This window comes from Hyla sarda, chromosome 7, assembly GCF_029499605.1.
Source record: "Hyla sarda isolate aHylSar1 chromosome 7, aHylSar1.hap1, whole genome shotgun sequence".
Classification (NCBI taxonomy): Eukaryota; Metazoa; Chordata; class Amphibia; order Anura; family Hylidae; genus Hyla; species Hyla sarda.
In genome coordinates, this window is record NC_079195.1 from 81,842,153 (window position 1) to 82,086,009 (window position 243,857).

The 243,857-nt window shown below is 42.5% G+C and overlaps 2 protein-coding genes and 1 long non-coding RNA gene across 6 annotated transcripts in view; 2 read left to right on the forward strand and 1 right to left on the reverse strand.

Moving 5' to 3' along the window:
- The window catches only part of LOC130281653 (uncharacterized), a 15,854-nt gene extending 3,871 nt beyond the window's left edge, over window positions 1-11,983 (forward strand). The window contains exons 2-3 of the long non-coding RNA XR_008846067.1: window positions 9,193-9,269; window positions 11,865-11,983. This is a non-coding gene — a long non-coding RNA (uncharacterized LOC130281653). The remainder of the gene's footprint in view (window positions 1-9,192; window positions 9,270-11,864) is intronic.
- Window positions 11,984-54,073: 42,090 nt separating this feature from the next.
- ZNF365 (zinc finger protein 365) lies at window positions 54,074-131,247 on the reverse strand. 2 transcript variants are annotated; one of them, XM_056529833.1, is made up of 6 exons: window positions 131,006-131,247; window positions 99,614-100,354; window positions 86,443-86,623; window positions 84,374-84,411; window positions 82,257-82,476; window positions 54,074-54,307 (listed from the first exon to the last, which is right to left on the reverse strand). In XM_056529833.1, exons 2-6 carry the CDS (start codon window positions 100,339-100,341, stop codon window positions 54,095-54,097), a joined length of 1,380 nt encoding a protein of 459 aa, XP_056385808.1. In that variant the 5' UTR covers window positions 100,342-100,354; window positions 131,006-131,247; the 3' UTR covers window positions 54,074-54,094. The 2 variants fall into 2 exon arrangements, with proteins under 2 accessions (XP_056385808.1, XP_056385807.1); XM_056529832.1 differs by lacking the exon at window positions 131,006-131,247 and adding an exon at window positions 114,472-114,600.
- Window positions 131,248-139,386: 8,139 nt separating this feature from the next.
- On the forward strand, window positions 139,387-242,325 carry RTKN2 (rhotekin 2). Of its 3 annotated transcripts, none has more exons than XM_056529876.1 (12): window positions 139,387-140,288; window positions 146,441-146,640; window positions 155,755-155,813; window positions 167,644-167,697; window positions 173,480-173,597; window positions 182,528-182,725; window positions 186,723-186,817; window positions 196,228-196,334; window positions 196,771-196,902; window positions 205,654-205,819; window positions 215,826-215,933; window positions 222,509-223,466. In XM_056529876.1, the coding sequence occupies exons 2-12, from the start codon at window positions 146,474-146,476 to the stop codon at window positions 223,021-223,023; spliced, it is 1,719 nt and encodes a 572-aa protein (XP_056385851.1). In that variant the 5' UTR covers window positions 139,387-140,288; window positions 146,441-146,473; the 3' UTR covers window positions 223,024-223,466. The 3 variants fall into 3 exon arrangements, with proteins under 3 accessions (XP_056385851.1, XP_056385852.1, XP_056385850.1); XM_056529877.1 differs by lacking the exons at window positions 139,387-140,288; window positions 222,509-223,466 and adding exons at window positions 140,303-140,532; window positions 242,203-242,325; XM_056529875.1 differs by lacking the exon at window positions 139,387-140,288 and adding an exon at window positions 140,303-140,532.
- Window positions 242,326-243,857: the final 1,532 nt, after the last annotated feature.

Sequence of the window (243,857 nt, forward strand, 5' to 3'; positions counted from 1 at the left end):
TCCCAGAAATAGCGGAGAGATATAAAGCGAACTTCGGAAGAGATGGGAATACCGGCACTGACCAAGGAGAAGACAATAGAGCCAGGTGTGTAGCGAACAGATTTAATCCAATGCGACGCGTTTCACCGCGCTTGCGCGGTTTCATCAGGCATGCCTGATGAAACCGCGCAAGCGCGGTGAAACGTGTCGCATTTCACCGGTGTGGACGTGCAAAGAGATCCTAAAGCATCTCGAACTTCATGTATATGCAGTTTAGCTCTTGCTTTCTTCGATCGGGATGACATGAGTTTGCCACCTTTTTTACCATGAGCGTATAATCGCTGTCTAAAGTGTAAGTATGCTTTAGAAGATTTGTCCTGAAGGTGTGTAAGGAGCTTTTCACGTAGAAGGCAAATATCCTTATGGGTTTCCAGTAGCCTAGTTCTCTTGTATTTTCTCTCTAGTGCAGCTAACAAATGATTAGTTTCCTTCTGGCGATCTTTCTTCATCTTTGAACCCCAGGAGAAAAAGATCCCTCCAAATGTAGGCCTTATGAGCCTCCCATACAATATGCTGTGAAGAGCCTGAGGTTGAATTAAGGTCGAAGTAAGAGCTAAGGGGGGGGGGGGTCTGAAGATCAGCCAGAGGATCTTCTAATATAGATTCATTAAGGCGTGAGCACCAAGATTTAGGTGGGGAGTTAGAGAGAGAGGGAGAGATAGGTCATAGGTCGGAGCATGATCAGAAATAGGAGGAGGAGGTGTTTTTTTAAAGTTGTACAATACTACACGAATATGTAAACATGAGTATCATATTATTCGTATTGACCCGAAGAATAAATATTACATGTTTTACCGTAAAGTGCACTATCTTAAAAGAAAATGCTGCAAAAAGGAAAAACTAAAATGCAAAAATAAATCCCGGAGGTGTCCTGAATGCCAAAATGGGCTGTGTTTTTTTCTAACTATGAGCATTGTGGGGTATATAAAAAAATTAAAACTCTACACACCTCCAATGCTTCCGCAGTGCCTCCGATGTCCTGCTGTGGTCCCCCGCAGCGATCATCTTCCTGAGCTGGAGCATGACTGTCGTCCACGGAAGTACCCAGGCCCAATGTGTCATACTGCAGCTCAGACAATCACTGGCTGGGACAGGGCATCTCTGCAGCCAGCGATCCGCTGAGATGTAGAATGACTCATTGGGTATGGGTGCTATCTGTGCTCGTCTGTCATGCTGCAGCTCAGGAAGAAAATCACATCGTGGGACCGAAGCAGAACCGCTGAAGGTAAGTAGATGTTTTTTTTCTTTTTTTTTTTTTTTATTAAGATCCCACAGAATCGCCATAGTTGAAAAAAAAACTCATTCTGTCAGAGAAACACTTTGACGACATGTTTGTCGCAGTTACAGAGCACCTCTTTCCCACGGCACATGAATGTTAATTTTTGCTCACACCAGCCTCTGCAGCAATTTCTGATAAAGGTTTGTTGAGACCAAAACATCAAATATATGTGTGTGGACTGCTAAAATAAAAACTTCATTGATTAATTGAAGTGCCAAGTTTACTTTCATATAAATACTCCAATATTCAGATCTTCAGTGCGTAAATATGGAGTATGGGTATGGAGACCAAACCACAACCAGAAAAGAAACAGTATTACAAATAAAATCAAGAAAGACATCACATAAGTTTGAATACCAAGTTTCTAAAAAGGCATATACTCGTCCTCAAAGTCCCTCAAAAAGTGCATTTTATAGTCAGATAAATATAGTATTTTCCAAAACAGAAATGTCAGGAGGCATGACAAGTCCTCTTTAGGGTCTATTCACGCATACAGTATTCTATGCAGATTTAGTGCGAAGGATTTTCAAGCTGTGTTCAGTCATTCAGTTTACATTGAAATCTGCAGCAGAAAATCCTGCTCATCAAATCTGTACGTGTGAATAGGCCATTAAGGAGCAAAGAAGATTTTCTTTTATCCATCCATGAATTGATGTTTATGGGACCCAGTTCTCTCTTAGGCTGGGTTCACACTACGTTTTGTCCCATACGGGAGCGCATACGGCAGGGGGGAGCTAAAAGCTCGCGCTCCCGTATGTCACCGTATGCGCTCCCATATGTCATTCATTTCAATGAGCCGACCGGAGTGAAACGTTCGATCCGGTCGGCTCATTTTTGTGCCGTATGCGCTTTTACAACCGGACCTAAAACCGTGGTTGTAAAAGCGCATACGGCGCAAACATGAGCCGACCGGACCGAACGTTTCACTCCGGTCGGCTCATTGAAATGAATGACATACGGGAGCGCATACGGTGACATACGGGAGCGCAAGCTTTTAGCTCCCCCCTGCCGTATGCGCTCCCGTATGGGACAAAACGTAGTGTGAACCCAGCCTTAGAAGAACTCCAAAATGGATCCATTTTACTAAATTCTTATCTCTTTTGTTAGGCTCTGTTCATATTGGCATCAAGCCAGGGTCAGCCCCAGGCAAACTTAAACACATGACAGGGCCAAGTGGGCTTAAGAGAAGCCTATAAGCATCTAAATAAACATTCTCTATGTTGTCTGTAGCCCATGGACCCCAGAAGCTTTAGCAATACCCCGATTTCTATAGACTGCGATCTATGGACTTCCCCCATACCCTGACCACCCATCACTAACTCCGTCACTAAACATTTCCCTACAATAAAGGAAATATTTAGCACAAAAGGAATCTAGTGTCTTCTATCCATTGGGAGCATGTCTATTTCTGCTTCACTTCAGAAAAGAACTACCCCCTACTGAACTTTTTTGCTACCTTCAACAAATAACACTTCCTCTCCACCAATCTTAGAAATACTTCCTTCTCTCTTACACTAGCTGCATTTGAGATATAGGCCGACATTTATCATTGTCTTTAGACTGTTTGTTTGTTTTTTTTAACATATTTTTATTGATTTTCACAAGTATAAAGGAATATTTACCAGGACAATCCCTTGGGAGAATTACAAAAGTAGATATCTGATGCAAAACCGTACACAACATTATAACAAGATTCGAAAAGACTCCAAACAACCCCCCTCCCTTGCCCCAAGAAAACCCCAAGGCAACCCAATCCCCCCAATGGTAATTATTCGGTCCAATACGTGAGACATCCAGTAAAGGAAAAGAAAGCATAAGCCTATGATATAACAGTATCAGATATCAAAAGATAAGCGCAGTCTGGGTTCACCAGCACCTGACAGCCCTGGATCAGAAGAATGACCCTCCAACAAACAATCTATAATTCTAACCTTCCCAAAGTCCCTGAAATAGAGCGTGTAAGATACCATGATGTATCTCTAAACTGTTCCATCACCCTCCTAATTTTGTCATCTGTACAGAAGAAAGTCAGAAAAGACTTCCATTTCTTAAAAAAGGCCTTCGCCGATTTTTCTTTAGAGCGTCGGAGATCAGTGACATCAAAAAATAGGTATTTCTTCATTTTTAGAAAAATCTCCCCAATGGAAGGCAATGAGGGTTTCAGCCAATGAGCCAGTAGACATCGTTTAGTTACTAAAATGAACAAGTGAATCAGAAGGGTCAGGTCACTACTCTCCCGGGACACATGAAGAATCACCAGCGCCGGATCTATCGGCACAGAGATTTAGACTGTTTTTTGGGTCTAGAAAAGGCGCAAAAAAGTTTAAAAAGTTTATTTGCGCCTTTTGGTTTACACATTTCTGCTGATTTTGAGTTGCAATCCACTTGATTTTGGCAATATACATGATATGGAAGGGTTTTATGAACTGCGCCTTTTTGTGAAATGGCGCAAAAAAGGTGCAAAGCCACTGGAAAGTCTCTAGAACTACACCAGCCCAGACTTAGCTTAGCTCTTTGGTGTATGTGTAGAGAGAAATTTCAGAAAATGTGACCTACACAAAATTTATGAAATGCTCTGCGACCATTTAATAAATGTGGTGCTCCTACATATTACCAGAACACAAAAAAAAGGTGTAGAAAAATGCTTCACTTACACTACAATGATAAATGCCTTATCACATGAATTTACTCTAGTCTTAGACAGACATCCTTTAAAGTTCTATTTATATCTTATGGAAGACCCCATTAAATAAAATTACTCAAAATATAACTTCAGAAACTATATAGAAAGTTCTTCTCCTTTTTTGTTTTCCAGTAATAAAACAATCTCATGTTTCACAGAATAATACACTGGAGTTCTTAGATGTCAAGAGGCACCTCAAAAATGGAAATACAAAGTACATGGCTAGACAATTGGGGGCATTTATCATTGTCTTTAGAGCTGTTTTTGTGTGTACAGGGTGGTCCATTTATATGGATACACCTTAATAAAATGGGAATGGTTGGTGATATTACCGTAACTTCCTGTTTGTGGCACATTAGTATATGTTAGGGGGGAAACTTTTCAAGATGGGGGGTGACCATGGCGGCCATTTTGAAGTCGGCTATTTTGAATCCAACTTTTGTTTTTTCAATAGGAAGAGGGTCATGTGACACATCAAACTTATTAGGAATTTCACAGGAAAAACAATGATGTACTTGGTTGAATTTATCAGCTGTGACTCTTGTAGAAAAGTTATAAAACCCCCCAATAAGGTGCAATTCTACACCAGCCCAGACCTAGCATAGCTTTTTGGTGTAAGTGAAGAGTGAAATTTCAGAAAATGTGTATCCTCCACAAAATTTATCACATGCCCTGCGACCATTTAAAAAATTTGGCAGAGTCATGCAAAAAAAGAACTAAAAAAATGAACTAAATTAAACATATCTTAGTTAATGCCCCCAATGACCATCCTTCTCATCACAACAAATATTTGCTTTTAATATGGTTTACCCTCTTTCCAAAGTGACCACCCTGTGTGAGAATACCTCTCTTTTCCCTTGTCACCTTTGTTCACAATTTGCTTATCCCATTAACCTGTTTATGGCTGACTAAAGCATTAAAGGCTTTTCTGGAACTCTATTTTGATAAATCCGTAATTTTGGGTCCATTAATCTGTCATTTTATCAAATGGTCAGGATCTTGTTGTTGATTTGATGACTGTTCTATGTGCTCTTATTTACTCTTCTCTTTTTTTTAAACTTAACTGCTAAAAAAAAAAAATATTCCATATTTTGGGTAGCATAGTATTGCCTCCTACATGATTGTAACTCCCAAAAACCACAAAAGATTAGGACAGAGACTAAGCGAGGTCATCTGATTTAGTGTCACATGCTGCTTGCAAGTCAGCTCTGTCCCTTTCTATATTGTTTGCACACATGCAGCGTGCTCCAGCGTTGGTATCTTGGCCTGTGTTCTGGTGTGGAGCTCTGATTCAGCTCCATCTTGCCAGTGGCAGGCATGCACTTCAGGTTTGGACCCTGTGTCTCTTATAACAGTTAATGTTTTAAGTGTTGCCAGTTGCTCCCTTGCAATTGTTAGCCCCACTTCGGTTCCCTTAAAATCAAAGTTCATAAATTTTTTTTTTTTTTCAGTATGTTTTTTTTTTTTTTTGTAGAATTGTGGTTTTAGACATCACTAATCGCTAATGGGTGACACATAAAGGGTTTTATTTATTATTTGATCTTTCCTTCTTTTCCAGAGGTCTTTTCCCATATTAGGCAACTGTGCACCTGGTGGATAAAAATCTGCTACAAAATGTAGACACCTAACCTGCTGGGACTGTGAAGGTCCTTTACTAGATCCTTACAAGCTCAGTAGGTGCCAAATTTGTTGTCCCTGCCCCAACCCCAAACCAGGAAAAAACTTTTTTTTTTATATATATATATCAACTGGCTCCAGAAAGTTAAACAGATTTGTAAATTACTTCTATTAAAAAATCTTAATCCTTTCAGTACTTATGAGCTTCTGAAGTTAAGTTTGTTCTTTTCTGTCTCCGTGCTCTCTGATGACACGTGTCTCGGGAAACGCCCAGTTTAGAAGAGGTTTGCTATGGGGATTTTCTTCCAAACTGGGCGTTTCCCGAGACACGTTTTTTCCTGGTTAACCCCTTTAAGATGTAGTAGTGTGGGTACAAGATTTTGTGGGGAGCTCCATTAAAGACATTAAGGAGTCTTTACACAAAAAGACCTACAGTCCTTTAAAGGCCATTCTATTTTGAATTCCACACAACTGAAAGACCCTCTTTCATAGGTGCTCTTCTTGTTAAGTCCCCACTTGTGCTGCCAATTAAGATGTAAAGGAATAGTTAATTTCTGACAATAATTTGTGTTTATGGGGGTGGGCCCTTTTATATGGGGCTCTGGGGACTGACTGGTTAATTTAATGTTTAATTCAATAAAATTCCACCTGTCCTGATTGTTCACAAGGGCACTACTACCCATTTTTGCTGCCTTTAGGAATAAGGGAAAACAAATTATCGTTAGAAATAAACGGTATTGTCCATGATCAAAAATGTTCTAAAGGTCATGAGAAAGCCATACCATGTGCAATTCTCTATTCCAATAATGTCTCATTGTAGGTGGGTTTCTTTCCAATTGGTAGGAGAGCAGAGCATAGTTTGTCATGTAATGACTTTATAAGACAGAGAGCCTTCAATGTGCAGTTTAGTATTCAGGCATCACAGAGCACTATTAACCTCTAAATATATCTAATTGCAGCAATCATTGCATCTTTTCCTGGATATTATTTATCTCCATTTGTACATGAAAACAAAGGTATAAGGAAGTGCGCAAGTGCGTCTTACTTTACCAATAAAAATTGTGCCATCAGGGACAAGAGTTATGTTTTTTTGGCAATTAGTGTAAGTTGCTGGATATTAAATAAGAAAACACACAGGAAATAGAAGAAAAACACAGCAATAAGCGATTCAAATTCTTCTAATGGTTTAAAATTTAGAAAACTACTGTGTGTCTATACAAATGGGTCATGGGCTTTAACATGGGCCAGTTTAACCCTTACCTTCACAGCCAGCTGTGAGCCTCAAGACCACTGCATGTTTGGCTTGTTAGAGGCTTTACTTGGGTTTGACTTACAACATGTTTGGGGCACAATCTAGCAGTACAGTCAGATAAATTCTGGGTATAAGATATATATAGGGTATAAGATGTCTGATCGCGGGGGTTCCTACCGCTGGGAACCCCCGCAATCTCGGCTGCAGCACCCCAAACATCCAGTGCACTGAGTGAACTTCGCTCCGTGTCGGTTGACTGGTGATGCGGGGCGGAGGCTCGTGAAATCACAGCCACGCCACACTTGTGATGTCATGGCCATGCCCCCTCAATGCAAGTCTATGGGAGGATGCGTGACGGACGTTCATTGAGGGGGCAGGGCCATGATGTCACAAGCCTCCTGTGCTGCACCCGATACTCTAAACGACTGCCGGGTGCAGCAGGAAAGATTGCGGGGGTCCCCAACGGCGGGACCCCCGCGATCAGACATCTTATATAAGATAAGGGGAGAAGATGTCTAGGGGCGGAGTACCCCTTTAACCCCTTAACGACGCAGGACGTATATTTACGTCCTGCGCCAGCTCCCGCGATATGAAGCGGGATCGCGCCGCGATCCCGCATCATATCGCGTCGGTCCCGGCGCTCATCAACGGCCGGGACCTGCGGCTAATACCACACATCGCCGATCGCGGCCATGTGCGGTATTAACCCTTTAGAAGCGGTGGTCAAAGCTGACCGCCACTTCTAAAGTGAAAGTGAAAGTGACCCGGCTGCTCAGTCGGGCTATTCGGGACCGCCGCGGTGAAATCGCGGCGTCCCGAACAGCTGACAGGACACCGGGAGGGCCCTTACCTGCCTCCTCGGTGTCCAATCGGCGAATGACTGCTCTGTGCCTGAGATCCAGGCAGGAGCAGTCAAGCGCCGATAACACTGATCACAGGCGTGTTAATACACGCCTGTAATCTGTGTAAAAGATCAGTGTGTGCAGTGTTATAGGTCCCTATGGAACCTATAACACTGCAAAAAAATGTTTAAAAAAAGTGTTAATAAAGGTCATTTAACCCCTTCCCTAAGAAAAGTTTGAATCACCCCCTTTTCCCATAAAAAAAATAAAACAGTGTAAAACAAAATAAAAATTAACATATGTGGTATCGCCGCGTGCGTAAATGTCCGAACTATAAAAATATATCATTAATTAAATCGCACGGTCAATGGCGTACGCGCAAAAAAATTCCAAAGTCAAAAAAGCGCATTTTTGATCACTTTTTATACCATTAAAAAATGAATAAAAAGTCCGATCAAAACAAAAATCATACCGATAAAAACTTCAGATCACGGCGCAAAAAATGAGTCCTCATACTGCCCTGTACGTGGAAAAATTAAAAAGTTATAGGGGTCAGAAGATGACATTTTTAAACGTATACATTTTCCTGCATGTAGTTATGATTTTTTCCAGATGTGCGACAAAATCAAACCTATATAAGTAGGGTATCATTTTAACCGTATGGACCTACAGAATAATGATAAGGTGTAATTTTTACCGAAATATGCACTGCATAGAAACAGAAGCCCCCAAAAGTTACAAAATGGCGTTTTTTCTTCGATTTTGTCGCACAATGATTTTTTTTCCGTTTCTCCGTGCATTTTTGTGTAAAATGACTAATGTCACTGCAAAGTAGAATTGGGTATGCAAAAAATAAGCCATATTATGGATTTTTAGGTGGAAAATTGAAAGGGTTATGATTTTTAAAAGGTAAGGAGGAAAAAACGAAAGTGCAAAAACGGAAAAACCCTGAGTCCTTAAGGGGTTAAAGAGTTTCATATGTGTGCCACTGAAAGCTGGGCAAGTTATGGTTATAATACAATGACCTTCGTATGATGAAGCAGATATTTTACCCTTCTCACCTCTTGGCTCCTCTTCAGCTCTGGAAGCCGCTTCACTGGGCCCTGACGCCTTCTGCCCTCTGGTGTTAGGCAGCTATTCCAAGTGTGTGGACAGACTCATGCTTGCTTATACATGATATACTCTAGCTCTCTAATCAAGGTGTCAAATAGGAAAAAAAAATGGGCTTTTCCTAATCCAGTTTGAATGTGGCCTCCTAGAAATGGCATTGTCTACTGACACTGAACAGCTGTCTATTGAATGCTTTATCTATAGCCATTAGGTTTTATTTATGTCCCATGCTGAAATTTCAGGGCATTGACATGGTGATGGTTTATCATCACCATTATCATTTTTTATAGTGAGAACTTGTATTTCTGCTTTCAATAACATTATTGTAGTTAAAAACTAAACTGGTACAAATTTTGTCTGATTTATGTAGAAGTCAGCAGAAGTCATCACTGGCTCTATGGAGAAGAAGAGTAAAGAGAACATCTAAAATCAAAGAAGACACCACCTGTAAGTCACTGAATTTATAAATGATCCTAGGAACTGATCAACACACTTAATCCCCTTCCAGCATGTCACTGACACTAAGAGTGAGGGAGAAGTGTGAGAGAAGCACTCTGCAACATTGAAAACAACCAGGAAATAAAGCTTATAGACCCTGGGACCGGCGCTTCAGTGTGAGAACCTGCTATTGTCAGAATTCCAATCTATTATAGTTGTGAACCCTTCAGAATGACTTAGTTTTCTGTATTACTAATGAAATGTGATCTTATTGTTAACAAAGTCACAATGTCACTACATGAATAACACGTGACAGCTGTAATGTTCATATCTTTTACTGAGCACACTGAGTAAACATCAATAGTGCAGGGATAAAACCTAATTGAACCTGTGTAGAAATGACTTCTCCATTATATTATTGGCAAATTGTATTTCAGTTAAGGAGATGAATTTTGAAGTGTGGGTTTTACAGGTGTTTTGTCCAGTAAAATAAACCACAACTCAAGAATAGGGTTATATGTGATAATCATTGAGAATCTCATGAAACATCATAACCCCACTATTGGGGGGGGGGTGCCTTTTTAAACATAACTTTTAATACTATAAAAATGGTAATCACATGTGGGGAAAAAATAAGCATAACATTGTACACTCAGCTAGGCCAACAAGAGAGGAAATTTGTGATTTGCACACTCACCACTCCACAGTGTAGCCCTGTGTGTTGTGTTTATTGTGGGTGAACAGGATGACCCTTTTCCTTTCAATAAGAATAGAAGAAAAGACTTCCAGCTCCAATAAAAAAAATCCAATCTTTATTTTGTCATGATAAAAACATCATCATCAGTAAATCTTACACATTTCTGACCCAAAGTCCTTAGACATGGCTAAAAGCAAACAGGGCAAATGTTCGTATGCATTCACATCACAATTTTGCTATACGGTTGCAGCATATGTTTTCAATTTGAACGTATGCAACCGTATAGAAAAACATATACATTGACCAACCATACAAAAACTAGATTACACAACTAGATGTATTCGGTTGAGTACGTTTTTGAATGTCTATGTTTTTTATAGTTTTATTTTTTTCATTTTTAGTCTACCACAGTTTTGTGCATGGTTCTGTAATTTTTTTACATTTTACTCTGCAGCCGCCCGGGACTTCTGCAGTGCTGCGGCACTACTGCACTACTGTACTGCTGCAGTCGGGGAAGTAGTAGTTCCCCGACTGCAGAAGTAGTAGTTCCCCCAACTGCAGGCGGCTGGGGAGAAAACATTAGCGCTTGTACTACTACTCCCATCATGGAACAGAGTCTGCTCCATGTTGGGGGTAGTAGTACAGGGGCTGAGGGGCTGAGTACTACAGGGGCCACTGCAATCATAAGTTATTAACTAGGGGAACGGACGGCATGCTATGCTGCTCCGCTTCCCAGCGATGTATATATGAAACTCTGCACTTCATATTCAAATACCCCACTGGGAGCCCTAAATGGCCTACACCAAGTGGCCGTTCACGGATCTCGGATTATACAGTGCAGCTTAGGGTTTTTCAGATAGCTGACTGGCCATGGATTGCTGCGAAATGCCACCTGCTTCCCTAGCAGGAGGGGTCCCTCCTACTACTGCTCCTAGTAGGACACTGTCCATGATAAGAGCAGTATCCAACAGATATGCTAAATTTATCGTGTCACAGATTTGGTGCATCTTGCTAGACATATTAGACACTTTTTGGTGCCATTTGGTGCATTTAACCTGTGCCCCTTTCATGCCCCATTTGTAGACACTTGTTTGAAACACATACATAAATCTGGAGCAATGCATGTATTGCAGTTTTTGGGGGGCACCCATTCAGATTTCTGGTATATATAGTTAATCACCTCCATGATTTAGTACTATTGTAGATTTAACTTGTTTATCTTAAGTTATAAACAATATGAAAAATATGAAATATGAAGGTAAATGCATAATTGTTTTGTTTCTAACCCAGAAATCTGTTCCCTGGTTTTCTGCCAAAAGGTTTGCCAAGCCAGCTATCACCACACTGATCCAGTCACACACTATTCAACAGATTTGTTCCTGCATTGATTTAAATACTTCCAAGCTAATTTTCTTGGCCAGCAAAGCATTCTACATATTCACTTCATTATTTTATATATTAATTGTTATGTTCACAGAACACACAGAAAAAGACATTTTACATGGATAAAAAAGCATCTACTCTACTGGAAATGACTGCGGATAATGTCCCATGTCCCCAACTTCTAACAGGAAAAAGCCATTGTTCTTTGTCAGTATTAGCTGTGCCCTGTAGTGTCACATAGTAGCAGTTAACATTCATCTTAGAAACATGAACCAATTCATTCCACTGAGCAGTGAATAATTCATATATCACGTTTTTACCCAGGGCAAAATATACTGACATCAGGAGTCATTAAACTGCAGTCATTCGCCGAACAAGATGTCTATTCATGATCTCAATGCGAACATTTAACTGTTGCCAGTTAAACTTAAGAATGAACCAACTTGATTCATTTGACATGGTGTCAGTTCATAAAAACATTGTTACACAATAATTTTACATTTTCATACATTTTCTCATTGCAGCCTTTTGTAAAGCACCTGGAAACAAACATGGCAATTGTTACGAGCAAGGTAAAGCACACATTTTAATGGCAACATGTAGGAAAAATCCTGAAAGCTGCTATTGTTCAAGAAACAGTAATTCCTGTAAGTTACCGATATTCAAGTAGATAATAGAAAATTTGTAGGTTTTGTTTGCTGAAATAAGGCATAGAGAAAATGTGAATGGGAAAGACTTAGAGCACTGCTGACAATGATGACTCTTTTAGGGAGATGTCACATGGGTGTAATTGGGGACCATACTAAGTCCTTACCACCCAGACCTCCTGAACTGAACGTTAGATCCCCAAAGAAACCACTATACAGACATTCCTATAACTGCAGCCTTTTCATCCTGGCAATAGATTGGAATCACAGTTATGAGCCTCTCAATGGGTTAACATTGATGGCATCTATAAGCAATATACCATCAAAGATTGTCCTGAGACAACCCCTCTAGTACATTTTTTTAAATCTTTAGTATTTCATGAAAAAAAAAACGTTAACAGGGTTGACCAGATTAGAAAACCCACTTTCTTAAATCCTACTAGGGATTGCTGCGTAATAGAGGGAAAGCCATCCCTCACTATCCTCATCTGTTGTCCACAATAAATCCCTGCTACAAAGAGTACCTTTTGCTCTGGAGGACCTGCTATGTCTTGGATTGCATAGAAACCCCATTGATGAGCTATGTGTAATGCTTCGTTCACCCTGTGGTGGCACTACAGGGAAATTTAGCACATTCGACCTACGACTATTGTTACCAATCAATCCAAGAAGAAGAAACATTGGCACAGCTACCATGGGTAATAATACTATGATATATAAGAAGTAGAGACAAGCAAATTTTTCGAAAAATTCGATTCGTCCGATTCGCCAAATTTTCCCAAAAAATTGAAAACGGTTAAATTTTAAAATGGCTATTTCTGGCTTACAGAGAGCCTCAATAGAAGTGTAGAACACTTTGCCTTGCTGTAACACGCATAGGGTGTGTGCTGGGTTAGTGAAGTTATACTGTTATTCAGTATGACTTGCAGATTCTTTTGGAAATGTCCTTCATGCCATTAGAATATAGTGACAAGAGTTACCTTCCATTCTGGACTTCTTACCTGGCTTTTATGGATCAAAATGATTTATTTAAATTCTATTACATTTTATTTCAAAATTTACAAGTCACTTTTCATAAATTATAAAAAGTCTTTGAATAAAGTCTGCAAACTACAAGGTGATCAGATAAGTGCTAAACATTGTTACATGCACACAGGGGTGTAAGAACCGGGGGGGGGGGCATGGGGATGGATCCCCCCCCCCCCCCCCCCCCCCGAGGAATTCATGCTGGGGGACCAATAATTAAATTACAACTCCCAGCATGCCTGGACAGCCAACTGCTGGGATTTGTTGTCTTGCAACAGATGGAGGTACTCTGGTTGGGAAACACTGCCTTAGCCCTTTAACCCCTTCAGAACTGAGTCAGTTGTCTTTTGGATTTAATTTTTCCCTACTCCCCTTCTAAGAGCCACATGGGTATGTTCACACTGAGTAATTAGCGCTGTGTGAACTCCTAACACTAGTGTCAATGGGTGTTCCACGGACCCTTTCACACTGCGGAATTTGAGCAAGCGGACAATTCCACCGCAGAAATTGATCCGCATAAAGAAAGAACATGTTTATTCTTTGCACGGAAGTCCGCTCGCGGAATTCTGCGAGTGGGGATTCAGTTCACATAACGCAGTGCGAACATACCCTAACGCTTTTATTTTTCCATATACAGACCCATATCTGGGCTTGTTTTTTGCACCACCAATATGTACTTTGTAATGACATCCCTTATTTTACCATCAACTACGGTGGAGCAAACTTGAAAAATTGCATAATTTTAAAAAATAAATAAAAATTAAGCACCATATCGCAACTTTTGGGGGCTTTTTGCACTTTTGGGTAAAAATAACATGTTATTCCAATTCTGTAGGCCCATACAATTACGATACCCAAATTGTATAGGTTTTATTTTATCTTACTACTTTTAATTACTTTTGTATGAAAATTAATATGCTCAATATTGTTGCATTCTGACGCCCTATAACACTTTTTTTTGAGTGATCTGTAGTTTTTATCGGTACCACTTTTGCGTATATGTAACTTATTAATCGCTTTTTATTATTATTTTTTTTTGGGGGGGGGGGGGAATGTAATGTGACAAAAAAAAGCAGCAATTTTGGATTTTTATTTTTTTTTTACGTTTACGCTGTTCACCGTGCAGAATCATTAACATTATATTTTGAAAGTTTGGCCATTTAAGTGTGTGGAGATACCAAATACATTTCTATTTTTTTTTTTTTTACACTCTTTGGGATAAAATGGGAAAATGGGGCCATTTACATTTTTATTGGGGGAGGGGCTATTTCACATATTTTTTTAAACCTTTTTTTTACTTAAAAAAAAAAATACTTTTTATGTCCCCCATAGGGGACAATTTATACCAATATTCAGATTACAGATACTGAACAGTGCTATGCATGGGCATACACTTCATAGGCATAGCATTGATCAGTATTATTGGCGATCTTCTGCTCTGGTCTGCTTGATATCAGACCAGAGGAGAAGACCCCAGGTTGATGGCCGAAGCAGGAAAGGGAGCCGCCAGTCATGTTGGATGACTGAATCCAGCAGCAGTCCCGCGGGCCATCCGATCATCCTTTCAAACTGCCGCACTGCCGCAAATGCCATGATCTATATTGATCATGGCACCTGAGGGATTAATGGCGGACATCAGTGTGATGGATGATGTCTGCCATTACTGGCGGGTCCCTGGCTGCTGATAACAACTAGGAACTACCTGCCGTGCATGATGCGAGCACCGCTCCAGTGCTCGCGTCATGTACAGGATGTAAATCTATGTCCTGATGCATTAAGGGTTTAATATTTCATGTCGTTAAAGGGGTACTCCGGTGGAAAACTTTTTTTTTTTTTTTAACAACTGTTGCCAGAAAGTTAAACAGATTTATAAATTAAGAAATAATTTGGATATTGTGCAGCTCACAGAAAAATTAGTCGAGGCTCAATGGAAAGTACTTACACCTAAAAAATTACAAATTATCAAAAACTCTAAAGAAGAAAAAGGGTGGTACCATAAGCCTCTAGACTAATACCATAAAATGGTACATGATGAGTAAATTTATTAAATAGAACTGTGCTTCACTTTAATGATGAGAAAAAAAGATTTATTCAAAAAAATTTTTTTGCAAGAGTTAAATAACATTATTAGCAGCCTCCTTACACAGGGCCCTTGTGGGGAGGTGATGTATAAATAAAACAGAATAATAAAAAAAATATACACCGCTATATATATGTATTAATCCACTAATCCAACATTTGATAGGCCGGCGTAGTTCACTTCTCGTGCTAGAGAAGTTGCAGTCCGTATCAATATGTGGTATAGAGTTCAAGTTATGATAAAGAACTCCGTTTATAATTACCAGCTTCAGCAGATGGAAATAGTTTGTATTGTAAAGCTGTAATGCCGGACATCCGGGAGGCAGATGGTATATACAGTCGAGGCTGTGTTGCAGCGCTGGAATGCGCTGAAGCGCCTGGCCCGGTTGCCACAGGCCTATGGGAAGCCATTTGTCTCGGGGATAGGTGGATTTTCTCCGGAGATAGAAACTACTTGTCGACGGGACTAAAAAGGAGCAAAATCTACTTGTCCGGGTCAATTTTCGCTTTCAAGCTCTGATTTTTTTCCTCCTCACCCTATAATAGCCATAACTACCTACTTTAATGATACCTTTTTAATTTTTCAATAACATATTCTCTGGAGCAAAAAATATATATTAGGTGAAGTGAAATTGAAATAGTAAGAGATAATTTTGCAGATTTTGTAGTTTTTCTTTTCTACGCCATTTACCTTGTGGTTGAGCTAACATGTTAGTTTCATACTTTAGACCGGCCTGATTACAGCAATACCAGATTTCTATAGTTTATATCATGTTTCAAAATTCTGAACTTTTTCAAATTTTTTTTAATTGCCATTTTTTAGACCAGGCTGTATGAGGGCTCATTTTTTCCGCCATAATCTGGTTTTTGTATCGGTACCATTTTGGTATTGATCTGACTTTTTAATTGCTTTTTAACTTTTTTTCTGGGGATATTATAAAAATTGCAATTCTGTGGTTAGGTATTTTTTTTTTTACATTTACCGTACGGGATACATAATGTTATATTTTAATAGGTCGTACATTTATGCACGAAGCTATACCAAATATGTTTATTTTTATTATGTTTGCATGTTTTTATATAGGAAAAGGGGGTGATTTGAACTTTTAACATAAAAGGGGTTAATGTGTGTCTTTTAAACTTTTATTAAAACTTTTTTTTTTTTTTTTCTATTTACACTTAATTAGACTTTTAGGAGGAATCATTAGATTCCTCATACAGATGAATAGAGTTCTATTGAACTCCATTGATCTGTGTGCTCTGTGATCTGTGTGCTCTGCAGGGGGGTGATCCACTTTGATAGCGGCGATCTAAAGGGTTAATAGCCAGCTGCGGCGATCGCCGCATGCTGGACATTATCGGCGGCCCCCGGCTACTGAAAACAGCCGGGGGCTGCAGAGTATGGAGCGGGCACGAGTCCAGAGCCCGCTCCATACAGACTGCTGAGCGCCGCATGCTGGCTATTAGCGGTGGTGTGAGGTGGAAACTTGCGCTCCGTGCAGACTTGCGTCCGCTCCTCCCCTCAGTTCTCCATAGCTAGAGCTGTGTGGAGAGAAGGCAAAGGATGCAGGTCTGCATGGGGAGAAAGAAGGCAGAGCAGGGGAGATAGGATGTACACAGCTTCTCATCTCCCCTCCCACTGCACTGCCTTCAGAGGACACAAGTCTTTACAGCCGGGGGCTGCAGAGTACGGAGCAGGCACGAGTCAGAAGCCCACTCCATACAGACTGCAGAGCACCACAGCGCTGGTCAGGTCCGGCCCTGCTTGCCCGAAGCCGGGCTAAGGGCCGGAAAAATTCCCCTGCCCGGCGCCCGAAACTGCATGTCCCGGGCGCCGGGCGATAGGAATTCCACATCCCTGTGAATACTACAGAGGACATTCTTTTTTTTTTTGGAACACAGAGCTCTCTGCTGACATCAAGAGCACAATGCTCTCTGCTGACATCTCTGTCCATTTTAAGAACTGTCCCGATTAGGAGAAAATCCGCATAGCAAACATATGCTGCTCTGGACAGTTCCTAAAATGGACAGAGATGTCAGCAGAGAGCTCTGTGTTCCAAAAAGAAAGAATTTCCTCTGTAGTGTTCAGCAGTTAATTAGTACTGGAAGGATTACATTTTTTTAATAGAAGTAATTTACAAATCTGTTTTAACTTTCTGGCACGAGTTGATTTAAAAAAAAAAGTTTTCCAACGGAGTACCCCTTTAAGGGGTTAAAATTGTCCTTTTCTGACCTTATAACACTTATTTTTTCCCAATATGGGGCTGTATAGGGGCTCATATTTTGTGCCATAATCTGTAGTTTTTGTTGGTACCAGTTTTGTTTTGATGGTACCAATAATTTTTTTACTTGTATATGAAATGGGCAAAAATAAGATATTCTAGACTTTTTTTTAATGTTTACGCCAATTGATTAAAATGATATTTTAATTGAAATTGAGTAGGGAAATTCCATACAAGGAAAAGTCCAGCACTCCGGAGAGATGAAAAGTAAAACGTATCCTTTATTATAAATCGAAAGAGATAAAATCACAGCAGGCAGTATAGTTACCCATACTACCTGCTGTGATTTTATCTCTATGGATTTATAATAAAGGATACGTTTTACTTTTCATCTCTTTAACATCACACCATGCCCCCTCCATTCATGTCTATGGCTGACACCTCTCTCCCGTAGATATGCATGCAGGGGGTGTGGCTGTGACATCATTATCATGCCGCAGGAACCCAGTGTTTGTTTAGAATTCCAGGTGCTGCAGGAGATCGAGGAGGGTACCAGAAGTGGGACCCCTGCAATCAGACATCTTATCACCTATTTTTTGGATAGAGGATAAGATGTCTAGCAGTGGTGTATCCCTTTAAACCCCTTAAGGACTGAGCCCTTTTTCACCTTAAGGACTGAGCCCTTTTTTGCAATTCTGACCACGGTCACTATGCATTAATAACTCTGGGATGCTTTTACTGATTATCTGAGATAGTTTTTTCGTGACATATTCTACTTTAACACAGTGGTAAATTTTTGTCATTACTTGCATCCCTACTTGCATCATTTCATAAAAATCTTGAAAATTTAGCATTTTTCAATCTTTAAAAATCTCTGCTTGTAAGGAAAATGTACATTCCAAATAAATTATATATTGATTCACATATACAATATGTCTACTTTATATTTGCATCATAAAGTTGACATGTTTTTACTTTTGGGAAACATCAGAGGGCTTCAAAGCTCAGCAGCAATTTTCCAATTTTTCACAAAATTTTCAAAATCAAAATTTTTCAGGGACCAGTTCAATTTTGAAGTGGATTTGAGGGGTCTACATATAAGAAATACCCCATAAATTATACCATTACAAAAATTGCGCCCCCAAAAGTATTCAATGACATTCAGAAAGTGTGTTAACCCTTTAGGTGTTTCACAGGAATGGCAGCAAGGTGAAGGAGAAAATTCAAAATCTTCATTTTTTACACCCGCATGTTCTTGTAGACCGAGTTTTTGAAATTTTATAAGGGGTAAAAGGAGAAAAAGCCCCCCAAAATTTGTAACCCAATTTCTCTTGAGTAAGGAAATACCTCATATGTGGATGTCAAGTGCTCTGTGGGTGCACTACATTGCTCAGAAGGGAAGAAGCGACAATGGGATTTTGGAGAGTGAGTTTTTCTGAAATGGCATTTGGGGGGCATGTCACATTTAGGAAGCCCCTATGGTGCCAGAACAGCAAAAAAAAAACACATGGCATACTATTTTGGAAACTACACCCCTCAAGGAACGTAACAAGGGGTCCGCTGAGCCTTAACACCCCAGAGGTGTTTGACTACTTTTTGTTAAAGTTGGATGTGTAAATGATTTTTTTTTTCATAAAAATGCTAGTTTTCCCCCAAATTTTAAATTTTTACAAGGGGTATTAGGAGAAAATGCCCCCCAAAATTTGTAACCCCATCTCTTCTAAGTATGGAAATACCCCACGTGTGGACATCAAGTGCTCTGTGGGCGCACTACAATGCTCAGAAGAGAAGGAGACTCATTTGGCTTTTGGAAAGCAAATTTAGCTGAAATGGTTTTGGGGGGCATGTCGCATTTAGCAAGCCCCTATGGTGCCAGGACAGCAATAAAAACCCACATGGCATACTATTTTGGAAACTACACCCCTCAAGGAACCTAACAAGTGGTACAGTGAGCCTTAAAGGGGTATTCCAGGCAAAAACTTTTTTTTATATATCAACTGGCTCCGGAAAGTTAAACAGATTTGTAAATTACTTCTATTAAAAAATCTTAATAAGAGCTAATAGTTATTAGCTTCCGAAGTTTTCTGTCTAACTGCTCAATGATGATGTCACGTCCCGGGAGCTGTGCATGATGGGAGAATATCCCCATAGGAGCTGCACAGCTCCTGGGATGTGAGTCACCAGAAAGCAGTCAGACAGAAAACAGTCACTCAACTTCAGAAGCTAATAACTATTGGAAGGATTAAGATTTTTTAATAGAAGTAATTTACAAATCTGTTTAACTTTCCGGAGCCAGTTTATATATAAAAAAAAGTTTTGGCCTGGAATACCCCTTTAACACCCCACTGGTGTTTCACGACTTTTCGTTAAAGTTGGATGTGTAAATGATTTTTATTTTTTTCACTAAAATGCTGGTTTTCCCCCAAATTTTACATTTTTGCAAGGGGTAATAGGAGAAAATGCTCCCCAAAATTTGTAACCCAATTTCTTCTTAGTATGGAAATACCCCATGTGTGGACGTCAAGTGCTCTGCTGGCGCACTACAATGCTCAGAAGAGAAGGAGTCACATTTGCAAATGTTGCTGAAATGGGAGGCATATCGCATTTAGGAAGCCCCTATGGTGCCAGAACAGCAAAAAAAAAAAACACACATGGCATACTTTTATGGAAACTACACCCCTCAAGGCATGTAACAAGGGGTACAGTGAGCCTTAACACCCCACAGGTGTTTGATAAATGTTCATTAAAGTGAGATGTGCGCATTTGAGGCAACATAAAAAAGTAACCGATGATAGTGACTCAGTGACTAATGACCCATTTTTGGAAAAATACCCCCAGTGGTCTTATCAGTTATTTTTTTTTTTTATGAATTTTTTTGGGGGGCAATTAAGTGGTTTATGGGGTTAAAACATGGAATGTACTCTGGACTTGGTACATTGGGGTCAAATTATGGGAAATTAAAATGAAAAGGGAAAATGTAGTACTGCATGAAAGTGTGATACTCCCTAAAGCAGTTTTTAATGCAGAGGCCCGGATGTTTGGGGCAAGTGTCACATCGAGTGGTAGTGTCCTTCCGAATCCCCCTCTTGTAACACACTCTGCATTTTTTTTGGGTCCTGGCACCTATAACTTCAGTTCCTTGGGAGCTCCGCCCTGCTCTTTCCCGGTCACCAATGATCAGGGCCTTTAGGACTTCTTCTTGGAACTGAAGGTATGTCCCTGTGTTGCCAGCGTGCTGGGACAGTACAAAAGAGTTGTACATGGCAACCTGTACCATGTAGACCGCATCTTTTTTGTACCATACCCGTGTTTTCCGCATGGCGTTGTATGGCTTGAGGATTTGATCAGAGAGATCAATTCCCCCCCATATACTGATTGTAGTCCAGAGTACAATCAGGCTTGAGGACCGTTGTTGTACCTCGCACAGGGACAGGTGAGCTGCCGTTACTATGAATTGTGGTCAGCATAAGGACATCCCTCTTATCCTTATACCTGACCAGCAACAGGTTTTCATGGGTAAGGGCATGGGACTCACCCTTGGGCATAGGTGTCTTAACAAAATTTAGAGGGAGGCCTCTCTGGTTCTTCCGCACGGTCCCAAAAGTGGACGTGGATCTGGCGGCAAGGGATGTGAACAGAGGGATCCTGGGATAAAAGTTGTCCACGTAAAGGTGGTAACCCTTATCCAGCAATGTGTGTTCAGGGTCCCAAACGATTTTCCCGCTAACACCCAGAGTGGGGGGACATTCTGGGGGTTCCATACGGGAATCTCATTCCTCATTTACTCTAAACTTGTAAGTGTACCCGGAGGTACTCTCGCAAAGTTTCATGCCATACCGCACCCGCTTCGAGGGAATATACTGGCGGAAGATGAGTCTCCCCTTAAAACTGATAAGAGACTCATCTACCGAGAGCTCCCTGAAGGGTACCAAAAATTTGGCCCCAAAGTGATCGATGACCAGCCTCACTATGTAAAGCTGGTCATAGGCAGGATCACTTTGGAGGGGGGGGCACATGCCGCATTATCAGTGTTATGCAGGCATTTCCGAATGGCCTCAAACCATCTCCGTGTCATGGCAATACTGTAGAGAAGGTCTGGTAGAGGATGTCCATGCTCCAGTACTGTCTCTCACTGGGCTATATGACCAGGCCCATATGCAGCACGAGGCCCCAAAATGTACTCATTTCGGCTGCATCAATGGAGTACCATTCATTGGACCTTGCCAAAACGCTCCTGGGGGGTGACGAAATCACCACCTTCCCATAGATACAGGAGGTGATTGGGGGTGTATTCTACACCCCCAATAACAATGTATATCTGGGTCATCAGGTCACTTGTGAATTCACCGGCGATCTGCGGCGATCGCTGAAATAGGAGGGGTCTCAGGACCCCCCTGGGCATTTGCACAGGGTGCCTGCTGATAGATATCAGCAGTCACCCCGGTCCGGTCCCCGCCCGGCGGGGACCAAAATTCCCACGGGTGTACAGGTATGTCCTGGGTCTTTAGGTACCAGGGAGCTAAGGCGTACCTGTACGCCCTGGGTCCCTAAGTGGTTAAGGTGAGTGCCCTGTTTTGCTCTCTATTAGTCATATATTGTTACCTATCACTGAGGATCCCAAGGAGGAATACTTTGTGATTAGCTTATTGTTAAGGGAAGTGAGGCAACCATTCTTGCCCTGGGGCATGGCTGACCCTGGGTCACACCTTTCTAAAACTCTTGGGCTGTTTAAAAAACTTTTTTCGTGGAAATAAAACATGCAAATCTTGGAAGAAAGCTATGCCTAGATACTTCTAGTTAGACCCTATTGCAATGTTTCACCAATATAACAAGCGTTTATTATGTGTCAGGAGAACTTTGAGAAAAGCTAAGGAAAGATGTATATCCCTATAATAATGTGCTAAAAATAAAATAAAAAAGTTGCATTAAAAAAATAAAAACAGATTCGAAAAAACTTTAGTATTATAGATTAGCTATAGCAACATTTTCCTGTTCACCGATTACAGAAAAGGAATAATATATATAGTATAACATGCTGCTACATTCTGTTTACTTATAAACAATGTGTTACAAAAAAGCTCCCCAGTTAGCAATTGTGGTCAATTTAATATGATCGGTACTTAGTCTGATGCCTGAATCCATTATCATCATAAGCTTTTTATATGTCATTCCTTCCTTAGTCATTAGATATATTAATGGTAGAACGTCTATCTATCGTAAACAAAGTACACTCTACATGCATTTATACCAACATCAAACAAATAAAAGGGCAACACATGATGTTCAAAAGTAAAAATACACTGTAATTTAAAGGTTGTATACAAGTCAAGTGGGTGAGTCTTTCACATAAAAGGAAGTATATAATAAGGAAAGTTTTCTTGCTGAAATAATACATTATACTTTTAAAAACATAAATCGTAGGTAAATACTTAACATGCAAATAGTTTACATTGCTAATTTATTTTTTATATAGCTACAGTATATCATACCCCTCTTTAATACTTGGTAACAGATTCTTCTATGATACTGTAAAATCTAGTCACACAAGTGGTAGTACTAGACACCGAGTGACACCAGACTTAGTAAAATACTTATAGAATGAACATTAAATGTAAGTTAATGGAGTATTTTGATATAAAAACATACAGTTATATGTTGGTGGGGCTGGTATAAAAATTGAAAAAAGTGATACTTACCTGCCCTGGTCCCTGACAGCTGAGGATTCAGGTCCTTCTAGTGCTCTGCTGCAGTCCTGTCATGGGCAGGGATTGGCTGAGCAGGCAAGTACTACTGATACATCTAGTTTCGGAAGTAGGGACAAGCAATAAGCAGCAGGGGACCGGAAGGAGCTGGAATAGCAGCTGCAGGGGACCAGCCTTAGTAACATATAAAAAATGCAGTTATATCAGAATTCCCCTTTAGGGTCTATTTACACATATAGTATCCTGTGCATATTTCATGAGTAGAATTTAAAGCTGAAGATTTTATGCTGCAGATTTAAATGTAAACTTAATGGCTGAACGCAGCTTCAAATCCTATGCATCAAATGTGTTCTGGACACTGTATGTGTGAATAGACCCTAAATGGGGTTTTCCCATGAAATACCCATTCATCCACTTTCTGTTACTCCAATCATTTTTTCATAGAAGCAGCAAAGTGCTAACTCCAATCAAATTGCTCCTCACCAAGGAGGAGATTTATCAAAACCTGTGTAGAGGAAGGCTGGTGCAGTTGCCCATAGCAACCAATCAGATTGCTTTTTTCATTTTTAATAAGGCCTCTGAAAAATGAAAGAAGCAATCTCATTGGTTGCTATGGGCAACTGTACCACTCTTCCTCTACACAGGTTTTGATAAATCTCCCACCATGGTCCTATAATTGGCAATGAATTTGAGACTTAAAGGGGTACTCCGGTGGAAATGATTATATTTTTTTATCAACTTGTGCCAGAAAGTTAAACAGATTAGTAAATTACTTCTATTAATAAATCTTAATCCTTCTAGTACTTATTAGCTGCTGAATACTACAGAGGAAATTATTTTCTTTTTGGAACACAGAGCTCTCTGCTGACATCATGACCACAGTGTTCTCTGCTGACACCTCTGTCCATTTAAAGAACTGTCCAGAGTAGGAGAAAATCCACATAGAAAACATATGCTGCTCTGGACAGTTCCTAAAATGGACAGAGGTGTCAGCAGAGTGTACTGTGGTCATGATGTCAGCAGAGAGCACTGTATTCCAAAAAGAAAATAATTTCCTCTGTAGTATTCAGCAGCTAATAATTACTGGAAGGATTAAGATTTTTTAATAGAAGTAATTGGCAAATCTGTTTAACTTTCTGGCACCAGTTGATTTAAAAAAAAAAAAGAAAAGTTTTCCACCGAAGTACCCCTTTAAGAACCCACTTCTACAATGGTCAGCCTTTACTATGATTTGTGACATATGTGTGACATATGGGTGTTGATGGGGAAACATATTTAATCCTTTAACTACCCTTAGGACATGGACATCAGTAGAGATGAGCGAATTTCTGAAAAATTTGATTTGTTCAATTGGCAAAATTTTCTGCAAAAATTTGGATTGGACCAAATTCATATGCGGCAGATTGCTATTAAAACGGCTATTTATGGCCTAGAGAGAGGCTTAATAAGGGTGTAGAACACGTTGCCTTGTCCTAACACACATAGGGAGTGTGCTGTGTTAGTGAAATAATACTGTTATTCAGTATGTCATGCAGATTACAGGCATCACTATTAGAATCACTGCTGCAGAGTGTCTGGATGTGGCAGATTTTTTATGTAATTTTTTTAAAATTTAATTTGAACTTATTTGAATTTTTGATTACCCATTCTGGTGAGCATCGCACTGGCGGTCCTCCGCCAGGCGAGATCCCACCTGTTCCAGTCCCTGCCTCTCTGACTGTAAAAGTGCGAATGTTTCACTTAATCAGTTAAGGTTCATTGTTATCACTCCAAGCTGTTTGATTGGATTCTTGTGATAATTCCAGAGGTAATATGATGTTGACGATCATAAGGCCTCAGTCTTGAAACGATTACATCAATTTTTTTTTTACTGAAATTTAAGATTTATTTTAGATTCCCAAGTTTAATGTCCTGGCGTTTACTTTGAACTAATACTGTATGACCACAAAACCCAATCTAACAAGGAGTCACATGGCGGCACAATGACAGAGCCTAGAGGTGGCAGCAGCATGAGGAGACCATCATCTGGCAGAATGACACAGCCTGGAATTGGCAGCAGCAAGAGAAGACCATATAGTGGCTGAATGACACAGCCTGGAGTTGGCGGCAGCATGGGGAGACCATAGGGCCTAAGATTAAAAGATGAATTTTCAAATTTAAATTGAAGATTTATGGTAGCTAGTGCTACCATAAAATTTTAGGTAATGTCCCAGGTCCAGCAGCATCAGTAAACCATATAGTGGCTGAATGACACAGCCTGGAGCTGGCGGTAGCATGAGGAGACAATAGGGCTTCACAATCCCTAATATTAAAAGATGAATTTTCAAATTTAAATTGAAAATTTATGGTAGATAGTGCTACGATAAAAAATTTTAGGTAATGTCCCAGGCCCAGCAGCATCAGTAAACCATATAGTGGCTGAATGACACTGCCTGGAGGTGGCGGCAGATGAGGAGACCATATAGTGTCTGAATGGCACAGCCTGGAGTTGGCATCATGAGGAAAATATATGGTGGCTGAATTGCACAGCCTGGAGGTGGCGGAAGCATGAGGAGACCACATAATGGCTGAATGGCACAGCCTGGAGGTGGCAGAAGTATGAGGAGACCATATGGTGGCAGAATGAAACAAACTGGAGGTGGCAGCAGCAGTATCAGGAGTTCTGAAAGTGACAGAGTGGTGCAGTGGGTGCAATACCAGTACCCGGTGATGAAGATGGGTGAAAAAAGGTCTGATGCAGAGGAATGTTTGTAACTGGGAGCAGCGCCTTAAACCTGTTTGGCACTATCTATATTTGTGAAGTGTTGGTCTGTTACCATGGTCAATCTACTCTGATGCATCAGGCATTGGTGGGTGGAAATCCTGGCTGATCCATGCCAGATTCATCTTCACAAAGGTCAGTCTCTCCACATTTTTTGTGGACAGATGAGTTCTCCTTGGGGTGACTATGGCCCCCGCTGCACTAAACACCTGCTCTGATGGCACACTACTGGCCGGGGCAGGACAGCTTTTAAAGGGCAAACTCTACTAGTTGCAGCCACAAATCAAGTTTGGCTTCCCAAAAGTCCAGAGGATCTTCAAGGTGTGTTGGCATGGGCATGTCAAGGTATGCCACCACCTGCTGGTTCAGGTCCTGCTCCAGGTCTACCTGCTGCTGATGAGTTGCTTCACTATGCGGGTGAAGAAAGGTACTCATCAGCGACTGTAGACTTAGGCTGCTGCTGATGGAGCTGGTACTGCTACTGCCACCCCACCCCTCTCCAGCAGCCATGGCAATGGAAGGTGAGCACAGAGGGCCCCCCGAGTCAGAACTGCGAGAGGATGGATGATGGCGATGATAGGCATCGGCCAACTGACTACGTAGGATGGATTTGTAGTAGGTCAGTTTGTCCTCCCTCTCAGTGGGTGTAAAAAAAGCCCCCATTTTGTGCTGGAAGCAAGGGTCCAATAAGGGGAGAGCCAGAAGTCATCCCGCTGCCGAATGGTGACAATTCGGTGGTCACTACCCAAGCAACTGAGCATACATCGTGCCATTTGTGCAAGTGACTTGGAGGGACTCCCTGCCTCCATCTCCACTGCATACTGCCACAATGTGTCTGGGTCCTCTGTCTCACCTTCCTCATAAACCTCAGATGACTAGAAAAAACTTCCATTTTGCGAAACCTAAACTGTGCTCCACTTTTACAGTAACTTGGCCCTTAAGACATTATCAGGAACAAAATGATAAAAAACTTAGATGTACGTATGTGGTATGCACTTATGAGGGCAGTAGAATGCGCTCCACTACACTTAACAGTATTTGTCTAGAACAAAAATTTGCTACATTACGCTTTAAAAGGATTTGAGTACAACACCAGCCGGTGAGTACTCTTGCCTTTCACAGGTTAACAGGTTAACAGGTACAAAATAGAACACTACTTAGATGTAGGTATGTGGTGTGTACTTATGAGGGCAGAAAAATGCACTAAAGTACTCTTAAAAAAAGTATTTGAGTACAACACCAGCCAGTGAGTACTTTTGCCTGGCCTTTCACAGTATCTAGGCCCTTGACAGATTAACAGGTACAAAATAGTACACTACTTAGATGTAGGTATGTGGTATGCACTTATGAGGGCAGAAAAAAGCGCTACAGTACTCTTAAAAAAGTATTTGAGTACAACACCAGCCGGTGAGTACTTTTGCCTGGCCTTTCACAGTATCTAGGCCAGTGGTTCTTAACCTTGGTTCGATCGAACCCCAGTGGTTTGGTGAGTCAGTCCCGGGGGTTCGGCGGGGGAGGTTGCAACAGGACAGGCAAACCAAGCAATTGCTTGGGGCCCCGAGCTGGCCTGGGGCCCCAAGCAGAGCCGGTGTTTGCCCATCCTGTAGCGGCCCCACGTTAAGTTTAAAAACGCAGGGCCGCCGGGACATAGCGCACGCCGTACGTGCGCTCATGGAAACGAAGGCGCCGAGGACCGGAGGATAGAGAAGGAGGAAGACGCGCGCTGGCCAGATTGGTAAGTGACCAGCGGCACGTCATCTTCGGTGCTCCGACCACCGGTCCCGAGACCTACTGCTATAGCTGGAGCGGTGGTCGGAACAATGAAGTGGGCAGTACACAGGTATACAGCCTCCAGCCATACACTGTATATGGCTGGAGGCTGTATGTCTGTGGGGGAACACTGCCTACATCAGTGGTCTTCAACCTGTGGACCTCCAGATGTTGCAAAACTACAACTCCCAGCATGCCCGGACAGCCAACAAGACCATTGGCCTACATAATGTGGGGGAACACTTCCTACCTAATGTGAGGGAACACTCCCTGCCTAATTTGGGGGAACACCGCCTGCCTAATGTGGGGGAACACTGCCTGACTAATGTGGGGGAACTCTGCCTAATGTGGGGGAACTCTGTCTGCCTAATGTGGGGAACGCTGTCTGCCTAATGTGGGGGAACACTGCCTGCCTAATGTGGGAGAACACTGCCTGCCTAATGTGGGGAAACTCTGTCTGCCTAATGTGGGGGAACTGTCTGCCTAATGTGGGGGAACACTACCTGCCTGATGTGGGGGAACAATGCCTGTCTAATGTGGGGGAACACTGCCTGCCTAATGTGGGGGAACTTTGTCTTCCTAATGTGGGGGTACACTGCCTGCCTAATGTGGGGGAACACTGGCAACCTAATGTGGGGGAACACTGCCTGCCTAATGTGAGGGAACACTGTCTACCTAATGTGGGGGAATACTGCCTGCCTAATGTGGGGGAACACTGCCATTGTTGCGAAAATGACATGACAGTGGCACTTGCCAAGGTAAAGCCACACATTTCTGAACTGGTCTCTGAAAGACAACAGCAGAAGTCACACTGATTTGCAGTAAATATTCTTTATGTTTTTGTGTGAAAATCATGTTTTCATGGTTTTGTTCATTTTGTCCACCTATGTATAAATATATACTTATATATATATACCTCCTATGTTTTGAATTTGAAAAAATCATATTTTAATTTTCCAATTAAGAGGGGTTTGGTGAATGCGCATATGAAACTGGTGGGGTTCAGTACCTCCAACAAGGTTAAGAACCACTGATCTAGGCCCTTGACAGATTAACAGGAACAAAATAGTATACTACTTAGATGTAGGTATGTGGTATGCACTTATGAGGACAGAAAAATGCGCTAAGGTGCCCTTAAAAAAGTATTTAAAGGACATCTGCAGTGCTGGGCAAAAAAACTTTTTTTTACCTCATTTAATAGGTCTTTGAAAGACCTTTCCAACGATGTCTCCCCCATCAAAATTGGCCCAGTCTTTCTCCCGTTATCAGCACACGAATTACGGAGGAGAAGTGAAAATAAAACTACATCTCCCATCATGCCTTGTGCTTACTTCCTGTAAGCTGCTGCCCTCCCCCTGTTCTATCCCCCGAGCAAATTATTATATTGTAACGCCCACATCTCCCTTCCCTATGCATACACCCTCCCCTTCTGCTCATCTCCCCCTCCCCATGCTGGCTCCTGTCCAGTGATGAAGCAGCTGCCTCCGTGCTCACTGTAGTGTGGGCTCTGGAGAGTGGATAGTGAAAGGAAAAATGGTAAAAAAAAACACATAATTGTTTGTCTATAAAACTGTCCTGATATTGGTCCCTCCATCTTTTTCACAACTACAACTCCAAGCATGCCCAGTTATTTTATATGCTGTTCGGGCATGCTGGGAATTCCAGTGGTGCCTCCAGCTGTTGCAAGACTACAAATCCCAGCATGCCCTGTCAGCTTTCTGCTGTATGTGCATGCTTGGAGTTGCAGAGGTGACTCCAGCTGTTGTAAGATTATACATCCAAGCATGCCGTGTCAGCTTTCTGCTGTTTGAGTGTATAAAGGAGTTGTAGTTCACCAACACCTCTACTGTATCAGGAGACTCCTGGGAGTTGTAGTTCACCAACACCTCTATTGTATCTCTGTAGTCTCCTGGGAGTTGTAGTTCACCAACACCTCTACTGTATCAGGAGACTCCTGGAAGTTGTAGTTCACCAACACCTCTATTGTATCTCTGTAGTCTCCTGGGAGTTGTAGTTCACCAACACCTCTATTGTATCAGGAGTCTCCTGGGAGTTGTAGTTCACCAACACCTCTATTGTATCTCTGTAGTCTCCTGGGTGTTGTAGTTCACCAACACCTATATTGCATCTCTGTAGTCTCCTGGGGGTTGTAGTTCATCAACACCTATATTGTATCTCTGTAGTCTCCTGGGAGTTGTAGTTCACCAACACCTATATTGTATCTATGTAGTCTCCTGGGAGTTGTAGTTCACCAACACCTCTATTGTATCTCTGTAGTCTCCTGGGGGTTGTAGTTCACCAACACCTATATTGTATCTCTGTAGTCTCCTGGGAGTTGTAGTTCACCAACACCTATATTGTATCTCTGTAGTCTCCTGGCTGGGAGTTGTAGTTCACCAACACCTGTATTGTATCTCTGTAGTCTCCTGGGAGTTGTAGTTCACCAACACCTATATTGTATCTCTGTAGTCTCCTGGGAGTTGTAGTTCACCAACACCTATATTGTATCTCTGTAGTCTCCTGGCTGGGAGTTGTAGTTCACCAACACCTCTATTGTATCTCTGTAGTCTTCTGGGAGTTGTAGTTCACCAACACCTCTATTGTATCTCTGTAGTTTCCTGGGGGTTGTAGTTCACCAACACCTGTATTGTATCTCTGTAATCTCCTGGGAGTTGTAGTTCATACACCAATGTTTCCCAACCAGGGTGCCTCCAGATGTTGCAAAACTACTACTCCCAGCATTCCCTGGTTGGGAAACACTGGCATACACACACACATAACAGGGACTACAACTCCCAGCATGTGTCATTCAGTAGTCCCCCCCCCCCCAGTATGATATTTATTCCCTGTAGTCTATACACCACCAGCCCCTGCAGTATAATATGTCTCCTCCACACACACGTCCTCCCCTCCCTGCTCTGTGGTTTGCTCTGTGTTTTCCCCCATGAAAACTTGAATCCTCCCCGTGATAAGTGAGGTCCTGTGTAGACAGAGCAGGGGAGGGGGGAGGAGCTGTGGACGTCCTCATTCTCCCCCTGCTTGAATCTTATAGATAGGGGCGTTTCTGAGGATGAGCCTATGGCTGCCTCAGAAAGCACCCGCTCATGCATATGCATAAGCAGGGAGGACCTGACAGAGGCTAGGGGGAGCACAAACACTGCTGGGAGGAAGAGATCTCCGTCCCCAAGATGGCGGCTGCAATGTAATGAATAGGGGACGGACGCAGGACTACTGGGCTATGCTGGCAACTCTAATATCTCAGAAACGGCTGCATATAGGTAAATAGGACTAATTGACTGAATTGTATAACTTTTGTTTGGGGAACATTTGGGCAGGGATTTTTGACCACTACAGTTGTCCTTTAAGTAAAACACCAGCCAGTGATTACTTTTGCCTGGACTTTCACAGTACGCCCTTGAGAGTTTAACAGGTAGAGAATAGTACATGGTATGCACTTATGTGGCCAGAAAAATGCGCTACAGTACACTTAAATAAGTATTTGTGCACAACACCAGCAGTACACAACAGTGCTGCAGCACAGAGTCGCTGTGTACTACACCCAAAATTGCACTTCCTCTTTCAAAGACTATTAGGAGTGGACTGCTGAGTATGTATTACACCGTCTACAGACCATTTGTTGTGGAACAAAGATACAGAGTTGTGCTAAAAACATATTCTTCCCTCCCTCAGATTTGATTCGCTCATCTCTAGACATCAGCTCTTTCACTAACTTTGACCATCCCTTGTGTCTTGACACATAAAAAAGTGCCTGCTCAGCTGCTCAGCCAATCAGTGGCTGCACTGGGGATCTGCCTGAGCCTTTGAGTTAATGAGCAGGCACTTCCTTGTACCAAGACTGAGACCAAGAAGTGCTGTACTGCATCCTAAATGGGCTCTATCAGAACTGTGACAGCATGTGATCAGGGCATATAAGCACTAATTTTATTTTGTTATTACCCCAGCCTAAATACATTTCTTTGTAAAAAGTATTCCCTGGAAAATGGCTTAAATGAGGGATACTAGTATTAATCAGTGTGGGCCTTGTCACTGTCACAGCAGCAATAAAGCAGCTCTCAGCACTATGCCATTGAACTGTCATCAAAAGAAATTGGGAGGAGCGTATAAACAGGTGGTAACAAGAAAGTGTGGGGACTGTCGCTTTTTCTATGTGTACAGACAGAGGGGAAAGTTTGTTATGACAGTAGACTGGACCCTCTTCCTTTGAAACATTCCAAAGAGAAAGCTAGGAACTCTGGAGTTTTATTACAAACTAGCGGAGTACCCGGCGTTGCCCGGTTTTTCCTTCCTAATCCTTGTTGGGGAGGAAAATAAACAAAGGAGGAAGCTTTTGACTTCATAATCCGTCCTCATATATTATTGTCATATCCCAACCCCATATCCCGTCCTCATATATTATTGTCATATCCCAACCCCATATCCCGTCCTCATATTCCGACCTCCTATCTCGTCATCATATCTTGACCTCATATCTCGTCTTCAAATCCCGACCTCATATCCCGACCTCCTATCCTGACCTCCTATCCAGTCCTCCTATCCCGACCTCCTATCTCGACCTCCTATCTTGACCTCCTATCTCGACCTCCTATACTGACCTCCTATCCCGACCTCCTATCTCAACCTCCTTTTCTGACCTCCTATCCCGTCCTCCTATCTCGACCTCCTATCTTGATCTCCTATCTTGACCTCCTATCTTGACCTCCTATCTCGACCTCCTATCTCGACCTCCTATCTCGACCTCCTATCCTGACCTCCTATCCCGTCCTCCTATCCCATCCTCCTATCTCGACCTCCTATCTCGACCTCCTATCCTGTCCTCCTATCTCGATCTCGGCCTCCTATCTCAACCTCCTATCTCAATCTCCTATTTTGACCTCCTATCACGACCTCTTATCCCGACCTTCTATCCCATCCTCCTTTCCCGACCTCCTATCCCATCCTCCTTTCCTGACCTCCTATCTTGACCTCCTATCCCGACCTCCTATCTCGTCCTCCTATCCAGTCCATCTATCCCAACCTCCTATCTTGACTTCCCATCCTGACCTCCTATCCCGACCTCCTATCCCATCCTCCTATCCCGACCTCGTATCCTGACCTCCTATCTCGACCTTCTATCCCGACCTTCTATCCCGTCCTCCTATCCCGGTCCTCCTATCCCGTCCTCCTATCCCGGTCCTCCTATCCCGTCCTCCTATCCCGACCCGTAATATGTGTACCATATATGGAAATATCTCCAGCCATACAGAAGTTATGTGGGAACATACATTTCCCATTGATTTGCATGGGACTTTAAACAAAAACCCCGACCTTCACAAATGGGGGTAGTTAAGGGTTAAATTAACTATCCTATATTTTAAGTGGACATATAAGTAACATTTGACCAAGTATTATCGAAAGATCTCCAGCCGTTTGCAAGTTATGCAGTAACATATTTCCCATTGACTTGTATGGGACTTTAAACATAAACCCCGCCCCTGGCAAATTGGGGTGAGTAAGGGTTAAATCACCTATCCTATGTTTGTTGTTGACATATAAGTAACATGTGTGCCAAGTTTCATGTTAATATCTTTAGCCGTTTGGAAGTGAGGCTGGAATATACACACATACACACATACATACATACATACATACATACACACATACACACACACATAGATACACACACACACATACACACATACATACATACATACATACATACACACACACACACATACACACATACATACACACATACACACACACATTGAGTTTTATATATATAGATAAACATTTCCTTAAGAAGTTGTGGGCAGCGCTCCGTTATCTTCTGTGGTGGTACATTTGTGGAGTCAGGGACTCTGGAGTGGAAGTGAGAGGACAGAGAGGACATTTTAGGAGAGACTTGGACTCATTTTAAGACTATTAAAGGGGTATTCTGCCCATAGCCATCAAGCCCCCTCCAATAGACATGAATGAAGGGGGCGTGGCATGACATCACGTCTCCAGTCCCTTAAACACAGCATTTCCGAGACTGGAGCAGCACCCAGCACAGAATGACGGGTGCTGCAGGGCGATCGCAGGGGGGTCCCAGCGCCGACACTTCAGCGATCAGACATCTAATCCCCTATACTTTGCATAGGGGATAAGATGTCTATGGGCGGAGTATCCCTTTAAGCCTCCTATGTAGATTTCCAGTGTGATAAGATTATGGGAACATAGGGAAAATTGTCCCCAAAAATTATTTCACACCCAAGAGGTGTGAAACAGTTATTGTTTGTTAACTAGCAGGTGTTTTACATCTATAAATTACTGTAAAGGAGTATTCCAATGAATTAACCCTATTTAATATCTGCTTTGGGGAGAAGGGCTGTAAAGCTAAAAGCCAAACCCTATCTTACCTTCCTCGCTCCCACACCACTGCAAGAATCTGGAACTCAGTTCCCAGTGTGAGGAGCCTCTGGGTTTGGTGACGTGACATCTCACAGTCTGTCATTCAATCAGTGGCTGGGATGGGATCTCGCTGCGCAAACCTGGAAACACCGGACACACACAAACAGTTCCATGATTCCAATAGAGAGGGGAGCGAGGAAGGTAAGAAAGGGTTTTGATTTTTTTACTGTCCCCCTCCCCAAGCAGATATTATGTAGCATGAACAGTCCTACAGCCTCATATAATGTACATTATGTTTCATGAGTTCATTCACTGATATACGTCAGGATACTTTCAAAAAGGTATTCCAAGGTATACAGCGTGCCCATAGACTCTCCATCAATGTAGTGTACTTTTTTATGGGCTATGTACATATTTGTTTTATTTTCATGATATAAACGTGTCCCATTTGTTTGGAAGATACAAAAATGTCCTGCAAACAAAACATAAACATTGGTGAAACAAACTAAACATAGTCATTAGTATATTATGTTTGCTCCAGTAAGGTATATGGCATACTATGGGTTCAATTTATGTTGGAATACCTTTTTAAAGGCAACCCAACAGTTACCAGTGATGGAGCCTTCAAACATTATGTAAATTGGGGCCTAAAAGGGGTTCTCTGCCCCTAGACATCTTATCCCCTATCCAAAAGGATGAGATGTCTGATCGATGGGGTCCCGCCGCTGGGGACCCCCGCAATCTCGGCTGCGCACCCACAGTCATCCGGTGCACGGAGTGAACTTCACTCCATGCCAGATGGCTGGAGATGCGGGGCGGGAGGCTCGTGACATCACGTCCACGCCCCCCAGAGATGTCACAGCCACGCCCCCTCAATGCAAGTCTATGGGAGACTCCCATAGACTTGTATTGAGGGGCGTGGTCGTGACATCCTGAGGGGGCGTGGCCGTGACATCACGAGTCTCCGGCGCTGCACCCGACCCTCTAAACAAACACTGGGTGCAGCAGGGAGATAGCGGGGGTCCCCAGCGACAGGACCCCCCGCGATCAGGAATCTTATCTTCTATCCTTTGGATAGGGAAAAAGATGTCTAGGGGCGGAGTACATTCAGTTGTGCGGACCTGGACTGGAACTATGGTCAACCTGCTAACCCTGGAACTGTTTTCTTTAAGTGTAGAGATCATCTTTAAGGTAGTGCCATAGTAATAATGGTGACTCATTCTATATGCTATATAGCGGTACATTATTTAGCACTTGCTGTCTATATCTGGTTACATCGAACTGGTGTGGCAGCTTATTATATCATATAGTCATACTCATGGGGGCATTTTATGGGGCATTATTGGTACTTATATAAATGTAAAATGTATGAGTTATATTTTGCCTATATTTATGACCTTTCAGGGCTTTGACCTTCTCGGTATGTATGTTCATGACTTATTTTTATGTTTATAATATGGTAGTTGGTTTGCATAATAATTATATATTACCATGCCTCAATTTTGTGTTAGTTGTTCAATTTAGCTTCAAATGGATTATACAGGGCATCTAAAGTAGGTGTTTTATGAAGATGCAAAGCGGCTGATGAATTTCCCAAATACAGATGGGACAGGTGGTAACAGAAGGTAGCCCCTCAGAGACCCACAATGGCATGAAGTGCAGTCTGCATAACCTAAAGTTACTTTGGTGCATACCGCACTGTTGGATACTACTACAGAGGTTGGGCTCCCCATCACTAGTTAAAGATTGCACTGTAGATTCATGCCGACCAGTATCTGTAATTATAACATGCCACTTGTAGCATATCACCTGATAAGAGGTCTTCATTATCTATCTTTGAAGGGGTATTTCAGTATCTAAAAAATGTTGATATGTTGCTGTGTGCTCAGAAAACAGTAAAACAGATCATACTCACCTACCCCGATCCCCTACTTTTCCCTCTCCAGTACTTTCCAGTTCCCTGCTGGTCACCACTTGTTGCTGCTTCTGAGATATTTTTTTAAATAATTTTTTTTAACAGCCAAGGAAAGTGCTCTCTATCACCCAAAGTGAAAGGAAAAAGTGCAAACGTGTCACACAAAAAAAATGTGCACAAAAGGTGCGGTCTATCACTAAGCCCTTCAACAGGAGAGAGGCCCCCCTACAAATCTACCCTTCACCTCCGGGCCAGAAGGCACCTGCAAGGATCCAGGTTCAATGCCCCTTTTCGCCAAAGCTACTAAGGGGCCACAAATGCCCCTTGCTTCAACCTAGGCCTTAACCAAGTTATCAGCCAAGGAGCCGTATACTGGTGGCATCTTGACCGAAGCCAAGATGCCCAGGGGTTGCAGGGAGGTGAGGAACCTAATGGCCACACACACCTCCCCTAGACCGCCAGGAGGGACACCCAGAAGGGATTACGCATCCTGACAAATCCTGTGTACAAAACAAACACTTAAAAGTGGCACAGTGACAAACAAAAAATAAAAAATAAATAAGTGGATGAGTGCAGATATACTGCCCGGTCTTCCGGCCGGATCTATAAAAATCTCCCTGATCCTAGCCAGAAGGCCGGGATACCAAGGGTGAGTGCCAAAGGTGAAGAGTGTGTGGTGCAGTGCTTTCACTCAGTGACCTATAACACCCAGTGAGTTTCAACACCTCAGGGTCACCATTCCCAGAGGCACAAAAGTACCTCGGCTCTAGACCCTCCCAGCCACATCAGTGCAGCGGTTGATCTGGTTATGTTGCACCTGCCCGGTTGCGTACACCTGCTCCTCCATGTAGCCATCCATTCCTAGCAGTGGCTGTACACTTGATCTTGATCTCAGCCGAGAAGCTGCTTCTGATATATGGCGCTGGAGCAGGACTTGGCCACTTAGCTAATCACCGGCTACAGAGGTATATTGTGTCAGGGTCCACTGAGAACACTCATCTCATTTATCAGTGAGGAACGGGGGACCGAAAAGCAGAAGAATCCAAGCTGACATAGGTGAGTATGACTTTTTTTTTTTTTTTTACTGTGCTCCCAGCAACATATCTCATTTTTTATATGCTTTCATTAATATATTAAAGGAAATTTGAAACTAAAGTGTGACATGAGATTTCCATTTCCTTTTCACGTATGCTGGGAGTTGTCGTTTTGCAGCAGCTGGGGGTCCACAGTTTGGAGACCACTGTTATAAGAGTAAGGGTGTCTATGCACAAGAAAAAGTAATCCCATTTGGGGAGATTTATCAAAACCTGTGCAGAGGAAGAGTGGTGTAGTTGCCCATAGCAACCAATCAGATTGCTTCTTTCATTTTCCACAGGCCTCTTTAGAGGCCTGTGGAAAATGAAAGAAGCAATCTGATTGGTTGCTATGGGCAACTGCACCACTCTTCCTCTGCACAGGTTTTGATAAATCTCCCCCATTGACCTTACCACAGCAACCCCAGAAGAAGAAGTACACTATTTACAAAAGAGACAGGAGCTAGAAGATCAGGAGGAGAGAAATGTGTGTATATGTCACTATTCTTAATCTATGTATCTATTGCAATGCATTTTTGTGTGTATTTCGTATCTTTATTGGCAGATGGAATGTGAAATATTGTTAAACACTGCCATCTAGTGATAAGGGGTTGTAATAACGAAAAAGGCGAAAAGTTCAGATTTAGCAATGGAAATGTTCTCAACTAAATTAAAACGAAAGGAGCTTCATATGCACGAATGGCAAAGTAAAATATATATCAGAAGGTGAATATATACACTTACCTTCTTTACATGCGCCGGGAATAACATCCATAATAGCATTTGGTATAACCACAATATGGACCTCTGCCGCTGACCACTCCAACCCTGATGCAACCAGCATTTTCAAATGAAGAAGACAATGGAAAAGCAACAGAAAAGCTTCTTCTGGAAATTTGGGTACTGGGGCTGGGCCATTGCCCCATATTCTCTGAAGACGTCCCCATATGTGATGAAACATGTAAGTGGGGCATTGTACTAAGTTTTAAATCAGCTTGATCTCTGCTTTGTCTACTTGCACACTGCATGTATAACTCTACATTGGGTATGGTCATAGAGCGACTATGATCTAAGACATTAACATAGTGCAGGGACAACTAGGTTTTTAACTTCTTTTTTGGCTTTGATTATATTTAGTTAACCCTTTCAGGACTCAGCGTTTTTCCACTTTCGCTTTTTTCCTCACCTTTTAAAAATCATAACGCTTTCAGTTTTCCACCAACAGACCTAAATGAGGGCTTGTTTTACACGCTACCAATCAGTCATTTCACCACAAAATCTATGGCGGAACCCAAAAATGTTGAACTTGCCTTTGAATTTTTTCACGTATACGCCATTGAACATGTGGTTTAATTAATGTTATATTTTTATAGTTTGGACATTTACGCATGCGGCAATACCACATATGTTTATTTTTGTTTACATATTTCTTTTTTAACCCCTTCAGGACGCAGGGTTTTTCCGTTTTTGCACTTTCGTTTTTTCCTCATCACTTTCTAAAAATCATAACGCTTTCAATTTTGCGCATACAGACCTATATGAGGGATTTATTTTCTTTTTTTTTTTTGCGCCATCAATTGTACTTTATAATGACATCAATCATTTCACCACTAAATTTACGGCAAAACCAGAAAGAAATTTTTTGCGGGGCAAAATTGAAAAAAAAGAAAAAAAACGTTTTATGGACTTCCGATTCTATGCTGTGCACTTTTCAGTAAAAATTACACCATATGTTTATTCTGTAGGCCCATACGGTTACAATGATTCCTAATTTATATAGGTTTTATTTTACTACTTTAAAAAAATTATAACTACATGCACCAAAATTAATATGTGCAAAATTGTCATCTTCTGACCCCCATAACTTTTTTTATTTTTCCATTTACAGGATGTATAATGGCTAATTTTTTGCGCTGTGAGCTGAAGTTTTTATCTGTACAATTTTTGTTTTGATGGGGCTTTTTGATTGCTTTTTATAATTTTTTTAGGGTATACAAAGTGACCAAAAATATGGACTTTGGAATTTTTTTACGTGTATGCCATTGACCGTGCAGTTTAATTAACATTATATTTTTTTAGTTCAGACATTTATGCATGCGGCGATACCACATTTGTTTATTTTCATTATGTTTACATATTTTTTATATGGAATTTGGGAAAAGGGGGGTAATTCAAACTTTTAATATGGAAGGGGTTGATCTGTGTGCTCTATGCTTTATTAATAAAGCCTGGTTCAGCCAGGCTCTATCGATCACAGATTGTAATAGGCCATGGTCCCTTATTCTTGAGAGCTGGAACCTGCATTTATAACATATCCTGTGGAATGACACAAATTGGTTAAAGGGGTACTCTGCCCCTAGACATCTTATCCCCTATCCAAAGGATAGAGGATAAGATGTCTGATCACAGGGGTTCCGCTGCTGGGCACCCCCGTGATCTCTCCTGCAGCACCCCCGTTTCTCAGCTGCACAGAGCGAGGATCGCTCTGTGGCTGATGAAAAGCAATGCAGGGGACAGAGTATCGGGACATCACGGCTCTGCCCCCTCATTATTTCCCGCCCCGCCCCCTCAATGCAATTCTATGGGAGAGGGTGTGATGGCCACCATGCCCCCTTTCCATAGACTTGCATTGAGGGGGCGGGGCATGACATCACAAGGGGCAAAGCCGTGATGTCACGATACTCCGTCCCCTGCATCGTCAGTCATCAGCCGCAGATCAGACCCCTATCAGGCATCTTATCCCCTTTCCTTTGGATAGGGGATAAGATATCTAGTGGAGGATTACCCCTTTAAGCCTCTTTAACCCCTTAAGGACTCAGGGTTTTTCCGTTTTTGCACTTTCGTTTTTTCCTCCTTACCTTTTAAAAATCATAACCCTTTCAATTTTCCACCTAAAAATCCATATTATGGCTTATTTTTTGCGTCGCCAATTCTTCTTTGCAGTGACATTAGTCATTTTACCCAAAAATGCACGGCGAAATGAAAAAAAAATCATTGTGCGACAAAATCGAAAAAAAAAACGCCATTTTGTAACTTTTGGGGGCTTCCGTTTCTACGCAGTGCATATTTCGGTAAAAGTTACACCTTATCATTATTCTGTAGGTTCATACGGTTAAAATGATACCCTACTTATATAGGTTTGATTTTGTCGCACTTCTGGAAAAAATCATAACTACATGCAGGAAAATTTATACGTTTAGAAATGTCCTCTTCTGACCCCTATAACTTTTTTATTTTTCCACCTACAGGGCGGTATGAGGACTCATTTTTTGCGCTGTGATCTGAAGTTTTTATCGGTATGATTTTTGTTTTGATCGGACTTTTTGATCACTTTTTATTAATTTTTTTAATGGTATAAAAAGTGACCAAAATACGCTTTTTTGGACTTTGGAAATTTTTTGCACATACGCCATTGACCGTGCGGTTTCATTAATGATATATTTTTATAGTTCGGACATTTACGCACGCGGCAATACCACATATGTTTATTTTTTTTTTTTTACACTGTTTTATTTTTTTTATGGGAAAAGGGGGGTGATTCAAACTTTTATTAGGGAAGGGGTTAAATGACCTTTATTAACACTTTTTTTTTTTTACTTTTTTTTTGCAGTGTTATAGGTCCCATAGGGACCTATAACACTGCACACACTGATCTCCTATGCTGATCACTGGCGTGTATTAACACGCCTGTGATCAGCATTATCGGCGCTTGACTGCTCCTGCCTGGATCTCAGGCACGGAGCAGTCATTCGTCGATCGGACACCGAGGAGGCAGGTAAGGGCCCTCCCGGTGTCCGATCAGCTGTTCGGGACGCCGCGATTTCACCGCGGCGGTCCCGAACAGCCCAACTGAGCAGCCGGGTCACTTTCGGTTTTACTTTAGAAGCGGCGGTCAGCTTTGACCACCGCTTCTAAAGGGTTAATACCGCACATCGCCGCAATCGGCGATGTGTGGTATTAGCCGCGGGTCCCGGCCGTTGATGAGCGCCGGGACCGACGCGATATGATGCAGGATCGCGGCGCGATCCCGCTTCATATTACGGGAGCCGGCGCAGGACGTAAATATACGTCCTGCATCGTTAAGGGGTTAACCACTTATGGACCCAGCCCATTTTCACCTTAAGGACCAGATAATTTTTTGCACATCTGACCACTGTCACTTTAAGCATTAATAACTCTGGAATGCTTTTACCTTTCATTCTGATTCTGAGATAGTTTTTTTGTGACATATTCTTCTTTATGGTAGGGGTAAATTTTCGTCGATACTTGCATCATTTCTTGGTGAAAAATTCAAAAATTTGATGAAAATTTTTTCACTTTTTTAACTTTGAAGCTCTCTGCTTATAAGGAAAAGGGACATCCCAATAAATTATATATTGATTCACATATACAATATGTCTACTTTATGTTTGCATCATAAAGTTGACATGTTTTTACTTTTGGAAGACAACAGAGGGCTTCAAAGTTCAGCAGCAATTTTAAATTTTTTCACAAAATTTTCAAAATCGGAATTTTTCAAGGACCAGTTCAGTTTTGAAGTGGATTTGAAGGGCCTTCATATTAGAAATACCCCATAAATGACCCCATTATGAAAACTGCACCCCTCAAAGTATTGCAGGAATAGCAGCAAAGTGAAGGAGAAAATTCAAAATCTCCATTTTTTACACTAACATGTTCTTGTAGACCCAGTTTTTGAATTTTTACAAGGGGTAAAAGGAGAAAAATCCCCCCAAAATGTGTAACCCAATTTCTCTTGAGTAAGGAAATACCTCATATGTCAAAGTAAAGTGCTATGTGGGTGCACTATAGGGCTCAGAAGCAAAGGAGCGACAATGGGATTTTGGAGAGTGAGTTTTGCTGAAATGTTTTTTTGGGGGGGCATGTTGCATTTAGGAAGCCCCTATGGTGGGTGCCAGAGCAGCAAAAAAAAAAAACATGTGGCACACTATTTTGGAAAATAGACCCCTTAAGGCACGTAACAAGGGGTACAGTGATCCTTAACACCCCACAGATGTTTGACGACTTTTTGGTAAAGTCGGATGTGGAAATGAAATCTTTTTTTTTTTTCACTAAAATTAATTTTCTTTCCCCAAATTTACAGTTTTTACAAGAGGTAATAGGAGAAAATGCCCCCCAAAAGTTGTAACCCCTTTTCTTCTGTGTATGGAAATACCCCATATGTGGATGTATAGTGCTCTGCGGGCGAACTACAATGCTCAGAAGAGAAGGAGCGCCATTGGACTTTTGGAGAGAGAATTTGTTTGGAATGTGCACAAAGCCCCCATGGTGCCATAACAGTGGACCTCCTCCCACATGTGACCCTATTTTGGAAATACACCCCTCATAGAATGTAATAAGGGGTGCAGTGAGAATTTACACCCCACTGGTGTTTGACAGACTTTTGGAACAGTGGGCTGTGCAAATGAAAAATTTAATTTTTCATTTTCATGGACCACTGTTCAAAAAATTTGTCAGACACCTGTGGGGTGTAAATGCTCACTGTACCCCTTATTACATTACGTGAGGGGTGTAGTTTCCAAAATGGGGTCACATGTGGGGGGGGGTATACTCTTCTGGCACCATGGGGGCTTTGTAAACGCACATGGCCTTCAATTCCAGCCAAATTCTCTCTCCAAAAGCCCAATGATGCTCAATCTCTTCTGAGCCCTGTAGTGCACCAGCAGTGCACTTTACGTCCACACATAGGGTATTTATATACTCAGAAGAAATGGTGTTACAAATTATTGGGGGCTTTTTCCTATTATCCCTTGTGAAAAAGAAAAATATGGGATAACACCAGCATTTTAGTGAAAATTTTTTTTTTTTTAATTTTCACGTCCATCTTTAATTAAAATTCTTCAAACACCTGTGGGGTGTTAAGGCTCACTATAGCCCTTGTTACGTTCCGTAAGGGGTGTAGTTTCCAAAATGGGGTCACATGTGGGTTGTTTTTATTCCATTTATATCAGAACTCAGAATTTCCCACCGGGAGTTTGAGCAGCAGCGCTGTAAACCCCCGCCTGTGTGAATGTAGCCTGGGGGGGGGGGGGGGGGGTAACCTTCAGCTGTTGAAAAACTACAACTCTCAGCATGCCCTCTGGCTGTCCGTGCATGTTGGGGGTTGTAGTTATGCCACAGCTGGAGGCACACTGGTTGCAAAACACTGAGAGTTTGTTACCTAACTCAGTGTTTTGCAACCAGTGTGCCTCCAGCTGTTGCAAAACTACAACTCCCATCATGTACGGTCTATCAGTGCATGCTGGAGTTGTAGTTTGCAACAGCTGAAAGCACACTGGTTGCGAAAAACTGAGTTAGGTAACAAACTCTTAGTGTTTTGCAACCAGTGTGCCTTCAGCTGTTGCAAAAACTACAACTCTCAGAATGCAGTGACAGCCAAAGTGCATGCTGGGAGTTGTAGTTATGTAACAGCTGGAGGCATACTACTACAACTTCCAGCATGCCCTTTGGCTGTCCGTGCATGCTGGGGGTTGTAGTTATGCAACAGCTGAAGGAAAACTTTTTAATAGAAAAAGATGTGCCTCCAGTTGTTGCATAACTACAACCCCCAGCATGCACAAACTACCAAAGGACATGCTGGGAGTTGTAGTTGTGCCTTCTGCTGTTGCATAACAACAACTCACAGCATGACCTTTTCTGCATGCTGGGAGTTGTTGCTAGGCAACAGCAGGAGGCTTGGCCCTACTTCCTGCTGCTGCTCTACCGGATCTTGCCTGACGCCGACGCTGCTGTCTCCGCTCCTGGGGCCCCGATCCCGCCATCGATGCCGGGGATCGGGGGGCCCCAGGTGCAGGTGAGGATTCCCGATACCCGCTCTGGCCCTCCAGAATGGGGTCAAAGCAGGTGCTGTTAAGGACACCCCCACAGCAGATGTATCAGGACGATCAGGACGACCGACGAATCAGGACGATCGTGAGGTGGCACCAGTGCCACCTCACTTCTGCTGCTAAAGGTTGCTAGGTGCCATCTCAGACGGCACTATCACCCTTTTTTCCGGGTCACCGGGGACCCGATTGACCCGGAATCACCGCATATTGCAGATCTGAATTGATCCCCCAGGGGTTTGCACGGGGTGCCTGCTGGATGATTTCAGCAGGCATCCTGGTCCGGTCCCCGCTTGGCGCGCTGTGGGGACTGGAATTCCCACTGGCATAAAGGTACGCCCTGGGTCCTTAAGAGGTTAAAGGGGTATTTCCGTCTCAACCATACCAAGAGACATGTCAGTACATCAGGAGATGTGGAGGAGGCCGTAGGAGGGCAACAACCCAGCAGCAGGACCACTATCTCCGCAGTTATGCAAGGAGAAGCAGGAGGAGCACTGCCAGAGCCCTGCAAAATGACCTCCAGCAGGCCACAAATGTGCATGTGTCCACTCAAACGGTCAGAAACAGACTCCATGAGGGTGGTATGAGGGCCTGATGTCCACAGGTGGGGGTAGTGCTTACAGCCCAACACCGTGCTGGACGTTTGGCATTTGCCAGAGAACACCAAGATTGACAAATTCGCCACTGGCGCCCTGTGCTCTTCACAGATGAAAGCAGGTTCACACTGAGCACATGTGACAGATGTGACAGAGTCTGGAGACACTGTGGAGAACGTTCTGCTGCCTGCAACATCCTCCAGCATGACTGGTTTGGCAGTGGGTCAGTAATGGTGTGGGGTGGCATTTCTTTTGGGGGCCGCACAGCCCTCCATGTGCTTGCCAGAGGTAGCCTGACTGCCATTAGGTACCGAGATGGGATCCTCAGACCCCTTGTGAGACCATATGCATGTGTGGTTGGCCCTGGGTTCCTCCTAATGCAGGACAATGCTAGACCTCATGTGGCTGGAGTGTGTCAGCAGTTCCTGCAAGAGGAAGGGTTTGATGCTATGGACTGGCCCGCCCGTTCCCCAGACCTGAATCCGATTGAGCACATCTGGGACATCATGTCTTGCTTCTTCCACCAACAGACTCATCAGGAGTATGCCCAGGCATTGTAGGAAGGTCATACGGGCACGTGGAGACCACACACACTACTGAGCCTCATGTTGTTTTAAGGACATTACATCAAAGTTGGATCAGCCTGTAGTGTGGTTTTCCACTTTGATTTTGAGTGTGACTCCATATCCAGACCTCCATGGGTTGATAAATTTGATTTCCATTAATAATTTTTGTGTGATGTTGTTGTCAGCACATTCAACTATGTAAAGACGAAAGTATTTCATATGATTAGTTCATTCATTCAGATCTAGGCTGTGCTATCTTAGTGTTCCCTTTATTTTTTTGAGCAGTGTATACATAGTATCACCCATAAGTAAGTCCACCCCTCACAGTTTTGTAAATATTTTATTCTATCTTTTCATGTAAAAACACTGAAGAAATTGCATTCTACAATGTAAAGTAGTGAATGTGCACCTTGCGTTTAAAGGGGAATTCCAGTATTTTCTTTAATTTCACTATGCTACAGGGTCTGTAATGTTAGTGTAGTTCATAATATAGTGTCTGTTCTTATGATGTGGTCTTGCAATTCTTATGTGATCTTTGCCCCAATGTTTTTTAACAGCTTACAAAATGAGTGTTGTCTCAGGTTTTCCCAGGTTGTAGTGCGGCCTGAGACATTACATCACTAGTCAGTTAATGAGCCTGTCTGCTTCAATGGGTGGAGCGATTACTGGGTGGGAAGGAGATCATTCTGCAGTGGAATTGCAGTTTTGCAACAGCTGGAGTCACTCTGATTAGAAAAAACTGGTGTATTGCATTGAAGGCAACTCAGGTGTGCTTCAGTGGGTGAGGTGGCTGATGTGTGGGACGGAGAAAAGTCCCCTCACAGTTAAAAACAAGGAATCATAGGACTTGTAGTTGGAGGTAGGGAACTCTAACAGGAAATAGCCATTTTACAAAAAGATAGCCACAGCATTATGGTAATCTCACAACATTTATCTCCAAGACAAGCACAAATCCTTCCTAAGCATGTCCATTACTGTTTGGCAAGTATGTACTAAAATCACCTTATGGTTTGTGTCCCCTCAAAATATCTTAACACACAGCCATTAATGGCTAAATCTTGGCAAGAAAAGTGAGTAGACCTGGGGGGCGTGGCCTGACCTGAGCGCTGAGCGGTCGCATGTTGGAGTAGCTCACGGTCTGAGCCCAGCAGGACCGGCCAGATCCGTAACTGGGACCACTCCGCTATAGAGCGTCTCTGGGACTTTGCGTGAGATGCCAGCCAAGATGGCGCCCGCGGCCCTGTGGAGGGAGGAGAACCTGGCAAGAATGCTGTGGCCTCTGGGTGCAGGCGATGTCGGCACCGGAACCCGCTCCAGACCTCACGCTGAAGCAAGTCACGGCTCAGCTTCTCACTGACATCACGTCGTGCCAAACTACCCTGACTGGTAAGATGGAGGAGGTGAAAATAGATGTCAGGCTGTTGCAGCAGGACATGCAGACTCTGCAGGGCCATATTACTGAGGCGGAGGGCCAGTATCTACCTTGGAAGACACTATAGTTCCCCAGCCCAATGCAATCTCGGCACTGGAGTCCCAGCTAGAACACTGTCGCCAAAAAAAATGATGATTTAGAAAATAGACTGAGACGGAATAATGTCCGGATCATCGGACTGCTGGAGCGGGCAGAGGATCAGACACCCATGGCATTTGTGGAAAGGTGGTTCCGTGACTTATTCCCTAATGCACCACTGTCGGTGGCCTTCACTGTTGCCTGGGCCCCCATCCTGGAGCACCCCCAAGACCCCTCCTAGCCCGGATTCTTAATTGTAACGATCGGGACCTGATATTACCCTTGGCCAGAAAGCTTCGGGACATTACTTTTGATAATGCCAAAGTTTCCCTGTTCCCGGATTTTTCAACTGATTTGCAGAAGCGCAGAGCTACCTGTACGGCTGTGAAGGCGAGACTGAGGGACCTTAATATTGCCTACTCCATGGCCTATCCGGCCCGCCTGCGTGTTGTGGATGGTGACAGAGCCATATTCTTTAATTCTCCTGCTGAGGCGGACGACGGGGTACGGAAGCAGAGACGACCTTCACCTCTCTGACATGTGGACTTGTCCCTTCTGGCCGTCGCCTAAGACCTTGCGGGTGGCCTTTCTTTCAGACCTCCTTTGTGGCATCTTTTCCCTTCTGGTCCTTCATTTCTTTGCTGTTTTTACCATGCCTCCCCTCCCTCCTTCTCCTTTCTTTCTCTTTCCTTTGCCTCTATGAGTTCTTTGGGTTCTCCTCTTCCTCCCTTTTAGTGGGCTTTGTCCCAATCTTTTCCCCTTTCCCCTCCCTCCCCCTCTTTCCTTCTCCCCTCTCCTCTCTCCTCTCCTCCTCATTAATTTCCCTCCCTCCCCTTTCACCCTCCTCCCTTTCTTTTCTCCTCCTGGCCCTTTCCCTTCTTTCCCTACTCCTCATTTTCTTTTTCCTTTTCCTGCCTTTCTTTCGCCCCCTCAATTTTCCATTCTTCCCTCTCATTTTGTCCCCCTTTATCCCCCCCCCCCCCCCATTTCCCTGATTAACCTGCTTGCCTTACAGGTGCTGTCTTCTGGCTGAGTGCCCTATTAGATGAGTGCCCTGGACTTACTGAACAGGACTGCTTGCCGTTTAACTTTAGTTGGTTCCCTATTACTGCTTGGGATAACTTGTGCCTATCCATCTTTCTCCCCCGTTTGCTCTATTCTTAATAGGTGATGAGGGGCAGCAGTTGGATACTTTACATATATGACATCACGGGCTCTACCCCATACTAGAGCCACTTTCACTTGTTCTCCTTTTGGATACAAGTGCTTCTATAGGAAGTTTACTGTTTATTATGCCATTTTACTGTTTGTTTCCAATGTTTACGGGGTCCCCCTCTGTACTGATTGGGCGACAGGGCCTATTGGTCTATCCGACTGTGTTTTCAAGCCTTGTTATCTGGGGTAGAGCGTATTTCAGAATTAGTAATGGAGGTCTATTATGGTCTACTCTGCCCTTCTTTGTGATGGCCAAATACAAGCAATATATGAATGATGGATGAATGTACCTTAATGTCATGGAATGTGCAGGGAATGGGTGCTCCTAAGAAACGGGTCCTGATTTTTTCACACGTTCGAAAATTTAACCCCCAAATTGTGTGCTTGCAGGAGACACATCTGGTGAGGGAGCGGTGCCACTTGCTTCATAAACTGTGGGTGCAGTGGCAGGCTCACTGTTTCCACACTTCCTTTTCCCGAGGTGTTTCCTTTTTGGTACACCGCTAGTTGAGATGGGAACCGGTTATTACAATTATAGACCCTCATGGCAAGTATATTTTTGTCCATGCTTACATTAACCCCTTAAGGACCACAGGTTTTTCCGTTTTTGCACTTTCGTTTTTTCCTCCACACCTTTTAAAAATCATAACCCTTTCAATTTTGCACCTAAAAATCCATATGATGGCTTATTTTTTGCGTCACCAATTCTACTTTGCAGTGAAATCAGTCATTTTACCCAAAAATCTACGGCGAAACGGAAAAGAAATCATTGTGCGACGAAATTGAAGAAAAAACGCCATTTTGTAATTTTTGGGGGCTTCCGTTTCTACGCAGTACATTTTTCAGTAAAAATGACACCATATATTTATTCTGTAGGTCCATACAATTAAAATGATACCCTACTTATATAGGTTGGATTTTGTTGTACTTCTGTAAAAAATCATAACCACATGCAGGAAAATGTATATGTTTAAAATTGTCATCTTCTGAGCCCTATAACTTTTTTATTTTTCCACATATGGGGCAGTATGAGGACTCATTTTTTGCGCCGTGATCTGAAGTTTGTATTGATCGGACTTTTTGATCGCTTTTTATTAATTTTTTTCATGATCTAAAAAGCGATAAAAAATACGTTATTTTGGACTTTGGAATTTTTTTGCGCGTACGCCATTGACCGTGAAGTTTAATTAATTATATATTTTTATAGTTCAGACATTTACGCATGCGGCGATACCACATATGTTTATATTTATTTTTATTTACATTGTGTTTTGTTTTTTTATGGGAAAAGGGGGGTGATTTGAACTTTTATTAAGGAAAGGGTTAAATCACATTTATTAACTTTTTTTACACTTTGTTTTTTGCAGTGTTATAGCTCCCATAGGGACCTATAACACTGCACTCACTGATTGCCAGCACTGTTCACTGCAAAGCCATAGCTTTGCAATGATCAGAGTTATCAGCGGTCGATTGCTCAAGCCTGAATCTCAGGCTTGGAGCGATCAATCGCCGAGGGGACATGCCGGAGGCAGGTAAGAGGACCTCCGCTCGTGTCCCAGCTGATCGGGACACCGCATTTTCACTGCGGTTGTCCCGATCAGCCCCGCTGAGCAGCCGGGCAGCTTTCGGTTTAGATGCGGCGTTCAACTTTGAACGCCGTGTCTAAAGGGTTAATAGCGCGCGGCACCACGATTAGCCACGGGTCCCGGCATCAGATACATGCAGGGACCGACCCGATATGACGCGTGACCCCGCATTATATCACGGGAGCCGGCCAAGGATGTAAATATACGTCCTTGGTCGTTAAGGGGTCAACAATGACCCGTTTGTTCTTATGGGCATCTGTAACCCCCCCCCCCCCCCCTGCTTCTTTGGATGTTATCCATCGGGCAGCGGTATTTGCAGCTACTTATCCGGCAGCTAAATGTATGTGTTTTGGTGATTTCAACATGGTGCCCCAGAATGATATAGATCGTCATGGAAACGGGGCGGGGACTCCACCTTCATTGTCTTCTACCTTGACCTCATTGATGTCTGAACTGGGATGGGTAGATGTTTATCGAGTGCACTTCCCCCATAGTCGTACGTACTCCTGTTTTACACTAGGGCGCTACTCCCTCTCCCGCATAGATTTAGTATTTGGGAACCCGCTACTTTTGAATATTGTGTCAAAGATAGCTTATAAACCTAGAGTGATTTCAGATCACTCCCGGTGATTGTTAAACTAGCCCTTGCGTCCATAAATGCCCCCCATAGGTGGAAGGTGCACCCCTTTTGGCTGAAACTACTGGGACTGGTAGACAGAATCCCAGATCAATTGCAGGCTTTTTTGGAAGCACATGTAGACTATGGGGACCAGGGTGTATTGTGGGAAACGCTTATTTAAGAGGCTGCCTTAAGTCTAGCATCTCCTATTCAAAATGGGAATCCTCTCGCACGGAGGAGGACCTGTCATCCAGATGTTTAGAACTAGAGGCTAGATATGTAGCTGACTCCTCGGAGGCCAATAGGGAGGCTTGGTTGTCAATGGGTAGACTTTATATGCAACACTTAAATGAGAAGATGAACAGAAAACTCTTTTTTACCAAAAATTTTACTTTGAGAATGGGAATCAGTCAGGGAAATTACTGGCTCACATAGTTAGACAGAATGGGGCCTCGCCCCCCTATTCTGATTATTCGCTCAGACATGGGAGAGGTGTTAATAGCGATTTATATGAATCGAGGGCCTGTTACAGCACCGAGGACCTGGAATTATATATGAATGGAATTCAATTTCCGTCCTTATCCGCTGATGATAGGGAACTTTTAGATGGAGAAATTATGGTGGAGGAGATTGAGGAGGCCCTCCTGGATATGGCGAAGGGAAAGGCTTCTGGCCAAGATTGCCTACCTCTGGAGGTTTATCTTACTTACTTACCTCATCTTTTACCCCCCCTTGCAGTTCATGTTCAGAGAGTCCTTTCGGTCTGGAACCTTGCCTAGGTCCCTCTATGAGGCCACTATTGTGGTCTTGTTGAAACCTGATAAAGATCCATTAGATTGCAGCTCCTACCTCCCAATTTCACTTCTGAACATGGATTACAAAATTCTGACAAAAATCCTAGCAAATAGACTTAGTAAAGTTATACTCTCTATCATCCATGCCGACTAATCCGGATCTATGCCAGATCAGACGACCACTGATAACATTAGACACACCCAAACAATTGTGCAGCTGGGTTCTGTCATCGGTTGGGGACTGGGCCTTGGTCTCACTAGATGCGGCAAAGGCATTTGACTTTGTTAAATGGCCGAATGTCATGTCCGCATTGAGGCACTTCGGTTTCTGTGAGGTCTTCATGCGTTGGATTTCTATTCTTTACTCTGCACCTACAGCCCAGGAATTGGTAAATGGGACTTACTCTCCTTCCTTTTCCCTTGGGCAGGGCACTAGACAGGGGTGCCCTCTGTCTCCGCTCTTCTTTGCGGTGGTGGTGGAGCCCCTGGCTATCCATTTAAGACAGGACGCTCTGATTCCAGGCATAGTTGTGGGGGATAGGGAGGATAAAATGGGCCTTATTTTATTTCTTAGGGACCCCCGTATGACTCTGCCTCAGGTTATATCTATGCTAGATATATCTGGTGACTTCTTTGGTCTCTGCATAAATTGGTCTAAATCAGTCTTTCTCCCGCTCTCGCCCGCCCCGTGGCCTGCTACTGTCTGTGGCCTAAAGGTGGTGGATAGCTTTAAATACCTGGGGATGGTAATACATAGCGACTCTAGTAAGGATTTCTCCTTAAATGTTTCCCCTCTTCTAACTCTTGTTAAAGAAAAATTCAAGGTCTGAAGCTCTCTCCCTTTGTCTGTTCCTGGTAGGATCAACCAAATTAAAATGATAATACTGCCCACATGCCTGTATATTATACAACATGCCTCCATTTATTCATTGTCAGACATCATGGCGGACTTGCCACTCTGGGACAATATAGGTTTCCCCCATCTGTCCTTAGATCTGGACCCCCAATTCTGGAAGGAGCACAATGTTTTCCATTTGAACTCGCTCTATGAGCTACAAGATGAGTTTGACCTCCCTAGAACATCTTTTTTTAAGTATTTACAAATGCGACATGCCCTTGCTAGTCACTTTCCTCCACCAGGTCCCTCCATCTCGGAATACCCTTTGATTGGAGTGCTAAGATCTCAGGGCCCTAGGTGGCTCATTTCTGTGTTGTATACACATTTGATCACCACAAAGCACAACAACATGCCTCTGGCATCCAGGGACTACATGAGGTCCCATCTGCCCTCCCTAACAGCTGTATATCATTCATGCTAGTTATCTAACACCCCTCAGGTTACACCATATGTGTAGGATGCCCGGTGATAATTGCCATAGATGCCATGCCCCTCGTGCAGATTTCTGGCACCTAATGTGGGATTGCCCTTATGTTGCTACATTTTGGCAAGATGTTATCTCCTTGTTGTCTACATCACTCTCTATACTTGTTCCCCTACAACCAATGGTATGTCTGTTTGGGATTCTGTCTGAGGAAGACTGGACTCATCATGTATGTACCTTCCTGAGAGAATCCCTTTTCCTTGCTAGGAAAATGATTGCTATGGGATGGATGGATACCAGGCCCCCTACTATGTCTGGATCGAGACGTATGGTGAATGCTACTATTCCCTATGAACAACTGATTTTTTAACACAGGGGGTGTCCTGGCAAGTTCGATAAAGTATGGGGTATGTGGTGTTCTTCCTTCTTGACCCAATACACAGTCCCTGCATTTAGAAACACTCGGGACGCCCTGATAGCTCAGTTTGTCCGATAACGTGGGATTTTCTTGACACACTTGTATTCTAAGGTGCAACTCTCAGCTCCTATTCCACTCTCCGTTGTATACATTCACATCACATATTAGTTCTTAAAAACTTGATCATTTGTATCTCTTGCTGTGTGTTTTATGATCTCCACTTGTCGTCCTATCCCAACTGCTATTATAGACCTGTATTGATGTACCCTACGCCTGAATAAATACTGCCTTAATGACTCTTTCTACAATGTGGAGACCTCTCTCTCTCTCTCTCTCTCTCTCTCTCTCTCTCTCTCTCTCTCTCTATATATATATATATATATATATATATTATATTTAGGATTCCTTTTGGTTCTTTTTTTATTGTGATTGTTTATTTTGTCCCCAGTTTGGGATATTGTTGTACTGTAAACATCATTGTATGACATTTGTTTTTGTTATTTTTTTTCACTTTTCAATAAAGCAAATAAAAAATAAAAAGTGAGTAGACCCTTAAGTGGAATTGTCTAAATTGAACCCAAATTGTTAATATTTTCAGCACTGTCTGGTGAACTCCAAGCCAGGCATGAAGTTCACCAGAGCTTCACAGGTTGTAAGTGGTGTCCTCTTCCACTCCTCCATGATGACATCACTGGGCTGGTGGATGTTAGAGACCTTGCACTCCTATACCTTCAATTTGAGGATGTCCCACAGATACTCAATAGGGTTAAGGTCTGGAGACATTCTTGACCAGCCCATCATCTCAGCTTCTTTAGCAAAACAGCGATTGTCTTGGAGGTGTGTTTGGGGTTGTTATCATGTTGGAATACTTCCTTGTAATCCAGTCTCCGAAGGGAAGGGATCATGCTCTGCTTCGGTATGTCACAGCACATGTTGGCATTCATGGTTCCCTCAGTGAACTGTAGCTCCCAGTGCCAGCAGCACTCATGCAGGCCAAGACCATGACACTCCCACCACCATACTTGACTGTAGGCAAGACACAATGGCTGTGTGTTGAGATAATTTAAGGGGACAGCTATTTCTTCAGTGCTGTCACATGAAAAGATATAATAAAATATTTACAAAAATGTGAAGGGTGTACTTACTTACGTGAGATACTGTATATAGATAGATATTAGATAGATATATGTACACACACACAAACACACACCAGCCCAACCACCTCTTCTAGAGTGGAACAGTGGTCTGTAACCTAGGCAACAAGCTGTCAACAACAGGGCGGGAAAGGAGCAGGAATATCAGGAGAAGGCAAATTTGATAAATTAATGACAAACCCTACAATTTTAACTTGAGTGATATGTAATATGTATACACTGATTGGGAAGGCAGAGACATTAATACACTGTCACCGCCTTCTCTCTGAAGAGCTCGACTGTCACTGACAGCCAACTCTCCACTATAGCGGCATGCTGGGTTAATTGCCAACCGCCCAGACTTTTAAAGTCAATGGGTCAGCAAGTGGTTAAAAAAAAAAAAACTTATTACATAAGACATTTTCTTCCATCGCTCAGAGGCTACCTGTCTTATGAAGTTTGGTTTCTGTGTCGTATGTGAAGGAATATCATCTTATAATAATAGAATAGGAATATCAGCTTCTTATAATTTTAGAGCACAGCAATTTAGTATCTTGACAAGGCACAATTAGCCTGTGATTACAATTACAAACATTAACCAGAGGTAATTGCACTTGTTTTTCCTCCTTATACTGTAACAATGCTTCTCTGGTCCTTGAAGATACTTGAGGCTTGGTTTTACTGCTCTGTCCACATTTCGTACGTCATGAGACGCTGGCTTCTTTTTTTGCTCTTGCGTCATCCTAATGCAGATTATTTCCATATATCCTGTCTGAAGTGCCTGAAGTTGAAAAGGAACTGTTATGAGGCACATGTAATGGTACTGCATTTGGTATCTTCAAATTCTGCAAATGAATAACAGAAGACTATTTTTGCTCTTTGTATAGCATCATTCTAACATCTCCAATTGTACTCTAAAAAAGTGCATTACTTTTTATTCAGTGCTTTTTAAGTGATCTTCTTTGAAACATATTTGCTTAAGTGAGGAACGTTATTTATTCAAGCAAGGGTATTGTCTTTCTTGGCACTGTTCAGACATAACATCCCAAGCACTATATAGAATCATTTTTATTTTATTCAGCGATACTTTCAATACACCAATGTTACATGCTTCACAGGTTGAGTCTAAACAACACTGAGTGTTCCTTTTACAACATTTTGGGGGCACCGCTCCTTACTCATGGGCCTGTGCGCTTCAATGAGGAATATTTTAGTAAAAAAGTAATGAACCTTCTGTGCGGTGATTGGATTGGTGCAAGGTTGTCTAGACTAAGTTGTAAAACCACATACAACCTTAGGGTAGGTGTGGTGCTGTTTTGGGAAGAAATTAGCTCTATTTCTCTATTCCTGGATAACCTCTTTATTAAGATATGAAGTCTGAGGATTGGAGACAGAGGTGCAGGGGTGAGATTTAAAGTCCCCTACTTTAACTATAAAAATATATGTTTGGGTGCACCGATGGTGAGGTGCACCATGGAAAATGTTAAACTAAGATATAACAAATAAATATATAAAATATTTGAAATATGCTACAAATATTGATCTCCTATAAGTGAGTTACATTTCTGGTTTTCCACCTACAAATTCATACCTGCCTGCCCACATTCACTATTCACTATTACACCCATCCTTTACTTTTGGATCTATATGTGAACATTCGGTACCATAGCATGTGCAACCTATTTAGATTTAGTTGTGCATCATGTAAAGATTCTGCAGCAAAACTCCCATCATTTCATTACCCCTTACCACCCCCCACCCCCAAAATCGAAAGTCCAAAATACAGATACAGCATCAGAATTAAGTCTTATGCCCCAGAATATAGTTCATAACATAAATACAGCACCAGAAGTAATCTTAGTGCATAAATACCATACCAGAACTAACCTCAGTATATAAATACAGCACTAGAACTAATCTTATTGCATAAATACAAGAAAAGAACTAACCTTAGTAAATATATATATATGTATATATATATATATATATATATATATATATATATATACATACATACAGTACCAGAACTAATCTTGGTACGTAAATACAGCATCAGAACTACTCTTATTGCATAAAAGTACTAACCTTTGTAAATATATATATATATATACAGTACCAGAACTAATCTTGGTACATAAATACCAAGATTAGTTCTGGTACTGTATGTATATATATCACCAGAACCGACCTCAAACAAGAATACTACCACCTAACATTATAGCATTATAGACCAGTAAAGTACAGTAACTATAGTACTGATCATAGTATATGTAGAGATGGAGGAGATCCATGTTCATGTGTATTCCAGATCCGTGTGGGTGCTCAGCTCCAGGACCAGACCAGGGTCCCAAACAGCAATATCCAAATGGTAGGTAGAAATGGCACTCCAAGGTAGTTGAAAAAGTAGGTGTTAATTCACACATCTGTGATACAAGCGACGTTTCCACTCGTCAATAGAGCCTTTTTCAAGCTTTTTCGTGCTTGAAAAAGGCTCTACTTGACCAGCGGAAACGTACCTACTTTTTCAACTACCTTGGAGTGCTGCTTCTACCTACCATTTGGCTATAGTACTTATCATATGCTAAATTAAAATGACACTCAGAAACTCACATCTTCTCAGATTGGACTCATTAACTTTCTTTTCATCTCCATCTACTCCAGGTCCTATGAAGATATCAGGCCATGACTCTCTGCACAGTCTTATATCACACTTATCTCACTGTGCAGTCACTACTTATATAGTGCCCACTGAATGAAAAAGACCCCACTCTTTATCCTGAAATACAAATGCCATACTATGTGCCCTTAAAGGGGTACTCCGGTGAAAAACATCTTTTCCCCTTTCCAAAGGATATGGGGATAAAATGACTGATCGCGGGGGTCCCGCTGCTATGGACCCCTGTGATCTCCGGCACGGCACTCCGGTCGTGTTCACTCCGTGCCGAATGACTGGTGACTACAGCTGCCACACCCCGCTCTATTCATGTCTATGGGAGGAGGCGGGACGGCTACATACTCGCCACCACGCCCCCTCCCATAGACATGAATGGAGGGGGCATGGCATGACGTTACGAACATGGAAACTCCAAGCTTCCATGATCTGGACACTGCCAATGTCGGCCTAGAGATCGCATGAGTCCCAGTGGTGGGACCCCCGCGATAAGACATCTTATGCCCTATCCTTTGGTTAGGGGATAAGATGTTTTTCGCCAGAGTACCCATTTTAATTAAAAGGTTGCTTACTGTGCCCTATTTGTGCAACAGTCGATTCCAAAAGTACAGGTACAGATACAGAGGAATCCAAAGGTGGGGGCCATTTCGGGAGAATCAGAGACACAGAGAATCTGGGGGTAATCCAGGCCTATCAAACATCAACACTTCCCCCATCCCCACCACACACATACCTCTGGTCTACTGTATACTTTGATAAGTGCTATTAGAAGAAAGCACAGTATTTTTCATACAGTATGGTATAAAAGTGCAGCAAACCTGTCTTCATATGTTGCCCCTGTACTATAAAAAAAAACTGTAACATAAAAAAAATTATAATTCTACTTTGAAAAAAATCTATTAAAATGTACTTATTTTAAATCAAAACTACAATTGTTTGTCAGATACCTAAAAAATAAATTGCCAACCATAACCAATACATGTTATACAATGTACTGTACTTATATACAGTATATAAATGCCATATCCCAGCACTATGCACTAGATGGCAGTACATACATATAAGACATGCATGTATTACACCTTAGAAATTGCAAAATATGTACAAATCGAATGTATCTTCTGCAGAAAATAAAACACATGCACTTATTTATTCAAATTAATGACTAATTGCCTTCCTCCATATCAGTTCTGCTGGTACAGGCTTAAAGGGGTTCTCCTCTGTAAACATTGTATCTTCTATAGAAAGGAAAGGGGATAAGATATTAGATCGTGGGGGTCCTGCCGCTGGGGACCCCCGCAATCTCCGTTGCGGCACCCCTCTCATTCGGTGCCTGGAGCAAATTCTACTCCGTGCCCAATGACTGGCGATGCCAGCCGCCACACCCCCTCCATTCACGTCTATTGGAGAAGGCGTGAACGAGGAAGCCACAAGCTTAAGCAGCACTAGGATTAAGGATACAGATCCCCTTCGCAAATGGATTCTAGGAACCAAAACAATGCTCAAGCATAGGATGATGGCTGGATCATGTTTATAAATACGCTAAGCATACAGTAGATAGGTAGGGAAAGGTTTTAGAAATATGTACTGGTCCTTTAAATAATAACAAGTGGCCATGCACACTCTTTAGGGGAAGATCCAAAAGTACAGAACACACACTCCACTAGTGTCCAGCTCACCGCTCCTAGTTCCAGTGCACGGAAACGTGTGGACTTCACGTGTAGAAGCAGGTTTAAATAAGAAGAAGAATCCAGCACTGCAGGTCCAACGCAAGGAAGCTGTTTATTGCATATAAACACACGGACACAAAACGTGGATCACAGGTGACGCGTTTCGGCAAACTCTCTCACCTTAGTCGTACAAAGGAGGATTAAGATCCTTCTGGTCTATATAGGGGACAGGGGGTGACAACACCTGAGTGGTATGGGTGGAGTCACTCCCCTCCCACACAGACACAGATTTGCTATACAATTCACACTGAAAAAATCGCACCAATAAACTGAATAATATGATACATACACAAATAATCATCGTGAAAATACAAATATATATGCAAAATATCTACTGTGAAATATACATAATAATAAGAACACAGTCAAATGAAAAACATATAAAATAATAAATGTGTTAATTAATACCCCCACCATCAAAAATAGGGTGGATATACCAACATAAATCAATAAATGCCATAACCAATAATATGTGTATAAAATAAAAAAATGCCAATGGAAAAGGGGTATAAAAATACAGTAAAATCTTGTGTGTGTGAACGAGTCTCAAGTTATACTCACATGTGTTAGTGAGTAATGAGAGAACCGTTCACACAGCAATGTTGGAAAAAAATATCCGATGGTGATACTCACTCTCAGTATCCCAGTGATTTATGTGACTATATCATCCAGGTAGTAGACTTTTTGTTGACTCACAACTTTTTTCAGTTTGACCAGCAATTTTATCTCCAGATCACAGGTGCGTCGATGGGGGTGAAGTTCTTCCCCTCTCTCGCCAACATAGATATGTGTTGGTGGGAGAGGGAGACATTATTCGCCCCCATCAATCCATTTTCCACCTCCATCCAGTGGTATGGTCGCCACATCGACAACCTCATATTTATATATGTGTATAAATATGTGTATAAAATAAAAAATGCCAAAGGAAAAGGGGTATATAAATATAGTAAAATCTTTGTGTGTGAACGAGTCTCAAGTTATACTCACATGTGTTAGTGAGTAATGAGAGAACCGTTCACACAGCAATGTTGGAGAAAAATATCCGATGGTGATACTCATGCACCAGACCAAAACTATAGAGATATCTAATGCAAAAAACATGTTTATATTGTATGAGGTGCAGAGTAATTATCGGAACCACACTAAATAGTAAATAGTAAACCTAAGGGTAAATCACTGGGCATGTTGTATATGAACAAATAAATGCATACCTAAAATAATTCAGTATGGATAGTGCATATGTGTGTACACATAAATACATGTGAATATCTGTCTTGCACTGTTAGACCCAGTGAAAACCCTGTAACTGAAAGAGGTCCGTAAAGCGCTAACACTGTTAAAAGGAGACAAGTGTGAACAGGAGGCAAAAAGGCACAACGATCTCACCACACCCCATGTGGGGCTAATAATATAACATGGTGTCTTGCCTCCTGTTCATACCTGCCAGGAATCTAGTACCCAACTTGAGGATCCAATAGACCTCTCGGTCCAAAAGCTTCCTCCTATGATCCCCTCCTTGTATCGGGACTGTGACCTTCTCAATGCCTTGGACATATAGGCTCTGAAAGGAGCCTGCATGATGCTCTGCACAATGCCTACTAACCATGGATATGTGACGGGAGTTAAAATGTGGGATGTCCGACAGATGCCTCCGAACTCTCACTTTGAGGGCACCTGTCGTACACCCCACATACTGGATGTTACACTCCCGGCATGTGATACAGTAAACTACAAAAGTAGTATTGCAGTTAATGTATCTTTCCATTTAAAATGTTTCTCCATTACTCGTGGACTTGAAATCTTTGCTGTTAAGCATGATGCGGCAACATGTGCATTTATTATGGCCACACTTATACGACCCTTTATGTGGCAACCAACTGGGTATAGTAACACCAGTACGTTGAAATATACTTGGCAAAACCCTACTTGCAATAATTCTAGCTTTCCTGGAGACCACTCTAAAGCCATTCGAAAAGACCCCAGAAAATGCTGGGTCCCCCGAAATCATAGGAATGTATTTCATAACAATTCTACGAATGGCAGTAAAGTCGTCGCTAAATTGTGTGACAAAGGTCAAGGGATTCCGGTTCTGACACTCTTCATCCAAGCTAGGGCTGGGGTGTTTCCCCCTCAGCAGCTCTGATCGATCACGGGCGATCCGAACAGCACGACTGATGGAGCCCTCTGTGTATCCCCTCTGTTTCAAGCGTATACCTATGGCTTCTGACTCCCGGGTGAAATCCTCCTCTCTAGAGCAATTACGTCTGGCATGGATCATCTCCCCCACTGGAAGATTCCTAGTGACGTGGGGGGGATGGTACGAGTCAGCTCGCAGGATAGAATTAACGTAAGTGTCATTCCTGTATGTGGACGTAAGAATTTTGCTCTCATGTCCATCACCAGTGAAATGCAAATCCAGGAAGGATACCGTGCCTCGGCACATAGTAACCGTGAATTTCAAATTGAAGGGATTGTTGTTTAGGTAGTCAGAAAAAGATTGTATGGCCGCTACATCGGAACCCCATATAAATATGAGGTCGTCGATGTAGCGACCATACCACTGGATGGAGGTGGAAAATGGATTGATGGGGGCGAATAATGTCTCCCTCTCCCACCAACACATATATATGTTGGCGAGAGAGGGGGAGAACTTCGCCCCCATCGACACACCTGTGATCTGGAGATAAAATTGCTGGTCAAACTGAAAAAAGTTGTGAGTCAACAAAAAGTCTACTACCTGGATGATCTAGTCACATAAATCACTGGGATACTGAGAGTGAGTATCACCATCGGATATTTTTCTCCAACATTGCTGTGTGAACGGTTCTCTCATTACTCACTAACACATGTGAGTATAACTTGAGACTCGTTCACACACACAAGATTTTACTATATTTATATACCCCTTTTCCATTGGCATTTTTTTATTTTATACACATATTATTGGTTATGGCATTTATTGATTTATGTTGGTATATCCACCCTATTTTTGATGGTGGGGGTATTAATTAACACGTTTATAATTTTATATGTTTTTCATTTGACTGTGTTCTTATTATTATGTATATTTCACAGAAGATATTTTGCATATATATTTGTATTTTCACGATGATTATTTGTGTATGTATCATATTATTCAGTTTATTGGTGCGATTTTTTCAGTGTGAATTGTATAGCAAATCTGTGTCTGTGTGGGAGTGACTCCACCCATACCACTCAGGTGTTTTCACCTGGTGGGGGGATGGGGCCCCTGTCCCCTATATAGACCAGAAGGATCTTAATCCTCCTTTGTACGGCTAAGGCGAGAGAGTTCGCCGAAACGCGTCACCTGTGATCCACATTTTGTGTCCGTGTGTTTATATGCAATAAACAGCGTCCTTGCGTTGGACCTGCAGTGCTGGATTCTTCTTCTTATTTAAACCAAAAGTACAGACTACCAGAAGTTTTTTACCCACTTTACTGCTCTAACGTCGCAGCTGTGTTAAAAAATTATATACACACATATATTTATTTACATATTTTTTACCACTTTTTCCCCCCGAAATGTACTAACCAATTTTTTCATTTCAGATCTATGTATGCAGAGGACTTTTTTGGATTCGGTGAACTACATCATTGACCCGCGTTTTTTTTTTTTTAATATTAATAAAATAGTTAACGAGGGTTTTTGGGGGGAGTGTTTTTTTTGAAAAAAAAAGAAAGTAAAACGTGTTGTGTTTTTTTATTTTTTATTATTTACTTCACAGGCTTAGTAGTTCAAGTTGTCTTACAGAGGGAGTCCATTACTAAGCCAGGGCTTAGCGTTCACCTCAAATACAGCTAGCGCTAACCCCCACTTATTACCCCAGTACACACCGCCACAGAGATATTGGGAAGAGTCGGTACCAACAGGCCTGGGGCATCAAAAATGGCCCTCCTGGGCCTAGGCGGCAACAGGCTGGCGTTATTTAGTCTGGGGAGGGCCAGTAACAATGGTCCTCACCCACCCTGGTAATGTCAGGCTGTTGCTGCTTAGTTGGTATCTGTCTGAGAATGAAAATATGGGGGAACCACACACGATTTTTGCATTAATAATTAAATATAAAAAAAAAAAAAAAACGTGTGAGGTTCCCCATATTTTCAATCTCAGCCAGATACCAACCAAGCAGCAACAGCCTGATGTTACCAGGGTGGGCAAGGACCATTGTTACTGCCCCCCCCCCCCCAGCCTAAATAATGCCAGCATATTACCACCTAGGACCAGGAGCACCATTTTTTACTCTCCCAGCCTGTTGGTATCGGCTCTTCCTGGCCCCGTCTATAAGACAGCTTTCACTACTAAGCCTGTAAAGTAATAAAAAAAAAAAAAAACACGTTTTAAAAACTTTTACTCCAAAAAACACTACCCTACAAGCCCTCGTTAACCATTTTATTAATAGTACACAAACAAAAAAAGCCGGTCGTAGTCCTCTGCATACACAGATCTGAAATGAGAAGGAAAAATTAAAAAATAAAAATTGGTTAGTACATTTATGGCAACCTCTTCCTTGGGGAGAACACCCATAAAGCAGAGTTTCCAAACAGGGAGCCTCTAGCTTTTGCTAAACTACACCTCCTATCATTTCCAGATAGCCTTTGCCTGTCTGGGAATGATGGGAGTTGTTATTTAGCAACAGCGAGCCTCCAGTTAAGCAACAACTGGAGTCATGTTGTTTCTTAACTACAACTCCCATCATGGGGGCACCCTGTTCATAGCAGTGAACCCCTGCCCCTTCATAGCAGTGTTTCCACACCAGGATTGTTCCAGATGATGCAAAACTACAACTTCCAGCATTTAGTTGTATGTGCATGCTGGGAGTTGTAGTTTTGTAACATCTGGCAGCACCCTGGTTTGGGAAACACTGGTAAGAAGGGGCAACACTGTGTAAAGCAGTGTTTCCAAACCAGGATGTTGCAAAACTCCAATCTCAGCATGCCCAGACAGCTAAAGGCTGTGTGGAGATCTGTACATCCCCTTGCCTGGGATGTTCCACTGCTGGCACCCACTGACTTGCACCGTGTTGTAGTGCTGCTCCATCAGTTTTTATTTTTAGATAGATAGATAGATACACTGCTCAAAAAAATAAAGGGAACACTTAAACAACACAATGTAACTCCAAGTCAATCACACTTCCGTGAAATCACACTGTCCACTCAGGAAGCAACACTGATTGACAATCAATTTCACATGTTGTTGTGCAAATGGAACAGACAACAGGTGGAAATTATAGGAAATTAGCAGGGCACTCCCAATAAAGGAGTGGTTCTGCAGGTTGTGACCACAGACCACTTCTCAGTTCCTATGCCTCCTGGCTGATGTTTTGGTCACTTTTGAATGCTGGCAGTGCTTTCACTCTAGTGGTAGCATGAGACGGAGTCTACAACCCACACAAGTGGCTCAGGTAGTGCAGCTCATCCAGGATGGCACATCAATAAGAGCTGTGGCAAGAAGGTTTGCTGTGTGTGTCAGCATAGTGTCCAGAGCATGGAGGCACTACCAGGAGACAAGCCAGTACATCAGGAGACGTGGAGGAGGCTGTAGGAGGGCAATAATCCAGCAGCAGGACCACTCGTTCCCCAGACCTGAATCCGATTGAGCATATATGGGACATCATGTCTCGCACCATCCACCAACGCCATGTTGCACCACAGACTGTCCAGGAGTTGACAGATGCTTTAGTCCAGGTATGGGAGGACATCGCTCAGGAGACAATTGATAATTTTTGTGTGATTTTATTGTCAACACATTCAACTATGTAAAGACGAAAGTATTTCATATGATTAATTCATTCAGATGGATGTGTTAGTCTTCCCTTAATTTTTTTGAGCAGTGTAGATAGATAGATAGATAGATAGAGATAGACAATGAAAAGAAAAACTGCATGCACAGTATAAATTTAAAATTATTAACTTTAATGACAGCAATAATTATTTCAATACAGTTACTACATTTGCAAGAACTGTGTGGCAAAAACACATTTAAAATTACTCATATCAGATATATATATATTTTTTATTAAAGTGAGATAAACATATCCAATTCTGTAATATAGTAACTTGCAACTGTTTAATGATTGATATATAAAAATATCTGTACAGAGAGGATTGGTTATACTGTACAACACGACAATAATATTTATTAAAGATAGGTAGATAAATCCACACCAAGGACAGAGGGGTTCTATAGTAAGTGTTTCAATAGTTAAAGCCTATTATTGAGGTACTTTGGCTAAAAGATATTATTTTTAACTAAATGTGGACAGACAGACTGATCTGTAAAACATCAATAGGTTACAGACTGTTACACAATAAACCATAATTTCCTATCTCTTTACCCTGGCGGCCATGATTGAACTGCTTGCATTAACAAGTGGTTTTTGCTTTGCGTAGCTGTGGTACGCTGTGGTATCCCCCTGCTACACAACAAGAGAGCATGTAGTTGTGTCCACCCATAATATCATTTATTTATACAAATACATTCAAAATTGTGTACTGATTAATTTCTTAACCTGTTCACGACAATGTATTGTACATATGGGAGAAGTGGTTGAAGGCTAAAACCTGCACCATTGTAAATGTACAGCGCGGGTTTAAAGTTTCTTCAACTGAACTGGAGCAGGTCGGGTCCTTAGCTGTAAGAGTTTGTAACGCCTGTCTTCTTTGCTATCTACATAGTGCTCAATATGCGCTGCATTGAGAATAGACATAATGGCAATGCTGTTTTCTCTACTGGACCTGGCGATCACATGATTGGCAGGAGTCCCACAGTGTGGTAGAGCTGCTGGGTCTTAGCAGATCCAGATCAGCTCTGCCAGTGGCTAATGTCACAAAAGAGGGCAATGACAGAAATGACACACTGCTACAATGTTAAGAGTGCACAGCCTGTATGAGAATGTTTAATATTGTGTGCAAAAAAGAGAAAAGTACATATTACGCACTCACCCGGTTTCATGCAAAAGAATAGGTGTCTTTATTCCAGGAATAACATGGAAAACAGGAGAATAGGTCGGGAAGAGGAAGGAGATGGAGCTCGGCCGAGCTCGTGGAACAACGGTCCCGTTTCGCGGGTTCTCTGCTTGGTTCCAGGGGCGTGACCAAGCGCAGAACACGCGAAACGGGACCGTCGTTCCACAAGCTCGGCCGAGCTCCATCTCCTTCCTCTTCCCGACCTGTTCTCCTGTTTGCCATGCTATTCCTGGAATAAAGACACCTATTCTTTTGCATGAAACCAGTTGAGTGTGTAATATGTACTTTTCTCTTTTTTGCACATAGTACCCCTGTTTGTTCCATATAAGCGCACCCCTGACGTCATTGCTGCACAACCCGTCCATCCACATCAGCTCAGCTTCAGCGTTCACAGTACCGCTTGATTACACTACAGTGCTGGCTCTTTTTCTATTTTTCTACCTAGTGTTTAATATTGTGTCCCCTCAAATTAACTCAACACACAGCCTTTAAAGGGGTTATTCCTTGGGAGTTTTTTTTTTTTTTAAGAAGATTGGCCATTCTACATTATAAAACAATCAACCGTACTCACCTCCAGCGCTCCCGCAATGCCTCTGGTGTCCTGTGTGTGTGAGAAAGCATGGTGGCATACTGCTGATCAGCCATTCACTGGCCGAGGCGTCACTTCAGACCCAAGCGTCATGCTTTTTTACAGAAAGAGGATCGTAGCCAATGACCGTAGCAGGACACCGGAGGTGCCGTGGAAGTGCTGGAGGTAAGTAAAGGTTTATTTATTTATTTATATAATGTAGAATGGACATTTTTCTTTAAGCCCCCCCCCCCCCCCCCTCCAGCTGGATAAAACTCTTTAACGTCAAAATCTTGGCAGCAAAACTGACTTCACCCCTAAGGCTAAGTTTCCACTTGTTTTTTTTTCTGCCAGTTTTTGGTAAATTGCCACTGCAGTTTTTGAGCCAAAGCCAGAAATGTATTAAAAAAGAATAGGACATATAAAGGAAGGACTTACACTTCTCCTCCCTTATGGATCAACTTCTGACTTTGGCTCAAAAACTGCAGTAGCAGATATCCAAAAACTGCCAGAAAAAAAACCAAGTGGAGACTTAGCCTTAGTGAAAATGTCCAAATTGGGCCCAAAGTGTCGATATTTTGTGTGGTCACCATTATTTTTCAGAACTGCCTTAAAGCGTACCTGCCTCCAATCCACACTACAAAAAAAAATTATGTATCTGTAATGGATCATCTTAATGTGTATTTTTTCTTGAGTGCAGTTTGGGCAACATATAGCCTCTGGGAGGCTGCTCATGTCCCCGGAGCACAGGGACACAGATCACACGCTCTCAGTACACAAATGATGCAGAGGTAAAATGAATATCAAATTAGCCTGTGTGAGGAAACCTAGTGACCATATTTATAACTCATTGCAGGTCTAGACCATGCAGGCACAGACCACAACAAGCCCAGCACCATGCTTGACTGTAGACAAGACATACCTATCTTTGTACTCCTTACTTGCCACCCTACATGCTTGACACTATCTGAACCAAATACATTTATCTTGGTCTCCTCGGACCACAGGACATGGTTTCAGTAATCCATGTCCTTAGTATGCTTATCTTTAGCAAAACAGATATTAATAGCTATGAGTTATTTTGAGGAAACACAACATTAAACACTTATACAGGCTGTGCACTGACTACTTTACATTGTAGCAGAGGGTCATTTCTTTAGTGTTGTCACTTGAAAAGAATAAAAGAATCAACAAAATGAGAGAATAAAATGAAAGAATAAAATATCTACAAAAATCTGAGAGATGGACTTATCAATAAGAGATACTGTAAATAAAGGAAAAGAAAAAAATGCTAGGGCTACTGAGTGCTCAAAATTGCTAAAAGTTGTCTGGCCATTTAGGACAGAAGCACTTGTTAAGAAAATGATCCTCAACCTGCACAACAAGCAGCTTTCTGGGAATGCTGGGAGTTGATGTTCCACAGCAGCTAGAGAGCCGCTGGTTGCAGACCATTGTGTTAAAGGGGCGGAGTACCCCTAGACATCTTATCCCCTATCCAAAGGGTAGGGGATAAGATGTATGATCACGGGGATCCCACTGCTGGGGACCCCCGCAATATAGCATGCGGCACCCACCTGTTTCTTGTCCGGAAGCGCTGGAGGGTCTGGGTCGCGACCACGGGAAAGGAAGTCGGTGACATCATGACTCCGCCCCCATGTGACATCACGCCGTCCCCCTCAATGCAAATCAATGGGAACGCCCCCTCCCATAGACTCGCATTGAGGGGACAGGGCGTGACGTCACACGGGGGCAGAGTCATGACATCACGGACTTCCGTTCCCGTGGTCGCGACTCAGAACCTCCAGCGCTTCCGGATATGAAACTGGTGGGTGCCGCCTGCAATATTGCGGGGGTCCCCAGCGGCGGGACCCCCGGGATAAGATGTCTAGGGGTGGAGTACCCCTTTAAGGCGTAAATCTTTACAGGGGTCATAGCTCTGTTTTTGGGAAACAAAGCTGCTTCCTGCAGCTGGCACTAGTTGTAGCTTATGAGCTTACCAAATACTAAAATATTAGAACGGAAATATTTCACAATATTCAGCAAGTTCCCTCTTGCAGCAGCTCTAAAGATATGTCAAGAAATGAATCTGAACAGAATGATGATAAAAGGGGAAGATTCACTTTGACCTATCAATAAATGCAGAATACAAAGGCTAAGGCAATGTTCACACTAATAAAGTTCCCTACATTTAGGGAGGAATTCATCAAGAGTGATGTAGGTGAATGTTTTTTTACCTCATTAATTCATGTGGTGGAAACTGTGTACCAGCACCAGATTTATTACACGGTGCAGGGCAAGTGATAAATCTGGTGCTGAACAAATTTCTTACTTCAGTACAACACTTTGTATGGTAATTCCTCTGTGACTTTTTGCGCAACTTTTTATTCCGTGGGACAAAATGTGCAATGAAAAGTCTCAAAACAGCATCTGAGACAAACTGTGCAACAAATGTGCACCACAAAACCAGGGTAAAACCAATGATAAATTCCCCCCTTGGTGAATATGTTAGCATAACTGCAAATACCATATACCAATATGTATTACAGTGTACTTGCATTAGGCACATTCATACTACTGACTAGTTTGGTCCATTTTCAAATGTATATTTTTATTTTGCAAGACTTCTGAGTGCAGCTTCTAGAGCTTTTAAAGTGAATGTGTCGCCATTATGTTTTTTTTTAACAAATACAAATGTTCTATCAAGATAAAGCATTTAATGTATGTATTTAGTTTTAGGACAATATAGTTTTAATGTTATTTATTATTAAAGTGTGTACTAGGGGGCTGCCATTACTGTAGCCTCTGTGTGGTGTCTCACTTCACAACACTTACACAGATGCTTTATGGCAGGCACAGGGCATAAAAAAGTTAAGACTGAGAATTACTCATATAAAAGCATGGGCAGCTTAATGCACATGTGCATAGCACAGATTAGGTGAAATGAAAAGTTGAGCCAGCACCTCAGCACTCCAGGCTGCACTTTCTGTGTTTGGGCTTCAGTCCAAAGTCTGTGTATGAGATGGGGGGAAATGTATTCTTTTTTAACTCCTTAAGGACTTAGGGCGTACCTGTACGCCCTGAGTCCGCTCCCGTTCTATAACGCGGGGCCACAGCTGGGACCTGTGGCTAATAGCGAGCGGCACTGATTGCGGTGCCACGCGCTATTAACCCTTTAGGCTTCTTTCACGCTACAAAATTCTCAGTTTTTTAAACATCCATATGAAGTTCCATCTGAAAACCAGCTGAAAACGGCAGTAACAAAATCCAATACGTCCGTTAGAAAATCCCATTATAGTCTATGGGATTTTCTAATAGCCGTTTGAACCCGTTATAGTCCGTTATTGATAACGGACGTTTTTTTGTGATGGAAGATATTAACGGGAGAAATAGTTAAAGGACTATTTCTCCCGTTTCTATCTTCCGTCACAAAATAATGTCCGTTATCAATAACGGACTATAACGGGTTCAAACGGCTATTAGAAAATCCCATAGACTATAATGGGATTTTCTAACGGACGTATAGGATTTTGTTACTGCCGTTTTCAGCTGGTTTCCAGACGGAACTTCATATGGATGTTTAAATGGAGAATTTTGTAGTGTGAAAGAAGCCTTAGACCCGACGTTCAAAGTTGATTGACGCGTCTAAAGTGAAACTAAAACTTTGCCGGTTAGCTCAGGGGGCTGTTCGGGATCGCCGCGGCAAAATCGCGGCATCCCAAACAGCTGTAGGATAGCAGGAGGATCCCCTACCTTCCTCCTCGCTGTCCGATCGCCGAATGACTGCTCAGTGCCTGAGATGAGGCAGAATAATTGATCAATAGTTTCCTATGAGAAACCATTGATCAATGTAAAAGATCAGTGTGTGCAGTGTTATAGCCCCCTATGGGAGCTATAACATTGCAAAAAAAAAAAGTGAATAAAGATCATTTAACCCCTTCCCTAATAAAAGGTTGAATCCTCCCCCTTTTCCCATAAAAAAAAAAGCAGTGTAAATAAAAATAAACATATGTGGTATCGCCACGTGTGGAAATGTCTGCATTATAAAAATATATCGTTAATTAAACCACACGGTGAATGGCGTATGCACAAAGTCCAAAGTCCAAAATAGCGTATTTTTGGTCACTTTTTATATAATGAAAAACTGAATAAAAAGCTGTCAAAAAGTCTGATCAATACAAAAATGCTACCACTAAAAACTTCAGATCACGGCGCAAAAAACCACCTCATACGCGGAAAAATAAAAAAGTTATAGGGGTCAGAAAATGATAGTTATGATTTTTTACAGATGTACAACAAAATCAAACCTTTACAAGTAGGGTATCGTTTTAATCGGGTGAACCTACAGGATAAAGATAAGGTGTCATTTTTTACCGAAAAATTTACTGTGTAGAAACAGAAGCCACCAAAAGTTACAAAATGGCGTTTTTTCTTCAATTTTGTTGCACAATGATTTTCTTTTCTGTTTCGCCATACATGTTTGGGTAAAATTACTGATGTCATTACAAAGTAGAATTGGCGCAAAAAATAAGCCATCAAATGGATTTTTAGGTGCAAAATTGAAAGGGTTATGATTTTTTAAATTTAAGTAGCAAAAAACTAAAGTGCAAAAACAGAAAAACGCTCAGTCCTTAAGGAGTTAAGCACAGATAAAACATAGAAAACAAAAAAAATGTAAACAAAGTATGTTAGAAATATTTTTCATTTACCATAAGGAGTGCAATAGCAAAAATTTGTTTTAATGAGAGTGCCCATTTAAAGAATTTACTTAGCCTGTTACACTGATGGATACATCAACACATATATATATATACACATAATAGACTTGTGCATTAGAAAAATTTTCGTTTAATTTCGTTTCGTTTTTTCGTTTTGGAAAAAAAATTCGGTTCGGCAATATTTTCGGTTTAGATTTTTCGGATACATTCGGTATTCGGGTATTCGGGTTGTTTTTTTTCGGATACATTCGGTATTCGGGTACATTTGGTAAATCTTTTTAGTCTTTTTTTGGACTTTAGCGATCCTAATAAATAATGGAGATACCTTTTTTATTAAAATTTTGCAGGGTATCATAAAAAAATCATAATAAAAAAGATACAGTGGTGATGGAAAAAATTGTATCTAATGAAATGTATGATTTTTATTATGAAATGTTTATTCATTTTTAAACAGGGATCAATTTATGTGAGCGGGTAAAGCACAAAAAATGGAGCCGACAATAATAAAAATGTAGTGTGTGCGTGTTTTTCACTTTTTTTTAAAACATTTTTTAGGTAGTACTACTACTCCCAGCATGGAACACACTCTTCCATGATGGGAGTAGTAGTTACCTGTACTAATTGACAGATCGCTGGGGTCCCTTGCGATCCTCTTGTATAATGTATAGATGCGGTGGCTGCTCTTCTATGGTCCCCTGCACTCACGTATATGTACACATATTCATATTTCCCGCAGAGCTGTGATTGGCCAGATGGTTCCAGCCAATCACAGCTCTCTGTGAGAAATAGGAATATGTGTATATATACGTGAGTGCAGGGGTCCATAGGAGAGCGGCCGCCGCATTCATACATTATACTGGAGGATCGCAGCGGGCGTCAGGAGTGATACCCGCAGTGATCTTCCCTTTACTACAAGTACTACCACTCCCAACATGGAGTACACTCTGCTCCATGCTGGGAGCTGTAGTACCTGCATTAATAGACAGATCGCAGCGGGTGTCAGGATTTACACTCGCTGCCATATGTCTATTAATGCAGGTACTACAGCTCCCAGCATGGAGCAGAGTGTGCTCCATGTTGGGAGTATTAGTACCTGCAGTAAGGGACAGATCCCAGCAGATGTCACTTCTCCTGACACCCGCTGCGATCCTCCTGATGTGAATGTCGGGATCAGCTGTTCTCAGGGCTACAGAGCCAGGAGAACAGCTGACGCTGAGCCGTAGGTATACATCGTATATCTACTGCCCAGCAAGAACTTACAGTGAGCCTGCAATGTGTATATACAGTATACACATTGCTGGCTCACTTAACCCCTTGCTGAGCTGTGCGCTATGCGCAAGCCCAGCAAGGGAAGAGTTAACTTACACTTCTGGACAGTGTAGGTTAACCCTTTGGGCGGTATACACAATATACAGCTATCTATAGATAGCTGTATACAGTGTATACAGAAGACGAAGTCCAGCTTACTTCCCTGGAGTCCCGGGCTGGGTTCGTGTAGCTCCGCCCCCCTAGTGATGACGCCATTAGGGGGCGGAGCTACAGAAAGGAACAAGACTAGTTAATCTGAAGCTCTGTTCACATTGTACGTTTTGTATAATGTGAACAGACTCTTCTGGCAGTGTCTACCCAGACAGGGAGACTCCAGCTGTTGCTAAACTACAACTCCCAGCATGCCCAGACAGCCAAAGGCTGTCTGGGCATGCTGGGAGTTGTAGTTTTGCACCAATTGGTGGCTCCCTGTTTGGGTAGACATTGCATCATGGGTGCTCTCCCCAGCGGACAGCGCCAAAAATGTCATAACCAATTTTTTGTGTTTTTTTTCTTCTCATTTCAGATCCGTGTATGCAGAGGATTACTGCGGATTCGATGGATTACGGCGGATTATTTATTTTTTCCTTTAATAAAATGGTTAACGAGGGCTGTGGGGGAGTGTTTTTTTAAATAAAATAATTTTTCCAATGTGTTGTGTTTTTTTTATTTTTATTGAATTTTCAGGGTTAGTAGCGGAAGCTGTCTTATTGACGGAATCCATTACTAGGCCAGGGCTTAGTGCTAGCCCCAAAAACAGCTAGCGCTAACCCCCAATTATTACCCCGGTACCCACCGCCACAGGGGTGCCGGGAAGAGCCGGTACCAACAGGCCCGGAGCATCAAAAATGGCGCTCCTGGACCTAGACGGTAACAGGCTGGCGTTATTTAGGCTGGGGAGGGCCAGTAACAATGGTCCTCACCCACCCTGGTAACGTCAGGCTGTTGCTGTTTGGTTGGTATTGTGCTGAGAATGAAAATACGGGGAACCCTATGCGTTTTTTTTTTTAATTTAAATAAAAAATTTAAAAAAAAAAACGCATAGGGTTCCCCGTATTTTCATTCTCAGCACAATACCAACCAAACAGCAACAGCCTGACGTTACCAGGGTGGGTGAGGACCATTGTTACTGGCCCTCCCCAGCCTAAATAACGCCAGCCTGTTACCGCCTAGGTCCAGGAGCGCCATTTTTGATGCTCCGGGCCTGTTGGTACCGGCTCTTCCCGGCACCCCTGTAGCGGTGGGTACCGGGGTAATAATTGGGGGTTAGCGCTAGCTGTTTTTGGGGCTAGCACTAAGCCCTGGCCTAGTAATGGATTCCGTCAATAAGACAGCTTCCACTACTAACCCTGAAAATTCAATAAAAAAATAAAAAAAACACAACACATTGGAAAAATTATTTTATTTAAAAAAACACTCCCCCACAGCCCTCGTTAACCATTTTATTAAAGGAAAAAATAAATAATCCGCCGTAATCCATCGAATCCGCAGTAATCCTCTGCATACACGGATCTGAAACGAGAAGAAAAAAACACAAAAAATTGGTTATGACATTTTTGGCGCAGTCCGCTGGGGAGAGCACCCATGATGCAATGTCTACCCAAACAGGGAGCCACCAATTGGTGCATAACTACAACTCCCAGCATGCCCAGACAGCCTTTGGCTGTCTGGGCATGCTGGGAGTTGTAGTTTAGCAACAGCTGGAGTCTCCCTGTCTGGGTAGACACTGCCAGAAGGGTCTGTTCACATTATACAAAACGTACAATGTGAACAGAGCTTCAGATTAACTAGTCTTGTTCCCTTCTGTAGCTCCGCCCCCTAATGACGTCATCACTAGGGGGGCGGAGCTACACGAACCCGGCCCGGGACTCGAGGGAAGTAAGCTGGACTTCGTCTTCTGTATACACTGTATACAGCTATCTATAGATAGCTGTATAAAGTGTATACCGCCCAAAGGGTTAACCTACACTGTCCAGCAGTGTAAGTTAACTCTTCCCTTGCTGGGCTTGCGCATAGCGCACAGCTCAGCAAGGGGTTAAGTGAGCCAGCAATGTGTATACTGTATACACATTGCAAGCTCACTGTAAGTTCTTGCTGGGCAGTAGATATACGATATATACCTACAGCTCAGCGTCAGCTGTTCTCCCGGCTCTGTAGCCCTGAGAACAGCTGATCCCGACATTCACATAAGGACGATCGCAGCGGTGTCAGGAGGAGTGACATCCCTGGGATCTGTCCCTTACTACAAGTACTACCACTCCCAACATGGAGTACACTGCTCCATGCTGGGAGCTGTAGTACCTGCATTAATAGACATATGGCAGCGAGTGTAACTTCTGACACCCGCTGCGATCTGTCTATTAATACAGGTACTACAGTTCCCAGCATGGAGCAGAGTGTACTCCATGTTGGGAGTGGTAGTACTTGTAGTAAAGGAAAGATCACTGCGGGTATCACTCCTGACGCCTGCTGCGATCCTCCAGTATAATGTATGAATGCGGCGGCCGCTCTTCTATGGTCCCCTGCATGGCCGTATATATACACATATTCCTATTTCTCACAGAGAGCTGTGATTGGCTGGAACCATCTGGCCAATCACAGCTCTGCGGGAAATATGAATATGTGTATATATACGTGAGTGCAGGGACCAGAGAAGAGCGGCCGCCGCATCTGTACATTATACAAGAGGATCGCAAAGGACCCCTGCGATCTGTCAATTAGTACAGGTAACTACTACTCCCATCATGGAAGAGTGTGTTCCATGCTGGGAGTAGTAGTACTACCTAAAAAATGTTTAAAAAAAAGTGAAAAACATGCACACACTACATTTTCATTATTGTCGGCTACATTTTTAGTGCTTTACCCGCTCACATAAATTGATCCCTGTTTAAAAATGAATAAACATTTCATAATAAAAATCATACATTTCATTAGATACAATTTTTTCCATCACCACTGTATCTTTTTTATTATGATTTTTTTATGATACCCTACGAAATTTTAATAAAAAAGGTATCTCCATTATTTATTAGGATCGCTAAAGTCCAAAAAAAGAATAAAAAGATTTACCGAATGTACCCGAAAAATCAAACTATCTGTATCCTTTTTATTAATTAATTCTTCACGTCGTTTATGGATAACGAATGCATTCGTTATTTACAGGTCGGGAAATAACGAATGTATTCGTTACTTTGCTATTCGTATTATCGTGGCTATTCGGGAATGTTCAAAATATGTTTTCGTGCATTCGGATGGGTCCGAATGCACGAAAACTGTAAAATTCGTTAATTTAGACATTCGTGCCGAACCGAATTGCACATGTCTAACACATAATAAATGTTAGTAAATGCGAACGCAGCCTTAAAGAACCCTCTATGAAGCCACAGGGTATACCTACAAACAGTCTGTCTTGTGCATGAGACCTAACTATATGTTGAAAGCAGTTGTCATTACTTTAGATCTCCCTATTGCCTTATTTATTCCATCAAGTAAAAGGAGTCTTTTGGGTAACAGACATATATTATATAAACATCTATAAAAATGTTTAGTTAGCAAATTCTTCCGTACATAATAACGCATTAAGGACATATATAAGAATTGTTAAACAGTAAACAATGTTATGTGCCAATACATTAATTGACTTCATTTTCCAAAGTGCATGTGGAAAATCACCAGGTTCATGTATCAATCCTTTGCAGTAGCTCAGTGTTCTCTAAGGGTGTATTCACACGTACAGTATCATGTGCACATGTAATGAATGGGATTTGAAGCTGTGTTCAGTCATTTAGTTTACATTGGACTCTGCAGCTTAAAATCTGCAAATTTTAAAGCTTCAGGTTCCAATGTAAAGTTAAAATTAAATGACTGAACACAGCTTTAAATCTTCAGCTTCAAACCCTGCGCATCAAATATAGGGGATAAGATGTCTGATGGCCTGGGTCCCGCCGCTGGGGACCCCAAGATCTCCGTGCTGCACCTGGCATTCGTTTAGAGCGTCGGGTTCATCGCCGGAAGCTCGTGGCGTCAATGCTGCACCCTGCTCATGATGTCACGGCCACCCCCATCAACGCAAGTCTATGGGAGGGGGCATGACGTCAGTCACGCCCCCTCCCATAGACTAGCATTGAGGGGGCATGGCCGTGACGTCACTAGTAGGGCATGACTGTGACATCACGAGCCTCCGCCCCGCATCACCAGTCTTCTGGCATGGAGCAAAGTTTGCTCTGTGCATCGGGTGTCTGAGGTGCTGCAGGAGATATTGCGGGGGTCCCCAGCGGCACAGAAGTGCCTCACATCATATGTCTGATGCATTTGGAGTCCTTAGCTGTTCATTGTTTACCTGGCAGAATACCCTGCACAGTTAACAATGGCATAACTAGATTCATTTTCAGCACATGTATATCTCAGTACACAGCTCAACATCTCTTGATTCTGAACCCTTTCTCCATAACCACAACTTCTTTGTGCTCTCTGCTTCCTAATACCTACAGTGGGTGAAATAAGCAATAAGTATTGTCACCATTTTTCTCACTAAATATATTTCCAAAGGTGCTATTGACGTGATATTGTGACACCTTAACAAAGGGACATAACTTCATTTCCGAGCTTATTTGTTTTGGTTTATTTGTATGTATGTGTACGTTCACATTCAGGAGTTGGCGCGGTGAGAACCCCTTATACTAATGTTAATGGGTTCACAATGAAGAATTTTGTGACCCGTTCACAATGAGGAATTTTAGCAATGGACAATTCCGCAGCTGAAATTGATCCGCACAAAGAAAGCAAATGTTCATTCTTTGGCGTGCACTGCATTGCGGTCAATGGTGATGGCGCAGGGCCGCGTGGTCCTACTGCCAAAGTGGCGGCCACCAGATGGAATCTGCGCTTGCGGAATTCTTCTTCCATTCACATTACTAAATGTCAACATACCCTATGGATTACTTTGGTTATTATCAACATCTAGTGAAAACTTCATGTTGATAGCACCTCTGGAAAAATGGTGTTGTGTTCAATATTTATTTCACCAGCTGTATGTGGCATGGACCTAAAATATGTCAGAGTACTTTTGGGCCTGCAGATATTTGTACACAAATGGTGGCTCCTAAAGACACACATGCACACATTAGATTAATGTTGGCCAACCCCACCAATTTAATAGGGCTGGTCAACCACATAAGGTTGGATTCACATGTAGTATTTTATTCTATAATTTACGCAAAACCAGTGGGTTCAAAACTGGAAAAAAAAAATCAAGACTTTCCATTACAGTCTTTCTTTTGGTTACATTATTTTGGGTAAAAATACTGACCAAATGACTAGCCCTAAAGCAGTAGTTCGGGGAACTGAACATATCAGACACTTATTCCCTAATCCAAAGATACGGGATAAGTGTCTGATCACGAGGGGTCAAACCAGTAGGGCCCACATGATCTCCTGTTCAGGCCCCCATCTACTTATTTGTCTTCTCCGGCCCCCACTTTCCCAGATGAGTGCAAGTGAAAACCCGCTTAGGAAATCACCGACCACAGCAATGTCAGTTGGGCTCATCCAGGAAGGTGGGGGTTCTTACAGTTTTCATAAACAAAGGTGCTTCAACAACCCACTGTGTAAAGGTAACTGCAAAAAGTTGCCTGCACAATGAGTAAAGTGTGGTTTTGTTGCGAAAAATAAAAGGTAATATTTTTCCTTTGTTCTATGAATTAGCAGGGGTTCTTCATGTAGGATACCCACCTATCACAGTGTTTGGAATATCCTAGGGATTTGCCACAAGATTTTATGATAGGTACACCCTTTAAGCTAATACAGCAGCACATACAGTATATACTATGGTTAACACTGCAAATAAACAATGTAAATAGCATTATATCTTGGTGTGCTACATACCAAAGCACCATGGAGTAACTATTTTCCAGGCTGTTTTTATAATAGCTATATTTAGAGTTCAAAGTGAAAAAGCACGGTGGTTGTAATAAGTGCAAGCATGATTGTCTTAAGACTCAACAAAAAAAAATGAAATGAGTAACTATATATTGTTTATACATATATAAATATTTCAACACGTATTAAAAAGTATTCATCGCAAATACATTGCATAACGTCCTCTATCTATATTTATTATACAATCCCTATATATAAAAATATTTTTTTACAGTATATTTCAAGCCTTTTCTTTACATTATGCTACTCAAGCGTTCCCACAAACATGATAGGTGAAGTAATTTTTTCCTGTTTAGTCAGGTAGTATGTATAGAAAATTTATAAGATTAGGCACATAATTATATTTTAGATTTATAGAATAGTTAAGTTATTCTAAACCTATATATATAAAGGCTATGGGTACCTTTCAATGCATTGTTATATTCTTGCTTTGTACTTATTATGGTGCAAAATACTGGTCTTTATTACAAATTTTGCTTAGTTTCTTTTCTACATTCTCTTGTTGTGTTCAATTCAGATTAAAGTGTATCAGAGAAGAATCTCTCTTCGTCTACACTTTTTCTAAGCTGATTTTTGACCTGATTATTATTTTATTTTACCATAGTCTGGGGGTATTACTGTGTAATTTGTATCATTTTTTATGTGTTTGAAGTTTCACTCCAAACATTGTGATAGATTTTTTTAAATTACTATTATTTGGTTGATACCTAATACGCGTAGGATATTTTTTAATGTATGCTTACACAATCCAATTTTTTTATACTAAATAATTATTTTAATTGCAGCCTTTTTTTAAATAAATTTTTTGTCACATTTTTTTTTTTTTAGCTCATTAAGGGATTACTAGTTTTGCATTTTATTTTATATTTACAATGTATTAGCATATTCATGTATCCTAAAACATTATTCTCTGTGTCACTTTGGGGGGGGGGGGAGTCAATGAACAGAGGCATTTAAAGGGTTATATAGCTTGGATCAGAGGATCCTTCAATCCCAGCAATACTCCAGAGGTGGCTTAAAAAAAACTTGATCTGCCAGTGACAGCTCTAATTCTTAGTTTAGGAACTGACAGGAACAAATACACCTCAACTGCAGCAGCGCCAAAATATATTGTGGCAAACAGGTTGCTGTTAAAGAAAAATATGTCATCAGTGTCACCTGCACTAACCTGTCGGTACAGGGGACACTAATGACAACGACACTTACCTGGTCCCGTTCTGTGCTGTGCTTCTTGGCTATCCTCTTTGGTATCTTCAGCGCTGGGCCCGACTTGGAGCATGGGTGGAGTTTAGTCACGTCGCCACTGCTGTTCTCTGCTGGGTCCCGCTGCTAGCAAACAGCAGCAGTGATGCCACTAAGCTCTGTCCATCCTCCAAGTCGGGCCCGGAGCGAAAGATACTGAAGAGGATAGCCAGAGAACCCCTACATGCAACGGGACCAGGTAAGAATCGTTGTCATCAGTGTCACCTGCACTACCTGTCTGTACCGACAGGTTAGTGCAGGTGACACTGATGATATATTTTATTTAAGGGGTTAAGCCAGAACCTAAACACAGAAAATATAATAAACAGATTTATGATGTGTCTAACGCATACTAATCATGACAAAAAAAGAACAGAAAAAAATACTGAACAAATACTAAAGTGTTTCTAAAGAGACGTAACAGAGAAAACATTATGCAGTCAGTGTTCTCTTACATAAGCCAACAGTTCATTTGCATCTAAATTCTCAAAGTGTCATTTCCAGATAAAGCTGTGCAAATTTAGGTTTCAGTACAAATACTACAATATATTCTATAAACTCATAAAAAAGTATCTATTTAATGAATGATGCATTAGAACATCAATTCCAATAAATTATTATACTTTCTATAACTTTATTTTGGAAAATGCAGTATGGTGGCTATACTGAATATTTCAATACAGTGTTTTATTTTTGGATACATGTTTTACAGTAGCACAGGTGGCCTTGATGATCCAGAGAGAGTATTATATCATCACCTTTTTATTGGTGGCTGTGTTCGCACAAGGTTTTTTCAAGTTGTCAGCATTTGTTTGTAAGATTTTCTCATTTTTAATGTTTTTTAAATGGTGTATTTGTACATGCAGTTCAACTGTTAAGTCATTTTAAACAGCAATCAATTTTTTTTTTATGACTGCCACTAAGGTCCATCTTTCAAAGGGCTGCATTATTTGCCCGTTCTAATGTTGTTTCGGTGACTGCCCACATGACTTGGTCCCAGACTGATCTCTCTGTAATCTACAGCTTCATTGCTGTAGACTGGAAGTCACTGTCGCCTATGTATCTAAGTGGGATGTTGGTTGATGGCCAATAAAATGCTTAAAGAAAAATAATTGCAAACAAAAATACCATGTGGAGCTTTATGACACGATTTATGACACTGTCAAAAAGAAAAACTGTCTTTGTTGTCCCTAGCAACCAATCACAGCACAGCTTTCATTTCTCATAGTGCTCTTCAAAATGAGAGCTGCTCTGGGATTGGTTGATATGGCAGTTTTTCTTTAAAGGGGTATTCCAGGCAAAACCTTTTTTTATATACATCAACTGGCTCCGGAAAGTTAAATAGATTTGTAAATTACTTCTATAAAAAAAATTTAATCCTTCCAATAGTTATTATTTTCTGAAGTTTTCTGTCTAACTGCTCAATGATGATGTCACGTCTCGGGAGCTGTGCATGATGGGAAAATATCCCCATAGGAACTGCACTGCTCCGGGGATGTGAGTCATCAGAGAGCAGTTAGACAGAAAACAACAACTCAACTTCAGAAGCTAATAACTATTGGAAGGATTAAGATTTTTTTAATAGAAGTAATTTACAAATCTGTTTAACTTTCCGGAGCCAGTTGATATATAAAAAAAAGTTTTGGCCTGGAATACCCCTTTAAGACAGTTTCAGAAGTCTCCCTCTTTGAGGCTAGATTTCTAGACAGATTTTTTTTCTGGCGTTTTTTTTTTTTTTTTTTAAACTGCCACTGCAATTTTTGAGGCCAAAGCAAGAAGTGGACCCAATAGGAAGAAGTATAAGTCCTTTATAAGTCCCATTCCTTTTAAATAAACTTCTAGCTTTTACTTAAAAACTGCAGTGACAGTTTTCCAAAAAAGCCAGAAAAAAAATCTGTGTAGAAACCTAGCCTTATGGCTTATTGCACCCAGACATATTCTGGGTGGCAATTCTGTCTGGAGCGGGCGCCCACAAAATAGCCGGCACAAGGACTGCTCAGGAATGTGCCGTCTCAATAGACAGCAATGCATTTCAGAGCGGATTCCCCCAAAGGAATTAACATGTTCATGCTTTAGGTGGAGTCTGGTGTCCACTGCACTATATTTTCCAAGTGGAATTCTGGAGTGAAATTCCACTCGGAAAATATATACTTTGAATGGGCCCTTAATGCATGTGGAGATATTCATATGTACCTACAAAGTAACTGCAACCATACGGCTGAAGCTTTTTCTGCCTTGAAAAACAGATAAAAACTATGCATAAAGAACAATTAAAAACACATTTAGAACATTATCAAACTGTCTTATAGTAAGATTGTCTTTGTTGCCCTTAATGACCAATTTAGAGCTGAAAGCTCTTTAAAAGCTCAGCTTACTATAGGAGCCTGTGTACATAGGAATAATCTGTGCTTGGTGCCGCACTGTATGTAGAGAGGCCAGTCAAAAGGCTCCCAGTGACTTCAATAAGATTCTGCAGTGGTGTCTGCAGAAAAACAGCTATTTGCCAAGTGAAATCTACCCAAGTATGTAAATGTAGGTGGATAACTGCAGACCTTAAAGAGTATAACTCATTAACTTGATACTTTTTATAATTCTCCCAGTTCACTGCCCTCATCATGATAAACCACCCCCTGCCTTTATTTTTTAATTTTCTACCTTGATATTGTTCTGTATTTTCTACTTAGCCTCAAGTTCAGGTTCACAGACTGAGAAGAGGCGTTACCCAGCAGGCGTGACATCATCTGAAGCCATACAGGGGAGAACTTCCTCCCTTACTCTGCAACCAACAGCAAACGGTACTTAAGTGTTTGAATATTTAGTAATATTTAATGTCTGATATATGTCTTTGTAACCTCAAAATTGTAAAGTGCTGTAGAATTTGTTGGTGCTATATAAATAAATATTATTATTCTATTATTTAGTATAAAAGGAGGTCTATCAATCAGTCGGGGTCCCAGCAGTTAGACCGCTACAAAGTTAAGTTTATTTCGCATTCAGTCGGTATATGATTAATGCTATCGACTGGGATACCCCTTTAAGATATGTTCTGTAAACCAGTGAAGCTATTATATATTTGTAGTAGAACTGCTTTATGCAGCTGGAATGGTCGCTACTGTCCATCTTGGAATCTATAGTGCTATAATACAAGTGTAAGTGCAAAACAAATGTCATCCATACCTATTAGTAAATAAATGATTCAAGTGAATGACATGACACACAAAAGGAGTTCAATATCCATAAAGGTCTCTTTGTATCCATATCTCAACACATATTTAAATATTACGAACTAAAATAATATGTAAAAATAAACTTTCCAGCAGTTGTGGTTCATGTGCAAATCCTCAAAAAAAGAAATGATATAGTATGAGCATAGAATAGCAATATGCATAACCAGACCCAGGAGAGCAAAGATTTGCTGTTTTTTTCTCATATACAATTACACAGAGCAAAAGATTCCCATCTCCAAACATAAAATACCATCAACCTCCACCCCCCCCCCCTCTTTTTTTTTTTTTTTTTTTTACAAAATGTAAACAATTCTTGACTTAATATTGTTTATAAACATTATTACATACACCTGTCTTTTTCCCAATTTTGGTCTTGCTGTGAGCTTTTCGGCCAGAAGTGGTTGGGTCACTTTTCTTTTGTGGTTTCCATATATCTCTTGGAGGGTCACCTGACTCATGTAGTAATTTCATTGGCTGTATGCCTATGCGGTTAATATGCGTGCGGCCTTTCTGCGCTGACTGAGGCTTAACATCGTGCATGTGATTAACAAGGTGAAAACTTCGACTCCTACAGAAAAACGGAAATAAAGTTAATGTTAAAATGTGCATGGCTAATGGAGAATTATGCACAGAACACTATGAGGAGTGGTGAGGTTCTACTATGCACAATAAATACTATAAGAAAAGAGCAAAAGCACACAAGGGCGCACACCAAAAAATGAATAACGTTTTATGTACTTTATTAGAATCACATAGCAAACAGTGTTTATAGCACACAATTAAAAACACTTAAAATATGGGAGCCAGATAACTCACAGTCTCCCTATGCCAAGGAGGAGAACCCCAGTTGCCTTGAGACTCCCCTCAAGGGACACTAGCCTATCCAAAAAATATAAAGGACAAACTCCCTTGCTACAAATATATGCAATCAGCGTATAACCCCTATATATACTGGATGGATTATAATATTGCACAATAACTAGCAGCCATAAAGTCCACAGTAACACCAATAAACATACATCAAGGAAAAAAGAATAAACAATACATCACACTGTAATACAGGAGCGGATGTCCCCCCAAAAACTGGTCCCCACGCGTTCCGTCACTCAAAGTGAAGTGACTTCATCAGGGGACAAGATTAGATTACATCTTCTGTGGCTGCTAGACATTGTGCAATATTGTATATTACATATAGGGGTATACGGTAGCAAGGGAGTTTGTCCTTTATAATTTTTGGACAGGCTGGATAGGAGGTTCCCTTGAGGGGAATCTCCAGGCAAATGGGGTTCTCCTTCATGGGATAGGGAGACCGTGAGTCATCTGGCTTCCATATTTTAAGTGTTTTTAATTGTGTGCTATATACACTGTTTGTTATGTGATTCTAATAAAGTACATAAAACGTTATTCATTTTTTGGTTTGCACCCTTGTGTGCTTTTGCTCTTTTCTTTTAGTATTTATTGTGCTTAAAAAAAAGCATTGGTAGCACCCATTATTGTTTATTTATATTGGTTGAGCCCACTAATATTTGTGTATGTTCTACTATGCAGACATTTAATAAACTGCTGTATAGTAGATAGAGGGCCATAATTTATCTTCTCTGACACTGCAAGGACAATATACATTGGCAGAGTCCAACGACAGAAGTGTGGAAACGAAATGGTCAGCTTACAAGTGGAAGACCACACAGCCATTGTAGAAGACCTATAGCGTTCACAAACCCTAACAGGACAGCATGTCATCAAAAAGGGTACTCTGCCGGAAAACATCTTATCCCCTGGTCTAATCGTGGGGGGTCCCGCTGCTGGGGACTCCTGCGATCTCTGCTGCGGCACCGCAGTCATCCGATGCACGGAGCAAACTCTACTCCGTGCCGGATGACTGGTGACTACAGCCACCACGCCTCCTCCATTCATGTATGCGGGTGTAGGCGTGATGGCTTCGTACTAGCCGCCACGCCCCCTCCCATAGACATGAATGTTCCAAGCTTCCGTGTTCCGGACACTGCTGCTGCCAGGTCAGACATCTTATCCCCTATCCCCCCTAACCCAGAGCTCTAAGAAAATACAATTTACAATTGTTAAATTGTTATTTTATGGGAGACGTGAGCATTAAGTAAATCAGACATGTCAGGAGAGCATTGCAATTTAAAATGAGAATACAAGTGTAGTACTAATCAAGAAAATGTGTTAGGGTATTGATAAAGCCTGGTTCCATTCCTATGTATACCACAGGTAAAAGAAGGTAGCTGCAGCCCACCTAGTGTATTATAGACATTATATTGTATGGAAAAAATATCTGGTATTACCAAAAAATAGGTCACATGTTAATGGCCAGCTTTAACCAATCACTTATTATGAATTAAAAAAAAATATTAGGAAAATAATGTTAAATTATACAGGTGATTACATGATATTATTAATGGATACTGGGATTTGAGAGAAACACACAAAATAAAGATACATACTGGCACTTGCTTTTCCGGTTAGCTTGAAAATGTACAACCTGATGGATGATAAGAAAGGTTATATACACACATGATAATTTATTAGAAAAATCAACATTAATAGTAAGACATCATGAGAAACTATATGGTTAAATTGGTTTGTCCCATGATTAAAAGGAATCTGTCAGCTTCAATTCATGTTCCAAACTTCTGACACTGTTAGATAGCTGTTGGGACAAGGAAACACATGGTACCTTTGATAAATCTGTCCGTGCTTTCATAATATAGAGAAATGCTTTCATTCTCTGCTGCAAAGAGTCAAAGAGGTGTTCCCAAGCTCCTGAAGTTCTGAGGGATGGGATGCCTTCTCATTCTTGCACCAATTCCTGTCCCAGATAGAAGCTGAGCATTATTCAGAATCCCGCACCAGTACACAGTTTGCATGCACAATTTGGAAACAAGGCTCGGCTTCCAGCTGACTGTCAATCAAGCAGGGATGGAAGGGAGGCATTCCAGTCTTTAGCAATTCAGGGGCTTTGGAACACCTCTTTGATACTTTACACCAGAGAATAAAAGCATTTTTCTATGTTATGCCAGCACAGACGGATATATGAAAAAGTACCCTGTGTCTCCTTGTTCTAATAGCTAACAATGGCAGCAGTTTGTAGCCGCTAAATATCCCAGTTGTTGTCCAGTATGCTGTATTTATTTATTTATTTTTTTAACATGCCTGTTCCTTGGTTCCCAAGGTAGATAAGCTAATAGCTGATGGGGTATGAGATGGCTAAATTCCCTCTTATTATGATTAGGCATGCTTGACCAAGCATGCATATAAATTATGTAAAACTGCATAGCAGCTATATACTAGGCTGCTCATTTGAGGTATGCATAAGTTCCTGCACCTCTTCTGTCCATGTTTCCAAAATAAACTGTCTTTATGGTAGGTTACGTTGCATTACCATGGGGCGGTATCTTGTCTCAAGAATCGTTTCTGTGAAAAAGCTCAAAAGTCAATGGAGAAAAAACCATAACAGCACAAAACTGTAAGAAAAGCATGGATGAAAAAATGTGAAAACCATCTGCAGTTTGTAGGATCTGTCAAAGGGGTATTCCAGGAAAAAAACTTTTTTTTTTATACATCAACTGGCTCCAGAAAGTTAGACAGATTTGTAAATTACTTCTATTAAAAGATTTTTAATCCTTCCAATAATTATCAGCTGCTGAAGTTGAGTTGTTCTTTTCTGTCTGGCAACAGTGCTCTCTGCTGACATCTCTGCTTGTCTCGGGAACTGCACAGAGCAGAATAGGTTTGCTATGGGGATTTGATTCTACTGTGGACAGTTCCCGAGACAGGTGTCATTAGAGAGCACTTAGACAGAAAAGAACAACTCAACTTCTGCAGCTCATAAATACTGAAAGGATTAAGATGTTTTAATAGAAGTCATTTACAAATCTTTTTAACTTTCTGGAGCCAGTTGATATATACATAAAAATGTTTTTTTTCCTGGATAACCCCTTTAAATCTGTTTCTATAGTAGCCGAAATAATTTGCATGTGTAGTAGGTGAATTACCACTGTTGGAAAAGCATGAGTTCAGCTCGGACTGTAGCCCCATAATGGTTTATTGTCCCAGCAGCTGCAAACAGTTACATGGTGCTCGGTGAAATCCTTAAAGGGGTACTCCACTGCTAGACATCTTATTCCCTATCAAAAGGATAGGAGATAAGATGTCTGATCACGGGGGTCCCACTGTTGGGGCCCCCGAGATCACTCACAGCACCTTATGTTTTAAACAAATGCCGGGTTCCTGTGACAGTGGTCGTGCCGTCATAGCACGTCCATCATGCCAACATGCCACGCCCCCTCCATTCATGTCTATGGGAAAGGGCGTACCCCTTTTAACAACCAAAGAATTGATTCACTTTTTCTACGTGACATTTTTTCTCCTCCATGGTGTTTCAGTTTGTGTATGGTGCATGGATAGAAGAGGAACAGTGTGCTGGTATTGATAAATCTATCCCAATGGATAGGTGTTAGCCAATTTAAGAAAATATTTGAACCCCAGGGAAACATAACTGGTACTGTCTTACCATGCCTTCCTCAGGACTATGCTGACTATTTTTGATCTGCCGATTCTGATAAAATTCCAACTGTTTTTCTGCTAGTTCTACTCGTTGAAGAAGGTTCTCAATAAATTGTTGAAGCCTCCTTTTCCCACGGAACTCCTTTTCAGCAGCAGCTTCCAGAAAGTGGTTAATAGAAACTACTTCCCTGTAAGAAAAAAATGTATGTAAAAAAGGCCTATATATCCAGCCTATTGCAACCAACACCCACCCACTCACAGTAATTGATAGCTTTTCTTGTATGAGCCCAGAGCTAAATTACAAATCTGACCGTTCATACTGGAACCAGTAAGCACTATTTTAGTAGACACGCCCCGAACATCCGAGTCAAGCTACTTTAATAAAAGGGTCTGTTCTGCAATGTATTCTGAAAGAATTAGTTTTTCATATTATATTTCATATTGTATTTGTGAATGTACTCAACCTTTATAGGTAAATACATTGTAATACTTTTCCAAATAAAAGGGGCCCCTAGGCTACAATAGCCTCAGGTTACAACATTTTTTAGCTTACAATGGACTGATCTGGGTTATTGTACCCCAAAACCACATTTACAATGAACTGATGGGACAGGGCTGTTCTGTGATAGATAGAATTGGCTGGAAGTTCCAGCAACTAAGCATTTGCATTTAATTGGAAAAACACCTGTAAATGACGTTGGGATCAAATAGAGTCAATCAGTAGGTGCTGTACTACTTAAAAGGGAACTCCGGAACATAAGTTCTTATCCCCTTTATGACTCTTCTAAATTCATGGACCTCTTCCCATAGAGATACATGAAGAAATGAAGAAAAATGCACTGAATGTTGCTGAATTGGTGGTGGTCACATACAGAATGCAAAGTTCAGATGTAATAGTAAAGCATCAATCCTTTTATTGATACTTAATCCCTCTTTCTCAGATTGATGAGCAGTGGTGGATATAATCCAGGAAAAATAGGAATTACCATCGGGCGCTTCTCCTCCTAGGACATACATAGGCAGCAGTCCATGTAGGGTTAACAGAGTATCTTTATTTGCAACTAAAGATACTCTGTTAACCCTACATGGACTGCTGCCTATGTATGTCCTAGGAGGAGAAGCGCCCAATGGTAATTCCTATTTTTCCTGGATTATATCCACCACTGCTCATCAATTATCCAGCCGACCGAGAGGGACCTGGAAAGGAAACCCGTGGCTGCTGACCTCCACTTCACTTGCGATTCTATATGCCTGCAGAGGTGTTGTGCTCTAAGCACAACGTTATCCGGTAAGCCTCCCATTTTTTGCGCACATTGAAGCCTAAACGATAAAACTGTCTGCACTAGGAGTGCACCTGTCTTTTTGTCTTTTTATATTCACTCTTTCTCAGATTGGCAGATTGACAGGTATGCCAATCTGAGGAAGAGGGATTTTGCCCTCGAAATGTGGTATTGCCATTTTATTGTTTTATTTAAGTATCAATAAAAGGATTGATGCTTTATTATTACATCGGAACTTTGCGTTCTGTATGTGACCACCATGGATTCACCACCATTCAGTGCATTTTTTTTCATTTCCTGCCAAGGATACCAGCATTTGCACTGACGGGCTGCAGATCCCCGCCTCTACAGTACCCCTATATTGGGGTGATATGCATGCACCCAAGGGGGTTAGAAGGTAAGAGACAAGCCTACACTTCTTGCTAACACACCCTTATCCACAGAATTACATGAGACGCCATCCTCCTGCCTTTTTTCTTTTATTCTACTTCACCATAGAGATACATGGAGGAGGCATGTTGGCCCCTGCTTCGTGCAGTGGTGGACAATAATTCCGTGCAGAGAGCAGAGGACGCTCCGTGCATGAGGAGAGCCAGGTTGCTGGGCAGCAGATGGCAGGGGGCCCAGCAGTCAGACCCCACACTATCAGAGACTTATCCCCATCCTGAAGATAGGGGATAAGAGCCTTTGTGCTGGAGTTCCCTTTTTAGGTGCATGTACTCATTGATGGCTGGTAGCTCCCTCTGCAGCTACATGAGTTATCAACTTATGTCAGCATAAGCTGCTTCTGCTGCTTCTTTGGATACTGGGTAAGGTTGGCTACCTTTCCTTTATCTAGTGCACTGTGCAGGACCTTGAAAAAGCTTCTCTTTTGTACACATACAGTAGAGGTAGCCAATGCCAACTGTATCTGTCACAAAGCATGCTATGCAATCAGCGTAATGTGCATTGCATGGAACAGGGACACCTGTCTTTGGGTCCATGCTCCTCCTAAATACTTTCCATGGCACCTTAAACTATTTTAGTAAAGCACCATAAAAACAGGAACAGGGACACAGTAGGTATGCTGCCACCTTGAATGCACCAAACCTTGGTTATAATTCCATGTAAGTCATCGATGCATAAAGCATCACTGGCTTACTTGGTTCAGGTCGGAAAGACATGCTAAGCTGGGCACAGAACACTTTTCCCAGCAAGTCTTTAGAGGTATTTCAGCAATGCATAATTCATTGCTGTCTTCATGTTCAGTAAGTGGGGCAGGGAACTCCTGTTGAATTTTATAGGACTCACCTATAGAGATATAAAATGTTGGAATGTAGCAACTGAGGCGCTGTAGAGGTAGACCATTTTGGCGCTGTAGGTAAGGGATAGCAAATCTCAAAGAGGCATCGATTTTGTCAAGGGTTCCAAAAATGTTTCCTTTTTGGAAGTAACAACGGCTTTTTTAGTTTGCCTAGCGAATAAGATGGCCAGGATTTTGTTGAGGGTTCAAAAAAATTCCACATCTTGGAAGTAGCAATAGTTTTCTAGTCTGCAAAGCAAAGAAGATGGCAGGGATTTTGTCGAGGGTTCAAAAAATGTCCCCTTTTTGGGAGTAGCAACAGTTTTCTAGTCTCCCAAGCGAAGAAGATAGTACACGGAAAGTAGAAAAGGACCATTCAATCATAGGCGCTGTTTCATCCAAATCAAATTCCAGATAATACCGAAGGGTGAATCCAAATAGATTATCCTATTATTATCCTGTTTGTGCATACTTTTTGTTATTTTAATAAAGAAATCTATTTGGGTTCAACCTTCGGTATTATCTGGAATTTGATTTGGATGAAGCAGCGCCTATGATTGAATGGTTCTTTTCTACTTTCCGTGTACTGCATTGAACAGGTATATGGGTGATATGCACATTTTTCTACTCAACAAGGTGAGTGGCCACACAGTCTGAACTCTGTGTGCTTCTCTCAGACCCATATCTAGGGTCCTCACTGTCTAAGGGTAACCCACGAGGTGCTGTCTCTTTCTTTTTTCTATGTCTACTACAGGTTTAAGCAAAGAAAATGGCAAGAATTTGTCAAAAATTCAAAAAATTTCCCTTTTTTGGGAGTAGCAATATCATTTTAGTCTGTCAAGCAAAGAAGATGGCAAGGATTTTGTAGTGGATTCCAAAAATGTCCCCTTTTTGAGAGTAGCAACAGTTTTTTGTCAAGTAAACAGTAAATAGAGTGATCCTTTTTTGGAGATCATGGGTTATGTATGTGTAGGCCTAGTTGAAACTACCAGCAGCAAGGGTGATGGTGGACTAGAGGGACTATTAGTAGCCACAGCAAAGCAGGAGGTAGAAAAAATATTTTTTTTGTTAATCTGGCCAGGCGGCCCAAGCCTGGCTGGATGTAGCAGCAGCAGCAAGGGTGACGGTGGACAAGTGGAATTAGTAGTAGATAGTGGAATGTAGGAGGTAGAAAAATTTGTATTTTGTAAAATTTGACCAGGCGGCCCATGCCTGGCTGGTGGTAGCAGCAGCATCAAGGGAGAGGCTGGACTAGAGGGACTGGAGGCATCTGAATTGACGTTAAATGTTCTTCCCGTGTATGCGTGGGGTTTCAAGGCTTGGCTGGAGGTTGCAGCAACAGCAAGGGTGATGGCGGACTAGTGGCATTGGTAGTAGCCAGTGGACAGCAGGAGATAGAAAAAGTATGTTTTGATTAATTTGGCCAGGTGGTTCAGGTCTTGTTGGAGGTAGCAGCAGAGAAGCAGCTGAATTGACTTTAAAGCGCAACTGTCATGAACTTTTACTGCAATAACCTGCACACAGCATGTGTACTGCGTGCAGGTGGTTTGTATAACAACCTTTCTACCTAATAGTTCCCGGCTTTTATTACCCTAAAAAAGGCTTTTTATGAAAGCTACGGACAGTCGGGTAGGCGTGGCTTGAGGTCCGCAATGCCCCACTGACTGTAATTCAGTGCTGGGACTCTTTGGGATGGACACACAGGTCCCAGCGCATGCGCCGTTCACTTCTTCTAACGTGCATGCAGCTGCGTATAATGATTGCAAGCGCTCTCTCTCTCCGCGTCTCTCTACTCAGGGCGCACTGCGTAGGCGCCCTGAGTAGAAAGATGGCAGCGGGAGCTGAGGGAGCGAGCACTCGCAAGCATTATACGCAGCGGCGTGCACGTTAGAAGAAATGAATGGCGCATGTGCTGGGACCTGTGTGTCAATCCAAATGGCTGGTTAGGGCTATAGTAAACCAGCAAATCATATGATAACCTAGGTTATCATGTGATATGCTGGTCACCTTGACGTCATGCCACCGCCCCCTGCTCCTGACTCTTTCTTTGGGTGCCAAAACACCATGCTTTTTATATATTTTCACCATTTTAAAAGTTCGCACAAACTGAAACAGTAAAAGCTCTAGAGCTTGGTGAGCCAAGCAAAGCGCAAAATTGGATTCTCCAGGCTCAGCTCGCTCAACACTAATTGCTAATACTGAACATTGTTATGCCTAGGCATAGCACTGATAAGTATTATCTAATACTTACTTTTCTGGTCTGCTGAAAGGCAGACTAAAGAAGCAGAATGCAGAGGAGTGGTGTGGAGCAGATGAGAAGACCTCCAGCCACCTTCACAGCTCATCGGACCCCCCAGAGTCGTGCCGCAGGTGGTCAGATGAGTTTTACAAAGGCCCTGATATGCTTCAGATTCTGTGATCAGTATTGATAAAGGCATCTGAAGGGTTAATGGCGGGCATCAGTGTGATCGCTGATGTCCGCCATTACCAGTGGGTCCCCGGCTGCTGATAGCATCCAGGACACGCCATGCATAAAGCGATTGTAGCTCCTATGGTTGCTTCATGTACAGGTTGTATATGTACGCCCTGGTGCCTTAAGTACCATGGCATCAGGACGTTTATTTACGTCCATTGTCCTTGAGGGGATATTATGATCAGTTTGCTGCTGCTAGGCTACCTCATTGCGTGTAGAAGTGGAAGGACAGAATTACAGCTCTTTTGTTCTTTTCATAGGCCAGATAAACAAGGCCTTGACAGACAATGGCACAGAAAGTGAAAGATTTGTAGGAGAAAAAAGCTGGAGGCAATGTTCCTTCCTCCACCCTCTATAGATTTGTATGGCTTGTCTTGTAGACACAGGACAAAGCTGAAGTGATTTTCAGAGACGATTTGAGCAGCAGGAGGAGGGAGGGCAGAGAGGGAAAAAGTTTGATAGCAAAAGCAAAAAGCATTTTTGTCTATATTACAAAATGGATTATATTCCTTTGTGTTATTTATATATGCAAAGTTTGTGTCAACATTACGGTGACCCACGGGAACTAACAGCTTGCTTATAACAGCTAAGTTATAACCCAACTTTCTCATTTTTAACAGCATTAATTTACTGCACCTTGGGGGGGGGGCTTCTTTTACATACAGGAGCCCCCTGAGGTACATTGCATTTTATTAGTAGTATAAGAAACCTTCAAGGCAATTTGCATTACCGGTATGCTACAAGATGGTCAGCTTCTGGGGAGGTGCAGTGCTCTAAATAAGATACCACATCCAACTCTGCCCTGGTCTGACAAAGAATGATCCGACAAAGAAAGCAAATCAGGGTTAACAGATTGAGCAGACAGGAAGTTAAAGGCACAAGACCACAAGATAAAACGCCCAATATTTTTTTTTATTACATAAAATAAATATTAAAAGGTAATTATTATTTTATTACATACAAAGGTCACCTGTGCTTAATAAAATAAAAAAATAAAAACATTTTGATAGAAATGTTTGTTTGCTTAAATAAGTAATTCACACAAAAAAATTATTTCAGATGTACCAAATTTCAGATGTTGTAATACCAACATCTGAAAATGTGAGTCTTAAAGGAGAAATGCGGCACAAAATGTTTAACTTTCCCTGTGCCTGGGCTGCAAAAAAAAGCAAACTTTAACTCACCTTCCTACATTCCCTCGTTGTGCCGGTATTGGTGTCCTGTTCCTCTGGCTCTGCTCGGCTCCCTGTTTCTTAGGCTCGGAACATCACACTGCAGTCAGCTTATCGCCGGCCGCAGCGATGTCCCGCCTCCGGCGGTGATATGATGAGCACACTGTATGTAAATAGCCCAGTGTGTGGCATTCCGAGCCTAAGAAGCAGGGAGCCGAGCCGTGCCGGAGGAATGGGACCTCGATACCGGCGAAATGGGGGAACGTAGGAAGGTGAGTTAAAGTAGTTTTTTTTAGTTTTTGCAGCCCGGGCACAGGGAAAGTTAAATGTTTTGTGCCACATTTCTCCTTTAAGGGTTTAGTTTAGATTTGATCTTCAAAGTCCCTCTTCTACTTATATACTGCAATATGTGAAATAGGGGAAAAACTTTAGGAAACTTGATGGTTATATATAGTGTTCATTAAAGCTTAATAGTTCCAATAGAATATAGAATTTTACCTTTTAAGTTGTCTTTATAGCAATATTCTCTGTTAAAACACAGCCACATCTTAGAAGCCACACACTAACTGCAGATACACACTAACTGCACATACAGAAACAATTGTAGCATTGGGGCCCAGTGTTAGAGTATGATCTTCTGTTCTAATGGTGCCCATACACCTTAGAAAAAAAGTCAGCTGAACTCGCAGGCAGGTTCAACTGGCTGCCTAAAGTGTATGGCAGCCTCCCGACTCTCACTCAACAGTGGAGAGAAGGGTTGGGCATGTTGGATTTGGAGTGTTGACCCTACTGTTGTGAAAGAAAAGCAACTACAAGAAGAGTTTGGCTATGGATGACCCCTTTTCTTCTCATAGAAGGACAAATTAAGGTTTGGTCAGGTGTTTAAGTAAATGTGGAGCAGCTAAAGCAAAAAAAATAAATAAAATGGCGCTAATTTCTTTGAATATCCCAACCCGACCAGTGTACCTCTATGTTATGGCTTTGCACACCATGGACCTGCAATAATTTAAATAATCACCAAGTAGCCTGGTGTTTACTCTAGAAGATGAATGGTTTAATCTGGGATTAAATGTTTAGAAGGATAAGGATAGAAGGAGAAAGGATATGTAGGAAAAGATTAGATTGGCCTAGACAGAGTTTCTGAATTGAGAACATTAAAACCACCTATATGTAAACTGAACAAGTATGTTTATCTTTTTCATATAAATAATCAATACAAATACATAATCAATACAGCTCTAAAGCTCCAATTGACTTTAATGTGACAATGGGACCTTCAGCACAGAAATTAAGAGACCTCTATGTTCTCTGCTAGATTATTGGACTTCTTGCTTTAATTTGTCCTCAATATTATACATGTATAATGTTGTGCAAAAGTTTTAGGCAGGTATGGAAAAAAGTCTGCAAAGTTAGGCTATGTTCCCATTACCATTTGCATCCGTCTCATTCAGGACGGACCCTATTCACTTGAATAGGGTCCATCAGAGATCCGGTAGTTTACTGGAGTAAAAATATTGTGTATAAACAATTTTTTTCTCCACCAAACTGGATGGAATTGCCAACGGAGCTACATAACGGAGCCTAATGGCAATGTGAAAGAGGCCTAAGATTGCATCTGATTGACAAAATCACTATCTTGAACATAAAGAAGAACAAGTAGTCCTGGTAATCATGATATGGCCCCCACAGAACCCTGAACTAAACATCATTGAGTCTCTCCTGGATTACATGAAAAGTCATAAGGTTTTGAGTAAGCCTACACAAGATCTGTGCTTATTTCTCCAAGATGTTGGAAACAACCTCCCTACCAAGTTCATTCAAAAGCTGGACGTGTACCTAGAAGAACTGATGTCGCTTTGAAGGCAAAGGGGGAACACACCAAATATTTATGATTTAGAGCAAAGCAAGAAAGAAGTTAAAGAGAATCGGTTAGCTCATATTTATGTTAGAAGACACCATCAGATAGGTGACAGGGTAATAATATTAAAGTGTACCTGTCATCAACAAAATCTTTTTATATAATGTAGATACTACCATTATATGTATAATTGTAATATACATTGGTTAAAAATTGTTTATATTTTTGGGTGACAAAAATGCTGTCCCTGCAGCACTTGCATGTGTGTCTCTATAAGGAGTAAGGAAGTGAGGACAGGACAAGCAGGGATCCGTGCAGGCTCCTGGCTTGTCAGTCATCCTGATGTTTGAGTCAGGAGCATGTTATAGAGCCTCAAAGAACACTGTCCTGCTTATTCTTAGTGCACAGAGTCCTGCTTGTCCACCCCCACTTCCTGTATTTGGACTCCTCATAGAGACAGACATGCAATAGCTGCAGGGATAAAAATATATACATTTTTTAACCAATATATATTACAAATATACATTAAATGGTATTATCTACATTATATCAAAAGTTTTTGTTGATGACAGGTACACTTTAAACATACCTTAGTCAGTATTAATGGGTTTGCCACAACCTCTAAAATGATGATCTTCTCCTTTAGGCAGGGTCGAGCTGCTTAAAAGGGTTATCCAGGAATTAAAAAAACAGAGCAAATTTATTTCAAAAATAGCACCACGTCTGTCCCCATGTGGTTTGTGGTGTTACAATTTGGCTACATTTACTTCAATAGAACTGAGCTGCAGAACCGCACCCAATGAGGAGACAGACAGGGAGAGGTTTTTGAAAGAAATTATCTCTGTATTTCTATTACTGGATAAACCCTTTAAGAGCCCCAGCACTGATTAATACTTACAAAAGTATATTTGACATTCCTACCCTGTCACCTATCTGATGGTGTCTGCAGCTTGTAACATAAATATGAGCTGATTCTCTTTTATTTCATTTGCCTCCTGGAATGCCCTTCTTCCCTGCCCTGGTTGACTGATGTAGAGGGCACTAAGCCCTGACTCCAAATTCTAAGCGATGCCGTGACTCTTAAGCAGCTTGGTCCTTTTTCATTGACACTTGAGCCCGGGAACAATATCATCATCTTATCTATACATAAAATTCAATGGCCCTCATTTACTAAGAGTGGAGTGTCGGTTTGTGTTTGACTTTTTCTTTTCCGACCTTTTTTCTCTTGGTATTTACTAATCTGTCGCACTTTTCCCGATCTTTTTAGCAGGGAAAAAATCTGTTGCACAGTAATTTATATCGCAGGGTTCATCTGTCGCATGGTAAAATCTGTTGCAGGGTTAATACTGTCACACATTAAAATCTAGCGCATGCATAAATCTGTCGCAATGAAAATTATGTCGCAGTGCGACAGATTTTTAAAATAAAAACTGGGAAAAGAAAAAAAAATTATTTGTGAAAATATATATGTATAGAAATATACATATATATAGAGAGAGAGAGATATTAATAAATTTTATAAAATAATCTATTTTTTTATACATATATGTATATATACACACATATATATAGATGTATTAAAATGAGTGTATATATATATATATATATATATATATATATATATATATATATATAAGCAAAAGACGGCTGCAGCACTCAGCACTCAAAAATAGCGAAAAAATGTGGTAGCTTTAATCCATTAGGAAATACACAGATGCAACGTTTCAGCTGCCAGTGCAGCCTTTTTCAAGCATACAGAGTTACTGAACAAACCAGTATATACCGTCTGTGGTACTCAATTACAATCAGTGTTACATTTTTTCACAATTTTTGAGTGCTGCAGCCGTCTTTTGCTTGTCTACATTTGGGACCAGTGACCAGGGTCCATCCTGCTGCTTGCACCAGAATCCTTCTTTTGTGGTGTGCTGCCCTCCACTATACAATCTTAATTTACTACACTTTCTGAAACTTTCTACATCCTTTAACCCCTTAAGGACGCAGGACGTAAATGTACGTCCTGGTGAGGTGGTACTTAACGCACCAGGACGTACATTTACGTCCTGTGCATAACCGCGGGCATCGGAGCGATGCCCGTGTCATGCGCGGCTGCTGATCGCAGCCAGGGACCCGCCGGCAATGGCCGACGCCCGCGATCTCGCGGGCGTCCGCCATTAACCCCTCAGGTGCCGGGATCAATACAGATCCCGGCATCTGCGGCAGTGCGCGATTTAAATGAACGATCGGATCGCCCGCAGCGCTGCTGCGGGATCATTCATAACGCCGGACGGAGGTCCCCTCTCCTTCCTCCGTCCGGCTCCCGGCGTCTCCTGCTCTGGTCTGTGATCGAGCAGACCAGAGCAGAAGATGACCGATAATACTGATCTGTTCTATGTCCTATACATAGAACAGATCAGTATTGGCAATCATGTTATTGCTATGAATAGTTCCCTATGGGGACTATTCAAGTGTAAGAAAAAATGTAAAAAAAATGTAAAAGTAAAAAAAAAAAGTGAAAAATCCCCTCCCCCAATAAAAAAGTAAAACGTCCGTTTTTTCCTATTTTACCCCCCAAAAAAACGTTTTTTATAGACATATTTGGTATTGCCACGTGCGTAAATTTCCGAACTATTAAAATAAAATGTTAATGATCCCGTACGGTGAACGGCGTGAACGAAAAAAAAAAAAAGGTCCAAAATTCCTACTTTTTTAATACATTTTATTAAAAAAAAAATTATTAAAAATGTATTAAAAGTTTTTTATATGCAAATGTGGTATCAAAAAAAAGTACAGATCATGGCGCAAAAAATGAGCCCCCATACCGCCACTTATACGGAAAAATAAAAAAGTTAGAGGTCATCAAAATAAATGGATTATAAACGTACTAATTTGGTTAAAAAGTTTGTGATTTTTTTTAAGCGCAACAATAATATAAAAGTATATAATAATGGGTATCATTTTAATCGTATTGACCCTCAGAATAAAGAACACATGTCATTTTTACCATAAATTGTACGGCGTGAAAACAAAACCTTCCAAAATTAGCAAAATTGCGTTTTTCGTTTTAATTTCCCCACAAAAATAGTGTTTTTTGGTTGCGCCATACACTTTATGATATAATGAGTGATGTCATTACAAAGGACAACTGGTCGCGCAAAAAACAAGCCCTCATACTAGTCTGTGGATGAAAATATAAAAGAGTTATGATTTTTAGAAGGCGAGGAGGAAAAAATGAAAATGTAAAAATTAAATTGTCTGAGTCCTTAAGGCCAAAATGGGCTGAGTCCTTAAGGGGTTAAAGTGTACAGTTTTCTTCCCAAAAAATTCCCTTTATTTTTGGAGTGGTTTTCAGAAAAGATGAGTGATTTTGGATGAAATGTAGGGAACACACCCCTTTTCCCCAAAACAACGACAATTTTGTAGGTTTTTTTTTCCACTCATTGATATGATTCATATTCTGTCGGGTTCTTTCTGTTGTACATTCTGTCGCACGGAACAAATTTAGGTGCCAAACCCGACAAAAAGAGTCGGAATCCTGTTAGTAAATGAGGGCCTATGTGTGTATGTGTGTGTGTGTGTGTCTATGTTCCACCATCACTTCCAAATGTCTAAAGATATTAACATGAAACTTGGTACACATGTTACTTATATGTCAACAACAAACATAGGGTAGGTAATTTAACCCTTACTTATCCCCATTTGCCAGGGGCGGGATTTTTGTTTAATGACCCATACAAGTCTATGGAAAATATATGTTATTGCATAACTTTCAAACGGCTGGAGATATTTCGATAATACTTGGTCACATGTTACTTACATGTCCACTAAAAAGAAAGGATAGTTAATTTAACCCTTAACTACCCCCATTTGTGAGGGTCTGGGTTTTGTTCAAAGTCTCATGCAAATCTGGGGAAAATGTATGTTCCAGCATAACTTATGAATGGCTAGAGATATTTCGATAATACCTGGTAAACATATCACTTATATGTCAAATAAAAATATATGATCGTATATGGGACTTCCAGTACCTTACTCCACAAGCTCTGCTCTGCATCTCCTGGTAAATGTGTCAGTCCGGCTTGCAAGCCACACCCTCCCCGCATGCCACACCCCATCTCCCAAAGACATGCCCACTGTTTAAGCCCCACCCCTTTTATTTTATACCCTTTCGGTCTGGCTTGCAAATCACACCCACTCCCACAAAGCCATGTCCCCTTCTATTTTCGGCTTACAATACCTTCACCTGAGGATGGGACATAAGGACGGGATATGAGGACAGGCTATGAGGACAGGATACGAGGGCGGGATATCAGGACGGGATATGAGAACGGGATATGAGGTCGGGATATGAGAACAGGATATGAGGTCGGGATACGAGGTCAGGATATGAGGACAGGATATGAGGACAGGATATGAGGACGGGATATGAGGTCGGGATATGAGGAAAGGATATAAGGACGGGATTTGAGGTCAGGATATGAGGATGGGATATGAGATATGGATATTAGGTCGGGATATGAGGATGGGATATGGGGACGGATTATGACAACAATATATGAGGTCAAAAGCTTCTTCCTTTGTTGATTTTCCTCTCCAACAAGAATTAGGAAGGAAAAACCGGGCAATGACGGGTACTCAGCTAGTATGTTACATAAAATATACTGTATGTTTGATATCTTTGTATTGTAACCTGACAATGTCTGCAGCTCATATCATAAATAAATCTCTTTCTACCTTAAAGTAGACCATCATTTCATCCTATGTAAAATCTACTTGGGATGGGCGACATCTTGGGATGGGCGACACCTTTCTCACTTCCGCTGGAATTTCGGAACTCAGTTCTCGATGTCCAGGTTAGGTGATGTGACGTCACACGGCCACTGACAGCGATGTCCTACCTCAGCCACTGATTAGATGACTGGCCATGTCACATCACCAAACACGGATGCTTCAAACACCGGGAACCTAGTTCAGTAATCCATTAGCGGTGCGGGAGCAAAGAAGAGAGGAGGTTTTGTCACCCTCCCTGAGCGGATTTTACATAGGGTTCAATCTTAAAATTAAGTACCCCTTTAAAAAAAAGCCATTCTTTTTTTTTACAGCAGAAATAACTTACTCCTCCTTCCTTTGGAGCTCCTGCTCAGACTCTGTAAGTCGCTGACGAAGAATTGCAATCAGTTCCACCGCAACATCCACTTGCCGGCTGAGCGCTCTTTCTCTGCGCTGTACTTCCTGCTTCTTCTGGGAAAGTTGTAAAAAGGCAGCACGTACCTCCAGCAGTTCAGAAGTTTTTTGGCAAAGTTCCTTGTTGAGATTATCGATTTTCTTTTCTATGTTCTTATCCACATTTTCAGTCAGTTGATTTAGCACTGACTTCTCTTGAGGATCAAGCTGAAATTTAGTGCTTGTCATGGGATATCCGATGATATAGTGATTTTTTGTAGAATTGTCTGACAAGGAACTTTTAACAAGAGGGGAAGGCTTGTCTGATAGGATTTGTATAGGACTGCTGGCTTTCCTGCTCTCATTTTTCAAGTCACAATAAGTTGATGATGAGCTTTTCTGACTAAGTGCATCATCAATAGATTCCATCTGCTTTACATTGAGAGGTTCTCTTGAGTTTTCCAGATCAACCTCTTTCAGTGAACAAATTACCCCCGATTTCCCCCAGAAATACCTTTCATCATAGGTGTGCATATAGTCCAGATGGGCCCTCAAAGACGATAAGCTTCTGAAACGTGCATTTTCACCACATTGCGGGCAGCGAAAAGGCTTATATAAGTTACCATTTCTCACCGAGTCCTGCCATGGGGACCTGCCAGCTTCAGAGGTTTTCTGTTGCATTACACCAGCCAAACTGTAATGTAGGAAATAAAACATGTCACAATATATAAAACATGGACTGCTAGCAAAATAATCATAATAAAACACCACGAACATAGAATAGGCAACATGCAACTAGTATGACACCTCAGCTAATCAGAAGCACCCATACTCATGCTATTCCTTAGACTTGTTAGCAAAAAAGTAAAAGTAAAAGGAGTGGAGAAGTCTATATTTGCAGACCTTACAGATATTAGGCATCACTATTTTACATTAAAATTGTGTTATGTGTAGTACAGTATATTATGTTATACTTTCAACTTCAAGATTATGAAGAGCCAAAAACTTCAACTTTACTAAACTTAGATTATCATAATAGTAGTTTTAAAAGGGTTGTCCCACCATTAAGTTCTCTATCTCCTATCTATACAGTGCCACCAAAGATAGCCGAGCACTGTTTCTGACAGCTGCTTAAGAGAATGCGAATAATGGCAGATGGAAATTATTGGGGTTGTCCTAACATTATAAGTTATTCTTTATCCAAACGATAGGCATGAACTATCTGATTACTGGGGTCCGCCCAATGGGATACCGCTTCAATGTTCAGGAACAGGGATCAGCTTCTCCTGTGAAGATGGAGCAATGGTACACACGTGTGACCGTCGCTCCTTTCTGACACAGACCTTAACCATAAGAACTTAAAGTGCATCTCTCACCAAGAATATGCTTGTGAAGCTGCACACACTGTGCACTAGGGCTTCACAAGCATATTCTAGGCATATATTTATAGCTATGCTTGGCTTCTTTATACTTACAAATTTCAGCTTTATAAGCCCTTAGGGGAGTCAGGCAGACAGTCGGAGAGGCAGAGCCCTGGGTCCACTCTGCTCAGGGCCTTTGTTGCGTAGTTGATTGATCGGAAGGGCAAGAGTTCAGCAGAGCTACACAGGGAGGAAAGCTGCAGACAGGCAAGCCCTGCCTGTCAATCAACTGTCACGATGCCGGCTGGCAGGAGGTGGATCCTCTGTGCCAGAGAGGGATAGCGAGGACCGTGCTAGTGGACCGGTTCTAAGACACTACAGGTTTTCACCAGAGCCCGCCGCAAAGCGGGATGGTCTTGCTGCGGCGGTAGTGACCAGGTCGTATCCACTAGCAACGGCTCACCTCTCTGGCTGCTGAAGATAGGCGAGGTACAAGGGAGTAGGCAGAAGCAAAGTCGGACGTAGCAGAAGGTCGGGGGCAGGCGGCAAGGTTCGTAGTCAGGGGAGATAGCAAAGTTCTGGTACACAGGGTATAAACACACAAAAACGCTTTCACTAGGCTCTAGGGCAACAAGATCCGGCAAGGAAGTGCAAGGGAGGAGACTAGATATAGCCAGGAAACAGATGGGAACCAATTAAGCTAATTGGGCCAGGCACCAATCATTGGTGCACTGGCCCTTTAAGTCTCAGGGAGCTGGCGCGCGCGCGCCCTAGAGAGCGGAGCCGCGCGCGCCAGCACATGACCGCAGGAGACGGGAACGGGTAAGTGACCTGGGATGCGATTCGCGAGCGGGCGCGTCCCGCTGTGCGAATCGCATCCCCAACGGCCATGACAGGGCAGCGCTCCCGGTCAGCGCTGACCGGGGAGCTGCAGGGAGAAAGGCGCCGTGAGCGCTCCGGGGAGGAGCGGGGACCCGGAGCGCTAGGCGTAACAGTACCCCCCCCCTTAGGTCTCCCCTTCTCTTTATCGGGTAACTGCCTCCCCTGGGATGAGGACACCGGGAAAGGAAGGAGGGATTCCTCAACGGCAGGCAGAACCGCAGGAGTAGGAATGGGGAGAGAGGGCAGAGGGCGAGACCTGGCACGGGGCAGTGTGACACCAGGACGAGGGCCATGAGGGGACACAGAAGCTTGCCTGGGAGGGGGGGAGGGGCATTTCCTGTGGCAGGCAGAGTCCTTAATGACCTTAGGGGGACCGGATACAGGAGGAACCACAGAGTTACGGCAAGGGTTACTGGGAACCGGTTTTAGACAGTTCTTGGCACAAGAGGACCCCCAACTCTTGATCTCCCCAGTGGACCAATCCAGGGTTGGGGAATGAAGTTGAAGCCAGGGAAGTCCAAGGAGAATTTCCGAGGTGCAATTGGGGAGGACCAAAAGTTCAATCCTCTCGTGATGAGATCCGATGCTCATAAGAAGGGGCTCCGTGCGGAAACGTATGGTACAGTCCAACCTGGCTCCGTTGACCGCGGAGATGCGGAGTGGCTTGACAAGACGGGTCACCGGAATATGGAATTTATTCACAAAGGACTCCCGAATAAAATTCCCAGAAGCTCCAGAGTCCAGACAGGCCACGGCTGAGAGGGGAGAGCTGGCTGAAGTGGAAATCCGAACAGGTACCGTGAGACGTGGAGAAGCCGACTTGGCATCAAGAGACGCCACACCCACGAGAGCTGAGTGCGAGCGTGCGTTTCCCAGACGTGGAGGACGGATTGGGCAATCCACCAGAAAATGTTCAGTACTGGCACAGTACAAACAAAGATTCTCTTCCTTACGGCGATTCCTCTCTTCCAGGGTCAGGCGAGACCGATCCACTTGCATGGCCTCCTCGGCGGGAGGCCTAGGCGCAGATTGCAGTGGAGACTGTGGGAGAGGTGGCCAGAGATCTAAGTCTTTTTCCTGGCGGAGCTCTTGATGCCTCTCAGAAAAACGCATGTCAATGCGAGTGGCTAGATGAATGAGTTCATGCAGGCTAGCAGGAGTCTCTCGTGCGGCCAGAACATCTTTAATGTTGCTGGATAGGCCTTTTTTAAAGGTCGCGCAGAGAGCCTCATTATTCCAGGAAAGTTCAGAAGCAAGAGTACGGAATTGTATGGCGTACTCGCCAACGGAGGAATTACCCTGGACCAGGTTCAGCAGGGCAGTCTCAGCAGAAGAGGCTCGGGCAGGTTCCTCAAAGACACTTCGAATTTCCGAGAAGAAGGAGTGTACAGAGGCAGTGACGGGGTCATCACGGTCCCAGAGCGGTGTGGCCCATGACAGGGCTTTTCCAGACAGAAGGCTGACTACGAAAGCCACATTAGACCTTTCAGTAGGAAACTGATCCGACATCATCTCCAGATGCAGGGAACATTGGGAAAGAAAGCCACGGCAAAACTTAGAGTCCCCATTAAATTTGTCCGGCAAAGACAGGCGGAGGCTAGGAGTGGCCACTCGCTGCGGAAGAGGTGCAGGAGCTGGCGGAGGAGATGGTTGCTGCTGCTGTAGCTGAGACTGAATCTGCTGTAGCTGCGACTGGAGTTGCTGAGTCATGGTGGTCAAGTACGACAGCTGGTGATCTTGTTGGGCAATCTGTCGGGCTTGCTGGGCGACCAGTGTGGGGAGGTCGGCGACAACAGGCAGAGGAACTTCAGCGGGATCCATGGCCGGATCTACTGTCACGATGCCGGCTGGCAGGAGGTGGATCCTCTGTGCCAGAGAGGGATAGCGAGGACCGTGCTAGTGGACCGGTTCTAAGACACTACAGGTTTTCACCAGAGCCCGCCGCAAAGCGGGATGGTCTTGCTGCGGCGGTAGTGACCAGGTCGTATCCACTAGCAACGGCTCACCTCTCTGGCTGCTGAAGATAGGCGAGGTACAAGGGAGTAGGCAGAAGCAAAGTCGGACGTAGCAGAAGGTCGGGGGCAGGCGGCAAGGTTCGTAGTCAGGGGAGATAGCAAAGTTCTGGTACACAGGGTATAAACACACAAAAACGCTTTCACTAGGCTCTAGGGCAACAAGATCCGGCAAGGAAGTGCAAGGGAGGAGACTAGATATAGCCAGGAAACAGATGGGAACCAATTAAGCTAATTGGGCCAGGCACCAATCATTGGTGCACTGGCCCTTTAAGTCTCAGGGAGCTGGCGCGCGCGCGCCCTAGAGAGCGGAGCCGCGCGCGCCAGCACATGACCGCAGGAGACGGGAACGGGTAAGTGACCTGGGATGCGATTCGCGAGCGGGCGCGTCCCGCTGTGCGAATCGCATCCCCAACGGCCATGACAGGGCAGCGCTCCCGGTCAGCGCTGACCGGGGAGCTGCAGGGAGAAAGGCGCCGTGAGCGCTCCGGGGAGGAGCGGGGACCCGGAGCGCTAGGCGTAACATCAACTATGTGACGTAGGCAGAAAGAGGCGGTGCGGCCCAGAGCAGAGCAGACCTGGGGCTCCGCCTCTCCGACTATCTGCCTGACTTCCATAAGGGATTATAAAGCTGGAATTTGTAAGTATAAAGAAACTGAGTGTAACTATAAATATATGCCTAGAATATGCCTGTGAAGCTCTGGTGCACGGTGTGTGCAGCTTCACAAGCATATTATTGGTGACAGATGCGCTTTAAATCTAAGTACCATAGGGATTCAGGTCTTGTAGCTATATTATGGATGTTATAATATGGCAGTGTTATAGTCATCTAAAAATGGTCTTTCTTATATACTTTTGTGTACACTTTTGAACGTGGCAGTGGCATAGTCATTTGCCTTGTGTAATGAATATTAAATAATAGGGTGGAAGCACTTGTCTGTGTAAAGGATACCCAGTGATAGAAATATAATTTTAAAGTAGTACAGTTTAAAAAAAAAAACATATACCCTATCCACAGCACTTGTGTATCTCCGGCTCTCCCATAGAAATGCATAGAGGGGGCGTGCTGGCCACCGCTTCGAGCCGTCATCAATGCAGCTTCATTTATGAGAAGAACCGAGCTGCTGGGCAGGAGTTCGCAGGAGATTCCAGTGGGGATAGGGGATACATTTTTCAAAACTGGATAACTCCTTTAATACTGCATTATGAGAGATAAAATGTGGACCTTTATATGCTTATTCTGGGCTGTTTGGAGTGGATTTCAATAAGTGTTTTAAAGGTAGCGTATCTAAAAATACTGCGGCTAGTGCGTATATATGCCACTACATTAGGCTGAGATGCATCACTAAGCTATAGTGTGCGGATAATGGTAGTACAGACTAAAGCCACCTGTCTGACTGGTTTAAAGGAGTATTCCAGTATATAAAAACATATCTCCTATCCTAAGGATAGGGGTAAGTGACAGATCTCGGGGGATTCAGACAGCTGGAACCCCTTGCGATTTCCCATACCGGTCCCCGGCAGTTCGCAGGAAGGGGGCATGTTCGACCACCACACGAAGCAGCGACTTACACGCCCCATCAATACATCTCTATGGGAGAGCCGGAGTGCTGCATTGGGCAATCTCTGGCTCTGACATAGCGTTGCATTGAGGGGGCATGTCGGCCACCGTTTCGTGGTGCTCAACACGCGCTATTTGGACAGAGAGCCAGGACCATGTACATAAGATTGTGGGGGAGGGTCCCAGCAGTTGGACTTCCCGCGATCATATTTTTTAAGAAATACTAGGAGGCATGCATTATAGGAGTACTCCGGGATATAAAAACGTATGCCCTATCCTAAGGGCATAAGCTTTTATATCCCGGAGTACTCCTATAAAGCATGCCTCCTAGTATTTCTTTAAAAAAAAAACTATGAATTATAAAATGAAAAATGAAATAAACATTTTGTATCAATTTTCATTATCTCAATATAGACTCAATAGGTGGAAGTACTTTTTTCTGGGTTTTGGAAACCCCACTGTGTGTCTTCTGTTTTATTTATTATAGTGACGCACATTACCAAGTAATTGTGCATGTTTAATTTTGGCACATTAATAAAATATTAATAAGACTATGTCATACACTGAACACTGACTTGGCTTGTAAGGGAAGATGGAGACATGTTTCCCTCATGGCAAAGAGCCTAGAAATGCAACAGAAGCCATTTCTATTTAGTTTAAAAGGTTCTGGAGCAATACTTCCCTGAAGAAGAGGAACTCAAGGAATACCCCTTTAAACTGCATCAACAAGTGAATCACACTTAACCACAAAGCAGTTTCAAACACAACATACTTTCATATCAACAAAGTAATATCAAAAAGAGAAATGTAAAAGGTAAGCATAACCATAAAGAAAAAAAAGATAAAAAGTTAAAAGAAAATATTCTGAATAAAAAGCATGAGCCTTGCACCTTTTATTCTGTGTAAAATATCTTCCCTACAAAATTTGACCTGTTTAGATAAACGTTTTATTTTGTAGATTCTAAAGACCCTAAAACCAACAGTTTAGAGTTGGATGCTTTGGTTGTACAAACCATTAACATGCCCCTTCTGATTAAACCAATTCCACAATGTAGGTTTACTTAGTTTATTTTTTTTTTCTTTTAGGTTTGTTTTTTAGCGAACATGGGACAAAATGATGGCACAGCAACCGTGTGCCACAAATCTTGCACCCAAACCTACAAAAAACTGTTGGTTTCACTATAGTAAATCTGGGCTATTGAATGGAAACATTAAAGGGGGCCTATTATATATATATATATATATATATATATATAATATATATATATATATATATATATATATATATATATATATATATATATTCCAGTTTTACTACCTAATTAGTCTTTGTATAAAAAATATCCTAATAATTTCTCAATATACTTTCTGTATCAATGTTTCATAGTTTAATATGGGCTGTCAATCAATAGAAAGTAATTTCCTGGTAATGTGCCGAACTGTGGATAGGGGATACATTTTCATCCATGATATTGCACAATACGGCTCAAGTAGCAGCAAATATGACCAATAAATACAGTCATAACTAGAGATGAGCAAACTTTAGAAAAATTTGCTTCGGCCAATTCGCCAAATTTTTCGAAAAAATGTGGTTCGATCCAAATTTATTTGCGGTGAATCTATTTTAAAAACGGCTATTTCTGAACTACAGAGAGTCTCAATAGGGGTGTAGAACGCTTTGCTTTGTTCTAACACGCATAAAGGGTGAGCTGGGATAGTGAAATAATACTGTTATTCAGTATGACATGCAGATTACCGCAGAGCGACACAATGACAGAGCCTGGAGGTGGCATCAGTATGAGGAGACCATAAAGTGGCTGAAGGACACAGCGTGGAGGTGTTGGCAGCATGAGGAGACCATATCATGCCTAATGACACAGTGTGGAGATGTTGGCGGCAGCATGAGGAGACCATATAGTTGCTGAATGACACAGCCTGGAGCTGGCAGCAGCATGAGTAGACACTAGAAATTTAAATTGAAGATTTATGGTAGCTAATGCTACCATAAAAATTTTTTAGGCCCAGGCCCAGCAGCATCAACAAACCATATATTGGCTGAATGACACAGCCTGGAGGTGGCTGAAGCATGAGGAGACCATATAGCGGCTGAATGACACAGCCTGGAGGTGGTGAAGCATGAGAAGACCATATAGTGGCTGAATGATACAGCCTGAAGTTGGCTGAAGCATGAGAAGAGACCATAGAGTTGCTGAATGAGACATGGAAGTGGCAGCAGCAGTATTAGGAGTCCTGAAAGTGACCCGGTGACAGATTGGTGCAGTGGGAGGCAATACCAGTACCCGGTGACGAAGGTGGGTGAAAAAAGGTCTGATGCGGAGGAATGTTTGTAATTGGGGAGCAGCGCCTTAAAAATGTTTTGCACTATCCATATTTGTGAATTGTTGGTGTGGCACCATGGTCAATCTACTCTCATGCATCAGGCATTGGTGGTTGGAAATACTGGCTGATCCATGCCTGATTCATCTTCCCAAAGGTCAGTCTCTCCACATTTTTCATGGACAGACAAGTTCTCTTTGGGGTGACTATGGCCCCTGCCGCACTAAACACCCACTCTGATGGCACACTACTGGCAGGGCAAACTCTGCTAGTTGCGGCCACAAATCAAGTTTGGCTGCCTAGAAGTCCAGCGGATCTTCAAGATGTGTTGGCATGGGCATGTCAAGGTATGCCACCACCTGCTGGTTAAGGTCCTGCTCCAGGTGTACCTGCTGCTGATGAGTTGCTTCACTATGCGGGTGAAGAAAGCTACTCATCAGCAACTGTAGACTCAGGCTGCTGCTGATGGAGCTGGTACGGCTCCTGCCACCCCACCCCTCCCCAGCAGCCATGGCAGTGGAAGGTGAGTGCAGGGGGCCCCCGATTCAGACCTGTGAGAGGATGGACGATGGCGCTGATAGGCATCGGCCAACTGACTACATAGGATGCCTCTGTAGTAAGTCACTTTGTCCTCCCTCTCAGTGGGTGTAAAAAAGGCCCACATTTTGTGACGGTAGCGAGGGTCCAATAAGGTGGAGATCCAGAAGTCATCACGCTGCCAAATGGTGACAATTCGGCTGTCACTATGCAAGCGAGTATGCATCGTGCCATTTGTGCAAGTGACTCGGAGGGACTCCCTGCCTCCATCTCCACTGCATACTGCCACAGTGTGTCTGGGTCCTCTGTCTCGCCTTCCTCATAACCCTCTAGCTCCTCCTCCTCCTCTCCTGTCAGATTACTAGAAAAACCGCCCATTTGGTGAAACCTAAACTGTGCTCCACTGTGCCCCTCCCCCTCCTGTTCAGCCCCCACAGGGCTCATGTGGCCATGAGATGTAGGCACCACGTCTCCAGTGCCCTGACCAGCCATCGTTTCCAACACGTGTTGTACGAAATGAAGCAGTGGAATGATGTTGTTCATCTCGTAATCCTGGCAATTTACTAATAATGTGGCTTCCTCAAAGGGTCTGAGCAAATGGCAGGTGTCACATATGAGCTGCCACTGGTTCACATTGAAGTTACACAGGGGAGTACCCCTATCCACTTGGATCATCAAGAAATCAGTGATGGCTTTTCTCTGTTCGTATAGTTGGTCTAACATATGGAGGGTGGAATTCCAACATGTGGCAAAGTTTCCTTCCCATTGTTAGGATGTCTTGCAAATGGGGAGAACACTTTAGGAACTGCTTTACAACCAGATTGAACATATGTGCCAATGTGCCATGCAGGGCGCATGGCTCAGCCTTCCCAGTCGCAACGCATGCAAGATGTTCTTCCCGTTGTCAGTCACCATTGTTCCCAATTCCAGTTTTGGTGGAGTAAGCCATGCTCCGATGTCTTTACGAATGACTTTTAGCAGTTCCTCCCCTGTGCGATTTCATTCGCCAAGGCAAACCATGTGAAGAACAGCGTGACAACCGCCGTGCCCTGCACACATGGTATGCTGAAGAGCCACTGAGACTTGTCTGGGCAGTGGAGGCTTAGGACACAGTGGACAATGAGGAAGCGGAGTCGCACACAGGAGTAAGCGGCGTGACCTGTCCAAGTTGGTGTTGTGGCTGTGCAGGAACCACATTCACCCAGTGAGCCGTAAAGGACATGTATTATCCATGACCATAGTTACAGCTCCAGACGTCGGCACTGCCGTGCACTTTGGTACACACCGACAGGCTCAAGGACTGGCCCACCTTCTCTTCCACCAAATTGTGCAGGGTTGGTACTGCCTTCTTTGCAAAGAAATTACGGCTTGGCACTCTCCACCTCGCCTTGGCACAAGCCATCAGTTCTTTGAAAGGTGCAGAGTGCACCACTTGAAAAGGGAGAGACTGCAGCACCAGCAACTTGGACCGGAGTACATTCAGCTTCTGTGCATACTGTTGTCTCTTGGGCATGGCTTTGTGATGGATTGTAGGCGGAATGGCTGACTAAAAGTAGGAGGAGCAGGAGCATCTGGAGCGACAGAAGGAGAGTATGACACACAGCTCCCTTTGGCTGAGGTGGTGGAGCCTTAGCTGGCTAAAAGATGGAGTGGCATGCCACTGGGTTATGCAGCAGGCTGGACCACTACATCGTAGCCACGGTTCTCCCAGGCCGCTTTATGGTGGCGAAGTATATGTTGACGCAGGGCCGTGGTGCCAACATTGGGACCCTGGCCATGCTTCACCTTCTGCCAACATATCTTGCATGTGACTATGTGAACCTCCTCCAGATGCTTGATGAAAAACTGCCACACCACTGAGTAGCTGATTTTACCACCAACAGTCCGCACTAACTGACTGCTACTGCCACCGTATCCAGGACGGTCTCCCAATAGGCACATTTGGCTCCAGAATTTCCACTTCTGCCACCATGCTGACTGCCAACCATGCTACCACCTTGCTGGCTCAGCTGCTGCCTCATGGGCAACCTGCCACTCTCTTCTCCCAATGATGATGAAGCCCCTTCTGCACCCGGCTCCCAATTGCGATCAGCTTCATCATCATTAACAAGTGTCTGCACGTCACTGATGTTCTCCTCAGGTTCCTCAACAGTGTCTGCTTGAGGACCCTGAACCCTTGCAACAACGCCTCCCATGTCACTCTCCTCATCACTACTTGCCCGCCTAGCAGGGGAAGTGGCAGATGTCTCCTTCACTTCTTGGCTGGGCAGTAGCTGCTGACTGCCCTCTATTAGATCATCCTCACTGAATAGTGGAGCTGAACCCAAAGCATGAGATACTTCTTTAGGGGAGGGAACAGCATAGGACAAAGGAAATGGGAGGACAGGGGCTGCTCCCGGGCCATGCGAACTGAGGGTTGTGTCTGAGGAACACACCGACTGTTGACTGGAGGTATCAGATGTCACTTGTGATGAAGTGGATGACCGTGTTAACCAATCGATGACGGCAGATGGGCTGCTGGTCGAGACACGACCGCTAGCTGATACCGGGAGCTCATGCGTGTCGCTGCAACTCCTTCTGCCACTCGCAACCTCTGCCTGATGAATTTAGGCCTCTGCCACTCCTCTGTGCACGTCCTGGCACTTCTCTGCCTGACATACTTAGCGCACATATGAGGGGAGTACTATACGCTACCCTACGCTTAAAACAGTATTTGTCTAGATCAGCAGGTGTGTACTTTTGACTGTCCTTTCACAGTATATTGGCCCTTGACAGATTAACAGGTAAAAAATAGTACACTACTTAGATGTAGGTATGTAGTATGCACTTATGAGGGCAGAAAAATGATGTACAGTACGCTTACAAAAACGTATTTTAGTAAAACACCAGCCAGTGATTACTTTTGCCTGGACTTTCACAGTATGTAGGCCCTTGACAGATTAACAGGTACAAAATAGTACACTACTTAGGTGTACGTATGTGGTATGCACTTATGAGGGCAGAAAAATGCGATATAGTACGCTTAAAAAAAAAAAGGTTTTTTGCACACCAGCAGTACACAACAGTGCTGCAGCACAAAAAAGCTGTGAACTAAACACAAAATTGCACTCTATCAAAGACTATTAGGAATGGACTGCTGTGTATTATACCGTCTACAGACTAGTCTAATGGTGGTTAATGGCTGCAGGGAAAATCCGTTTCAGTGAAAAAAACACTGCTCTCTGTCCACCAGACAGAGGACTAGGATGTGAAATGCTGCTGGAATTAGCTTTTCTGTATAACACACACACAGCGATGTCCGTCCTATCTCTAGGCAGTGTAATGAATGATATGATGAGCCGCAATATGTCTGCCGAATATATAGGGCTGTGACATCACAAGGGTGACTGGCTGCTGATAGGCTGCATCCTGCATGTGTTTCAGGGTCATCTTCCGCCTACTTCCGTTCCCGACTTCCCATGTACTGTTCCGTTCCTTGCCCCATGTACTGACATGTGGATCCGCCATTTTAGATGCCCTGGAGCCTGGACCGCAATAAATGGAGTTTAATGAAGTGATTTGACATTTGTTGCGAATCGAATATTTAATGAAGTTCGTAAGGAATTCGGATTCGTTAGCTTTGATTTGCTCATCTCTAGTCGTAACCCAATGGCAAATATAGCAGAAAGTATAGAAAACCCTCAAGAGATATAGATGAAGGACCAGACAGGGCAATGTGCCACAGTATATTGATCGGACAGATGTCCCTCGGAACCTTTCTGATCAATATACTGCTGCACATTTCCCTGCCTGGTCCTTCATCTATATCTCTGGAGGGTTTTATATACTTTCTGATATATATTTTCCATTGGGTTACAACTGTATTTAAGGCTATTTGAGCCTTATTGTGCTTTAGATTAAAGGGTACTCCAGTGGAATTTTCTTTTTAATGAACCAGAACGTTTAATAGATTTGTAAATTACTTCTATTTTAAAATCTTAATCATTCCAGTACTTATCAGCTGCTGTGTACTACAGAGGAAGTTCTCTTCTTTTTTAATTTGTTTTCGGTCTGACCACATGCTCTCTGCTGACACCTCTGTCCATGTCAGGAACTGTCCAGAGCAGGAGAGGTTGTCTATGGGGATTTTCTCCTACTCTGGACAGTTCCTTAAAAAGACAAAGGTGTCAGCAGAGAGCACTGTGGTCAGACTGAAAAGAAATTCAAAACGAAAAGAACTTCCTTTGTAGTATACAACAGCTGATAAGTACTGGAAGGATTGAGATTTTTAAACAGAAGTAATTTACAAATCTGTTTAACTTTCTGGCACCAGTTGATTTAAAAAAAATGTTTCCACTGGAGTACCCCTTTAAGTACAGATATTATTTTCTACCCATATGCAATTAGTCATTGAGTGAATTTTGTTATTGAGCTTTTGGGGGTGATGGCTATATTAGGAAAAGTGTTTTGGGAGGGATCCATGCCCCCCTCTTGTGGAATTGGTTTAAATAGAAACTTTTAAATGTTTTTAATCTTATGGTTGTCTTGCATTTATGGTGTGTGCATGGATTTAATAAAGATCTATTGTTTTTGCACAAATTACTAGGTGTGTGCCTTATATTGGTGTATTTCTTTCTCTATTGGTTGTTCAGTCTAGTGTTTGTTACACCAGGCAGCACCCTTATAGAAATGTCTCGTGGCTGAGCTTACCATAATAGTTTATTTTCCATCGGGAGTGGGCGCTGGCATAACAAGCCAGTGCTTGTCAAAAAAAATGTCTCAATAGACGGCAATGCATTTCTGAGTGGATTCCGACAAAATATTGTAAATTCTTTCATCAGAGTCTGGGGTCCGGAACTTCCAGGACAGAATCTCTATCACAGAAAATCTGTAGTGTGAATGGTGCAGCAGAATTCCATTAAGAACAATGGGAGGCTGCTGCACCATATTTTCTCAGTGGAATTCCATAGAATTCCACTCAGAAAATACGTAGTGTGAATGAGTCCTTAGGGCCAGTTTACACTGAGAAATTCTTGAGTGGACTTCGCTTGCAGCAGCTTTCCAGTGCTGTCAATAGAATTCTGCTGCTCAGTTTACACTACAAAAATGAAGCAGCAGAAATAATTGTAATTCTGCGCGGACTGCATAGCTGTCAATAGGGATAGCGCATGTCCGCATGGTCATAGCCCGCAGCGCTCAGAATGGGCAGAAATTCTTAGAGTGAATGTACCCTAAGTGTAAGACCTGACCTGTGTGACCATCACATGGCCACGAGGCGAAAATGGATTAACAGTAGGCAGAGATAATGAAAACCAGTATTGCAGAAACCACAAGATCCTCTGTAAGTCTACAATAATGTCTCTTATTGGATGACAACAAGCAGAGATCTTAGATTTGCATCCAATGACTGACTGATTTGGTTAAGTCAGAGAGAGCACGTCATCAGAAGACGTGAACAGAGGTAGTGGGATTCCTCAGGTTATTTTGGACGAGGGATTGATATACAAGGTACATTAAAAATGGTGTAAATGTGCATGAATAATCTTTATTTGATTAAATCAGAAACCTGTGTAAATATTTTGGCACACTTACATTCCTCTATAGCTGGTAATGTAATATTAAAGATATCCAGTATCCTAAACAAGCTAGAAACACATTGATCACTTTCTAAATATATGTGTTCTTGTATAATTAGAATACATTTAGACATCTTCGGTATATTCTGCTCTGCTTTGTATGAGATACAAATACTTCAAACTCACAAACAAGGATACTGTACACATTGCAGAATATTCCCAGTCGGAGACTTGTAACCATGCAACCACTACAGTAGGTAATGCATTCATCATAGACTGTAACATGATGGATTAACCTACATAATCACCTAAGGTACAGTATATCTAATGCATAAGATGGATGGAATATTACACTGCATTATATTTTGCAGCTGTGGAAGAAAGCTGTCATGGCTGTCCTCGTCTAGATGTTGTGAATTGAGGGGTTAATCTACAGAAAGACAGCCTCATTCTAGCTGGTATTGTGCGTCGGTGCTGGATGCTGGCAGGCAGGGGTAATGGACGGTATAGCCTATCATCATTACCCTGCCTGCATCTGTAATCACAGCAGGGCACCGCACACTTACCTGACTTGTTGCTGATGCTGTAGAAAAAGCCTTCTTTTTCAGCAAAGCCGTAAGTCAGAGCATGGCTGACACTGGTACATGGCAGAGCTGTAGGAATTCTGGGCATCCAGCATCATACTAGTCAGTTTCTAAAGTTGCCATGTAAGCTGTGCCCTAATTGGTCACTGAGCAATTCTATCTGATTGGGCAATGCAATTCTCCAGCCTGTTTGCTGGCTCCTTATAGAAGATTATGTCGCCTTGTAACAAAGCTTTAGGGGATATGTTCGGCTGGGTTTCTTACCTCTTGACAAGCTATTTTAGCCTCATGCAGCAAATTACACAGCAGATAGATCTTTGCTGCATTCAGCTCTGTCTAGACGTTCCCACAGTCTCGGTGTTATCACCTAAAGATGTATTTGTGTTTCCATTGGATTACATCTGTGCTGTGACATTGCCCTGTAGGCTTCTATGTCTAGTTAACCTATTAGTTCCCAATAGAATTAGGCATCCTTCAACAGTAACATACATAAAATAAGCCACATCATTACTGTGCATTCTACACGATAGTCATTTACAGGTCTAGTACTTTACAATCTAAATGGACAGATGCTGCATTGTGAGAATCTTTTATTGACAAAATACAGAGTTAAAGGGAACCAATCATCAGATTTTACCCTATATAACGCTTGGCAAAGCGTTGTATAGGGTAAAATCTTTATTTTCACCATTCCCGGGGGACGCTCCTTCCCCCAGGGATGGTGAAGATATGAAGTTATAAACTAATCACCGCCGCCGCCGTAAGTAGTCACCTGGGCGGGGAGCTCTTTTCCCCTTCTCCCGTTCTTCGGCCGGGAGCGACGCCCCCTCCGCTTGATTGATGGGCAGCGTCATCACTCTGCTCCATCTATTCAGTGAGCGGAACAATGACGAGGCCCATCAATCAAGCGGAGGGGGCATTGCTGCCGGCCGAACAACAGGAGTAGGGGAGAAGAGCTCCCCGCCCAGGTGACTACTTACGGCGGCGGCGGTGACTAGTTTATAACTTCATATCTTCACCATCCCTGGAGGCAGGAGCGTCCCCCGGGGATGTGAGGACAACAATTTTACCCTATATAATGCTTTGCCAAGCATTATATAGGGTAAAATCTGATGATTGGTTCCCTTTAAAGGGGGTTTCCAGTATTATGTAAATAATGTTTAACTCCTTGGGGACAAAGCCCATTTTAACCTTAAAGGGGTACTCCCATGTCTTAAAATGGACAGAAGAGGTCAGCAGAGAGCACTGTGGTCGTGACAGAAGGGAAATACAAAAAGAAAAGCATTTCCTCTGTAGTATACAGACCCTAAAAAGTACTGGAAGGATTAAGATTTTTTAAATAGAAGTAATTTACAAATCTGTTTAACTTTCTGGCACCAGTTGATTTAAAAAAATAAAAGTTTTCCACAGGAGTACCCCTTTAAGGACGCAGCCATTTTTTACAAATCTGACCACTGTAATTTTAAGCATTAATAACTCTGGGATGCTTTAACTTATGAATTTGATTCCAAGATTTTTTTTTCATGACATATTTTACTTTATATTAGTGGTAAATTTTCATCCATACTTTATGGAAATCCATTATTTCTTGGTGGAAAATTCTAAAATGTCATGAAAAATTAGAAAATTTTGTATTTATCTAAGTTCAAAGCTCTCTGCTTGTAAGGAAAATGGACATTCCTTATAAATTATATATTGATTAACATATACAATATGTCTACTTTATGTTTGTATCATAAAGTTGACATGTTTTTACATTTGGAAGACATCAGAGGGCTTCAAAGTTTAGCATCAATTATCCAATTTTTCATGGAAATTTCAAAATCTGAATTTTTTAGGGACCAGTTCAGTTTTGACGTAAATTTCAGGGTCTTTATGTTCAAAATACCCCATAATGGACCCCAATATGAAAACTGCCCCCTCAAAGTATTCAAAATGACATTCAGAAAGTTTGTTAACCCTTTAGGTGTTTCACAGGAATAGCAACAAGGTGGAGGAGAAAATTTAAGATCTTCATTTTTTACACTAACATGTTCATGTAGACCCATTTATTTTTTTTAGTTTTTACAAGGGATAGCAACATTGGGCTTTTGGAGAGTGAATTTTACTGAAATGGTTTCTGGGGGGGGACTGTCGCATTTAGGAAGCCCCCTTGGTGCCAGAACAGCAAAAAAAAAAAAAAAACACATGGCACACTATTTGGGAAACTACACGCCTCAAGGAACGTATAGGAACGTATAACGGTATAGTGATCCTTAATACTCCACAGGTGATTGACAAATTTTTGCTAAAGTTGGACATGAAAATGAAAAATTAGATTTTTTTCACTAAAATGCTGGTGTTACCCCAAATTTTTCATTTTCACAAGGGGTAATAGGAGAAAATGCCCCCCAAAATTTGTAACCCCATTGGAAATACGCCACATGTGGATGTTAAGTGCTCTGCGGGCATACTACCGGGCTCAGAAGAGAATGAGTGCCATTCGGCTTTTACAGAGATAATTTGATTGGAATAGAAGTCAGGGGCCATGTGCGTTCACAAAGCCCCCTGTGCTACTAGAACAGTGGGCCCCCCCACATGTGACCCTATTCCAGAAATTACACCCCTCACAGAATGTAACAAGAGGTGCAGTGAGCATTTACCAACCACTAACGTTTGACAAATCTTTGGAACAGTGGGCTGTGCAAATGAAAAATAAAATTTTTCAAGTCCATGGACCACTGTTCAAAAAAATCTGTCAAACAACTGTGGGGTGTAAATGCTCAGTGCACCCCTTATTACATTCCGTGAGGGGTTTAGGTTCCAAAACGGGGACACATGTGGGGGGGGGGGGGTCCACTGTTCTGGCACCATGGGTACTTTGTAAACGCACATGGCCTTCAGTTCAAGCCAAATTTTCTCTCCAAAAACCAAATTTTGCTCCTTCCCTCATGAGCCCTGTAGTTCGCCCGCAGAGCACTTAACAACCACATATGGGGTATTTCCATACTCAGAAGAAGTGGTGTTACAAAGTTTGGGAGGATTTTTTCCTATTACACCTTTTGAAAAAGAAAAATTTGTCATTTTCACGTCCAATTTAAAAAAAAATTTGTCAACCTCTTGTGGGGTGTTTCACTGTACCCCTTGTTACATTCTGTGAGAGGTGTAGTTTCTAAAATGGCGTCACACGTGGGTGTTTTTTTTTTGCGTTTATGTCAGAACTGCTGTAACTATCAGTCACCCCTGTGCAAATCACCAATTTAGGCCTCAAATGTACATAGTGCGCTCTCACTCCTGAGCCTTGTTGTGCACCCAGAGAGCATTTTACATCCACATATGTGGTATTTCCGTACTATTGTGTTAGCAGCTGAAACATAAAGCGGGAAACTCACTGTAAATCCCTGCCCGTGTGAATATACCCTGTACTTTTTTGGGGGAGTGGGGGGGGTTGCCAAACTAAAACTCCCAGCATGCACTGACATGGTGGGAGTTGTAGTTTTGCCACAGCTGGAGGCACAATGGTGGGGAAACACTGAGTTAGGTTACAGACTAATTCAGTGTTTCCCCACCAGTGTGCCTCCATCTGTTGCAATACTACAACTCCCAGCATGACCACCCTGACTGTCCAGGCATGCTGGGAGTTGTAGTTCAGCAACATCTGAAGGGCCAGATGTTGCAGAGCTACAACTCCCAGCATGACTGACTGTCTAGGCCACTGCACGGTTGTCTCCAAAATGTTTCCCTCCAGATGCTGTAAAACTACAACTCCCAGCATGCCGAAGGGCAAGCTGAGAGTTGTAGTTATGCAACAGCTGGAAGGGGCACAGGTTAGAACCCAGTGTAGTGGCCTCCAAACTGTGTCACCCCAGATGTTGCAATACTACAACTCCCAGCAAGCCCAGATTGTCCAGAGACTAGAGAGCTGTCTCTGCGCCGCAACCGTCACAGCCGCCCCGCCTCTGATCACAGCCTCCCCACCGCAGCCGCTGATCGTCGGCAAGCAGCCCTGCAGCCCCCGCCACCCAGCTCTGAACTTTAACCCTACTGCCCCCCTCCTGCCATTGGTCGGGCAATTCTGACTGACCAATGGCAGGGGATAGGAGGAGTTGGCACCCCTGCCACCTCGCTCCTATCCTTAATGGTGATCGTGCTGTCTCTGACAACCCTGATCACCTTTATTTTCCGGGCGATCGGGTCACCAGGGACCCGGTCAGCCCGGAAAAGCCGTGATTCGCTGGTCAGAATTGACTGATAAATCATGGTGATCGCCGACAAGGGGAGGTCTCAGGGCCCCCCTAGGCGATGTGTGGGATGGCTGCTGATAGAAATTAGCAGTCATCCCGTTCTGGTCAACGACCCATGTGCGGCAGTGACCAGAATTCCCACGGGCGTACAGGTATGCCCTTGGTCCTAAAGTACCAGGGAGCAAGGGCGTACCTGTATGCCCTTCGTCCCCAACAGCTTAAAGGGTTCCTTCGCTGGAAAAAAATTTTTTGAAATCAACTGCTGCCAGAAAGTTACTTCTTTAAAAAAATCTTAATCCTTCCGGTACTTATCAGCTGCAATATGCATCACGGGAAGTTCTTTTCTTTTTTAATTTCCTTTCAGTCTGACCACAGTGCTCTCTGCTGACACCTCTGTCCATTTTAGGAACTATCCAGAGTAGAAGAAAATCCCCATAGAAAACCTATCCTGCTCTGGACAGCTCCTGCTACTGACAAAGGTGTCGGTAGAGAGCACTGTGGTCAGACAGAAAAGAAATTCAAAAAGAAAAGAACTTCTTGTGGAGCATATAGTAGCTGATAAGTACTGGAAGGACTAAGATTTTTTTAATAGAAGTAATTTACAAATCTGTTTAACTTTCTGGCACCAGTTGATTTAACCTCTTAACGACCACTGACGTAAATGTACGTCCTGGTTTGGCGGGACTTCCCGCACCAGGATGTACATTTACGTCCTGTGTATGACAGCAAGCATCGGAACGGTGCTCGTGTCATACACGGCAGGTTCCGGCTGCTAGTAGCAGCTGGGGACCCGCCCGTAATGGCCGACATCCGCGATCGTGCGGATGTCTGCCATTAACCCCTCAGATGCCGTGATCAATACAGATCACGGCATCTGCGGCAGTGCGGTACTTAGAATGGATGATCGCCCGCAGCGCTGCTGCGGCGATCCGATCAACCAGCATGGCGGCCAGAGGTCCCCTCACCTGGCTCCGGCCGTCTCCCGGGGTCTTCTGCTCTGGTCTGCGATCGAGCAGACCAGAGCAGAAGATCACCGATAATACTGATCAGTGCTGTGTCCTATACATAGCACTGAACAGTATTAGCAATCAAATGATTGCTATAGATAGTCCCCTATGGGGACATAAAAAGTGTAAAAAAAAAGTTGAAAAATTTAAAAATTAAAAGTAAAAAAAAAGTGAAAAATCCCCTCCCCCAATAAAAATTAAAATTGTCAGTTTTTCCCATTTTACCCCCAAAAAGCGTATTTAAAAAAAATAATAAATAAGCATATTTGGTATTGCAGCGTACGTATCTCCGTACTATCAAAATATAATGTTAATTATCCCGTACGGTGGCGTAAACGTAGAAAATTTAAAAAGTCCAAAAATGCAACTTTTTTTGTCACATTTTATTTAAAAAAAAAAATTATACAAAATGATCTAAAAGTGGTTTTCATTTAAATTTCCTACACAAATTTTTTTTGGGGGGGTTTGCCGTACATTTTATGGTAAAATAAAAAGGTTTCATTACAGAGTAAAATTGGTCACGCAAAAAACAAGCCCTTATAGGGGTCTGTAGATGGAAATATAAAGGAGTTATTGATTTAAGAAGGCGAGGAGGAAAAAACAAAAACGCTAAAATAAAATTGGCCTGGTCCTTAAGGTGAAAATGGGCTTAGTCCTTAAGGGGTGAAAACATTTTTTTTCCCAGCAGAGTACCCCTTTAACCCCTTTACGACGCAGGACGTAAATGTGAAAAAAGAAGTTAATAAAGGTCATTTAACCCCTTCCCTAATCCTAATAAAAGTTTGAATCACCCAACTTTTCCCATAAAAAAAACAAACTGTGTAAATTAAAATAAAAATAAACATATGTGGTATCTCCGCATGCTGAAATGTCCGAACTATAAAAATATATCGTTAATTAAACCGCATAGTCAATGGCGTACACGCAAAAGTCCAAAATTTTTGGTCACTTTTTATATCATGGAAAAATGAATAAAAAGCGATCAATAAGTCCGATCAATACAAAAATGATACAGATAAAAACTTCATAACACGGCTCAAAAAATGAGCCCTCATACCAGCCCATACAGGGAAAAATAAAAAAGTTATAGGGGTCAGAAGATGAGAATTTTTAACTTATACATTTTCCTGTAATGTAGTTATGACTTTTTTCAGAAGTACGACAAAATCAAACCTACCGTATTTTTCGTCCTATAGGATGCACCGGCGTATAAGACGCACCCAATTTTTAGGGGCAAAATCTAAAAAAATAAAGATTTTGAACCCAATAGTGGTCTTCAACCTGCGGACCTCCAGATGTTGCAAAACTACAACTTCCAGCATGCCCGGACAGCCGTTGGCTGTCCGGGCATGCTGGGAGTTGTAGTTTTGCAACATCTGGAGGTCCGCAGATTGAAGACCACTGCAGGAGGAGGTAATACTCACGTGTCCCCGCCGCTCCGGACCCGTCACCGCTGCCCTGGATGTCGCTCCATCGTTGTCGCCGTGTCCCCGTCGCTCCGGAACGTCTCTGCTGCCGGCCAGGTATCCTCGCTCTCCGTTGCTGCCATCACATCGTTACGCACGCCGACGCACGTACGCGACGACGTGATGATGAGGAAGGAGAGCGCCGGCATACAGGGGAACGGAGAAGAACATACAGGGGAACGGAGAACGGAGAAGACACCGAGGAGGCAGGTAAGGTCCCCCCCGGTGTCCTGTAAGCACTAACCCGGCTATTCTGTCGAGGCTGTTCGGGACTGCCGCGGTGAAATCGCGGCGGTCCCGAACAGCCCAACTGAACAGCCGGGTTAGTGTCACTTTCCCTTCAGACGCGGCGGTCAGCTTTGATCGCCGCGTCTGAAGGGTTAATACAGGGCATCACCGCGATCGGTGATGTCCTGTATTAGCCGCGGGTCCCGGCCGTTGATGGCCGCAGGGACCGCCGCGATAGGGGTGTATTCGCCGTATAAGACGCACCGACTTTGCGTCTTATACGGCGAAAAATACGGTATATAAGTAGGGTATCATTTTAACCGTACAGAATAAAGATAAGGTGTCATTTTTACCGAAAAATGCACTGCGTAGAAACAGAAGCCCCCAAAAGTTACAAAATTAAATTTTTTCTTCAATTTTGTCGCACAATTAATTTTTTTTCCGTTTCACTGTGGATTTTTTGGTAAAATTACTAATGTCACTGCAAAGTAGAATTAGTGGCGCAAAAAATAAGCCATCATATGGAATTTTATGTGCAAAATTTAAAGCCTTATGATTTTTAGAAGGTGATGAGGAAAAAATGAAAATGTAAAAACAGAAAAACGCAGAGTCCTTAAGGGGTTAAAATTCTCACTCTAAGATGTATATACCTTATGGGAATAAAAGGGTCAGGAAGGGGGGCAATAAATGACAATAATATAGCATGTAAACTACTAAAACAGGACGGTAGTGAAGAAGAATTAAAAAGCTATGAAGAAAAATGTAAATAATGTAAAAAAAACTGATAAAAGCCGCAAAAATAGAGACAGAAAGACACATTGACAAAGAGAGTAAAACTAACCCCAAAATGTTCTTTAACTATATATAAATAGTAAAAAGGTCAAAAATTAAAGTGTTGGCCCTTTAAAAATTTATGAGGAAGAAATTATAAACGTGGATCAGGAAAAAGCAAACATATTAAACAAATTCTTCTCCACTGTATTCATCGAGGAAAATGAAATGCCAGGTTAAATACAGCGAGATAAGGTAAACTCCCCAGTACAGGTCACCTGTCTAACCCAGGAAGAAGTACAGTGCCACCTACAAAAAATCAAAATAGACAAATCACCAGGTCCAGATGGCATTCACCCCCGTGTTCTAAAGGAATTAAGTAATGTAATAGACAAACCGCTATTTTTAATATTCAAGGACTCTATAGTGACAGGGACTGTTCCCCAGGACTAGTGCATGGCAAATGTGGTGCCAATATTTTTAAAAGGGGTAAAAAGGTGTCAAAGGGTCAAAATTATAGACCTGTTAGTTTAACCTCGGTTGTATGTAAATTGTTTGAGGGTTTTCTAAGAGATGCTATTTTGGAGTATCTTGATGTTTAATAAATGTATGACTCCATATCAGCAGGGCTTTATGAGGGATTGGTCCTGTCAAACCAAACCTGATCAGCTTCTATGAGGAGATTAGCTCCAGACCGGACCAGGGGCAATCGCTGGATGTTCTATATCTTGATTTTTCCAAAGCATTTGATACGGTGCCACATAGAAGATTGGTGCATAAAATGAGAAGGATTGGGCTGGGTGAAAGTGTGTAAGTGGGTAAGTCACTGGCCCAGTGATAGGAAACAGACGGTGATTATTAATGGCACTTATTCTAATTGGGTGACTGTTACTAGTGGGGTACCACAGGGGTCAGTCTTGGGTCCTATTCTATGTAATATATTCATTAATAACCTTGTAGAGTGGTTGTATAGTAAAGTAGCAATCTTTGCAGATGATACTAAACTCTGTAAAGCGGTAAACACTATAGTCACACCCCTCCCATAGACATGCATTGATGGGGAGGGGCGTGACATCATGAGGGGGCGGGGCTATGACGTCACAAGCTCCCGGCTCCAGCGTTCAGAACAGTTCCAAACGCTGAGCCCCTTTAATCATTACTTATCAATAGCCGATTTATATAAATATCATTCTGTGAGTGTTCCGCACAGCCTGTTGCCACAAACTGTGTGTCTCCAGAGCTTCTCTTCTATCAGTTCAGAAGCAAGAATCAGTTGTGCAGGCAACTCATTGATCGCTCTGCGCAGTCAGCCGCCACAAATAAGGTACCTGCAGCGCTTTTTTTTTTTTTTTTCTATTAACCCCTTAAGAACGAGTGCCGTAAATGTACGGCACTCCTCAGCATCACTTAACAAACAGTGCCGTACATTTACGGCGCTTCACTCCGTGATCACCGTGTCTCCGGACTGGTGACCTGGAAAATAAGGGTGATTGGTGCTGTCTGAGACTGCACCAATCACACTTGGCCAGCAGCAGTGAGGTTGCGTCGGGGCTGGGGTACCTGAGGGCAGCGGTGGCAGAGAGGACCGGAGGAGGATCGGTGGCGAGGATCCATGAAGGAGGAACAGCGGTGGCAAGGAATGGTGGTGGGACCTCGAGGCAGCAGCAGGAGGCGAGGCTGTGTGCCTCCTGCTGCTGCATAAGTAGTTATGCAACAGCAAGAGGCACACAACTACAACTCCCAGCATGCCCTTTAGCTATGTGCGCATGCTGGGAGTTGTAGTTTTGCAACATCTAGAGGCACTTTTTCCCTCTGGCTGTTGCATAAGTACAAATCCCAGCATGCACAGACAGCCAAAGGGCATGCTGGGAGTTGTAGTGGTGTGCCTCCAGCTGCTGTATAACTACAACTCCCATCATGCCCTTTGGCTGTCCATGCATGCTGGGAGTTGTAGTTATGCAACAGCTGCAGGCACACTTTGTGCTTGAAATAAAAGGGCCTCCAACTGCTGCATAACCAACTCCCAGCATGTGCAGAAAGTCAAAAGGCATGCTGGGAGTTGTAGTTATGCAACAACTGGAGGCACACAACTACAACTCCCAGCATGCCAGTCAGCTGTCTGTGCATGCTGGGAGTTGTAGTTATGCAACAGCTGGAGGCACACTTTTTGATAGAAAAAACATGCCTCCAGCTGATGCATAACTACAACTCCCAGGTTTAAAATGAGCTTCCCGCTGCAAGTTTGTGCTGCGGCAAATTTTCCGCCGAAGCTCAAATTCCCAGCGGGTAACTATGTAAACCCCTACCCATATGGATGTACCTCAAAAACACTACTCTACACTAACACAAAATAAAGAGTAAAACACTACATATACACACACCCATACACGGTCCATCTCCCACCCTTCCGAAAAAAATTAAAACGGCTCTTACTTTAGTGTTTCCTAAACGAAGCCTCCAGCTGTTGCAAAACAACAACTCCCAGCATTGACAGACAGCCATTGACAGTCCAGGCATGCTGGGAGTTTTGCAACAGCTGGAGGCACCCTTTTTGCCACAGTTGGATACACTGCCGTAGGGTATTCTTGGTGGCAGAGGCAAGCGCCATACTTGCACCCAGATCCGCCCCTATGCAAATCCCAAATTTTGTTTACACTAACATGCTGGTGTTGCACCATACTTTTTATTTTCACAAGAGGTAAAAGGAGAAAAAGACCCCAAAATTTGTAACGCAATTTCTCCTGAGTACAGAAATACCCCATATTTGGACGTAAAATGCTCTGCAGACGCACAACAATGCTCAGGAGTGAGAGCGCAGCATGTACAATTGAGGCCTTAATTGGTGATTTGCATTGGAATGGCTGATAGTTACAGCAGTTCTGACATAAATGCAAAAAAAAACAAAACAAAAAAACGAGGGTCCGAGAAAATTACATTTTTTTTTCATATGTACAGCCCACTGTTCCAAAAAAAAAAAATCTGTCAAACACCAGTAGGGTGTAAATGCTCACTGCACTCCTTGTTACGTTCCTTGAGGGGTGTAGTTTCCAGAATAGTGTGCCATGTGGTATTTTTGCTGTTCTGGCACCCTAGGGGCTTCCTAAATGTGACATTCCCACCGAAAACCATTTCAGAAAAATTCTCTCTTCAAAAGCCAAATTTTGCTCCATCTCTTTTGAGCATTGTAGTGCACTCGCAGAGCACTTTACATTCACATATGGGGTATTTCCATATTCAGAAGAAGTGGGGTTACACATTTTAGGGGAATTTTACTCCTATTATCCCTTGTTAAAATGAAAAAATTGACATAACACCAGCATTTTTGTGAAAATTTTTTTTTCATTTTCACATCCAAGTTTTTTTTTTTTTGTTGGCTGTTCTGGCACCATGAGGCTTCCTAAATGAAACATGCCCCCCAAAAACCATTTCAGCAAAATTCTCTCTCCAAAAATCCGAGGTTGCTTCTTCCCTTCTGAGCCCTGTAGTCTGTTAGCAGAGCACTTTACATTCACATATGAGGTATTTCCATACTCGGATTACAAATTTTGGTGGGCTTTTTCTCCTTTTACCCCTTGTAAAAATGAAAAAATTAATTGGACTACCGAAACATGTTAGTGTAAAAAATTGAGATTTTGAGTTTTCTCCTCCACTTTGCTGCTATTCCTGTGTGACACCTAAAGGGTTAGCAAACTGTTAATTCAATTTTGAATGTCATTTTAAACACTTTGAGAGGTGCAGTTTTCAGAATGGGGTCCTTTACAATTCTTACAGAAAGGCCCCTCATATTCACTTCAAATTGAACTGGTCCATGAAAAATTCTGATTTTGAATTTTTCACAAAAATTTTGAAAACTACTGCTGTACTTTTGAAGCCCTCTAATGTCTTCAAAAAGTAAAAACCATGTCAGGTTTATGATGCAAACATGATGCAAACATACAGTAGACATATTGTATATGTGAATCAATATATCATTTATTTGGCATGTCCATTTTCTTTGGCAAGTAGAGAGTTTCAAAGTTAGAAAAAAGCAAAAATTTCCAAATTTTCATGATGCAAGTATTGACAAAACATTACCGCTATGTCATGAAAAAACAATAATTGAAATCAGAATGGTAAGTAAAAGCATCCCAGAGTTATTAATGCATATAGTGACCCAGGTCAGATTTGCAAAAAATGGCTTCGTTCTTAAGGTCAAAATGGGCTGGGTCTTTAAGGGGTTAATTAAAAAATCTTTGGCTCCAGCTATGGTGTGCTTATCAATAATAATCCCTTTGGTTCTTCTTGCTTTTTTAATTAATGATTTCATGTTTAATAAATTTTTATGTATTATTTTGTAACATTGTACTTTGCATATTCTGGTTTTGGTTCCGGAAGCGTCCCGATTCCGTTCAACCGGAAGTATTTTGGTACCAAGTGCTTTTAACCACTGCATATTTTATTGTCTGTTATGCCTGATGAAGAGCCCTGTCCGGGCTAGAAATGCTTGATTTTATGCGCAGCATCTTCTCATCAATAAATTCTATCCATATCAATCTGGATCTTGTGAGTTCAGCGCCCCAAGAGAAGTCCTGTTTTTCTTTGGTTCGGCACATGCTACTGTTCTGCCTTGACTGCATACTCTGACCGGTGACAAAGCTCTTAAACGCTGGAGGGTCCAGGTGGCTGCGCTCTCTTGTTACATTACGCGACCCCAGATGTTATGTTCTTAGCATAACACATCTAGGTAAGTGTCATCCATCTTACCTTTATTTTACCATCTTTGATTATCTGCACTAGGTGTGCACCCTTTTTGTATGTCTTTCTCAGTATCTCAGTACCCATACTGATTCACCGAAATATGCAGCGTATTGAAAAAAAAAAAAAAACCTGAATAAATAGGAGTCTGTAATAAGTTAAAGTATTAGCCTATACTAGAACTGAAAATGCAGTCTCATGCTGCCTGTAAACATTAAAATAAGGCTGGTGCCACACACAGCATTTTTTATGCAGTTACTAGCTTAATACCCGGAGTTGCCCGGTTTTTCCTCCCTAATCCTTGTTGGGGAGGAAAATAAACAAAGGAGGAAGCTTTTGACTTCATATCCCGTTCTCATATGTTGTTGTCATATCCCGACCTCCTATCCCGTCAACATATCCCGTCCTCATATCCTGACCTCCTATCCCGACCTCCTATCCCATCCTCCTATCTCGACCTCCTATCCCGACCTCCTATCCCATCCTCCTATCTCGACCTCCTATTTCGACCTCCTATCCCATCCTCCTATCCCGACCTCCTATCCTGATCCATAATATGTGTACCAGGTATTGAAATATCTCCAGCTGTACGGAAGTTATGTGGGAACATACATTTCCCATTGATTTGCATGGGACTTTAAACAAAAACCCTGACACTCACAAATGGGGGTAGTTAAGGGTTAAATTAACTATCCTATATTTTAAGTGGACATATAAGTAACATGTGACCAAGTATTATCGAAATATCTCCAGCCGTTTGGAAGTTATGCAGTAACATATATTTCCCATTGACTTGTTTGGGACTTTAAACATAAACCCCGCCCCTAGCAAATGGGGGTGAGTAAGGGTTAAATCACCTATCCTATGTTTGTTGTTGACATATAAGTAACATGTGTGCCAAGTTTCATGTTAATATCTTTAGCTGTTTGGACGTGATGCTGGAACATACATACACACATACATACATACATACACACACACGTTGAGTTTTATATATATAGATTGAGCTAAAGCCAGGAGTAGATCCAGCATGAAGGAGATGCCCTTCCTTTATATTCCCCCTGCATCCACTTCTGGCTCAAAAACAAAAGGAGAACCTAACTAAAAATGAAAGAAGCGAGATGATTGGTTGCTATGGGCAACTGGGCAAGTTTTCATCTGTACAGGTTTTGATAAATCTTCCCTAAATGTCTAGAATACTTGCAAATACTGTTTAAAAGAAATGTATGTACAGTCATGGTCGTAAATGTTGGCACCCCTGAAATTTTTCTAAAAAATGAAGTTTTTGTCACAGAAAAGGATTGCAGTAACACATGTTTTGCTATACACATGTTTATTCTCTTTGTGTGTATTGGAACTAAACAAAAAAAGGGAGGGAAAAAAGCTAATTGGACATAATGTCACACCAAACTCCGAAAATGGGCTGGACAAAATTATTGGCACCCTTGTAGGTAAATAAAGCATGTGATGCTCCTTTAAACTCACCTGGGCAAGTAAAAGGTGTGGGCAATATAAAAATCACACCTGAAAGCAGATAAAAAGGAGAGAAGTTCACTTAGTCTTTGCATTGTGTGTCTGTGTGTGCCACACTAAGCATGGACAACAGAAAGAGAAGAGAACTGTCTGAGGACTTGAGAACCAAAATTGTGAAAATATATCAACAAATCTCCAGAGATCTAGATTTGCCTTTGTCCACAGTGCGCAACATTATCAAGAAGTTTATAAGAAAAAGAAGAAATAGGAGCACACACCTGTATAACTTTCTTGAAGTGGTTTTATTCCAGAAGATACAAATCCAATATCCGACACCCCTACACCAGACAGAGCCGGAGCGGCAGGAGCTATTCACCTGGACGACCGCACAGTTTCACGCTGACGGGCGTTTCTTCAGGAGCTGAAGAAACGCCCATCAGCGTGAAATTGTGCGGTCGTCCAGGTGAATAGCTCCTGCCGCTCCGGCTCTGTCTGGTGTAGGGGTGCCGGGATATTGGATTTGTACCTTCTGGAATAAAACCACTTCAAGCAAGATATACAGGTGTGTGCTCCTATTTCTTTTTCTTCTAATACACGTTTTACTACGCTATTCAGGCTTTATGTGAGCACCACTCCACACCTTGCTACCTGGTTCATCCCACCCCCCACCGCAATCCATACATCACTGCTGCAGAGATCCTCCTACCCTCCTTGCCTGCGGTGCTCAGTCGCCCTCTTCAGTCTATTATCAAGAAGTTTGTAACCCATGGCACTGTAGCTAATCTCCCTGGGCGAGGACGGAAGAGAAAAATTGATAAAAAAGTGAAAAAAGTGTCAACGCAGGATAGACCGGATGGTGGGTAAGCAGCCTCAAACAAGTGCCAATGATATTCAAGTTGTCCTGCAGGCTCAGGGAGCATCAGGGTCAGCGCAAACTATCCGTCGACATTTAAATGAAATGAAACGCTATGGCAGGAGACCCAGGAGGACTCCACTGCTGACACAGAGACATAAAAAAGCAAGACTACATTTTGCCAAAATGAACTTGAGTAACCTGAAATCCATCTGGGAAAACGTCTTGTGGACAGATGAGACCAAGATAGAGCTTTTTGGTAAAGCACATCATTCTACTGTTTACTGAAAACGGAATGAGGCCTACAAAGAAAAGAACACAGTACCTACAGTGAAATATGGTGGAGGTTCAGTGAGGTTTTAGGGTTGTTTTGCTGCCTCTGGCACTGGGTGCCTTGAATGTGTGCAAGGTATCATGAAATCTGAGGATTACCAACGGATTATGGGTCACACTGTACAGCCCAGTGTCAGAAAGCTGGGTTTGCATCCAAGATCTTGGGTCTTCCAGCAGGACAATGACCCCAAACATACGTCAAAAAGCACCTAGAAATGGATGGCAACAAAGTGCTGGAGAGTTCTGAAGTGGCCATCAATGAGTCCAGATCTAAATCCAATTGAACACCTGTGGAAAGATCTTAAAATTGCTGTTGGGAAAAGGCGCACTTCCAATAAGAGAGACCTGGAGCAGTTTACAAAGAAAGATTGGTCCCACATTCCGGCTGAGAGGTGTAAGAAGCTTATTGATGGTTATAGGAAGCGACTGATTTCAGTTATTTTTTCCAAAGGGTGTGAAATACCAAATATTATGTTAAGAGTGCCAATCATTTTGTCCAGACCATTTTTGGAGTGACATTATTTCTAATTTGCTTTTTCTTCCCTCCCTTTTTTGGTTTAGTTCCAATACACACAAAAGGAATAAACATGTGTATAGCAAAACACGTGTTACTGCAATCCTTTTCTGTGAGAAATACTTAAAGGGGTTCTCCGGTGCTTAAAAATCTTATCCCCTATCCAAAGGATAGGGGATAAGATGCCTGATCGTGGGAGTCCCGCAGCTGGGGACGCCCATGATCATGCACGCGGCACCCCGTTTATAATCAGTCCCCGGAGTGTGTTCACTCCGGGTCTGATTACGGGCGACTACAGGGCGGGCAGCGTGTAACGTCACGCCCGCCCGCGCCGGCGTGTGACATCACGCTCCACCCCGCAATGCAAGCCTACGGGAGGGGGCATGATAGCTATCACGCCCCCTCCCGTAGGCTTGCATTGAGGGGCGGAGTGTGACGTCGCACAGGGGCGCAGGCGTGATGTCACACGCCACCCGTCACACGCTCCGGGGACTGATTATAAACGGAGTGCCGCGTGCATGATCACGGGCGTCCCCAGCTGCGGGACTCCCGCGATCAGGCATCTTATCCCCTATCCTTTGGATAGGGGATAAGATGATTAAGCACCGGAGAACCCCTTTAATTTTCTTGAAAAAATTCAGGGGTGCCAACATTTACGGCCACGACTGTACATGCTAACATGATGCAATACAATGATGCTGATGCAATCTGCATTCATTCATGTCCGTACTGTAGGGAAAATATGCACAAATATTCTGCCACAATAACAGATAAGCTGTCCCTATATTTATGCTGGCACTTAGATAGTTTAACACATTACAATGTTTGTGACTATGGGCATGTTTACCGTAGGGAAAAATGCACTATGAAATAATATTCAATTGAAAAGAGAAAAGAAAACCAGGGCAACTCACCAAGTACGTAAACTTCAAGCTTCTTTATTAATCCATGAAGGGTATAAACAGTGCAAGACACGGGTGGACAGAACACAGGGGGACGTTCGTTCGGGGCTACGGTGCCGTTTCGCAAGATATGCTTCAACTGGCCCACATCGTCTTCCAGACAGAAACACATTTAAATAACCCTCCCCTCCGTTGCCATAGAAATGAACCAAACAAAAGGTAAGTGCAATTAAAATGTTAAAAACAACTGTGTGATACACCTAAGATTCCGTTTATGTTAATAATGCACTGAGCTCAGTGCGTTCATTAAGACCTAGAGGCCCCATTGCTTCTAAACGAAGAATCCATTTCGTTTCACTTCTTAATAGTATTTCTTTATTTTTTTATATAAATATATATATATTAAATTAATATAAATAAATTTCAAAAACTCCAAAAATAGCCTCAGATTTCTTTCACATATTTGCCTCTTATGACCACATTTTTAATCGCGTCATGGATGAAAATTAGCCCCATTTAATTTGGCTCATCGTCATCTGCCATTTCCAACATGTAGTTTTGAGAAATGAGCTAAAAAATCATGACATGACACTTATGTGAAATATGTGCTAAAAAAAAGTGCTGCACCTCACAAACTCAATAGAGGACATTTATCAATGTTGGAATGTGGTGCAAGGTAGTATAGATTTTACCCCTGTTTGCTTCGTGAATTGTTTGCACAGTTGCTCAAAATTTACCTAAATTGTGCACAGAATACATTTTGTGCAATTATAGAATCCAGTGAGCTGCAGAGATTGGTTTCAGCTTTGTCCTCTGGCATCTGACACTTTTGTACGTGTCCTATTAGGTGGTGTAGGTTTGTGCAAAAAAAATAAAAATAAACTAACTTCTAAATTTAATTTGCAAAAATAATAAATACAGCTCCACTGCAAAAAATGGGGTACAGTTCACCAAACAGTAGACAACTTTGAAAGATGTTTTACTGAAAATTGTGCAAAAAAAATTGCGGAAAATTTTCAGGGACATTTAGAACATTGAAGTGGTGTAAAGCCAATATAAATCTATAAAAGAAAAATGGGGGCTCAATCCAATTATAAAAATCTATTGTGGGTTCTGATCAGTGTACCAAACAACATGCAAGGCATAGAAAGGAAAAAGGGGGAAACACTGTATAAATATCAGCACACCAACACACACAATTATTAGATTAAAATAACAATTTTATTATTACATATACACCAGGCATAAAACTGCACAACAAAGGGGAGGAAAGAAGATTGTTAAAACCAATTAAAATAATGGTCTGTAAGTGTGGGGCCAAGCACTCACCTAGGGAGTGGCCATGAACCCCCTCTCCTAGAAACAGGCACCCGTCCTACTGTATTCAATGGATCGTCACACAATATAAATAAGACTATTGTCTTATTGATTACTGTAATACTTGCAGATGTAATTTTGATAAAACAAGCGTTCCAAAGATGGATGACTGAACCAGGTGTGGAGGGTAAGTAATCTTTGGAACGCTTGTTTTATCAAAATTACATCTGCAAGTATTACAGGTTATGTCAGTGTTACTTGGAGTTATCTCTTGTTGTTCATATATTGCTGATCATTTTTCTGCATAGCCTGTGTACCTATGATATACAATAGTCTTATTTATATTGTGTGACAATCCATTGAATACAGTAGGACGGGTGCCTGTTTCTAGGAGAGGGGGTTCATGGCCCCTCCCTAGGTGAGTGCTTGGGCCCACACTTACAGACCATTATTTTAATTGGTTTTAACAATCTTCTTTCCTCCCTTTTGTTGTGCAGTTTTATGCCTGGTGTATATGTAATAATAAAAATTGTTATTTTAATCTGATAATTGTGTGTTGGTGTGCTGATATTTATTCAGTGTTTCCCCCTTTTTCCTTTCTATGCCAAGCCAATATAAATGTCATCCAATGGGTGCGCATTGCATGCATTTTATTATCATCCATATTTTGGCCCAGCCTAAGGTTTCACAGTTGCCTAGTGCTTGCGATGTGCTGTAATGCCAACTCATCCAATAATGCATCACAAAAACTTCATGTCATGTGAACTAGGCGTTTTTTTTTTGCCACTATGAGGCAATAAAAACGGCCATTCTGCCGCATGGTGTTTTTTTGTTTTTTTTTGTGAAAAAACGCTGCGGCCAGATGTTAGCTGCAAGTCAATAGTTAACTGCAAAATGCCAAATCCACTTGTCATTTTTTTTTAATCCTTTTGGCGTTTTTGGGCTCCTTGGCAGTTTTTAAAAAAACGACCTCTTGTCGAGACTTTGGCATTTTTTTGAGAAAATCCTGGCGTTTTCCTCCCATAGAAGTCTGGCATTTTTGCTGGCGTTTTTGATTCTTTTTTTTTTGGGACTTAAGCGATCCAAAAAAGTGATGGAGATACCTTTTTTATTAAAATTTCGTAGGGTACCATAAAAAATAAAATAAAAAAAAGATACAATAGTGATGCCAAAAAATGAGTTTAACAAAATTTTTATTTTTTGATTTTTAAATTTTAATTAATTTTTAAACAGGGATCAATTTATGTGGGCGGACAGGGCACTACAAATGTAGCAGACAATAATAGAAATGTAGTGTGTGTGTGTGTGTGTGTTTTTCTCTTTTTTTTTTTTTACATTTTTTAGGTTAGTACTACTACTCCCAGCATGGAACAGTGTGTTCCATGATGGGAGTAGTAGTACCTGTACTAATTTCCAGATCATCCCAGGTCCGTTGCGATCCTTCTGTTTAAATGTATAGATGCGGCCGGCCGCTCTTCTATGGTCCCCTGCACTGCCGTATATTTGCACCTATTCATATTTCCCCCAGAGAGCTCTGATTGGCCAGATGGTTCCAGCCAATCACAACTCTATGGGAAATATGAATAGGTGTATATATACGTAGGTGCAGGGGACCATAGAAGAGCGGCAGGAGTGACACTCACTGCGATCTGTCTATTAATGCAGGTACTACAGCTCCCAAGATGGAGCAAAGTGTGCTCCATGTTGGGAGCAGTGGTACCTGCAGTAAGGGACAGATCACAGCGGATGTCACTTCTCCTGACACCCGCTGCGATCCTCCTGAAGTGAATGTCGGGACTCAGCTGTGCTCATGGTTACAGAGTCGGGAGAACAGCTGATGCACAGCAAGAACTTACAGTGAGCCTACAGTATACTCATTGCTGGCTCACTTAACCCCTTGCTGAGCTGAGTGCTATGCACCAGTCCAGCAAGGAAAGAGTTAGCTTACACTGCTGGACAGTGTAGGTTAACCCTTTGGCGGTATACACTATATACAGCTATCTATAGATAGCTGTATATAGTGTATACAGAAGACGAAGTCCACTTACTTCCCTCCAGTCCTTGCTGGGTCCGTGTAGCTCATCACTCTAGTGATGACGTCATTAGGGCGGAGCTACAGGCAGGAGCCAGGCTAGTTAGGGTCTGAGGCTCTGTTCACATTGTCAGTTTTGTATAATGTGAAAAGACCCTTCTGGCAGTGTCTTCCCAAAATAGGGAGACTCCAGCTGTTGTTAAACTCGTTTTTTTTTTCTTCTGCTGGGAGTTGTAGTTTTGCAACAATTGGAGGCTCCCTGTTTGGGAAGACATTGCAATATGGGTGCTCTCCCCAGTGGACAGCGCCAAAAATGTACTAACCAATACTTTGTGTTTTTTTTTTCTTCTCGTTTCAGATCCGTGCATGCAGGGGATTATGGCGGATTCGATGGATTACGGCGGATGAACTGGATTTTTTTTTCCTTTAATAAAATGTTTAACGAGGGCTATGGGGGAGTGTTATTTAAAATAAAAAAATTTCCAATGTGTCGTCTTTTTTTTTATAGAATTTTCAAGCTTAGTAGTGGAAGCTGTCTTATTGACGGAATCCATTACGAAGCCAGGACTTAGCGTTAGCCCCAAAAAACAGCTAGCACTAACCCCCAATTATTACCCCGGTACCCACCGCCACAGGGGTGCCAGGAAGAGCCGGTACCAACAGGTCCGGAGTGTCAAAAATGGCGCTCTTGTGCCTAGGCGGTAACAGGCTGGCGTTATTTAGGCTGGGTAGGACCAGTAACAATGGTCCTCGCCCCCCCCTGGTAATGTCAGGCTGTTGCTGCTTGGTTGGTATCTGGCTGAGAATAAAAAGACGGGGAACCCTATGCGTTTTTTTTAAATAAATAAAAAAACAGCATAGGGTTCCCCATATTTTTATTCTCAGCCAGATACCAACCAAGCAGCAACAGCCTGATGTTACCAAGGTGAGCAAGGACCATTGTTACTGGCCCTCCCCAGCCTAAATAACGCCAGACAGTTACTGTCTAGGCCCAGGAGCGCCATTTTTGATGCTCCGGGCCTGTTGGTACCGGCTCAATAATTGGGGGTTAGCGCTAGCTGGTTTTGGGGCTAACGCTAAGCCCAGGCTTAGTAATGGATTATGTCAATAAGACTGGCTTCCACTACTAAGCCTGAAAATTCAATTTAAAAAAAAAGACAACACATTGGAAAAATGATTTTGCTTTAAAAAACACTCCCCCACAGCCCTTGTTAACCATTTTATTAAATAAAAAAAAATCCAGTTCATCCACCGTAATCCATCGAATCCGCGGATCTGAAAGGAGAAGAAAAAAGAAACACAAAAAAACCAGTTAGAACATTTTTGGCGCTGTCCGCTGGGGAGAGTGCCCATAATGCAATGTCTTCCCAAACAGAGAGCCTACAATTTTTGCAAAACTAAAACGCCCAGCATGCCCAGACAGCCTTTGGTTACCTGGGCATGCTGGGAGTTGTAGTTTAGCAACAGGTGGAGTCTCCCTGTCTGGGAGGACACTGCCAGAAGGGTCTGTTCACATTATACAAAATGGACGATGTGAACAGAGCTTCAGACACTTACTAGCCTGGCTACCGTCTGTAGCTCCGCCCCCTAATTATGTCATCACTAGGGGGCGGAGCTACACAGACCCGGCTGGGACAGTAGCAAGGGAGGCAAGTGGAGGGCTTCTGTGTATTCTGTATACTGCCCAAAGGGGCTATAGGAGCAGGGAGTCCTGTCAGTCTGGTGACAGGATTCCCGGCTCCTGTATAGTATGCATGGGTACACTATGCACCCCTGTATACTACAAAGCCGGGGGAGGTGAGTAGTGATGCTGTACATCACTCCTCATCTCCCTACACTCTGTGGACCGGGCGCTCAGCATCCGATTCACTGACTGGTACCTGAAGACAGTGAGAAAACTGCCACAGGGGACAAAACTCGCTATTTCCACACACCAGGAAAAATGCCAGAAAAAACGCCAGAAAAACTGCCAAAACGAAGAAAAAAGCTGTGGCAGTTTTTCTTGCGTTTTCTTTGATGTTAAAAAAAAAGTGGAAACCTAGCCTGAGAAGAGAAATCACATGTCACTTGTGTTAGAAAAAAAAATCTAATGAGAGATCATACATTCCCATTAACTTACATTTACCACACCTGATCCTAACATGGTGCAGTGGTCATAAAATGTAACACAATACAGTATGTATAAAAATACACAGGCTTCTTGATAAATTTTGTGCAAAAATTCCCCCCCTTTACCTTTGGGATGAGTTTGTATAAACTGCACCTGGTCAGAGGTGGAGTACAGATACACCTAAATTTGCGACTTTTTAACGGCTTAAAGACACAGGACATACCTAATAAGACTGAATACTACTAGATCATCGTATAGCACTGAAAAGTACTAGCAGTCAGATGATTCCTATTAATAGTCCTTTAGGGTATGCTCACATTGAGAAATTTTAGTGGAATTCTGCGAGCGGAGATTCCATCTGGCAAGTTTTCAGCGGTAGGACTGCGCGGCCCTGCACCATCATCATTGAGGGCAATGTAGTGCTCGCGGAATTCTGCAAAAAGAATGAACAAGAGGCAGGGCAGAGGGAGGGGATGAATATTCATAAGCCGGGCGGTGCTGCGGGCGAGATCACAGATGGAGGCATGTAACCCCACCCTTGCCAGTTAGGAGATCATTTGCATATCAGGAATAATAAAAATGGTAGGCAGCATATTGACAGGGACCCCCGCACTACCAGCCAGTACCTCTGGTTTGTGCAAGGGGAGTTTAGTGAAAGTTTCCCTTATGGTCTATTCACACGTACAGTATTCTGTGCAGATTTTATGGTCAGGATTTTCTGCTGCAGATTTCAATGAATTTCCACTGAATCACTGAACACAGCTTGAAATCCTGCGCATCAAATCTAAGAGCCGAGGAACGTGCTCACGAATCACCCAAGAAAAAGTGCAAAAGTGTTGCACTAAAAAAAAAAAACTAAAAAAACATGTGCACAAAGGATGCGGTCTATCACAACCCCTTCTCCTACAGGAGAGAGGCCCCAACAAACCTACCCTTCACCTCCGGGCCAAAAGGTGCCTGCGAGGTTCCAGGTTTCATGTCCCTTTTCCCTGAAGCTACTAAGGGACCACAAATTCTCCCAGCATCCCCAAAGGTATCTGCCCGCAGAGCTGATAACGGTTGGTACCCTGCCCATGCAGGAGTACCCGGGGGTTTTGCAGGGAGGTGCGGAACCTAATGGCCACACACACCTCCCCTAGACCACTAGGCGGGAAACCCAGAAGGGCTACCGCATCCTGACACACAAAAAGTGACACAGTGAAATAGAAATAAGAAAGATGCCGGGAATCAAGAGGCAAGTGCCACAAGGTGAAGAGTTCATGGTGCCAGTGCTTCCACATCTGCGCAGAATACTGTACTGTACGTGTGAATAGACCCTTATATGATTAACCTCTTAAGGACGTAGGACGTACCTGTACGCCCTACACCCGGTGTTTAAAACGGGGTCACACCGGGTCGGTCCCGGCTGCTATTCATAGCCAGGACCGTGGGCGAACAGCTATTAACCCTTCAGATGTGGCGATCAAAGTTGACCGCCGCGTCTAAAAGTGAAAGTAAACGCTTCCCGGCAGCTCAGTCGGGTTGATTTTATCGCGATGTTCCGATCAGCTAGGACACAAGCGGAGGTCTCCTTACCTGTCTCCGCCGTGTCCGATCGGGGTTTGATTGCTCCAAGCCTGACCTACAGGCTTGAGCAATTGAGCCCCTATCTCGCTGATCCATGCAAAGCTATGGCTTTGCAGGGATCAGCATAAGAGATCAGTGTGTGCAGTGTTATAGGTCCCTATGGGAGCTATAACACTGCAAAAAAAAAAGTGGAAAAAAAAAAGGTAACAAAGCTCATTTAACCCCTTCCCTAATAAAAGTTTGAATCACCCTTTTCCCATAAAAAAAACTGTGTAAATAAAAATAAACATATAATGGTATCACCACGTGTGGAAATGTCCGAACTATAAAAATATATTGTTAATTAAACCGCACGGTCAATGGCGTACGCGCAAAAAACATTCAAAAGTCCAAAATAGCGTATTTTTGGTCACTTTTTATATCATGAAAAAAAGAATAAAAAGCGATCAAAAAGTCCGATCAATACAAAAATGGTACCGATAAAAACTTCAGAACACAGCGCAAAAAATGAGCCCTCATACCGACCCGTACGCAGAAAAATAAAAAAAAGTTATAGGGGTTAGAAGATGAGAATTTTTAACATATAAATTTTCCTGCATGTAGTTATGATTTTTTTCCCGAAGTACGACAATATTAGGGATCGACCGATATCGTTTTTTTTAGGGCTGATACCGATAATCGGTGGAGGTTAGGGCCGATAGCCGATAACTTATACCGATATTCCGGTATAAGTTATCGGCTATTTAGCCCCCCTCGACACCGCTGCAGAGCATTGATTTAAAGCGGGTGCTTTAAATCAATGCACTGCGGTGGCTTTTGCGGTGCCATCGGCCGCCGCCACCACCACCACCCGCTTCTCTCCCCCTACCTGTCAGGGTGGTCCGGGCCATCCATCCTCCCTTCCTGTAGTGTCCGGCGGCATTCCGGGTGGAGGGTGAACCGGTCCGGGTTGTCCTTCTCCGGGGGTCCTCTTCTCCACTCCGGGCAGGCTCTGGCCTAGTACGCTGCATAGACGCCACTGCGCAGTGACGCCCGTGCGCGGCGACGCACCTGACGTCACGGCGTCTATGCAGCGTATTAGGCCGGAGCCTGCCCGGAGTGGAGAAGAGGACCCCCGGAGAAGAAGGACAGCCCGGACCGGTTCACTCTCCACCCGGAATGCCGCCGGACACTACAGGATGGATGGCCCGGACCACCCCCATTACGGGTAACTTAAATTTTTTTTTTATTGACTCGGAGGGTGGTGGAGGGGCCCGACCGGTATAGCGGTATGGGCAAAAATCCATACCGGTATACCGCCCCGCACTACGGGGGGCGGTCGCGGTGTGGGGCGGCGGATCGGGGGGGCGGTCACGGTGCGGTGGGTCATTATCGGCTTATCGGCAAGGTAATTGCCGATACCGGTAATGCCCAAAATCGTGATTATCGGCCGATAATATCGGCCATACCGATAATCGGTCGATCCCTAGACAATATCCAACCTATATAAGTAGGGTATCATTTTAACCGTATGGACCTACAGAATAATGATAAGGTGTCCTTTTTACCGAAAAATGCACTGCGTAGAAATGGAAGCCCCCAAAACTTACAAAATGAAATGTTTTCTTCAATTTTGTCGCACAATGAATTTTTTTCCGTTTTGCCGTAGATTTTGGGGTAAAAAGACTAATGTCACTGCAAAGTAGAATTGGTGGTGCAAGTAATAAGCCATCATATGGAATTTTATGTGCAAAATTGAAAGAGTTATGATTTTTAGAAGGTGAGGAGAAAAAAATTAAAATGCAAAAACGGAAAAACCCTGCGTCCTTAAGGGGTTAAACAAGTCCTTATAGGTGGAAAAATTTATGGCGAGGAGGAAAAACCAAAACACAAAAAAAAAAAATAAAAAAAAATAAAAGGCAAATAATAAGTCAGTAAACCATGCTAGCTAGAAATCACTACTCCATGAGGTGAATAACACAATGGCTATATACACAACATTTACCACTGTTTACACCCCAGATATACAAATACAGCCTGATAAATTCCCTCCCACCAAGCGCTGTGTCTGAATAATACCCAAACACAGAAGGAATAACCCGACACCTGCTCCATGCTGCCTTTATCTCTTCTATCTATTCCAGAGGGCGATACCATCTACAAAGGCAGGGGGAGCCTTAAGTCCAGATATAACACAGAATGCTTTTAAATAGTCCAATCTCTACTGTTAAATCTTCTCTCCGATCCAGTCCCTTATTATAATACACAGTGCCCAGAGGGGGAGAAGGTAGGTACGGGCCAAACCCTATGAGGCACCCCCGTCCGGATCAGCCGGATCCAAGGGGGGGCGGTGGAACGCTCGGGGCGTGACGTCAGCGCTTACAGTCCTGCAGAACGTCTGCGCGAGTCAGCGCGAAATTCAAAATGTTTCACCGGGGTGATCGGTACCGGGCCACCGTGTCCAAGTGCTCGGCGCTGGGGATGGAGATTAAACGGAAGAAGATCCGGGAGAGCGTCCTCTTCCCTTCCCCGGAGGTGAGCTGTGATTGAGATCTGTACGGCACCGTACTGGGAGTGTCCGTCTGTGTTGTGTGCAGCTCTGGACGCGAAGGGGTTAATGGCCCATTGTATGCCCAGCTCCCTTTGTTTACTTGGACAGATCCTTGCTGTATTACAAGGCAATCACTGATTAGGGTGCCTCCAGCTGTTGCAAAACTACAACTCCCAGCATGCCCGGACAGCCTTCGGCTGTCCGGGCATGCTGGGAGTTGTAGTTTTGCAACTGCTGGAGGCACTCTGATTGGGAAACACTACTCTATGGTGACAAAGTGAACCTCATTTACTGCAATGTCCACCTCTTTTTGTCCCTCCCTGATATAAAAGTGACAGATCTTGTAAATTCTGCTATTTACTGGGGTCCTCTATGGGTGACGGAGTTCCACTGGTATAATCTATTGGGACACCTATCAGACATCAGGAACACCTATCAGAGTTTTGCAACATCTGGAGGGCCACCAGTTTGAGACCCCTGGCTTAAAGGGTTCAGTGAGGGATCAAAACACGGCCCTGTTCACATGTGGAGGAGGTTTGTTACAGTTTGTCACCTCAGTAGTAAGGTAGGGTGTGTCAAAGGGCAGAGCCATTGGGGGGGGGGGTCAAGGGGCAGCAAAATTTCTTTTGCCTAGGGTGTTAAAAATTCTTGCACTAGCCCTGAAGATTGAACATTAAACCAAGACGAAATATGAGCAACCTGTACAGGCATAGACTGCCACCCCCATAGTGCTCCCAACCTCCGCACACTGCCAGCAAGCACTACGGGCATCACTCTCTCCCTGCAACAGTCTGTCACACTGAACCAGCTTGTCCGAACAGCTACTGCTCCCCTGCACGTGCCACTTACTGCTCAGGTCAGTACTGCCAGGCTGTCTGAAGGGAATCTGTCACATGCAGTAACCTGCGGGTGACGCGGATTCCAACTCTGTTTATCTTTTCCCCGAGTTATGCCCCAAAAATTCAAATATGCAAATGAAGTACATTGGCGCATTGGGCTGTTCCCTGTCAATTGGTGAACTCTTCTTCCCGCCTGGGTCCTATTACATGATCATTACAGGTCCTTCAGCAACATTCTCTTCTATCCTGCACTACTGATATCTGTCTCCCCACATGTATTGCAGGTAACAGGTCCAGGTCAGACAGTCATTCAAGGAGCAGAGATCTCCACACATCAGCAACTGCCTGACCAGGACCTGCTCTTTAGGGTGTAGGACCTGTGATGATGTCATAATCATGTGACCAGTACATGGGGAGCAGTGCAGGATAGAAAAAAAATATGGCTCAGGACGTGTTATGATGATGATGTGATAGGCGTTTTTTTATTTTATTTTTTATTTTATTTTTTTAGGGTACAACTCGGGAACGGGATCACATAGGAAAAAAGCGAAACAGTGTTGGAATCAGCATCACCCGCATTATTAGCCTATACCCACGGGATAGTGTGGATGGCAGATTTCTTTTACACCCATACAGTGCTGAGGCTGCAGGCTACAATGGTGTGGTGTAGCAGATAAGTTGTTCCAGTACTGCTGGCTGTTCCAAGTTTGAATTCCCCTCTAAGTGCCAATTCCATCTTATCTCTGCTCCAGTATCATACACCAGAAAAGGCACAGATTTAAAGGGGTACTTGGGTGGAATCAACTGGTACAAGAAAGTTAAACAGATTTGTAAGCTACTTCTATTTGAAAATATTAACCCTTCCAGCACTTATCAGCTGCTGTATACTAGGGATCGACCGATTATCGGTATGGCCGATATTATCGGCCGATAATCACGATTTTGGGCATTATCGGTATCGGCAATTACCTTGCCGATAATGCCCCCACCGCACCGCGATCGCCATCCCCCCCCCCCCCCGACTCACCGCACCGCCCCACCGCACTGCGTTGCACCCCCCACCGTAGTGCTGGGCGGTATACCGGTATGAACCCGGATACCGTTTTTTTTTTTTTCTCCCACGGTATGGATTTTTTCCCATACCGCTATACCGGTCGGGCCCCTCCCCCACCCTCCGAGTCAATAAAAAAAATTTAACTTACCCGTAATGGGGGTGGTCCGGGCCATCCATCCTTCGTGTAGTGTCCGGCGGCATTCCGGGTGGAGGGTGAACCGGTCCGGGCTGTCCTTCTCCGGGGTCCTCTTCTCCACTCCGGGCAGGCTCCGGCCTAGTAGACTGCATAGATGCCGTGACGTCAGGTGCGTCGCTGCGCAGCGGCGTCTATGCTGCGTTACTAGGCCGGAGCCTGCCCGGAGTGGAGAAGAGGACCCCAGAGAAGAAGTACAGCCCGGACCGGTTAACCCTCCACCCGGAATGCCTCCGGACACTACACGAAGGATGGATGGCCCGGACCACCCTGACAGGTAGGGGGAGAGAAGCGGGTGGTGGCGGCCTTTGGCACCGCAAAAGCCACTGCAGTGCATTGATTTAAAGCGCCCACTTTAAATCAATGATCTGCAGCGGTGTCGCGGGGGGATAAATAGCCGATAACTTATACCGGAATATCGGTATAAGTTATCGGCTATCGGCCCTAACCTTCACCGATTATTGGTATCGGCCCTAAAAAAAAGATATCGGTCGATCCCTAATGTATACTACAGAGAAAGTTTTATTTATTTTAATTTTTTTAATTTCTTTTCTGTCTGACCACAGTGTTCTCTGCGGACACCTCTATCCACGTTAGGAACTGTCCAGAGCAGGAGCAAATCCCTGTAGCAAATGTATCCTGCTCTGGACAGTTCCTGACATGGACAGAGGTGTTAGCAGAGAACACTGTGGTCAGACTAAAAAGAAAAGAATTTTCTCTGTAGTATACAGCAGCTGATAAGTACTGGAAGGATTAAGATTTTCAGATAGAAGTAATTTACAAATCTGTTTAACTTTCTGGCACCAGTTGGTTTTTTCTGCCGTACCCCTTTTTCTGGGTACCCCATCTTAAGAGGAATTTGATGAGGACATTTTCTCCCATAATACTGAAGTGTGAACGAGCCCTATGAGGGTCTAGTCTAGAACATACAGGAGAACCTGTCTCCTAGAACCCCACAGTTACAAACTCTGTAATATAAATCATCCACATGTGGCCAATAAAGCTGTTCTTTATGTTCCGCAGTGGACACCAATGTCTGTAAACTACTTAGTCCTAGGATGTATCCTGTGGAAACATATCTGTAATTCCTATATTGGTCTGCTTTATAGAAGTTGTTGTAGCTTGGGGGTGTAGGGTATATGGGGTGTAGCTGTGCAGTAACTAAAGGGTGCTGGTTAAACATCTGTCGTGATGCCAGGGTGAGGGCTCCTCTGTATATGCTTGTCCTATCACCACCCGTCCCAAGAGCGATAGGGAGGTTTAATAAATGATTATCCACAACCGTAGGGTTTTCAGAAAACTGTCGGAACTTTTACTGCAGGTTTTATGCAACATCAAACAGGAACAGTCTTTGTACAATCAGAGTCTATGATGATCCTGAAAGTTGGTTGGGACCTTGTGAGTTTTAAGCTCAGGAGATTTATATGCGCTGTTCTGCTGGATTTAGGGGATCGAGTTTAGGTCCAGCAGTCACGCTAGCTTTAGCTAGTTTTAACTCACGGTTTAGTATTATCAGGCTTCGGCCTGGTCTTGTCTTTGTAAGTTGCACGGATCCACTCTCTCTGCTAGTCCGGAACCAAAGAGATAACGATGCTTGCTTTGCAGCTCAGGAGCAAGAGAGCGAGGATTGGCTGGCAGCTCCCTTATATGGGCAGGGGCTGGCCTTGAGCTCATTGGTCCATACCATCTGTCATTCACTTTACAAGGAATTATGGTCTAGACATGTGACCACACACGTGACCTAGGAAAGTCCTTCAACATACTAATAGAATTAACACTAATCACATGACCGAAGGTCCTGTGACACTACATCTAACACTAGATATATAATTACATATACATGTAAACATCATAAAATTAAAGAAGGAAGAGGCGACTAGGGGCTATTCCACCAGGAGGACCCCACTGGAATGTAGTAACTTTGACTTTGGGGACCACCATACAAGGTACGGTATACCATACGGTACCGGGACACCACAAAGTATTAACTGTACTATTTGTAGAAGTATTATTGTGTGCGGACACAAGCAGAGATCACTTGCACTATTGGGGTAAACACACACTATTTACACCATGGATAATCTGCAGCTGATTACAGTACCAGCAGAGGAGGTGGGGTTCTTCAAATCTCCTCTTCAAACTGCAGAAATTTTCCAGACTGAAATTGACCTGTGGATTTCTGCAGCTTGTCATCTGATCGCGGGGACGTGACTCTCCTGTTAGAATAGAGCGGTGGGTTGTACATGCGTGCTGCTCCATTTTTTTTCTCTATGGAGCCGCAGAGACAACTCGGGTAGCTGCGGCGGAAAATGGGTGAAGTGGCTGCATGTACAACCCTCTGCTTTATTCTAACAGGAGACTCGGGTCCCTGTTCATGAGATTGCAGGAGGCCCCCGGTGGTCAGCCACCCACGAGCAGATAGTTTTTCAGTTTTCTCCCATCCTATGGATAGAGGAAACCTTTGCTAAAAGGGAAAACCCCAGTGTCCAATGTGTTTATAGGGAATACAATCTGTCATTAGTCTACATACATATCATTGACATGGTTCATGTCATAAGATCTGGTCCAGAATACGCGCAAACATAGACCACACCCCCTATTTAAGATTGGCGAGCATGGTGTTAAATTGAAGTGTAATCCAAAATGTGGTGTAAAGAGTGTGTGCCATTTTTCAACCAAGCATTGCACAAAATGCACCAAATAAAACAGAGCTAAATTCTTTGATTATCACTCTCTGTGTATTCAAGCAGTATTCTGCATGCCAGTACGTTCAGCTATCCTTTGGGTTCAGTGTCCCGTGAATACAAGTCTTCTTAATACAACGTGAAGACAGAAATAAGGGACGTCACTCGCCAGGATGCTGTACGAAAACTAGGGATCCACCGATTATCGGTTTGGACGTTATCGGTATCGGCAATTACCTTGCTTATAATGCACCGCCCCCCCAACGCACCGGCCAGAGGCGGCCGATGCCCCATTGCCTCCCCATCCCCGGTTTTATAATTACCTTTTCCCGGGGCCCGCGCTACTTCTGGCTCCTGCGGCGTCCTGCGTTATGCTGTGCGCTGCGCAATGACGAGGGACGTCCTCAACACGACGTCACCGTCAGTGCGCACAGTGACAGCTCAGGACGCCGCCGGAGCCAGAAGTAGCGCGGGCCCCGGGAAAAGGTCATTATAAAAACGGGGATGGGGGAGGCAATGGGGCAGCGGCGGTGGTGGTTGGACTAAGGACCGGCAGGGGGAGAGAAGAGGGCGGCGACCTCTGGCCAGATGATAGGGGGGGGGGGAGAGAAGCGGGTGTCGGCGGCGGTCTCTGGCCCCACAAAAGCCGCTGCAGTTCATTGATTTAAAGCGCCCGCTATCGGCCTGAAAGGCCACAGATTATCGATATCGGTCTATCCCTAATGAAAACTTCTTTATTTTCAACGGTGCATGAACAGGGGTGCGCTCGGACTGTCTTTCAGGGACGCAGCTGAACAGACGTGAGCTGGGTTACAGCTGTTGCGCGTGCGCCGCATGCACAACAGCTGTAACCCAGCTCACGGCTGATCAGCTGCGTCCCTGAAAGACCGTCCGAGCGCACCCCTGTTCATGCACCGTTGAAAATAAAGACGTTTTCGTACAGAATCCCAGTGAGTGACGGCCCTTATTTCTATCTTCACGTTCTATTGATAGCAGGCTCTGCTTCTGGGACAGACACCTGCAATGCAACAGGACTGACGGTCACTACACTGCTCCGCTAGAAGAGCGCAGTCTTTTTTAAAAATTTTTTTGTAATTTGCGTTTACTCTTTTTCATTTTTAGGACAGCTGTATCCAAGAAAAGCTCGGCTTTGAAATGCGTATGCGTGAGGGCATATGTAAGCTGCTGTCCGTCAGCACTCAGAAGGATCAAATACTAAATGCTGTGAAAAATCTTATGACCTGCAGTGCCCGGATCCAGGTTTATACTTCACAGCTTCATTCTCCACAGGAAGCAAGTAATACTGTGAACTCAGGCAGGAGGTAGGTTCATGGAAAGATAGCCGCCACACTGAGAGGCTGCTTGATAAAAAATAGCCGTAAATTCTCCCAACACTGTTCAGCTGCTCCATTTGACCTTTGCCATAGAACAAAGTTCATTTCTAAGAGATACTGTATGACTTTACTCCTATGTATTGCACCTTCTAAATGTATGCTACTCCTTACAACTGTGCCCCATGTATGTGTTTTTGCCTTTGCCTTGCTCCTTTGGAAACAAAAAAAAACACTATTTCATAAAATGGGGTCCTCCAGTAACCTTTTATACATTAGTAGTAAAAATGTAAATTTGCTTTATCATAAAAAGCTATTATTTAAAGCAGGTTTTTATTTTCTTTTAGTTTTTTTTTTGTTCTGTAATTTTTAGTGATCTGCTTTGCTGTGTAGACTGGGGCAGAATGTGTAGAGCCATCTCAGTTTCATTGTAGAGGGAAGGGAATTACATCGCTATTGTGCAGCTGACTGAAATAAGTCTTGGGGCTCATTCACACTACAGAACTACCTGACTCTAGGACCACTCGGAAATGTGCCATCTGCCGTGGACAAATTCTGTAGTGTGAATGGTGCAGCAAAATTCTATTGAAAACAATGGGAGGCTCCTGCACTATATTTTCTTCAGCTAAATTTTGCTCAGAAAATAGTGTGAATGAGTCCTAAGAATTGCAGTAAACCGAAAGTAAAAATTTCCCTTAGTGGACAGTTTTTAATTCTCATAGGACTTAATGTATTTGCACACTCCCAATAGCGGAAGCGGACACATCCAATAGGGGACAAAACACATCCAATAGGGGACAAAACACACCCAATAGGGGACAAAACACACCCAATAGGGTGCAAAACACTCCCAATAGAGGGCAGAACACTCCCAATAGGGGACAACCCACTAAGGGGCCCAGGCCCGTGCTGAACCCCCTTTATTTTCCCACCTGTGCTATTTTATTTCTCCAAATTATCATCCCCTCTTTACCACCCTCTGTGCCACCTCATTCCCTCTGTGCCAAATCATCCCCCCACCCTCACCCCTTATGCCACATCACTTTTTCCCTTCCCTTTTCCCCCTGGTGTTCTTCTTACCTGACAAGCAGGCTCAGGTGCACGGGCTCTCAACGGGTTTGAGGTTCTCCTGACTTTTTCTGCACTGCACTCTCTGAGAGGCTTTGAGCAGCGGTGGCTGCGTGCGCTGATGAGTGACTTTAGGAGCTTCACTCATCAGCGCATTCAGCCACCGCTGCTGCTATCAGTAAGTGCAGTGCAGAGGACATCAGGAGAACATCAAACCAGCTGAGAGCCCCCGCACCTGAGCCTGCTGGCAAGGTAAGAAGAACAGGGGGAGGAGGGAAGGGGAAAAGTCATGTGGCACAAGTGGTGAGGGAGGATGATTTGACACTGGGGGTATGGCACAGGAGTTGGTAAAGAGGGGGATGATGTGTGGTGAGCCACTGGTGTATGGCGGGACCAAGGGTGTAGCTGTGTGAGTGGTGGGATCAGATGGTATTAATCCTGGGGGCAAGATGCTGTTAACCCCTGGTGCTCAAGACGCCAGGATGTGGTTGTATGGTGTAGGGCACCGCCGACAACCAACCCAAAACGGCATATATTAAATGAGAGTACAAAGCCGGTTTTGATGCAACTGGAAATTTACTGAAGACAGTATAACGGTTCTTACAGATAGCCAACTTCCACAGAGGTGACCGGGACACAGGGAACCTCTCAGGCTTGCTTGGACTTGTAGTGGTAATAACGATGATGCAGGCCACTGTGCTAGTTATGACTTTGGTCGGGACAGTAGAGACTTGACTTGTAGACATAGAAGACTTACAGATTAGATATGGCTGCAGACTTGCAGGCTTTGGCCTAGCTGGACTGGACTGAACCTTGTGCAGGACTTGTGCTTACTTTAACCCCTTGGGGACGGAGGGTTTTCCGTTTTTGCACTTTCGTTTTTTCCTCCTTACCTTTTAAAAATCATAACCCTCTCAATTTTGCACCTAAAAATCCATATGATGGCTTTTTTTTTTATTTTATTTTTTTGCGCCACCAATTCTTTGTAATGATATCAGTCATTTTACCCAAAAATCTGGCGAAACGGAAAAAAAAATCATTGTGACAAAATTGAAGATAAAACGCCATTTTGTAAACTTTGGGGGCTTCCGTTTCTATGCAGCTAATTTTTTGGTAAAAATGACACCCTCTCTTTATTCTCTAGGTCCATACAATTAAAATTATATCCTACTTATATAGGTTTGATTTTTGTCTTACTTCTGGAAAAAATCATAACTACATGCAGGAAAATGTATACGTTTAAAATTGTCATCTTCTGACCCCTAGAACTTTATTTTTTTTATTTTTCCGCGTACGGAGCGGTATGAGGGCTCATTTTTTGCACTGTGATCTGAAGTTTTTAGTGGTACCATTTTTATATTGATCGGACTTTTTGATCACATTTTATTCATTTGTTTCATGATATAAAAAGTGACCAAAAATACGATATTTTGGACTTTGGAATTTTTTTGCGCTTACGCCATTGACTTTGCGGTTTAATTATCTATATATTTTTATAATTTGGACGCGCCGTTATCACGTTTTATTTACACAGTTTTTTTGTTTTTTTTTTAAGGGAGATGATTCAAACTTTTATTAGGGAAGGGGATTAATGATCTTTACTAACTTTTTTTTTTTTTTTTTTTTTTTTGCATTGTTATAGCTCCCATAGGGGGCTATAACAATGCACACACTGATCTTTTACATTGATCAATGGTTTCTCATAGGAAACCATTGATCAATGATTCTGCCGCTTAACTACTCATGCCTGGATCTCGGCGATTGGACAGCGAGGAGGAAGGTAGGGGACCCTCCTCTGGTCCTACAGCTGTTCGGGATGCTGCAATTTCGCCGCAGCGATCCCAAACAGCCCCCTGAGCTAACCGGCATTCGTTTACTTCCACTTTAGATGCGGCGTTCAACTCTAAAGGGTCAATAGCACATGGCACCGTGATCAGTTATGCGCGCTATTAGCCACGGGTCCCGGCCTTTGTTAGAGGCTGGTCCCGACATGCTATGACGCGGGGCCACGCCGTGGCCTCGCATTATAGAAAGGGAGTGGTCGAAGGTACGCCCTCCTTCCCCAACAGGTTAAGGTCCAGGAATCGGGAGCAGGAACCAAGAGAGCTAATGTGGAGACTACAGCCCCTTATATATCAGGGGGCTGGACTAAAGACCATTGGTAGCTGGTTGCCTGTGCCTCTGGAACTCTGGGTATCAGGTGATCACGTAACCTTAGGAAGGTCCTATACAGTGTAAACATCCTAACAACCTTTATATTTAGTTTATATTCACTGTACAATCTATATATATATACCGTATTTATCGGGGTATACCACGCACCGGCCTATAACACGCACCCTCATTTTACCAAGGATATTTGGGTAAAAAAAGTTTTTTACCCAAATATCCATGATAAAATGAGGGTACGTGTGTGCGCGTGTATACCCCGATATACCCCCAGGAAAGGCAGGGGGAGAGAGGCCGTCGCTGCCCGCTTCTCTCCCCCTACCTTTCCTGGGGTCTAGAGCGCTGCTGTCGGCCCTTTTCACCCCCTGGTTATCGGCGCCGCTGCCCGTTCTGTCCCCCTGACTATCGGTGCCGGCGCTGATAGCCAGGGGGAGAGAAGCGGCGCCGACAGCCAGGGGGAGAGAAGGGGCACCCATTGCCGGCGCCGCTGCCCCGTTGCCTCCCCCCATCCCCGGTGGTATAATTACCTGAGTCGGGTCCGCGCTGCTCCAGGCCTCTGTCGTGCGTCCCCAGCGTTGTTGCTATGCACGGCGCGGCGCTCTGACGTCATGCGCCGCACCGTTCAGCGCATAGCAATGACGCCGGGGACGCACGACGGAGGCCTGGAGCAGCGCGGACCCGACTCAGGTAATTATGCCACCGGGGATGGGGGGAGGCTACGGGGCAGCGGCGCCGGCAATGGGTGCCGCTGACTCTTCTCTCCCCCTGGCTGTCGGCGCCGCTTCTCTCTCCCTGGCTATCGGCGCCGATAGTCAGGGGGACAGAACGGGCAGCGGCGCCGATAACCAGGGGGTGAAAAGGGCCGGCAGCAGGGCATCTAGACCCCAGGAAAGGCAGGGGGAGAGAAGCGGGCAGCGACGGCCTCTCTCCCCCTGCCTTTCCTGGGGCGGTATCGGTGTATAACACGCACACAGACTTTAGGCTAAAAATTTTAGCCTAAAAAGTGCGTGTTATACGCCGATAAATACGGTATATCTATCTATCATCTTATCTATCATCTTATCTATCATCTTATCTATCATCTTATCTATCATCTTATCTATCATCTTATCTATCATCTTATCTATCATCTTATCTATCATCTTATCTATCATCTTATCTATCATCTTATCTATCATCTTATCTATCATCTTATCTATCATCTTATCTATCATCTTATCTATCTATCTATTCTATCTCTCAACGTGTGTGTGTATGTATGTATGTGTGTATGTTCCACAAAAACTTTCAAACCGCTAAAGATATTAAAATGAAACTTGGCACACATGTTACTTATATGTCATCAACAAACATAGGATAGGTGATTTAACCCTTACTCACCCCCATTTGCCAGGGGCGGGGCTTATGTTTAAAGTCCCATGCAAGTCAATGGGAAATATGTTACTGCATAACTTCCAAACGGTTGGAGATATTTCGATAATACTTGGTCACATGTAACTTATATGTCAACTTAAAATATAGGATAGTTAATTTAACCCTTAACTACCCCCATTTGTGAGGGTCTGTTTTTTTTTTTCTAAAGTCCCATGCAAATCAAATGTATGTGAAATGTATGTTCCCATCTAATTTCCGTTAGGCTGGAGCTATTTCATTACCTGGTACACATATTACGAGTCAGGATATGAGGACGGGATGGGAGGTCGGGATAGGAGGTGGGGATAGGGGGACGGGATGTGGGGTCAGGATATGACAACAATATATGAGGACGGGATATAAAGTCAAAAGCTTCCTCCTTTGTTTATTTTCCTCCCCAAAAAGGATTAGGAGGGAAATAAATATATATAAAACTCAACGTGTGTGTGTGTGTATGTGTATGTATGTTCCACAAAAACTTCCAAATGGCTAAAGATATTAACATGAAACTTGGTACACATGTTACTTATATGCCAACAGCAAACATAGGATAGATGATTTAACCCTTACTCACCTCCATTTGCCAGGGTGGGGTTTTTGTTTAAAGTCCTATACAAGTCTATGGGAAATATATGTTACTGCGTAACTTCCAAACGGCTGGAGATATTTCGATAATACTTGGTCACATGTTACTTATATGTCCACTTAAAATATAGGATAGTTAATTTAACCCTTAACTACCCCCATTTGTGAGGGTCAGGGTTTTTGTTTAACCCCTTAAGGACCAAGGACGTACCGGTACGTCCTTGGTCCTGCTCCCGTGATATAACGCGGGGTTACACGGTAACCCCGCATCATATCACGGCGGGCCCGGCGTCATAGTGAAGCCGGGACCCGCCGCGAATAGCGCGCAGCGCCGATCGCGCGCTAAAAGCGAAAGTAATATGTGCCGGTTAACTCAGTGGGCTGTTCGGGATAGCCGCGGCAAAATGGCGGCATCCCGAACAGCTTACAGGACAGCGGGAGGGCCCCTACCTGCCTCCTCGCTGTTCGATCGCCGAATGACTGCTCAGTGCCTGAGATCCAGGCATGAGCAGTCAAGCGGCAGAATCATCGATCACTGGTTTCCTATGAGAAACCAGTGATCAATGATAAAGATCAGTGTGTGCAGTGTTATAGGTCCCTATGGAAGCTATAACACTGCAAAAAAAAAAAGTGGAAAAAAAAAAAGTGAATGTATATCATTTAACCCCTCCCCTATTAAAAGTTTGAATCACCTCCCTTTTCCCATAAAAAAAAACAAAACACAGTGTTAATAAACATATATGGTATCACCGCGTGCGGAAATGTCCGAATTATATAAATATATCGATAATTAAACCGCTCGGTCAATGGCGTACGCGCAAAAAAATTCCAAAGTCCAAAATAGTGCATTTTTGGTCACTTTTTATATCATTTAAAAATGAATAAAAAGCGATCAATAAGTCCTGTCAATGCAAAAATGGTACCATTAAAAACTTCAGATCAAGGCACAAAAAATTAGTCCTCATACCGCCCCGTACACGGAAAAATAAAAAAGGTATAGGGGTCAGAATATGACAATTTTAAACGTATTAATTTTCCTGCATGTAGTTATGATTTTTTCCAGAAGTCCGACAAAATCAAACCTATACAAGTAGGGCATCATTTTAATCGTATGGACCTACAGAATAATGATAAGGTGTCATTTTTACCGAAAAATGTACTACGTAGAAACGGAAGCCCCCAAAATTTACAAAACTGCGTTTTTTTTTTTTCAATTTTGTTGCACAATGATTTTTTTTTCCGTTTCACTGTAGATTTTTGGGCAAAATGACTGACGTCATTACAAAGTAGAATTGGTGGTGCAAAAAATAAGCAATCATATGGATTTTTAGGTGCAAAATTGAAAGAGTTATGATTTTTTTAAAGGCAAGGAGCAAAAAACGAAAATGCAAAAACGGAAAAAACCCCGGTCCTTAAGGGGTTAAAGTCGCAAGCAAATCAATGGGAAATGTATGTTCTCACATAACTTCTGTACGGCTGGAGATATTTCAATACCTGGTACACATATTACAGGTCGGAATATGAGGACGGGATGGGAGGTGGAGATAGGAGGGTTTAGATAGGAGGTTGACATAAGAGGTGGAGTAGGAGGTCGAGATATGAGGATGTTATAGGAGGTCGGGATATGGGGTTGGGATATGACAACAATATATGAGGACTGGATATGAATTCAAAAGCTTCTTCCTTTGTTTATTTTCCTCCTCAACAAGGATTAGGAAGGAAAAACCGGGCTTATAGCTAATTACACTCTGGAGTGAGTACAGTACAGTATTCGGTCATTTAGAAAGATTTTCAAGCCTTTTTTTTTTCCAATAGGGGACATCTCTCAATAGTGGACACTTTTTTTTTTTTTTAATATTCCCCTTGAGTGTCCACTATTAGGAGATTCTACTGTATAATGCTTTCTATGCAGCTCTACTGTCTTACTAATTCTTCCGAGAAATTCTCTTTTTGGACCCCACCCATTTCTCTTTATTTGAAGCACAGTCAAAATATTAATGCATGAAAAATATTGCAGAATTACATGGCGTTCGAAAGGATGTACAGTATTTATGTGTAAAAACTTTTATACTTTTTTTTAATGAGAAAAACCTGTGTGCATGCGCAAAAGATAAAAGAGAACACACCCGTCTGTTGCATAACCATGCTGTCTGTACTTCTATATTCTTACAGTGCTTTAACCCCTTAAGGACTCAGCCCATTTTGGCCTTAAGGACTCAGACAATTTAATTTTTACGTTTTCATTTTTTCCTCCTCGCCTTCTAAAAATCATAACTCTTTTATATTTTCATCCACAGACTAGTATGAGGGCTTATTTTTTGCGTGACCAGTTGTCCTTTGTAATGACATCACTCATTATATCATAAAATGTATGGCGCAACAAAAAAACACTATTTTTGTGGGGAAATTAAAACGAAAAACGCAATTTTGCTAATTTTGGAAGGTTTTGTTTTCACGCCGTACAATTTCTGGTAAAAATGACATGTGTTCTTTATTCTGAGGGTCAATACGATTAAAATGATACCCATTATTATATACTTTTATATTATTGTTGCGCTTAAAAAAAATCACAAACTTTTTAACCAAATTAGTACGTTTATAATCCCTTTATTTTGATGACCTATAACTTTTTTATTTTTCAGTATAAGTGGCGGTATGGGGGCTCATTTTATGCGCCATGATCTGTACTTTTTTTTGATACCACATTTGTATATAAAAAACTTTTAATACATTTTTTATAATTTTTTTTTTAATAAAATGTATTAAAAAAGTAGGAATTTTGGACTTTTTAAAAATTTTTTCGTTCACGCCGTTCACCGTACGGGATCATTAACATTTTATTTTAATAGTTCGGACATTTACGCACGCGGCGATACCAAATATGTCTATAAAAAATGTTTTTTACGCTTTTTGGGGGTAAAATAGGAAAAAACGGACGTTTTACTTTTTTATTGGGGGAGGGGATTTTTCACTTTTTTTTAACTTTTACTTTTACATTTTTTTACATTTTTTTTTACACTTGAATAGTCCCCATAGGGGACTATTCATAGCAATACCATGATTGCTAATACTGATCTGTTCTATGTATAGGACATAGAACAGATCAGTATTATCGGTCATCTCCTGCTCTGGTCTGCTCGATCACAGACCAGAGCAGGAGACGCCGGGAGCCGCACGGAGGAAGGTGAGGGGACCTCCGTGCGGCGTTATGAATGATCGGATCCCCGCAGCAGCGCTGCGGGCAATCCGATCGTTCATTTTAATCGCGAACTCCCGCAGATGCCGGGATCTGTATTGATCCCGGCACCTGAGGGGTTAATGGCGGACGCCCGCGAGATCGCGGGCGTCGGCCATTGCCGGCGGGTCCCTGGCTGCGATTAGCAGCCGGGATCAGCCGCGCATGACACGGGCATCGCTCCGATGCCCGCGGTTATGCTTAGGACGTAAATGTACGTCCTGGTGCGTTAAGTACCACCTCACCAGGACGTACATTTACGTCCTGCGTCCTTAAGGGGTTAAATTGTGCTACTTTTCTTTCTATATTTTTCCCCTCACTAGATGATTATGTGCTATAATGTGGTTTTTTACTACCATCTGCAGGTCGTTTCATATAACTACATTGGGTTTGTAATGGCATGTGTGTTCTTATACAGCTGATATATCACTATTATAAAACATAGATTCTGCATGGTACACATGTTATGCATTATTTTCCTGTAGAAAAGGTAAGATAGAAGCCATTAGTGCAACTGTGAGCAGATGTTCCTTATATAAGAATTGCAGTCTACTTTGGTTTAAAGATGACACAATTGAAGTTATGGTTCAGATTTCTTATTAGTTCTGGTATCTTTCCTGGTTTTTGTGTTCCAGGTCATCAGATGCTGGACTGAATGATCGCTTGGCCTGTCCTGGAAAGCTTTATATAACAGGTATCAATATTAGAGATACTGCAAGTGCAGGAAGATTTATTTATTCATTTATTTTTCTTCATTTGCAACTCCTTTTGGATTGGTTCCTGGTAGGATGGGGGGGGATGTGACTTTGTTTTTTAACTACAATGGCACATGCTTGCCTCAGGTTGTCCACCAACATTCTACTACTGTATATATTTTTTATATGAAGATGCTGGTCATTAAAGGTCCATATGTTGCAATTTGTTTTCTTTGAATGACATTCTAGTAAGACAGGAGTTTCAGATCTGCAAATGTAAAACCCTAGAAAATAGAAGAAAGTTCCCAATTTTGCTGCATGTTAAGATTGCTAGTTTTAAAGGGATTCTTAGTTTAACCCCTTAAGGACGCAGCCCATTTTGACTTAAACCCCTTAAGGACCAATAAACCTGTACGCCCCTGAAAGACCAGGCCTGTTTTTTCAAATTGGGGATGTCTGTCTTTATTAGAGAATAACTCTAACGTTTTGCCAATCACGATAATTCTGACATTGTTTTTTTGTCACAAGTTGTCCTTCATGTACATAGTAAAAGTAAGCCGATATCATTTGTAGTTTTTTTTTACAATGCAAAAAATCATGAAATTTTTACAAAAAATTAAGATTTTTTTGCTATTTTAACACTAATAGGTTGCATATATTTATACATACTGACCAAATAGTTTATGAAACTTATACTTTCAGATGTCTACTTTATTTTGACATCATTTTTTAGTTTTTAATTAACATTTTAAATTCGTTAGGACCCTAACAATTGAACTTTAAATTTTGAAAATTTTGAAAATTTGAAAAGTACCGTACATCTTTTTTTGTGTGCTATGCAAGGTTTGCAGAAATTAAAAGGTAGTAGAACATAGGAACACCCCCCAAATGACCCCATTTTAAAAACTAGACCCCTCAAGGTATTCGCTAGGGGGTACAGTGAGTATTTTAACACCATAGTTTTTTGGCAGGAATTATTACAAAGTCTGTAAAAAATTCGAAATTTGCAATTTTTCACAAATGCATCATTTGGGGGGCATATTTTTGGTACATCACTTCTGATATTGAAAGAAATGCACCCTATATTTTATTAAGCTGCTTGTCCCATGTTCGGAAATACCCCCGCTTTGGCCATATATGGTTCCTTGGCCGCGTGGTAGGACTCAGAAGGAGAGGAGCGCCATTTGGCTTTCAGGGCAGAACAGTACCCCCACCCCCACAAGTGACCCCATTTATATACCGCACCCCTACAAGTTATTGGCTGGACCAGGGACCACTCTGATTGGTCCTTGGTCGGCTGGCAGTATAACGCGTCTGTCTGTGACAGTTAAGGCTCCTGATGGATATATCCGCCATGTTGTGGGAATAAGCACCCGCTCATGGCGAATATATCCATCACTGCTGCGGCTGGGTAGCTCAGTGTGTCCGCTCATGACTACCGGCGGGAAATCCGCCGCTATGAGTGGACACACAAAGCTACCCAGCCGCAGCAGGGAGCTCATTACCGTGACTGCTGCATAATGTGTAGGATCACATGGTGGACATCCGCAGCATATTACATGCTGGGGATGTCCGCCAATGTGATCCTACACATTATGCATTTTTAAAAATTAGATTCATTTAATAAATGTATTTTTAATATATAATATATATATCATTTTTTTTATTTTATTTATTTTTTTATTTATTTTTTTATTTTACACTTTACACTTATTTTACATTTTTATTTATTTTTACACTTTTATTTTATTTATTTATTTATTTTTTACACTTTTTAATGCTTTGGAATACTTAGTATTCCAAAGCATTATAGTTATATGCTGCCTGCCAGTTTTCACTAGCAGGCAGCATATTAGGACGTGCCTCTGGCACGTCCTTTCAGGCAATACCCAGGGCAGACCTGGGGGTCTTTGTAGGACCCCCGGCTGCCCAGGTATGCAGCAGCACCCCGCGATCGCGCTGCGGGGTGCTGCAGAGGAGACAGAGGGAGCCCCCTCCCTCTTTCAGAACTCCTTACAGCGCGCGGTCACTTCTGACCGCGGCTGTAAGGGTTAAACTGCCGGGAGTGAAGTGAACTTCACTCCCGGCAGTGCGGCAGGGTCCCGGCCAGCCGCGTATTACACGCAGCACCCCGCGATCGCGATGAGGGGTGCTGCAGGAGTGACAGAGGGAGCTCCCTCCCTCTGTCATAACACTTACAGCCCGCGGTTGTAAGGGTTAAAACTGCCGGGACCAAAGTTTACTTCGGTCCTGGCAGTGCAGCAGGGTCCCGGCTGTGTGATACAGCCGAGTCCCTGCCGCGATCTCGTGGGTGCACTGGGCAGCACCCACGGGAATAATGGACGAGTATAGACGTCCAGGTGCGTTGGTCGTTATCGGGTTAAGGACGCAGCCATTTTTTGCAAATCTGACCACTGTCACTTAAGCATTAATAACTCTGGGATGCTTAACTAATGAATTTGATTCTGAGAGTGTTTTTTTTGTGACATATTCTACTTTATGTTAGTGGTAATTTTTTGTTGATACTTGCATCATTTCTTGGTGAAAAAATCCAAGATTTCATGAAAAATTAGTAAATTTTGCATTTTACGAACTTTGAAGCTCTCTGCTTGTAAGGAAAGTGGACCTTCCAAATAAATGATATGTTGACTCACATATACAATAGTTCTAGTTTGTGTTTGCATCATTAAGTTGACATGTTTTTACTTTTTGAAGACATTATAGGGCTTTTTAGTTTAGCATCAATTTTTCATGAAAATTTCAAAATCGAAATTTTTCAGGGACCAATTCAGTTTCAAAGTGATGTTGAGGGTCTTAATGTTAGAAATACCCTATAATGGACCCCATTATGAAAACTGCACTCCTTAAAGTATTCAAAATGACATTCATAAAGTGTGTTAACCCTTTAGGTGTTTCACAGGAATAGCAGCAAAGTGGAGGAGAAAATTCAAAATCTTTATTTTTTACACTAACATGTTCTTGTAAACCCATTTTTTTTTCATTTTACAAGAGTGATAGGTAAAAATGTCCAGCAAAATTTGTAACCCCATTTCTCTTGAGTAAGGAAATACCTCATATGTGGATGTAAAGTGCTCTGTGGGTGCACTAGAGGGCTCAGAAGGGAAGGAGTGACAATGGGATTTTGGAGAGCGAATTTTGCAGAAATGGTTGTTGGGGGGCATGCCTCATTTAGGAAGCCCCTATGGTGCCATAACAGCAAAAAAAAAAAAAAAAACACGTGGCGCACTATTTTGGAAACTACACCCCTCAAGGAACGTGACAAGGGATATAGTGAGCCTTAACACCCCACAGGTGATTGATGAATTTTCGCTAAAATTGGACATGAGAATGAAAAATGTAATTTTTTTTCACTAAAATGCTGGTGTTTTCTCAAATTTTAAATTTTTACAAGGAGTCATAGGAGAAAAGCCCCCCCATTTGTAACACAATTTATTCTGAGTATGGAAATACCCCTTATGTTGATGTAAAGTGCTCTGCGGGTGACCTACAATGCTCAGAAGAGAAGGAGTCCCATTGGGCTTTTGGAAAGAGAATTTGGTTGAAATAGAAGACAGGGGCCTTGTGCATTTACAAAGGCCCCATGCTACCAGAACAGTGGACCCCCCCCCCCCCCCCATGTGACCCCATTTTGGAAACTACACCCCTCACAGAACTTAATAAGGGGTGCAGTTAGCATTTACACCCCACTGGCGTTTGACAGATTTTTTTGAACAGTGGGCTGTGCAAATGAAAAATAAAATTTTTCATTTTCACGGACCACTGTTCCAAAAATCTGTCAGACACCTGTGGGGTGTAAATGCTCACTGTACCCCTTATTACATTCTGTGACGGGTGTAGTTTCCAAAATGGGGTCGCATGGGGGGGGGGGGATTCTGCTGTTCTGGCACCATTGGGGTTTTGTAAACACACATGGCATACATTTCCAGTCGAATTCTCTCTCAAAAAGCCCAATGGCGCTCCTTCTCTTCTGAGCCCTGTAGTGCGCCCGCAGAGCACTTTACATCCACATATGGGGTATTTCCATTCTCAGAAAAAATGGTTTTCTCCTATTAACCCTTGTGAAAATAAAAACTTTGGGGTAACACTAGCATTTTATTGAAGAAAAAATCTTGATTTTTCATTTTCACGTCCAACTTTAACAAAAATTTGTCAAACACCTGTGGGGTGTTAAGGCTCACTATATCCCTTACGTTCCATAAGGGGTGAAGTTTCCAAAATGGGGTCATATGTGGGTGATTTTTTTTTTTTTGCGTTTATGTTAGGGCCGCTGTAACTATCAACCACCTCTGTGCAAATCGCCAATTTAGACCTCAAATGTACATAATGTGCTCTCACTTCTGAGCCATGTTGTGCGCCTGCAGAGCACTTTACACCCACATATTGGGTATTTCCGTAGAAATTACGTTACAAATTTTGGGGGTCTTTTTTTCCTTTTACCTCTTGTAAAAACACCAGCATGTTAGTGAAAAATTTTGTGGAAATACCCCATATGTGGCCCGAAACTATTGGCTTTAAACACAACAGGGCTTCGAAGTGAGAGAGCACCATGTGCATTTGAGGCCCAATTTGGGGATTTGCATAGGGACGGCCACAGCAGTGTTCCCCAAACAGGGTGCCTCCAGCTGTTGCAAAACTCTCAGCATGACTGAACAGTCAAACTTAAAGCGGGAAACTCGCTGTAAACCTGCCCGTGTGAATGAATGTACCCTGTACATTCACATTGGGGGGGGGGGACCTCCAGCTGTTGCAAAACTACAACTCTCAGCATGCACTGACAGACCATGCATGATGGGAGTTGTAGTTATGCAACAGCTGGAGGCACACTAGTTGGGAAAAACTAAGTTGGGTAACAGACTACCGCAGTGTTTCTGCACCAGTGTACCTCCAGCTGTTGCAAAACTACAACTCCCAGCATGCATGGTCTGTCAATGGATGCTGGGAGTTGTAGTTTTAAAACCGCTGGAGGCACACAGGTTGGGAGACACTGAGTTAGGAAACGGACAGTGTTTCCCAACCAGTGTGCCTCCAGTTGTTGCAAAACTACAACTCCCAGCATGCTGGAGAGCCGAAGGGTATGCTGGGAGTTGTAGTTTTGCAACATCTGGCCCTACAATGCTCAGCATGCCTGGACAGTCTCGGCATGCTGAGAGATGCAGTATTGCAACATCTGGAAGTGCTCAGTTTGGAGACCACTATACAGTGGTCTCCAAACTGTAGCCCTCCAGATGTTGCAAAACTACAACTCCCAGCATGCCCAGACAGCCTTTGGCTATCTGGGCATGCTGGGAGTTGTAGTTGTGAAATTACAATGCAGCAGTGAAGATCACTTACCAGATTTTCTCTGCTGCCGCTGGTCCTCCCCGCCGCCGTCCCCCGCTGTCTGCTGTCGGTAACCGCCGCCGCCATCTTTGACCCGCTCTGTCCGGACTTCCTGAGTGGGCAGAGCTGGGATCTCAACTTTGACCCCTGCTTTGTGCCTCCTTAAACAATCTGATTCTATTAGCATATTCAAATTCTGCGCTACGCTCTGAGGCAGGAGCCAAGCGCTGTTAGTTTACAGACAGCTCTCATGTCCTAGTGAGGAAAAAACATAAGCCAGAAAAAAAAATTAGCTGGGTCATGAAGGGGTCAAAGAGGAAAATTACAGCCTATCCTCGTCTCCTCCAGCGAGGGTGCTCTTTTTCTCTGTTCACACAGGCATTTTTGCATCCATAAAACAGCTGTAAATCCTTGCCCAACCATGGGGGGATGACCTGATCTGACAGCTGTCAGTTCAGATCATCAAAAACATTTAGGGTCTTGTGGCAGTAATATAGACACAAAAATGCATCTGTATTATACCAGTGTGAAACCAACCTTATACATGTTCTTCAAATTCCAGTGATCAGCTACTGTACTCCTTACAGGAGAAATTCAATGCAGTCAGTCAGTTCTCCAAAAGTTTAGTAGGCCTATTTCCCTATTTAAATTTAGTTTATCTCTAAACCCCCTACCGACCCAATTTTTTATTTTCTTTTTTTTGTATTATATTTTATTGTTAATACATTTTTCACACTTCAGTACAGAACTACAGTACTTAGAAGTTGCATATGTCTGCCACACATTAGTGATCTATTTCCATATAGTTATCATGTGGTGTTCTGGTTTAAAGTTATTCATTAGCTCAAAGACTCATCTGAACCTTATTTCTTGATCAGGTTTGTTCAGAGGCAACTCTGTGGGTTTCCTTCTGAGGAACATATCAGTATGTAGACTAAAAGACAGGTGAATGGCACAACCAATGTCTCCTTACCGGCACTATCCTTATAATAACATACGGTAGGTAACACATGTAATAGGGCAATCACAATAAGCTGAACGCTATAAATTCCACATATTACAAGACAGGTAAAGGGGCTAAAACATGTTTTTTTGTAAGAAGAACAAAGAAAGGATAAAAGAAAAGTTGTAAAAACATTTATCAGTTTCAGGAGTCAAGCCCATCTGGGTGTTACTAGGTGTTAACTCTATTATGTGGAATTTATAGCGTTTAGCTTGTGATTTTCCTAGTATATGTGATATCTGTCTTGTACCGGGGTTTTGAACAAACCAAATGGAGGGGGCCTCACATGAATGGAGAGGGTGCGGAGGGGGTGTGGTGTGAAGTGACGACCACTGCCGCCAGAATCTGTTGTTTGTTCAGAACGCTGGTGCTTCGCGAAGATCGCAGGGGTTCCAGTGGTGGGACCCCCACGATCAGACATCTTATCCCCTATCCTTTGAATTGGAGATAGGATGTCTAGCAGTGGAGTACCACTTTAAGCTGACATTTACCATTCTGTGCAGGTCACACAGGAGTACTGTGAAAGGCAACAACAAAATTTTGGCAGCAAAAAATGGGGTTATCTGCATTGTGGCGAAAGGGAAAAAAAGGGGCAAAAATGTAAGAGGGTGTGGCAGGCAGACAACCGGACTCAAAGAGGTTCAAGCACTGCAGGAGGCGCCACGCTGTACGTAATTCAGCCAACACCTCGCTCCCTCGGAGGTTCTCCACTTCACATCATGTTGTCCATGGAGGCATGCCCCAGCTCGGCACCACCCTCCCTCATCAGAGCTATTCAGTGACTATTAAAATCCATCTGAGGATCCTGCCTTGATCTCATTTGATAGACTGGCCCAATTGTCCTGCAATAAAGCACCTATTGTGAGCACTGGATGGGGCTAGTTTTGCTGTAGGGCTTCCTGGATTTTGCTTTGCCCCTGTGCAACAATATTTGTAGTCAAAATCACTTGGCTTGTGTATTTTACTCTGGGCTATCCTTGTCCCGGCTTTTCAAAAGTCATTAGGCATCCAAAGCAGTGATCAGTAACCTGTGGATCGGAAGCTGGTGTAGAACTAGAACTCCCAGCATGCTCTGATAGCCTGTCAGGGATTGCTGAGTGTGTTAGTTCTGCACCAGCTGCATAGCCACAGGGTGCAGATAACCACTTTATAGTGCAATATTCAGTTTAGTTTTGTAATGGGTCATCTGCAGAGCCATAGGCTGTGTAATGGCATGCTGGGAGTTGTAGTTTTGTGTAAGCAGCATAGCCATACACTGTGCCAGGGCATGCTAGGAGTTGCCTGTGTTGTATATCCGGCAAAATATATATACATATACACACACAAACAGTGGGGCAAAACAGTATTTAGTCCTTTTAGGAACTGTCCAGAGTAGGAGCAAATCTCCATAGCAAACCTATCCTGTTCTGGACAGTTCCTAAAATGGACAGAGATGTCAGCAGAGAGCACTGTGGTCAGACAGAAAGAAAATTCTAACAGAAAAGAGCTTTCTTTGTAGTATACAGCTTCTGATAAGTACTGGAAGGATTAATATTTTTAAATCAAAGTAGTTTACAAGTCTGTTTAACTTTCTGGCACCAGTTGATTAAAAAAAATTTTTTTTTCAAGTGGGGTACCCCTTTAACGTGTTTCAGGGATCTAATTTGTTTCTCCCTTCCTCAGATAACTAACAAATATATATCTATTTATCAGAGACATTGCTGTGTACTTCACACACTGCTTGGGAAATAAAGGGAGGGACGTGAAAAAAAAATACTTGTATACATTTCCAAAAAAATAGGTTCCTGTACAAAAAGCCTGCATTACTAATGCAGGGGTTAACTGTAGTTTAAATTTAATATTTCAAGATATATATATATAAAAAAAAAAAAAAAAAATACTGGCTCCAAGATTCAGAACATATTTGTCAAGCCCTGATGTAAGGCACTTGTTACAAGTGGTACACAAAGCTGAATGCTAGTTCAGACGTCTATTAGGAGACATTAGCATCGCATGAAGGTTAGAGCTTGTTCTCCTCCATAGATTATGCTTTCTTTCCTGCACATTTCCTGCCCGCGTCACATTTTGTAATGCCTGGGAATAACCCATCAGTGTCCATTCAAATGCTATCTTCCTGCCTTACCGTATATACTCGAGTATAAGACGACCGAATATAAGCCGAGGCCCCTACTTTCACCCCAAAAACCGAGGAAAAGTTATTGACTCGACTATAAGCCTAGGGAGGGAAATACGTCATTAACACCCCCGTCATCATCACCCTTAAATCACCCCCCCTCATCATCACCGCCTGTCATCATCCCCCCCCCCTTCATCACTACCCTGTCATCATTACCCTGTCATCATCACCGCCTGTCATCATCCCACACACCCCCCTTCGTCACCGCCTGTCATCATCCCACACACCCCCCCCCCCCTTCATCATCACCATCTGTCATAATCCCACCCCCCCTCCCCTTCATCATCACCGCCTGCCATCGGCTGTCCGGGCATGCTGGGGGTTGTAGTTTTGAAACATCTGGAGGTCCGCAGGTTGAACACCACTGTGGCCTTCGTCATCATCCAGACCCCCCCCCCCCCCCCCCAACCCCTTTAGCTTTGTACTCACCTCCCCTTGGCGGGAAGGAAGGGTGAGCTGGTCCAGACCATCTGTGCTGCAGGGACCATCCGGTCGGGAGGGATAGTCTCTCCGGGCTGTCCATCTTCACCGGGGGGGGGCCTCTTCTCCGCGCTTCGGCCCCGGAATAGTGACGTTGCCTTGACGACGACGCACAGGGACGTTGCGCATGAACGTCCCTGTGCGTCGTCATCAAGGCAACGTCACTATGAAGATGGACAGCCCGGAATGACTATCCCTCCCCACTGGACGGTCCCTGCAGCACAGATGGCCCGGACCAGCTCACCCTAACTTCCCGCCAAGGGGAGGTGAGTACAAAACTAAAGGGGGTGGGGGTGGGGGCCAGGGGTCTGGATGATGACGAAGGCCGCAATGGTCTTCAACCTGCGGACCTCCAGATGTTTCAAAACTACAACTCCCAGCATGCCCGGACAGCCGATGGTTGTCCGGGCATGCTTGGAGTTGTAGTTTTGAAACATCTGGAGGTCCGCAGGTTGAAGACCACTGAGGGCAGAGAGAGTTCATGCGAGTATAAGCCAAGGGGGTTGTTTTCAGCACGAAAAATCGTGCTGAAAAACTCGGCTTATACTCGAGTATATACGGTATTTATGGCTTTTGTTCCTCTCAAAGACCAGGACATGGTTACAAGCAACCATTCCTTTGTTTTGGGGGCAGCAGGTAAATTTTGAGTATATGTTATTATGGCAATTACATACATTTTAGTCTCCAGGAATACTTCTGTAAAGTCCTTATTATATATATATATATATATATATATATATATATATATATATATATATATATATATATATATTTTTTTTTTTTTTTTTATAGGCTCAAGTAGGTCAAGGATTGTGCATTGCAAGATTATATAAGAGCTGGCTGAGATGGTTTACGTTGTTTTTGTTCACAATATATCCACATGTATCCTCCGAGACGTATTACATAATTACCTTTTTTGTGGCTGGAATGATTAAGGAAAAAAACAAAAAAACACATTCCTGTTGCGTTGGCAACGTCGGATCAGATCATTCATAATTCTGCCAGCAGATTTCCTAGCAGTCGATACAGGCAGGCCGGTTTTTCACACCTGTGATTTATCTGCAATAGACATACCGGGCTCCATCTTAATGGTCATAAAAAAACAGATCAGAATGAATTCACACCTTTTTCTAAATGCCAAGCAAGACCTGTGTCGCAATCCTAGTTTAATCTTTCAGATGTAATAGAGTTTCCTGCAGTCAACAGGTAATGAAAATGTTTTATGGGCTTTTAAATTGAATATACTTTTTTCATGCTGTTCTTGTTCAAGGAGATCTCCGGGGGGGAGGGAGGTGGGTTGGGGGACCGCCGCAGCAGCATTTTGAGCGGTTTGTATCTTATTGCTGCCAGCGTCCGTGGCACTAAGAAACCAGGCCTGTAATCTTTTAGCCGGTGGCACTTGGCTATGCCGTAGATTAGGCCTCGTGTAATTTATGACTACAAGGTTTGCAAAAGCAAGAAAGGAGAAGTGTTGTATTGCCGTATCTACAGTAATATACTGTTTCTCTTTCTGTTATTGAGCAATGAAACTGCTGTTCTTGCTTAGTTTATTGCAAATTGATAGATTTGCTATTATGTGCAACACATTCATGGGCCTATTTGTCAAGTGCTATGTTTTTGCATTAAATATACTATGCTTTATACACAATCCTTCCCATACACACAATAAATCTTGCTTCAGAGTTGTAGCCTGTGATGATTCACTACTTTAGTACAGTACTATGGCCCTTATTTACTAAGAGTGTTGTGTAGGTTTCTTTGTGGGTTTTAATTCCCTACAATTTTTTCCCAAGGTATTTACTAAGGTTTCGCTACATTTTCCACTTTCCCTACACTTTGCTTTTTTTTACACATGCTCTGATCTGTCTGGGTTTCCTCAGCTCAAATCCACCACATTTTCTGTGGAAACCTTAGTAAATATGTTGTGTTTTTGTGAAAATGTCAGGACCATGCCCCCTTTTCCCAATTGCCACGCCCCCTTTTCAGGTTTTCTTAGCAAAATGGAGTAAGTTGAGGGTTTTTCAATTCTGGCGCAAATTCTGGTGCAAATTCTGGCGCAGACAGTATTTCTGGTGCAATTCGCCAGAATCTGGCGCACACAACCCGACAAGGCATGTCTGGTTTGTGATAGTAAATGAGGGCCTATATTTTTATAAATGAATTATCTGTAACGTAGCATATATACTCGAGTATAAGCCAAGTTTTTCAGCACGATTTTTCGTGCTGAAAAGGCCCCTCCTCGGCTTATACTTGAGTGAACTCTCCACCTGTCAATCCCTTCTCAGTGGTCTTCAACCTGCGGACCTCAAGATGTTGCAAAACTACAACTCCCAGCATGCTGGGAATTGTAGTTTTGCAACATCTGGAGGTCCGCAGGTTGAAGACCACTGATGAAGGGATTGACAGGCGGTGATGATGATGGGGGTCTGAATGATTACATGGGGGGGGGGGGGGGGGATGATGTATTTCCCACCCTAGGCTTATAGTCGAGTCAATAACTTTTCCTGGGTTTTTGGGGTGAAATTAGGGGCCTCAGCTTATATTCGGGTCAGCTTATACTCAAGTATATATATAGTACATTACTGTTCCAAGGAGGAATGGGGCAACATAATGGCGCTCTTTACCTTCAAGGTTACATGAAAATATTCTCGGTCTGTAAATAATAATGCAGGTAAAACTGTTCACTTCATGGTTTCTTGGTTGAAAATCCTAATATATCCTGCTTTTTGGCATTCTTCTGTAACATGTACATTACACAAATACAAAAGGAAATCTACAAAATCGTTGCTAAAAAATAAGAATAATCATTAATTGTTGTATCTGTGAACAGGTATCAGAATTCCTCTGATGTGGAAGGACACTGAACATTTTAGCAGCAAAGAAAGTAAGTATAACAATCACAATGAAAACATTATCATCATCATCATAAATGTATGTATATTTTTTTGCATTGTTGACCACAAACTAATAGTACAAACAAAGTATTCTGTAAGCCAATTATTAGTACTCTAATAAGAAAATGTATTTATCCAACATATGTGTGCTACATTTTGCATCAAGCTTGTTTTTTTTTCTTGTTTTTTCTGTCTTGTTTTTCGAATAAAAGTAGCAAAATGCATGCAAATAATGTCCATTCTCTCTTATCCTTTGTGAACTCTTCAGGTGCTGTCCCCTTCTTGTTTCTCCCCTGTTAACCCTTCAGTTGCTGTCCCTTTGCTCCTACCCTCTGTTTGGTGCCGTCCCCTCTCTTTTTCCCCTGTTATCTCTTCACAATGCGGTCCTCGCTTCCTTCCTTCCGTCCTCCTTTTTTTAAATCCAATTAATTGAACCAATAATCTAACTATCCTGGTAACAAATAATCATTAGTTGCAGCTCTACATGGGACCAAAGTCCAGTGGTGACTTTAGTGTGCCAAACAGCACCATTCCTCATCCAATGGTTTCTATCTTTCTCATTCAGAGTGCCAGTGAATAGAACAGCAGGTAAATGAGGGTCAGGCTACCTACAAGCTAGTGAATGGAAGTTGCACAAGTATTTCGCTGCATTTTAGGACCGGTTCAACTTTAGGCCAGGCCTAGTTATCAGAGTGGCTAGGAGGGCTACACCACAATTACCCACACCCGGTGCAGATCATCAGGAGTACTAAAAGTCTTAGAAGAAACTTCCAGGAGCCAACTGGTCTAAAACCTCATTCCCACCTTTGCAGAAAATGAATAATGAAGTAAGCTAAGAGACTGGGCAGGGGAAAGTTAGAGACCCATACAATATATGCCAATTTAACTTCCTTGCACTGAATGCCTATTTTGCAGAATCTGGACCAAACTATGTCTAAACTTTAAGACTGTCATTTACCTGCTGTATTAGAAATCAAAAGAAAGAGACAGGTTTTTTTTTTTTTTCTTAAATAGTCAGCTATTATGTTCTGCTCTTTATTACACACTACACTAGTACTTCATCTTTTGCAGTCTGAATCCTGCTCCAGCCTTCAGGATTAAAGGACATCTGCAGCGTTACAAACACGTATTCCCTATCCTCAAGATAGGGGATAAGTGTTTGATCGCGGGGGGTCCGAACGCTGGGGCCCCCGGCGATCTCCTGTATGGGGCCGTGGCTCTCCCGTGCAGGAGGCGTGCCAGCCGTAGCACGACGTTGCAGCCGACACGCCTCCTCCATACATCTCTATGGGAGAGGCGGGGAGGCTGCATTCGTGCATCCCCCCTAGAACTGTATGGGGATGGGGAGGAGACAGGGCGTCACCATCGACCTCTAGGTCGACGCTACGCACCTTAGCGCTCACCATGAGCGCTTATGGCGGCGCCCCGTTGGGGAGATCGGGGGGGGGCCAAGCGGTCGGACCCCCCGTGATCAAACACTTATCCCCTATCCCCCTGCCGCTGCAGTTGTCCTTTAAGGTATACCTTCAGGGACCCTTTAAACCTTTTAGGCCCAGCTTTTCCACCTAGGCTGAAAGGAGATGCTCCAGATGTGCATGTTATTTTCATATACATCATTTCCAGGAAATTAAAGGATTGAAAGGGTTAAAATCTGATGTTTTTTTCCTCGTCAGATTTTTGGCAACATAAAATAAGGTCCCTCCTGTACACCAGTTTTCCATTGCAACTCAGTTCTGCAAATTTCTCTTAAGATGGCCTGCCAACTACAGTATCTGACAAAAGGGAATAACAGCACTCCGTGGTGTGATAAGAGGATTACTTGAATAATAAAAGCTATAAAAGCAGCTCACCTGGTGTAGTTGTGTAACCACATACACAACAATGGTGAGCGTGTAATATCAAAGTGTCCTTAGCCCTCCGGCTTCGAGTGATAGTAGAAAACAGGTAGCTGCAGAGTAGACGCCGACTCAACAAGGCGCTGGACACAGACAGCAATCTGTAGATAAAATCAAGGGTGTTTAATTCTCCCAGAATGCAATGCGTTTCACTGCATAAGCAGCTTCATCAGGATGCCTGATGAAGCTGCTTATGCAGTGAAACGCGTTGCATTCTGGGAAAATTACACACCCTTGATTTTATCTACCGATTGCTGTCTGTGTCCAGCGCCTTGTTAAGCCGGCGTCTACTCTGAAGCTACCTCTTTTCGGCTAACTACAGTGGTATCCTTACAGCATTAGACTATTTAGCCTCCGTATTACTTATCCTTGCACGCATACACATCCGTTTTGTTTCCCAGTTTAAATCCTTGTAAGCCATGGAGAAATTTACAATATTTTAATGTCTAATTATTGTGTTTTTATGTAGGCTGTGATGTACTCATGGCAGCAGCCATTCTATGAAGGCGAACATGGGGGGGAAAAAAACCTTGCATGTATAATAAATGAGCACAAGGGCTCTGCAGTGTATTCGACATAAACATTTTATTTGGAACACATTCTAGTTTCTCACGTACAGGAAATACTGAAACACACTTAAGCTTAAATTATTTTAAATCTTAAGTGATTTTCATGTACTTTTGTGCTGTATCAAATATTCCTTTAAAAGCTCTATGCTGCATAATGAAAACTGCTGGCAGCATTAGCATTTCCTCCCGATACATGCAGCGTATTGATCAAAGCCACTTGATTGAGAAAGTGTAGAAAAGTTACCCTACAAATCCTGGTATATTTCTGGCAAACGGTGGTACAGACGCTAAAGCTTTAATTGGGGGCCAAATTACTCCAAGACACTTCCTTTTTGGCTATTTATGTTAATTTTCTATTTCTTTATTATCAGACATTTAAGCTGAATACAAAATTGTGTCCTTGCCTGTTGAACTCAAATGACTGAGAAGACTAATGGCACTTTACATCCTGCTGCAAATAGGAAGGCCATAGCCATTGGAGAACTAGAATGACAGCCCTTTAACCTCCTAAGCCCTTAGCAAAGTTTGGAAGCTCCCTAGGGTATAAATGAAGTTCTGGCCAGACACGTGTATTGCCACTCTGCTCATTTGTGATAAGTGGGGGTCCAACTTCCATCTTGAGTGTTGGAGGAGGTGTGCCTGTGCCCAGCATTGCTGACTGCCTTATTAACTTCTGTATACTTCTTGCAAAATAGTTTTCAGAATGTTCTTCAGGTCAGGGGAAAATGCTTTTGTGCAGTTTTATCCCGCACCTCCCTCTCCATGTGGCACCTCTATGTATAGACATACCACATTGCAACTTGAGCAACCTTTTTCCAACACGATCACAGTCATCCTTGGACCTCCAAGAGATACCTCCTAAGGAATATCCTCTCTCTTTTGTACCTTAACAATGGTAGAGATAGGCACGTTTGTGAGTGGTTGTTGGGAAAGATTTTTCTAGCTATTCAGCCATGTCAGTCCACTCTCTTATAACTAGAACAAAGGAAATGGATATAACTCTGCTACGTCAAGGTGCTTAATGCTTCAAAGAGAATTACAGATGTGGAACAGTATGTGAACAACTTTGAGGGTCCTCACAAATCCTTTGAGGGCCTGCAGGATAGGAGACAAGTTTTAGTTTGCGAGGGGTCAGACCACTGGGGCCCCCCACGATTTTCTGTATAGAGCCCCGGCTCTATCCCAGAGCGGTGCGTCACAACCCCCCCTCCATTTAGCTGTATTGGAGAGCCTTTCGGCTTTCGCCGGCTCTCCCATAGAGCTATAGGAGGGGGCATGGTGGCCCCTGCTTCGGGCGGGGGGTCATGACGCGCTGCTCTGGGGGAGAGCTGGGGCTCCATACAGGAGATCGCAGGGGGCCTTAGCGGTCAGATCCCCGTGATCTAAAACTTATCCCCTATGACTTATCCTTTTTAATTAAAATTTACAGTTTAAACCCTGGCTGCAAACACTGCTGGGGAGACTTAATCTTATAGGGGGAGATTTATCAAAACCTGTGCAGATGAAAAGTTGACCAGTTGCCCATAGCAACCAATCAGATAACTTCTTTTATTTTTCAGTGGCCTTGTTGAAAATGAAAGAAGCGACCTGATTGGTTGCTATGGGCAACTGGTCAACTTTTCATCTGCACAGGTTTTGATAAATCTCCCCATAGTCATTTTCCCTTTGTTGCCCATAGCAACCAATCAGAGTTGAGCTTTCGTTTTTCATATTCCTCTGGTTAGAGAAAAGCTGAACTTTGGTTGCTATAGGCAACAATCAATCCTGCTGTAAGAGTGCCTAATAAATCTCCCCCTACGGTATATGTGGCCAGCAGTATAATACATGAGGGGGAGGTTTGCTATATGCACTTTACCAAAGTGTTTTAATGTGTTTTTGTAGTGTTCCCAGTTAGAATAAAAAAAATAATATAAAATTACAATGGTAGTGTAGGTTGACAGCTTTTTTTTTTTTTTTTTTTTGCCTTCTGCAAATAATTATTTTATTTGTGATATTCCTTTGTGTGTTATTTTAGTCTGGCTCACAGATGCACATATTCATAAATCTATCCATACTTTTATTTTGCTCATTTAATATCCTCATTTTAAAGTTTTTAATTTGCAGCCTTTCATAGCATTATAAGCTGCTTTTGCTTGTAATAGGCTTTTATACACTGCCAGCAGACTTAATCCCTTAATACTGGCAAAAAATATTTCCATTAACAGATAGGAATGCTTTTAAAGCTCATCTCTTGATATAGTTACTCTATCAAATATAAACCAATGTACAAGCTGCTTTTATATATAATTTCAGACCCAAGCCAGACCTCCGAAAGGGTTTGACCCCAGATTCAGATGGACTATGGTTCACTCTGTTTGACCAGCAAGTGTAATGCCCCCTAGGAGTAACAAAGGCAGAGAAGTAAGGAGCCACCCAGGGGGCAACTGGGGAGCCAGCAGTGATTGACTAGTGGGTTCAGCAAAGTTTTGCCCTTATGCCCTCTTGCCTATAGAGGCTTTGTTATAATAATGCCTTTCATTAGTTTATTGACACCCTTATATATCAGATTCTCTGTAATTCTCTTTATATTATATATAAAAATTAGGCTTTAGAGCTCACTGGGCGTTTCTCTTGACTGCTAGATTACAGGGGAGATTACAGTACAGTCTAGTGGGTGCCAATTGGTGGGTAGAGAAAGTGACCAACACCAACGAGGTGAAGGGGCAGATCTGGTGAAGGAGCCGAACTTCCAGAAGGCTCCAAAGCCAAATTTGCATATCTTTTTGAAAACTGGTGTGTCGATGTTGGAGGGGTCAGTTATTAATGAGGTATGTATGGATTCAGGACCAAAAGCCCTATGCAGTGATGCCCTTACATTATACCCTAAAAGCATGCTTAGAGGTCTACTTTAAAGGATTACTTTAAAAAAAATGTTAAATGGAAGAAAAAAAATGTTGCCCAGACATGTCAAAGGTCCCACTCCTGAGACCCGCTGGGATTTGCTATTGCTAGTAATAAGCATAGGAAGTTTGTGGCCGCAGGGCGCTTACTCCCCAGCTGTTAATCAAATCTGACCTTTAATTTGCATAAGTCTATGCAAAAAAATTCGGGGACCGGCTGGATTCGGGGGCCGGCTGGGAGATGAGGCACGCTGCCACAAATTTCCCCAACTTATAACTTGTGATTGCATTGGGACTTTTGATGTCTCGACAACATAATGTCTCATAATTTTTTATAATAGTAACCCTTTAAGATACAGGTGAATGTCTATATTGTTATTCTACAATGCAGTGAGCAATCAATAACAGTATCTTTTTCTTCCTCTACAGGGTCAGATCGCTATGCAGTATTCTGCATGTTGAGACTTGGCCATGAAGTGTTTGATACAGACATGGTTATTGTGGACAAAACTATGACAGATATTTGCTTTGAAAACACTACTGTATTGTAAGTATCCAATTTATGCAGCTGTTTTCACTGACACTGACACTAAATGACTCTGCTGTAGCTACAATAAAAGGTGTTCATACACATTAGTCAAACGTAGGTCAGCATAGACGAGTTTGACCTTTTTAGTAAATTCCATAACTGCTCTCTGCAGAAAAGAAGTTGGATTTCTCTGAATGTTAAAGGGCTACTCCACCCCTAGACATTTTATCCCCCATCCAAATGATAGGGGATAAGATGTCTGATCACGGGGGTCCCGCCGCTGGGGACCCCCGCAATATAGCACGCAGCACCCACCTGTTACTGCTCCGGAAGCGCTGGAGGGTCTGGCTCCCGACCACAGGGACAGAGGATCGTGATGTCACGACTCCGCCCCCGTGTGGCGTCACGCCCCTCCCCCTCAATGCAAGTCTATGGGAGGGTGCGTGACTGCCGTCACACCCCCTCCCATAGACTTGCATTGAGGGGGCGGGTGTGGCGTCACACGGGGGTGGAGTTGTGACGTCACGATCCTCCGTCCCCGTGGTCGGGAGCCAGACCCTCCAGCGCTTCCGGAGCAGTAACAGGTGGGTGCTGCGTGCTATATTGCGGGGGTCCCCAGCGGCAAGACCCCCGCAATCAGACATCTTATCCCCTAGTATTATGTACACCACAGAAAGAACAAGAACCTGGCACAGATTCACTTCAGAGGAACACTATTCTCACACGCAAGCTCTATTCATAAGCAGCAACCCCTATAAGACAGATGCAGGTCATTGATTGTCACATCGGTGGTGCTGCTACGTATGCAGGTATAAGCAGACACGAATATAAAACACAGCGAAGAAATATAACGGCGCGCTCACCAGGTCTTAGACGGGTATGATGAAAACTTCTTTATTCATGGAAGTAACTAGAGATGAGCGAATTTACAGTAAATTCGATTCGTCACGAACTTCTCGGCTCGGCAGTTGATAACTTTTCCTGCATAAATTAGTTCAGCCTTCAGGTGCTCCGGTGGGCTGGAAAAGGTGGATACAGTCCTAGAAAAGAGTCTCCTAGGACTGTATCCACCTTTTCCAGCCCACGGGAGCACCTGAAAGCTGAACTCATTTATGCAGGATAAGTCATCAACTGCCGAGCCGAGAAGTTCGTGACTAATCGAATTTACTGTAAATTCGTTCATCTCTAGAAGTAACAACAACATAGCGGGGAGGCAAGTGATGGAAGGTGGTGGGGGAGTACAAACAGCCGACCATGGACCGCATCGTGCCTCCTGGCTCTTTGTCAGGCCCCTTTTGCTGTCATAACGTTTGGTTAACATGTTAAATAGCTCAAAAACGTATAAGTGATCATGTGATACAAATACCCAAAAAGAAACATTAACACCTTGAGTGCCAAAACAAAATACTGATGAACTAAAACAATATAACTGAACAATTCCTGTGCATACAATGGCAAGATCAAGGTAAGTAATGACGGGATATATTACAATAAAGCACCCATTTCATTTTTATCATTCAGACCGAGTGGTCCTGATGCATTCAATCACAAAATCCACCGGGACTCCTTTAACATGAGTGCTTGATGCCTGTCCCTACCTCTGCTTGCTGTCTCCACCCTTTCTAGGGCTGCAAACTTTATGGCACTGGGATCTCTATTATGCACTGCAGCCATATGAGCAATAAAGCGTGATGCCCCTATGCCAGTCCGCAGAGATCGCAGGTGCTCTCATACGATGAAAGAATGGACGTTTCGTTTTTCCTATATAGTACAGGCCATAGTCACATAATAGAATGCACCGTGTAATCAGATTTTCATGTAATCAGTTGTTTTATGTAAACTATTTAGCTACCCAATTTAACTGTTATTAGTTTTTAGATTATAACTCTAGAAGGAACAAGACCCACATGGAAAATTTCCGACCGGTCTTATATCGGTCAGCCAATCAGTTTTATACAATTTGCTTTTGACTTTTAATTAAATCATGAATGGTCTTGTACTTCTTGTAGGTAATCATTGGCACCCCTGAACTTTTTCAAGAAAATTAAGTATTTCTCACAGAAAAGGATTGCAGTAACACATGTTTTGCTATACACATGTTTATTCCCTTTGTGTGTAAAATAAACCAAAAAAAAGGAGGAAAAAATTGGACATAATTTCACACCAAACTACAAAAATAGGCTGGACAAAATTATTGCCACCCTTTTAAAACTGTGGAAAAATAAGATTGTTTCAAACATGTGATGCTCCTTTAAACTCACCTGGGGCAAGTAACAGGTGTGGGCAATATAAAAATCACACCTGAAAGCAGATAAAAAGGAGAGAAGTTCATTTAGTCTTTGCATTGTTTGTCTGTGTGTGCCACACTAAGCATGGACAACAAAAAGAGAACTGTCTGAAGACTTCATAACCAAAATTGTGTAAAAAAATATAAACAATCTCAAGGTTACAAGTCCATCTCCAGAGATCTAGATTTGCCTTTGTCCACAGTGCACAACATTATCAAGAAGTTTGCAACCCATGGCACTGTAGCTAGTCTCCTTGGGTGTGGACGGAAGTGAAAAATTTATGAAAGGTGTCAACGCAGGATAGTCCGGATGGTGGATAAGCAGCACCAAACAAGTTCCAAAGATATTCAAGCTGTCCTGCAGGCTCAGGGAGCATCAGTGTCAGCGCAAACTATCCGTCAACATTTAAATTAAATGAAACGCTATGGCAGGAGACCCAGGAGGACCCCACTGCTGACACAGACATAAAAAAGCAAGACTAAATTTTGCCAAAATGAACTTGAGTAATCCAAAATCCTTCTGTGAAAACATCTTGTGGGCAGATGGGACCAAGATAGAGCTTTTTGGTAAAGCACATAATTCTACTGTTTACCGAAAACAGAATGAGGCGTACAAAGAAAAGAACACAGTACCTACAGTGAAATATGGTGGAGGATGAATGAGGTTTTGGGGTTGTTCTGCTGCCTCTGGCACTGGGTGCCTTGAATGTGTGCAAGGCATCATGAAATCTGAGGATTACCAACGGATTTTGGGTCGCACTGTACAGCCCAGTGTCAGAAAGCTGGGTTTGCATCCAAGATCTTGGGTCTTCCAGCAATGACCCCAAACATATGTCAAAAAGCACCCAGAAATGGATGGCAACAAAGTGCTGGAGAGTTCTGAAGTGGCCAGCAATGAGCCCAGATCTAAATCACATTGAACACCTGTGGAGAGATCTTAAAATTGCTGTTGGGAAAAAGCGCCCTTCCAACATTCCGGCTGAGAGGTGTAAGAAGCTTATTGATGGTTATAGGAAGTGACTGATTTCAGTTATTTTTTCCAAACTGTGTACAACAAAATATTAAGTTAAGGGTGCCAATAATTTTGTCCACCCCATTTTTGGAGTTTGGTGAGACATTATGTCCATTTAGCTTTTTTTCCCTCCCTTTTTGGTTTAGTTCCAATGCACAAAAAGGGAATAAAGATGTGTATAGCAAAACATGTGTTACTGCAATCATTTTCTGTGAGAAATACTTCATTTTCTTGAAAAATTTCAGGGGTGCCAACATTTACGGCCATGCCTGTAGATCTTTCATTCCTTAAATCAATTAGATATAGATCCTTTTGCAACAAAAACCAGTTTTAAAAAATAACCTGTTTGATCTTACTATTCATTGGAGTATTTTTAACGCTACTGTTTTTTTTTTTTGTTTTGTTTTATTTAATTAATTTTCTTAGATTAGATTTTTTTGGACTCTCTATTTAAGAGACTTTCTCTAGGGATTTGATCTATGCATTTCTTGGCTTTTGATAAAACCTCTGTTATTAGCTTGAGGATACCCACGAGAAGTTTTATCAAAAGCATGATCATTGCATGTTATAGTCCCCTATTGGGTGGGAGGGGGGGGGGGGGGGGTATTATTAAAAGTGAATTAACCCCTTCCCTATTAAAAGTTTAAATCACCAAACCCCCCCCCCCTTTCCCATTTTTTTAAATAAAATAATGTAATAAAAGAAAAAATCATATGTTGTACCGCCATGTGCGTAATTGTCCAAACTATTAAATTATAAGTTGAGCTAAACTGCATGGTAGATGGCGTACACGTAAAATAATACCAAAGTCCAAAATTGTGCATTTTTGGTCACTTCATATACCATCAAAAAAGTCCCATCAGAACAAAAATGGTACCGATAAAAACTACAGACCATAGCACGAAAAATTAGCGCTCCTATAGCCCGTATGCGGAAAAATAAAAAAGTTATAGGGGTCAAAAGGGGACCATTTTAAACATACAAATTTTGGTGCATGTAGTTATAATGTTCTTAAAGTAGTAAAATAATACTCAACAATACCTACATAAATTGGGTATACTTCTAACTGTATGGACCTGCAGAATAAAGATTTTGGTGTCATTTTTACAGAAAATTGCACTGTGCAGAAACGGAAGCCCCCAAAATTAAAAAAATTGCGTTTTTATTTTCAATTTCATAGCACAAATATATATATTATTTTTATTAATTTTTTTGGTTTTGCATTAGCTTTTCTTATTAAATGATTGACGTCATTACAAAGTATAATTGGTGGCACAAAAAACAAGCCATTATATGGGTCTGTAGGTGCAAAATTGAAAGCATTATGATTTTTAGAGGGGGGGGGGGGAAATGAAAATGCAAAAAAACGAAATTTTGCCTCGTCCTTAAGGTCAAAATGGGCTTGGTCCTTAAGGGGTTAACAAATGAAAGACCTATGATTATCTACAAGAAGAACAAGACCATTCATGATTTATTAAGTCCTAAAAGGAAATTAAATAAACAAACCGGAAATTTTCCATGTGGGTCTTGTTCCCTTTGTAGATATAATCTAAAACAATTGATTACATGTAAATCTGATTACCCGCTGCATTCTATTATATGTGACTGTGGCCTGTACTATATAGGAAAACGCTTCACGCTTTATTGCTCATATGGCTGCAGTGCATAATAGAGATCCCAGTGCCATGAAGTTCGCAGCCCTAGAAAGGGTGGAGACAGCAAGCAGAGGTAGGGACAGACATTAAGCACTCATGTTAATGGAGTCCCGGTGGATTTTGCGATTGAATGCAACAGGACCATTCGGTCTGAATGATAAAAAAAAAACGAAATGGGTGCTTTATTGTAATATATCCTGTCATTACCTACCTTGATCTTGCCATTGTATAGACAGGAATTGTTCAGTTATATTGTTTTTAGTTCACCTGTATTTTGTTTTGGCAAATGTTTTAATGTTTAAGGTGTTAGAGTACCTATCATCAAAAATAATCATTTTTAATATATTGTTCATTAATGTCTCCCCTACAGGTCATTACCTAAAATGTTTGTTTATATATTTTTCATTCTAAAATATGACCACTAGGGGTCTCCCTACATGTCTGCCATCCTGGCATGAGTCTGAAATCTCAGTATAGCTGGGCTAACCAGCAAGCACAGCAGAGCTTATCAGGCTCCAGCAGCAGCACGGCACTCTGTGCGCCGATCTTCCTCCTTTCTGTAAGACAGCAAAAGGGCCTGACAAAGAGCCAGGAGGCCCGATACGGTCCATGGCCCGGCTGTACTCCCCCACCATCTTCCATCACCTGCCTCCCCGCTATGTTGTTGTTACTTCCATATATAAAGAAGTTTTCATTGTACCTGTCTAAGACCTCGTGAGTGGTCTGTTAGATTTCTTCGCTGTGTTGTATATATGAAATAGTATGTAATCTGCCAACACTTATTACAGAATCCACACCCCTTTAAAGAAAGGTATCTTTTGGTTGGCCAGTAGAGCCTGACATGTTGTTGAAGAAATGAGAGTTCTTATAAGTAATGCAATGGACACATTGTGTTTTTTTTTTAAATTTTTTTAAAATTATTTGTAGAAAATGCTAATTTGCGGTGTACCTGTCCTTATGAAAACATTTTATATAACGTAGATAATAACATGGGGGAGATTTATCAAAACCTGTCCAGAGGAAAAGTTGCTGAGTTGCCCATAGCAACCAGTCATTTTTGAAAAGGCCTCTGAAAAATGAAAGAAGAGATCTGATTGGTTGCTATGGGCAACCTGGCAACTTTTCCTCTGGACAGGTTTTGCTACATCTCCCTCTATATACACACTGCTAAAAAAAAACTCCAAGTCAATCACACTTCTGTGAAATCACACTGTCCACTCAGGAAGCAACACTGATTGACAATCAATTTCACATGCTGTTCTTCAAATGGAACAGACAACAGCTGGAAATTATAGGCAATTAGCAAGACACCCCAATAAAGGAGTGGTTCTGCAGATGGGGACCACAGACCACTTCTCAGATCTTCCTGGCTGATGTTTTGGTAACTTTTGAATGCTGGCAGTGCTTTCACTGTAGTGGTAGCATGATACGGAGTCTACAACCCACACAAGTGGTTCAGGTAGTGCAGCTCATCCAAGATGGCACATCAATGCGAGCTGTGGCAAGAAGGTTTGCTGTTTCTGTCAGCGTAGTGTCCAGAGCATGGAGGCGCTACCAGGAGACAGGCCAGTACATCAGGGAGACGTGGAGGAGGCTGTAGGAGCGCAAAAACCCAGCAGCAGGACCGCTACCTCCACTTTTGTACAAGGAGGAGCAGGAGGAGCACTGCCAGAGCCCTGAAAAATTACCTCCAGCAGGCCACAAATGTACCTGTCCACTCAAACGGTCAGAAACAGACTCCATGAGCGTGGTGTGAGGGCCCGATTTCCGTAGGTGGGGGTTGTGCTTACAGCCCAACACCGTGCAGGACGTTTGGCATTTGCCAGAGAACACCAAGATTGGCAAATTCGCCACTGCCGCCCTGTGCTCTTCAGATGAAAGCAGGTTCACACCGAGCACATGTGACAGTCTGGAGACGCCGTAGAGAATGTTCTGCTGCCTGCAACATCCTCCAGCATGACCGTTTTGGTGGTGGGTCAGTAATGGTGTGGGGTGACATTTCTTTGCGGGCCGCACAGCCCTCCATGTGCTTGCCAGAGGTAGCCTGACTGCCATTAGGTACAGAGATGAGATCCTCAAACCCCTTGAGACCATATGCTGGTGCAGTTGGCCATGGGTTCCTCAGCCTGTAGTGTGGTTTTCCACTATGATTTTGAGTGTGACTCCATATCCAGACCTCCATGGGTTGATAAATTTGATTTCCATTGATATTTTGTGTGTGATTTTGTTCTCAGCACACTCAACTATGTAAAGACGAAAGTATTTCATACGATTAATTCATTCACATCTAGGATGTGTTATCTTAGTGTTTCCTAAATTTTTTTGAGCAGTGTATATTTACATTATAAATTCATGTGTATATTTATGGGTGAAATTATTATTGCCCCTGTGTCTCTGTGATGAGACCAAATACAGAAAACAGGGCTCTGTGCAGGCTCCTGGCTTTTCAATCATCCTACTGTGTGTGCCGGGAGCGTATCACAGAGCCCCGCTTGTCCTCAGGGCACAGAGCCCCGCTTGTCCTCAGGGCACAGAGCCCCGCTTGTCCTCAGGGCACAGAGCCCCGCTTGTCCTCAGGGCACAGAGCCCCGCTTGTCCTCAGGGCACAGAGCCCCGCTTGTCCTCAGGGCACAGAGCCCCGCTTGTCCTCAGGGCACAGAGCCCCGCTTGTCCTCAGGGCACAGAGCCCCGCCTGTCCTCAGGGCGCTATCCTGTACGGGGACCCGGCATTTCCGTGGCTATTGCACAGCTCTATGGGAATGGTGGAGATGCATGAACGCTGCAATTCTGCCTCTCTCATAGAGATACATTGGTCCCTCAACATACGATGGTAATCCGTTCCAAATGGACCATCAGTTGTTGAAACCATCGTATGTTGAGGGATCCGTGCAATGTAAAGTATAGGACAGGGGTCTACAACCTGCGGACCTCCAGATGTTGCAAAACTACAACACCCAGCATACCCGGACAGCCAACGGCTGTCCGGGCATGCTGGGAGTTGTAGTTTTGCAACATCTGGAGGTCTGCAGGTTGAAGACCACTGTTATTGAAGGTTATACTCACGTGTCCCCACCGCTCCGGACCGTCACCGCTGCCCTGGATGTCGCGGGTCCCCGGGGTGTCCCCGACGCTCCGGCAAGGCCTCTGCTTCCCCGGCATCCTCGCTCTCTGTCGCCGCCATCACGTCGCTACGCACGCCGCTCCTATTGGATGACGGGACGGCGTGCGAAGCGACGTGATGACGACGATGGAGAGCGCCGACGATGCAGCAGAGCCCGAAGAGGACGCGCCAGAGCCCCGAGGACAGGTAAGTGATCGTCAGCAGACCACATGGGGCACCGTAAACGGCTATCCAGTGGCAGCTGAAGCAGTCTGTGCTGCCGGATAGCCGTTTATGCGATGGCCCCGACATACAAAAGCATCGTATGTTGATGCTGCCTTCAACATGCGATGGCCTCTGAGAGGCCATCGCATGTTGAAATTATCGTAGGTCAGGGGGTCACTGTACATGGAGTGGGCATGTCTGCCTCGCCGTCATGCTGCGGCCAACACGCCTCCTGCACGGTTGAGCCGTGTCCCCCGTACAGATCGCCGGGGGGGGGGGGGGGGGGTCCTAGCATTCTGACCCACTGTGATCAAACACTTAAATCTCCTTTAAATGGCTGTGAAAAATTGAAAATACATTTGCAATGCAGATAAACACTTTTTCAATACTATCCAGTGTTTAATAGACATCTTATGCATCCATCAAACCTTTAAAGCAACTGGAAATGCTGTACTGAGAATGTGGATATTGTACCTACACATTTATGTCTGTCTTGTTTATAAAGTCTGTCTTTTATGTGTCTTCATGTTCTTATTAATTAATATGCACTTAGTGTGATCCTTACAGCACAGTCAATCTCTTGTGTTCGTGTGCTTTAATGTAAAGTACACATCTTTTTATTGTGAGTTATTAATTTACAGCACAACAGATGTTTACTTGTTTTTGCAGCACAGAGGCAAGGCCAGACTTTCAATTAAAGCTGGAAGTATATAGCTGCAGTATGGAGGAATCATCTATAGTGAACACTCCCAAGAAACTCGCGCGGAAGCTTAGAAACTCAATTGGGAAATCTACAGGGAAGAAATTTAATTCAGAACTTGAAGAATCTGAGCCAGAAGCTTTTTTGTTCTCAAATCCTCACATGCCGTGAGTTGTGCTTTCAACGTTCATTACTATTAATATACATACTGTATTTCTGTGTCTTTGTAGCTGTCTTGCAAACAATGTAAGAAAATCTCAGGGAAAAAACTTTTATAATTTCTAATTTAATGTTTTAATTAGTTTATTCCATACTAAGGATTTACTGTGACTTTTTTTTTATTTCTTTTCTGAATATTTCATAGTAAAAATTATTCAGCTTAACTAAAATGTTTCACCATTACTACTAGCACTGTTCCTGACACAAAACAGTCATGTTTTTCTAATTTACAACCCATTTAATGCACACCTGTCATATCCCACAAAAAAGTACCTAATCCTGGATCACGTACATATTATTATTTTTGTGTGTCTAGCACCTATATTCAGTCACAAATACATTCTATTTGTTGCTCACTTGGTTTTTCAACCTGTGCTTTGGGGGAGGGGGTGTATGTGTAATACTATTAATCATTTCACTACAAAATCTATGGAAAAACCAGAAAAAAAAAATTTTGTGGGGGCAAAATAAAAACAAAAACGTCATTTTGTAAATTTTGGGGGCTTCGGATTCTACGCAGTGCACTTTTCAGTACAATTGACACGTTATCTTTATTCTGCAGGTTCATACGGTTACAAGGATACCTAATTTATATAGGTTTTATTTTACTACTTAAAAACAATTCTAACTACATGCACCAAAATTAGTATGTTAAAATTTTTCCAAATCTGACCCCTATAACGTTTTTTTTATTTTTCCGTATATAGGGATGTATGAGGGCTTATTTTTTTGTGCCATGATATGAAGTTTTTATCGGGACCATTTTTATTTTGATGAAGTTTCATTCATTTTTTTTCTAGCATACAAAGTGACCAAGAATACGCATTACTGGACTTTGCGCCTTTGACCGTGCAGTTTATTTTACATTATATTTTCAATAGTTCGGACATTTACGCACGCAGCAATAGCACACATGTTTAGGTTTTATTTAATAAAAATTTTTTATTTTAAAAAGAAGGGGGTGATTTAAACTTTTATTAGGGAAAGGGTTAATGCATATTTATTTACTTTTATTTTATTTATTCTTTTATACTTTTTTTTTTTTTTTAGTCCCCATAAGGGATTATAACATGCAATCTTTAGATTGCATACACTGATCAATGCTTCTCCATAGGAGAGCATTGATCAGTGTTATTGGTGCTCCATTGCTTCAGCCTGGCAAAACTGGCTGAAAGCCTGGAGCACCCATCGGACACCTCCCCCCTTCTGACCCCTATAACTTTTTGTTATTTTTCTGCATACTGGGCGGTATGAGGCTAATTTTTTGCGCTGTGATCTGAAGTTTATATCAGTACCATTTTTGTTTTGATGGGACTTTTTGGTCGCTTTTTATAATTCTTATTTTTTTTTTTTTTTTATACTTTTATGCAATTTTGGACTTTTGAATTTATTCACGGGTACGCCATTGACCTTGTGGTTTAATTAACATTATATTTTTATAGTTCAGACGATACCACATATGTTTGTTTATTTTTTTTTTTTTTTACATTTATATATTTTTTTAAATAGGAAAAGGGGGTGATTCAAACTTTTATTAGAGAGGGTAAAAGAGTAGAAAAAAATGGAGGGCAGCGCCTCGTGTAATTCTGCGGGCTAAGTGTCCCAAATGCCCTTTAGTAGAAAATATGCTCACCTTGTGTGAACTTTGGTTTCATGCATATCATCCCTTTGCAGCAGGGTAGCAATGTGTAATCTTTGGCTGCAGGGTGCAGGGATGACCGGTCTCCTCTTGGGGGGTTAGTTGTAGGCCAGGTGTGATAAAAGTAGAAAAATTCTGCGGTGGCGCTGCCTCGGTAGATTCACATGCGGAGTCAAATTCAGGTAAAAGTATCATGCATTTTATTAATACACGGGACTAGTACAGGAAAGTGCAACATGCGTTTCAAGGGTATGTTCCCTCTTTCTCAATTGCATAGTGTACAGAAGCATCACAGTGTGGAATTATATAGATATTCCTGGCGCAAAAAATGGCAGGGGTTGAAGGTCAAAGGTGGGTCGAGGGGACCCCCAGTGCCCCCACCTTGACCCTCGACCCCTGCCGTTTTTGGCACCAGAAATAGGTGTATATAATTCCACACTGTGATGCTTCTGTACACTTTATGCAATTGAAAAAGAGGGACCATATCCACGAAACGCGTCTTGCACTTTCCTGTACTAGTCCCGTGTATTAACAAAATGCATGATACTTTTACCTGAATTTGACTCTGCATGTGAATCTACCGAGGCAGCACCACCGCAGAATTCTTTAAACTTTTATCACGCCTACACTTTTATTAGGGAAGGGGCTAAATCGCATTCATTAACTTTTTTTTTTTACTTTTATTGCCCCCATATGGGACTATAACATGCAATCTGATTGCAGACACTGATCAATGCAATGCCGTGCCATAGCATAGCATTGATCAGTATAATCGGCGCTCTGCTGCTCCAGCCTGGATCTCAGGCATGGAGCAGTAGATCGCCGATCGGATGCCAAGGAGATGGGAGGGACGCTCATCGTGTCTTCTTGGCTGATCGGTTTTACCGCAGTGGTACCGATAGCTCAGCTGAGCTGCCAGGCAGCATTCTTTAACATTTTAGAAGCGGCAACCAACTTTGATCGTCTCGTCTAAGGGGTTAATACTGGGCATCACCGCGATTGTTTTTTTTTTTTTCACCGGAGTACCCCTTTAAGGCTTACTTAGAATATACTTTGCAAAATGCAGAGCCTGAAATAAACCTATAGCAGTTTTTAATAAAGTTAATGCAGATGATTGTAAAGGCAATGCATTACAAGTGAGTTACAAATTTCTTTAGGTATTTATTATAAGCTTCATATATTTATATTTGGTATATATGTGTGTGTATAAATATATATATATATATATATATATATATATATATATATATATATATATATATATATATATATATATATATATATATATATATAATATACCAAATACAGGTGCAGTGCTGCGCCTGTATTTGGTTTTTATCTTGGATGGACCTTGGTCTAGTCATTTGGGATGCTGGCACCAACTTTCTTATTGGTCTGGATAAGTAGTGCTGCTTTATTTTGGGAATATATATATATATATATATATATATATATATATATTATATATCTATATATATTATATATCTATCTATATTATATATATCTATATATATAATATATATATCTATATATATAATATATATATCTATATATATAATATATATATCTATATATATAATATATATATCTATATATATAATATATATATCTATATAATATATATCCGGCTTTGACACTTCCTAGATACAGTTGCTCACTTTTCCGGTTTAGCTGTGTACATTGGGACAGAGTCAGCAGTTTCATCTCAGTAGTACAGGGTGAGAAATTTACTGTTGAAGGAGGCAACACTTTACACACACAGATAAGATATGTTTGCATCACGCCTAGGGCCCTATTTCTTGGACCACTGCATGCTGTAAATGAGCGTCAGTCATATAAATTGGCACACATTTAGGAAGCCTATTGCTTGTTCTACTACCGTTCTGGCAGGGCGACACTTTGTGCAGTGTTATGCTTCCATTATTTGTTCGCCACACATCCCTTATTACACGAGACTGTGTGCAGCCCATGAACGAGGATTCTTCCTACTGCATTTTTGAGGCTGCTATGAAGGGGGAGCGCATGCACCCACACAAAATACGGTTGCATTGTCTATACAGCTAAATAAGGAATGTCACCCAGAGAGATAATGAAAAAATAACAAAATAGCTAGTTAGAACTGTAAAAACAATAGACATTTTTTTTTATATTTTTTACAATTAAATTTAATTAAGGACACTAAAATATAATACATCAACTACTTTAGACAGGAGGCAGTGCCAGATGTCAATCTAGGAGTATGTGGTGATATAAATAATAATAATTTATAATTTTTTTTATTATTGTATTTTTTTATTCCTCTTCAGGGCAGCAAAATACAACCTCCTGGCTCATATAACATTAACACTGGATAGTGTGGAAGATAGCTTCCGAACACACACCCTTACAATCACTGGACATGGTAAGCTTTTATACAGATGCATGTACATATTAAGATGTCACTGTTAATTTACATTTGTAAATTGTTACTCAGTTTATCATAGTGAAGCAAATAGAAATAAAATCTGCAGTTTGTATTGTGCAAACGTTTGACCACCTTAGTATCCTTTTACCCATATTGATGGATTTTTACATGTTAATATACCAATATACCCCTTAGAGTTACTGATCATACGCATGTACGAATATAATCAACCGATAAAGGGAAAAACATATCTAAGATCCAAATGAATTTTATTAAACATAAATTGTGGAAAAGGTAATATCCAGACGAAGCCAGGGAGTGCAAAATGTTCGGTGGTGGTGGTTTACTGCAACATTTTACATCACTAGGTAATACTTCTACTATAATGCTTTTCTTGTGCTTTTTCACCATAGTTGTTTGTCTTTTATCCTATGTTTACTTTTGTAGCGCTTTTGGCTTGGTATTTCTTGCTGAGGTACTTTAATGCTATTGTTCTGCTCACCTTTGGTTTAGTGAACTGCCTTCTTTTGTCCCTATAGCCCCAGGGGCTCTCTCTGGCATGCAATGTATTCTTTTGATTTTTAAAAGTTTATCTTTTCCGCATTTACGTCTAATAAAATTAAATTTTAATCATAGATATATTTTTCTTTTCCAGTTGGTGATAGCAAACAATAAAAGTTTTTGTGGTGTGTTTTTTTTTTTTTTTTTTTTTTTTTTTTTTCATTTTCATTTACGACCCAAAAAACATCTGGGTTTGCAAAAGTCCCCTACCATGAGAGTTTTTAGATTGGGTAGCAGCCTGAATAAGGAAAAAAAAATAATAAATACATGCTCAAAAATGCAAATGAAAGAAAAATAAAATAGCTAAAATTTGAGCTATGTATGTTTTTATAATATGAGCCGTATTTGAGCTTTAAAGAGTACCTCTCATCAAAAAAAAAAAAAGGTTTTTTACTTTATAGTTTAATATCTATGGATTAATTTTCTAATTGGGTTCTATTCTTTTATGTGTTTTTTGTGTCTAAACTTTTGTCCACTAGAGGTCTCCCTAGGAGTCCCTTTTTTAGTGATTTCGGACTCGCGCCGGCCTGTCAGCTGAGTCCGAAATCGCATACTCAGCGCAGCTCCCCGCCCGTCAATCAGACAGGCGGGAGCGAGCGCTCTGCGCACATCCCTGCAGGGCGCGCTCCTGACTCTGCCCAGCCAGCGGCGTCTTCATGCTCCTCCCGCTGACAAGGAGAGCCGGTGCGTGCTGGCCGAGAGTCAGTTGAGTGCAGCTTCTACAGGATAGAAGCAGCAGGGTGTGAGGTGGAGAGATGCACGGGGAGAGATGAGGTACACGCCCCCTCCCTCATCTCCCTGAGCTCCGGAGGATGCAGATCTCCACGGGGAGAAGTACACGCCCCCTCCCTGAGCTCCCCGAGCTGAAGACGCAGATCTCCATGGACAGTTAGAGCAGGTCTAGAAGCCAGAGCACTGTTCCTCATCTCCCCTCAGCTCTGTCTGTGTTTACTGTACACGTGCTGGGGATTCATACACTGCAGGGACTGGGAATAAATCTCTGCTTGGGGATGATTTCTATGTGAGGGGGGGGGGGGTCCCTATTAGGTGTGTGTGTATGCTGGGAGTTGTAGTCCCTATTAGGTGTGTGTGTATGCTGGGAGTTGTAGTCCCTGTTAGGTGTGTGTGCATGCTGGGAGTTGTAGTCCCTGTTAGGGGTGTGTGTGTGTGTATGCTGGGAGTCCCTGTTAGGTGTGTGTATGTATGCTGGGAGTTGTAGTCCCTGTTAGGTGTGTGTGTATGCTGGGAGTTGTAGTCCCTGTTAGGTGTGTGTGTGTATGCTGGGAGTTGTAGTCCCTGTTAGGTGTGTGTGTGTATGCTGGGAGTTGTAGTCCCTGTTAAGGAATGTGTGTGTATGCTGGGAGTTGTAGTCCCTGTTAGGGATGTGTGTGTGTATGCTGGGAGTTGTAGTCCCTGTTGTGTGTGTGTGTGTGTGTATGCTGGGAGTCCCTGTTAGGTGTGTATGTATGCTGGGAGTTGTAGTCTCTGTTAGGTGTGTGTGTATGCATGCTGGGAGTTGTAGTCCCTGTTAGGGATGTGTGTGTGTATGCTGGGAGTTGTAGTCCCTGTTGTGTGTGTGTGTATGCTGGGAGTCCCTGTTAGATGTGTGTGTATGCTGGGAGTTGTAGTCTCTGTTAGGTGTGTGTGTGTATGCTGGGAGTTGTAGTCCCTGTTAGGGGTGTGTGTGTGTGTGTATGCTGGGAGTTGTAGTCTCTGTTAGGTGTGTTTTTGTATGCTGGGAGTTGTAGTCCCTGTTAGGTGTGTGTGTCTGTATGCTGGGAGTTGTAGTCCCTGTTAGGTGTGTGTATGCTAGTGTTTCCCAACCAGGGAATGCTGAGAGTTGTAGTTTTGCAACAACTGGAGGCACCCTGGTTGGGAAACACTGGTGTATGCCCTGTATCGGTGTGGTGAACTACAACTCCCAGGAGACTGCAGAGGCAGCATGCTGGTGTTATACCACAGACTGAAGACTCCTGAATGACACATGATGGGAGTTGTAGTCCCTGTTATGTGTGTATGCCAGTGTTTCCCACACTGTGTGTGTGTATGTGTATATATATATATATATATATATATATATATATATATATATATATATATAACCAGTAGAACACAGCACTCCAAAGTAAACTTGTGAGTTTATTCTCTAATAGCAGCATATGAGAGAATAAACTCACAAGTTTACTTCGGAGTGCTGTGTTCTACTGGTTTTCTATTGGAATATGGACTGTGATCGGGTCTTTTAATGCTGGCACCCCCCCCCCCCCCCCCCCCCTTACCTATGTTGGATAAGTATTGCTGCAATTTTTCTATTGGGGTATATATATATATATATATATATATATATATATATATATATATATATATATATATAATATATATAATATATGTGTGTGTGCTGTGTATAATGCTGTGTGTGTGTGTGTGTGTGTGTGTGTGTGTGTGTGTATATAAATAATTAGTGTATAACGCAGGTTTCCTCAGCCTGCAAGGTGGGGGGGGGGGGGGACAAATTGCACAGGCTGGCTTCTACTTTTTCATGGGGTGTTCATTAGCCCCATAAAGAGGACATAGAAATGAATGGGGTTTGTACAGTACATGAACATCACTGCATGAACCCTGTGCATTTCTATGTCAGCGTTCATACAGGGACATAGAAATGCACGGGGTTCATACAGGGAAGCAGAGATGCACGGGGTTCATACAGGGAAGCAGAGATGCACGGGGTTCATACAGGGAAGCAGAGATGCACAGGGTCCATACAGGGAAGCAGAGATGCACAGGGTTCATACAAGGAAGCAGAGATGCAAGGGGTCTATACAGGGAAGCAGAGATGCACGGGGCTCATACAGGGAAGCAGAGATGCACGGGGCTCATACAGGGAAGCAGAGATGCAAGGGGTCTATACAGGGAAGCAGAGATGCAAGGGGCTCATACAGGGAAGCAGAGATGCACGGGGTCCATACAGGGAAGCAGAGATGCACAGGGTCCATACAGGGAAGCAGAGATGCACAGGGTTCATACAGGGAAGCAGAGATGCACGGGGTTTGTACAGTGGTCTTCATGTCAGCGTTCATTGCACAACAGCTTTGAGAGAAAATCATGTCAGGAGGGACGTACAGGAGAAATAACACTGTAACATGTACAGCTTCATCCAGGGGAAATTGAGAAGGAGGAGAAAACGGATTTTGGCGGCGGCCACCAATTGAAATCTACACTTGCAGAATTCTTCAAGTGGAGTTTTAGATTAAATCATTAACCTGTCTAGGACCAAGGGCGTACCTGTACACCCTCAGAGTTTCCGGTCACCTCCGGTGACTGGGCTGTGAACGGAACGGTATGCCTACTGAAATCATTCAGCAGGCATCCCTTGCCAGTTCCTGGGGGGCTCCTGAGCCCCCCCCCCCCATGTTGATCAATTCAGACCGGATATTTGTGGCGATTCCAGGTCATATGGGTCTCCGGTGACCCAGTAAATAAGGGTGTTCGGGGCTGTCCAAGACAGCTTCGATCACACTGAAGTGATAGGAGTGAGGTGGCGGGATGCCACCCCTCCTATCTCTGCTATTGGCCGGTCAGAAGCGACCAACCAATAGCAGGTCGTGGTGGTGGTGCGAGGGTTAAAGTGCACCCACCCATGGTAGTCCGGGCAGAGCAGGGGAACTGTGATGTGAGCAGCGGTGGAGGTCCCTTACCAATTGCGGGCGGCGATCATGCTGTTGACGGGAGCCAGGAGGTGAGTAGTTGCCTAGCAACATCTGGAGGGCCACAGTTTGGAGATCACTGTGCAGTGGTCTCTAAATTGTGGCCATCCAGATGTTGCATAACTACAACTCACAGCATGCACTGACAGATCATACATGCTGGGAGTTGTAGTTTTGCAACAGCTGGAGGCTCACTGGTGGGGAAGCACTGAGTTAGGATCTGTTACCTAACTGGGTGCTTCCTCACCAGTGTGCCTCCAACTGTGGCAAAACTACAACTCCCAGCATGCCCTGATAACCGAAGGGCATGCTGGGAGTTGTAGATATGCAACAGCTGGAGGTACACAAATACAACTCTCAGCATGCCCAGACAGCCATTTGCTGTTCGTGCATGCTGGGAGTTGTAGTTATGCAAGATCTGGATGGCTACAATTTAGAGACCACTGCACAGTGATCTCCAAACTGTGGCCCTCCAGATGTTGCTAGGCAACTACTCATCTCCTTGCTCCCGTCAACAGCACGATTGCTGCCCGCCACACTAAGAGGAGGATCGCCGCCCGCAATTGGTAAGGGACCTCCACGGCTGCTCACATCACAGTTCCCCCGCTCTGCCCGGACTACCGTGGGTGGGCAGAGCGGAGGAACTGAATTTTAACCCACGCGCCACCTCCCCGATATGTTATTGGTCGGTCGCTTCTGACCGGCCAATAGCAGAGATAGGAGGGGTGGCACCCCGCCACCTAACTCCTATCACTTCAGGGTGATCGAAGCTGTCTTGGACAGCCCCGAACACTCTTATTTACCGGGTCACCGGAGACCCATATGACCTGGAATCGCCACAAATCTCCAGTCTGAATTGACCAACATGGGGGGGGGGGGGGGCCTCAGGAGCCCCCGAGGCACTGGCACGGGATGCCTGCTGAACGATTTCAGCAGGCTTCCCGTTCCGTTCACCGGCCGGTTACCGGTGGTGATCGGAACCCCTGAGGGCTTACAGGTACGCCCTTGGTCCTAGACAGGTTAATGATTTAATCTAAAACTCCACTTGCAGAATCCTGCAAGTGTAGATTTCAATTGGTGGCCGCCGCCAACATCCGTTTTCTCCTCCTTCTCAATTTCCCCTGGATGAAGCTGTACATGCTACAGTGTTATTTCTCCTGTACGTCCCTCCTGACATGATTTTCTCTCAAAGCTGCTGTGCAATGAACGCTGACATAAAGACCACTGTATGAACCCTGTGCATCTCTGCTTCCCTGTATGAACCCCGTGCATCTCTACTTCCCTGTATGAACCCCGTGCATCTCTGCTTCCCTGTATGAACCCCGTGCATCTCTGCTTCCCTGTATGATCACCGTGCATCTCTGCTTCCCTGTATGGACCCCGTGCATCTCTGCTTCCTTGTATGAACCCTGTGCATCTCTGCTTCCTTGTATGAACCCCGTGCATCTCTGCTTCCCTGTATGAACCCCGTGCATCTCTGCTTCCCTGTGTGGACCCCGTGCATCTCTGCTTCCCTGTATGATCCCCGTGCATCTCTGCTTCCCTGTATGATCCCCGTGCATCTCTGCTTCCCTGTATGATCCCCGTGCATCTCTGCTTCCCTGTATGATCCCCGTGCATCTCTGCTTCCCTGTATGATCCCCGTGCATCTCTGCTTCCCTGTATGATCCCCGTGCATCTCTGCTTCCCTGTATGAACTCCGTGCATCTCTGCTTCCTTGTATAAACCCTGTGCATTTTTGCTTCCCTGTATCAACCCCGTGCATTTTTGCTTCCCTGTATCAACCCCGTGCATCTCTGCTTCCCTTTATGAACCCTGTGCATCTCTGCTTCCCTGTATGTACCCCGTGCATCTCTGCTTCCCTGTATGTACCCCGTGCATCTCTGCTTCCCTGTATGAACCCCGTGCATCTCCTACTCTGTATGGACCCCATGCATCTCTGCTTGCCTGTATGAATCCCGTGCATCTCTGCTTCCCTGTATGGACCCCCTGCATCTCTTCTTCCCTGTATGGACCCCATCCATCTCTGCTTCCCTGTATGAACCCCGTGCATCTCTGCTTCCCTGTATGAACCCCGTCCATTTCTACGTCCCTATATGAACCCCGTGTATTTCTATGTCCCAGTATGAACGCTGACATAGAAATGCACAGGGTTCACTCAGTGATATTCATGTCCTGTACAAACCCCATTCATTTCGATGTCCTCTTTTTATGGGGCTAATGAACACCCCATGAAAAAGCAGAAGCCAGCCTGTGCAGTTTGTCTCTTCCCCCCCCCTCCCCCCTTGCAGCCCGAGGAAACCTGCGTTATACACAGCACACACACACACACACACATATATATATATATATATATATATTACACAGCGTTATACACAGCACACTATATATAACTCAGCCCTGGTTGGGATACACTGGTATACACACACAAAATGGACTACAACTCCCAGAATGTGTCATTCAGGAGTCTTCAGTCTGTGGTATAACACCAGCATGCTGCCTCTGCAGTCTCCTGGGAGTTGTAGTTCACCACACCGATACAGGGCATACACCAGTGTTTCCCAACCAGGGTGCCTCCAGGTGTTGCAAAACTACAACTCTCAGCATTCCCTGGTTGGGAAACACTAGCATGCACACACCTAACAGGGACTACAACTCCCAGCATACAGACACACACACACCTAACAGGGACTACAACTCCCAGCACACACACCTAACAGGGACTACAACTTCCAGCACACACACACACCTAACAGGGACTACAAATCCCAGCATACACACACACACACCTAACAGGGACTACAAATCCCAGCATACACACACCTAACAGGGACTACAAATCCCAGCATACACACACCTAACAGGGACTACAAATCCCAGCATACACACACACCTAACAGGGACTACAACTGCCAGCATACACACACACACACACCTAACAGGGACTGCAACTCCCAGCATACACACGCCTAACAGGGACTGCAACTCCCAGCATACACACGCCTAACAGGGACTACAACTCCCAGCATACACACGCCTAACAGGGACTACAACTCCCTGCATACATACAGACACCTAACAGGGACTCCCAGCATACACACACACACCTAACAAGGACTACAACTCCTAGCATACACACACCTAACAGAGACTACAACTCCCAGCATACATACACACACCTAACAGGGACTCCCAGCATACACACACACACACAACTAACAGGGACTACAACTCCCAGCATACATACACACCTAACAGGGGACTACAACTCCCAGCATACACACACACCTAATAGGGACTACAACTCCCATAATACATACACACACCTAACAGGGACTACAACTCCCAGCATACACACACCTAACAGGGACTACAACTCCTTGCATACATACACACACCTAATAGGGACTACAACTCCCATCGTACATACACACACACCTAACAGGGACTACAACTCCCAGCATACACACACATAACAGGGACCCCCCCCTCGTCCTCACATAGAAATCATCCCCAGGCAGAGATTTATTCCCAGTCCCTGCAGTGTATGAATCCCCAGTTTGTGTACAGTAAACACAGTCAGAGCTCAGGCAGGGGACATGAGGAACAGTGCTCTGGCTTCTAGACCTGCTCTAGCCGTGCTCTGCTCTCCCCCTGATCTGCTCTCCCCCTGCTCTGGCTTTCCATGGAGATCTGCGGCCTCAGCTCGGAGAGATGAGGGAGGGGGCGTGTTCTTCTCCCCGTGGAGATCTGCATCCTCCGGAGCTCGGGGAGAGGAAGGAGGGGGCGTGTACCTCCTCTCTCCCCTTGCTCTGCCCTCCCCCAGCTCTAGCTTCGGAAATCTTCGGAGAGCTGGGGGAGGAGCGGACGCAGGAATTCACGGGGGTCCTCTCTGTATGGCACATGTATAGCCAACAGAGAGGAGGAGGCTGCCGTCCCTCCCCTGTCCTCCGCCTGTATGCGTGCTCCCGAAAGGGAGCGCAGCATACTGGAAGAAGGGCGGAAGCTGGCCAGGCTTCTGATGACGTTGCGCCTGCCGAGCCACTTGAGTATACTGCTCAACACTGAGCTACTGAAGATGCTATGAAAGATATATACATGGGATTTTAAACAAAAATAAATACAGGGATAGAGATAGTTAGAGTCAGGGACATATGGGGAGGGGGATTAGGGAAAGTTTAGTTGATGATAGGTGCTCTTTAAATGTGACTGTAAACATAGCCTTCAAATTGGCAGGCTGTGCACTTACAAACATTCTTACCCTCGGCTTTACATAGACTAAGTGGTTATGGAATTTCCTTTACTAGATACATCTCAAAACCAATAGACAACCAATTACAAACTAGAAATCATATAACCGTATCGCTGCATGTGCATAGGTCTGTTTGTAACTATTGGGCCGAATGTACTCCAAGGTACAACTACTTACTACAAAAGAAAAACAGTCACTTGTTATCATTTACAACTTGTATTTTATTGATATACATTAAAATTGCATATAAAAAGGGAGAATTCCACTAGATGAGAAAAACAGCGACACTGCGGCTAATGCTTGTAAACAGTGTATCACTATAAACATTATAACTGTGCAACAAGCAAAGAACACATACATACCAAACACAAGAGTATAATACGATATGAAATACACAGCCGGAGTGACGCCGCCCCAGGGCATATCGTATTATACTCTTGTGTTTGGTATGTATGTGTTCTTTGCTTGTTACACAGTATATTTAGGGGTATGAGAGTTTCAACCCAGACATTGGCACAATATGGGAACACGCTATAATGTTTATAGTGATACATTGTTTACATGCATCAGCCGGAGTGGTGCTGTTTTTCTCATCTAGTGGAAATTCTCCCTTTTTATATGCGCTTTATGCAATTTTAATGTATATCAATAAAATACAAATTTTATATGTTAACAAGTGACTCAGTTTTTCTTAGTAACTAGATAAATTTTCGCATATATTACACTATCCTTTGGTGCCCAATGCAGGGCACATGCTGATCTACTACACATTCTTGGTTATTATCATTCAATCTGACGCAATGATAAATTCTATGGGTTATAATAAATTACTCAGTTTCTTTTAGGCAATCCGTACTGACCTAATTTATCTTTTTCCATATAATCTGCAGAGGAATCCTCTTTCTGGCTTCCATTGTATGGGAATTTGTGCTGCCATTTGGTTGCGCAACCCTCGTGTTTGACCAATGAAGTTATAACTGGATTTCTTAATCAGCAGGTATAAGCTTATTGATACCCCAATGCAAAAACATAACATTTCATTGTATTTTGCATTCCTTTTTGTGCATTACAGCTCTTCCCAAATTTTACAAGTTTATTGTATTTGCAATATCTCCCACTTCACCTCAATTCACCTTTGCTGTTTTCTTTCTCCGCTTGTAATTATTATTGACTTTATTACTCTTCCAGATGAAGCAATTGACTATATTATTCTCACATGTCATTTAACTATAGAAACAGGAACATAAATAATCCATCTTTCTTTCTCATATGCCCACTATAGTTAACCAGGCATGACTTGGTCAGCTGTTGCAAGTTTATTTTGATGGTTGTCTGACAAATCTACGTCATTGTTGATATGTTATCGCAAACAGTGATACATATTACTTTTAACAAAAAACGAAATTATATGTAATACTTATGCTTTAATGTAGGAAATGATTAGTGGTGTTCGTAGTTGGATCAGACTGTACTGTGTACTGAAAGGTGGGAACCTTCATTGCTACTACACACCGGAGGAGATAGAGGCTAAAATCGAACCATCTATGACCATTCCTATTAACAAGGTAAACTGTATTCATGGGAAAATATTTAAAATGAAGTGTAAGATGGATAAATATGCCTGAGAGATCTGATTGCAGTCAATTATCTTCTGAGAAACCTGTATTACATTGTACTATGTATGAAATGGTAACCTACAGTGATAATGTTGCACCAGTTATCTGAGTTGTATTATAGAATTTACACGACTGGATACAGCCCTCTAAGTATGCATATACTACTAAAATATAAATAAATAAATAACTGATATGGTTAGTTTTACTTAAAATATTTATTAAACTATTAATTGAAAGTCATGTCTATAGCAGGTCCCTTGCCACAGACGTGATACATACATATGAATTAGCAATAAATGAGGAGTAAAAATATGATAAAAATTGGAAATTTTCCTATCTTAGGTGACGGAAAATTTGGATTTTATTAAAAACAAGACGCGAGTATTATGCTTTAAAACTTCTTTACTGAACTTCAGCAGCAAATATAAACTGTATGTATTAACAAGAAAAAATAATTTTTTGAGGCATATATAGAGTATATGGCTGAACAATCTAGGGTGAAACCTAGTATCATGTCCTGTATCATTAGCCAATCAGACAGCAAGGCAGGTGATAAAGGTGACCGATTCCCAGGCATCTCCCTTCTTCTTTGCAACGTTACATCAAACAGGAAATAGTAACCGGAATATCAACAAGTGAAGAGGATGTAGGATGAATAAAAGACGAAGGAACACGGGACCCACGAAGTCTTGTCAACATTGATTTTCAATGATGGTTGGAAATCACTGAGGAGCTGTTTGAGAAATAAGCAAAAAAACAAGTTATAGGGATGGGAATTGGGAGGGATAATACTCGCGTCTTGTTTTTAATAAAATCCAAATTTTCCGTCACCTAAGATAGGAAAATTTCCAATTTTATGGCAAAACAAGACGCTTCGTATTATGCTTAGTTTAAAGCTTAATCGTAATAAACATAATATATATTGAAACAACCAATTCTGAGTAACATTAGTAATTATTACAATAGTAACATAGAAACATGGGATTCGGGTCTGAAGTAAAAGGTTTTGAAAATAGAGTCGGAAGACCAATCGGCCGCTTTTAATAGATCTGAAAGGGAAGCGCCAGATTGGAAAAGTTTGGTTTAGACTGCACTTCTGGCAGAATGGGCCGTAAATTTGGATACATCGATACCGGCTAAATGCATGGTTTGTTTAACCCATCTAGCTAGAGTGGGAGAGGATACAGGAGCGTGAGGTTTGCAGAAGGAAATCAGCAATTGGGAAGATGATGGAGACCGAAGAGATTCAGTTCTGGATTCATAGGAACGAAGACAGCGAACTACACAAAGTTTCTCCTGATGAGGAAAAGAAGGGTAAAAAACGGAATGGAGATTTGTTTTTGTACGACGAAATATTGAAAAAACAACACCTTGAGGTGTAAACTGTCTGCGAGAAATGTCTAGTGATCTTACATCGGAGACTCTTTTGATCGAAACAATACACAAGAGAGTGGTAAGTTTGAATGATAGGAATTTTAATGATAAAGAATCATTATCTTCCCAAGAAATGAACATGTCAAGAATAATATTTATATTCCACGTAGAAGTATATTTCGGTACAGGAGGTGTACGAAAACGAATGCCTTTAAGGAGTTGACAAACTAAAGGATGTCTACCCACCGGAATGGAGTCTATCGGAAGGTGCTTAGAAGAAATTGCCGAACGATAGAGATTAATCGTCCTATAAGCTTTGCCAGCATCAAAAGAGGCTGCTAAGAAATTCAAGATGTGGGATATAGATGTTCGTAAGGGATCCAGATGTCGTTGATCGCACCAATGAGACCATATTCCCCAGGCTGATCGGTAAGCTGATTTGGTACCCGGGGCCCATGCATCTGAAAGGATGTCCTGAGTCGATTTTGAAAATTGGAGGTTAGATCTTGGTGACCCGAAATCATCCAAGCCACCAGAAGTAGTTGGCCTGACGTTATCAGAGGATGACAATTCCCCTGAGGGTCCAGGAGAAGATTGAGTGGATGGAAGAAGACGAGGAAAGTCTATGAGATGATGTAGGATTTGGGGAAACCACGATTGAGTCGGCCAAAGAGGAGTGATAAGAACTAGAGTAGATTTCTGAACCGTGGTTTGGAATAAGACTCGAGGGATGAGGTTGAATGGAGGAAACTCGTATAGGGTTTTTTGAGGCCAAAATTGCAGGAAAGCGTCCACGCCCAGAGCTTCTGGGTCCGGACGCCAACTGAAAAATAGAGGTAATTGAGTGTTCAAACGGGAGGCAAAAAGGTCCATGTGAAGAGGACCCCATAGAGAATTGAGTTCCTGAAAGATTGGAAGAAGTAACTTCCAATCGCTGGAATCCGTAAGGTAGCGAGCGTACCAATCCGCTACTGAGTTGGAAATCCCGTGTAGATATTCCGCTTTTAGGGTTATCTGTCTGTCTAGACAAAAATGCCAAAAATCTTTGACAAAGTTCGCAAGAGTCTTGGATGCTGTACCTCCCAAGTGGTTGATGTACTGGACAGCGGAAATGTTGTCCATGCGAAGGAGAATACAACAGTGGGAGGAATTTTTTTGCAAAACTTTTTAATGCAAAAAATCCTGCCAGAAGTTCCAGACAATTTATGTGTAGTTGGGCTTCTCATGGGGACCATTTCCCTCCAGTGGAAAGAGAACCGCAGTGAGCTCCCCATCCGGAAAGGCTCGCATCCGATTCTATAATGATGTCTGGATTCGGATGGAAGATTGCCTTGCCATTCCAGGTCTCTATGTGAGCGAGCCACCAAAGAGGTTCTTCTTTGGCTTCTGAAGATAAGGGAATCTCGTCTGAGTAACCGAGACCTTCTCTTAAATGACGAATCTTTAGGCGTTGGAGAGCCCTGTAATGAAGAGGGGCTGGAAATATCGCCTGGATCGAGGCTGATAAAAGACCCACTATTCGAGCTATTGTCCTCAAAGATATTATGTCTTTGCGGAGAATTTGCCGGATTTCCTTCCGGATAGTCTTCAATCTCCTTGGGGGAAGGCTCAGAGTGGTCAACTGGGTGTTTATCATGAAGCCTAAAAATTCTAGATTTTGAGAGGGGGTTAAGACTGATTTCTTGTGATTTATAAGAAAACCCAGATGAGTCAGAAGAGTTAGAGTCCAACTCATGTGGAGCAAAAGTAACTCTGATTGGGCCATAAGGAGAATATCGTCGAGATAGATAAGACGAACCCCTCGACTTCTGAGAGAAGCCACTACTGGTTTCAGTAGTTTTGTAAAACACCACGGGGCTGATGACAGACCGAAAGGGAGGCAAGTGAATTGCCATCTCTTGTCTTCCCACAGGAATTGAAGGAAGATTTGAGAAGAAGGATGAATTGGGACTGTCAGATAAGCATCCTTCAAATCTATTGTTATTAGCCAGTCGTGTTTCATTAGAATGTCCCTTAGTAAGTGTATGCCCTCCATCTTGAAGTGGCGATAGATCACTAAGTTGTTCAAAAGTTTCAGATTGATCACTGGTCTGTGACCACCGTCTTTCTTTTTCACCAGAAATAAGTTGCTGATGAAACCTGGTGAGTGGGACTGAGCTGGAATAATTGCTCGTTTGGCAATCAAATCTCTGATTTCTTGGTCTATAAGAGTCCTGTCTGCTTGAGAGAATTGAATTGGATGAGGTAGGTAAGTTTGGACAGGAAGGGAGACAAACTCTATTTGATAACCTTTGATTGTGTTTAGAATCCAAGAGTGGGATGTAATTGTATGCCAGTTGTGGAAAAAATACAGGAGTCTCCCCCCTAGGGGAATATCTTGGGAAGAAAACTGTGGTAGGCTTACCTGTGGGAGGTCTTGAGCGAGGGTATCCTCTTTGACCTCTAGCCCGCCATGGTCTGCCCCTGTAGGGGAAAAAAGGGAGGGGGGGGGGCGGAGGAGGAGCCTGAAAATTGAGAGGATGGTTGGGGATAGGAGCCTCTGGTGTATTTATGCTGGGAGGATCGGCCGGAAAAACGGCCCTGTCCTTTTCCGGCCTTTCCAAAAACACGTTGGGAGAAAACTTTTTTCATAGATACTTGGGCCTTATTCAGTGAGGAGAAAAGGCCGACGTATTTATTTAATTCCTTAATAAAATCTTCCCCAAATAGCATGCCTTTGGTGGGGTTGGGAGGTTCCACCGTGGCCAAATTAGTCAGCTGGGGGTAAATTTTTTAAAGAATGGAACGTTTTCGTTCATTAGAAAGGGAATTGTTTGCGTTCCCGAAAAAACATATGGCCCTTTGGGCCCAACCTTTCAGGGTTTCCGTATCTACCGGAGTATTGGAGATGGAAGCTACCTCAGCTAGGTCCAATATTTTAGTTAGTGGACCCATAAGATCCATCAGTTTGTCTTGGCAAGACTGGAAGCTTCTATCTATCCCTTTTTTGGGATTTTTCCCCGTTTTAAAGAGAAATTTGGAGATTAACGGGTCCAACTCTGGAGTGCAAGAAGCATTATTCGGCAGTGTTGGCCTAGAGCATTCTGCCTTTAACTTATTGCGTGATGGTTTATCCAGAGGTTTGTTGGCCCATAGGGAGAAAAACTCGGCCACTTTAGAGTTTGGAAGCCATTCCCCCGATCGGGAATGGCATATTAAAGCCGGGTTAAAATATGTATCTCCGGATTCAGTTAGCATAGCTTCTTCCTGACTGCCAGGGTCGTCATGATTAGAATCACTGTCCTCCGAAACATAGAGTATTTGATCCACGTCCTCTATATCGGAGTCTTCTGACTCATTGGAGGAGGGAACTCGGTAGGAGTCTGGTTTAGCTCTGAAGCTAGATTTTCTAGTTTTGCTACTATGAACCTCCTCATGGGATGAGGGTGAATTATGGGGCTTATGGGAATCACTACTGATGGATGTCTGCTTGCGCTCTGTAGAGTGGGATCGTGTAGAATCTTGGCACATCCCAGAGGTAGTTTTATCACTCTTAGAGGGATATGGGCCGTCTGATGTGTGGCGTTTTTTAGATTTCGCCTTACCTGGTCCCTTAAGTCCCTTAGCCAGTTGGGGCACAGACTCTTTTGGGGACCAGAATTGATCTGACGGAGTCATGGGAGGTAAAATGTTCATAGGTAAGTTAGTCATAGTTGTGGGCTGTGAGCGTGCTAATGCCAGAGCCACTGACTGGTCAATGGAATTCTACAAAGCAGAGACCGCGGTTTGAACCGCTGTATTTATAGACTTTGATATTGAATCATCTACCATGGATAATGGACTATCAATGTATCAATGTAAGTAACATTTATGAGAGAAAAAATGGAGTAAACTACTGAAAACTGCCACAAGGTGGCAGTACAGAATAAGGGATGAAACAGTTGTTTAACATGAGGGGAAACAGATAATAAAATGGAGGATACTGAAGTAATGTTGTATCTATTTGTTGCCAATGGGCGACGCGTCCGCTGGGTTCTGTCACTCTGAGGAGAATTACGAGATCCCGCGGACGTTAGACAGAGGATGACCGCTCTGTCTGCAAGCCTCGCGAGACTTGCGCGCGCGCCGCGAATATGAGAAAACGTTCGCGAAGCAGTAATGGCGGCGATGCGCCAAGGGAGAGGAAAAAAAGAAAAGATACAAAGGTATGTATAGTGGAAGCAATCGTGAAGTTGAATATTATGAGGGTCAGAATGACCATAAGGACCGGAAAGAACAGGGAATAATAATTGGGTGAGATATAAAAGGAGAAGAATAGTTGAGGGAGGAATAACTTAAAATAGGGAGTATTGAGGAAAAAATTACTTATTTCTTGAGAATATAGAGAGAATGAACAAAGGGTATAGGACCCGGACAATGTATATAGAAATACAATGTAAGAAATTCAATGTACAGAAAACCATTAATAGGATAAGGAATGAAATGGAAGGGAAAATAAATATGGAAATGAAAATAAATGGTAAATAAATTAATAAATGAAATTAATAAATGAATTAATCAAAATAATAATGAAATAATAGAATATATGAGGTAATTGTTTGTGAGAGAAAAAATTAACTTATCTTTGTCACACTGCTGAGCAGCAAAGAAGAAGGGAGATGCCTGGGAATCGGTCACCTTTATCACCTGCCTTGCTGTCTGATTGGCTAATGATACAGGACATGATACTAGGTTGCACCCTAGATTGTTCAGCCATATACTCTTTATATGCCTCAAAAAATTATTTTTTCTTGTTAATACATACAGTTTATATTTGCTGCTGAAGTTCAGTAAAGAAGTTTTAAAGCATAATACGAAGTGTCTTGTTTTGCCATAAAATCAGTATTAAATCCAATGAAAGACTGCCTGCATAAAAATGTCAATAGTCACTCATTGGATACAGTCTATGATGTGATCAGATAGGAAGGTTTATATAAACATATGGGACAGTTGGTGCACTTCACCACCCAACAGCCGGCAAATAGAGTGAGGTCCCCGCAGCTTTCACCGGAGATATGCGATCTGGGTAGCAGTACAGCGATGTGAAGAGCCGTTCTTCCTAATACTTGCAGACTGGCACGGACATGCGTCCGGCCCCAAATTTTAGTCTGCGGCTCCGGGGAGTACTGCTGTTGCGATCTGATCTTGCTGCAGGATGGCATGGACGAGCGTCCAGCCGCGATGGAAGTGGCTGTAGTTGGTAGCAATGGTTGGTGGTGAGTGCAGTGGGGAGTGGTGACATCCTCGTGCTGAGGATTGCGTGCGTGGTACAGTGGTACCTAAGTAGGGAGGTTCCAGCAGTTGCGAGTAAAAAAAAAAAATTTGTTGGTGAATATATCTGAAAGTTCATATGCAGGTGGTCTAAAAGTATTGGGGTATACCCTATACTGTATACCCCAATACTATTAGACCACCTGCATATGAACGTTCAGATATATTCACCAACTATTTATTTTTTTTTTTTTTTCACTCTCAACTGCTGGAACTTCACTACTTAGGTACCACTGTACCAGGCGCGCAATCCTCAGCACAAGGATGCCACCACTTCCTGCTGCACCCACCTCCAAACAACTACAGCCACCTCCATCACGGCCAGACGCTCGTCCGTGCCATTCTGCAGCAAGATCAGATCGTGACAAGCAGTACTCCCCGGAGCCACATGTCCGTGCCAGTCTGCAAGCAGTAGGAAGAACGGCTCTTTACATCGCTGTACTGCTACCCAGATCGCATATCTCCTCTAAAAGCTGCGGGGACCTCGCTCTATTTGCCGGCTGTCGGGTGGTGAGTGGTGCAGCTCTCTTATATGTTTATATAAACGTACCTATCTGATCACATAATAGACTGTATCCAATGAGTGACTATATATACATTTTTATGCAGGCGGTCTTTCATTGGACTTAATGCAGATTTTTATCATCTTTTTACTCTCATCATTTTTTTGCTAATTCATATGTATGTATCTCGTCTGTGGCAAGGGCCCTGCTATAGAATTGACTTTCAATTAATAGTTTAATAAATATTTTAAGTAAAACTAGCCCTCAGTTATTCATTTATTTTAATAGTACATTAAGTAGTATATGCATACTTAGAGGGCTGTATCCAGTCGTGTAAATTCATTTGTTTTTTGGCACAAAGGGTATCGTGCAACACAGCGACCTCAGTATACATTCTATTTTATAGTATGAGCCACCCACAACCCTTTGAGTTGTAGTATACGTTGCATTGTTTGTGAGTTAATACATTAAATGTATGCTTGCAATGTTAAGTTGTGCCACTATATGCTACTGTGTATTAAAGACTATAGTGTGGTGAAACAGGAAGTGAGGCAGTTTGTGGCTGAGACATGCATTGCCAGGAAGGCCTATGAGGAGCTGCTTTGAAGGAAAAAGGAGAGATAAGGGAGAGTGTAGGAAGAGTTGTACATTGAGTTCTGCATCGAAAATATTTACTAAAGGTAAAGTTAATGCAGGTGAATGGAGTTTTTTATACAGCAGGTAAATATCTGTGTGGATATTAATACACACTATGGAAAAGAACATAAATAGCTCTATCCATTGAGGAAACGGGTTTGGACTTCACCTATAAGTTGAAAGACTGCAGACATTTCAGGATCTGCATGGAAACTCACTTTCTACTTCTAATTAATAATAAATGTACGTGTTTTGTCTTTACACTAAACTACTATATATATATATATATATATATATATATATATATATATATATATATATATATAATAAAGGCACAACAGCACTCTCAATGTAAAAAAATTATAAATAGCAGGGTGCAAGCAACTAAAAAAGGATCAGTCCATAAGTCCCTCCAATTAAAAAATAAAAAAATAAATAAAGTAGTGCAGCACTCCATATGGTGAAACAAGTAGTGGGTTTATTCCATCAAAAACAGTTAACAAAGAGCAGTGACGTTTCGAACCTCTCCAGGATCTTTCTCAAGCCGCTTTAGAAAGATTCTGGAGAGGATCGAAAGTCGCTGCTCTTTGTTACAGTTTTTGATGGAATAAACCCACTACTTTTTTCACCATATGGAGTGCTGCACTACTTTTTATTAATTTTTTATATATATATATATATATATATATATATATATATATATATATATATATATCTATTATACATATATATATATATATATATATCTCTATTATACACATATATATATATATATATATATATACATATATATATATATATATATATATATATATATAAATATATATATATATATATATATATATATATATATAAATATAAATATAAATATAAATATAAAATGTATTTTCTTTCTTAGGAAACAAGAATCCGTGCTGTGGAGAAAGACTCCAAAAAAAGAACAAACAGTTTTACAGTTATCAATCTGGTTTCTGGAGAAGCGGTGACAAAAGTATTTTCTGCTGACAGTAAAGAAGAACTTCAGAAATGGATGGAAGTATTTTGGCAGCATTTTTACAACCTCAGTGAGTGCACACATCTGATTTCTGTATGAAGAATGGAGTGATTCTCCATACCAATCTTTACTGCTAATAAAAGATATATATTTATTTTTGGCACAAGATATGCCATAAATGGGTGTAGGTCCCAGAGAGCCAGATGTGGCCAGGACTCTTAAAACAACCAAGTAGACTGTTCTATAATGTTTCCTTAAAGGGGTACTTCGGGGAACTAAACTTAATTTCCCCTATCCACAGTATAGAGAATACGTACCTGATCAGGCACTTATTCTGTGGCTATGAGAAGTTTAGTTTATCGGACAGCCCCTGCCAGCTTGTTTGTTTTAAAATTAGACCCCCCTAGCCTCCATAAACAGCCTGCTTTCTGGTTTGTGCAGGGAGCTGAGGGCTGCAGAAAACTACACAGATAATCAACCCCATGTGTGATCTGCAAGAAGAAGCTACCTTCAGAGAACTGAGCAGGTCAGATGGTTAGGGAAGCAGTGAATATAGATGAGGGTGGTGTGTGCGCTTTAGCCAGTCAGGGACAATCACACACTGAAGCGCTCTGAGCTCTCTACGAGTGGAGAAGGGAATGTGATATTGCTAAATGAGCTGTCTTCTATACCCAGCAAATTGTAGATGACAGTCATCATGTGTGCTAAGAACTACTAGACTTCCTGCCTGGAGAAAAAGCTGAGAGAAACTGGGTATGTGCTCAGTAAAGATTACAACTGTTCATTACAAAGTTATATAATGTTAGCATGTGCAGCTATATAAAGGTAATTTCATTTGGCTAGAGTTCACCTTTAAAGGGGTTGCCCGTAAAAAAAAAAAAATATTTACTATTCAGGCCACACAGCCTAAAAAAAACAATAGAAGCTTTAAAAGGGGTTATCCAAAAATAGAAAAACATGGCTAATTTCTTCCAAAAACAGCACCACACCTGTCTGCGGGTTGTCTGGGGTATTACAACTTGGCGCCATTCACTTTAATGGAACTGAATTGCAATATCACACTTAAATTTTTTATTTTTTTTTATTTGACTATGATACATGGGCTGTAAAGTTAGTGTAGTTCATAATTATAGTGTCCGTATCTGTGTGAACAGTTTGTTCCAAACGCTGAGCAGCGGAGTACCCCTTTAAAGAAATCAGCTCTGTTTTGCTAATAATAATCCCTTTAACACTCCTTCCTGATCCCTCATAGCCTCCGGTATCTGTCTGTCTCTACTTACAGTCTGCTTCATGAAGCCAGCCAGAGCTGTAGACGTGGTGTCACAGCGGAGGAAGGGGAGGTGAAGTAAACACATTACCTCCCATTAGGCAGGCCGGGGACAATATAAAAATATTAACTTCCACCAGACAACCCCTTTAAGAGCAATTGAATATCGCCAGGTTCTCTTAAAAATACAAACTAACTTGGCTTGTTTCTGAATCACATCCCAGCAAATGTTCCCAGAATGCAAGACACTTGTTGATGCATTTTCTGTGTGGTCTTGCCCTGCGCTATGTGTAAAAACAATTTTTTTTTTTGTACCGCATAAAAGGGCATCTTGCCATATTTACAGATTTGGGTGGTTGTTGACGCTAAGATTTGTCTACCTTAAAGTAATTCCAAAAACATTGGTTTGTTGTAGGCCTGAATAAATAGCACTGTACACACTTTACTTCTAGTACTTATTACCTGTTATTTATTCTAGTATGAAGTGTAATATCAATAGGATTATATACTCTGTGTAACACGTTTGTTATTATTTCATTTTCCATCACAGTCTCCCCTAAAAACATTCTCTTTAATTGATAGACATGAGTGGAAGCTTCAGTGCTAGTGTACACTGTGTACAGCACCTCAGCCAAGGTAAAATGAGATCCCATTAATCCTGTTACAGCGGTGCCATAACTACATCTCAGGGCTCGGGAGGCATTGGTTACAGAAGGAAACATTTAGTGGTTCCTTGCCAATGTGGGAAATAAGAAAGTCTTTCAATGCAGTTCAAAATGTAATTCTGTATATTTATTCATATGAGCCACCTACAAGGTGTTTGCAGTTATAGTATTTGCCGAAAAGAGTAGGTTAACAGACTGACTGCTTTTTATTTTTCCCAATTAATATTTAAAGGGGTACTCCGGTGGAAAACATTTTATTTTTTATTATTAAACCAACTGATGCCAGAAAGTTAAACAGATTTGTAAATTAGTACTATTAAAAAATCTTAATCCTTCCAGTACTTATAAGCGGCTGTATACTACAGAGGAAATTCTTTTCTTTTTAGATTTCTTTTCTGTCACGACCAGAGTGCTCTCTGCTGACCCCTCTGTCCATGTCGTCAGGAACTGTCCAGAACAGGATAAAGTGCCCATAGCAAACGTATGCTGCTCTGGGCAGTTCCTAAAATGGACAAAGGTGTCAGCAGAGAGCACTGTGGTCGTGACAAAATAATTTCCTCTGTAGTATACAGCCGCTAATAAGTATTGGAAGGATTTAGAATTTTTAATAGATGTAATTTACAAATATGTTTAACTTTCTGGCATCAGTTGATTTAAAAATAAAAAAAGCTTTCCACCGGAGTACCCCTTTTAACCTCTTAAGGACGCAGGGCGTACCTGTACGCCCGGTCTATGGTCCCAGCGGCTAATGAAAGCCAGAACCTGGGCTAATAGCGTGCGGCACTGATCGTTGTATCGTGCGCTATTAACCCTTTAGATGCAGCGTTCAAAGTTGATCGCCCTGTCTAAAGTAACAAAAATACACGGCAGCTCAGTCGGGCTGATTGGGACCATCGCGGTAAAATCTCGATGTCCTGATCAGCTAGAACGCGAGGGTCCGTTACCTGCCTCCGGCGCATCCAATCGGCGATTGATTGCTCCAAGCCTGAAATCCAAGCTTGAGCAATTGACCGCCGATAACACTGATCATTGCCGTGTTAATGCATGGCAGTGATCTGTGTGGAAGATCAGTGTGTGCAGTGTTATAGCCACTAGATGTGAAAAAAAAGGTTTCTAGATCATTTAACCCCTTCCCTAATAAAAGTAAAAATTGCCCCCCCCTCCTTTTCCCATTTAATGAAAACCAAACAAAAACTGTGTAAATAGAAATAAACATATGTGGTATCGCTGCATGCGGAAATGTCCGAACTATAAAAATATATTGTTAATTAAACCGCATGGTCAATGGCCTATGTGCAAAAAAATTCCAAACTCCAAAATAGTGTATTTTTGGTCACTTTTTATATCATTAAAAAATGAATAAAAAGCGATCAAAAAGTTCGATCAATACAAAAATAGTACTGCTAAAAACTTCAGATCATGGCGCATAAAATGAGGTAAAAAGCTGAAAAATAAAGTTATAGGGGTCAAAAGATAACTATTTTAAACGTATTCATTTTCGTGCATGTAGTTATGATTTTTCCGGAAATACGACAAAATCAAACCTATATAAGTAGGATATCATTTTAATGGTATGGACCTACAGAATAAAGAAAAGGTGTCATTTGTACCGAAATATGCACTGCGTAGAAACGGAAGCCCCCAAAAGTTACAAAATGGCATTTTTTGTTCAATTTTTTCGCAAAATTAATTTATTTTGCCGTTTCGTCGTGGATTTTTTGGCAAACGGACTGTCACTGCAAAGTAGAATTGGTGGCACAAAACAAGCCATAATATGGAATTTTAGGTGCAAAATTGAAAGGGTTATGATTTTTAAAAGGTGAGGAGGAAAAAATGAAAGTACAAAAACTGAAAAACCCTGAGTCCTTAAGGGGTTAAGGGCGTTGTCCAGGATTATTTTTATTTTATTTTTCACAGAGAACCACTTTTGTGGAAGGACTGTCTATTGCAGGTCAACCCCATTCATTAGAACACAGATGAGATACCAAACTTGTATTATTATTATTATAAAATAATAATTCTGGGGCACCTTTTCTAACCGTGTCGTTCCTTTGTTATTCCTCCGTGACATTTGAACAAATAGACAACTGAGTGTCACTATGAATTAGTCCCTATCCAATAACTGCTGACGGTGTAAAGCCACACCTCCTTGACGAGGGGAATTGTATTGACTAATTGTTCATTTGTTTACACCTTTCCAGTAGATGTAACAGAGGAACAGCATAACGGTGTTCTAAAAAAAAAAAATGTTCTGTAGTTATTTAATAAAATAAGTCAGGAGATCTGTTGTCTGTGGCTCAAAGAGTTCTTGTAGTGGGCTAGTAGACCATTTCACATTTAGCTGGATATTGTGTCTTGTTTGTATGGACTGTTTCCAGATATAGACATGGTCATATTTTAGTGCATCTAACTTTAGGAATTCTTCTCCTCCTGTCAGTTCTGACTGCTGTCTCCTGTGAGTACAATTAATTAGCAGCCGCCACATTCACATTCCTGCTCCCTAAAGCTTCTGTCTAATTAAAGGGGTACTCCGGCCCTAATACATCTTATCCCCTATCCAAAGGATCGGGGATAAGATGTCTGATCGAAGGGGTCCCTCTGCAATCTGTCATTCAGCACCCACCTTTGCGAGCTCTCCACAGTGCTGGAGAGGCCAAGTGTGCAGTGTGACGACCACGGGGCTAGAGTATAGTAACGCCACGACTCCGCCCCCGTGTGACATCACGCCCCCTCCCATAGACTTGCATTGAGGGGGTGGGGCATGACGTCACACGGGGGCGGAGTCGTGACATCACGATACTCTGGCCCTGTGGTCGTCACACTGCACACTCGAAGCCTCCAGCGCTGCGGAGAGCTCGCAAAGGTGGGTGCTGAATGACAGATTGCGGGGGTCCCCAGCATCAGGACCCCCAGCGATCAGACATCTTATCCCCTATCCTTTGGATAGGGGATAAGATGTATTAGGGCCAGAGTACCCCTTTAAACAATTTCTACAGTAGAGGACAATGAATTATTGTCTGTTTTCTCTTCTATTTAATTAATGTTTCTGCAGTTGACATTTTCCTGCAACATTAAGTTTTTACAAAGGTACAGAAGAAAAAAAAACACAGCAAAGACCACTCATGTTTGTTTTCTTTAAATGGGCACTGTCATGAACTTTTTTTTTTTAATATGTTGTAGTACTGATATGTTGTATATGTTATATAATATACTTTATTTTTTTTTTTGTAAGTTAAAACACTTTATTTTAATTTTGAAATCCGGCCACTAGGGGTCTCCCTCCTAGTGGCCGGCTGCAGCCTGCTGTGACGTCACAGATTAATTCAGACCAATCCCGGCCGGGCATTGGTCCGAATTCAGTCAGGCTGCGCTCGCTCCCTGCCTGTCAATCAGACAGCGCATCACGCATTACTTGAAAATCGGAAATTTAGGGTGGCCATGGCTATTTTTGCATGGTATTTACCAAATTTTCCTACGTTTTGCACTTTTCTCTACTTTTTGCTTTTTTTTACAACTTCTGAGCTGTCGGGTTTTCCTCCACTCAAATCCACCATATTTTATGTGAGAACATTTGTAAATGTGTTTTTTTTTTTATATATGGGGGCCACGCCCCTATCCCAGTAGCTACGCCCTTTCTCAGTGGTCATGTGAGTAAAATGGAGAGTTGTTCTGGTTGGCTGGATATTTTGGTCGCAAATTCTGGTGCACGAAGCATGCGTCACAATTTGGCGGCAAAACCAGAGAAAAACTGTTAGGATCACTTTAGTAAATGACCCCCCATAGTTTTTGATATCATATTTAGTTTACCTTCACTATTAGGCTGGGTTCAAACAATGTTTTGTTCAAGGTTTTGAGCAGTATTTTTAGTCAAAAGCAGGAACGAAACAGGCACAAGGAAAAATTATAATGGAAAGATTAGCACCTTTTTTCAGTTTTTACATCCCATCCATACAGTCTCCATACAGTTAACTTTTAATTTTTTTTTACCTGGGGTCCTTCGGTCCCTTGTTAGGTGTTCCTTCACGCAGCGCGTCCCGTTCAGCAGGCCGCACTGAGGTGTGACGTCCTCCTGCGCTGTGCGGCAACTCCGCGCAACGTCAGGGGAGGTCACACATCTTACCGGCAACCACGCAGTTCACTTACAGTGCATGGCCGGTATTTGTCAGCGCTTTCACCTACTCCCAAACAACCCGTGGCGTACCCCGGGTTGAGAACCCAGGCCTTAGAGCGACGCCACATGGAGCACAAATTACATGTTGCTGAACCCATGGCCTCATGAAGTGGGACAAAGCTTTCAGCTTAAGTGGCACAATTTTGCAGGCAAGAAGTCTTTCTAGAAGGCTTGGTTTTGGCCCCATGTGGTTGTCTGCTATTTGTGACCTTAACCCCTTCTAAATCCATGACCTACATGTACGTTATGGGTCAGGTGAGGGGACATGACTTGGGCCCGCGGGTCTGTGTGGCCCCGGCTACATTGAATATGAGAAATTTGTATACTTGCCTGGTTCTCTCTCCTGCTGCTGCTGCTGGTTTTCCGAGTGCCTGCTGTAGCCCTCTCCTTAAATAGGCACTGTCAGATACTTTATATGTTGTAAAGCATGCAAAACCAATAGGTTTTGCAAATGCTTTCATTAGAAAATATTCAATATTTCATACTGAAAAAGCCAGTCAACTGCCCCCATCACCCCCCCCCCCCCCCCCCCCCCCGCCTGCTTGGACACATACATTCCTTGTGTCCCGCTACTGTCGGTGAGGACAAGCTGGGAGTTGTAGTTTTGCTAATGCTAGAGGAGATGTGAGCAGACGGCATACTGAGGGAGGGGGCGGAGACCTGCACAGTGAGGCCACACCCCCTCCCTTTGAGAGGAATTCAGTCTAGTGAGCTTAATTAAAAGTGTAATAAAAAATAAATAAAGGTGCTAGACACATAAAAATTAGATGTACATGGTCAGAATTAGGTACTGAGTGATATATATATTTAAAAAAAAATTTTTTGTTGGATCTCAGGGGTACGCTTTAACTAATTTGGTTACTGTGCTGACAGGAAATGCCCGTTCAGCGGCTAATAAGAGTTAAAAGCATATAGATCAGCCTCTGACCAGGCATTTCCTTTTATGAACTAAACATCAACTGAACTAGAAAAGAAGCATGGTGGAACCATTGGGGGGAGCAGGCTGGGTAAGTATACTGTTTTGTTATATTCAGTGCTACCCAGGCCACATAAAAAAAACACATGCAACCTGCCCATATATGTCTATGGAGAGGGAGGATCTTGAGCTGTTGACCTTATATTCTACTGGAAGGAAAAAAAAATTCTAATCAACTGATGCCAGAAAGTTAAACATTTTTGTGAATTACTTCTATAAAAATTTTAATCCTTTCAGTACTTCTCAGCTTCGTTATGCTACAGAGGAAGTAGTTTAGTTATTGTGTGAACACAGTGCTCTCTACTGACAGGAACTGTCCAGAGCAGGAGAGGTTTGCTATGGGGATTTGTTTCTGTTCCGGACAGTTCCTGACATGGACAGAGGTGTCAGCAGAGAGCACTGTGGTCAGACAGAAAAAAAAATCAAAAATAAAACTTCCTCTGGAGCATACAGCAGCTGATAAGTACTGGAAGGATTAAGATTTCTAAATAGAATTAATTTACAAATCTGTGTAACTTTTTGGCACCAGTTGATTTAAAAAAAAAAATTTCCACCGGAGTACCCCTTTAAATGCTGTCTTTGAGACATGAGCCTCTGAAAACTTCTGTGCCTCTCATGTATCTAGTGATTTATTTTTTTTTTTTTTAAATGGAGTAGATTGGTATATTAAATGTATTCAGGTCCTATTTGTCAGCACTAAATTACCTTCAAGGTCAGTGAGAAGTTCTGTATCTTGTTCATGTGCTTAGCATTCTGGTCATGTGTCTGCTCCATAATCATAATTAGCCATACGCTGTAATGCAGGGGATTTATATTGTATGAAGCCCTGTCCAGCCGTGCGGCTATATCCAAGGTTAATTGTACCCTTTAATAACGTTTTGTATATATTTTTTTTCTGCAAGCTTCCCATCCAAATGTAAAACCGGAGAGATTGGAACACTGAATTATTTAAAAGAAAGCATCTATTGATTCATTGTGTATGTTCTAGTGGTGTAGTCTAACAAAAGTTCAGCTTAGGAAAATAATGGTGCGGTGTTAATGAGCCGAGTTGTTGCCCTGTTATCAGCAGCTGACAGCTCTGTATAAACCGGGTTGGAACAGCTGTTAAACAAGTTCTTGACACTCCATGACAGCTGCTCGCAGATCGGATCATTCACCAAACAAATATTTATCTAGAATCCTATAATGGTTTAACACTTTGGGTCTGGTGATGCTGTGTACTGAGATAATGGAATGTCACTATTAACAGGGCTGTGCATGGTAGAAACAAAGGCGATCGTGTCCCAGTTCCAAGGTCATCTGTATCTCCAACTGCTCTCGAAGGTTCTGAATGTTACATCGGATAGAACACAAAGATTAAAGGGGTACTCCGCCCCTAGACATCTTATCCCCTATCCAAAGGATAGGGGATAAGATGTCTGATAGCGGGGGTCCCGCAATCTCTGCTGCCGCACCCCAGACATCCAGTGCACAGAGCGATCTTCGCTCCGTGCCAGATGACTGGCGATGCGGGGCGGAGGCTCGTGACTTCATGGTCATGCCTCGCTCGTGAGCAGCCATGACACTGATGTCCCGAGCCTCCGGTGCTGCACCGGACGCTCTAAATGAATGCCAGGTGCATCAGGGAGATCGCGGGGGTCCCCAGTGGCAGAACCCCCACGATCAGACATCTTATCTTCTATCCTTTTGGATAGCAGATAAGGTGTCTATGGGTGGAGTACCCCTTTAAACATTCTGTTCACAGAAGTTTTTTTTTAAATTGGTAGTGGATCCTAAATGTATTTTTGCCCAAGAATGCTGCTGCAACCCTCTTTTTGTATACTTTGAATTTACATTAAAATGGCAGAAAAACAACAAATAAACCAGGAGTGCTTCTTTAAATGGGCACTGTCACCAACTTAATTTTTTGATATGTTGTAGTACTTATGTACTACAACATATCTCTAATATACTTTTATTTTTATTTTTTTTATTAAAATGGTTTAATTTACATTTGAAAACCTCCTTGTGGCCGGCTGCAGCCTGGCGTGACGTCACGCCTGAAAAAGGATTGATTTTGGCCTGGCAATCAGTCCTTTTTCAGTTAGGCTGCACTCGCTCCCTGCCTGTCAATCAGACGGGCAGGGAGCGAGCGCATTGGCTCCCCGGCCACTGGCTGGGAGGCCACTCCTCCCGCACATCGCTGCCGTCGCCTCGTCGCTGTCCCTGCACGCCCGCTGCCGGACTCTGCAGTAACTGTAATGAGGGAACGGGGTATGCGGGAGGGGGGTTTGTGATGGAGGGAACGGGGTATGTGGGGGGGGGGGGGGGTTTGTGATGGAGGGAACGGGGTATGGCGTGGGGGGACGGACGGAGGGAACGGGCTAGCGCCGCATGTAACTAACTAATAGTTTATCTACACAGGGTGCCTCCAGCTGTTTCAATACTACAACTCCCAGCATGCCCTGACAGCCAGTAGATGTCAGGGCCAGCTGGGAGTTGTAGTGGTGAAACAGCTGGAGGCACCCTGTGTAGATGAACTAAGGGCGGAAGTGTCGGCCCCAGCAGGCATCAGTGACATGGTGCCTGCTGGGGAAGTCTGCCTGGTAGTGAGCACACTACCAGGCAGACATAAAGTTATTTTTAATATAGTAAAAATTAAAAGCAGGGAGGGGGTTAGGGATAGATTGGCAATAGGCAGGGACAGAAAAAAAAATAGGATGGTGGGTGCTACCCTTTAAGTAATAGATCTCCTTTATTTTACTGGGTGATAATCATACTTCTGGTTTATCTCATTTTAGCCTTTTTACCTTTCCATAAAGGTATTGAAATATCTAATCCCCATTCTTACATTTTGCCAACCTCCTGTTAACTCACATTATTATGTTAAAGAAAGTTTCTTTTTCTGATCAGTTTAATTAAGAAAATAAAAAAAACTCCATTGAAGAAAAAATGTATTTCATGTGTAAATGAAAATTGCTCTGTGCTGCCCTGCTAACAGCGTTGTTCCCCTCTCAGGTCAATGGAAGCATTGTGCAGAAGAACTCATGAAAATAGAGATTATGTCACCACGGAAACCACCATTGTTTCTAACAAAAGAGGCAACGTCCGTGTACCATGATATGAGTAAGTGCTAGTTGTAAATCTGTAAGGTAAAAAAAAGGTGTTTGAGTGAGAAACTAGAAACGATAATGAAAATATGCGCTTCTTTTTTCTTTGGTGGTGTTTTTTTTGTTTGTTAACTGTTATAACAGTTACAGTTGTATTTTTACCTTTTATATTACTATGTGGTGGTGTTGAATCTGTCAATGTAGCAGAGGTGTTTGTGAGTTGGCATGCTGTGTTGTTATATCACTATACTTTATTAGTTGTTTTTTCTATGGATGCAGATTACCACTCCTATCCTCTCCATGAATAGGCCATTTTTAGTTGTTTTCTCATATGTGTACTATTTAAGTGCAATAATCCACTTCAGTTCACCAGTAATACTTTACAAGTGCAAGTAGATTTTACATGAAAGTACACCTGTCATCAGATTTTTGCTGCCTAAACCATAGGCAGCATGAAACACTGAGAGGTATCCTCTGTTCCTTGATTGGCCTGTTTGTTCGATCCTCTGCCTATAACCAATCAGGGCCGGCGGGGCGGCCTATTAAATGGTTATCTGGTATCTTCAGCTTAAAATGCATGCCTACAATAGACCATACATTTAATATCAGAGAGAGAGCTAAACCCCCCCCCCCCCCCGTATTATCAAAACAATGTTATTTACACACAGCTACATAAACACACACATGTGGCTGTGCCTGACACTGCAGGTCAGACCTGTTTGTTTGAATGGGGTAGGCTACAAAACCAGGCAAGTCCACACCCACATTCTGGCCAATAGCAGGCCCGTGGAAAAGGGCCTCTATACTAAGGATAGACCAACAATCAAAGAATCCCAGACAACATCTTTTTAATTATTAACTAATCAGGTCTTATAGTAAGATAGTCTTTGTTTGCCCAGAGCATCCAGTCAAAGCTCAGCATTTATTTTACTAGAGCTTGTTGATATGAAAGCTGAGCTGTGATTGCTAGGGTAACAAAGACAGTCTTATTATAATTACTTAAAGGGGTATTCCAGGAAAAAAAAACTTTTTTTTATATCAATTGGCTCCAGATAGTTAAACAGATTTGTTAATTACTTCTATAAAAAAATCTTAATCCTTTCAATAATTATCAGCTGCTGAAGTTTAAGTGAGTAGAAGAGGTTTGCTATGGGGATTGCTTCTACTCTGGACAGTTCCCAAGAGAGGTGTCATCAGAGAGCACTTAGACAGAAAAGAACAACTCAACTTCAGCAGCTCTTAAGTACTGAAAGGATTATGATTTTTTAATAGAAGTCATTTACAAATCTGTTTAACTTTCTGGAGCCAGTTGATATATTAAAAAAAATTTTTTCCTGGATAACCCCATTAAATGGGCACGGTCATAAAAAATATATCTTAAATATGTTTTACCTCTTTTCATTTTAATAAACAGCAATTTGTCCTCTGTGTTAAAAATTTATAATTATATCATATCTTTTGGCCTTGAAGTTTCAGCCACTAGGCATCTCCCTATCTGTCCTGGCCACATTCCATCTCTTCAGACACACAGGGTTTGGTCTATTGCCGGCCTGGCAGGAGACCAAAGTCAGAGAATGCGGGCAGGACATTGGCTCTGCACAGCACTCACACTTTGCCCTGTCAATCACGCAGGCGAGAGCTGTGTGCAGCAGTACGATAGGTCTGCTCTGATCTCCCCCTCTCTGCAATACACATGCAGAGAGGAGGAGATTGAGGAGCAGCCTGCCGCAATCAGCTGCCTCTTCTATGCTGCTCTCCTGAGTGCAAGCGCAGCATACATAGGGCAGAAGTTTTCCCGGCAGGGCTTCAGATGACTTTGCACCTGCCGGGGAACACCCTTATCAGCACTCCGGAGCTCACACATAGGGAGCTGAAGACGAAGGTTGAAATAAAGGAGAAAAAATTTTATATAAAAACAATTGGGGGGATTCAATAGGGGAGGAATCATTAAGGAGGCTAAAAAAAAGTTGTTTAATGACAGGTACTCTTAAATAAGTCTCCCCTTATTTTAAATATATATAAATTAAATATAATAAAAAAATGAATTTTATATATATATATATATATATATATATATATATATATATATATATATGAGATATATAATATTAGGGATGAGTGAATTTTTGAAAATAATTCAATTCGATCCGAATAAATTTGCGACAAATTTTTATTAGTAATGTATTTTAATAATGTGTTCAATAAAGTGTGTGTTTCACTTTTTTTTCCTCTATTTTTATTTTTTAGGAAGTACTACTACTGGCAGCATGATGGTAGTAGTAGTAGTACCTGCTAATGGACAGATCGCCCCGGATGTCACTTCTGACACCCGCTGCGATCGTCCTGTATAATGTATAGATGCAGGCGGCTATCTCTCATCTCTGCAATAGTAGGACAATTGCATCGGGTGATCACTCCCTGTGATCTGTCCTCAACTGCAGGTACTACTGCTCCCAACATGAAGCACACTCTGCTCCATGCTGGAAGCTGTAGTACCTGCATTAATAGACAGATCGCAGCAGGTGTCACTTCTGAAACCTATTGCGATCTGTCTATTAATGCAGGTACTACAGCTCCCAGCATGGAGCAGAGTGTGCTCCATGTTGGGAGCAGTAGTACCATTACACACCGATATAGAGAACCCTGCAAATCGATGCAGGTAAGTGGTGCAACTAGATAGTTAAACACCAAACAAGAAAGATGCACCACAAAACAAGAGATTTGCAAAAATAAAAAAATATATATCTTTATTATGATCACAAAGGTTAAAAAGACAATAAAATTACATTTACACAAGAAAAGGACAAAAAGGAAATAGCACCAGATACATACACATATAGGTAGGAAGGCAAAAGCTACAATATAAGGGCAAGAGCTATATTACAGATCAATGTGTATAAAACACAAAAGGCTAGAATGTAGAGTATACTGAAGTATCACAAGAATGCAAAATAATGGTAGACCTGGAGACACAGAAGCAGGGCTTTACATAATAGGAGAGTGCCAAACCATACCTATATCACCCCAACGACTGTTTCGCTATATGTTTGCTTCCTCAAAGAATATTGCAGCACTACTCAGCTTCAGTGTGTTGGTGCCAAGAGCCTCTTGATAAAAGTCCCCTTCTTAGATAAAATCCAGCGATAATGCAGCACTTGAAAAAAAGGTATTGAAAAAACAGTGAATTTATTTCTGTCACATGAGTACAAGCAACGTTTCTGCTCCTATGGAGCCGTTTTCAAACTGTGAAAATGGCTCCGTAGGAGCAGAAACGTTGCTTGTACTGATGTGACAGAAATAAATTCACAGTTTTTTCACTACCTTTTTGAGTGCTGCATTATCGCTGGATTTTATAGAATACATATATATATATATATATATATATATATATATATATATGTGTGAGAGAGAGAGATATATCATGTATCTGTATATATTATTTTGTTTCGCTCATGTAAATGTAGATGTAAACTTTCACATTAGATCATTATATATTGATCTAATGTGAAAGTTTACATCTACATTTACATGAGTGAAATAAATAATATATACAGTTATATGATCTCTCTCTCACACATACATATATATACATACACACACATATATATATATATATATATATATATATATATATATATATATATATATATATTATGGGTTTTTTTCCGCTCACACAGCAGACAGATGAATGAAGAGCAGGAAATAGGAGGGAAAGACCTTAATTAAATAAAGAAACGACAGCCAATTAATGTCATACCACTTGACCTAAATTCCTTTGATGTTCTACTACCTATTTGACCTTAATTGGCTGTAGTCTCATTATTCAATTAACCTTAATTTGCGCCAATTAGAGCAGCTACTGTTTATTTCAAAACTTTCTTCCATTCATACGGTCCCAGTGACTCCCTGCCGGACCCAGCTGCAACCACTGTGATTGCAAGCGGGGACAACTGGAATTCAAGAATTACAAATCCCATCATCCCCTACATAAAAAAATAAAAGGTTTTTCACATATATGAAAAGGTAATCCCACATCCATGGTTACATATTCCCTTCTACAGCTTACAGCAATGAAAAAGTCCTTTCCATCCTACTGAAATTAAAGCTCCCATCCATGTCTTCCTGCATATGCAGAGACATTGGAATTACAAGAAGAGTTTTGCAGTAATTTGTCATTTAAAACCAGCTAATACTGTATAATTACAATGACATCATCCTTCACAATTACATTAAATACATACATACATTATTGTCCCAGCCATCTGCCTCGGCAAATTACAATTTGAAGTATCTTTGATTTCTGATAGAAGACCTCTGTAAATTTATGGATTTTTGGTAAATTAGGGAAACTCAGCCTTTTTTTTTTTCCTACTGTTTTATACATATTGCTGATGTCCCTGTCCTCGGCTTGTGTCTCTGACCCCTGCAATTATGCATGGCAGCACATTAAAATGCCCGAAAAAATTAAAATGGGGCTAAAAAAGTAAAGTGAAAAAAAAAAATAATAATGATTCAGAACAAAAACTAGAAAAAAAATTATGTAATGCACTCCTCATTCATATTTAATATTGAGCGCTGAATTCTCTGGTCCCTGACAGCTCCTGAAAATTGATAGACAAAAAAAAAATTTTTTATTTTTAAACAGAGATCAATTTATGTGGGCGGGCAGGGACCTAAAAATGTAGCCGACAATAATAAAAATGTAGAAAGGGGCTATTTAAATGTAAAAATATATATTTTTTTATTATAAAATTAAAAAAAAAATTTATATTAGTTATGTACCGTATTTATCAGCGTGTAACACGCACTTTTAAAACTAAAATTTAAGGCAAAAAGCCTGCCTGTGTGTTATACACCGATAAATCTTCTGGTCACTGATTTAAAGAGGCCGCAGCTGCGGCTGCTTGTTAAGTATTAGCAGCACAGCCGCGGCCACTTTAAATCAGTGACCAGCGGCGTCTCCTCCCTGTTCTGCTTTTAATTTTTCTTACCTCCCCCCTCCCTCATCATTCCCCCTTTTCCCTGCTTTTCGTAGTTTTTTTTTAATTTTCCTTACCTGGCTGCACTTCGACAGGCCAGGTCAGGCAGCAGGTCTTGTGGGCTGCGGTCAGTGAAGCAGATGAGTGATGTCCTCTGCCGGCTTCTCTGCGCGGCATAAGAGACGTCACTTTTCATTTCCTGCAGTCGCCGAACTCTGACTAGCAACGGCTGCAGGAAATGAAAAGTGACGTCCCTGATGCCTCACTGACCGCTGCCTGACCTGGCCTGCCGAAGCGCAGCCAGGTAAGGGGAAAAAAAAAAAATGAGGTGCAGAAGAAATTAAACTTGGGGGGGGGGGGGGGGGATGATGTGGCATTTAGTCCAATAATTAATTTTACATTTAGTTTTTTTTACTTAAACTTCCCTGTTAAAATGGGGGTGCGTGTTATACGCTGATAAATAGGGTAATTTAATATTGTGTTTAATAAATTGTGTGTTTCACAGACTGTTCCATGATTGGAGCTGTAGTACCTGTACTAATAGACAGATCTCCCCAGGTGTCACTCCTGACACCCGATGCGATTATCCTATCTATTGCAGAGATGGAGTGGCTTTCTCCTGCACTCGCATCTCTGCACTATACTCCGTCTGGCCAGTTATGTGAATAGAATTCACATCACTAATTCATATTTCCCGCAGAGAGCTGTGATTGGCCAGATGGTTCCAGCCAATCACAGCTCTCTGCGGTAAATATGAATAATAGTTATATATACGGCGTATACTCATACTACAGTGGGACCAGAGAAGAGCCGACGGCCGCCCGCATTTATACATTATACAGGACGATCGCAGCGGGTGTCAGGAGTGACACCCGCTTTGATCTTTCCTTACCTGCAGGTACTACTGCTTCCAACATGGAGAACACTCTGCTCCATTCTGGGAGCTGTAGTACCTGCATTAATAGGCAATTTGCAACAGGTGACAGAAGTGACACCCACTGCGATCTGTCTATTAATGAAAGAGCTACAGCTCCCGAGATAGAGCAATAGTACCTACAGTTAAGGACAGATCACAGCGGGTGTCACTCCTGACATCCGCTGAGATTGTACTATCTATTGAAGATATGCGAGCGCAGGAGAAAGCCGCTCGCATCTATACATTATACAGTACGATCGCAACGGGTGTCGCTAATGAAGAAATTTGTTATTTCGAATCGAGTCAAAGTTTGGATTCGGTCCGAATCAAATTTTTAATAAAATTCGGAACGAATTTGACTTTTGTCATCTGTAATTAATATATATATTATATAATATATATTATATATATATATTATATAATATATGTTTATGTATTTATATTAAAGGGGTATTAAACGTGTTTATATTAAAGGGGTATTCCGCCCTTAGTCATCATATCCCACCGCTCAGTCACACCCCCTACCATAGACAGAATGCTGGGTGCTGCACAGAGATTTTGGGTGGTCCCAGCGGGGGACCCCCGCAATCAGACATCTTATCCAAAGAATAGGGGATAAGAGGTCTAACCCTTTTAAATTAAATGTTTTTTTTTTCTATGATTTCATTAAACAATTTACAAATTCATTACACGTAGGTATTGGCTCCCCTGTGCAATTCGAAAGTCTAACAGATATTCTACACAGAAAAATTGAAGAGACAGATGGGCAGTTTCTCATTGGTCACGAAGACTCTGTTCCAGCTCCATGGTCCGCCTTATTTGATGGTAATCATCAGTTACATGTTGAGAAGAACACTCTCTCTCCTTCAAAAAATAATGACCCAAACCTTCTGGACGGCAAAGGAAAGAAAAGAAGAGCCCCTCCTCCACCTCCCGACAAAACTCCATATAGTGCGGATCATAAGGTCTCCGACCCAACAGAAAAGGAAAATATATGGCCGCGGTCAAGCTTTTCTCGCAAGTCTCTTGATGCCAAACTGTCTTCTATAATGCAACAGTTCCAGAGGCCAATTGTCCCTCCCAGAAAGCCAATATCCTCTGAGGGAAATGACCAGATTGAGGAGGTTTCATCAAAACCAATTCCAGCTCCAAGACAGAAGTCCATTAAAGATAGACTGGTCCCTAGGTCATGGTTACCGTCACAAGAATGACTTGATTTCTGACACACTTGTCTGTATGTGTAAATACCGTAGTTCACATACAAATTTACTAATTTGCTACTGAGAAAATGGAAAGAAACAAGTTTTTTTTTTCCTTCCTCTAAGCGATTTGTTGAACAGCATAATTGGCTTATTATTTTAATCACATTCCTATCCATGTGTTATTTGTTATGTGCTCAGATTATGTATGTGAAATTTCGAATACCCTGAAAGAAATGCAGCATTTAATCTTCAAAGAAAGTTTTCTTTTTTATCATTATCCGCTGACTCGCAGACTGTTCAGCCTCGTAATTACACACAGGACACAAAAGTAAAATGTCAGTTTAAGTAGAATTGTACACTATTTTTTTTATTTTCTTTTATATGGTTATTCTTGGTAATCGGTTCTATTACTGGTCATAAACATTAAAGGGGTACTCCGATGTCAACCATTTTTTTTTGTTTGTTTGTTTTTTATCAACTGGTGTTGAAGTTAAACAGATTTGTAATTACCTATTAAAAAAAATCTTAATCCTTCCAGTACTTATTAGCTGCTGAATACTACAGAGGAAATTATTATTTGTTTGGAACACAGAGCACTCTGCTGACATCATGACCACAGTGCTCTCTGCTGACACCTCTGTACATTTTAAGAACTGTCCAGAGTAGGAGAAAATCCCCATAGCAAACATATGCTGCTCTAGACAGTTCCTAAAATGGACAGAGATGCCAGCAGAGAGCACTGTGGTCATGATGTCAGCAGAGAGCACTGTGTTCCAAAAAGAAAACCATTTCCTCTGTAGTATTCAGCAGCTAAGAAGTACTGGAAGGATTAAGATTTTTTAATAGAAGTAATTTACAAATCTGTTTTAACTTTCTGGCACCACTTGATAAAAAAAGAAAAAAAGTTTCCCACCGGAGTACCCTTTTAAGTATAAGGTTATAATATACAAATGCTGAATGCAAGTCCTATAATAATATTAGCAGTGCTGATATAGTTTTTTTTTTTATTTTATTTTATTTTTTAATATTATAACTGTAAAATATTTTTTTATGCAAGAACCTGACCATTATGTTTTTATAATCTATTTTCCCAAGTTGAGTTTGCTAACTCTAATCTATCTACCTGCACAATATTTATTTTTTTATGTTGAAAAATGGAAATAATTTTTTTTATTTTTTTTTTAAATGTTGTCTGATAACTGAGACTATATGTTGTTCAAAGGAGGGAAAAACTGCCAAATTTGTCCATGGACTATGGCTGGTTTTGCAGTTAAGCCCAATTCACTTTAAAGGGGTTATCCAGCAGCTGGGGGGATCCATTGTGTGGGGTACAACAAAATAAACAAGCGCTCACACGGTCCCCCACATCAATCCTCTTTCTTAGCTGCAGAGTGACTGTCAGGCCCAGGAAGCACCAGAGCCCAGTGTGTCACACTGCTGCTCAGCAGATCTGTGGCCACAGCAATGTCCCTCACCTGCCAGCCACTGGATACCCTTTTAAAGGGACAGCATTCCAATACCAGAAAAAACCCAATGGATGGGCATGGCATTGATTTTGCAGAATTTTTTTTTTTTTAAATACCATCACAACCCCTTTCAAAGGGAATGTTTTCTCAATGTAATTTTAGTTTCAGAATTGTGAATGTATAGAAGAAGTGTTATTTTATGTTGTAGGTATTTAAAAAAAAAAAAAGTTTTCTGGGTGCTGCTATATTGGAGACACACACTTTCACTTTGTATTTTCTAATATATACTTTAAGGCAGTCGCAATTAAAAGGAGTTAGTAAAATGTCTATAGGGATCGACCGATTATCGGTTTGGCCGATATTCACGATTTTGGACATTATCGGTATCGGCAATTACCATGCTGATAATGCCCCACCCCCTGGCCAGAGACTACCGCCGCTGCCCCATTGCCTCCCCCATCCCCGGTTTTATAATTACCTGTTCCCGGGGTCCGCGCTACTTCTGGCTCCTGCAACCTCCTGCGCTGTTGCTGTGCGCTGCGCAATGATGAGTGACGTCCTCAACGCGACATCACCGTCAGTGCGCACAGTAACAGCGCAGGACGCCGCCGGAGCCAGAGGTAGCGCGGACCGTAATTATAAAACCGGGGGTGGGGGAGGCAATGGGGAATCGGCAGTGTTTGGACTCAGGAGGACCCCAGGACAGGCGAGGAGAGAAGCGGGCGATGGCGGCGGTCTCTGGCCCCGCAAAAGCCGCTGCAGTTCATTGATTTAAAGCACCCGCTTTAAATCCTTGATCTGCAACGGCTTCTGCGGGGGGGTGGGGGGGGAATAGCCTATCGCCTATCTTCCTGAAAGGTCACAGATTATCGGCCCGAAAAAATGAATATCGGTCGATCCCTAGTGCATAGCCTTTCAACACAAACCAGAGAGTGGCATAATGTTATCCGTTACTGTACTGTACTGGAGATGACTCTGCTGACTCTGTCCCAGTCTACGCAGCAAAGCTAAAGGTTTGTGTGCTTCAGAAACCCTTTTGTGAAAACTGGAATTTTTCAAGGTTTACATAAGAAAAACTTGATGCTTAATGTAATTTTCAGATCATATATTTCAATGAGTCTTAATTGAACAACTTCAAAATGTTGGAGAATTATTGTTTTACTTTTCTATTTTGTTATGTTCTACTCTAGTGAAGAAATGTTTTTCTTTCATATCTCATAAGGATGTAAAAAAGTTTCATTTCTCAGTTTGCTCTGCACATTGTACTTTGTTATAATGTCTACATATCTGGAAAGTTCTAATTAAATTTCCTTTGCTACACTATCTGAGCAGAGATCTTGAGACCAATAACATGGAAATAGATGTTTGTTTACACGTTTTATAGAGCACTGTCTGTGAATATACTTTACAGTTATATACACACCTTCATACAGTGCTGCTGTCCTTGAATTTCGCTTGGGGCCTTATTGTAGTGCCGTATAAATACAAATAATCAATATTTTTCATCTCTAATACAAATAGAAGTCATTTTGCAACAGCAAGAACCTAGATATGGGATAAATTCTTTTAGTAGAAATTTCCCTTTTAAGATGCAAAATTCTGTTGGGAGTCCACCGTTATGCTGAGGCTATCTTTTTGTGAACGTGCCATTTTTCTTTGGAGTTCATTCCCTCAAACTAGAAGTCCCATGATTTCCATGCAATAGACCAGTGTTTTCTAAACAGCATGCCTCAAGCTGTTGCATAACTACAATTCTTGCAGAATGATCTCCCTCCCACCCTAAAGGTCACTCAACCCATTGAAGCAAAGGCAGGCTCCCTCTGAACGCCTGACTAGTGATGTAATTTCTCAGGCAGCACTGCCACTTGGGAAAACCTAAGACGATACTCATTTTGTATGCTGTTAAATATAAACATTGGGGCAAAAATCACAGAAGAATTGTGAAACCACCATCAAACACATGTAGTAACTACATTTTTTAATGATTTTTTGTTCTTTAACGTAAAACAAATTGCTGCCTGCTAAAATTATATACATCCCTAGTGCCTCTGTTCTCTTCACCTGATGATGTTCTGAATGTACTGTAGCCAATCATTGGCTTCGAAATGTCATCAGCAGAGCTGGAAAAGTTAGCCAGAATTATATCTTTTACCTAGCTCTGCATATCTACAGCCACCACTAGGGGTAGCTTTCTGCATGTCCTTTCCTATTACTGCTTGTAGTAAGCCACTGCTAGTGGTGGCCACAGCCAGAGCTTTATCATTTACCTCTATAGCTATGTAGGGGAATAGGTCTATAAAGATATAGAAAAATAGATACAGTTCTTATCGCTTGTGCAATGTGGTGAGTTTCCTTTGTGCAATTTCCTGAAAGTTTTTTTTTTTTATTCTTTTATTATACAATACTGTTGTAGATTCATGTATGTGATATAGTGATGTGTATTAGATTATTTTGTGCAGAAAAATTTAGTGTGTAAAAGTAATTGTTACACCACTGACTGTAAATCTGTTTATTGTCATATACCTGACAACATGATTTATGTACTCAGTCTTACAGTATGAGAACTTAACAGGTCCTTAGTGTTGGAGCAGCTGAGGACACTGAGCTGAAGCATAAAATGAGAAGTGAAGGGGATCTATTGAGTCTGTGTTTGTGTCTTATGTTGGGGAAAATTAGTACATTGCTATAAAATCACCACATTTTAAAATTATTCAGTTACGGTATTTTTGTAGTTATTTTCATTTTGTATCTTTTTTACAGCTCTTAAAGTGTAACTGCTGTGGCTGAAGAATAAAATAAGCCAATGTGTGACAAATAGTAGTTTTTCTGGCCATTTTATGACTTGTGTTCTGCATTTATCAGCAGTTTTCTCCTCGGCAGCCTTCATCTTGAATTGTCAGTTTTCCCCAAGTTAAAGGGGTACTCCGGTGGAAAACAATTATTATTTATTTAATCATCTGGTGCCTGAAAGTTAAACATATTTGTAAATTACTTATATTAAATATTAATCCTTCCAGTACTTATCAGCTGCTGTATGCTACAGAGGAAGTTCCTTTCTTTTTGACATTTTTCTTTCCAATCTGACCACAGTGCTGTCGTCTGACACCCGTGTTCATGTCTGGAACTGTCCAGAGCAGGATCAAATCCCCATAGCAAACCTCTGCTGCTCTGGACAGTGCCTGACAGACAGAGATCTCTGTGGTCAGACAGAAAATAAATTAAAAAAGAAAAGAACTTTCTCTGTAGTATGCAGCAGCTGATAAGATGGAAGGGTTAAGATTTTTGAATAGAAGTAATTTACCAATATCCAGAGTCAGTGGAGACAGGCAGCTATAATGTACACTGCACACAGAAGAGGAGAATGTGAACATTTAGCCGTGCAGAACATATTCATGTGTATCTCAAAACTAAAAGAAGTAGTAGGACCAGCACTGCATTAATCTGTAAGTGCAAGATCTCTCTGTGCATATAGGTGGATAGAAGTAGCAACTAGAGATGCGGAGGTGCTCTGACCCAACAAAGTAATCAATAGCAAGGAGCGAAGAACAAAAGATGTCGGCAACTCACCGCTTCTTCTCAATCTTTATTGTAGAAAAATACTCACAGTAACACAGATAGTGGAGAGGGACACATAATAGGGGGGGGGGGAGCCGTTGTTTTGCCTGTCCTCCAGGCCAGACGAAGCACGTAACCCCTGCGAAACAGCTGCTGTCGCCTTCTACATAGCCCCCCCCCCGTTATGTGTCCCTCTCCACTATCTGTGTTACTGTGAGTATTTTTCTACAATAAAGAAGTTTGAGAAGAAGCGGTGAGTTGCAGACATCTTTTGTTCTTCGCTTCTTGATATTCATGTGTATGCAGAGGTCGGGAGAAATAAGCCGATTTAAGGTGGTTACCCTTCTAAAGATCTTATGTACAGGCTTTACAATACAAAAATGGCAATATTTAAAAACAGTTTTAGGGTAGGGTCACATGTAGCATATTTCACACTGCACAAAATCCGCTGAAAGCCATGCACAGCACTGCAATCATACAGGGGAATAAAGAGACCCTCCTCCTGGACACTTGACCTTTTAAGCATGACATAGCTTCCTTTTAACCTCGGCAATAGTAAATTATAACTTGCACTATATCCTACAACATGCATACGTGGGGACGGGCATTTATCATTGTAGGTAAAGCATTTTTATACACTTTTTTTGTGTCCTGGTAATGTGTAGGTGCACCAAAATTATTAAATGGTCGCAGGGCATTTATTTATTTTTGTGAAGGTACACATTTTCTGAAATTTCACTTTACACACACCAAAAAAAGCTAAGTTAAAGGGGTACTCCACCTTTAGTTCCGAATGCTGTGCGCGCACTGCGGGGGTCGGCCATGCCCCCTTGTGATGTCAAGCCATGCCCCCCCCAATATAAGTCTATGGGAGGGGGCATAATGGCCGCCACGCCCCCTTCCATAGAATTGCATTGAGGGGGCGTGGCCGACCCCTGCAGCATGGGCACAGCATTCATAACAACTAGTTCCGAACGCAGCTGAAACGCTGGCCAGTGGAGTACCCCTTTAAGTCTGGGCTGGTGTATTTTTGGTAACTTTTGCAAAAAAAATTGAGGCTTTTAAAAAGCCTGTTGATAAATTCATTACCACTGCAAAACACTAACCTTAACATCTAGTCTGTACACACTTTAATTTAAAAGATACTGCGCAGCACCAGCTGTGAGACAAATATATACACCAAAAACCAGCTCTATAGGCAATGATAAATGCCCCCCATTGCTTTTTAGTGCTAAAATTTCACAGTCTTTCTTAGTTTTCATACCACATAGAGCTGGAGCTCCAGTCATTCTTAGCCAGCTCACCAACTGTTGTTGTTCGTGGCTTGGGGTAGAATAAAATTTGGCTCAAAAGGTTATACAATAACTGCTTAGTCAATGTCTGAAGGCCATGCGTCTCAGAGGCAACAAAGATGGCTGCCTAAAACAATGTGGTTTAGTCGTCGTGACTAGAGGAGGAAGAGAGAGAAGGCTTGGGTCCCTTTCAATGGGTTTTATTGTGTTTTCTCTGCCCCTTTTCATTCCCACCTGTGGGTTGGCTTTGTTTACAAAACACATATGCCCCTGCAGCTCCGGGCATAGACATGAATGGAGGGGCATGGGATGATGTCACATCTGGCTCAGGAGCAGCCCTCAGCACAGAGGGCCGGGAGCTGCACAGAGATCGTGGTGGGGGGGGGGGGGGGGGGTGTTGCAGCTGCTAGGTTAAGATAAGATGTCTAAGGCCGGAATACCCCTTTAACTCCATGGGGTTTTCGTGTTTAGACATTCCATAACACCAACTGTCCATTTGTGAAAGCATGCTGGACTTGTTCAACAAGACCTCCTCTGTATATTCCACCTCACTGTCAAAACTTTGTTCGGACAAGCTCAGGCTGGCTGCTTCCACAGGCCACTGAAATGGGTCTTCAGCGCCACCTTAACCCCTTAAGGACGCCGGGCGTATCCATACGCCCCCGTTTCAAAGTCCCTCAGGACTGAGGGCGTATTGGGTATGCCCATGGGAATTCCGGTCCCCGCCGCTTGCAGGCAACCCGTGCAAACTGCCCCCCGCCCATATGTCAGCGATTGCCTCAAATCGCTGGTCAATTCAGACCGGCAATTTGCGGCTATTCCGGGTCAATCGGGTCTCTGGTGACCCGGAAAAAAAGGGCGAACGGGGCTGTCCGAGACAGCCCCATTCACCCTTACCCAGATCGGTCGGAACGACCGACCAATCACGACCCTGCTGGGCAGTGATCGGGGCCTGCAGGGGTCTCCTACATTGCCCTGGTCTGGCGGGGGTCCCCTCTGGTGCGATGGTGGCGACAGGAGCAGCTGGATCGGTGGCAGCGGCGGTCCTGATGACAGGATACAGCAGGAGGTGAGGCCTGTTCACCTCCTGCTGTTGCTTAGCAACAACTCTCGGCATGCAAAGCCAAAGGGCATGCTTGGAGTTGTAGTTATGCAACAGCTGGAGTTCCAACTACAACTGTGCCTCCAGCTGTTGCAAAAATACAACTCCCAGCATGAACTGAGAGACTGTACATGCTGGGAGTTCGTTTTGCAACAGCTGGAGGCACACTGATTGCGAAACACCGAGTTAAGTAACAAACTCTGTGTTTTGCAACCAATGTTCCTCCAGCTGTTGCATAACTATAACTCCCAGCATGTATGGTCTGTCAGTACATGCTGGGAGTTGTAGTTCTGCAACAGCTGGAGGTTTGCCCCGAGTTGGCTTACAGCAAGTATTCTGCTGCAAATTTGAGATGCAGCAAATTTTTTGCCGCAGCTCAAACTCCCAGCGAGAAACTCACTGTAAACCCGCCCGTGTGAATGTACCCTAAAAACACTACACTACACCTACACAAAATAAAAAGTAAAACACTACGTATACACATACCCCTACACAGTCCCCCCTCCCCCAATAAATAAATAAATAAATAAAAACGTTTTGTACGGCACTATTTCCAAAACAGAGCCTCCAGTTGTTGAAAAACAACAACTCCCAGTATTGCGGGACAGCCACTGACTGTCAAGGCATGCTGGGAGTTTTGCAACAGCTGGAGACACCCTGTTTGGGAAACACTGCCATAGGATATTTTTGTGGCGGATACAAATCCCCAATTTAGGCCTCAAATGCGCATGGCGCTCTCTCACTTCGAAGCCCTGTCGTATTTCAAGGCAACAGTTTAGGGCCATATATGGGGTATTTCCTTACTCGGTAGAAATTACGTTACAAATTTTGCGGGGCTTTTTCTCCTTTTACCCCTTATGAAAAGGTAAAATTGGGGGTCTACACCAGCATGTTAGTGTAAAAAAATAAAATTTTTACACTAACTTGCTGGTGTTGCCCCATACTTTTAATTTTCAGAAGCGGTAAAATGGGAAAAAATATATATAAATTTGTAATGCAACGTCTCCTGAGTACAGAACTACCCCATATGTGGGTTTAAAGGGATCTGCGGGCGCACAACATGGCTCAGAAGTGAGAGCACCATGTACATTTGAGGCCTACATTAGTGATTTGCACAGGGGTGGCTGATTTTACAGCGGTTCTGACATAAACGCAAAACAATAAATACCCAGATGTGACCCCATTTTGGAAACTACACCCCCTCACGGAATGTAACAAGGGGTATAGTGAACCCTAACATCCTACAGGTGTTTGACGTAATTTTCGTTAAAGTTGGATGTGAAAATGAAAAAAAAAAAAGTCACTAAACTGCTGGTGTAACCCTAGATTTTTCATTTTCACAAGGGAGAATAGGAAAAAAGCCCCCCAAACTTTGTAGCCTCATTTCTTCTGAGTAAGAACATACCCCATATAAGAATGTAAAATGCTTTGCGGGTGAACTACAATGCTCAGAAGAGAATAAGCACCATTGGGCTTTTGGCAAGAGAATGTGTCCGAAATTGAAGGCCATGTGTGTTTACAAATCCCCCCGTGGTGCCAGAACAGTGGACCCCCCCCCCCCCCCCCACATGTGACCCCATTTTAGAAACTACACCCCTCACAGAATTTAAAAAGGGGTGCAGTGAACATTTACACCCCACTGGCATTTGACAGATTTTTGGAACAGTGATCCCTGAAAATGAAAAATTTTATTTTTCATTTGTACAGCCCACTGTTCCAAAGATCTGTCAAACACCAGTGGGGTTTAAATGTTCACTGCACCCCTTATTAAATTCTGTGAGGGGTGTAGTTTCCAAAATGTAATCACATGTGGGGTGGGGGGTCCACTGTTCTGGCACCACGGGGGGGGGGGGGGGGGGGGGCTTTGTAAATGCACATGGACTCCCACTTCTATTCCAACCAAATTCTCTCAATAGCGCTTCTTCTCTTCTGAGCATTGTAGTTCGCCCACAGAGCACTTAACATCCACATATGGGTTATTTCCATACTCAGAAGAAATGGGGTCACAAATTTTGGGAGGCTTTTTCTCCAATTACCCCTTGTGAAAATGTAAAATTTGGGGGGAAACCAGCATTTTAGTGAAAATATAAAAAAAAATTCATTTACACATCCAACTTTAACAAAAAGTCGTCAAACACCTGTGGGGTGTTAAGGCTAAGCGGACCCCTCGTTCCTTGAGGGGTGTAGTTTCCAAAATAGTATGCCATGTTGTTTTTTTGTTTTTTTTGTTTTTGCTGTTCTGACACCATAGGGGCTTCCTAAATGTGACATGCCCCCAAAAAGCCATTGCAGAAAAACTCACTCTCCAAAATCCCATTGTTGCTCCTTCCCTTCTGAGCCTTGTAATGCACCCACAGAGCACTTGACATCCACATTTCCATACTCGAGAGAAATTGGGTTACAAATTTTGGGGGCTTTCTTTCCTTTTACCCCAAAAACTGGGTCTACAAGAACATGCGAGTGTAAAAAATGAAGATTTAGCATTTTCTCCTTCACCTTGCTGCTATTCCTGTGAAACACCTAAAGGGTTAACACACTTTCTGAATGTCATTTTGAATACTTTAGGGGTGCAGTTTTTATAATGGGGTAATTTATGGGGTATTTATAATATGAAGATCCCCTCAAATCCACTTCAAAACTGAACTGGTCTCTGAAAATTTCTTTATGCTGCAACTATAAAGTAGATATTTTGTATATGTGAATCACTATATAATTTATTTGGAATATCCATTTTCCTTACAAGCAGAGAGTTTCAAAGTTAGAAAAATGACAATTTTTCCACATTTTCATGAAATTTTTTGATTTTTCACCAAGAAAGGATGCAAGTAACAATGAAAATTTACCACTGTGTTAAAGTAGAATATGGAACAGAAAAACTATCTCTGAATCAGAATAATCAGTAAAAGCAACCCAGATTTATTAATGCATTAAGTGACAGTGGTCAGAATTGCAAAAAATGGCTCAGTCATTAAAGGGGTATTCCAGGAAAATGTTTTATTTGACTATGCTACAGGGGCTGTAAAGTTAGTGTGGTTCATAATATAGTGTATGTACCTGTGTGTGACGGTTTTCTCACAATTCTTATGTATATCTCATCCCAATATTTATTTTTAACCGCATACAAAATGACTGCTGTCTCGGATTTTTCCCAGCTTGCAATGCGGTCGAGACCTGACTCACTAGTCAGCTGATGACAGGGAGCCTGTCTGCTTCAATGGGTGGAGAGTGCAATCTGCAAGTAATGCAACAGCTGGAGGCACCCTGATTGAAAACCACAGGTCTGCAGCTCATTTATGTTTCAATAAGTGGGGTAGCTGATGTGTGGGAAGGAGGAAAATGGTATCATGGGATTTGTAGGCAAACAAGAGAACAAGAAAACTGAAAACAGGAAATACCAGTTCACAGAAAGCTAGCCACAGTGTTATGATAATCTCACATAGCCATTTAGCCCCAAGACAAGCGCAGATCCTTCCCAAGCATGTCCATTACTGTATGGCAGGTACGTGCTAAAATCACCTTATGCTGGATAACCCCTTTAAGGTGAAAAAGGGCTCAGTCCTGAAGGGGTTAAAGGGGTACTCCAGTGGGGGGATATATATATATAATTTTTTTTTTTTTCAAATAAACTGGTGCCAGAAAGTTAAACAGATTTGTAAATTGTTTCTATTAAAAAAAATCTTAATCCTTTCAGTACTTATCAGCTGCTGTATGCTCCACAGGAAGTTGTATAGTTCTTTTCTGTCTGACCACAGTGCTCTCTGCTGCCACCTCTGTCCATGTCACAAACTGTCCTGAGCAGAAGAGGTTTGCCATGGGGATTTGCTTCTACTCTGGACAGTTCCTGACATGGACAGAGGTGTCAGCAAATAGCAGTGTGGTCAGACTGAAGAGAACTTCACAACTTCCTCTGGAGCATACAGCAACTGATAAGCACTGGAAGGATTAAGATTTTTAAAGTTACAGTAATTTACAAATCTGCATAACTTTTTGTAACCAGTTGATTTGAAGAAAAAAAAAATTCCACCATAGTACCCCTTTAAATGGTCTAACCATACACCTTCCTCTCTGGTGCTAAAACATTGACCCTTTTATAGACTCACTCTTCCTACCTGCGTTGTGCCACATTTCAGGCCAGGAAACCACCTCTTCTGCTGGCCAGCTGCTTTGACAGGGTATGGCAGTACATTAGCTTGCCAGCTCAGGCTGGGTTCACATCACGTTTTCTCCCATACGGGAGCGCATACGGCAGGGGAGTGCTAAAAACTTGCGCTCCCGTATGCCTTTCTGTGCGCTCCCGTATGTAATTCATTTCAATGAGCCGGCCGGAGTGAAACGTTCGGTCCGGTCGGCTCATTTTTGCGCCTACGGCGCTAAAATGAGCCGGCCGGACCGAACGTTTCACTCCACCCGGCTCATTGAAATGAATTACATACGGGAATGCAAAGAGAAGCATACGGGAGCGCAAGTTTTTAGCTCTCCCCTGCCGTATGCGCTCCCGTATGGGAGAAAACGTGATGTGAACCAGCCCTCACTATACCATGTATAACATGTCAGCACCAGTCTAACATTGTCCTTTGTTAGAGACTAACTAATGTACGACCTATGACCGATACTGTGTAATTGAGAAGAACTGTAGCATTATGTCTGTAATGAGGAGCAGTAGGGAGTATACTGGATCTTATTTCCCATCAATGTTTTTTTCTGTTAATGTCTTACATTAAATCTTTGTAGCATAGCCATACATATAAAAAATGGCAAACCGTGCCGGAGACCAGATTAACAATGTAATGAAGCTGTGTTTTTGTGACTCTTTGTTACCAGATGCTTTTTGAATGCTCAATGCCTTATTTTGCCAAAATATTTAATGCCTAGCGTAAACTGTAAGGTTTAAAAGGTTTTTATAGCCTCTATGGGAAGTTCTTTCCCTTCACAAAACAAAAGTAAACATCTGGTAATGAACTAGGTTTGTGAATGCCACCCAAGCGAATAATATTAAGTAGCCCTCCTGTTTGTATCTGTACATTGTAGAAGATTTTGGTTGATTTTGCATTTGTATTGTTAATGAGATTATCGTAGTGAGGAAGAAAAAAAAATGCTAATAAAACTAACTTGACTGCATGAATTTTATGACATCACATGACAGAAGCTTTGACATCACATAGAAACATTTAATACAAAAAAAATTTAAAAAAATGTTGACAATTGTGGTCCAGTACACTATTTAAAGGGGTACTTCGGTGCTTAAACATCTTATCCCCTATACAAAGGATAGGGGATAAGATGCCTGATTGCGGGAGTCCCGCCGCTGGGGACCCCTGGGATCATGCACGCGGCACCCCGTTTGTAATCAGAACCGGAGCGTGTTTGCTCGGGAGTCTGATTATGGTCGACCGCAGGGCGGGCGGCGTGTGACGTCACGCTCCGCCCCTCAATGCAAGCCTACGGGAGGGGGCGTGATAGCTATCACACCCCCTCCCGTCAGCTTGCATTGAGGGGCGGAGCGTGATGTCACACGAGGGCAGTCGCGGTTGCCGGTTATCAGTCCCGGAGCGAACACGCTCCGGGCACTAATTACAAATGGGGTGCCGTGTGCATGATCCCGGGGGTCCCCAGCAGCGGGACTCCCGCGATCAGGCATCTTATCACCTATTCATAAAGTATTCATCTAGACCAAAAGTGAGTACTTTGAGTCCTTTTTGTGTGGCTGGAATGGTTACAAAGTCAGTGGAAAAATTTTAATTTTCTTTTTTTTTTTTTTTTTCACAAATGCATTATTTGTGGGACATATTTTTTTGTACATTGCATCTGAAAAGTAGAAAATGCGCCAAATATTTTATTAAGCCTTTTGTCCTGTGTTCGGTAATACCCCCGGTTAGGCCATATTTGGTTGCATGGCCACATGGTGTTACCCAAAAGGAGAGGAGCACCATTTGACTTTCAGGATATCATTATACAAATTACAGGCCGCACTTCATCTTGCAAAGCATTCCAGCTGTCAGAACAATACCGCATCCCCAGATGTGACCCCATTTTCGAAACTACACCCCTTAAAGTATTCACCTAGGGCAAAAGTGAGTACGTTGAGCCCTTATTGTGTGGCTAGAATTATTTCTAAGTCAGTGAAAAAAGTTGCTTTTGAAATGGAGGAAATACGCCCTATATTTTATCACCCTGTTGGTCCCGGGCTTCGCAGTACCCATACTTAGGCCATATCTGGTTGCCTGACTGCTTGGTAGAACCAAGAAGAAGAGGAGACCCCTTTGGCTTTAAGGGTATCATTATATGAATAGTCCCCATTTATACTGCATTTCTGCAGTATAGGTGTCCATTTCCATGTCAAAAAAGGGATGCCAATTTAGCAGTCTCATTCAGAAATGAATGGAGCTGCTACAGTATACGTCAGCATCACTCTAACACTGCGGAAACACAGTATGAACAGGATGCAGTGTAGGGTCACACAGAGCGCATCTGCAGCATTTTTCACACCACGGATGCCCCCCAGCAGTCACAAGGGCAAGATCACTGCCACTGTGGCTGGGTAGCTCAGTGTGTCTGCTCATGACTACCAGCGGGAAATCCGCTGCTATGAGTGGACACACAAAGCTACCCAGCTGCAGCAGGGAGTTCATTATTGTGACTGCTGGCGGGCATCCGCAGCATGTAATATGCTGCGGATGTGCGCCGTGTGATCCTACACATTATACATTTTTATTTTTCGTTATATTTATTTAATAAATGTATTCTTATTATTTTTTAAAAAATGTTTTACACTTTTTACACCTTTTTTTTTATACTTATTGTTTTTATACACTTTTACTTATTTTATATTTTTTTCACTTTTTTAATAATGCTTTGGAATACTTAGTATAGATATATGCTGCCTGCTAGTTTTACACTAGCATGCAGCATAACAGGACGTGCCGACAGGCAACAACCGGGGCAGACCTGGGGGTCCTTGTAAAGACCCCCGGCTGCCCAGGTAACCAGCAGCACCCCACAATCGTTGCGGGGTGCTACAGGGGAGAGACAGAGGGAGCCCGCTCCCTCTGTCAAAACTCCTAACAGCTGTAAGAGTTAAACAGCCGGTACCGAAGTTTTCTTCGGTCCCGTCAGTGCGGCAGTTCCCCGCGGTCGCGCTGTGGGGTGCTGCAGGGGTGACAGAGGTAGCTCCCTCCTTCTGTCATAACACTTACAGCCAGCCACATCTGACCATGACTGTAAGGGTTAAACTGCCGGGACTGAAGTTTATTTCGATCCCGGCAGTGCGGCAGGGTCCCGGCCACAAATGTACAACTCACCGGCTTCTGTAGTCAGCAGGATCACCGCATGCTGCAGCAGGGAGAGGATCGCCGCCGATCGGCGCGGTAAGGGACCTCCACCACCACCACCGGTCACACCACAGTTCCCCCATCCTGCCCTGACTACCGTGGGGGGAACCGAACTTTAACCCCCGATCTGCTATTGGTCCGTCACTTCTGACCGACCAATAGGAGGGGTGGCACCTTCCACCCCACTCCTATCTCTAGGAGGATTCACAGTGCATGTAGCTTGAAGAAGTGCCAGCCCGGCACGAAACCGCGCAGTCCTACCCGCACCCCCTGCCTCCCTTCTTGCCCTCCCTTGCTGTTACGTGTTATCCGTCTTACCTCCTGGATTAAAGGATTTTGATTCTTGCATGAAATGGTGAGTTGCCGAGTCTCCTTTGCTTTTCCATTACAATTTGCCCTGGAAAAGCTGTCTTGCCCGGCCAGTAGTGTAGCATCAGAGCGGGTGTTTAGTGCAGTGGGGGCCATAGTAACCCCAAGGAGAACACCTGTCCACCAAAAATGTGAAGATACTGACCTTTGTCAAGAAAAATCAGGCTTGGATCAGCCAGGATTTCCACCCACCAATGCCTGATGCATCAGACTAGATTATCCATGGTGCCACACCAACACTTTGACAAAAGAGACTGGTTTCTTCTGCCTACCTACCTCAGCTACTATTCTGATCCTGTCACCTGCCTGATGCCACGCATTTGATGCCAGTTTCACAGTACCAGCTATGTTTACTTACACGTGCATGGCTTAATATTTTAGAGAAGCATATGATACTGGCAGGATCTACCCAGTAGCCCTCCCGGGTCAGGCCTGCACCACTGAGAAGGAGTACAAACTGATACACAACTCTGTCATTGTGCTCCTCTGTGGCCTTCATAGGCTGCTGCCACCTCCAGACTGTGTCATTGTGCCGCCATATGATCTCATGCTGCTTGTGGCACATTAAACTCGTTAATCTCTTCAATTGACATCTCAAAAATCTCTTCAATTGTGATGCCATATGGTCTCCCGACCCTGCTGCCACATCCAGACTCAGGCAGTGATTCTAATAGCGATGCCTGTAATCTGCATGTCATGCTGAATAACAGTATCTGCAGCCCGGAAATAGCCGTTTTATTAGCGATTTGCCACGAATATATTCAGATCGAACCTAATTTTTTAGCAAAATTCTGCAAATCGGCCAAATCGAATTTTTGAAAAATGTGCTCATGTCTACTGGTTACTATAGCTAAATTTACTGTTAAAGAGTACCTGTCATCAAACCATATTTTCTAAACTAACTCAGATTATATTCACAAACTATTCCTAACATCCCTCCTGCCCTTAAAATGTTTTATGAGCTTTAAAAAACTCTGTATCATACCTTTTCCCTTGCTTACATTGTGTGAGTTCCCGGCATGAGAAAGTGGGTGTTCCCCAGCAGACCCAACGTCACTAAGGCCTGCTAGAGCTCTGCCTTGCCATGCATGCACTTCCTGAGTTTGGTCTCTCTTCCAGGCCGGGAGGAGACCAAACTAACTGTTTGACTTGCGGCAGGGAACAGAACAGAGCCACCTAGTGGCCATTTTTTCAGTCACATTAAAAACATATAAAGGTTTAGAATTTTAACAGCAAGTAAATAGCAAAGTGTCTTATACTTACATAAGGAATAATATATTATAGGGGTTCTCCCTTGTTTACACTGTTTTTTTGTTATTATGTTTGTGTGTTATGTGTGTATAAGTATGAGTTTTTTTTATGTGTGTTGTGATTATGTATATATGTATTTTCTTACCTTTTGTGAAGATCCGGAAGCTGGCCCCTTTTTCTTCCACTGGCTTGCTGTGCACCTCGGCCTCCGCCATGTTGTGTTCGGTAAGTGGGATGTCGGGGGGTGTGTTCTTGCTTCTGTCCTTCCTATCTTCTGACGTCCGAGGCAAATCTTTTCTTCCTGTTTCTTCTGTGGCTCAGCAACGAATCTGCGGCCTCTTCCGGCGCATGCGCAGGTAGTTTTTTTTTGGCTTTTTTTTACCAATAAAGTTATTTTTGTCTAATCAACAAACTGTCTGCGCTTGCGCGATGCTACGCTATTAGCGTAGACCTAACGTACACTACGCTGTTAGCGTAGCACTTGCATATTCGCGCATGCGCAGACAGTTTGTCAATTAGACGAAAAAAACTTTATTGGTAAAAAAAATAAAAACTACCTGCGCATGCCACGGAAGAAACAGGAAGAAAAGATTTGCCTCGGATGTCAGAAGATAGGAAGGACAGAAGCAAGAACACACCCCCCGACATCCCACTTACCGAACACAACATGGCGGAGGCCGAGGTGCACAGCAAGCCAGTGGAAGAAAAAGGGGCCAGCTTCCGGATCTTCACAAAAGGTAAGAAAATACATATATACATAATCACAACACACATAAAAAAAACTCATACTTATACACACATAACACACAAACATAACAAAAAACAGTATAAACAAGGGAGAACCCCTTTAAGAAAGTTGCATTTTTATGAACCCTATAACTTTCTTAATTTTTCCCTATACAGGGCTCATTCTTTGCGCTGTGATCTGTAGTTTTTATCGTACTATTTTTGTTTTCATAGGACTTTCTATTCATTTTTTCTGATTATATGATATAAGCAAAAAATTTTATTTTTGCTGTTTGGTATATTTTTTTACATTTAAGCAGCTTACCTTACAGGATCATAAACCCTGTATTTTAACAGTTCCAACAATCACGCAATCAGCGATACAAAATATGATTTTTATTTATAAATATTTATATATTTTCTTTAAATGGGAAAATAAACAAATTAAAAAAGGGACTTTTATATAATTTTAGAAACATTTATTTATTTTTTTATTCTACACTTTTTATGTCCTCATAGTGGACTTTTACATGCAATCATTAGATTGCATTCACTGTTCAATGCTATGCTATTGCATAGTATTGAACAGCAAGATCAGCACTCCACTGATACAGCCTGGCTCTTCCAGACTACATCACTGCAGCATGAATCTGGCAGGTGAGGGAACCCTACATTCCCATTTTAGTGGGGGTCCCATAGGCCAGGGGTTCTCAACCCGCGGTACGCGTGCCCCTAGGGGTGCATCACCGGGTGTGGGGGGGGGTATGCAATGCACTGACAAATACCGGCCATGCATTGGCCAGTATTTGTCAGCGCAGAGCGGGGAATGGCCGCGGCAGCACTTTGTAAAGTACCGGGAGAGGCTACTTGACGGGAGCTGCTTGGGTGCCAGGTGGACGTGTGACGTCCCCTGGACGTTGCGAGGAAATGCCGCACAGCGCAGGAGGAAGTCACCCTTCTGTGCGGCCCCGCCGAACGGGACTCTGGGAACGGGCCGGGTAATGTCAAAAGAAAAGTAAAAACTAAGTGTATGGGAGGGAAGGAGGGATGTTATTGTGTATATATATATATATATATATATATATATATATATATATATATATATATATATCTTATCCAAGGGGGATCGGAGGGGGGGAGAAATAATGGCACAAGGGCATTGAGATGGAGGGAGGGGAGGGATAATGACAAAAGGGGATCAGAGGGAGGGGGGGAATTATGGCACAGGGGAAAAAGATGGAGGGGGGGGGAGTAATGATTATCCCCCCCATCTTAATCCCCTGTGCCATTATTCCCCCCTCCATCTTTATCCCCTTGTGCCATTATTTCCCCCTCACTCTGTTCCTCTTTTGCCATAACGGATAATAATGGCACAAGGGGATTAAGATGGAGGGGGGGGGGGATAATGGCAAAAGGGGGACAGATGGAGGGGGGAATAATGGCACAAGGGGATTAAGTATCACATTAGTATAAAGGTAAGCACACGCCATTATGAAAATAAGTATTTTATGACAAATTTTGTCCGCGGGTACCCCTTGCGCGTAAGTTCTGCGCAAATTTACGCACAAGGGGTACCTGTGGACATACTTTCACTCATTGGGGGTACAGTCGCGAAAAAGTTTGAGCTCAGGGGACACTGCCATAGGTCCCCTGAGCTAACTGGAATGCAGGACTTAATTGATTAGACGCCTTGTTTGGCATTGATCTACTGCCCATCATTAGCAGAGTGTCCGGCTACTGATAGTAGCCGACACTCACCGCTATGAAGCGAGCACAGCACCTTCGCTCACTTCAAAGTTACTTAAAGGACAACTGGATAAGTGTTTGATCCAGAAGGGGGGCCGACCGCTGGGCCCCACTGCGATCTCCTGAACGGGGCCCCAGCATTAGCGGTCATTGAGAGCGCTTATGCATGTAGCATTGACCTATAGGTCGACCCCCATATGTGATTATTTGTTTTACCTTATGCTCTCTTTTTTTTATAGAGTTCTTGCTTACAGAATGGAAAAGGGTGTATACGGAAAAGTCTGATTTATTTATACCTCCAGATTTCTGGCTGATTGTCATTGACAGTAATGGTCAGTCCCTTTCTTGCTAAGGCTACTGGGATACTACCATCCAGATAGGTGAGATCATGTTGCCCCACCAGAGCGTCATCGTTGATGTGGAAGACAGAGTCTACTAGTTGTACTGGGGATGAAAATTATTATAAAGTACCAGAGGGCTCTCTGCAACTCTTCCTGGGATCTCCCGAAGTTTGGGCAACCTGATAACAAATTATGTCCTCCCTGCCTGTTACCTTTGTCAGGTGCAGGTGGTTAGGGTGGTTGCATTTTGTTTCTCATTTACCTCCCGTGTTATGAATTCAGATTGGGGTGTCCCGGTACAGAACCTGGTTCTGTACAGTCCTTAAGATTCCCTGGGGTCCACAGGGCTCTCCTGCAGGGTTACCCCTAGGTTATATGGTGTTTAATGCATTGTATATTCAGTATGTACATTTATTGTATGTGTTTTACTGAGAATGTCATTATGTATAAAGTTGTACAGATTGTATAAAATGTATAGGACCTTCCTTGGTCATGTGACCTGTAATCACATGATACCACCAGAGTTCCAAGGGCACAGGTACCCAAGGCAACCAGCTACCAATGGGCTTTAGTCCAGCCCCCTAGTATATAAGGGGCTGTAGTCTCCAGATTCGATCTCTTGAGACCTGAACCTAAAAGCAAGCACAAAGTCCTGTACTATCCAAGTTCATCTCAGCTAGGCCAAAGCCTAAAGACCAGCAGCCACTTCGAGTTGTCGGCGGTGCCCTATACCAAAACAACCCCATCCTGGCGTCACGAACACTAGGGGTTAACAACATTTTGCCCCCTGGGTTAATTCCATCAGATCCAGCTACCTACACTGCAACACCCCGTGGTCACTAATGTTGCTCACGAATATTCGCAATTCGAATATTATTCGCGAATATCGCATATTCGCGAATTCACGAATTTCGCGAATATAGCGCTATATATTCGTAATTACGAATATTCGGGTTTTTTTTCCACAGTACACATCACAGTGATCATCCCTCTCTGCTTCCAGCTTGTGTGGTGTAAAGAAGGCTCTAATACTACTGTGTGAGACTGGCGCGCATATTTTCGCATATGCGAACATTTGCATATGCTAATTTTCGCATATGCTAATTTTTGCTAATGTTAATTTTTGCATATGTTAATTTTCGCATACGCGAATCTTTCGCATTTGCGAAAATAAAACGAGAATGTTACGAATATGCGAATAATCACGAATATTCGCCCATATATTCGCGAATATTCGCGAATTCGAATATGGCCTATGCCGCTCAACACTAGTGGTCACCACAAGATCTTATTTTGGGGTCAAACTATTTAGATAAACCAGTTTCTCTCCACAGTTCAGTACTATACAGGATATTTTGAATTGCTGCTAGAACATAGATTTGCTATCCAGCTTATGTTGTCAGTTCTGACTTTGATTTATAACCCTTGATCTACACTTGTTGTCATTGGTCTTTTGTTCCCATGTACTACTTACATAAGAATGCATAGATTTGATTTCTAAAGCTACACAAAAACTTCCCCGTCTCAATAGTCATCTCTGCTCCGTATAAAGTGAGGATAAATCAGCCTCTCAATCTTTTCATTATTTTGCTGTGTAAAAGCAGCTGTTATAATATCCAGATTAAAGATTTTTCTCCTTCAGATGCAATTAGTCTTGTAGAAACATC

Coding starts and splice junctions, on each gene's coding strand:
- RTKN2 (XM_056529875.1), top strand. CDS start 140,422: ATGTTTCACCGGGGTGATCGGTACCGGGCCACCGTGTCCAAGTGCTCG. Junction 146,641..155,754: donor ACTGTGAACTCAGGCAGGAG/GTAGGTTCATGG, acceptor TTTGTGTTCCAG/GTCATCAGATGCTGGACTGA. Junction 182,726..186,722: donor TTCTCAAATCCTCACATGCC/GTGAGTTGTGCT, acceptor ATTCCTCTTCAG/GGCAGCAAAATACAACCTCC.
- ZNF365 (XM_056529833.1), bottom strand. CDS start 100,341: ATGCAACAGAAAACCTCTGAAGCTGGCAGGTCCCCATGGCAGGACTCG. Junction 82,477..84,373: donor AACCGGAAAAGCAAGTGCCA/GTATGTATCTTT, acceptor GTTTTTCTGTAG/GAGTCGAAGTTTTCACCTTG. Junction 54,308..82,256: donor AAATTGGGAAAAAGACAGGT/GTATGTAATAAT, acceptor TTTCAACTTCAG/GCACTTCAGACAGGATATAT.